The sequence below is a fragment of the Arvicanthis niloticus genome, chromosome 28, assembly GCF_011762505.2.
Source record: "Arvicanthis niloticus isolate mArvNil1 chromosome 28, mArvNil1.pat.X, whole genome shotgun sequence".
In the NCBI taxonomy this organism is placed as follows: domain Eukaryota; kingdom Metazoa; phylum Chordata; class Mammalia; order Rodentia; family Muridae; genus Arvicanthis; species Arvicanthis niloticus.
In genome coordinates this window covers 15,345,461-15,626,101 of record NC_133436.1, presented here as the reverse complement: position 1 = coordinate 15,626,101, position 280,641 = coordinate 15,345,461, and the positions used below count along the sequence as shown (strand labels likewise).

Below are 280,641 nucleotides of genomic sequence, written 5' to 3'. Positions count from 1 at the left end.
AGCGGAGAATAGCAGCTAGTACTATGGCGGCGAATCCATCAGCTCGGTTAGCAACCCCGCAAAGAAGGCCTCCTTCGCAGGGATAGAGCATGCTTCAGCCCATGAGACTGTGTGCACTCCTTAGTGGCCTCGGGAAGGAGCATCTTTAATGGTTTCTTCATTCTCTCTGCCGCGCTAATAGTGTGACGAGCCTCTAAGTGCTGCGCCAAACCTTGGGCGAATATATCCATTAACCGTGACGTTATTTCATTCGTTCTGAGGCTTTGATACACAGAGGAGTCTTGCTCACCCACTGCTTCTCCCAGGGTTAGGCAATCCCTAGAAATAATGACTTATCGGTGAGGTAATGAAACAACCTAGGGTCGACATTTCAACCCCTTTATTCCACTCCCCAATACACAGACACACACACAAAAACATACATACAAAGTCACACACACACAGACAAACAAAGACACACACACAAGCATAATACACATACACACATACACAGACACACACACAAAGACATATACACACATACACACACACACACAAAGACATATACACACATACACACACACACACACACACACACACACACACACACTCCAGCCATTATTCATGTACTTATGTTATCTCAGCCCAGGTACAGAAAACCAATAACAGTCCCTGGTTCCCCAAAACTGCTGAAGCGACTCAGAGCAGCTAATTCTAAACAGCTTATGTGACCTCGTGTGGGTCCCCCCCATACACACACATAGAAGCCCACAGCTCTTCCTTGTCCTCCAACAGCTCAGGTGCCTCTTCACACCCACCCTCCTACGATGAAACCCACCGCTTGGAACTGTGTGGACCATTTTAATAACAGTCACATTATAATCTGTTCACCTTCATGTAGCTCAAACTTTCCAGCAAAACACTGCACGCGTAGACACACACAGACACACAGAGACACACAAAGAGACACACAGAGACACACAAAGAGACACACAGACACACAAAGAGAGACACACAGACACACATACACTTGCACGAAGTCACAGGACTCTTATACACGTGATGCTTTCTTCCTAACCTACGTAGCAACTCCCAGAAGGTTATGTGCCTTTCCCTATCAAGAGATAGCTTGCTGGACATCCCACAAGCACGCATTATATTTATCTCCAAACTGGAGGCAATTATGAACACAGAAGAAACATTGTCAAGCTCACAACGCACACTGCTTAACCCAAGCACAGTTGTCTTTTTTTTTTTTTTAAATAAACAAGCCATGTGATCTTGAGCACACAACTATTCCCAAGGGATTCTTATGTTTCATGATCTAAATATAAGTTGTTACCCAGGACTGCTATCAATACATGCGTGGTTCTCCATGGCTCCTACATCCCTGCACAGTTGTCTTTTAACATACGGATTTTGAACGGAGCTCTACGTTTGTTGGAGGCGACATATGCTAAAGCAAAAGGGCAACAGGCCCAACAATCAACACTTTGTCCTTACTTCTCACAAAGGCAAAATGAAGCGAAGTGTGCTAGACATCTGTGACCCCAGCTCTTGGGAGGTGATGGAGTGTTCAAGTCTTAGTCTTGTTTAAGTAGCAAGTTTGAGGTCTTCCTGCGCGTGCGTGCGTGCGTGCGTGCGTGCGTGCGTGCGTGCGTGCGTGTGTGTGTGTGTGTGTGTGTGTGTCTTAAAACAAAATCTCACTAAGTAGTCATCAGGCTGGTCTTGAACTCCTGGGTTCAAATGATTCTCTGCAGGTGTGTATTACTAGACCCAGTTACATACTTAATACATCTATTAAGAAACATTTCATTGTTTAAGTAACAGAAAACCCAATCCCCATCACCTCCACCAAAAAGGAGGCAGGCTGTGAGCTGAGAGTCAGGGCAGGGCTGGTAAAGTCCTGGTGACCCAGTGTCTCCGCCTCTCTTCAGCTCTCTGACTTTAGCGCTCACGCCCAAGACTTCCTCTATCCAAGCCTAGAGAAAGAGACCGTGTCTGGCTCGACCCGAGGCTGTATAAGAATCGGCAGCTTTACCCCGGGGCTCAAGCAGACTCTGCACGTGGCCACCCTTGATAAGAAAAATGTTACGTCAGTGAATCTGGACCTGAGCCAAATGACTTCTTTGTATTACAAGGCACCCGGCTTCCCAGAAAGCACATGGGCAGGGAGGAGCAGGTGTGGGTGCCATAGTGGATCTTTGTGAGCAGAGCTGAGAAGGAAGGGGTGGAACCTGTGTGTTAAACAGCGCTGTGATTCCACTGTAGTCACAGAACTGCAAGGAAATAGAAGAAACAAAGAAGCAGAAGGAGGCAGGATTGAGTGGAAGTAAATGGTGGATGCGATTTCAAAGAGAGGAGGCTGGAGAAATGGCTGAGCTGTTTAAAGCACTGGACTCCAGAAATCTTGGATTCGATTCTCAGCATCCACATGGAGGCTCACACCTGTCTGTAACTCCAGCCCCAGGAAATCCCTCAGTCTCTTCCGGTTCAGACATGGACACGGTGCACAGACACACATGCAGGCAAAACGCTCATACGCATAAAATAAAATTTAAGAATTGTCAGAAAAGGGAGAAGCACAAAGAAACGGAGACAGGAGGATTACCACACACCCAGGCCAGCTGAGCTGCAGTACAATCTTGTCTAAAAACAATGAAAAAGGAAAGAAGTGAGGTGACCGATCTGAATTTCTGGTAAAAGATCCCATATTTGCAAGTAAAATCGCCTGGCTTTAACTCTAAACCTTTAATTTTGAAGCGACCGTACAAAAGACAGTCACTACATTTATATTTTTCCATTTCTGCCTTACATTTGCCTTTCTTTCTTGTCTTTGAAGGTCGTAAAATTGATGAGCTAAGAGGTTATGTGCTTTTATGGCATAATGGTATTTAAAATGTTAAGAAGAAAAAAAAGTGGGGGTGGGGGCCGTTTCACCTGACACTTTGATCTCATGGTCATTCGTCTTCAGCAGCTCCTTGTACTGCACACACACAGCTACTTCACACACATGGGCACAGTTCCGCCCAACATCAATCAAGAAGCACTGGGTGGGGGAAAGGCTAATTTAATTGCTGTCTAGCCTGGCAGTATTGACAAAACAGAGGGAGGCTATTCATAGTCTGTGCTTTAAACAGAAGAACCCTCTTTTCTTCTTCTTCCTTCTCCTTCTTCCTCCTCTTTCTTCTTCGTGAAACTCATTCTGTAATCCAGGCTGGCCTTGAACTCAGAGATCCTCGAGCTGCCACTAAAAACATGTTCCGCCCCATCACCAGCTCAGAAGACCCCTCTTGATTTGCATTGACGTACGCTTTATTCGACAAAAGCTTTCTTCTCCTGTGCAGCCACATGCAATCACTGGGCTCTTGTCCACACCACACTCCCTTCCTGATCTACACAGCAACTCCCAGAAGGCTGTATGCCTTTCCCCATCAGGAGAGAGTTTCTTGAACATTCCACCAGCATGGAAATAAATTATTTCCAATTTATTTATTTATTTATATATTGTTATTTATTTCCAAACTAGAGGTAATCAGGAACTCAGAAGGGAATTTATCAAATTTATAAAATACGCTGAATAGCTCAAGCGCAATCATCTTTAATATATGGATTTGCCTGCATTTTTGTTTGTTTGTTTGTTTGTTGGGGCTAACTTCCCATGACAACAGAGATAGCAAACAATATCTCATCATTACTTCTCAGAGGAAGAATGAAGTTGTGTGTGGTACATGTCTGTGATCCTAGCTCTTAGGAGCTGGAAACAGAAAGACTGAGGGTGGGATGAAGTTCAAGATCTAGCCTTGGCTACATAGGAAGTTTGAGCCCTGCTTGAGCTACATGAGATCCTGGCTCGAAACAAAACAGGAGAATATAATGAGAATATGAATCTGACAACACATTCAAACTCTTAAAACAGTAAATAGATGTGTTTCTTTCTGACGTCACTGTTTGCAAGTTATTTAAAAGATAAAAGGGATCTGAGCTCGGTGGGGCACACCTGTAATCCCAGCATTTGTAGGTGGAAGCAAGAGGGCCAGAAGTTCAAGGATGGCCTTAGCTACATTCCGGTTTCAAGGCCTCATTGAGTTATGTGGAACCTGATTCAAAATTCAAGCAGAAAGTAAGAAGGAGAAAAGAAAAATGTCAATAAACAAGAATTATGACATCATAATGTATTGGAATTGTCTTTTTGTTTCTAGCTATTCTGACACATTCAGGTGGAAAACCTCACCTTTGTAGGTGTTACCACGGTCTGAAAATAGTCACTACTTTCAACTCAGTTTTTAAATACAATTTCATTATTTGTGTGTGTGTGTGTGTGTGTGTGTGTGTGTGTGTGTGTGCTTGTATTTGGAAGCATAGAGACCTCTAGTCTGACCTGGGCTATACAGGGAGACACTCAATTTTTTTTTCAATTTGGATATGTGAGAGAACCTTGCATCTCTGGGATAAAACCAATGTGGTCATTTGTTTGTTTTTAATACGTTCTTGAATTCAGCTTGCTAGTATCTCTTTGGTTTGGTTTGGTTTTTGAGACAGGGTCTTTCTACATAGCACTAGATATCATAGAACACACTCTGTAGACCAGGCTAGCCTCAGACTCAAGAAATCTGCCTGCCTGTGCCTCCAGAGTACCACTATTACAGGTGTGCACCATACCTGGCTATCCTAGTATCCTGTTGCGCATATATGCATGTGTGTTCATCAGCAAGATTGGTTTGTGCTTTTGTTTTACTGTAATATCCTATCTGCTGTCAGTATAATGTTAACAATGGTCATAGAATACGTTTAGCTATGGTCAATCCCTTGCTGTTTTGTGGAACAATTTGGTTAGTAGTAGTGTGTGATCATCACTGCACGCTTGGTAGAATTCACCAGTGAATCCTTCTGACCTAGACTTTTCAAGAGGGAGACTCTCAATTACCACATTAATCCCATAGCTTGCCATGGATCTCTATAAATTGTCTAACTTCCTTGGTTTAAATTTGAAAGGTCTTGCGTGGAAGACCAGGCAGTTCTTTCCCAGCTTGTTGGAATCTAAGTATCCAAATATTCTCTAATGGTCCTCTGGAGTTCACTGGTGCCCATTGGAACAATTCCCCTCCGTCTCTAACTTTATTAACTCTCTTCTTCTCTTTCTTTTGGCCAGTTTGGCTAGAGACTGACTTGTTAGCCCTTCCAAAGAAACTGCTCTTTGATTCTCTGGATTGTTTCCCTACCCTCTAGTTCACTCATTTCTGCCCTGAGCTTCTTTATCTCTTGTCGTCTGGTATTCAAGTCTTAATGGGCAGTGTTTGCTCCTCCCTATCATTTAGGAGGCAATAGCTTGAACTGAATGAATTCCTGGCAGATCTGTTCATCCTCCCTTGCCCATGGCAGAGGTTTGCTGGTTTACTGTGTTGGAAGTGATTAATATCTTCCCAGTTCTTATGTTCATTGGTTCCTCTCATGAGAGGTCGTCTTTCCTGTGATGTCATGGATAAGCCTATCTTTCTTCTTCTATGTAGAATACTCTTCAGTGCTGGCATGGTTGTTGCAATTTGCCTTGATTTGAGCTACACACACACACACACACACACACACACACACACACACACAGTAAGACAAGGTATCTTAGGTATGACCGGGCTGTGGTGGCACATGCCTTTAATTCCAGCACTTGGGAGGCAGAGGCAGGCAGATTTCTGAGTTTGAGGCCAGCCTGATCTACAGAGTGAGTTCCAGGACAGCCAAGGCTATACAGAGAAACCCTGTCTCAAAAAAACAAAACAAAACAAAAAAAGGTATCTTAGGTACTGTTCCATTGTTGTGAAGAGACACCATGACCAAGGCAACTTATACATTTAATTGGAAACTTGCTCACAGTTTCAGAGGGTGAATCCATTATCATCAGGACAGAGAGGTAGCTCAGAGGTTAAGAGCACTGACTGTTCTTTCAGAGGTCCTGAGTTCAATTCCCAGCAACCACGTGGTGAGTCACAACCATCTATAGGGGGGGTCTGATGCCCTCTTCTGGCTTTTGGATGTAGATGCAGCAGAGCAGTCATACATTAAATAAATTTTAAAATTAAAGTTAAAATTTTTAATTTTTATATTAAATTTTAAAAATCTATTTTCAATTTAAAAGTATTACAATAAAACAAAACAAAACTCTCTTTAAAAAAACTGATCAAATGGGGTAGAATCTAAAACACCATTTCTGTACATTTACATTTAGTGTTCTTTGTAACATTTTTAAAGGTTACATTTTTTAAAAATGATGTTGTATGTGAGTATCTGCTGCATGACTAAGGGTATCTGCTGAAGCCATCCAATGCCCTGGAGCTACAGTGACAGGTGACTGTGAGCTCTCTGCTGTGGCTCCTGGGAACTGGCTTTAGATCCCCTGAAGGAGTGGGAGTCATCTGACTGCTGAGCCATCTCTCCAGGCCAATAAATAAGAATTCTAAATCCAGCACATGCAGAAGCTTAGATAACAAATCCACGCCAAAGCATCCAAAGTTTTCAAAGTAAGGTAGACGTCAATCAAGGGTGGCATATTTTTATGGCAGACCATGGTGGTAGGGAGCCTCCATGTGCAATAGAGGTGGCTTGGGCAGACACAGCAAGACTTAGCTTATCACCCTTGTGTGACTGGGAAATGTCATTTTGCTTCTCTCAGGCAGATCTTCACTGAGACATTAATCCTTCTAAGACTGTTCTGAGTAGATAGATAGATAGATAGATAGATAGATAGATAGATAGATAAGCAGGCAGGCAGGCAGGCAGACAGACAGACAGGATGGGTAAGTGGGTACCTAGATGGAAAGGTAGGTAAGCAGATAACTAGGTGATAGATTAGATAGATAGATAGATAGATAGATAGATAGGCAGGCAGACAGACAGACAGACAGACAGACACAGACAGACAGACAAGATGGGTAAGTGGGTACCTAGATGGAAAGGTAGGTAAGCAGATAACTAGATGATAGATTAGATAGATAGATAGATAGATAGATAGGCAGACAGACAGACAGACAGACAGACACAGACAGACAGACAGACAGACAGGATGGGTAAGTGGGTACCTAGATGAAAAGGTAGGTAAGCAGATAACTAGGTGATAGATTAGATAGATAGATAGATAGATAGGCAGACAGACAGACAGACAGACAGACACAGACAGACAGACAGGATGGGTAAGTGGGTACCTAAATGGAAAGGTAGGTAAGCAGATAACTAGGTGATAGATTAGATAGATAGATAGATAGATAGATAGATAGATAGATAGATAGATAGATAATGGATGAAAGGACAGACAGAGCCACCCACATGTCCTCTGTAGGCTCACAGTTTGAATGTTCTGTCACTAATACTACTGAAACTCTTAAAGTGAAAGGTCACTGTGGGCAGTGCTGTCCCTAGGCAAGCGGTCTGGGTGTGCTTAAGAAAGCAAACTAAGCAAGCTGTGGGAGAAGCCAGTAAATGGTTCAGACACACGATTTAGAACAGTAAATCTGTGTACAAGTTAAAAGAGTGGGTGCTATCTAGATTTGGTGATATGCCCATTAGAGGAACATTGGGGGGCCCAGGGAAGGGTGATTACTATGAGCTGGAGGCCAACCTGGGCTACATTTTGAGTTCTAACCAAGCCTGAGCTACAGAGTGAGATGCTGTCTCAAAAAACAAGAAACAAATAAAAATCTTGTCTTCTCAACACACACACACAACTATGTGAGACTATCGCTGTATCATGACGGCCACTTCTCCATGTATAGCAAGCATCTAGTTGCATGTCTTTATATACACGTATGTTGAGGTTGGGCCTTACTGTGTAGCCCTAGTTAACCTGGAACATGATCACTGTATAGCCAAGGCTGGCTTCGAACTCACAGAAATCTACCTATCTATGAGATTAAAGGCATGCACCACCATACCCAGCTGCATATAGGACTTCCCTAAATTAATTATACAGAGATGAGGAAACAAAGACTGTCATGGTTTTGATGTTGGCTCAGTCAGGATTCTGTAAGAGGGAGGTGGGGCGGGGATGTGGGGAGCAACATCTGAACTTGAACTAACTAAGGCCAAACATGGAATTTGTTTGCTCCCAGATGGCAAAGTAGGGTTAAACAATAAAGCTACAGAGGAGAAGGCAGGCAGCTGGCCCGGCTTCGCAGGAAGCAAATTTCAACACCCTAGCATTACCTCTTCATGTTACCCTGCCCAGAGTCTGCTTCTGAAGAGGGGGCCCCCAAAATGTCTATTCCCAAATAAGGGTGCAGGGCTGATTGGTGTGTGAGAGGCTCCCTACTTGTTGTGGCTACTGAATCTTTTCCTGGAAAGAGGCTCCTTTGAATGAAGCTCTTGGCACTATGTCCCTTGATCGACCACACGCAGGAGACCAATTCATAGAATGAAGGACAGACAGCAAGGCAGCCCTCCAGGGTGGTTTGCTTGACATGCCCGGAAAGGCTCCTGACGAGACGTTGGTGCACGCTCCAAATGCCTACTAAAAGCATATCACGGATTTTCATTTCCAACATTTTAAATATTGCTAGTCATTGTTAATTAATGCTTAATTAGTGTCAGCACTTGGGAGCAGAAGTAGGGGGATTGCTTGGAGTTCAAGGGCAGCCTGAGCTACATAGAAAGACACTGTGTCAAATGAGGTTTTTTTTTTTAAAATGTAGGGGCTGGAAAGATTGCTCAGTGGTTAGGGACACTGCCTGCTCCTGCAGAGGTCCTGGGTTTCCCAGCACCCATGTGGTGGCTCACAACTTTTGTTACTCCAGTTCCACAGGATTCAATAATTTTTCTGGCCTCTGAGAGCACCAGGCATGCATATGGTTTATGGATGTACATACATGCAGGCCAAACAAAACCACAAACACATAAAACTAAAAAACTTTGAGAATATAATTCTTAAAAAGGTATCTTTTCTGCTATTAAAATGAATTGTCCCACCTACACCACCAGCTCTTCCTTCTACTCTTACTGAGAATGCAGCATTTCTGTCTGCTTTGAGGCTGTAAGTCTCAAGACCAACTTGGGCTACGTAGTGGATTCCAGGCCAACCTGAGCTACAGTGTGAGACCTTATCTCCAAAGATTAAAAAAATAAATAAAATAGGAAGCTGATCAGCTTACAACAGCCTAAATAAAGTCTCGGGGCTAGGAAAGTCTGATTCCCCTGGCCTCTGAAGACACATGCAAACGCCCACACACAGACGCACAGACACAAAATTAAAAATAATAATAAATCTTAGAACAAACAAACAAAACACAGGCTCATGGGGGAGATAGCCCAGTGGCTAAATGCTCTCTGTGCAAGCCTAAGGATCTGAGTTCAAGCAGCCACTTAAACTCTGTGCCTGGGGCCCAGAAGTAACCTCGATGCTAAGGCAGTGAAGGTGGATTCTGGGGCTTTGCTGGCCAGTCTATTGTAAACTGGTGAGTTTCAGACCAGTGAGATACCATACCAGGTGGACAGCTCCCGAGGAACACCGGCTCTGGCGCATGCACACACCTGAACATCTGCGCGCGCGCGCGCGCGCGCACACACACACACACACACACACACACACACACACACACACACACACAGAGGAGAACAAGGCTCCTGATTTACCTTTAGCCCAGGCTGTTTGAGCAATGAAATTATTCATTCATTTTTTTCTGAGAACAGGGTTTTGTTGGTTTTTTTTTCTTTGTACTTTACATATACAATTTTTTCAACGTTTGATTCCAGAGTTCCTTTAGACACTAACCAGAAAAAGAGAAAGAAAAAGAAATTTTTTTCCACTTTGTTGAATAGTCTCACCCAGAGTCCTCATCTTTTCCCTCTGTGACTGCAGAGATTTTTTTTTTTAATCCATTTGCATAGAAATGCAAATAATCTTCCTCCAGGTTTCTCCTGCAGCTGCTAGAAAAGATTTTGGAAATTTCCTTTGTAGTCTAAATACAGTGGCATCCACCTGCAATCCTTGCCCTCTGGAGGTGGAGGCAAGACTGATCAGGAGTTCAAAGTCATCAGAGGCGGCGTAACCTGTCAGAGGCCGGCCTGGGCTTCCAGAAACTCTCCCAGAAAAATCAAATTCACCAGGCAGTGGTGGCAGACGCCTTTAATCCCAGCACCTGGGAGGCAGAGGCAGGCAGATTTCTGAGTTCGAGGCCAGCCTGGTCTACAGAGTGAGTTCCAGGACAGCCAGGGCTACACAGAGAAACCCTGTCTCAAAAAAAAAAAAAAAAAAACCAAACAAACAAAAATCAAATTCTCCAGCTGGAAAGGTATCCCTTTCCATCCTCCTGGATCCCATCCTCTGAGAGCTGAGATTTACAGGCCTGTGCCCCCACCTCTCCTCCTTTTGTGTGGTGCACAAGATTGCCCCAAATTCAAGGTCATCCTGGAGGACTACAGAATATGACTATCTCAAACAAACCAAAGTCTTATCTTTGTTGTTTTTTAGTATATTTAGTACGTGTGTGTGTGTGTGTGTGTGTGTGTGACTGTGTGAGAGTGTGTGACTGTGTATGTGTGTGTGTGTGTATCAAAGTGCATTTTTGCTACAGCATTCCTGTGGATGTCTAAAGACAAGTATGGAGGTCGGTTCTCTCCTTTTACTATGTGAACGCCTAGGACTGAATTCAGTCAGGCCTTGTGGCAAACACCTTGCCATCTTGCCAGCCTGATGGTATTCTATTTTGATTTCATATGGGTTTGGTTTTGAAACAGGGTCTCACTATTTAACCAACCTAACCTCAAATCCAAGAACCCCTGCTTCCTTATCTTCAGTCCCGGGATTATGGTTCTGCCCACCATACTCAGAATATTTATTGCTGGTGTTAAATAATGACTGCTTTAACAAACAATCAAGCTAAAAAGCAAAAGTTAAAAATCAGGAGGCTGGAGAGATGGCCCAGTGGTTAAAAGCACTCAGTGCTCTGACAGAGGACCTGGGTTCAGTTCCCAGCACCTGTATTGTGGCTCACAACCCCTGTAACTTCTAGGGGATCTAATGCTTTCTTCCGGCCACTGTGAGTGCCTGGCATACACACGATACACATACACACATGTAAGCAAAACACACATAAAAAATAATAAAATTTTTTTTGGCTCAAAGTGGGAAGGGTTATTGAGACGGAGTCTATTAGTGTAGTTCCGGCACTCTATATAGAACAAGCTGGACTTGAACTCACAGCAATCCTCCAGCCTTTGCCTCCTGAGTGCAGAAACTAAAATTGTACACCACCACACCCACCTATTTTTTTTTTTTTTACTTCTTATAAACCATATAGATTAGGATTGTTTAGAAGTGTTAGCGTTCCTTCTAGGCTCGGCCCAACAGTTACCTGGCAACAGCCAGGTAGGCCTGGCTGGCTATAAAAGGGACTGTTTGGAGCTCCTCCCTCTCTCTGCCCCTTTTCTCTAACACTCGGAACCCTTTCTCCTACCCCTCCCCCCCCCCCATGTGTGCCTGGATGCTCCTGCGCTCGGGCTCGGTTTCTCTCTCTCTCTCTCTCTCTCTCTCTCTCTCTCTCTCTCCCCTTCTCTCCCTCTGCTCCCTTCTCAACCCCCATCTCACCATACCGCACCTCTATAAAATGTTTACGTGGCTTTTTTTTTTTTTTTTTTTAAATAAAAACACAACAAGAAGCAAATGGTCTAAATTGTTTAGCACACACACCTTATTCTGGATTCGGGACTCTTTCTACAATACCTGCTTTTTTCTCCACTCAGAGAACAGTGTCAGATGAAACAGATGAAAGTGCATCACGGTCCTCCCAAGGACCATGTCACACCGTCCACGGCTGTGCCCTTCTCTCCAGCTGCTCTCCTGAGATTGGGAATTAAAGTTACTAATCTCTCTCTCTCTCTCTCTCTCTCTCTCTCTCTCTCTCTCTCTCTCTCTCTCTCTCACACACACACACACACACACATACACACACACACACACACACACACACACACACAATCACACAAGCCTGCTGGCATGGTGATGAGCAGCTCTAGCCAGAAAAATAAAAACAAAAACATTTCTAGCCCAGCTGCAGATCAAGAAGCAAAAGGAACAGCTGGGGAGGCCTGGCCTCTTGGCCTCGCTTTTAGTTGACAAAACAAATTCCCTTTCAGAAATGGTTCCCACCCAGCTTAAAATCCTTTACATTTACCCCTTCCCTTTCTCTGTCCCCATTCTTCCATTCTTTAAGAATAGTCCTTCCTTTGTCTTCACAGGGTGTGTCATTCTTTTCATTAATAATTTTAATTTAACAAATATTACCTGTATGCCCAGATCAGGTGGGGAGTACTTTGGTAGGCAATGTGGGGCTGGGTTGAATTTTGTTTTGTTTCTTTTTTTTGGTTTTTCGAGACAGGGTTTCTCTGTGTAGCCCTGGCTGTCCTGGAACTCACTCTGTAGACCAGGCTGGCCTCGAACTCAGAAATCCACCTGCCTCTGCCTCCTAAGTGCTGGGATTAAAGGCGTGCGTCACCACCGCCCGGCTGTGGGGCTGGGTTGAAATAAATAAATTAAATAATCATAAACAACCCCATCACTTAGGAGGCTGAGGCAGGAGGATTGCATGAGTTCTAGGCCAGCCTCAGATGCAGGGTGAGATCCTATCTCAGAAATCCAAGCAAGGGCGGGGGGTGGGGGGTGGGGGGTGGTGGTACAGGACCTGGAATGATGGCCCAGCAGTGAGGGGTACTTGCTGCTCTAACAAAAAACCCAGGTTCAGTTCCCAGCACCCACATGTTGACTCACAACCCATAACTCCAGTTCCAGGGGATCTTATGCCTTCTTTTTTGCTTTCTTGGGCATCAGGCGTGCACATGGTACAGACACATACAAGCTAGCAACAACAGTCATACCTATAGCAATAGGTAAATCAATCTTTAATATTACTTGTTTTTTAAAACAAAAATCCAAAAAAGAGAAACCAGTTAAGATCCTGTGCCTTTTAGTCTTCAGTTGCTCTGGGATCCTGGACAGTTCAGTCTGTGGCTCACCCTGAAGAAGCCTCGGCCTACTACCGAATAGGAGAATGTGCTTGTGTGCTCAGACTCAGGTAGACTTGCTGCTTAAGTCATGACTTTCTAAGCCTGTGGCTCTCTCACCTGGGCAGCATGTGTCCTGGGGGAAGCCAGGGTGTAGAGGAGGCACACCTTGGTTGCTGATGCTGCAGGGCAAAGCCTCAGAGAGAACCACCCTCCTCCCAAGCTCACAGGCAGGAGAGAAGATGGCACCTTTCCCCCCAGCACTCAGGAGGCAGAGGCAAGTAGATCTCTGAGTTTGGGGCCCGCCTAGTCTACAGAGTGAGTTTTGGGATAGCCAGAGCTACACAGAGAATCCCTGTCTCAAAAACCCAAAAGGAGGAAGAGGAAGAAGATGAGGAGGAGGAAGTAGAGGAGGGTCAGATTCTGGGCATAGCAGGTAACCCACATGATGGAGAGACCAGCTTGAGAAGGTTTCTTGAGGGAGACCACAGAGTTCCAGAGTGGATAAGGAGAAGGTAGCCTAGGACTGGATCCTCACTCATCCTCTGCCTTGTCTCCTTCACTGGATTCATCTTGTGATATCCAGATGGATTGATGGAGGCCAGCCAGTTAGAGGCTCCTGGAGTGGGGAGTGCAGATGGATTCCTGCCGGTAAGGATTTACTCTGTCCCTTCCAGGAAAATAAACAGAAATTAAAGAATGCTGACATAAAAAACCTGCTTGTCCTAGCTGGGCATAGGCATGGTGGCATGTCTGTTATCCTAGAATGGCAGGGGCTGAGGCTGAGTTCAAGGGTAGCTTGGGCAACTTGTGGGAAGCTATCTCAATATTTTTTTACATTTACTGTATGAGAGTGTCTTCTCTCTCTCTCTCTCTCCCTCTCTCCCTCTCTCTGTCCCTCCCTCCTTCTCTCTCTCTCTCCCTCTCTCCCTCCCTCCCTCCTTCTCTTTCCCTCCCTCTCTCCTTCCCTCCCTCCTTCTCTCTCTTTCCCTCCCTCTCTCTCCCTCCCTCCCTCCTTCTCTCTCTCTCTCCCTCCCTCCTTCTCTCTCTCTGTCCCTCCCTCCCTCCCTCCTTCTCTCTCTCTCTCCCTCTCTCCCTCCCTCCCTCCTTCTCTCTCTCTCTCCCTCTCTCCCTCCCTCCTTCTCTCTCTCCCTCCTTCCCTCCTTCTCTCTCTCTCTCTCTCCCTCCCTCCCTCCTTCTCTCTATCTTTCTCTCTCTCACACACACATCTGTGTGTGTGTGTAAACATGTGTGTACAGAGGTGCATGCTTGCGTGTGCACCTGCACGTGTAATATGCACCACAAAGCCTATGTGGAGGTCACAGGGCAACTTTCAAGGGCTCCTTTTCTTCTTATACTAGTGTTAAGTTCTCCAGGCTTTACACTGCATTTCTGGGGGATGGAATTCAGATCTCACATCGTCAGATACGGTAGCAACTGTCTCTTCCTGCTGAGTCATCTTGCCAGCCCTCAATTATTTCTGTGCATGAGTGTGCATATGCATGCTCCTGTCGGTGTCCAAGGCGTCTAGAAGAGGGTGGTGAATCCTGTGGAGATGGAGCTGAAGACAGCTGTGTACTGCCCTATGTGGGTGCTGGGAACAAAGCTCGGGTCCTCTGCAACAGCACTGGGAGAGATCAAACATCTCTCCAGCTCCAGCTGTTGAGATTTGGTCTGTTGCTATGTATTGTCATGCTTAATACCAGCCCCCAAAGTCTGGTAACCTCCAGGGACCAGGAAATCCTCACATAACCAAATGATGCTATGTAACCTTGTCCCCAAGTTATCCCTGATTGGTCACTAAAGATGCTTATAGTCTGTAGTTAGGCAGAAGAAAGGTAGGCAGTAGTCTGAGGAGAGATCACACTGGGGAGAGGAGAGAGAAGATGCTAGGGAGTAGGTAAATCATACAATCATGGCCATGAGGGCTGGCCAATTGGAGTAAGAGCAGCCCAGATGGAACACGGCAAGTTATAACTCCGGGTTATTGTCAGGGAAGTAGGCACAATAACATAGAAGGTTGTTATCTGCCCAGCTCTTGTTCAGTTAAGACTTATTATAAATATAAAGGTTTTGTGTCTTTTATTTAGGAACTAAATGATCAAAGGTAGGGTAAAAACCTCCAATTAAATATTTACCACAAAACCCAGCCTTTAATTTTATTTTTTTTTTAATTTTTTTTTAAGTTAAAAAAGGAGGGTTAGGGATATAACTCAGTGGTAGAGTGCTGGCTTAACACAAAAACATAAATTCAATCCTTAGCACCAAAAGACAAAGGGGGGGGGGGAGAGAAAGAAAGAGAGAAAGTAACTCAAACAAGTGAGAAAAAAATCATTCCAATTGAGGCTCCAGTGGAAGTTCACAAGAGAAATGTGTGGACAAAGGGCATTTGAAGCACAGCAAGCATCATGAGGAAAGACCTGGAGCAATGCCAATCATTCTAAACCCCAGGAGCATGTCTAGTGAAAGACAGGAAGTGTGGCTTCAGATGGTGATAAATGCCTCATGGGAACGAGTCTTCACACTCTACCTGGGTCTACCAAACCAGAAGTCTCTAAGAGAGCCAAGCGTGGTGGTACATGCTCACAGGCCCAGCGTTTGAGAGGTGGAGGCCAGAGGACCAGGAACTCAAGATCTTCCTCAGTTACATGGTAAGTGTGAAGTCCGTCTAGATTACATATGATCCTGTCTCAAAAAACAAACAATGGCTGGCAAGATGGCTCAGCCAGTAAAGTTGCTTGCCAGTGTAGACGATGACCTGAGTTCAATCCCTGGGTTGCACATGGTGGAAGAGAGAATCAGCTCCCACAAGGTGTCCTTAGACTTCCACATGTGTACCAAGGCACCCTCATGCACACACACACACACACACACACACACACACACACACACACACACAAATAAATAAGACTATAATTTACCAACAAAACAAAAAACTGAACTAGAACTAACTCTGTTGGGACAACTTTCGGTGCAAGCAGCCCCCAAGAGATATGGAAGTACATCCAAGCTGAGAGCTACCAGGTACAAGGCAGGGAACACAGAGGTACAATAAAGATAAATAAATAAATAAATAAATAAATAAATGTATGTGCCGTGTTGAGGTGGTGTATGCCTTTAAATCCAGCACTTGGGAAGCAAGAAGAAGGTAGATCAAATCTAGACTGATCTACCAAGTGAGTTATAGGACAGCCAGTGCTGTTACACAGAGAAACCCTGTCTCAAAAGTCAAGAAAAGAAAAACAAAAGGGAAAAAAAGGAAGGAAGGAAGGAAGGAAGGGAGGGAGGAAACCCAAATTAAGGTCTGAAATACAAAAGCCAGTGTAACAGTGTGCCCATAATCCCAGACCAATTCCCAGACCAAGATCCCAGGAGCTTGCAGATCACCCAGTCTAGTGGAGTTGGTGATCTCCAGGTTCTATTAGAGCCCCTGGATAAAGTGAAGTGAGTTGTTTTAAAAGAAAAAATCTTTTAAAATATATTACACAGGATATATATGTATATATATATATATATATATATATATATATATATATATATATACACACACACACAAAAAAAATGAAAGAATGTATCTGGAATAAATTATAATAAACTTCAACAAAAATTAAGTATTCGTGTGTGTGTGTATGTGTGTGTGTGTGTGTGTGTGTGTATGAATATATGTAGAGCGATTTGAGGAAGACACCAGACATAGACCTCTGGTTTCATGGATCTGAATGCGTACATGCAAGTACACAAACACAAACACGCATGCACACATACACACACAATGAATTGATATGAGTGTATTTAACGTTTAGGAAATGGGAAATGGGATCGGAGGTTTGGGGAAGATTTCTTAACGGAGGTAGGACATAGAGAAGAATAATAAAACGTGTGTCAGGGGAAACAGAAGCAGAGAGTAGGTAGCTGGGAGAAGAAAAGAGAACCAGCTCGCAGGGGAGGGACTACAGGGAGAGATGGAGGAGGAGGGAGAGGGCTGAGAACAAAGGAGAATGATACGTGCGAGACAGTGGAATATGCCAGGAAACTTGGTAAGGTTTGAGCAGGTTCGAGATCGTGGCACCCAGACACCCACCTGAGACCGTAGGCATCTCCAGGCTCCCTATTAGATTCCTGGCCTGGAACACATGACCACACTCCCCAGGTAGATTACATAGCTCAGAACAAGGGTTCTCCATACTAATGAGGTATCTAGAGGCTCTGGGGGTTTATCCAATAAGCTTTCCTCCCCAGACATTCCTTCCCGCAAAAGGTATTTAGTCTCCGGTCCACCCTGAGAGGGTGGTACGTACCCATTTTCCATAATGCACACCAACAAACAGTTTGGAACCAGGGACTGTCTCTTTTATCAGGAACCGCTGTGGGGAGCATGGAGAAAGCCTTCGACTACGCAGCCATTCTGCTAAGTCTCCCACAGAAGGCCTCTCTGTGCTCCCAGACAACCGCAGCCAAGCTAAGGACAATTGCCAATGACCTAAGCCAGGGTTCCCATTCCCCTGGGCTAGTCATCGCCCTCAGCCTGAGGGTCACCAACTCTGTTCCCAACTCTCCTCAACCGAGCAGGGCCCAGATGTTCAGGAGTTTGGGAGCCCCTGGCCCTGGACTCTTCAACCCTAGCTTGGGGCCCCTACATCTTAGCCTGCGTTTTGCCACCTCCTAAGCAGTGTCTCAGAGTTTCCCTAAAGCCCAGCACCGGAAGGCAGCAGCACAGGGCAAACACCGTCAAGCACCCTCCATTTTGCCTGTGTGGTGGTGTTCCTACCACCCCAGCGGCAGGGCGAACACTGCCACATATATGTATGAAGACGCTATAATGGAAGCTTCTGCCTTGCATGCTAGCTAAAATTAATTTAAAATTTTGTTTGTTTGTTGTTTTGAGACATGGTCTCTCTCTGTAGCTCTGGCTGGCCCGGAACTTGCTATGTAGAGCAGGCTGGCCTACAACTCACAGAGATTCACCTGCCTCTATCTCCTGAGGGCTTGGATTCAAAGTGTGCATCCCGGCCCCCTGCAGCCTTTTTGAAACATTTTTTAAAGCACACTCTCAAGGAGATATTGCATTTTTATATTCTACAGCAAAAGAAGAAAAATCCATGGATCATCACTGAGGACTGTCTTTTAGTTAGGGTTTTACTGCTGTGAACAGACACCATGACCAAGGCATCATAAGGACATTTAATTGGGGCTGGCTTACAGATTCAGAGGTTCAGTCCATCATCATCAAGGCGGGAGCATGGCAGCATCTAGGCAGGCATGGTGCAGGAGGAGCTGAGAGTTCTATATCTTCATCTGAAGGCTGCTAGTGGAAGACTGTCTTCCTAGGATGAGGGTCTTAAGCCCATGCCCACAGTAACACACTTCCTCCAACAAGGCCACACCCCCAAATAGTGCTACTCCCTGAGCCAAGCACATAGAAACCATCTCAAGGACTGTGATGGTTTGAATAAGGGCTCACATGGGTTCATATATTTGATTGCTTAGTCATCAAGGAGTAGAATTCTTTGAGAAGGATTAGAAGGTGTGATTGGAGTAACTATGGCTCCTTGGAGAAAGTTTGTCACTGGGGTGAGTGTTGAGGTTTCAAAAGCCCAGGCCCAGTGACTTTCTCTCTTCCCGCTGCCTATAGGGCCAAATGTAAAACTCTCAGCTCCTTCTCCAGCACCAAATCTGACTGTACACCACCCTGCTTCCCACCATGAAGATAATAGACTAAACCTCTGAACCTGTAAGCCAGTCCCAACTAAATGTTTTCCTTTGTGAGAGTAGCCTTGGTCATGGTGTCTCCTCATAGCAATTGAAACCCTAAGTAAGACAGAAGCTAGTACCAGGAGTGGGGTATTGCTGTGATAGGCCCGAGTTTCTACCCTAACTTCTCTCAGTGACAGAGTGTGACCTGGGAAGTGTAAGCCGAATAAACCCTTTCCTCCTCAAGTTACATTCATTCATGGTCTTTATCATAGCAAGAAAAACCTAATTAAGACATGCTATATGTGCACATGTGTGACTGCCCACCTCATGAGTATTAAAAAAAGGCAAAGAAGAATGTCCTGTTCTATTACTCTCTATTCCTTTGTGGCAGGGTCTCTCACTGAACTCAGAGATAGACCAAAAGCAGAAAGCCCCAACAGTCTGTTTTCACCCTTCCACACCCTCCAACACAGAGAGCAATGGGGTTACAGGCACACATGCTGCCATGCACAGCTTCTTACACGGGTGCTCTCGGGATATATATATAAAAGTATATACTTGTATATACTTTTACAGCTAGAGATCTTTCTTATCTCCCAAGCCATCTCCTCAGGCCCTTAAATCTTTTTTGACTTACAATATTTTCAACTTATGATGCATTTATCACAATGTAACCCTATCACAAGCCATGGAGCTTTTGCTTATACACCAATAAATGTCATAAATGTAATAATAATAATAAAAAAAAAACCACCCTTGTAATGAATCCCTTTTGGAGGTGAGGGACAAACAGGAAGATTTGGGCCTAACTCTTAACACAGGTTGACCTGAAACTAACTATACAACCCAGGTTGGCATCAAACTCCCGAATCCTCCTCAGGATTAGAGACTAGGACTTCTGTCACGGAGACAATCCTTTCAGGTTGGAAGCACAGGACAAGTGAGTGGAATCCAGTAATGCAGATGAAGCCTACGGGTGTGTGTGTGGAGTAATGTAAGTGTGTGAGGAAGACATTCCCAGTCTCCTCTTCAGATACTGTAGCTGATCACATCTGTACATCTGTACATCAGCTGGCTATTTACCTCATAGCATATTCCTAGATCACACACACACACACAAAACAGGGCCTCATGTAGCTCCAGATGACCTCAAACTCACCTAGAAACCAAAGATGATCTTGGACTTCTGATCCTCCTGCCTCCACCTCCTAAGTGCTGGGACTACAGCCTAAACTATGAAGGGCCAGGGATGAGAAGAGGATCCTGAGACTGTGTGGCCATATGTTGTTCAAGGCAAAATATGTATGCGCTGTTCTGTGCCTTCATCCTCATAGCAGCCCTCCCAAGCAAGGTAAGGTTAGGAACCCAGTGTGCCCATGCAGAGCATGCGTGCAGCAGCCTGCCCAACCCTCCCCATGCCCAGTCCTCCCTTCCCTCCCCAGCTCTCTCCATCTACAATAATGGAGCTATTATATTACAGGAATAGCCAGGACTAACATTTATCTAGTGGACTTAATGACTTACATCTATGAACTTAAAATAATCCTTTTGAATAATGTAATACAAATTAGCTTTAGTTTTAAAACAAAAACCAAAAAACTTTTTTTTTTTTTTTTTTTTTTTTTTGTACCTGGGTGGCACATACCTTTAATCCCAGCACTCAGTAAGCAGAGGCAGGTGGATCTCTGTGAGTTTAAGAACTAATGAGCAACTTCCAGGACAGGCAAGGCTACCCAGAGAAACCCTTTCTTGGAAAAATAAAATAAAAAATGAAATTTTTTTGTGTCTGTGAGTGTGTGTGCCTGTGTGTTGTGAGTATGTGTGTTTATATGTGAGTACAAATGCCCATTGACCCTAGAAGATGTCAGATCCCTATCCCGGGAGCTGGTGATACAGTGTTACAGGTGCTTGTGACAATCCCAGTTGGCCTAGGCCCTCAACTGCTGAGTCATCTTCCCAACCTCTGGGTATCATCATCATCATCATTATTGTCATTATTATTATTACTTTAGGGGGTGCAGCCACTTCTGTATGGGCACACCCTTTGTATAGTGCACATGTAGAGGTCAGAGAATGATCTTCAGGACTCTGTCCTTCTACTATGCCAGGCTCTGCCATAAGCACCCCTACCAACTGAACCATCTCTCCAACCTGCAAATGGACTCTTTACTCCTGATACACAAGTGTAACCAGTAAACGGAGGCTTGGAGACATGAAGTGATTCAGCCAAGGTCATGGTCCCGGGGCCTGCCTGAGAGTGGAGGCTGGCTTCCTTTGTAACGATGGGACTCCTACTCATCTCTCCCTGAAAAATTGTTCCCTGGATGAATGCCAGCCCTGCTATTATCCTGACCAAGCAGTTCTCTCTATCCACTTCAACCCATGAAACAAGGATAACCTGACAAGGGGATCTAAGAAAATCTCACTGAATCACAGTATATGTGTGTGTGGAGGCTGGGGAGGTGGCTTTCACCTGCATAACCCAGCCAGCGTGTGGGGGTCTGGGTGGGGGACGTGTATCTGCATAAGCTCCTGGGAAAGAAAGCATGTCTCTTCTACAAACAAGAGCCCAAGCCAGGCTGCTGAATGAAGCTGCCATTGTTTTATTGAAGAATGAACATTCCTATGGGTTTCTACACATTTTGATTTCGAAATGCCACTGATATAAAAGGGGCCCATATACTCATTGAAACTGGATGGGCAATCCCAGTTAAAGAGCATGCTCAGAGTAATGCTTCACCAAGCTATTACTTGAGAGAGAGAGAGAGAGAGAGAGAGAGAGAGAGAGAGAGAGAGAGAGAGCGCTTAGTTAGGATAATTCCCCTTAAGAAATGGAGCTAAGGTGTATTGAAGCCAAAAAAAGACTATTTCCACCTCCTGTCCCCTCTGTTTGTACCCTTGTTAATCATGATAATGTTTTCAATCCCCAAGCCCCACCACCAGCTTGTGAATTAATTGGCCATATTTTATGACATCCAGAGCACATATCCACAGAGGCTGGGAGACAAAAGAGAAAAACTGAGAAACAAAGGCATGCAGCTGGGCATGACTGTTCTCCACAAAGGGACAGGCGCGCGCGCACACACACACACACACACACACACACACACACACACACACACAGAGAGAGAGAGAGAGAGAGAGAGAGAGCAGAATTATTGAGAATTTAAGGCCAGCCTGTAAAGGAAAAAAAAAAGAGGGGAGAGGGCAGAGCGATGGTACAGCCTCTGACCCTGTGGGATTCAACGTTCTGAAGGTTGAGCAGGAGACTCAAAGTCTGAGGCTAGCCTGGGGTACATAGTAAAATAGTGAGAATTTTCTGAATGGAAATAGAGGAAGGAGGAAGAGAATTGGAAGGAAGGAAGGAAGGAAGGAAGGAAGGAAGGAAGGAAGGAAGGGAGGGAGGGAGGGAGGGAGGGAGGGAGGCAGGCAAGCAGGCTCATTCTATCCTATGTATCCTATGTATTATATCTTTTGGGCTTCTGCAAGAGCAGCAAGTGTTCTTAATCACTGGGCCATCTCTCTTGCCTTCCAGAAGACTTTTTTTTTTTTTTAACAGTGCCTTTCAACTTTTGAAATCTTGTCTTGATGGCCATTTGAATAAGATACAAGTTAAATTACCTAATTTGACTTTAAGATGTTAGGCTGCTTAAAAACAAAAACAAAAACAAACAAACAAACAAACAAAAACAGTTCTTCCAAAAGTGGAGGGATCAAATCAGGCTGCCCCAAGACCTGCTGGGAAGAGCCTGAGGGAAATCTTAACCCTGGCTTCCATTGTGCCACCAACTATTGCTTTAATGACTGGGGACTGGCCTCAGCTACAGAGATTCTGTAAATCTGGCAGCAAGGTCAAGACTCCTCTAGTTACAACAGGAAGGCTTTCCAGCCACTCCCAGAAAGAGGCCCCTTCAAGCTTCTTGGAAGGAACGGGAGCCTGTGTGAGGCTATTTGAGAAACAAAAACCCACTGCCCTCGGGGTTTCTGTTTCTCTCTCTGGGTGCAGCCACCTCTGCTTCTTTTCCTTGTGTCTAACGTCCTTCTTTCTTTGTCAAATGGATGTTTCCATCGATGCTGAAAGGAGTGTGTACCAGAAGAGCAAATTCCAGGCCCAGGTGCTCAGCTGCTAGCGGAAGACCTGGCATCCTGCCCCCTGAGCAGAAGGTTTTGAGTCAAAGGGGGAAAGAGTCAGAGACAGAACTGACTGCATGTGCAGATGAGGAGGTGGGAAAACCATGCATAGGTTCAAGGGTTGTCCTGTTGTTGGCTCTGATCCTCAAGTCTCCAGGAATAAGGTGAGACAGAGCTGCCGAGAGAGGAAGACAGAAGAAAGCTAGTGCAGATCCCAAAAGGCTAGAATGCCTGGCTAAGGGTTAGGACTGTCCTCTGAAAGAAAAGTGTACTAAACAATTCCAGTCAACAAACTGACATGACCCAATTTGTGTTGCAGGAAGATGGCTGTCCAGGAATAAGGCCACCAAGAACATTAGGTCTTCTTTCCTTCCTTCCTTCCTTCCTTCCTTCCCTCTTTCCTTTTTTTTTCTTTTTTTCTGAGACTGAGTTTTTATGTGTAGCCCTGGCTGTCCTGGAACACACTTTGTAGACTAAGCTGGCCTCAAATTTAGAGATCTGCCTGCTTCTGCCTCCTGAGGGCTGGCTTTAAAGGAGTGCACCTCAATACTTGACTGAATATTAGGTCTTCAGGATGGTTTCTGGAAAGCCATGGCCAGGTCCCCAGCCAGGTACAAAGCCACACTCAGCCAAGCAGTTGCTGTATCTACTCATAAAAGATCACATTGATCACATTGATTCTGCCTTAGGGACCTTGGCCAGGGCGGAGAATGGGATGGGCGTTGGGGATGGCGGTGGTGTGTTATAGTAGTCTTTGTGACTGTTGCCACTTGAAGGAAGCCATTTTTTTCTGAGGTCTCAATTCAGCACTCTCAGGGGAAAGCAGAAGAGTCCTATCCTTCCTCCAAGAGGCTTCCCCAAACTGTGACTGTGACCATGGAAACAACCATAGTCCTGAAACTACTGGCTTTCTTTTCTTTTCTTTTTTTATTTATTTATTTTGTGTAAGTACACTGTAGCTGTCTTCAGACACCCATATGAGGGCATCAGATCTCATCATTATGGATGGTTGTGAGCCCCCATGTGGTTGCTGGGATTTGAACTCATGACCTCTGGAAGAGCAGTCAGTGCTCTTAACCACTGAGCCATCTCACCAGCCCAACTACTGGCTTTCACAACTTGCTGAAGATCACTAAGTTCTTTTTGTTTGATTTTGTTTTGCTTTTGTTTTGAGACAGGGTTTCATGTACCACAGAGGCTGACCTCGAACCTCTGATCCTCCACCCACACCTCCCAAAGGCTAGGATTCTAGGCAAGCAGAACTCTGCTTACAAAGTCCACTTTTTCAAGCACCAGAAACTCACAACGAAGATGTTAGGTCTCAAATCAGGGACAATAGGTTGAAGTCCCTATTTAACATATCAAAGCTGACTTTACTTTCAGGGTCTCTCAGCATCCCTCAGTTTCTATCTGTTACTGGGTATGGCTTGCTTGCTCTACTTCTTCTTCTAAACTCTAAACTTCTCCAGCCCAGAGACTGGGCCACCCTTCCCTATATAATCCAGCCATTTTGGATTCCCAGCCTTTGGTCTATCCCTGACCCTCTTGATCCAGGCCTCTTGGTTGGTGGCTCACATGGCCCAGCTCAGTCTATTCATGCTCACTCTGGATTTTCCCAGGTGTCTCTGCTTCAGACTATGCTCTCCCTCAAATCTACAATTAACTCCACCATACCTAGAAACAGTCACGTTTTTTTTTTCCTTTTTACAATTTTTTTTCATTCTGAATTCTTTGTTCGGGGCACACAAACACACAGCATTTACAGGGAAACAGTAAGAAGAGAATCCATATCTTTTCATGGTGTCTGAGGACCAGGAACCAGGAAATGGCTTGTTTGGGCTGTCCCTGTGTAGGGTCCCTGGAGGTTGCATTTGAGCTGTGAGCCAGGCTGTGAGTTTATAGAAACACTGGGAAAGTCTCAGTCTTAGGAGGCTCGAGTTAAGGGGAAGTTACGGCAGGCCCAGGAGCGCGGCAAGACGCAATAATCACATGTAAAGATAATTCTCGAGATAAGTAGTTTTCCTGGGTGCAGTGGCTCATACCTCTATTTTTGGAACTTGGGAAGCAGAGGCAGGCCACTCAGTGTGACATAGTAAGGAACTGACTCAGAAGAGGAAAAAGAAGAGGAGGAAGAGGAGGAGGAAGAAGGAGAGGAAATACAGAGAGGGGGAGGTTCTCTGGCCTGGGGTTGTAGTCCAGCACAAAAGAAAAGGAAGAAAAGAAAAACACTATCACACATAATTTCTTAATTTTCTAGATTCTAAAAATAAATTAAATAGGTTTGATTTCTGGGTTTTTTTTTTTTTTTTGGGGGGGGGGAGGTGGGTTCTCTTTAGCAATGCTTTCTCAAAAAAAAAAAAAAAAAGTACCCAAAGGGCATGGTGGGGAATGGCCTTAATCTCAGCACTCCAGAGACAGAGATAGAAGTATTTCTGTAAATTTGAGGCAAGCCTGGGCTATATTGTTCTGGTCTAGCCTGAGCTAGATACTGATAAATCTCGAAGACCATCAAATATCTTCCTTGATTGTTCTGGAAGTATTTTCTGAGGCAGGGCTCATGCTGAGACCTGAGGCTAGATCATTAGGTCAGGCTGGCTGGCAAGGGAATCCTAGGTCCGCACGTTTGTACAGAGAGCATTTGGCCCACTTAGCATCTCTCCGGCCCTGTCTTTGTTGTTGTTTCAGGCAGGTCTTCTGTGACATAGGCTGGCTTTGACTGTGTGGTCAACGTTGACCTGGAGTTCCTGATCAGCCTGCCTCCACTTCCTAACCACTGATGACTACAGGTGTGAACCATTGGCCAGCTCAGCTCACCTCTTGTCTTAGCTATCAGTTTTTTACAGATAAAACCCACCTTCAATTATAAAAGGCTTTTTTTTTGCTTTGTTTGAGATATTCTCTCTCTCTCTCTCTCTCTCTCTCTCTCTCTCTCTCTCTCTCTCTCTCTCTCTCTCTCTCTTGGGTAGCCCTGGCTGTCCTGGAACTCACTCTGTAGACCAGGCTGGCCTCGAACTCAGAAATCTGCCTGCCTCTGCCTTGAAGGCATTGCTTTTCATTGCACTTTTATTTATTTATTCTGAAGGGGACCATGAGCATGGTGTTCTGTAGAGGTCAGAGAGCAATTTATATAAGTTAATGCTTACCGTCTAACCCAGTGGTTCTCTGAGAGCTTTTCTAGTGCTGCAACCTTTTAATACAGTTCCTCAAGGTGTCATGACCCCCAACCACAACATTATTGTGTTGCTATCTCATAGCTGTAATTTTGCTACTATTATGAATTATAATGTAAATATTCAACTTCCAGAGGGGTCGCGACCCACAGGTTGAGAACTACTGTTAATCTATGGGATCCGGTATCTAACTCAGGACCTCTGGTTTACCACATGCGCCTTCACTTGCTGAGCCATGTGGCTGGCCCTAAAACACGTATGTACCTACACACATACATACAACATATATACATACATACATATATTATATATGTGTAAATATATGTATTTGAGACAGGGTCCCACTAGGTAGCCCTGGCCTGATACCTATTTTTTTTTTCTTATTCCAGTTGCCAGTGAAATCATAGTGTTTACTTTCCCTATTATGTAGCCAAAACGAAATTTTTAAAAAAGCAAAAGAGATTCGTGTTCCTTCAACACATGGTCTGGAAGTGGCTCAGGAGGGAGGCGTTTACCTCACTTGTGATTTGGGGACTTAACAGATGATCATCTGGGAGGACGGGATCGAAATTCAAGAATTGCTTCTGTCAGACTGGCCTGTAAGCGTGCCTATGAGGCATTTTCTTAATTGCTATTGATGTGAGAGGGCCCCGCCCATTGTGGGCGGTGCCATAGGAGGGGCCAGCCCACTGAAGGCGGTGCCAATCCTGGCAGGTGGGCCTGGGCTGAATAAGTTAGCTGAGTGAGCCAGAGGAGAGGTGGAGTGGGGTGAGGGTGGGCGTGGGAGTGGGGTGCAGCTGGGGGTGGAAGTGGAGGTAGTGGCCGTGTAAACCAGTAAGCGATATTCTTCCATGGTCTCTGCTTTTCCTGCCTCAGCTTCAGTCAATGATGAAGTAGTATATAAGCAGCAAGTTGGATAAACTTTTCCCTTTCCCAGGCTGAACTGGGTCCGTGTTTTATCATAGCAAAGGAAAGTAGACTTGGCCAGCTGGCATGTACTAAGCCCTGGGTTCAATCCTCTGTACCATGCATGGGGTAGGTGGGAGTCCGGGACCCTCTGCTCAAGCTACCAAGGGCCCAGAGAGATCAAGAAAGGCCTGAGTTTCTGAAAAGAGGCTGCTTTCTCAGGTCAGCCCCCAGGGAGGACCTGGTGTTTGTCCTGGAGTTCCCTCAGCCCCAGAGGAATGATGGAAAAACCAAGAGGGAAAGGAAACCCCCAGACAGAAAGAGTGGGGATGGCTGGCTAAAAAGGCCTCACACTGCAACATCAGTTCTCACAGTGAACTTGGAATGGGTTGGGGGTGGGGTAGGAACAGGCAAACTGAAATGTTACAACCTCATAAAGAACTGAGATGCCTCCTGAGCACAATAGATAGGGTCTTAGTCTTATAGAAAGAACTAGAAGAAACTGTTCTGGGTGTGGGGTGTCAGCTGATCTTGAAGAGGCAGCCCATGGCTTCTTCTTGACTTCCAATTTTTGTTTTTGGTTTGGTTTGGTTTTTGGGTTTTGTTTGTTTGTTTGTTTGTTTTTACGATAGGCTCTCAGAATGTAGCTTAGGCTGGCCTGAAACTCTCTACCTAGACCACGCTGCCCTCCAACTTGTGATCCTCCTGCCTCAGACACCTCTGACCTGATTACAGGCACTTGCATGGCCACAGCTGCCTTCATTTTTGGTCTTGTCTCATCCCTTTGAGGCCTTTCCCAGCAGGAGAATGTGGAAATGATATTGGCCAGGGAGACGCAGGCGTGTGGCTTGTTGGCCATTGTGACACCAAGCCTGGGAGTAACAGCCGGCCGGGAAAACCATTGTTGTTGTGTTGGATGGAATGTGTTTGTTTCAGAGATAACAGTTTATAAGCAAAACAAACAGCAGAAACCTATTAATACTCTGCTGACACACAACTCATCTTGGTTCACTTCCGAGCTCAGGACTGGGTGTGGAAAGCAGTACTCTGTAGCCCTGACCTACAACCCCAATATCTTTGGGAGCATTCTCTCTCTCTTCCCTCCCGCCCTCTCCGTCCCTCCTACTCTCACGTGCTCACACGGGGCAATGTATACAGAGATACAGATAGATAGTTTTTCCATCTTGTGTTCATTGCAATTGTGAGAAACAGCTCTCACACACCCTTATGGTCCATCAATGGCAACATTTTACAAAAGCTCGGCAACACCCCAGCCAGAGCATTTACTTTGATACAGTCAAGGAACAAAACGAACCGTTCTCAACCCAAGGAGGCCTTCCTGCTTTTATCTTAGAGCCACACCTCCATGCGTTAGCCCTACCCTCTGGGCCACTACCAATCTCTTCGTTTCTATAATTTGTCATCTTAAGGTTGTCACAGAGCAAATAGTTAGAACTTGGGTGTATTGGTGGGTTTGTTTTTAGCAAATTCTCTGGTTACTGCATATAAAAGCACTCATTTCCTGTTGTTGAGTATACAGAATATGGCCCCCACCTCCTTTTATAGACCAGACTGCGTTTGTGATGTTCCTTATGCCTCTGCTTCATAAATGCTAGGATTAGCCGGGCGGTGGTGGCGCACGCCTTTAATCCCAGCACTTGGGAGGCAGAGGCAGGTAGATTTCTGAGTTCGAGGCCAGCCTGTTCTACAGAGTGAGTTCCAGGATAGCCAGGACTACACAGAGAAAAACCAATAAATAAATAAATAAATAAATTAATTAATTAATTAATTAATTAAATGCTAGGATTATAATCCCAAGCAACCAAGCTCCACTGTGGCCCCTGCAGTGCTTGTTAAAAGGCAGTATTTCTTCCACCACTGAATTGCTTTTTCTCTGTCAAATATCACTGGGCATATTTGTAAGGGTCTGCTGTTCCTCTGCCAAATTATTTTACGCTTACTTTTTAAATGTTTACAAGTCAACTTAAAGACACACCCAAGAAATGGGTCTTTGGGACTTGGTAACATGTGGCCGACATCCCAGTATTTGGGAGATAGATTCAAGAGGGTCAAAGGTCAGGAACTTATTTAGCTATACAATGAGATCCAATCTAACTTGAGACCCAAAACAACACTGCTCACAGCCAGGTGTGGAGACACAGACTTCTGATCCTACCACTGGTGAGGCACAGGCAGATGGATCTCTGAGTTTGAGGCACTGTCTCAAGAAAAAGAAAAAGAAAAGCTGGTCAAGTCATAGACTAATTACATCTGATTAAAGGCAAATGGACTTTGATTAATCACATTTCCCTTTTCTTTTTAAAAATATTTCTATTAGACTTACTCATTTTATATGAATGTCTGCATGGAGGTCAGAGAACAACATGTAGAAAGAAGATCCTTTCCCATTACCTGGGTGTCAAGGATGGCACTCAGCTGGACAGTCTTGACAGCAATTCCTTTTACCCCCACTGAGCCATTTTTTAAAAAGATTTATTTATTTTATATATATGAATACTCTGTCTTCATGCACATCAGAAGAGGGCATCAGATCCCATTACAGATGGTTGCGAGCCACATGTGGGTGCTGGGAATTGAACTGAGGACCTCTGGAAGACCAACCAGTGCTCTTAACAGCTAAGCCATTTCTTCGACTCTAATAAAAATATTTATTTATTTACGTATTTATGTATTTATTTATGTAAAGATTCCACCAAACCATTTTACTGTCTCTGAACATGTTTCTGTTCATTGAAGAACATATATTCAGCTGGGCACTTGGGAGGTCGAGACAGGTAGATCTCTATGAGTTAGGGGTCAGTATGGTCTACATAGTGAATGAATATTTCACAGTGACATTTTCTTCAGTACTGGGGATTGATCCTGTGGCCTAGAGCAAGCTACACAAGCACTCTACCAGTGAGGGCGAGTGATGTAGTGCCTTAGTCAAGGCCCAAAGTAAGTCATCGGCTGCTTGACAGGAAGTGAGATTTCAGGGGGCAAAGACCTGGGCTTCAAGGCACACAATGATTGCAGGGCAGGGAGGTCAATGGTAAGGTTCACCATTCTCTGTCTGTTTCCAGATAAGGTCTTGCTATTTAGCTCAGACTGTTCCCAGACTTGAACTTGAGATTCCTGGGTACTAGAATTACAGGTGAGCACCACACCTTTGTATACTTTGGGGGGTTTGTTGTTATTTGTTTTGTTCTGTTCTGAGACAGGGTGTCATTATGTAGCCCTAGCTGGCCTGGACTTTATACGTGGCCCAGTGTGGTCGTGAATTCACAGAGATTGTCTATCTCAGCCTCCTGAGTGCTGGAATAGCAAGGGTGAGCCATTCTTGCTGAGTGTGCAGTCCCTATTATATTAATTCTGCACTTACAGTGTAACACCGATACAGTAGTGGAACACTGCCAGTCACCAAATGCCTTCAGTGCCGTGAATATTGTGATCACATGCTAGGTACTATTGTCAGTAACGAGTTCTTTTCACTTGGAAAGAAACCCATTAGTTTCACAGGATAAAATAATTGGCATCTCAAGTTCGTCTATAGAAAGGAAAATTCACACTGGGCCCAGAGGTTCTCACCTATAATTCTAGCATATGAGAGGCTGAGAAACTGAGGCAGGAGGATCACTGGGTGTTTGAAGTCAGCCTTGCCCTGAGTGCGATCTTGTTTCACAACAGACAGACAGACAGACACCTGAATAACAGGGCCAGCAACATGGCTCACTGGGTAGAGGTAGGAGCTTACTGCTCACGCCTGATGACCCAAGTTAAATTCCCAGAACCCGTGGAAGGAGAGAATGGAGTCCATAGAATTGTCCTCTGAGCTCCACCCTGAACACCATGGCATGCCCACTAATAAACTCAAAATTTAAAATGACACAGCAGAAAAAAGAGACAGAGATTGAGAGACAGAGAGACAGAGAAAGAGAGAGAGATTGACAGAGAGAGAGACACACACACAAAGAGAGAGAGAGAGAGAGAGAGAGAGAGAGAGAGAGAATACAATTCAAAAATCAAAAGTCTGAAGGTTTCATTCCCCCACCACCCCAAAACAAAAAATAAAATAAAATAAAGTAAAATTCAAATAATTTCTGTCACACAACTCTGAAGAACACAGTAGCATTGAAAAGATTTTGAAGTTTTTCACATAACTGAGCTCCCATTGTGATTTAGTCTGAAATGGGGAGAAAGGAGGCAGGGGGAGAATCTAGTTTTATTACTGATTTGTTTTGTTTTGTTTTGTTTTGTTTTGTTTTGTTTTGTTTTGTTTTGAGACATTCTCACTATGCGGCCTTGGCTGGCTTGGAACTCACTATGTAGACCAGGTTGGCCTTGAACTCACAAAGACCTGCTTGTCTTTGCCTCCTGTTGTATATGCCTCCATAAAAAAGCTGATTTTTTAAAAAATATTTTGTTGATTTTTAAAGTCTGGGTGTCTTGTCACATAAATTGACCTTGAACGGGGTTTGTAGCTGATGGCTTCCCAATTCTGATCTTTCTGGCTCTACCACTCCAACGCAAGGATAAGGGGTGAGCAACCCCACACCTGTGTATGTGGTGTTCAGGATGAAACCCAAGTCTCTGAGTATGCTAAGCAAGCACGACCCCATCACGCCCAGTTATTTATTTATTGTTTACTTTAGTGTAGTTATAGTTACATTAAAAAAATTATTATAGGCTGAATGTAATGATGTGTGTCTTTAATCCCAGCACGTAGAGGTAAGTGGATCTCTGTAAATTCTAGGCCAGGCTGGTCTACACAGTGAGCTCTAGGCCAGCCAGAGCTACGTAATAAAATTTGTCTGGAAAAAATATTAACTATGTGTACATGTGGGTGTGTGCATGTAAGTGCAGGAGCCAGAGGCATTGGGTCCCCTGGAGCTGGAGTTCTGGGTGGGTGGCTCTGAGGTGCCCCAGGTGAAGCTGGGAACTGAACTCAGGACTTCTGGAAGGACAAAGAATACTCTTAAGCAGCCAAGCCGTTTCTCCAGTCCTAGTTCAGTGTTTTAAGACAAAGATCTTGCTTTGCGGTCCTTGCTGGCCTGGAAGCTATGATCCTCCTGCCTCATCTTCTCCAGGGCTAGGGTTTCTGGCTGTGGGACCACGCCCTGATATCTTTTACTCTTGCGAGAGTAACAAGAAGTCATTGAAGAAAACCAGTAACAACAACAAAACCAGAAGCAAAACAAGTTGGTAAGAATGATATCAGTCCACAGGAATGCGTCTTTATCAGGACACAGATTGGCAGGGAAAGCAAACAGGTAGGACAAAAGAGTCACGTGATCCGCTATCCAATGAAAATAACTCTTCATTGCTATAGATATCGGCCTGGTTTGTTTTGCTTTTAATTCTTTTAATACATTTTCATTTGGTGTAATACATTTTCATTTGGTGTCACATATCATTTACTATGTGTGTACCCACTTGTGCACATGCCTACATGTGCTTTACAGACAGCTGAGAGTCACGACTTGGAATCTGGAACTCAACGCAGGTTCTCTGCAAGAGCCGGAAGCGCTCTTAACCGGCTGAGCCATCTCTCCGGTTCCTTGCTTCTTTCTGGAGACAAGTCTCTCATATTTTCACTCGGGCGAGCCTTGTGGCTCTGGTTATCTTCCTGCCTTTGCATCCTAAGTGCTGAGTTTCCAGACATGAGCTCCTACACGCAAATTATTTAATTCATTTCAATTTAAACTCTCCTTGGACAAAGTAGTCGCAGTTAGACTGAATTAGTTCTCTGTAAATTATAGATCCTATGAAAGGTTGGAAACCATCTTGGGTTAGGAAACATAAGTGTGAAAAATTATATATATATATATATATATATATTTTCACATTTACATACAATTTATTTTATATGGTTGTGAAATAGAATGTGATATTTTGATATATGAATACCTGTTCAAGTAACCAACTCAGGATACTTTGCATATATCTCACCTTAAACTTTCCTCAGTTCTGGGCCGGGGAATGCTTGTCTACAGGACAGGAACCCCTGGGCTTGATCCCTTGCACTGCATAAAACCAGGTCTGATACAGCACACCTGTGTCACCAGCACTTGGGAGGTAGAAGCAGGAAGATGAGTCAGAGCCTTAGAGATACACTTGGCAAGTTGGAGACCAGTGTAGGCTACATGAGGCACACTCACTGCTCACTTTCTCCCTCCTTCCCTCCCTCCTTCCCTCCTTCCCTCCCTCCTTCCCTCCTTCCCTCCCTCCCTTTTTCCCCTCCCTCCCTCCCTCCCTCCCCTCCCTTCGCCCTTCCCCTCCTTCAGCAGTCCTGACGTATTAAACCCACAAGGCGAGTGCTGTTCTATTGAGCTACAGGCCCAGGTCTGAAAACTAAAATGCAGTTAAGTCTTATCATTTCTTTATGATGAGAACATTCACATTCTCCTCTAACTATTTTAAGCTATATAACGTATTCTTGTTCTCTGCGCTCAGCCTGGCGTCCCATTGAATAACGCCATGGTACTGACGGCTCTAAGTCTCTTCTGCCTATACCACCTTTAAAATTGTGAGTGCGCACACAAGGCGGCATTCAACATTTTCTTTTAAATGTCATGTGACCAGAATCTCTGGAGAAGTAAACATAAGGACAAGTTTAGCCTGCCCTACAGGCAGTGTGTATTTGTTTTTGAGAGATGGCTAACTGTTTTTGATGAGAGAATTAACCCTCTTGGGGAAACATCTTAGTCTCTGACTGTCCCATGGGAGAGTGTCGGGGAGGACACCTGCGCCCTGTGGTGTATCAGAAGGTGCTGGGCCCTGCTAGACAGAATCTGTGTAACTGATGCCTCTGAGGGAGGGGTGAAAACCAGGGCCAGCTGCCTTTCTGTTCCACCACAGAGGACGAGAGAGCAAGTCTTCAAATATTACCAAAACCCAACACAGGAAAACCTTGTAGACTTGCATCTGAGCATCAGATGGAAAGCATAGTAATAACTGTTTCACACAGGATAGTCACTTTATAGATGTGTATTGGGGGGCTGGAGATGTTACTAGGTTGTTAAAGTCTGTGTCTAGCATCATGAAGCCCTAAGATACAAGAGTATTTACTTGCTGCACGGGGGTGGCACATAACTTTTATCCTAGCACTCAGGAGGTAGAGGCAAGCTGATCTCAGTGAGTTCAAGAGCAGCCCGGTCTACAGAGTTCCAGGACAGCCAGCATGACACAAAGAAACCCTGTCTTGAAAAACAAAACAAGCCAGGCGGTGGTGGTGGCGCATGCCTTTAAACCCAGCACTTGGGAGGCAGAGGCAGGCAGATTTCTGAGTTCGAGGCCAGCCTGGTCTACAGAGTGAGTATCAGGACAGCCAGGGCTATACAGAGAAACCCTGTCTCGAAAAACAAAAACAAACAAACAAACAAAAAACCCTAAAACAATCAAACTAACAGAAAAACCAAAAAGAGTATTCTATTAGTGCTGGGGAAAAAAAATGAAAAAACAAAACAAAAAAAAAATGAGCATAATGATCCATACCTGTAATCCTACACTGAATAAGCCAGAGGACCAGAAATCCTAGGCCATGCTCCATAGAGTCCCAGGTTAGTCTGAGCTACAGAGGCTCTGGATCAAACAGCAGAATTAAGAGGAAAAAGAAACAAAGCAAGCAAACAGTAAAGGCTAACTCTAACTGGGTAGTGGTTATGTACCTTTTAATCTCTGCACTCTGGAGGCAGCGGCAGAGGCAGATGGATCTCTGAGTTCAAAGCCAGCCTGGTCTGGTTTCTCTTTCAAGACAGAGAAACCCTGTCTTGAAAAACAAACAAACAACCCACTAACTCTAAGGTTTTCTTATGTAGTCCAAGCTAGCCCCAAACTTACTATGTGGCCCAGGCTGACCTCAGATTCATGAGAATCGTCCTGCATCAGCCTGCCTGGTGCTGGGATTATCGGCACTACGAAACTTGCCTGAGCCTGTTTACTGTACCAGTATTCTGGAGGTGTTTGGGAAGGGAGAAAGGAGAGGGAATAAGAGAAAGAAAGACAAGAGTGTACTTACTCCAGTGGGATGGTAGTGAGAGGGTATCTGTGGAGCAAGCTGGATAATGTAGGGAAGACCCTCTGGGGAAAGGACAGCCCAGCCCCTGGGCTGGAAAGTTCTGGATTGAGGACTGGGTATGCCTGGTAGGGACTAAGGGGTTGCTGGGAGAACCTGGAGGCCAGGTCTGTTTTAATATGTAAAATATGTACCTCAGTCCCTTGTCCTGGGGTCAGAAACCAAACACCTAGTCCCTTAAAATACAATTTTACTTTTTTAAAGTTTTGTCTTCTGTTTTGTTTTGTTGGGTTTTTTGTTGGTTTTTTTTTTTTTTTTGAAGGCAAGGACTCACTGTGTGGTTTATGCTGCCCTTAAACTCACAATCCATCTCAGTCTCCAAAGTGCTTGGACAGGGGTGTGCCACCTCACCTCGCTGTTTTGTGTTTTCCTTATTTTGTTGAGGGTTGAGAGTATGGTGTATATGTGGTGTGTGTGTTTTCCAGGGTGAGTGTGCATGTGCACATGGGGCCGTGTAGGACCAGAGGTCAATGCAGATGCCTTCCTCGTTTGCTCTCCAGGTGTTTTGGATGGTTGTTTGTTTGTTTGTTTGTTTTTGTGAGACAGAGTTTAGTGCTGCAGCCCTGACCGTCCAGAAACAGATTTGCAAAGATCTGCCTGCCTCTGCCTCCCACATACAAGGATTAAAGAACCGTACTACAAAAGCTCAGGTTATATATGTGTGTGTGCGTGTGCGTGTGCGTGTGTGTGTGTGTGTAAAACACTGTCTCTCAGTGATTGGTCCAGCTGGTCAAGGTGTTCCATGGATCCTCTAGTTTCCGTTCTCCATGCTGGGACTCCAGGTCACAAGCCCACCTCACCGGATGTTATGGTTATCTATCTGGGGATCTGCTTGCATCACCTGACTGGCCCATCTCCTCATCCCCTTGATTTTAATTTTCAAAAATAAGAAAACACACATTTGGATAGCCTGGACAATAAGCATAAAGGAAACAGCTTGTGCTTTAAGTAGGCACAAGCAAGGTCTTCCTCAGCACCAGGCTGTATAGTGCTAGCTGGAAATCTTTGACCTTGCAATCGTTCTGCACATTTCAAGGCTAGTGGATGTGAAAAGCTTTGTCAAGAATTTCCCAGGAACTTGAATAATACAATCTCACAAAATGGGGAACGTTGATACTATTTGTATCAAATCGGTAGGACAAACAGGCCCTCCTCCTCCATTTTCAAGTGTGCTGACTTTATTGTTCTCAAGTCCCCTCCCGGCTTTTGCTGGGGGGTGGGGGGTGGGGGGGAGAACCCAATGCTCGTGACCCGGGGCTCTGCATCAAAGCATCAAAGCCACGCCCAGGCTCTTCAGCTGTTTTAGCAGCATTTTCAAGTTACTACCATCCCGAGATGAAAACGACTCTTTTCCCCAACAACATCCTTGAGAGAAAGGGAACCCACAAAGAAAGCTTCATGCAGAAGGATGAGGGTGCGGTTGGGTGGTTGTGCGTGGACCTTAAGTCACGTGCTCACTGGATGCCTTGCTCATATCCATCTAACAACTATGAATCCTTGGGTACACAAAAATTTGACTTCTTTGGGTAATCTCCTTCCCTTTCTGTATTGGTAATCTGAGGACAATGGACGCTGTTGGGTCGTTGTAAGGATTACATACGATGATGCACAAAATGTTTTTTTGAGTAGTGCCCTATACAAAATGAGAAGGCTCACGTTTGGGCCAGAGATACAGCTCAAAGCTAGAGTGTTGGTCTCGCGTGCACAAGGCCTTGGGTTCCAACCTCCGCCCCTCAGCACTGTAAGAGGTGGGGGAGGGGAGATGCTAATACTCTCCAAACAGTCGAAATTTGAGTTGAAGCAGGGTGTGGTCTCAGAAGTCCGTACTGTCTTTCCTCCAGAGACTGAGCCTAGAAAGCTTATGGCTAACCTGGACTAGATTGTGAGAAATTCTGTCTCAACAAACAAAACAAATTGAGGTAGGTGACACTCAAACAACTAAAAGCGGCTTTAAAGAAAGTCTGTTTCTAAATGAATAAACCCCAAAGAAGCTGGCCTTCAGAAATAAATTGGGAAAACAAATTTTATCCTGAAAAACGAGTGGTTCTCAGTATGCACTTATATGACAGTGAATAAGGACCAAATGTTTTTAGCTAAATTAATGTTTCCCTTGACACTCAAGTAACCTGTATCAAATCTGGTGAAGAGATATTTACCTGGCATCTAGGTTCAATGCTCTTACTGTTTTTAAATCATTAATTCCTTCATTCATTCAGTCTCTGTGGCTCTCAGGCTCGAGTGAAACTCACTATCCAACCCATGCCGGCCTCAGGCTCAAGCTGACCCTCCTACCTCAGCAAACTCAAGCATCAGAATTACAGGCACGACTCACACAGCACCCGGCTCGCCTGACATCATTTCATCTTTTCTCCCTAGCATTTTCAAGCTTAGTGACGGGTAATCTAACAAAATTTCAGTTTATGTCAAAGACTTATTGGCTGCTATTAATACAATGAGTATTTAATCAAGTGGAGGAAGAAAACAGACAGGCCCCTTCTTTTTTAATATGCGAAATCTTCGTGTTTTGATAATACCGATGGAAACTAGGCAGACCTAAGCCAACGTGGTGTTTAAGCTTTGGGAGAGACGAGTGGCCTGGATGTGTAACCTCCAGCATCAGACGCTCAAAGGACAGGCACATTTCCAGTAACAGCTTCATTTCCCCGCGTTCCCCGGGGAAAGAGGGCGGCGAGTTCTGCTGATGGCATCACCTGACATCACTGGCTGGGATCATGGGGACGCTGGGCCCACCTCAGCCGTGGCCTGACTGCATCAACCTCTGGGTTTCCCAGCTCCTGCCACGTGAGCCGCCCTAATATGGCCAGGCTCAGGAGCAGCCCAGGAGCGCTCCCTTTCTCCTGCTGTAGGAGAGAAAGCTAGAACAAATGCTTAAAGTCAAACACAACCTGAAGAAAAGCAAATGGGATTTGGGTTCGCGCCTGGTCAAATGCAAATCCCTGGGCTGCAGAAGATCCAACCTTGGGTTATCAATTATGAAATTAAAAAACAAAGCCTTTGCCCCCGCCCCCTTTTTTGCTGCTCCTGAACCTTCTGCAGCCCCGGGACAGACCCCAAACCTCTTGTCCCCCTTTAGTGACCTGAGAAGCCCTGGGGGTGGGGTAGGCTGCCGGGGACCTAGTGGCGGAGCCTCTGGTCCTAGCAGCCTGGGGGGAGATGCTGCAAGGCGTGTCTGGGCTGTGCTCATGTGATGAAGGGAGGGAAAAACAAGGAGGGGGGAGGAGGCTACGAGGTGGCTTTTTTTTTTTTCTTTTAAGGAGTTTGCCACGAGCGCGTCCCCTTCATTCTCAGTCCGGGTGCGTTCTCAGCAGGATTGCAGAGAGCCGGCGCTCCTCACCCTTAGTCCCCGTGGTCCTGGGCGCACATCTCCTCACCCCTCTGCGTCTCCGTGGTCCCAGGAAGGCGGCTAGCCGGCGGGAGTAGGAGAGCCACTGAGCCATGGGCGCAGGCAGTTCCACCGAGCAGCGGAGCCCCGAGCAGCCGGCGGGGAGCGACACGCCGAGCGAGCTGGAGCTCAGTGGCCACGGGCCCGCAGCGGAAGCATCGGGAGCTACGGGAGACCCCGCCGACGCGGACCCTGCTACCAAGGTAAGCTGCGGCCACCTGCCCGGGTGGGGCGGGATGGAGATGGGGCGCCCTGGCGGTTTCCGCCAGCCACAACTTCCCGCCGGTGCAGCCCATCTGCAAACTCGAGCGCAGCCCTTTGCAGTCTCTGGGGTCTTTTGCACCGGGGCGGGGCTGGCATCTTTGTGGAGGGTCTCTTAAGGGCGGCGACCTAGCCAGCCTTTCAGCAGCCATCAAATCTGTCCCTGCCCGCCGTTCCCTAGTCTTTCTTCTCTCTTCCGGTGGGCTGGCAGCCTGGGGGGTGATGGCCGGTCGGGCATACATAAGAATTGACCACGACCAGGCATCTTAAGCCACTTTATACTCCCCTAGATCCCAGGTCCCAGAGAGGGAAAGTCGGGACCTGCTTTGAAGCAGGGCAAACCTAGGTCCTAGGTTCCCCGCCCAGTGTTGGCCTTGATACCAGTTTCCACCCGGGCCACCAGGTTTGGTACCCAGAGTCCTGCGGCAGCGCCTGGGACACCGCCTAGCTGCTGATGCAGAGAGCCAGGCATGTAGCTCTTCCTGACAGAAAGAACCTGAGCAAAAGCACCAATGGAGGGATAGGCAAAGCTTCTGAAGTCTTGTCTCCCTTTCTCACAGTTTGCTGCCTGTGGACTCAGTTGGATAAACAAACACTGGAGTTAGAAGTTCTGCACGGATGTAGGCAAAGGCTTAAGTGAGCGTTCCTTGCACTCTTTCTGTCGAGTCTATTGCAAAGCTCTAGAAATATTGCATTTTATAGGGATGCTTGGTTTGAGACTGGAATATTTGATCCTGCCCACCACAGCCCCCGCCTTTGTGTCTTGCTCTCATTATTGTATTTCACTTCTGTTCCTTTTCTTTTGTTATTGTTCGGGGTTGTTAATTAATTTGCTTACTTGTTTTAAGACAGGGCCTCACTCTATAGCCCAGGCTGGACTGGAACTCACTTAGCTAGCCCAACTAGTGGCAGTCCTCCTGCCTCAGCCTCTCAAATGACTTCGCAGCCACGCCCGGCTGGCAACATTGCATTTTAGCTGTTTTTCCAACACGTGTTTGTGAGCAAGACTTCGCTCCGGTGGATTTAAGGTATTCTTACGGAAACATGTGAACAACCAACCAACCAAACAACTTAAGGGGGAAAAAAATCAACCAATCGCTGAATTTGCTGATAGGGAGCAGCGAGGACCTTTAGGAATGGGTCAGGAAGTGTAAACATCTTTGTGTGAGAATAAAACATTAAGATCCAGGTAAATCTCCCACACCTCTTTAGTCGCCTAGTATAATGTAGGCTTAGTGGCCCCTCTTAAACCGTTTCTGCCTCCAGTTTTTAACTCATCGCTACTCGTAAAATCCAAAGTCCTCACTGCCTCCGATGCACAGGTTTTGTGAGATGCTTCTGCTATACAACTTCTATCTTTTGGACGCCTCGGTTACATTTCAATACTTGAATAACACTTAAAAAAATACTTATTTGAGGAGTACACCTGTGCGTGGTTCCTGGGTGCATTGGGCAGGTTGGGGGTGGGGCAAATGTGCCATGGAGAGCATGTGTGGAGGTGAGATGACAGCTCTGTGGGGTTAGTTCTCTCCCTCCACCTTTATGTGGGTTGTGGGGCTCGAACTCATGTCGCCAGCTTTGCACAGCAAGTACCTGTACCTGCTGAACCATCTCACCGCCCCTCACCCGTGTTTTGCTGACAATCACCATCAACATAGCTCCAGTTTGGAATATAGTTGTTTTAAGATATAATTGCTAAACATCTGCAGACAGGAGACTTTTTTTTTTTTCACTTTGGTTTTTATATGACTTCAAGTCTTATCTGTTTACAGTGAAAAAATGGACCTTTGTTTTCCTCCTTCCATGCCGTTCTGTAACCTGCATCCCCCATTCCCCATCGTCATCAACCCCCATCTTGAAACATCTAAGCAGTCTCTTTTAAAAGATGACTTAAGTGACACCATTAATTTGCTGGCCCGTTTCCCAGTTATCAATTTGGAGATGGATCAATACACATGCACGTGCTTGTTGGAGTGTGTGTGTGTGTGTGTGTGTGTGTTACTTCATTTCCACCCACAGGTTACCCAGGTTTGAAGACCTAAGACTTCTTCAATAGGATCTCAGAATTAGGAATGATTCAGCACCTTTAACTCTTCCCTTTCCATCTTAAGTTCCTTTCCCTGACCTCTAGGGCATAGCGCTTCCATCACTCTTGCATCCTTAGCCCCTTGTCACCTTCCCGTCAGTGTCTACCTTTGTGGGCCCTAGGCGTTTTAAGCTAACATGCTCCACAAGGCAAGGGGCTTGCCTGGTTTGCTGTGTGAGGCAAGGTGCCTGGCGCAAAGCATAGGGAACTTGGCAAGAGCTGATGGATGGAAGGAAGTGGTGATTCTGGCCCTTTGGTTCTCATTGGCGAATGCCAGCTGTCTGCTTCTCCCGGTTCACTTTTAACCTAATTATGGTTTGTTTGTTATATGTATCAGATAGTGACTGGGACCAGTCTCGCTAGTACTTAGTGGACTGAGCAAATGATTTTAGGGAGAAAAATCAGATTTGAAGACCAGTTTGCTCTTTAGAAAGAGAGGGGCCTGGCAGCGTGTACAGGCTCACATTTGCAATCCCAGTGTTCAGGAGTCAGGAGGACCGCTGTGATTTTGAAGCCGGTTCAGTCTGGGCTACACGAACCCCACTTTTTTTTTTTTTTTTTTGGCTCAGATGAAACATACATAGAATTACTTATGGATTACATTATGAATATATAATCTTGATGGATCTGTAGACTTTTTTTGGGGGGGGCTTGCTATATAGTTTATAGTTTTTTCCCTCTTTGGATAGAATGATCTTTTTTCCCTTTTTATAGAATTGATCATTAAAGGCTATTAGGGTTTTTTTTTTATATAATGTCAAATATTTATATCATATGTTATATATTTAGTAAATCAGTTAGCTTGGGGTTTTTGGTTTTTTTTAGACAAGGAATCAATTCTTTAGCCCAGGCTGGCCTTGAGCTCTTGGTGATCTTCTGAAAACTGAAATTACAGTTAGGATCCACTATTTTGTTCAGTTTAATTTTTTTCTGATATATACATAAACACACACACACACACACACTTAGGCCAACATATTAAAAATGTTTTCTTATGGCATCTCTATACAGCTCAAATTTTGTTTGTTTGTTTTTCGAGACAGGATTTCTCTGTATAGCCCTGGCTGTCCTGGAACTCACTCTGTAGACCAGGCCAGCCTCGAACTCAGAAATCAGACTGCCTCTGCCTCCCAAGTGCTGGGATTAAAGGCGTGCGCCACCGCTGCCCGGCTTCAAATTTTATTTACTTATTTATTGGATGCTAGAAAGTGAACCCAGCCAGAGCTTTGGGCAAGATGCTGGGCTACAGTTCCCAGCCCCTGGTTCTGGTGACTTTAGTTAGCAGTTATTTCTAAGAGTGCCCAAAGGCAACTCTGCCATGAGGTCAAATAAGAGGTAAACTTTTTTTAAAATTAAAATTGTGTGTGCCCGCACACATGAACATTCATACACTTGGGTGCTGGAATCCCTCTGGGCCTCTGTCAGTAAGTGCTCTTAGCCACTGAGTCATGGCTCCAGCCTCTGGGAATTAACCATGATCTTCTTTCTCTTCTTCCTCCTCTTCTTCCTCTTGCCTTGAATTGAACTCAGGCTCTTTCTGAGCTAGGCAAACATTAGGCAAACATTAGGCAAACTCTCGGGCAGCCTCTGCTCAACAAAGTTAAACTTTGATTACTCAAGTTTAAACATTTAAATGCCCCGAATCTTGGTTTTTTGTTTGTTTGTTTGTTTGTTTTTGTGGTTTTTCGAAACAGGGTTTCTCTGTGTAGTCCTGGCTGTCCTGGAACTCACTCTGTAGACCAGGCTGACCTTGAACTCAGAAATCCACCTGCCTCTGCCTCCCAAGTGCCGGGATTAAAGGCGTGCACCACCACTGCCCGGCCTTGGTTTTTATCTATGCTGTACTTCAGTTAAAAGCAAGAAGTCCTATAGTAAGTCTTCATATGCAAATTCCCAGGGGAAACAGCTTCCTCTGCTATTTCCCTGGTTCCTGGTCTAAGACTTTGGCTGCTTCTGTGGACAGTAAGAATAGCTTCTCCTCCCTTGTGTGTCTATAATCTTTGCAGGTTTATTTTCATTCAGTTGCTGACAGACCCTGGGTGACCAATGACTAATAGAGACGTCCATTGCTCTGACAAATCTTGGTTTCTGGATCCAACCTGCTGGCCAAGTTTGGCAATCAGAATGCCTCTGAATTAACCTATTTATTTATTTATTTATTTATTTATTTATTTATTATGTGTGCGGTGCTTTGCCTGCATGTATGCCCGCACACCAGAAGAGGGCATCAGACCACATTACAGATGGTTGTGAGCCACCATGTGGGTTCTGGGAATTGAACTCAGGACCTCTGGAGGAGCAGTCAGTTCTCTTAACCACTGAGCCATCCCTCCAGCCCTCCTAACCTTTGTTTTTAAATAAATGATTACATATTTATTTGTGTGTGTGTGTTTGTATGTGTGCATGCATATACATTTGGAGGTCATAGGACTAGCAATGGGAGTTGGTTGTCTCCTCTTACCATGTGGGGCCCAAAGATTGAACTCATGTCATCAGGTTTGGCCACAAGCACTTTATATGCTGTGCCTTCTTGGCAGCCATGAATTAACCTTTCTGTATTTTCTCCTAATCAGTGAGTCCAAAGCTGAAAACAGAACAGACCTAGTGTACCCTGTGTGGGTGAAGGTAATGTCCCCAGGAGGTAGGGAGCTGGAGACCTTTATCAAGTCCTTCAGGCTGTGGCTTCATTTGACTGCAAGAGTTATGAGTCACCAACACATAATGTGCAGAGTTGAAGAACCCATTGCTTTTTTCTAATTTATTCTAATGTACATATGAGCAAACGGTTTGCCCATATATATGTGTATACATACACCACAGTCACATATGATATCCCCAGAGGTCAGAAGAGGGCATCAGATCCCTGGGCACTGGAGTTACAAATGGCTGTGAGCCACCAGATGGGTGTTGGGAACTGAACCTAGGTCCTCTGAAAGAACAACACATGCTCTTAGTTGCTGAGCCACCTCTCCTGCCCCTTGATTAATGTTTTAAAGGCCGTGTCTGAATTAAAACAGATATTGGGGGTGCCATTATTCCATTCCATAATTGACTGCCCTGCACTACTCTGTGTCTGAGAAATGAAAAAAATAATAATAGAACTGGCTTTCAAGGCCCAAGTCATCTGTTCTGAATGGTCTAGAATTTAAAGTATTTGAAGACTCATCTTTATTAATGACATGGAATTTGACGGGGGGGGGGGGCATACATGTGTGTGCGTGTCTCTTGTACTCCAGGCTGGCCTCAAACTCACTATATTTGTGTCCTTGAATACCTGATTCAGTCTTCCTCTGCTCTTAAGTAAAGTGGTCATTTTGCCCGTATGGTTACCTATATGTCAATAGATTGTCATATTATAGGAGGTGCTGTTCTCACTACATCAGAGGCCAAATCCAGCACCTCCCCTTAGGCTGCTAGGATGAGAAGCTATATTACTATGTCCCCAGTACCCCTCACCCCCAGGGTTTTATTCCAGCACTTGAGAGACTGAGTCTCCAGAATCCGGGACCTCTTATAAAATGGAAGGGTTCCAGCCTTGAAGACTATAGGTTCTTCAATGTACTCTATGTTCCAGGCTAACCTGGAACTCACTATATAGCCTAGGCTGGTCTTCAACCTGTCCTCTTCTGGACTTGCACAGATCCACTTTTGAAATATACAAGTGCATAATATGTTTATTTAGTTTCAGAGCTTAATCAGCCTTCCTGTGGATGTGTGAAATACAGTTCTCACACTTGCCTGGGCTGGTCTCCTTCTTTTCTAGGCTGGAGCAGCTTTCCTGTCTCAGCTCCCAGCAACTTTGGTTACAGGCATGCAGGGCTGTGCTTGGCTTTCATGGACCTCTACCTGCTTCTAGAATCAGGGACCTCTTACAAGTTACAATAGTTGTCTAGATGAGATGGCTTGAGGTTGACTTTATAGCAAAGAAATGGCTAAGGAAACCAGAGATGGTAACTCATCTTGTAAAGATTAATGCAGAGGGAACTCACTTATACGGCCAAAACTTTTATTCATTTGTTTGCTTTTTAGGCAGGGTCCCTCAATGTAACCCAGGTTCGAAACAGGCAGTCCTCTTACCTCAGCCCCTTGCATGTGGGATGACTCCAGGCATGCACCCTCACAAATAGCTCGGTTTGGCCATTACCTAACTCTTCATCTTTTGATGTTTGAAAGGTCAGATAAACAATTTGGTTCCAGCTTGGTGGCCTGGAACTTTAGCAAGAATCACCCCACTTTGTCTCGATCCTTTGGAGCGGGTGGAAGAGCTCTGTTGAAACCCTGTTTCAATGCTGTGAATTTTAGGACAATCAACACAAAGGAAATGGTATGCTTTGCAAACATCCATCCTTGACCTGTGCAGCTCTGTGTGGGTCATCCTTTGGGATTCGAGGGATTGGAGTTTGTGGCATTTGGCATTTTGAGAAAGTAGTTAACACCTGCGTCTGTTGACAGCCTTGAACCTAATTCTTAGTTCTGCTAACCCAAACATTTAAGAATACTACAGTAGACAGGTAGGCAAAGAGCCAGGAGAAGGATACATAATTTATTACGTACAGTACCATGGCGGGTCTATAGAGGCCTAAGCCAGTTCTTCATTTCCATCATGACCTTGAGAATGAACTCAGGTCATTAGGCTTAGAAGCAGGGGTCTTTAGTCAATATCTTATCCTGTTGATGTAACATTGGTTTAAAAAAAAAAAAAGTTATGTTTATTCCATATGTGTGTTTGCCGGAAAGTATGGTTGAAGTATCATAAGTGTGCCTGGTACCCACAGAAGCCAGAAGAGGGCATCAGATTCTGTAAAGCTGGTGTTACAGATGGTTGTGAGCCACTGTGAGGGTGTTGGGAACTGAATGTGGGTCCTGTGAAGAACAGCTCTTAACTGCTGAGCTAGCTTGCTTACTTTCTCTTTCTTTCCTTTCCTTTCTTTTTTTTTTTTTTTTTTTTTTTTTTTCTTTTCTTGTCTTTCTTTCTGAGACAGGGTTTCTCTTTGTAGCTCTGGCTATCCTGGAACTCACTCTGTAGATCAGGCTGGCCCCAAACTCAGAGATCAGCTTGCATCTGTCTATAGAGTGCCTTGGATTAAAGGTGTGAGCCACCACCATCCTGCCCTCCTTACTTCTTAAAAATACATGACTGCAATTATTTGACTCACTGTTTAGATCTTGAGCCATTTTCCTGCTGATCAGAACCTGCTGGAGGATGCAAAGATGGGACTTTGGGCTCCTTCTGTTTTTTTTTTTTTGTTTGTTTGTTTGTTTGTTTGTTTTGTTTTGTTTTGTTAGAGATAGCCTTTTATCTTAGGCCAAGATTGTCCTTGAAGTCACTGTACCCAAGTTTGCCCTTGGTCTCCTGAGCCTTTCTTCTCTGGCTTCCAAGTGCTGGAATGGTAGGCATGCATTAGCATGATATGAGGGAGGGGTATGTGTGCACACAGGCATGCATGCATATGTATTTGAGACTGAGTCACACTGTAGCCTAGATTCCCAGCACCATGGTCTGGATTCTTGAAAGGCCATTGTGTATTCTAACTGTTCAGTGTAGGCCCTGTGGCCTCAGAGGAGGAGAGGAACTCACACACTAGCCCCTTCTCCCCCTGGTTCAAGGCTTAGGTGACAACTCAAGAATCCCTAAGGTTGGCGCTTACCTGGGTGGAAGGGAAGGTATAAGATGATAAAGGCATTTATTCCCTCTCACAGATCTGGAGAAGAAAATAAAGGAAAATATCTTCCTACTTAGCACGTTGTGGGAGTGGAGGCTGCTCTGCCTGGGGCATGCTGGGCAGAGGCTGGTGCACACAAGCCATGCCAGGTGTTGGTGTCTACAAACTATGTCTGGTGAAGGTTCCGGGGTAGAAGAAGAGTGCCTAGCTCACACAAAGTCCCAGGGGTTCATTTGTTTTGCTTTGAGACACAGCTTTGCTATGTATGTAGCTGTGGTTTGCCTCGGCCTCCCAAGGCCTAGGGTTATAGGTATATGCTGCCTAGGGCTCTGCCCTATCCCATTTAGATTCCCCATTCCCACCCCTTCCCCCCCCACACCTCCACCCCCCAGATAGGGGTTCTCTGTGTAGCTCTGGCTACCCTGGAACTTGCTCTATAGTCCAGGCTCAGAGATCCACTGTCTCTGCCTCTGCCTCTTGAGAGTGCTGAGATTAAAGGCGTTCCTCCCATCCCCCAACCCCAATCCCATTTAGATCCTAATCCATAAGAAAGGTTTATTTCCATGCCTAAGAGGAGAAACCTGATTTTATTGTCCATACGTGTTTCCTATTACTCTAGTGCCCTGGGTCACGTAGTCTCTCTTGTTGAACCTTTCTCTACATATGCATATGTCTGTTTCAATTTTAAAAAAAAAAAAAATTAGACAACTTTCCTCTGTATCTGTACAATAAATTAAAAACATCTGGTCAATCACAGCACCAAACGTTATGGCCTAAAATATTTTCCTCTTTCGGATCTCACGTATCTTCTTTGCTTCTCAAGGCCGGGTGTTGAGGGAGTGGCTACGTGAGTAGAAAAGGGAAGCAGCGATTCCTTTTGTTGTTCTAGCATATGATACCATTATATATCAAAGATAGCCAAATGTGACGCGGGCACGGCTGCACAGCGGCGTGTTAGGCTCGGTGCTAGGAAGGCTTCCGAGAGACTGAAGCCAACTTGGGCTACCACAGAGAGTCTGTATTTTCTAAGCTTAGACAGTGTTTGTCTAGCTGTGCATCAGGCCCTGGGTTGGATCTCCAGTATCACAAGGAGGTCAAACAGGTAATTCTTTTTTTTTGTTTTTGTTTTTTCTTTTTCGAGACAGGGTTTCTCTGTGTAGCCCTGGCTGTCCTGGAACTCACTCTGTAGACCAGGCTGGCCTCGAACTCAGAAATCCGCCTGCCTCTGCCTCCCAAGTGCTGGGATTAAAGGCGTGGGCCACCACCGCCCGGCCAAACGGGCAATTCTTTTTTTTTTTTTTTTTTTAAAGATTTTTTATTATTATTATTTATTTATATGAGCTGTCTTCAGATACAGACGAGAAGAGTCCATCAGATCTCATTACAGATGGCTGTGAGCCACCATGTGGTTGCTGGGAATTGAACTCAGGACCTTTGGAAGAGCAGTCAGTGCTCTTAACCGCTGAGCCATCTCTCCAGCCCCAAACGGGCAATTCTTAAGCATGGAGCGTTCAAAGGGTACTGGTTTAAGCATGGTGAGGGCGTGATAAGAAAGTGCACAGCATTGCTCATCAACCTGGGGCTGGGAAAGCCTTTTGAGATGCAGTGTCCACTGACAGATTTAGGTAAGTTCGAGAGAGGGTGGGAGACTTGTCATCAGTTGGTCCAGATCCATGCAGAGGATTTTCTAGATAACTACTTTGAAAAAGCGAAGAATATTTTGGAAAAGGAGTCTAGTCACATCCAAGGCCATTCGCTGAGAGGCTGGAAGGGATGAGACACGTTAGGGAGATGGATGTGTTTAATGGGATAACCAAAAAAGGGATGGCAAAGTCTCAGTTCACCCAACAGCGTACCAGCTACACTGAAGGTGGAGAGCTTTAAAGACTAGATCTCTGCCTTCTATCCTGAGAAGGCCATCTAGGGGATGGTGTGGGCTGGAGACAGGTGGGTAGTGAGGCTGCGAAGGAATACTGCCAGCCAACATTTTCAAAGGATACTGTTGGCTCAGATCTCTGCCAGGTCAGTGAAATCTGAGCAGGATACAGGCTTGGCATGGAGCAGACAGGAACAACAGAGGGGACCAGCAAGATGGCTCATCAGGTAAAGGCACTTACCACACAAGCCTGATGACTTCAGTTTGATCCTCAGAACCCACAATGGAAGGAGAGAATAGTCTTCTAAAAGTTGTTCTCTTGACCTTCAGACACACGCCGTGGTATCTGTGTGCCCAGACTTAACACAAAAACATCATGTATTCCCTTCCCTGTTAATCTAAAGACCTAAAGCTAAGACAACAGAAAGCAACCAACTCTCCAAAGTAAAAAAATTACAAGTCGAGCACATGCCTGGTAATCCCAGCACAGGAGAAGACAGACAAAGGAGAATAGTGATTTTCTAGTCAGATTAGGTTACAAGTTACAAACCAAGTTAGGTGAGACCCCCCTCTCAAAACCAAAACAGAACGCTGCCTGTGTTTTCCAGGGTGCTGCTTGGACTCTCAGGTTCAAGTGATGAACCTGCCTCCCATACATCTGAGTACATGTCGCATGAGTGGCTTCACCTGAAGGATCCATAGAAGGGACAGTCACTTAGCATTCTTAGAAGGGAGACTTTTTTGCTTGTTTGTTTTTCAAGGCAGATTTGACTACACAGAACTCCATCTGTAGACCAGGCTGGCCTCGAACTCACATGAGACCGGCCTGCTTCTGCTTCTCCAGTGCTGGGATTAAAGGTGAGCTGCCCCACTGAAGGGAGACAGTTAACAGTTTTTAGCTGTTAACTTGATACAACCTAAAATCAGCCTGGGAAAAGTGTCAGATCTAGAGCAGGTTGACTTATGGGCACATCTAGGTTGTCTTGATTGATGGGGAGAGAGCCAGCTTGAGGGTGACTGGTACTATTCCCTGGATTGAAGCCCCGAAGTCTAAGAATAGAACTACCTGAGCTGTAATTATGTTTGCAGTCATTTCTCTTTATTCTTGACTGTGGATGTGGTTACTTCAAGCTCCCGCTGCCGTAACTTCCACTCAGTGGTAGACTGTAACCAGGAACGGAGGTCAAATAATCCATTCTCTGCTCAGCTCCTTTCTGTTGGTATTTTATCACGGCAACAGAAATGAAGCTAGGACACTGCTTATAAGTAATAATTTGGGACTCGGGGGTTTACAGGAGTATGCACCCTTAATTGAGTTTGAGGCCAGCTGAGGCTATGTAGCCAGCGCCTGTCACAGACATAAATATGTAAGCGGAGGCTTCAGTAATGGCTGAGGCATCTTATACTTAGCTATAGATCTCCAATGGTGCTTTTTTTTTTTTTTTTTTTTTTTTCCTGAGAGCACAGACTGGGTGTGGTGTGCCACGGAGGTCATCAATAGAACGGGATGATGCTGTAGAACCTGAGGGAGGGGAAGAGCGCGGAAGTAGAGAAAACTAAAGGCGGCGAGCTGGGCAGCTGCCAGAACAGCACTTACCTCAGCCAGTCTTCTTCATCAGGAAACGGAGGTCCCTGAGGGTTGGCCACACCCCTTCTGTTTGCAGGCAGAAGAGATGTCTTAGGGATGGCTCTCTTTTGGGTAATGTTGCTGGTCTTTGTTGTTTTGTGGGTTCTTTTGCCCACCTTTTATTCTCCCTCCCCCATCACTCCATAGGAGAGAAAGGATAGTGGGGGAGAGATAGAGGACCTTGAGTCTAATTTGTTCCTTTTTCTTTGCCTGTACTGGTCTTTGGTACTTTGTGAGTTCTTTTTCCCATTTTTTTTTAATCCCTCCTGGTTTCACCCCCTATCATGAGATAGGAAAGAAAGAAGGATGGGGGCGGGGGGTGGGGGCAGGAGAGAGATCTGTAAATCTAATTTCTTTTGTCTTGTTTCTTCCTTGAGCATAACTACTGACAAACCACAACCAACCCCCTCAAACGACCAACACTATCTAACAGGGCTCTAGCATTCATATACCCTCTGAAAAAGTCCCAGAATTCCAAACGTCACACAATCACAGAAACTATCAGCAGCACAAGGCAAATCCTAGCTGGCTGCTGCCGACAGCCTGAAGCAGCCCTGTACCCCATACCTGGGATTAAAACAAAAAACCATTCTTATACTATTTCTCCGTTTTTAAAGAAACCCAAATTCCAAAATTGTTGTTACAGTGTAATAGTGTCCATGTTCGGTGTCCGCTTTTGAGCTTGTGCGGAGGACACGGTGGTTGGAGGTTTGCCCACAACCAGAATTCGTTATTCTTTTTTAAATGTCCTGATGAGCCAGATGTGGTTGTGCACGCCTTTAATTCCAGCACTCTGGAGACAGAGGCAGGCAGATCTCTGTGAGTTCGAGGCCAGCCTGGTCTGTAGAGTGAGTTCCAGGACAGCCAGGACATAGAGAAACCCTGTCTTGAAAAAAAGAAGTACCAATTATTATTATTTTGACTAATATTATTATTACTAATACTATTACTATTATGTGTGTTTGTGTGTATGTGTTTGTGTGTGTGTGTTTGTGTGTGTGTGTGTTTGTGTATGTGTTTGTGTGTGTTGTGTGTGTGTGTTTGTGTGTGTATGTGTGTTTGTGTGTGTATGTGTGTTTGTGTATGTGTGTTTCTGTGTGTGTGTTTGTGTGTGTGCATGTGTGTATGTGTGTTTGTGTGTGTATGTGTGTGTGTTTGTGTGTGTGTGTTTGTGTGTGTTGTGTGTGTTTGTGGGTGTGTGTGTTTGTGTGTGTGTGTGTTTGTGTGTGTTTGTGTGTGTGTTTGTGTGTGTGTGTGTTTGTGTGTGTTTGTGTGTGTGTGTGTTTGTGTGTGTTTGTGTGTGTGTTTGTGTGTGTGTGTGTGTGTTTGTGTGTGTGTGTGTTTGTGTGTGTGTGTGTGTGTGTGTGTGTGTGTGCGCTATGGCTCATGTGTGCCCCGAGGACACCGGTAGGTAGTTGGTTCTCTCCTTCCATGTTTGAGAATTTGTCTTGTCTCTGTTGTGCTGTCCTCCAGACCAGCTGGCCCTGGAGCTTCCAGGCAATTCTCTCCTGTCTCTACCTCTCACCTCACAGGGTGTGTTGGGGTCACAGATGTAATTAAGTTTTTTTTTTTTTTGTTGTTTTGTTTTTTTGTTTTTGTTTTTTTTTTATGTAGGTTCCAGAAACCTAGGTCAGGCTTGCTTTGCAACTGCTTTTCATTAAAGCCATCTTGCAGCTCAGGTCACTTTTTTTTTTCACAGTTTCATTCTGTAGTGCAAGCTGTCCTGGAACTTACTATGTAGCCCAGGCTGCCCATAGCATATGGCAATCTTCCTGACTCAGCTTTCTGAGTATTAGGATTAGAGGTATGTACCAGCATACTGCCTAAATACTCCTTGATACTGGCAATCCTCACTTAAAAGTGCACTTTGACAGTGTGATGGCACACACTGTAAATCCCAACAGGGCTGAAGCTAGCCTGGGCTACATAGTAAACCTGTCTCCTAAGGGGAGGGATGTGGAAAAAAGGAGAGTCAGGGAGATGGCTGACTCAGTAATGTGCTTCTCATGCAAGCTTGATAGTCTGAGTCGTGTCCCTAACATCCAAGTGAAAAAGCCTGGTATGTACCCATAATTCTATCACAGGGTTACAAAAGTAAGAGGCTTGGTCCTTGGGGCTTGCTGGTTAGCCAGCCAGTCCAGCCAACTTGGTAAGTTGTGGGTTTTATTTTTTTATTTTTATTTTTTTTGATTTTTCGAGACAGGGTTTCTCTGTGTAGCTCTGGCTGCCCTGGAACTCACTCTGTAGACCAGGCTGGCCTTGAACTCAGAAATCCGCCTGCCTCTGCCTCCTGCCTCCCAAGTGCTGGGAGTAAAGGCATGCGCCACCACTGCCCGGCAAGTTGTGGGTTTTATGAAAGATTATAGCTTGAAAACTTAAATAGGGGATGGGCTTGGTGGCAGGTTCCTTTAATCTCGGCAGAAGCAGAGATTTCTGTGAGTTTGAAGTTCAGGGCAGCAAGATTGCTTGATGTGTTAAGGTACTTGCAGTCAAGCCTGGCCTGAGTTTGATCCCCCAAACCCACAGGGTAGCAGGAGATAGCTTACTCCTTCAAGTTGTCCTTTGACCTCGACACGTGCCCCGTGCCATGGGTGGACGAGTGTGCGTGCTCTTGTACGCACAATAAATGCACGTAATGCAGTTTTTGAAAAGATGAGCCATTTGAGGAAGACCTGGCCTCCATTCACACATTTGCACCTGTACCTGTTCCCACACATACATGAGCACACACTTACTTGCACACACAAGTACAGATGCTTTGTTGTGTCTTGGTAGTTTTCTTTATGAAGGGTATGTTGTTATACAGTAAGCAGTGGTGGTGTTTGTTTTGTGGTTCTTAACTTTTAAAAATCTATTAATTTTTTCCTTTCTTTCTTTTCTTTCTTTCTTTCTTCCTTCCTTCCTTTCTCTCTCTCTTTAAGACAAGGTCTTGCTATATAGTTCTGGCTCTCCTAGAACTCATTATGTAGACCAGACTGGCTTTGAACTCACAGAGATCTGCTTGTCTCTGCCTCCCAAGTGCTAGGGTTAGAGGCATGGGCAGCCATTCCTGGTTTAATTGATTTTATTTTTTAGACAGGTTTTTGATCCTCCTGCCTTAGCTTTCTGATTCCAGGGTTTAGAGGTATGTATCCTCATCTTTTGCTTTTTTTTTTTTTTTTTTTTTTTTTTGGTTTTTCGAGACAAGGTTTCTCTGTGTAGCCCTGGCTGTCCTGGAACTCACTCTGTAGACCAGGCTGACCTCGAACTCAGAAATCCGCCTGCCTCTGCCTCCCAAGTGCTGGGATTAAAGGCGTGCGCCACCACAGCCCGGCCTCATCTTTTGCTTTAACGATTGCTAGATTTCACATTTGGTTCTTAGCTATCATTTAAACTAAGTCATAACAGACTTTTAGGAGAATGCCTATTTTAGAAGCTTTTGTTTGCAATTATTCTTCCTTGGGGCATGAGTGCTAAATTCTGTAGACAGTTCGACACTGTGCTGGCTCACCCTGAATTTATAATTGGTTCATCACTGCAGTGTAAATGACAGGTGAGGTGGAAGGAGATGGTCTCCAGATCACTAAGAACTGGCCACCTTTTGTTTTTTTCTTTTTTTTCAATTTTTGAAGCAGAGTCGCACTGGATAGCCCAGGCAGGGCCTGAAGTCAAGGCAGTTTTCCTGGCTCAGTCTCTCAAATGCTGGGGATACTATAGGCAGGTACTGTTACACCGGATTGTATTCATCCACTTTCTGTGATCAGTATTCTGTTTGTTTGTTTGTTTGTTTGTTTGTTTGTTTGTTTGTTTTTGAGATAGGGTGTCTTTATGTCGGCTTGGCTGTCCTGGAACTTGCTTTGTAGACCAGGCTGTCCTTCAAATCCACAGAGCTCCTCCTGCCTCTGCCTCCTGAGTGCTAGGACCAAAGGTGTGCACTACCACCACCTGGGTTATGAGAGCTTTTTAAATTGCTTCAGAAATAGCATGTACAAGCAAATCAGTACTTAGAGTTGAGCTCCACCTTCTGTATTGTAACTGGACATTTAAATGGAGATTCATAATCTCTCTGCTCTCTCTCTTTTTTTTTTTTTTTTTTTGTATAAAATAAGTCACTCACACAGTAGGGAATGTGTTGAATCCTTTATAATCAGTTTCTCCCAGTCTTGGCACAAGATGGTATATAAGAGTGAAGCAGAAAATACTGGGCTGTAATGGGAATAAAACCCAGGTTGGTTGAGTTGTGTGCACACAGACTCTTTATTGCAAAACCTTAAGGGCTAAAATTTACTTGAACGAAATTCAGTAGTCTTAAGGAAGTCTTTTGTTTTGTTTATAATAAACTCAACTTGTTTGCTTTTATCAGCATGAAAGCCAGTACTTCTTTTAGTAGAAACTGGGGTCTTTAGAATGTTTAAAAGATTTTTTTTTTTTAACTGCTGTTCTATGTGGAGATTTTGTGGTGACAGACTGAGACCCAGCAGTGCTATCTAGACTCTCGTAACAGTGACAGATTTCAAGTCTAGTCCCTTATGACATGGAGGAATGCAAGGAATGCTTCAGTATTCAGGGAAGTAGGTCATGGTTTAAAGTATTACATTGGCCAGAGAAAGCTTCTCAGGCAGCCTCTCAGAGGCCTGGAACCCAGCTGAGTCCTTTCCCAGAATGCTTCCGTCTTAAGCAAATTAGGCGGCAGGATGAACTTCTCCTCTGGAAAGCTGGATTCAAAGTTTCAGATTCATTGTTAAAGTTTGTATCTGAAAGAAAGGAAAAGTCATATGTGGGTGAAATATATATATATATATATATATATATATATATATATATATATATATATATAGTGTGTGTGTGTGTGTGTGTGTGTGTGTGTGTGTGTGTGCTGCAGAATTCCTCTAGAGGCCGGAGGATATACCGTGGGAGTTACTTCTCTCCTTTCTCCCTGTGAGAAGACTGAAATCATGCCACCAGGCTGAGCCTTTTCCACCCTTGAAAACCTTGAGGTTTTTCAATAAAGAGTATAGGTGTGGAAAAAACCAACCAACCTGGGGTTTTATCCCATTACATTATATATATATATATATATATATATATATATATATATATATATATATATATATATATTTTTTATACACCATTTTGTGCTGGCCCAGGAACTGGAGATATAACTGAAGATGACCTTGAACTTCTGATTCTGCCTGTACCTCTAGGCACTGTTATTACAGGTGTATACCGCCACACTTTGTCTTAAGGACTGAACCTGGGGCTTCACACATATTAGGAAAGTATTCTATCCATTCAGCTACATCCTTGACCCCTAAACCAACTTTCCCTGGATTACTGCTCACTGAAGGTTCCCTCGGGCCGGCTCTTTCTGACCTCTTGACCCAGCTGTTCCTCTCAGAGGCCACCATTCTTCCAATGCAGCATTCTGTCCACTTTCTGCAGGCCACCGCTTCTGGTCCTCTGCATGGCCCCTCTCATCACTGGCTATATTATGCTTTGTGTAAGCCTTTAGGGTGTAGCACTAATATACAATTCTGGGCAAAGTCTTCCATAGATTTCAGGTGCCGTAGTCATCTGTAATTCTACTGGGATTCAGGTTGAGTCCCCCTGAATGTGTATGTTTTCATACAGGATCTCCTGTAGCCCAGGATAACTTCTTAAAAAAAAAAAAAAGATTTATCTATATGTGAGTATACTGTTGCTATCTTCAGACACGCCTCAAGAGGGCATTGGATCCCATTACAGATGGTTGTGAGCCACCATGTGGTTGCTGGGAATTGAACTCAGGATCTCTGGAAGAGCAGTCAAGTGCTCTTAACCACTGAGCCATCCCTCCAGCCCAGTAACTTCTTATTCTACACAGAATAAGTTGTCCCAAGTGCTGAGACAACAGGAGTTTGCTACAGATTAAACCCAGAATAAAAATGTATTTCAGGATCTCGCAATATATATATATATCACACACAAACATAATAAAATGTATTACACACAAATGTAATAAAACTGTTTGATTCGGGTGAGCTCTGAGGGTAGCTCACACTGGACTCAATATTCAGTCTTGCTTCAGCCCTCCTGGGACTGGGATTAGACTCTCCCACCATGCCCACTCACAGCTAGAACTGAAATAACTTTGGAGTGGGAGGAGGGGAGGGTGGGTTTCATGTCACGTAAAAGTAAGTTTTCTTCAGGACTTGTGGGCTGACACATACCTGTAATTCGAATACCAAAGAGACTGAGGCAGGAGGATTAGAGGTTAATATAGAGGCTAACATGGGCTGCATTGTGAGATTCCCTTCCCACCCACCCCCACCCCCGCACACATACATATCACTGCGTTTAAATTCTTGTTTATTGCCAGGCATTGTGGTGTAAATCTTTAATTCCAACCCGTGGGGAGGCAGAGGTGGGAAGAACTTCGAGTTTGAGGCCAACCTGATCTACAAAGCCAGAGCTACACAGTCAGACCCTATCTAAGTGTGCCCTGGTGCCACATTGCATACTGGAGTCAGGGGGCAACTGTGTGGCGCCTAAGTCAAAAAACTGAGGATTCGACTGCTCCTAGGGATGGGTTGCGGAGCTTTACTGTAGATAAGAAAGAGGAAGCAGCGCTCAGCCAGAAGCTGTTCCAGGCTGGAGTGGTCCATGGGAGGAGGGTTGGGGAAAGAGTGAGCGAGGAAGAAAAGAGAAAAAAGAAAAAGCAGGCAAGGGGACCAGGAGACCAAGAGGTCCTGTGTCCAGAGTGGCAGAGGTTATACTGTAAACAAAAGATGAGAGGAAAGGAAGAGGAAGCCCAGCCCCTGGGAGGGAGAAATTTAGGAAAAGGAGCGGGTTGAGAAAGGCTGGGAAGAGTGGGAGGAGCCACAGGCACTGAGTGATGCTGGGAGAAGTGGGCGGAGCCACAGGCGCTGAGGACTGGAAGAACTGGCCAAGGATCAAGTCTGATATGTTAATAGGGACCCCAGCAGTTCCTCCCAGGTTTCTTTGAGACCTAATAAAGTCTGTTTTGACTTCCCATGGCCTCTAGGGATTGAATTCTGACTGCCAAGCTTGCTTGGCAAGCGCTTTAACCGCTCAGCCATCTCGCCCCTCCACCATGATTTTATTTAAGTATTGGGTTAAGTTTATTTTTTTTGTGGTACTGAGGAGTCAAATCTCTATCCTTTGCCTGTTTTGAGACAGGCTCTCCCTGCTGGGTAGGAGTTCTTGATCCTCCTGCTTCAGCCTCCCAAGCGCTGAGGTTACAGGCCAGGAGCCACCCTGCCCAGCCCTTTTTAAAAAATCTTATCTTCTTATTTAATTGCAGCCAGATGCGGAGATAGTCAACTGGGCGAGGCACATAAGAGATAATGCAGAAGAAAGGCAACAATAGAGATGGTTTAGAAAATTCGGTATCCAGAACCCTTTGTTTGGGTTGACCTTACTGTTCAAAGAATCCAGATAACTTGCTTCAGGTTTCATTCGACTTTCTGACTGCAATAATAACTGTTTACAGGTTTAATTTCGAGCCCAGCCAATCGTCCGAGCTGTAGCCCCGCATTAAGCCTCCGCACTCTCCCTCACCCCGTTTTCTAGGGCTGGAGACAATTGGACTACTGTAGAGTTTAAAAGCTGTAAATTACTATGTTCCTCAAGCCCTTGCCCGATCCCGCAGAGTGAATACTAGATTTGTGCCTGTGTGTGAACTTGAAGGAAGAGCAGGGGAGGGTCAGACAGCCTGCTTGAATGGGGCTGCAAATTCCTCCGCTGGCAAACTCAAGTGCAGGGAAATGTCACCCGCTTGTTGCTTTTTATGGTCATGAAGAAGGAAAATCTCCAAGGCTTTCCCATCCCTTTGCTGGGAGCTGACCAGCTGCTTTATTTCAGCTTCAGATAAAAAGCCAGAGCTTGAGAAGGACCCTGATTTATTTTTGCCTAGAGTCTGATCACCGAACGCTTTATAGTTTGATTACTAGAGAAGAAAAATAACTATACCTCGGGAATTATAACAACCGCAACTTTTGGGTTTTTTGTTTTTGTTTGTTTGTTTTGAGACAGGGTTTCTCTTTCATCTTCCAGGATGCCTTAGCTATCCTGGAACAGGCTCCTTAGACCAGGCTGGACTCAAATTCAAAGATCTACCTGTCTCTTACTCTCGAGGGCTGGGATTAAAGGCGTGCACTACCATAGCGCTCTTTCATAACTTGTATCCAGGTTCACTGAGAGGCGCAGCCTCATTAAGGAGTGGAGAGCACTGAGGAAAATAGCTAACGTCAACCCCTAGCGCATGCGCATGCGTATGTGTGCATATGCAGACATAAGCACGTGGAAAAGGAAAACACAGGCACACAGCTGCTGAAATGGAGGACTTTTGAATTGTTAGTCACTTGGGCGTTGGTTAGAGGATTCAGCAAACCTTACACCTTTCCTCCTCTCCCTGAAACCTACTCAGTGGAAGGAGAAAAGGAATTCTAATTCTTTTTATGTTTGTTTGTTTGTTTGTTTTTTCGAGACAGGGTTTCTCTGTGTAGCCCTGGCTATCCTGGAACTCACTCTGTAGACCAGGCTGGCCTCGAACTCAGAAATCCACCTGCCTCTGCCTCTGCCTCTGCTTCCCAAGTGCTGGGATTAAGGGCATGCATGCGCCACCACTGCCCAGCAGGAATTCTAATTCTACAAGTTGTCCTCAGACCTCCACATGCACGGACCTTCCCCCCAACAGAAATTAAAATTTTAAGGTTGTTTTTTTTTTTTTAAATCAGAATAATTTTTACATATTATATTGAGTTGGGAATCTGAACATTAAATCCAAGAAATCTTATTCAGTGGCATGCTGGCAAGGCAGAAGAACTTGCAGGTTTATTCTCTTTCCATCTGTTCTGGGCCAGGACCACCTGCATATGCATCATTCTGAAGATCATTTCTCTCTGAAGATGGATGAGTCCAGGTTGTGTATATTCCTCTCCAGTGTGGGTTGCAGAAAGGCTAGTTTTAATTTTTTTAATGGCTTTGTGTAGATTAAATCAATAGAGTTCCTCGTTGTCTTGAAAATTTTTTTTTGTTATCTGCTCATTTTGACTAGTTTCAGTTGTTTAGCATTTGTGTGTAAAGGGAGTCTGCTGCTGTGTAAGTAAACATTAGACTGAGAATAATTATTAATTGGTGATACCACACTGGGGACACCTGTGCCTAATAGTTCTTGATTAATAAATTGGCCACAGTAAAATTTTATGTGTAAGCACGATTTTGGTAGTGTTGAGCACAGAGAACTTGAAATATAATGTCCAATGCACAGCAATAAATGCTATTTTTTTTCTGGGCGGTGGTGGCACACGCCTTTAATCCCAGCACTTGGGGGGCAGAGGCAGGAGGATTTCTGAGTTCGAGGCCAGCCAGGTCTACAGAGTAAGTTCCAGGACAGCCAGGGCTACACAGAGAAACCCTGTCTCAAAAAACAAACAAACAAAAAGTGCTATTTTGACAAATCTTTCCATGGTCTTAGATCTCTCTCTCTCTCTCTCTCTCTCTCTCTCTCTCTCTCTCTCTCTCTCTCTCTCTCTCTCTTTCTCTCTCTCTGAGAGACAGATGGGGCTGGAAAAATGGTTCAGTAATTAAGAGCCCTTGCTGCTCTTTCAGAGTACCTGGTTTACATTCTCAACACTCATATATCATGACTCATAACTATCTGCACTTCCAGCTTCCTGAGTTCTGATGTCTCTTTTGCCCTCTGTAGGGGCCTGCACTTAGGGGTATGGTGCACTCACACACATACAAATTAAAAAACAAAAAAAAAAAAACAAAAAAAAAACTTTTAATCCCAACACTCAGGAGGCAGATGCAGGGAGATCTCTTAGTTTGAGGCCAGCCTGGTCTACAAGAGTGAGTTCCAGGGCATTATTCCTAACATCAACCTTTAGCCTCTACACGCATGTACATGTATGCAAACATACACATATACACACCATGAACATGGAAAAGGAAATTATGGGGACAGACCTGCTGAAAAACTGAACTTTGAAAACCAAAACTGGTGATACAGAGAAACCCAGTCTTAGAAGAAAAAAAAAAAAAAGCAAACAAAACCAAAACTTGTTGAGTGAATGTTACCTATAATACTACAACTACAAGAATTAGTTTTTGTGTGTGACAGAGGGTGGGTGATGTTTGCATGTGCCTCTGTGTGTGTGTGTATGTGTGTGTGCACGCTCGCACGCATGGTTACCCATCCATGTGTGTGTCTGTTGATACTGGGTGTCCTTAATTGCTCTTTACCTTGGGTTTTGTTTTTTCAAATGTTTTTTTTTTTTTTTTTTTTTTTTTTTTTAAATTTATCTTTTTATTGTGTGTGTTTCATGGTGTATATGTTGAGGGCAGGAAAGGCATGTGGGAGTTGGTTCTCTCCACCATGTGGATTTAGGGTCAGTCTTCAGGTTGTCAATCTTTACCGCAAGCCCCTTCACCTGCTGAGCCATGTTATTGACCACTCCATTTTATTGCTGAGAGTCTCTTCCTGAATCCGGAACTCACAGAGCAACCACGCTAGCTGGCCAGCAATGGTCAGGGACCCTCTTGCCTCCGCCATCACTCCCAGTGTTACAGATGCGCACCGCTCAGCTTTTCTGTGGTACGCCAGTCTTTGTGGTTAAAAATTAATAAATCCTGGTGTTCAATCTCAATGGGCTATGTTCCCGAATGAAAGACACATATAGCCTTCATACATATATATATGTAGAAAAAACCAAATACATATGTATTTGGTTTTTTAGAGACAGGGTTTCTCTGTATAGCCTTGGCTGTCCTGGAACTCACTCTGTAGACCAGGTTGGCCTCAAACTCAGAAATCCACCTGCCTCTGCCTCCCAACAGCCTTTATATGTTAATATGCCTTAAGCAGCACAATAGCTGGGCAACTGCCTACCCTCCATGCTGTTAGAGTCCACTTTCCCTTCAATAACTCCGAGTTACAGCTTACCAATTTCTGTGTTCCATCTTGGCTGCTCTAAACTCCAGTTAGTCAGCCCTCTGGGCCATGTTCTCTTGGCACAGAGCCCAGGGTGCTTTCTCTGCTGTCCAACCCCATGGCAGCTCTTGTCCCTCCGGCACACTCTTCTAAGGCATTGAGTGTCTCCCCATTCTGTTTCTTTCCTAGAGGTCCCAAGCCCAGGAAACCTAACCCCTGCCTATGTCTCTTCTCCCAGCTGTTGGCTGCTCACATCTTGGTGATTTACCAATCAGAATTAACTGGGGGCTGGGTCCCTCAGTGTCTCACGTGTGGATTCTCTCCTGCAAACAGTTTTGGGGGGCCCAACTAACATTAGAATACAAACAGCATTAGGCTAAACCCGCTGTAGGTCTTCATGATTACACAGCAAGCTATATTCTATATATTCTATATCCTATATTTTATATTCTATATTCTATATTCTATAGCTCACGGTGCTGGTGTGAATTTCATTGTGGCTGTGTTTTGTTGGATCCAGGAATAAGTTAAAGTTTTACAATTCTTTCTCTAAGAATTTGCCTCGTGCTTGTAAGCAATTAAGTCATTGTTGCTAACATTCGAGTGCATGCTTACCGTTGTGCTTAGGGCTTTAGTGGAACCAGGAAAGCACGACTCATTAAACTCTGCTTAGCCAGCCCCGCCCAGTGTAAGGGAGGCATCTCTAGCCCTGGAGGAGTGCAGTTCCTCTAGTTCTGGGTGCATCTCTCAGTGACTGTAGCATCAGTTTAAAGGTAGCTAGGGCCTGGGCCTGGGGGATAGCTCAACTAGAAAAGGCACCTGTCACCAAACCTGACATTGACCTGAGTTCAGTCTGCAACCCCACAGGGTGGAAGGAGAGGACCAGTGTTTGGTAATTGTTCTCTGACCTTGCTATGACCCTTGCACTCGCACGCGCGTGTGCGCACGTGCACACACAAGCACACACACACACACAATTAAGATAGGTCCTTTGCTACTGACCTCCAGATACAACAGAGGGAGATGTGGAACAGTTGATGGATGGGGCTGAAAGAAATGGTTGTCACTTATAAATGGGGCTCAGGCTAGACTGCTTTAGTAAGCAATGCTTGTTTCTCATCTCATGGAAAGCCTGCACAGCACTGACCAGAATCCCAGCACTTAGCAGACGAAAGAAGGAGGCTCAGGAACTGGAAGCCCATGGAGTACATGAGCTTTTGTTTCAGAAAATTGACTGAATACACACACACACACACACACACACACACACACACACACACATCCCTCTTATTTAACCTTTTTTTCTGGCATGCTATATTTTTAATGAGACTTTACATCCTTTACTTTCTTCTTTTTTTGGGGGGGAGGGGTGGGGGACGGGTGGGGGGAGGTTTATTTGTCTTTATGTTTGTCTTAGTTAGGGTTTTACTGCTGTGAATAGACACCATGACTGAGGCAACTCTTATAAGGACAACATTTAATTGGAGCTGGCTTACAGGTTCAGAGGTTCAGTTCATTATCATCAAGGCGGGAGCATAGCAGCATCCAGGCAGACATGGTGCAGGAGGAGCTGAGAGTTCTACATCTTCATCTGAAGGCTGCTAGCAGAATACTTGCTTCCAGGCAGCTAGAAAGAGGGTCTTAAAGCCCACACCCACAGTGACACCCTGCTCCAACAAGGCCACACCTCCAAATAGTGCCACTCCTTGAGCCAAGCAAATACAATATGTATGAGGGTTTTGCTTGTGTGTAGCTGTGTGCACCATATGCGTGCATCGTACCCATAGGCCAGAAGAGGGCCCCAGATACCCTGAGACAAGAGTTACTCATGGTTGTATCAGGGTTGTAAGCTGGGAATCAAACCCAGGTTCTCTGGAAGAGCAGCTAATGTAAACACTGAGCCATCTCCAGCCCCTCTTTATATTTTGAGACAAGGTCTTTATGTAGGTCAGGCTGCCCTCAAACTCAATGGGACTCCTGCTGCTTTCATCTTTTATCCTAAAATTAACACCAGCCTGGAGCGTTGTTTACTGAGATAACGTCTAATAGTGTAGCCCAGTCTTAATTGGAACCTGCGTCTTTCCTACCTCAGCCTGTGAAGGCTGGAATTAGTAAAACAGCAACAACAAAAGTAATCATATTCATATTTGTGATTTGAGTGAGTGTGTGTGTGAGTGTGTGTGTGTGTGAGTGTGTGTGAGTGTGTGTGTGTGTGTGTGCCCATCCTGGAAGGAAAGACATTATAGATATTATTTCTCTTCGGTAGAAGGACATAATAGAATTTATATTCATCTTCTTTTTGGTGTTTTAAAGTCTTCAGAGAGGAAAATGTATCACAAAAGAGTCCTTAAATTTTTCATGGCTTAGCTGCATGGTGGTAGCACATACTTTTAATCCTAGCACTCAGGAGGCAGAGGCAGGTGGATCTCTGTGAGTTCAAGACCAGCTTGGTTTATAGAGTGAGTTCCAGGACAGCTAGGGCTACAACAGAAAAGCCATCTCAAAAAACCAAAATTAAGAAGAAAAAAAAAAACAAACAAACAAACAAAGTTTCATGGCTTTATTTCATATTTTGGTTTTGAGCTCCTTGCTTGCGTCTGTTGTAGCTGTGTGTAGACTTGCAATGTAGGAGAAGCCAAGAGTAGCTTATTGTTATTCTAAAGAGTCAGCACAACATGATTATGAGACTTCTGGGAAGCCTGGTATTTGCATGTCCGAGGTGTGCTGGGTTACGCTCTCTGTAGTAATGGTACTACAGTTAGCAGGAAGTGACCAGTGACATGGGAATGACCAACTCAAAACCCTTTTCAAGCTAGGTATGGTGGCCCATGCCTGGGATCCCAGCACTCAAAGGTAGAGGCAGCAAGATTTTGAATTTTAGGTCAGTCTGTGCTATCTGGTGAGTTCTAGGTTAACCTGAGTACAGGGTACAGAATCAAAGCAAAAGCCTTCTCTGTTAAGATATACCTCATCTTTGAGCTGAATTGATTTGCCTAGCATTCGTCAAGCGCTGACTTTCATCCTCAGTACCTCACAGACTCTGTATAGTGGTTCACATCTATAAGGGAGGTAGAGGAGATCAAGGTTATCCTTAGCTACACTATGAATTCTGGGCCAGCCTGGGCTACAAGATACCCTGTCTCAAAAATAAATAACAGAAAAACATAGCTTATCCTTCTCTATCATTTCTTGAATAAAAATTTCAGTAGTTAGCTGCAGACCTCACCCATGCTGCCTTGGTGGCTTTCCAAGTCCTACCCTGACCCTCCTGTCAGGCAGACACTCTGTTTTAGGTAGGCTTTCCGTTGCTGTGAAGAGATACCATGACCAAAGCAACTCCCGTTAAGTGACAACATTTAACTGGGGCTGGCTACAGTCTCAGAGTTTCAGTTCATTCTCATCCTAGCAGAAAGCATAGCAGTGTCCAGGCAGACACAGTGCTGGTAAAGGAGCCAAGAGTTCTGTGTCTTTATCCAAAGGCAGCCATGAAAGTCTGTCTCGTCCACGGTAGGTAGAGCTTGAGCATAGAGACCTCAAAGCCCACCCCCACAGTGACACACTTCCTCCAACAATGGCAGACTTTTTCCAACGAGGATACACCTCTTAAATAGTGTGGGCCAAGCATTCAAACATAATAGTCTATGGGGGCCAAACATATTCAAACCACCACACACTCTGTGTTCAAGTATTCTAGGTTCTATTCCCAGCTTTTGTCTTAGCTATGACATTATCTTTTTAAGGAGTAAAGAAGGAATGTGTTTTTTGATTCCAAGGAACCTGAACAAACGACAGTGACTCAGCACTTGGTTCTCTGTGATAGATCTTTGTTTTCCTTTTGGTGATTAACTTGGGGTGAGTTGGCTTGCAGTTAGAAAAGTTACAAATTACAGGATAATTCATTGTAAGCAGGCAAATGCCTCTACAGGGAGAGACAAGTGTCCTTTCCCACTTGGTACTTTGTTTCTTCCCCTACTCCTCTTCTTTTTCCTACTTCTATCTTGTGTGTCTGTCTGTCTGTCTGTCTGTCTGTCTGTCTGTCTTCTATCTGTCTCCCCATCCCTCCTTCTCCCTCCCCACCACCGTTCTTTGTAACACAGGGTCTATGTAGCCTGAATGTTCCCCGTAGACCAGGCTGTCCTCAAACTCAGAGAACTCTGCCTTCTGAGTGCCGGAATTAAAAGTGTATATACTACCACACTCATCTCAGCTCTCTGAGACAGGAACGTATGCAGCCCAGGCTAGCCCTGAACTTGCTATGTAGTTGAGGCTTGAGTGTCTTATCTTCGTTTCTCTCCCAGGTGCTAAAATTACAGGCATTTCCCACAATGCCAGGCTGAGGTTTCCAATATATATATACTTGCTCTTGAATTTTCAACATGTTAAATACCAAGTCCATCTGTGTTTTATTTATTTATTTTTCTTTCTCATTACTGTATCTTAGACTTCCTCTGGCTTGGAATGTGGGGTGTGTGTATATGTACGTATACACAAACATCCAGCTCAAAGCTTTAATGGCTACTTGTTTAGTGATGTAAATATTCTTTATTAATGTATGTGCTGATCGACATTTAGGGCAAGACCCTTGTTTTGCTATTACAAATGCTAAAATGGACATCCAGGGACCAGCGCCATTGGAAAACAACCTTTGCATACAAAATGCAAGTTGTACCATTTCACAGTTTTTCATACAGTCAATTTCTTCTAAATTTACTCCTTAAACAAGGAACAGTTTAGGCCTCTGAATCTGCTCGGCCCCTTCAGCTTCCAGTATCTCTCAGCACAGACTCCATCTAGAAACGTGGACCACTTTGCAAATTTCCGTGTCCTTCCTGCCCAGGGTCCATGCTAATCTCCACATCGTTCCATCTTTAGCATTCTGCTGCCCCCCAAATATGATAACACCCATGCTTTCTTTATTAGATAATAAGCAGCCCTCACCCATTATGGTAGTCCACTGATAAGCATAAGAGATTTCTCCAGCTTGTAATTAGCTTGGAAGACTCTCAATTTGCTTTCATCTATAGAGCATTCTCATTCCTTATGCTTCTGTGCAATTTAACAAGCATGTTATAGCTAAGCGAACGGTCGTTTTTATTTGCTACGGAGCACACTGGCAGCAGCTTGCCATTCTGCAGAAAATGGGTTTGTCTCCGTTCCTTCCTCCTGAGGTTTCCTTCGCCTAAGCTGCCTACGGGGCCTCCCCACTCAGTGGAAAGGGCCTATGCTGGGGCCATGAAGGTGTGGACTGAGTCCTCAAGGATGCTACTTCTTCCTAGGGTGTGTGGCCGAACTTGTGTGCTTCTCGCTGCAGACTGGATGGAAGATTCTTAGAGTACACGTGTAGCGAGCTGTGCTGGGTTTTATCCTGATGCATGACTAAGCAGGTGAAGGGTGATGCCTTAGCCTTGGCATGGTTTCAGCATTTCCTTAGGTTATGGAACATATATAAATATAATTCCATATGTCAGCCAGTAATTTTAGGCTGTGAGATGTATTTATTGCCCACTTGGTTCTTGCTATGTCATTATCTACTTTGAAGCTGTGGTCCAAGCTGGGCATGCTGTTGTTGCACACTTATTATCTCAGCACTTGGGAAGTAAAGGCAGGAGGATTCAGAGTTCAAGGTTATTTTTTTCCAGTTATATAACAAATTCAAGGCCAGTCCGAGGGATATGGAACCCGGTCCAAATGAAACAAGAAAATTCTCATGCTTTTTTTAAAAAAAAAAAAAATTTAAAAAGTATTTTTAACTGCCTTACAGTGGTGGCACACACGTTTAATTCCAGCTCAGAGGGCAGAGATAGGAGGATTTGTGAGTTTGAGGCCAGTCTGATCTCCAGAGAGAGTTCCAGGTCAGCCATGGCTACATAGCGAAACCCTGTCTTGAAAAATCATAAGATGGGGCTGGAGAGATGGCTCAGCGGTTAAGAGCACTGACTGTTATTCCAGAGGTCATGAGTTCAATTCCCAGCAACCACATGGTAGCTCACAACCATCTGTAATGGGGTCTGATGTCCTCTTCTGGTGTGTGTGTGTGTGTGTGTGTGTGTGTGTGTGTGTGTGTGTGTGTGTAAAGACAGCTGCAGTGTACTCATATAAATAAAAATAAATAAAAAAAAGAAAAACCAAAAGAAAAAAAAAACCCTGTGTGTGTATGTATGTGTGCATGTATAGGTATGTGCACATGAATTCAGATGCCCTTAGGGGCCAAAAATATTAGATCTTTGTGGAGCTAGAATTAGATTGTGAGCTGTTTGACATGGGTGCTGGGGACAGAATTTGGGTCCTCTGAAAAAGCAACTTACAAACATTGAGTTTATCTCTCCATTTCCCTATCTTACCAGTATTTTCAGTTACGTTTATTTCTAGGGGGCAGTTAGGGGAAGAGCCTGTGTGTGTGCCCGCAAGCATCTGTGCATTATTGTATGCACGTGGAAGTCAGAAGGAAACTTGAGGGAGTGAGTTCTTTCCTACCATGTGGGTCCTGAAGATTAAACACGAGTCCTCAGACTTGGCAGCAAACACCTTTATCCACTGAGCCATCTTGCTGGCCATAATGTGTAAATTAAAGATTACTAATACTCTGTACATATTAATTAATGATGGAAATTAATACAGTGGCAATTATTCCTTAACTAGCTAGTTTCCCAAATAATCACACAGAGACTTTTTACTATTTCAAGGCTTAGACCTTAGCTGGGCAGATTGTCACCTAGCTTGTTTAGATTAAACCGATTACCTAGCCCCAGCCAGCTACGTGCTTAGTCATACCTTCCAGGCCCATAGACCCTAACTCAACCCACCGTTACCCTTTATTTATCATGGGGCTGGGGGAAACATACGCTCTCCTCCCAGGATTTGTATGTGGTCCATTGTGTCTAAAACAGTGGTTCTCAAACTGTAGGTCGCGACCCCCTTCACAGGTGTCTCCTAAGCCCGTCAGAAACACGGATATTTACAAAATTACGGTTATGAAGTATCGACAAAATAATTTTACTGTTGGGGGTGGGGGTGGGTCACCACAACATGAGGACATGTGTGAAGTTGGGACTCAGTATCTCTCATTTCCTTTTTTGTTTTTTTACCCCCAACCCCCACACATATTTGTCCAGTTGTTTATTTGTTTGTTCTCCAGGATTTGTTTCACTTTCTTTCCAAACACTACTCCATGGATTGCTCTACCAAACTCTTTGTTGTCTGGGAACTTGTATCCCCGTTTTACAGTACGAAATCTGAGGTACAGCCTGGCTAGGGAAGTGGCTTGTGCAAGGTGGTGAAGGCTAGATTTGAACCCAGCCTACCCAATGTTTCTTTCCCTCTGGGCTTAGTGCTTGACAATGGAGAACAGGAAGCCTCTCAACTCCATCCTGCTAGCCCAGGCTCTCCCCTCATGCCCCTTTATTCAGGAGCCCACTGCCTGCCCCCTGGCTTCCTGCAGTTAGTTGCTTCCATCTCGCTATTGCCAGGCTCGTTTGTAGACTTTTCGAGTGTGTTGATTGGTGGATGTTACCTAGTAACGCTGTACTAGTCTCCTGCACTGCCATATCCTCTGGCAGGTTTTAGGTCCGGAATATCTCCCTTCAGCCTTCTTCTCCTTGCATCTCCCAAGATGACTTTCACCTGAACAGCTTAGCTCCTTAGGTCAGCCACGTGCGGCTGTGGGGACCCATCAGAGCAGTAAATCACGTGTCTAATAATAGCCAGAGAGTTGAAGAATTGGAGGTTTGGGGAAAATGATGGTTTGGGTTGCAAAGTTCTGAGACTTTATTTCTCTTTGTCTGCTTGCTGTTACTGTAACATAGCTCCTAGCGCACTCTCGGTCCTGCCCAGCCCGGTGCCCTTTGCAGTACACTCAGCAAACCCCATCTCTTTCTAAAAACTCTAAGGGGTAGGGATAAAAGGGATTACTGGGTTCATAATTCTGGTTGCTGGAGAATCCCAGCAACACGGAGGTGACTTCTTCACAAAGACTCCCAGACTGCTTTGCAATGTGTTGGAGAAACAGAGGCAGAGTGGAGTCAAGCACCGGGGAAGGGGCTTGCTGTGATCATTCAAGGGAAACGCACATGGATCAGTTCCCGAGGTGTAACTTCTATAACCTAACTACCTCCTCCTAGACTCTACTTCTACAACGTGGCTACACTGGGTACCAAGTTTCTTGAACGGACTCAAGTCTTATCTGTACTATAGCAAGAACGGTGCTGAAGAGATCACGGTCCGGGAATCAACAGAGTCGGGGATGTTGCGGGCACCAAGTCAAGCTAATGGCCCATCATAAAACATTGCGGGTCCACACAAACTTACCTGCTTCCTAAGGACAAAACTGCTCTCATTATTGTGCCGATGGATACTGTGACGGCTAGCTTTAGTTGTTGTCAGCTTCGCATAACCGAGAGTCACCTTGGAAGTTTCTCAAAGAGTTTTTCCTCAAAGATTGTCTACATTGGGTTGTGCTGCGGGGAAATCTGTTGGGGATTATTTTGACTAATGTGGGAAGACCCAACCCACTGGGAGTGGAAATATTTCCCACATAGAGGTCCCGAGCTGTAAAAGAGCAAAACTGAGCATGCCTCTCTCTCTCTCTCTCTCTCTCTCTCTCTCTCTCTCTCTCTCTCTCTCTCTCTCTCTCTCTCTCTCACACACACACACACACACACACACACACACACACACACCTTAAAAGATTAATAAAACCACCAAATCAAATGTTACTTTGGCCTCCTGTTCTGGACAGTGCTGGTCCCCCACTTCCTAGATTTGTGTGGGTTGGTTTTGTAACCTGTCCCCCAACCCTCCCCCATCCCTGCCTCCTCAATCCAGCAAGTCAATCCCCCTGCTTCTCTTCTTTTCAGTTACTCCCTTTAGGCCCGCCCCTTCTGTAAACTTGGGGGCACCTACATTCTGATTTGCCGGACTAAGAAAAGCTGTTACCAGAGAAACCGAGAACAGTGTAAGATGATTTATAGGAGGAACCACTGTCAACATCTCTAAGAGCCAGTGGGTTGATGTATAAAAGCCTTCTCTCCCACTGCCCAGTCTAGTAAATCTTGACTGTGCCTAAGGTTGCAGGACTGGATGCTGGCCACTTTTATTTTGATTTGCAGCAGCCTGGATTCTATGAAGTACAAACCTAAGAACACGTGTCAGTGGATCCAATTCCAATTCATCATTTTAATTTTAATAAACATTGAAGTGTAGTCACCAAGATGGCATCCTTCTGGTCCATTATCAGAGCTAAATATATAATTATTTTATTAAAGAATCCATGCGATGGTGTGTAGGACACTTTGCTTCTTCTTTCCCCACCAAAGGAATCTTTTCTCGAAGTCCTTGGGAATGTTTTCACATGACCCTGTAGGCCACCTGGCCACCCGCTCACTCACTCCACGGCATGCTTTGCTGAGTGCCTGCTAACTTACTTTCAGGGAGAGGGCTGGCCATGGGACTCCTACTTAGCCGACTTTGGAAGGAATAAAAGTCAGAGATGCTTAATCAGTTGAGAAGCAGTCTAGAATCCAGCATAGACACTTTGGGCAATCCTCTCATGGCTCTTGGTGAATTAGCAATTTGCTGTTTTCTTTGTGCTAGAACTGTTCAGTGCATTAGATGATGATGGTACAGCACTTGTGCACTCCTGGGACAATCACATTCTCCTAGACAGGTGAATCCTTTTGCATTAAATGCATGCAGTCTGTAGAAAACAAGACAAGCAATTTCTCATGTTATTTCCTTCTCAATGGAAACATGGCACACAGAAGAGAATTGAAGCGGGCGGTTGGGGGAGGGGATGGGGCACAATACATTCTAAGTGGGATAAAAGGAAAAGACAGCAATTCCTCCATGAAGAGGTCTCAAAAACCACTGAATTTTTCTTAGGGTGGGTGGCTTTTATTTTTCTTACATGTTGCAAGGATTGAGCTAATTTGGGAGCAAACTTCTGTTCCCCTTTCTGCATATTGCAACCAACAGCATATGAAGAACCTCCAAAAAATGGTGGTGCCTGCTGCCCTGGGCTGCTGAGAACTATGGAGCAGCCTTTTGCAGTCAGGGAAGACTTTAGTATGGGAGACGCCAGTGTGCTCATCCTTGCCATCTCTGCTTTCTGTCCTAGGTGGAGATGGGCATCCTGCAGAGTTTGAACTCTGTGTATTTTCCACATTCTCCATCTCTCGGTGGTGAAGTTTTTATCTTTTAAAAACTATAAATATTTTTAGTGATTCTTTGAACGATCCATCCGTACGTGCAATGCAGTTTGATCATGTTCACTTGGTGAAGTTACTGGCACCTGTGTTAGGGATGTCTTGCCTCTTCTAGACAGGATCTTGTGTGGTACCTCATCTGTTCTCATTCTGTGGGTCTCCACCCTGGAGGCGGGCAGGGGTGTTGAACGACCCTTGCACAGGGATGGCCTAAAACCATTGGAAATATTAGATATTTATATTATGATTCATAACGGTAAGAAAATGACAGTTGTGAAGTAGCAACGAAAGTAATTTAATGGTTGGGGGTCACCACCACATGAAGAACTGTATGAAAGGGTCACAGCATCAGGAAGGTTGAGAACCACGGCGAGAGATGATGGATAGCCTTGAACATGCCTCTAAGGGCTGGATGGCAAGTATGTGACACCACCCTTGGTTTGGGGACATGCCTTTGATAAGAAACTGCATTGGCATTTACAGTTTCTCATACTTTGGTTGGTCATGGTTGGGACACACCTGTTTTTGTTTGTTTGGTTTGGTTTATTTTAGTTTTCAAGACAGGGTTTCTCTTTGTAGCTCTGGCTATCCTGGAACTCATTCTGTAGACCAGGCTGGCCTCAAATTTATAGAGATCCCTCTGCCTCTGCCTCCCCAGTATTAGGATTAAAGGCAAGGGCCACCATTGACCAGCTGGTGCACACCCTTAATCCCAGAATTTGCGAGGCAGAGGCAGGTAGATCTTTGTGAGCTCAAAGCCAGCCTGTCTCAAAAACTTTTTGTTTTTTTAAAACTTTAAAATTTAAACTTCACTGGGGATGCCACTGGCTTTTGGGTGTGTGTGTGTGTGTGTGTGTGTGTGTTTTGTATTTTTTTTCCAGTTAAAACTTTATGTCAACCCATGATTGTAGGTTTTCCATGGCACACAGTGAATTTCAAAAAAAAAATTTTTATAATCAAATTTACTAGGTAGCAACGGAATGTAATTATTTTACTATGGAGTGGCAGATTCCTTTGAGAAAAGCCACCACTGAAGTACTTGGCTGTGATGTGCATGTGGCAGTTAAGTGAGAATTTAGGTCTTTACTCTGACATCTGCACCAGATAGATCCTGTTAAGAACTCCCTCGTACAGGGCTCAAAAGAAACCCAGAATGCGTGTTACCAGAATTGTGTGAAATGTCTCTGCAACCTAATTTGTGTCTTGGGACTATTTGATGCTTACATTTTACTTATTTTGTGTGTGTCTGAAGGTGAGCACACATGCCACAGCATATGCCGTTGAAATCGGAGGACAACTTTTGGGTGTTGGTTTTCTCCACCCACATTGTTGGTCTTGGCAACCAAACTTAAGTTATCAGGCTTGGTGTCAGCTAAACTACCTCGACACCCGATTTTATATTATTGGTAGAGTTTCATCATCAACAGCTCACCATATGGTTTGTTTGCTTTGATCTCAACAATCCACCTGCCTCCGTGTCCTGGGTGCTAGGATTACAGGTGCACACCCCCATTTTAGCTCACGGCCACCGTTTTCATTTTTCCATCAGTTCATAGTAATACTTTGCTGCCTTTTGTGTTTAGGGTGGATGGTGGCCCTTGGTTTGTCCTGGATAGCTTGTATGTATGTTCAGCAGCTCTGAACTCACCTATGGCATTCATGATAGGGGTCATGATAGTAGTTCACAAAGCTCTGTCTGTGTCTTCCTGTTCTGTTGCTGCGGAGAGACACCATGGCCGTGGTGACTTACAATAGAAGGCATTTAATTGAGGGATTGATTACAGTTTCTGACGGTGAGCTTATCACAGTAGGGAGCATGGCAGCAGGCAGGCAGGCATGGCGCTGGAGCAGTGGCTGAGAGCTTCCATACTAATAATCCACAGACAACATGCAGAGAGAGAGAGAGAGAGAGAGAGAGAGAGAGAGAGAGAGAGAGAGAGAGAGAGCTGGATCTAGTCCTGGTATAAGCTTTTGAAACCTTGAAGTCCATCCCCAGTAACCCACCTCCTCCACAAGACCACTCCTCTTAAACAGTTTGACCAACTAGGGACCAAACATTCAAATATATGAGCCTATCTTATTCCAACACCCCAAGATCTGTAGTATGTGCTCTCTGATTGGATGAAACCCCAGAATTGAAATTCAGTACCAAACCAAGAGGTTTCGGGGATATGAGATTCCTGGGCCCTCCTGTCTCCCGTCACCTCCCTGCTTCTTGTGGAGTTTCAGCATTACTTTGAAGTTTATGAGAGAGTAAACAACAAGACTGAGTTGTCCCCCTGCCCCTCACACAAAAAGTAAGGATCTTAAACCGTTGAACTGCTTAGTGTCCCCTGCTTAGTCTCCTCCACCCAACATGGACACCTGCTTCAACCTCAGCTCACTCAGATCAAGCTTCAAGCAAGTCAGAATGTATCCAGAGATTAAGAGTTAGATCTTGCCGGGCGGTGGTGGCGCACGCCTTTAATCCCAGCACTTGGGAGGCAGAGGCAGGTGGATTTCTGAGTTCGAGGCCAGCCTTGTCTACAGAGTGAGTTCCAGGATAGCCAGGACTACACAGAGAAACCCTGTCTCAAAAAACCAAAAAAAAAAAAAAGAAAAAAAAAAGAGTTAGATCTCTGATAGGCAGACAGGCAGTAAAAGGGGGCTGCAAATAGACAATAAAGATGGTAAACTTTGAGCTTCTTCCTCACCTTTCTAATGAGAGACAAAAGCCTGGCAGCCTGTTTTCTGTTTCTCAGGCAGTGGACCCACCTGAAATGCTCAAGGCTGGGTTAGGACATATTTACATCAAAGTTGTGTGTCCACAGCAGGGCAGGGATCAAGGATACCCCCTCATGTTTGTTTGCAGGTCTTGTGTAGTGTCTGATAGCGAGGGGGTACCTTTGGTGGGCCCATGCCAAGATGTACCCCTGAGAGTACATTCAACACATCTGGTGTAAGAGCGTGGGGAATGGGGAACTGAGGGAGAAAGGCCATCACATGAAGGAGATAGAGGCAGACAGACAGGCAGACCAGGAGACAGACAGAATGAGAGGGGAGGCGCAAAGGCAAAGGGGGGGGGGGGCACAGGAGAAGCCTGAGAAAGGAGGCAGAGAGGGGAATCTGGGGTGGGGGGCTTTTTATCCTCAGCACACCCCTAGTGCTCTTGGAAGCGGCAGATGATGACGTCACTGCTGCTAGGTCCCTGAGAGTAGGCCGATAAGATCGCCAGTATCCTAACAACGTCCACACAGAGGAAGATGCTCGAAGCATCAGGGATGTGGTTTTAGATTTACACACCTTTTTACGGTTGTGTTCCCTGAGCGTCTGTTCAACACGGACTGAGGTTATGGGTTTGCCAAATATTACAAGGGAGACGCCGTAAGGGCTGTCATCTCAGTGGGTTGCTGTTGCTGGTAGATAGTAGTTTTTATGTCCCTTGTCTCAAGCAGGGATCTTATAAATTCCCTTTGCCTGAAGTCAGTATGGTTGATCTCCCACCTAACCAGATTTAGAACTCTGTGTTTTCTTTTACATACTTTCCCAGAGAACCCAGAAGTTTTAATATTTTTAAAAAACACTTCTATCATTTAAAGTGTGTGTGTGTGTGTGTGTGTGTGTGTGTGTGTGTACTTGACTGAACACATATTTGAGTTAACACATATTTGAGTGTGTCCGTGGTCTCTTAGTTATGGCTGATGTTACCAGCTGAGACTCACCGGGAGTTCTTTGGACAAATAATCTCCGAAAATGCTACAGTGATTTTTCTCCACAGAGGCTCAGAATGCACATGAAGGGCCCTTTTAAACTTAAGTAAACAAGTTCAAGTCTGTGAAAGCTCGGTTTTCAAGCTGAGTGGAGCGCAGAGCCTTTCAGGCGGGCGCCCTGCACCCGCTGTGCTGATGGTTTTAGATCCCGGTTTGATAAAGGGCTGGGTTTTTAAGAGGTTTCATCTGTAGACAATGCTCCTAATTAGGTGACTTCACCATGGGGTCTGTTCGCATGAGCAATATTATGTTAATGACTTTCTAGGACATTCAACAGTTGGAATATTTGAAATGTTTGGCTGAAGAGAAAGTGAATTGTGCCTGCTAAGAGCAAACTGGTCATTTCGGTGGGTGTCTTGTAGCACTTTTTTTTCCCTCATGATAAAGATAAAGATGAGGTCTCCCTCCTCTCTGAAATTATGTTAAGAGATTTTCATGAATTTTACTGAAAATTACAAGAAAAAGAATATAGAGCATCCATAGAGTTGCCAAAGACGGTAGCTGCTTCAAGGGGCACTGACTGACCCCAGCTTGTGTTCTGGGCAGATAGCATCCTGGATCCTTCCTCAGATAATAAACGTGACACTAGTCAAAAGCAGCGGAGAAGTATCTCTCTGCTATGAAAATCAGAATTTTCACTTTTTTAAAAAAAAATTTATTTTTTAATTGTGTGGTGGTGGTGTGTGTACCAACATGTGTGGGTGCCAAAGGAGAACAGATCCTTTTGGGTTGGAGTTCTAAGTAGTTGTGAGCCACCCAACTGGGGGCTGGGACGAGCCCAGTCCTCTGAAAAAGCACAGGCAGTCTCAACTGCTGAGCCATCTCTGGAGCTCCCGGAAAATCAGAATTTCATACTAAGATTATATTTACATCTGCACAATCTGTTTTTCCTATGTCAATCAGGTGTTTAAATGGCTAAGTGGTGATTTGCATACGATCGTAGTCTGGTGGATGTTTGATTGAGGACGAGTCAGTACCACTGGTTCTAAGTGAGATCCTAGAAGTTAAGGCTCTGAAATGGGAGGCGTGTCCAGGGTGTAGACAGTGGGGCCAGGATGTTCCTGTGCAACGATGGGTTGTAAGTATCCTGTCTTCTGAATTCTTCAAAGCCACTCAGTAAGGAGGCTTTCTCTTGCTTCCGGTTTCATTCGCTGTACGTGTCTCTTGCTTCCGGTTTCATTCGCTGTACGTGAGGGGAAGAAAACAACCTGACTGTATAGAAAGCTCAGAACTCATGAGTGTGTGTGTGTTGGGGGTGTCGCCATGCTCAGGGGCGACTGCTTTATCTTAGCGGCCTGAGATAAGGACTTCCCAGATCTCTCTGGAGGTCACTGGAGTTTTCTACGGGTTTCTTCTCAGTTTCGTGTGGTTGGAGAGAGCTTTTGGCTCAGCAGCCTCATAATCCCCCCTGAAACCTAATAAGCGATCCGTTTATTGTCTTTGAAAGGTTTTTCTAGTTAGCACTGCTCCTCATGGCCTTCCCTTTCTTATTGCCTGAAGGTTAGTTTTCTTTAAATTCATGGAAGAGAAATACACGTCTCTTATTTTAAGAATTGCACCATAACCAAGAGCTTGATCATTTCATTATATTTTTAGATATATATTTATTTTTTTGGTATTTTAAATTTTATTCTTGGCTCAAAGTGCCATTGCCCATTGAGCCACATCACTCTGTGTGTGTGTACATGCTTTTTTCGCTTTGTTTGAGACAGGGTCTCTCTCTCTCCCCTTGGCATGAAGCTCACCAGTCAGGTAAGGCTGGCTGCAGAAATTCACCTGCTCGCTCTGCTTCCCTAACATCACCAACTCAGCTATCTCCTTAGTTGTTTCTCTCTCTCTCTCTCTCTCTCTCTCTCTCTCTCTCTCTCTCTCTCTCTCTACCTCCCTCCCTCTCCCTCTCTCCCCATGCCCCAGTTCATTTATTTTATGTACCTGCACACTGTAGGTGTCTTCAGACACACCAAAAGAGGCCATTGGATCCCATTACAGATGGTTGTGAGCCAGGATGTAGTTGCTGGGAATTGAACTCAGCACCTCTGGAAGAGCAGTCAGTGTTCTTAACTGCTGAGCCATCTCTCCAGCCCCTTTTCTGTTTAAAATAGAAAAAAAAGAAAGAAAGAAAGAAAGAAAGAAAGAAAGAAAGAAAGAAAGAAAGAAAGAAAGATTTATCAACTGTACTGAAGGGTTTTTTTGTGATTTTTTTTTAAAGATTTGTTTTTATTTGTGTGTGTCTGTGTGCGCGTGCGTGTGCATGCAAGCACCACATGTGTGTGAAGCCCATAGAAGTCAGAAGTCAGATCCCCTAGAGCTGGAGACATAGGAGGTACCTGAAGTAGGTTCTGAGAACTGAACTTGGGTCCGCTGGAAAAGTTCTTAACCTGAAATTTTCCAGTCTCCTGTATTGACTTTTTTTGGTTTTTCTGAGACAGGGTTTCTCTGTATAGCCCTGGCTGTCCTGGAACTCACTCTGTAGACTAGGCTAGCCTTGAACTCAGAAATCTGCCTACCTCTGTCTCCCAAGTGCTGGGATTAAAGGAGTGTGCCACCATTGCCCAGCGACATTGTATTAACTAGAAAGCTTTTTAGATTTATTTTGTTTATTTGTACAAGTATTTTGCTTGCATGTATGTATGTATATGTAAATCATGTGTGTGCCTGGTGACTGTGGAGATGAAGGGAAAGTTGAATCCCCTGGAACTAGAGTTATGGATGGTTGTGAGCTGTCATGTGGGTGCTGGGAATCAAACTCAGTCCTCTGCAAGAGCAACTTAGCCACTGAGCAGTCTTTTCAGCCCTCGAGTTATTATTACTTTTAAAAGAAAGTCTTGCTATATTAGCCCAGATTGGCCTAAAACTTTAATCCTCCTGCCTCTGTCTCCCCAGTGCAGATTTCATTGTCATCAAATGCGAGGACAATTTCACTAAAGAAAACATTTCTTACAACTCTGGAAAATCTAAAGACATGCTAGTTTTCTCATTGTTCTGGCAGAATATTTGACAGTAACATCTTAAATATGTCAGACTTTATTCTGCTAATGCTATTTTGTCAATACAAGAGGACAATTTGGAAGCGATGGCCTCAGCGTCATATATAAGAGCCAGAAAAGACTGGCCTAGAGCATATGTCTTCATTTGAACAAAAGGACTAGGACGTAAAGGGTCTCCAGTGTATGCTTTTATGACTTAGAGAATGTCCCAGATACTATTCATTTGAATTCCAGACAGTCTAAAAACAGAAACATGTATTAGGTCTTGATTTATAATTGGGAAAATGAGCTGAGGTGAGGTTTCAGAGCCTGGGGGAATGAGAACTTGACCTCAGAACTTACTTAGAGCTGCTATGCCCCATACTGTCTGATTGAAAACCCCCTGTGGTAGCTTGAATGGGAATTGTCCCCCATTGGCTAAGGTATCTGAATGCTTGGTCTCCAGTTGTTAGCTCTGTTTGGGTAGCTTTAGGAGGTGTGGCCTCTCGGGAAGAAATGCATCACTAGGAGGGGGCTCTCGAGTAGACAGCCTTACCTACTTCCAGGGACTTTCCTCTTTATGCTTGAAGTAAAAAGATGGGAGCCCTTAGCTTCTTCCCTGCCGCTTGAAATCATATGGAACCTTATGGCAAAATAAACTCTCTCTTCCTCAAGTTGTCTTTGGTCATGAAATTTTAGCAGAGCAACAGACAAGTCATATGTCCCCTCCCCAAACAACCAAAGGATAGAAACAAAACTTCAGGCCGTTCTCCTCCTTGAAATCAACCTCTGTGGCTCTCTCTCTCTTGCTCCAGAAGCTTAGAAAGCAGAGACGGTGGTTCCTCCTCATTTGCCAGATTACAGAAGCATTGGTCCAGAGCATGAACAACACATGTAGAGGTATTCACTTCACAGAAATACGCTTGACAAGTAATTTTGACAAGGATTTTACAGTTGACTTATTAGGATCTTAACCTATGTCAGGTGGTATTCTAGGGGTGCGTGTGCTGCTGATGATCATGAGGGTGGCCTATAGGTAAGTGCTTTGTCCATGGAGCTGTATCCCAGCCTTGGTTGGTATTTTGATGGATGACTTGATTGGGGGCATTAATAGGCTAAAGATGCTGAGAGAGACCATAGGGATAGAGGCACTTTAGACTCAACCGTAACGGTTGGGATAATCTTTTCCTCTGAGACAGGGTTTCTCTTGTGCAGCCCGGGCTGATGTGGAACTCACTCTGTAGTTCACTGTGTAGATCAGGCTGACTTCCAAATCAGAGATCCTCCTGCCTTTGCCTTCTGAACACTGGGATAAAAGGTGTGTGCCACCAAGCCCGGCTGGTTCTGCCCATCCACCCCCTCATTCTGATTATTTGTACATAGAATTTCTGGCCTCATAGGTATGGCAAATTACAAGAGTTGGGGCTGCCTTCTCTACGTGTGACAGATGCTGGGTCATCCCCAGCTGTGTGGGCCGTTCAGGAAGAATTTAAGGTAGAAAGATGGCTCCTGCTGAGGAGGCAGCTCCTCCAGCAGCCTCTCCTCCACCCTCAGCATCCTGAGAGCTGGCAGGTCCTTGTTCCTTGTGGATTTTGTTCATTGTTTTTTTGTTTGTCTGTTTGTTTTTGAGACAGGGTTTCTATGTGTAGTCCTGGCTATCCTGGAACTCACTCTGTAGTCCAGGCTGGCCTCGAACTCAGAAATCCGCCTGCCTCTGCCTCTCAAGTGCTGGGTTTAAAGGCGTGTGCCACCACCACCCGGCTTTGTTCATTGTTTAAGAAATGTATTAAAGGGCTTGATATCCCGCACAGAGAATTCAGGGCGAGCTCTAGATGGGTTTGTAATGAAGGAAGGGAAGAGAGAGTTGCCTGGTTCTTACTCTCGGACATCTTACAACTGTCTTGAATATCCCCGGATGTTCCTGGAGGAAGGCAAGGCTGTTGCTGGAAACATTTGAGAGGCTTGGTTATTTTAGTGTTGCCTTGCTGTAATATGGTAATACTTTACTGGGATAAACTCTGGCTGACCCGCCCAGAGGATATGAGCTCGAAAACACTTAGGGTTTTGATTTGGTCGGAGGAGGCGTCTTCACTTTTTGAATCGCAAATCCAGTGGGGAAGATTGGGTTTCTGGTTCTCATTGTGCTTATGGGGTGAGGGCTGTGTCTTTCTAGTCCAATTTTTGTCTCAAAAGAAATAAATGTATCCTTAATACTTTTAAGTCCAAGATGCGTGGGTAAAGAAGGAGTGAGAAAGCTCCAGAGAGGAAAAAAAGCTGGATTGACTTCTTTCTTGATTGAAAACCTTGAATTTCAAAATCACCTTTCTCCCTGACCCAGACGCCAGCAAACCTCATCTGGGTCCATTCACCCCTTCTCATCCTGCCCTGAGCTGAGTGTAAATCCTATATTCAGTGGGCCCATGAGTCCCAGGGAAAGGAGATACCTACTAAAGATGATTGATAGTTAGTGAGAAATTCTTCTCCAATATGTGGGACCAGTGCATATACTACAGTGTTGTGGTTGGGGGGAAAAAAGCAAATGCTGGTTTTGGAGGGGTGGTTGAGTGGCTAAGCAAATGCATTGCTTTTGCAAAGGAGCCAAGTTTGGCTCCAAGCACCCATCCATGCAGGAGGCTGCTCACAACCACCTTGAACTCCAGCTTCATGGGATCCAAAGTCTTGGGGACCTGAAAGCCCCTACACTCATAAGTATATATACACATGATTTTGAGAAAAGGTTAAGGCACATGCATGCTAATAAATAAATGTATGAGTTAGGCATGGTAGCCTATGCCTTTAATCCTAGTACTTGGGCAGGTAGATGAATCTCTTGAATTTGAGGCCAGCCTGGTCTACATAATGAGACCCTTTTCAAAAGCAAGCCAACCAATTAAAGGAAGAGGAGGAAGAAGAACAAAGTGAAAAATTGTTTGTTCACAGTTTACAATTAACCTATTGTGTATAGCATTAAAAGTGGGTTTATTTAGCACGTGTGGGCAGCAGAGACAGGCGTTTTCCTCCATAGCCAACTGGCTAGTTGGGTAAGCAAAATAGGTGATCTCTGGGTTTAGTGCAAGACCTTACTTCAGTAAGTAAACTGAAGAGTATCTGGGGAAGACATGCACTAGCAACCCCAGCCTCTAACAGACAGACAGACACACACACACACACACATACACAGAGAGAGAGAGAGAGACAGAGAGACAGAGAGACAGAGAGACAGAGACAGAGCACGATCTATCACCCTTCCTACACCCTTCCTGAGATCTCTGTTTAATTTCTTTTGGTGCTTGCAGTGTCTCATGGAGCTCAGGCTGGTTTTGAACCCCTAATTCTCCTGCCTCATTTCCCCCACTCCCAAGCACCCTAGATCACAGGTTTGTACCACCACCCCAACCACATCAAGACAGAGCCTAAGATTCTTTCAGTTGTCACACGTTCACCATAACATGTGATTCTGTCTCCCCGCTCCCCTTCCCTTCAGACTGCTAACTCAATCTGATCCAACCTTTGCCCAGCTCCAGTGCTATCCAGTTTTTGTGCTGGTGTTTTTTTTTTTTTTGCTGATGAGCTTTGTGGAGACGCCACCTCTCCTTTAACTTTATGTTTCATTTATAATTCCTATCTTTCATATTTTGGTAAGTGAACCCCTGAAACGGAACTGTAATCCGAGCATCTTGTCTAATAACTGGACTCAGCATGGGTATTCTGAAGCCGACGGCTCCGTCTGCAGTGTCAGTGTGTGGTGTTACTTCAGAGGAAATGCAAGCTGGAGAAGGTCTTTGTTGGGAGTAGAGAATAGCACTGTGAAATCAGTGCAGTACGCCTAAAGGCTTCTGCATCTAGAGGCCACCGAACTTTCCAGAATGAGCAGTACCTCTTTGTCCAGAGCTATCCATTGTCCCATGAGCAGTGACTGCATGGGGCTAGCTGAGTTTTGCCACTGGCCCTTCCTTCCCTCTTTCTTTTCAGTGTGTGTGCATGTGCATATGTGCACAGCAGATATGTGGAGGTCAGGGACAGCCTCTTGTTCCAGTCCTCAGTCACCTTTCACCTTCTGTTGGAGACAGGGCCTCTCGCTGTCCTGGAATGTCACCAAGCTGGCCCATGAGCTCCAACGATCTCCGTGTCTCCATTCCCCACCTTGACATCTCTGGGATTACAGACACGTGTCACCACACCTGGCTTTTCACATAAGGTCTGGGAATGCAAACAAATTCAGGTCTTAGGTTAGAAGGCACGTTCTTTAGAGACCGACCACCTTCCTCCCCTGTGTCCTCCGTTCTCACACAGCCTTTTCCAGGAGAAACTAGCTCTCAGCTCTTCCTCCTCCATAAAGCCCTGAACACCCCGAGCACCGCCTGGGACCATCTATTGCTATCACTTGCTCTGCAGAATTGCTTCATGGCACTTTTTATAGCTGCCACTTAGTAATTATGTGTTTGATCATCAGTTCTGAAGGATGGAGAGACGTTAAGAGCACTCACTGGCTCTTCTTCCAGAAGACCCAGTCTATGCCTCCAGTTCCAGGGGATCTGATATTCTCTTCTGTCCTTCTTGGGCACTACATGTATATGGTACACAGACATAGACATAGACATAGATGCAGGCAAAACACCTATATGCAGACAAATTTGGACATCGGCTCGAACTTAAGGATACCTTACTATTTATTTATAAGGCTCAGTTCTTTTTTCTAACCTGTATCTGGTCACACAAAGAAAGATGGTTTTATTTATTTGTTTAGTTTTAAAATGTTTTTAAAAAGCTGACTTGGGTCTTATGATTTTTAAAATAAATGTACTTATTTTAGGTGCGTGAGTGTTTTGCCTGCATGTATTAATGTTCACCATGCATGCCTTTTACCCTTCTAGAAGAGGCCATCAGACCCCTGGAACTGGAGTTCTGGATGGCTGTGAGTCCCCATGTGGTTGCTGGGAAGCAAACATGGGTCCTCTGTGAGAGCAGCCAGTGTTCTTAGCCCTAAGCCATCTTTCCAGCTCCATCCCTTCCTTCTTTAAAATTTTAACATTTATTTGTGTGTGCTGGTACATGCATGTGCATGAGGGCTGTAGTGCTCATGTGGAGGTCAAAGGATGATTCGTGGGGATCCAGTCTCCTTCTACCAGAGATCAAACTCAGGCCATTGGACTTGGCAGCACGTGCTGTGTGTTCCACAGAGCCAACTTTCCAGCCCAAGAGGTGGGCCTTACTAAAAGGTATTTTTAACAGATTTAAGAATAGATGTTAGTAGAAACAGAGGTGCTCAAGGGATACATCCAAGAATGTGGGTGTGGCCTTTAAAAACCCAGAGTCATTGGGATACTATTTTATAGTAACACACACACACACACCACTTATTTCTAGGGCCAGAGATGATAGATTTCTTCCCCAGCATATCAAGGCCCTGGATCCCCATCACTGCAAGAAAGAATAAAAAAAAGGGCAAGAAACAAGAAAAGTCTGGCTTCTGTGCTAGTATGTAAAACTCCGTGTGCTGGTTGAGACTCACCCAAACTCTTCACTGTAGTTTCTGAAACAGGGTCTTAAATAGCTGGTGGACAGAGGAATGAAGCATGGACTTGTGCAAACGCTTCACATACAAGGGCCAATCTTTTGGTGATGGGACATCATGCATCCATACAGTCACTGAATCTTTGAGATCTCTCATCTTCTTCATCACGGAACCTCCATTTTCCGTATTTCTCCATTTCATAGTTTATACACTGGAAGTTGAGGCATTGCTTTCAGCTTGCACTGGAGGTGGGGGGTGGGGCGGTATGGGACTGAGTTCATGTTTAAACGGCTTTGTCTTCCCCCACCAGCTCCCCCCACAGAAGAACGGTCAGCTGTCCAGTGTCAATGGCGTAGCTGAACAAGGAGATGTCAACATCAAAGAGGAAAACCAGGATGGGCAAGAGGAAGAAGTCATTGTTGAAGATGGTAAGATGTCCTTGCAGGCCAGGCTGGCTTTGGCAGGACACTGTGGGGAGCTGGAGGGCAGACTGCACTTGCAGTGAACCATGAACCCGCTTGTCACATACTGTCAACAGAAAACACTAGCGTATCGTACTGACTCATGGTGCATGATGCCAGATACACAGTCAGCTGGTCTCAAAAGATGTTTAACATGCACTTGGGGTAGCCTCTGTACTCAGGGGCTCACACCACACTCTCTCTTCAATGTTCTTCTCTGGAATTAATGTTTTCTTAAAAATCCTTGTCCCTCATTCTTGTGTGAGGATGTCAGGTGTGAGTTCTCATTAGAAAGACTAAGATGCTTGCTTTATAGGAGTAAGGGTCCAACACCTGGCCAAACTAAAAATGAAAGTGACAGCTCTGCATCACCCCAGGGAAGCCCGTGTCAGATTTTCTGGAGTGTACATACATCTCTTTCCCTGAGCTGTGATGTGTTTTGTGTCATCCAGCACTTGAGTGCAGCGGGGAAGAGGGGGCAACGGGCTGATGCATCCTTAGCCAAAGTGTTGCTTCCATCTTAGTTCATGGGGCAGTAGTGCATGGGGTCATTCAGTTCAAGATATAGAAGAGCCATTCAGTGGGTACAGGTGATTGCTACTGAGGCTTCCAGTCTGAGTTCAAGTCCCAGAATTGGCATGATAGAAGGAGAGAAGTGACTCCTTAAAGTTGTCCTCCAACCTACCTACCTACACACACACACACACACACACACACACACACACACACACACAGGAAACATACATACATACATTCATACATACATATAGGTTTGCATACATACATAAATATAGTTTTTAAAAGGTATATTCAGCTTTAATCCCAGCACTTGGGAGGCAGAGGCAGGTGGATTTCTGAGTTCCAGGACAGCCAGGGCTACACAGAGAAACCCTGTTCCAAAACAAACAAACAAACAAACAAACAAAAAAGGTATATTCATTATAGTAACTTGACTCCTCTATGCAGTACAAATAAGGCCCAGATGAAAGAACTGGGCATTACCTCACTGGATGAGATCCCTTGAACACATGGAGCTTGTTTCTCCCCTCCTATGCCCCACGGTGCTGCGTCAAGCCGGGAGCTGCTTTGAAGTTGGTGGGAAGAACTGATCTTTATATATCACCACAGGCACCATATAAAGTTAGAAATGCATACATAGTCTCACAGATGAAGTATTTCCCTGACCTAGTCTGAGACTTTCAAATAATACCCACCAGACAGCTGGCGTGGACCCAAATCAAATTCCTGAGGCCAGTCCTTTGTCCTCTCCATGTTCACTTTTGAGTTGAACCAGACAGTGGCTGGTGTGTGTGTGTATGTGTATGTGTGTGGTGTGTGTGTGTGTGTGTGTGTGTGTGTGGTGTGTATGTGTGTGTGTGTGTTGTGTATGGTGTGTGTGGTGTGTGTGTGGTGTGTGTGTGTGTATGATGTGTGTGGTGTGTGTGTGTGTGTGGTGTGTATGGTGTGTGTGGTGTGTGTGTGTGTGTGTGTGTGTGTGTGTGTGTGTGTGTGTGTGTAAAAGCCAGAAGACAAGTTCAGGTCTCATCAGGAGCCATCTACTTTTGGGTTTTTTTGTTTTTTTTGTTTTTTTTGTTTTTTTTTTTGAGATAGAATCTCTCAGTGGCCTGAAGCTTTTCAAAAAGGCTTGGCTAGTTGAGCAAGGATCTGCCTCTCCAGCACTGAGAGGACCCAGGACACGCTCATGCCACAGTGGCCTGGCTGTCCTTCTGGGTTCTGGGGACCAATCTCTGGAACTTTACTGCCTGAGCCATCTCTACAACTCTCCAATGAATTGTTATTGTTTTTCACCTCACTGAAGTCACTGTGGCTCAGGTACTTCAGGGACCATTTATCTGGGTTTTCTACTTCTGATTCTTCCTAACAGGGGACATGAGAAGGCAGTCCGTAGAAGATTAATTACAATAAAACATAAGGCTAAGAAGAGTCTGCTTGGTGATTACCTTAAGACTTTTGCTAGAGACAGAAGCTGCTCAGAGTTCAGGCGGACGGGCTCCTGGGTAGCACTAACACCTGGGGACAGAAGAGAAGTTGGAATCAGATATGTCACCATTAGGGCTAAGGAACAAAGTTCAGTGTTTGTAGCACTTGTCCATAGTGTGCAAGGCCCAGGTTTTATGCACAGCACCGTAAGAGATGAGATGGTTTTTTAGAAGAACTGAGAACGTCCAGAGCCGATACTTGATGTATCTACTTCCCTGTGGTGTTAGGGTTAGAAGTCAGGGCCCTGAAGATTCTAGGCAAGTGCCACTCTTTATCTTTGTCTTAGTTAGGCTTTCCATTGTTGTGAAGAGACATCTTTTTTTTTTTTTTTTTTTTTTTGTTTGTTTGTTTGGTTTTTTTGTTTTTTCGAGACAGGGTTTCTCTGTATAGCCTTTGGCTGTCCTGGAACTCACTCGGTAGACTAGGCTGGCCTCGAACTCAGAAATCCGCCTGCCTCTGCCTCCCAAGTGCTGGGATTAAAGGCGTGCGCCACCACCGCCCGGCGTTTTTTTTTTTTTTTTTTTTTTATTATCATATTTTAATGTTTTTACTGTGGGTGTGTGTGGATGTGTACTCACATACTCACTTATTTGTGAGTGTGCAGAGGTTTCAATGGGCTTGTAGTGGTCAGGGGATAATTTGTAGGAATTGACTCTCTTTCTACCATATTGTTTCTGGGGATTGAACTCAGGTTTTCAGAGGCACCAGGACTGAGGCATCTTGCCACCCACCCTGACTGTTCTTTTTAATTAGTGTGTATGTGTTTGTGTCTGTGTGCATGTGCGTGTGTGTGCATACCACAGTGGATATGTGGAAAGCAGAGTGCACACATGTGATGGTTTGTATATGGTTTTCCCAGGGAGTGGCAGTATCTGGAGGTGTAGCCCTGTTGGAAAAGGGTGTCACTGTGGGCATGGGCTTTAAGACTGTCATCCTAGCTGCCTGGAAGCCAGTATTCTGCTAGCAGCTTTTAGATGAAGATATAAAACTCTCAGCTCCTCCTGCACCATGCCTGCCTGGATGTTGCCATGTTCTTGCCTTGATGATAATGAGCTGAGCCTCTTAACCTGTAAGCCAGTCCCAATTAAATGTTATCCCTATAAGAGTTGTCTTGGTCATGGTGTCTGTTCACAGCAGTAAACCCTAGCCAAGACAACACACAAGTCAGTTTTCACCTTCTTTTGTATGATTGACTTCAAATCGTCAGGCTCAGTAGCAGGATCTTTATTCACTGTGCAAGATTGCAAGTCCATGAGTGATTTTCATATGTGGCCGAGCTGATGTGTAGGCTAGATATTTGGGATCTGAGTCAGGGACACATCCTGCCAAGATCCTGGAGAGCATGGTATCCCTTGTAGTCTGTGACTGGTCTCCTGGAGGCTTGCTGTTTGCTGTCTTCTTTCCCACAGATGTGGTTTCTCAGCACATGGCAAAACACCAGCTTCTTTGAAAAGCCATTCTGTCCCCACCTGTGACTGTACTACATGGCTTCTCTGAGCAGACCCAGGCAGTTAACCAGGGCTGGCCTGGGAAGCCTGGGTACACACAAAATGCTGAGTGCTGGGAGACTGGAGAGAAACAGACTTTGCCCTTCAGAAGACCCTGAAAAAAAGCCCAACTTCTGGGAAGGGTAACCATTTTCTGAGAGGATTGTAGAGGCCACTCTACTGGTTGGCTTTGTGTGTCAACTTGACATAAGATGGAGTTATCACAGAGAAAGGAGCCTCCCTTGAGGAAATGCCTCCATAAGATCTAGCTGTAAGACATTTTCTCAATTAGTGATCAAGGGTGGGAGGGCCCACTGTGGGTGGTGCCATCCCTAGGCTGGTAACCTTGGTGGGTTTTTTTTTTTTTCCCCTTTGGTTTTTCGAGACAGGGTTTCTCTATGTAGCCCTGGCTGTCCTGGAACTCACTCTGTAGACCAGGCTAGCCTCGAACTCAGAAAACTGCCTGCCTCTGCCTCCTGAGTGCTGGGATTAAAAGTGTGTGCCACCACCGCCCGGCTAACCTTGGGTTCTATAAGAAAGCAAGCTGAGCAAGCCAGTGAGGAGTAACATCCCTCCGTGGCCTCTGCATCAGCTCCTGCTTCCTGACCTGCTTGAGTTCCAGTCCTGACTTCCTTTGGTCATGAACAGCAGTGTGGAAGTGTAAGCTGAATTAACCCTTTCCTCCCCACCTTGCTTCTTGCCTATGATGTTTTGTGCAGGAGTAGAAACCCTGACTAAGACAGCCACCATGAGACTCTCTTCCAGAGGCCCATCCTATAGGCTATTTCCTTGCTTGTTTTTGTCTTTATCTTATCTGTCTGACCATCATCATTCACAGTGTTAATGTAGATGGAATCCTCACATTAAATTCTTCAATAGCACTTTTTTTTTCATGCTTTTGTTTTGATATAAGTGGTGTGTGTGTGTGTGTGTGTGTGTGTGTGTGTGTGTGTGTAAGTTGGAGGACAACTTGTGTGAGTTGGTTCTGTTCTGCCTTAGGAGCTCTAGTGATTAAACATGGGTCACCAGGCTTCATGACAGGGGCCTTTACCCCGAGGCGTCTTACTGGCCTGTTAGATGATTTTAGGAAAAGTTGTTTCGTATGTGCTCATGCGTATGCATGGGTGTGGAGGCCAGGGGAAAGCCTCTTCCCACGACTTGTTTTTAGAGACTGGATCCCTCACAACAGCAATAGCTCATGGTTTTCACCAGCCAGCTTCTGTCTAGAGACAGGAGATCTTTTGGAGACGGGAGATCTGCCGGTCTCCATCCCCCACCTCTGATGCTGGGGTTATATCACCTCACAGCTGAGCCTGGCTTTCGCATGGGTCCTGGGGATTCAAATTCTCATCCTCTTGCTTCCACAAGTGTTTTTTACTTACTCTTTGATTCAAGGAGTGTTCTTGCTGAATGGTTACTTTAAAAGGACAGGAGTTATTTACGAGGCCATGGTCATAGCTCAGGGATAAAATGTTTGTACAGCATGCTTGGGGCTCTGGGATTGACTCCTAGCACCACCAAAAAGCAGAAGAGAAAGAATATGTGGGTATGGGAGGCTGAGGCAGGATTGCTTCAAAGTTCAAGGCCAGCCTGGACTACATAGTGTGAGTCCCAAGGCACTTCTGATGCCAATTTTCTGGATTTTATCTCACTGTTGTGCTAAAATACTCGGACAAGAGCAGTTTAAGACAGTGTTTACTCTGGCTCACAGTTCAAGGGACAGTCCCCGCCCCCCAGCAGACAGGTTATGTGAGCGTGAGGTGGCTACTCACAGAGAATCTCAGTCAGGAAGCAGAAAGCAATGAACACACTGCTCAGTCAGCTTTTTCCTTAAGTGCAGCGCAGGATTTAAGCACAGGGAATGAGTGGTACTCACTTTTCGGGTGAGTCTTGCATCTCAACCTACTGAAGATAATCCTTCACAGGCAAGGTCAGAGGCCTAGATTAGGCTAACCTAATCTAGAAAAATCTGTCATAGCGGTGGCTGGAGGATTGTCTCCTAGGTAATTCTAGCTCCTGCCAACTTGACCATCACAACTCAAGAAGTCGCTGACAACATTTTTTGGACTGACAGAAGTAAACATTTTCCCATTGTGACTTGCTTGCCTTTTCTGAAATTAAGAAATACCGACCACTCAGGAATATTAGAATCTTTTTTTTCTGGGTGCTTTCTGTCCTTACTCCCTCATTCCCAGCTTAGAAACTTTCTTTACATGACAGAAATAAACCAAAAAATCAGATACACACACACACACACACACACACACACACACACACACACACACACACATATATATATATTATATATATATATATATATATATATATATATATATATATATGGAAACAGTTAAGGGCTGTGTAACCTCAGAGCAAAATTTTAAAGTATTTACTTGTGTGTGTGTGTGTGTGTGTGTGTGTGTGTGTGTGTGCATGCATTATGAGTGTGGGCATATGCATAGGGGTCAGAAGACAGTTTTTTGAGTCAGTTCTTGCCTTCTCCCTTGTTTTGAGGCAGAGCCTCTTGCTTCTGGTACTGCACTGCATCCTCCAGGCTACTGGCCCACAACTATCTGGGTGTGTCTTGTGCTTCTGCCTCTCATTGCACCTATAGGAATGCCAAGATTCCAGTCCGCCAGGCCACCACCACGTCTACCTTTCTTTCTCATGTCTTCCAGAATTAGATCTTAGGTCCTCAAGCTTACTTACATGGTGAAACTCTTTTACCACTGAGACACATTGCCAGTCCCAGGGACAACTTTAGGCCATACATGTTTAGAGATGAATGCAAACATTTATGTACAATGAAAAAAAAAAATCACTGCAATTTTTTTTTTGTTCCAGAGTCAGTCTCTACATTCCCTTCCTGTGATTCATCAATTTATCATTTTTATAAAAACCGCTTGGCTTTCTCTCTGAGTATCTTTTACTACTGTTCCTCAAACAGATAAGAAAATCTTTTGTTTGTTTGTTTGTTTGTTTTTTGTTTTTTCGAGACAGGGTTTCTCTGTGTAGCCCTGGCTGTTCTGGAACTCACTCTGTAGACCAGGCTGGCCTTGAACTCAGAAATCCGCCTGCCTCTGCCTCCCAAGTGCTGGGATTAAAGGCGTGCGCCATCACTGCTTAGCCAGATAAGGAAATCTTAGCATCCTATTTCTGTGAATGCTACTGTAACCCCGTTGCTAAACAAGATGTCTAAAGAGCCTCATACAAGTAATCCAGCGCTGTCTCGGATCTGAATATATTTGGATGTTTCCTTCCCAAGGCGGGGGATTTCTGGGTGTTTCTGTGGTTTGCAGAGTCTATGAGGCGAAAACGACACTTCTATCTCGCTCGGCACATTCGTATGAATAAAAGAACAGTGGTGCTCCGTTCTTGTTTTCCGTTATTTTCTTCACGTAGGAATCACACCGTGTGCACACCCAGAGCTGAGGGAGTTTACACCAGCAGCCACTGCGGCAGTTGTATTTGTCCTTCCCTGCTTTGTGGTTGGTACTTGTTCCTTTGGAGCTAATCCGCTTTGAAAATATTAGCCGGGTGAACCAGTGAGTATACGTTTGTTCCTCAGAGAATAGTAAAGAGGCTGCACACGGGGAATGAGTCCGTTACACTTGCTGAAGATGGTGCTTACCCCTCCCCCATGCCTGAGGACATTGGTTAAAGCAGAGGTGTCTAGGGAGCCTAGTCCTCAGTTTCACAGTAACCCTATTTGCTATGCCTCAGCTCGATGCTGTCCCTCAGGTATAAGCGAAAGTGGAGGACTCGTGACTCCGTTATTTAATGGCTGAGTTTGCTGCGTTGTGGAGAATACATTTTGCTAGTGGTGCTCCTATTGACACGTGTTTTATTGAATTTGAGCCTTCCCATTCCTAATGCTGAGACCAAAGGTGACCTCCGAATCGTTACCATCCTCCCTGTGAGTCTGTTCCCTTGCAGATAATCTACTCTAGAATCAAAAGTAATTCTTCTTCCTTGTTTGAGGTGCATAATAACTTGGTCTGGAGAGTAGACACAATAAGACCTGCCCCCTGCTCCTAGTAAACAAAGACCCCCATGCTTGCTTTTCTGCTAAAGGTGGCTTCCCCACTCAGAAGAAATATTTTATGATTTCGCTTTCTTTTCTGTTTTAACGTGTGACATAATCTTGTATATTTTTAGGAAGACCTGCCTGCCACCCCATCATTATATCCTCCTTTCAGCCTCTGTTTGTCTTGGTACCAGTTGTTAACACCTGGCATCTGATGTCACTCTCTTACCTCCTCCTTGATAGAGAGTAGAGCCAGGGATGGGGATTCCTGTGGTTTAATACATCAACCTGTTTTGCTTTATTTTTGTTAGTCTCCCTATATAGCCTGGAGTAGCCTCAAACTCACAGTAGTCTTCCTATCTCTTCCTGGCCAGGCTGGTCTTACAGATGCATGCGCCATGCCTGCAGGTGCCCCAGTTTTGTGAGTCTTGGCCATGCTCCCTTTTGTAGCATGGGTGATAACAAAGTTAGATCTCTTTCAGAGCTGACCCTCAGGTGTTTACTGCTGGTTGGCGCCTGATATTGCCTGAGCATGGAATACCATCCCGACCTATCCATGAGGGAACAAGGATTCCAGGAAATGTTCTGTAGGTGCAGGAGCACCTCCTCCCCATAGCACATGCTTTGTGTTTCAGATACAATAATGTTGCATGGCGTTTTCTCAAGCTCCGCCCTCATCTTGTTGATGATTTGAAAACTGTAGAGCGCTAATGTGAACTAAGCCTTGAACTCAGGGGAAAGTCCTTAGGTGTGCCATTCTGGGAACTTATTTAGATTTACTCCTGCTGGTGTTGAAATAGCCCAGGCAATCCTCCTGCCTCAGCTTCCCAAGTGCTGAGATTACAGGTGGGTGTCATTGTACTCTGCTTCTTTCTCTTAATTACACACACACACACACATACACACACACACAAGGTGTGCGTAAATGTATGCATGTGACCTTCATTTGAATGCATCCCCATAATCTGTGGAGTCAATTTCTATCTGTAAAATGAGCATCCTTTAGAAGCCTGACTCATCAGTATCATTCCTTTGGGCCCTAGAACCTAAGAGGATTAGCTCATGTAGACACCTGAGCCTTCTTGGACGGGTGCTTGAAATATCATTATGCCTATTTATAAATTATTTCAGTGGTTTTTAAAATCTGATACTAAAAGTCATTTTCTGCATTTGAAGTTTTAATCTTAACTGGATAAAAGGTTTGTGAGGGGACATTCTATTCAATACTATCTTGCTTCAGAGGCATCTGGGTATGAAGAACAAAGTTAATGGCTTTATAAACGAATGCCACCACAAGGTGTCACGTGGATCTCTGATGCCTTAGTTCTGCTGAGTTCCTGGAAGGTTGGGACTTTGAAGAAATACTCAAGGAACTTAATTGACAAAGAGAGGGGGGAAAAAAAGCACTCTGGCTTCCTGCTTTATAGACTTCAATCTAAGACTGGGCGTTTCGGCTCTCAGGTAGGTGAGTGTGCCAAATAGCCAGGACCAGAGCATGTGAAGGAATGAGGTGTTCATCTCCTGCTGGGAAGCAAGAGGACCAGGAAGGGGGTTATCCTATAATCCATTCTAGGAGTATGGCCCCAATAACTTAAGGTTCTCCCAGTCCAGTCCTACTCCTAAAGGCCTGTGGCACCCTCCAGTAACACCACCCTGGGGAGTGTTCAGAACCCCAACCACAGTAGTTAGGCAAAGAAAATGTATTCTCTTGTTTTAGAATTTAGCCTCTGGGCCGGGCGGTGGTGGCGCACGCCTTTAATCCCAGCACTTGGGAGGCAGAGGCAGGCGGATTTCTGAGTTCCAGGCCAGCCTGGTCTACAGAGTGAGTTCCAGGACAGCCAGGGGTACACAGAGAAACCCAGTCTCAAAAAACCAAAAAAAAAAAAAGAATTTAGCCTCTGGGCAAGCAAGATGGTTGAGCAGGTAAATGCAATTGTCCTACAAGCCTGGCAACCGGAGTTCTATTCCCCGGTCCTGACATAGAAGTTGAGGGAAAGAATTGACTCTACAAAGTTTTCCTCCACATATGTACCCACACGTAAACAGAGGAAACACGCAGACACATACAGTCAATACACGACAACCTAAAATTATCTTTCATTTGAAGCCAGCTTGGTGTACACAGTGAGTTTCAGGCCAACCATGTCTCAAAAACAAACAAAAACAAAAATGTCCCCATTTGTGGGTATACTTTTGAATTTTTTCTGATTGTTATTGTTATTTGAATGTCTGTATAGACATATCTGTTATTCAGGTGAGGGCTGGGATTAAAGACAGGTACCACTGTGCATGGCTGCTTTAACATGTCATTAATTTTTTAAAAATTACCTCTCTCTCTCTCTCTCTCTCTCTCTCTCTCTCTCTCTCTCTCTCTCTCTCTCTGTGTGTGTGTGTGTGTTCATACAGAGCTCACTGTGGTTGATATTCTTTTTCTACTATGTGAGTCCGAGGGATCGAACTTAGGTCACCAAGCTTGAGAGCAATTTTGTTTTTGTTTTTGGCTGCGCTATCTTGCCTTCCAGCTTTGCTGTATCTTAACATAGGTGTGTCACGTTTAGAAAGTGCCAAGCATGTGGTCATTACCTCACTGTACGGGTCTGCTGGGGCCACTAGAACACAACTCTAGAGCAGATGACATAGAGACAGACATTTATCATTCTCATAGTCCGAGCAGTTTCAAGGACTCCTGAGGCCTCTCCCTGGCTTGTAGATGACTGCTCTCTTGCTATCCTACATTGTCTTTCTTTTCTACATTCCTGGCTGTCTTTAATTGTCCTAATTTCTTCTCATGAGGATACCAGATGGTTTGGGTTAGAGCCCACCTTAGGTGACCTCATTTTTAAACCAGTTGTTTGTTTAGTCGTTTTCACTTTATTTTATTTTATTTTATTTTATTTTATTTTTAAAGACTCCTTGAGTTTCCCAGGCTAGTCTTGGACTCTCTAGGATAGAAGCCACCATACTTGGCTTAACTGGCCATTTAAAGGCCCTTTCTCTTCAGAGCCTAGGGCCCTGGCTCAGTTGCAGTGTTTACCTAGTATGCACAAAGCTCTGGGTTCTCTCCCTAGAAGGACATCAAATTGGGGTGTGATAGCACAGGAGATAATGAAAAGGGAGTCAGAAGTTCAAAGTCACACTTAGCCACATTTGCCCATTCGGGGTCAACTCACACTTCTGTGAGACCTTGTCTTTAACATTGGGGTTGAAGAGGGAAAAGGGGCAGCTCTATCCAATGGGGTACCAGGTGGTGGGAGGGCCAGTTAGCCTAGCATTCTGTGATTGTTAGATTGGAAAGTCAAATTTGGGACCAAGAAGACTCAAGTAGATGAGAGTTACAGGGCTGGTGTGTCAGGTCCCTGCTCCTTCCTTCTGGGGAGTTTTTTTTCCATAAAAGGAGGCCTGAAAATCTGCCTGTCTCGGGACTGACTCCTATGTTCTGCAGAGCAAACCCTCCTCCCTTTCCGCAGGCAGCCCTCTAAGTATTTGCAAACATCAATCATGTCCCGCTTTCATCTTCCCTAATATCTCCTGAGAAAAGAAGCTGCCTCGCATTAAAAGAAAAAAAAAAAAAAAAAAAAAAAAAACGCCAGGACTTACGTATATTTCCAAGAGGAATGTGCTTCGTGGAAGCCTGCCAAAACTAACTGGGCCTCGCTATTACTATTTCTCGTTTTTAAGTTTATTTCTCACTCTTTTAAAATGTAAGAATAAAGCCAGGCATGGGGCTGCATGCCTGGAACCCTCAGCACTTGGAAGGTAAAACTGGGAGTAACAGTTCAAGATTCTCTTCTGCTGTATATTGAGTTCAAGGCTAACCTAGGATACACAAGACCCTATTTGTGGTAGTTTGAATGTGCTCTGCTCAGGGAGTGGCACTGTTAACAGGTGTGGCCTTGCTGGAATAGGTGTGTCACTGTGGGCTTTAAGACCCTCATCCTAGCTGCCCAGAAGTCAGTTTTCTCCTAGTAGCCTTCAGATGAAGATGTAGAACTCTCAGCTCCTCCTGCACTATGCCTGCCTGGATGCTGCCATGTTCTTGCCTTGGTGATAATGGGCTGAGCCTCTGAACCTATAAGCCAGCCCCAATTAAATGTTATCCCTATAAGAGTTGCCTTGGTCATGGTGTCTGGTCACAGCAGTAAAACCCCTAAGACACTATTCCAAAACTAAACAAACAAACAAAAGGACTGGGGAGATAGTTCAGTTCGTAAACATGCTGTGCACTTCAGTACTGTTCCCCAGAACCTGTTTTAAAAGCCAAGTGTGGTATGGAACATACTTGCAATCCTGATACTGGGAAGGCCAAGATAAGAGAGTCCCTGGGACTTGGTGGCCAGACATTCTACTACTTGGTGTGTTCTAGGCCAGTGAGAGACCCTGCCTTTTAAACTTTAAAAGATATATATTTTTATTATTTCAGATGTACGGGTATTTTGCCTGCAGGCCTGTGTTTCATGTGGGAGCTGGGAACTGAACCCAGGTCCTCTGCAAGAACAGCTAGTACTCTTAACTGCTGGGCCATCTTTCCAGCCAGAGATATGGCAATTAATTAAAAAAAAAAAAACAAACTTATTCTTATTACATTCAGTCTCTCTCTCTCTCTCTCTCTCTCTCTCTCTCTCTCTCTCTCTGTGTGTGTGTGTGTGTGTGTGAGAGAGAGAGAGAGAAAGAGAGAGAGAGAGAGAGAGAGAGAGAGAGAGCAATTTACAACAGTCAGGTCTCCATTAAATGGGTTACAGGGATCTATGCAAAGTCATCAACCTTGGCAGCGAGTGCCTTTACCCTCTGAGCCATCTTGCCAACTCCTAAAAGTGACTTTTCAGAACTTAGCTAGCATGCACATGGCCCTAAGCAATCCCCAGTACAAACACAAACACCCCAAAAGTCAGTCAAGAGTCTCCAGCCTCAGTGAAGGCCCTCACCTGGTTCTTACCATGATACAATACTAACATATTAATACAGATCTCTGGCCTTCAGAGTATGAGAAATGAGCCCTGGTTGTCCGGGAGCTGTGTGCCAGGTTTATGGTACTTTGTGTCGTTGCCCTAACCGACCAAGATAGTCAGCGAATGAACTTTTAAAGAAGTGTATTATATTGTTTCATCCTGACTGTCAAATCTTGGCTCTGAGTGTTCCCCTCACTGAGTTAATTTCCGTTCAGTGTGTTCAGACACACTGGGATTCTATCAGGGTCAGCATGATGGATACGCTGCTGTCCAACCTGCCTTTATCCAGACGTAATCCCTCGTGTGCTTCTGGAGACGTCAGCCTCCTGAAGCTCACAGAAAAGAATCTCCAGGATCCATTTCCACTTGATAAGCTGTCAGCTAGAAATCCAGGCAGCTCACCTGGGGGAAGTTCATTTTCCACTTGTCTCAGTCATTGCTCTATTGCTGTGCAGAGCCAGTATGACCAAGGCAACTCTTATAAAGGAAAGCGTTTAACTGGGAGCTTGCTTACAGTTTCAGAGGGTTAGTTCCTTATAGTCACGGCAGGGGCATGGAAGGGCTGTGGGGGCACTCCTGGTGCTGGAAAAGTAGCTTATAGTTACATCCTGACCTGGAGAGAGAGAGAGAGAGAGAGAGAGAGAGAGAGAGAGAGAGAGAGAGAGAGAGAGAGACAGAGAGACAGAGAGAGAGAGACAGAGAGAGAGAGAGAGAGAGACAGAGACAGAGAGACAGAGAGAAAGAGAGAGACAGAGAGAGAGAGAGAGAGACAGAGACAGAGAGAGAGACAGAGAGACTGGGCAGGATGTGGGCTTTTGAAACCACCAAGTCCACTCCTACTGTCAGACTGTCTCTAACAAAGCCACGCCCACTCCAGTAAAGCCACACCTCCTAATCCTTCTCAAATAGTGCCACTCCCTGATGACTAAGCATATATATATGCTGTGTGTGTGTAGCTTCAGATTATCCCTCCTCCCTACTCCTCTTGACTAAGACTTGAGGAAAACGAGTAAGTCAGAGTAAGTCAAGTGCTTGCTTTGCATGCAAGTGTGAGAAGCACCATTGGGATCTCCAGCCCTGGTATATAAAAGCTGGCTACCATGGTTCTTGTCTGGAGGGTAGAGACAGACAGTCTAGCTGAAATGACAGGCTCCTAGGTCACTGAGAGGCCCTGTCTCATAAAGTGGAGAACAGTGAAGACAGCAGACACTGACCTCTGACCTCAACATACACACACATAAGTGTGCTCACACACAGGTAGGTGCACATACAAAACACAAGTCACACTAAACGAATAATTTCTAAAGACACATGCTACACAGCCTTTGGGACTCCATCAAAAATACACCATTTATTTTCCAGTTTTACTCTAACTAAACAGGTATGGGGTTGGTTTCCACCTTCAATCCCAGCATTCAGGAGGCAGAGACAAGTAGATCTGTGTGAGTGACAGGTGTCTTGTTAGCTGTCTGATGTGGGAGTCGGTGACAAAGCTCAGGTCCTCTGAGGGAGCGGCCAGCACTCAACCACTGACCCATCCTCCAGCCCTCCTTTAATTGGTTTTTACTCTTCACTTTCCTCCATGCTTTCGAAGTGTTTTAAAATTTCATGCTCTCCAGATTATTTATTTGGATTTTTAAAACTTAAATAACCATATCTGTGTTAACATATCCAATGCATCCGGACCATAAAATTCAATTAGCTAGTTCTCTTGCTACATAAGGCAGAAACCTAAATACTCAGAGCCCAGAAGAACCAGCTATCCTGTCAATAACTCGCCAGTTGTTGGGGTTAATATTTAAAACGGCATGGCCCAATCTGGCTTGTTCTTATGGGGCCGCCATGTTCCTGACTAGACAAGGCCTGAGGTCAAGCCACTGCTTAGCTCAGACTGGCTAAAAGCACTGGCCCTGGCTCTGCCAATCTACCATGCTGTCTTCACAAAGCTTGGCTGAACCCCAGACAATACCCGCCATCCATGCGGTACCTTGGTAGAAATGAGACTCTAAAGCTTAATTATTATCCAATGGCTTTATATATTTAAAAATGCTCGGACTGGAGAGATGGCTCGGTGGTTAAGAGCACTGACTGCTCTTCCAGAGGTCCTGAGTTCAATTCCCAGCAACCACATGGTGGCTCACAACCATCTGTAATGGGATCTGATGCCCTCTTCTGGTCTGTCTGAAGACAGCTACAGTGTACTCATCATATAAATAAAATAAAGAAATACATTTAAAGATTTAAAAAAAATGCTCAATTAACAATTTGCCCACACAATTAGAGTTGCTGCCCAATACCTAACCATAGATAAAATTTGTTACCCAGGACTGTTCTTGATGCATTCATAGCTCTCCATGGCTGCTACATCTTGCCTTCTCCTTCATCCCCTAGCTCCTCATACTTCTCCTCTTCCTCTTCTTACTCCTCCCACATTAGCTCCTCCCAAATTACTGAGTTTATTGTAAAATGTAGTGGGGGGAAATATTCTGCTACAGCCAGTATTCTTTCAGATATTCAGTATAGCCTTTAATCCTTGCACTCAAGAAGTAGAGACAGACAGATCCCTGAGTTCTAGGCCACCCTGGCCTACAGAACAAGTTCCAGGACAGCCAGGGCTACAGAGAGACCCAGTCTAATATTAGATATACATAGTGCATCCTCTGGAGCTGTAGATTCCACATCTAATCAACCAATGCCTAGGATCAAATAATTCTGTCTGTCTGTCTGTCTGTCTGTCCGTCTGTCTGTCTGCCTCTCTCTCTCTCTCTCTCTCTCTCTCTCTCTCTCTCTCTCTCTCTCTCTCTCTGTGCGTGCTTGTGCTTGTGTGCTTGCTAGGCTAGGATACTTTTTGAACATGCAGACAGGAAAGTTGAGATTTGAGGCTAACCTGGGTTATACACAGTAAGACCCTGTCTCAAAACAAAGCAAACAAACATACAAACAGCCAGATATAGTAGTGCATGTGTGTTAATTCTAGCACTTGGGAACAGAGATGGAAAAATAAGGAATTCAAGGCCAGCCTAGGATATATATAAAACATTATCTCAGAACAAACAATAAACCAACAAAGGTCACCATGTATTCATTATGCAGTTGTCGGTGGTCCCTTGCGGTGTACATCATCCAGTGCAAGACAGTGATGTATAAACAGAGGCCAAAGATGCCTGGCCACCAGGCAATATTCCTGTACCCCAAAGGATCTAGGGAACCGCTCTCTGCTCCCGGGCAGAAGTGTGTCCTAGAACACAAAGTCCACAGTTGATACTAGAAAGGACTGACTGCCCCTAGAACAAGATTTCTCAGCATGCCACAGGCTTACGGCAAGCATTTCCCTTTCCGTGTGTGATCCGCCTCTGCTCACTCTAGTTTTCTTCAGCTGTGTTATGTCTGTGTGTCATTTTCCCCCATTGTGACAAAATTCTATTATCGTAGCTTTTTGTGGGTCAGGGTTGAGATTTGGTCTTGTTAAATAGTCTTGGGTTGGGCTAGTATTTGATATATAGCCTAGGCTGGCCTCAAAGATGGCAATCCTCCTGCCTCAGCCTTCTGGGTCCTGGGATTTACAGGTGTAAGCCACCAGTTCTGACTACCTTCATCATTTTTAAATTTTTGAGTTTTATTCTATATGTATAGGTGTTTGGCCTGCCTATATACCTGTTTGTATGTTTGTGTGGGTGTGTGTTTGTGTGTGCCTGATGTCTTCAGAGGCCTGAAGAGGACATCTATCGGGTCCTCTGGAACTGGAGTTAGAGACAGTTGTGAGCAGCCTCATGGGGTGTGAGAACTGAACCTGGGTCCTCTGCAAGAGCAGCCAGTGCTCTTAAGCTCTCAGACAGCCCTCCAGCCCCCACAAACTCCATTTTAATCATGGTTTCCTTACACAGATCCACTATACTTGTTTAACCCTGTGTCAGTTGGCGGGCACACTAAAGTTGTTTTTAAAGGCACTATCTTTAAACTTTGTACGTAACATCACAACAGTGGTCCTGTGCAGGTTGTCCTCTGAGTGTGTGTTCTCATTGCTCTTGGGTGTATGTTTGTTGCTGGGACATCTGGCAGCTGTGTTGGGCTTTGGGGAAGTCCCAGGCACTTTCCATATCAGTTTCCCTTGCTGCCAGCGGCAGCTTCTTCATGGTCACTGTTGTCATTTGGTTTTTAGCATCCTGGTGGGTGTGAAGAGGTTTTAATTTGCATATTTATAATGGATAATGGTGTTGAACATCTTTTCACCAGTTTATTAACATTTATCTTAGATAGCCCTTCCTCGTGCGTGGGTCATTTCTGTAACTCTCCTCTGGATAGCATCTCTATGTCTCCTTTGCTGTCCTGGACCTCCAAACATGAACTGTGGGTAACAGTAGCTATAGGAAACCCACCCATGAGTCCCCAAGTCACACGTTACAGGCATCGCCCCAGAATGTTGCTTGTGTCCAACATTGGGGAGTCCCCATTCTTTTCATAGGCCAACTCTATCCTGGTCCCCCCCAGGATGATCGCCACTCACGACTCTAAGTTCTAAGGCCATAGTATCTGACTGGCCCCCAGTGGGTTTCAACACAACAAAACAGGAGCATGACCTTGGCAAACATTTGTTGATTGAATCGTGCAGATTTAAGAAAACATCCCCTCTCCCCCATCTTCCACCAAGTGATGGGTGTATATCATCTGGTCGTTTTTGCTGTGGGTCGTGATGCCTGGCTCTAAAATTTCTCATTTGATAGGAGTAGAAAGGAGGAGATGGCAAAAGAAAGTCGCCTGCATTTGCAGTGACCCTTCTGTCTGACCTTTCCTTCTGCGTTTGTCCTGATTGATGGTTTTCCATTTTTAAGGCCAGCCCCAGAGGAACTTGCTGGCAGCCACGATATATACTCCTTGGCCTTCATGGCTCAGGAAGACAGTGATCCCAGAGAACTGTGTGCTGGGAGTGTCAGCCCCTAAAACACAGCATCTGTTGCTCTGCCTCCAAGCCTTAGCAGCCTTCTATGAAGTATGTATCTTTCAAGAGTGTAATGTCACCTGCGTCATGAAAGCAAAGAATTTGCCTTAGCCTTTTTTTTGGTTTTTTTGAGACAGGATTTCGCTGTGTAGCCCTGGCTGTCCTGGAACTCACTCTGTAGACCAGGCTGGCCTCGAACTCAGAAATCCGCCTGCCTCTGCCTCCCAAGTGCTGGGATCAAAGGCGTGCACCACCACTGCCTGGCGCTTTAGCCTTTTTAAAAAAGAGTGTTCTGTGTCTGAACTTCGTATCTGGTGACTTTTCCCCTTAGCTATCAAGGTGTCATCGCTGTCGTTAGAATTTGGACTCAGAAGGGAAGGTGACGGTGATGCAGTTATGTAAATCCGAATCCACAGAGGAGTGAGAGCCATGTGCTGTGCACAACTGAGTGCTGGGGAGCGATGATTCTGTATTCTTAGGTCCCCGGGGCTTCAGGGGTCCTGGGACACTCTGGGGAAGTATCTAGTTAAATGTGGACCACTGATGCTGATCTAGGGGCTTCTTATCCATGATCTACACAGCCGGAATAGACGGTGGGAAGAAAGAAAGCTGGGCTGTCTGAAACTCCACCTACTGGGAACGCAGAGGGCAAATGTCTGCTCCCAGACCTTAACCAATCAGGATAAGACCTATTGTCTGGCTTACCTAGACTCACAGCCAGGTTGGGTGTTGGCTGGAAAGCCCAATCTGTATAAAGCTGATCTGTGTAACATTCTCTGATTGCCAGGGAGGAGTTAGCCCTTTCTTCTCTCTTTCTGGGCCGGAATGTGGTGCGTCCCGCCCCCTGGTGGCTAGAAGCAGCAACCATTGTCAATGCCTGACCAAAATCTTAGATTTTTTTTTTTTTTTTAATCTACTTTTTGTGTAGCTTTTCTTTGCCCACTCTTCTCCACACCAATCTCGATGTCCAATTCCCTAAGAAGTCATGAACAAGGCCTTCAGGTCTGAAGAGAAGAGCAATAATAAAACCTTTTATTTTGGAGTGGGGAGAGGTCGTTTGCAGCAACAGGCTGGTGCCTAATGGACCTATCTTAACAGAAGACCCAGCTCATTTATCACTCATGTCTTTGGAGAGAAACAATCTCAAGATTAACGGAAAAGAAATATCGGGGGCTGCCTAAATTTTTATTTGCAGGAGAACGTTGGTGAAGTCTCAACCAAATGTTTAGCTCATTACTACCACGAAAAGAGGAGAGACTCAAGGGTCAGATATTTCTGCTTTTTAAAAAAGTTACCTTGGCTAGGTGTTGAAGACAGTTCGCTTTGTGACAACCCTTCGCAAAAGGCCTGGGAAACAGGACTTCAGAGAGTTATGGGTCTTTACACTGGCCGGTGTGTAGGAAACGGTTGGCAACATGTAAAATACCATGGGCTTTAAAAATGAAATGCTAGTTTACACCTCATCCACCCTTAAACCAACCGAAGGACACAGAACACTGGCGTTAAAAATCGGAGAATTTAATATCTATGCAGTTATTGCCTTTACATAATTTTAAAAGTTTGAGATGCAGTAGTCGGTGCCAGAGATGAAGTCACCGCTTGGATCGGATACTGATGCTCCGGTCTGGCTCACCCCAGAGACTTAAAAACTTCCCCCTGGGTCGCTACAGACCAGGCACAGAGACCAACCCTGTAAAGTGGGGCACGTGACTGCCACGGTGGTGAAGCCAAGTCCGGACAGAGGTGTGGGCTGGCTGGCTGTGGGCGGGGCCTGGGGCGTGGGCGGGGCCGTCCTATAATTAGCAGGAGAAGCGCTTCTTCTGTGCGCATTGCTGCACCTCTAGGGCTGGAGAGACTTCTTGATGCTCTGAGGGTAGTTAGGACTGCGTTCCTTCCGATCTCATCAACAATTCACTGGGTTAGCAGCAAGGAGACAGAGGAGAAGGAGACTTCCTACCTACCGTAGGAGGCCGAAGACTATTATTAAGTATGCTGGGGACAATTACCATCACAGGTAAGACTTCACTTTCACTTGGTGACTTTTTCTTCCTGCTGATGTGACTCTGGAAGAAGAGTCTCAAGAGGTGAGCCGCAGCGTGCCTGGAATTTTATTGGCTTTCAATTATCTCTCCCTGCACATTCCCCAGGAGAGCATTCCATAGTCCCTCATGAACCAATGAACCGCACGTTTTATTTTTATTTAAACCAAAATCTTCCTGGAAGCGCTCGCTCACGGGACAATGCATCTGGTTGGGAACTATATCCTTTCCCCTTGGGGAAGTGGGGGCTGTGTTGTTGAGCGGAGCCACAGCAGCTAGCTGAATTGAATCAGCGTCAGATTCGGTGTGGATAATCTGCTCTAGTCTAATTTTAAAAGTTCCTATGTCTGAGAAATTGCAAGCATTTGACGCTTCCTAGAGCACGGTAACAAGAATGTTGAGTAATGAGAACGCTGAGTGAGATCATGTATAAGACTAATATTTTAGTTTAGTTCTGGCATATGAGGTTGATATTAGTAAAGCCATAGTTACTAAAAGTACAGCAAGAAACACCATTTAAGTGTTAGTAAAAAATATATACATTTTTTTTTCTATGCTTGTTTTCTAGGAATCTACTCGTGTGGGTTGTAATGTAATCTCTAGAAAGTGGGCTGCCTACCCAGGCTTTCAGAATGCATTTGCAAATCCACTAACTTGGTATTTGATAGTCTTAGCTAGTTCTCTGAAGGCTGGGCTGTTTAGGAGACTGTGTGTTTATGTTTGCTTTCCCTTTTACTCCCTCAGAAAATGAAACTCTACTTGCTAACTTACATTTATAAAAATGGCTCTGATTTAAATATTTGAGACCAATGCTGACAAATCTGTTGTCTCAAAATGGGGCACAGATTTTCCAGGACTTGTCTCTTTGCTCCCCCAAAGCCATGTCTCCCTGTGGAATCTTAAATGACTTGAAAAGTTTAGCAGAGCTAAAAATATCTCTCACTTCCTATAGTTCAGCTTGTTTTCACCGAGGGCTCCCTCATATTCTGTCCCGTCTGTAAGGTCAGTTGTCTTTCTACCGCTGGCCAGGGTGGAAATTTAGGAAGCCTAGAAATTAAAAACGTTTAAAAAAAAAATGAATAGCATTCTTCTCCCAAGTCGTTAGGTGTTTTGTTTAAGATTTGTTTGTAATCATGTGCATATGTATGTGCCAGTCAGTCAGTCTGTGTGTGCCTATACGCATGTGAGTGCAGGTGCCCTCCAAAGCCAGAGATGGTGGATTCTAGAGCCTATAGTTACAGGCGCTTGGATTGTGGGAACTGAATTTCTGGTCTCTGGAAGAGTTGTCTATCCTCTTAAGCTGCACCCCCTCTCCAGCCCCCCGAGTCAGGGTGTCTACATGAATAAGCAATGCTTTGAATGCTCCTCCAAGACCTCCCTTTCTTCTGGCATTTTTTTGTGTGTATAAGGTGTTGTATATTCCATATTTTATTGGTTTGTCACATGCTCAGTTTCTTGTGGGAAGGAGGGGGTTCCAGCCGGTAATCCCAGTGGAGCCACAGGCAGAATATTATTTAGAAGATCATTCAATTTTTAAGGTACTATCAAGTGCCTTATTGCTTTCCAGATTACACTTCACAATGTGGACAGTGTTGCGTGGGTTTGCACTTTTTGCTACTAATCAGAAACTGCACAAAAAAAAAGAATTCAGGCAAGTTGGGGCATGGATTTGGTTCCAGAACTCGGGGAAGAGGCTAGCTGCACTCTGTGGGTTCAGGACCAGTCTAGTCTATAATAGAGAGCTCCAAGAAGGCTGGTGTGAGGTGGGAAAACTCTGTCTCAAAAGAAAGAAATAGAGAACACGAAATCTTTCATGGCAGGGGGTTAGATATAACTCATCTGGTAAAATGCTTGCTGAGTTTGAGCTAGGCATAGAATCACAGACCTGCCATCTAACCATTGGGAAGGAGGATCAGGAGTTCAAAGCCTGGCTGGGATTCCTGAGACCTTGTCTCTAAAAAGTACAGGGCAAGCAGACTTCTTCAAAGGACATCTCAGTGTCTTTGTGTTGCCGGGTTTTTATAAGTTAAACTGATTAAGGAAGATGTATTAATGTATTCTCAGTAGTTGTTAAGAAGTTGGTCAGAGCCGGGCATGGTGGTGTGAGCCTTTGATCTCAGCACTCAGGAGGCCAAGGCAGGCAGATCTCTGAGTTTGAGGCCAGCCTGATGTTTACAGCTAGTTCTATGATTACATAGCCAAGGCTACACAGAGAAACCCTGACTCAAACAAACAGTTGTTCAGAATCTTAAAAAGCAGCGAAGGCTTCTGAACTCCTTGTTTAAATAAGAGAGAAGAGAGTTTCTGTAGCATTTGAGGAGGAGCCTGGTGCTTTAGCTTCTTAAACTCGGGCAAGTTGATGGTGTGTGTACAGCAACTACTTTGAATTATGTTTTTACCTCTAAAAGCAGGAAAACAATCTTAAAGATGCTCGCACAGACACATGAGGTTCAGACAGTACAAGCTGAATTAGGATCTGATGTACATTTTGCTAGTAATCAGAAACCACACAAGAAAGAGGTCAGGCATGTTGGTGCATGGATTTGGTACACTGGATCACCATTCTAAGATCCCATTAGCATTAACTAGGCATAGAAGCTAGAAAATAGTTTACAACATGATGGTGAGAGAGGGTCCCCTTCCCTGATGCACAGTGGTACTGTGACAGCAAAGGACAGGGTCTCACTTAGCCGAAGCTGCTTCAAACTCTCCCAAGGATCATCCTTTCCATACCTTCCTTTTCTGGTCCTTCTGTGTCTCCTTTCCAATGCTAGGCTTACAGACCACTGCTACCACACCCAGCTTGTGCAGTGCTGGGGATGGCAACCAGGGCTCTCATGCTCAACTGGCAGGGGCACTCTCCTATCCTTACTAGCCCAGAGCTACTACTTGCATCTTACTTATTACTAGGGTGTGTTCCTGGGTGCATGTGTGTGGGCACGCATGCATGCATGCGCACCATGGTGTGCTTGTATTGCTGTGTGTTGTAGGAAGACAATTTTCCTTGTCCATTTTCTGCAGCTCGGGTCCTTAGGAGTGTTGGGCAAGCTCCTTTAGCCTCCGACCCATCTCACTGTCACCCTGGGTATCCCCCTGACTGGCCTAGAACATGACATGTAGATCAGGCAGGCTGGCACTGAATTCACAGAGATTCCCTCTTGGTGCTGGGATTAAAGAATGTGTACCACCACATCCAGCCAGAGCTACTTTTTGAATTAAGAGGAAGTACCTTTCAGAGCTGGGGGGAGATGATGGTTCAGCTGTGAAGAGCAGGATCTGCGATGTGATCCCAGCACCCACATCAGTCAGCTCACGGGTGACTTTACCCTCAGCTCCAGGGAATCTGATGCTCCGTTCTGGCCCTTGTGGGGCACCTGCACTTATCTGCATGCCCGCACACTAACATCCCCATATGACATCACTAAAAATAAATCTCTTTTTTTAAGGCATCTTTTCTATTTTCATTCATTCACAAACATTTTTTAAGGTTAACATAATATCTCTACTTGGTAAATTGAGCAAAAGCCTTTTTTTTTTTTTTTTATCTCCAAAGTAAACGGGGGATACAAGTGTGGGGGCTCACTCCTATAAATCCAGCACTTGGGAAACAGAGGCAGAAGGATTAACTCTGGTTTGAAGCTAACCTGGGCTACAAAGTGTGTCTTTTTTTTTTTTTTTTTTTTTTTTTAAATCGGAGCGAGAGGGGAAGAGCCAGTGATGTCCTTAAAAGGGGGTGGGGAGCAAGAGCCAGTGAAATTTAATAAAAAACAAAACAAAACAAAACTAAGCCACAGAAGTATTTCTGCATATTGTAGAGAGCTTATAATGCACTTTTCTATGCAGATTATTGGTGGGGGAGCAGTACCCTGCACACAGCTGGTGTCAGTGCCATGTGTTGGTTCTGGTCTCTGTTGAGGACAGAACAGTAAAGTTGAGATGTTTGACTGGCCTCTGCTGCCATTGACTCTGTATTTTTGGTGCTTTAGTCTCCACTGTTCATCCCTAACAACTGGGAAAAACACTGATCTTCCTCTTGTCATCAAAGGAAGTTGCCCACACCTAGCTTCAGAGCACCTCATAAAGGATCTCTTTCTGAAGGCATAGATGATGCTATCGGGTGACCTTGCATCATGGTGGCCAAAGAGCCACATGGTAATGATGACACCTCAGTGGTCCTGACCTGGGTTTTTACATCTCTGTGTTAAGCCCCATTAAACAGCTTTTCTGCCTGGCGGTTTCATGGCAGTTGAGCTTTGGAAAGAGCAGAGTTGAGTTGGGCGTGTTTTGATATAAGGGGTGGGTTCAGAATGCAGAGAATGCCTGGAAGGATTCCAGGAGTTCGTGGGGGAAAGTTAAACAGTTCCAGATGTCACACACAGTAAGCTGTGCCTGGGGACAGAGAGCACTGGCTATTCTAAACCTAGATATTGAATATTATAGTTTTTGTAGTGTTGCACCTTTTTGTTTATTTGTTTTTAAAAAGTGATGTCACCTAAACTCGGTGACTGAGTTTAGATTAAAATATTAATGTTTTTGTGAAGTACAGGAGAACACTTTTATTTTTTTTTTCTTTTAAGCTTCCAAATTGTGTGTGTGTGTGTGTGTGTGTGTGTGTGTGATTGTGATCTCAGTCTCCTAAGTGTGGTTGTCTCTCAACATCTGTGGGGAATTAGTTCCAAGAGAAAAAGTGATTTTATTCAATCAGCCAGTGCCATTTGCACTTTAAACACCCCAGAGCCCTTGCACCACCTGTAAATAGTTGTTACACTGTAACAACTAACTGTAAATAGTTGCACCACACTGTAAAAGTTGTTACACTGTTGTACAGTCCTTCAGGAGTGGTGATGAAGAAAAGAGGTTAGTGCAAAATCAGTTTGGATGAAGCTTTTCTCCCCAAATGGTCTTTTGCTCTAAGTCTGGTTGATTATCCACCCCATCCTCGGGATGGGAGCCGATGGGTGGCTGGTGGGAGTCGGTGTGAAGATGCCGGCTGCTATCTACTTGGGCCTTTCTAGTAAGTAGCCTCATTTGCATCGTGGTGAGTCTGAGCCCCAGTATGAATGAGTGTCGTTGGACCTCTGAGTACTCAAGGTGTACTGCGTGAACAGCAGTTGTCTTCACGGTGGTAGGATTGTCCGGGGCTGTACTGAATAGTTACTGTACACAGTGAGAGAAACGCCTCGTCTACAACTGCTTGTATTATTGATGCATAGACTTTTAAGGGGGCAAGGAAATGTACCCCCAAGTCATTGTTACTTCCAGAGACCTTTATGCTTTTCCACTTTCTGTGTAGCGGGACAAATCTAAGACAGATGATTCTGCCGGAGCTGGAAGTCGTGCAGACTCAACCCCTTGCACTAACTCCACACACAGCAAAAGGATCTATGTGCTAAAAGTAATAGAGGGCGGATTCCACAATTCAGTTATAATGTGTACTTGATCCCTGGAACCCGTGTAAAGGTAGAAGGAAGGTGCCCACTGCACAGAGCTGGCCTCTGCCCTCCACACATGCTTGGTGGCACTCATGTGTCCATCCATACATAACACACAAATAAAAAAAAAAGGGAAAGATTACCATACATAACACACAAATAAAAAAAAAAGGAAAGATTAGATTTTGAGATGCGATGACATGTCTGAAAGGTGAACAGCGGCCTTTCTTCCCAGGAAGCTTCTCTGTGAATATTTTTTTTTTTAAGAAATATTTTATTTTTTTAAAAGCTCACAGTTAGCCGGGTAGTGGTGGCGCACATCTTTAATCCCAGCACTTGGGAGGCAGAGGCAGGCGGGTTTCTGAGTTCGAGGCCAGCCTGGTTTACAGAGTGAGTTCCAGGACAGTCAAGGCCAAGGCTATACAGAGAAACCCTGTCCCCTGTCTCGAACCCCCCTCCCCCCCCAAAAAAAAGTTCACAATTAACAGCACACAGTTTATCATGGTGGGAGTGCCAGCCCCACCCATAGGTGCTATCATGTGTGTATGCGCGCACGTGTGTGTGTGTGTGTGTGTGTGTGTGTGTGTGTGTGTGTGTGTGTGTTTGTACATATGCTCTTGCATGTGTGTGACAGACAGACGTGGACAGGATCTCACTGTGTACCCTTGGCTGATCTGGAATGGACAGTGTAGCCCAGGCTGGCCTTAAATTTTCATAGATCCATCTGCTTCTACCTCTAGATTGCTGGGATTAAAGGCCTATGGCATCTTCCCTCCCTTTAGAAGCATGGTGGTTTAGGTCTTCTTAACACACACACACACACACACACACACACACACACACACACACACCATCATTGGGTTGTTTTTTTTTTTTTTTTTTTTTATGTTCTTTTTGTTTTAAAGCATTCAACAGCTTCTCAGGCTAGATCTCATGGCAAGAAAATCAGTGGTTCAAGGCTAACCTCAGCTACATGAGGAGTTGGATACATAGGACCCTGACAAAAACAAGCCTCTGTTTACTAAGCATTATCTGTGCATGCATCCTGTCTGTCAGAGAGGTTCTGGCAGCCCGTAGGTGGATAGGAATGATGTCTGGTCTGGGAGTCAGCAAGGACTCGGGGAATGTAAGTAATTTGAGTGTTCCAAGTCGAGGTGGGCCATTGAAAGCTTAAGCAGGAGATGGGTAAGAAAGAATGGAGTAAAACCACAGAACCTGAGGCCACAGCAGGCTCACATGGGTGGAAATGGGGGTCTGCAGGTTTTGTTTGCTACAGAGAAAGGTAAGAAGAGAGCCAACTCGAGAGACGTAGGCTTTCCTTTACACTCTGGAAAGGTTGATGTTGGAAGTCAGTTTTTTTCTTATTTAAAGGCACCAGTGAAACTTGGGACTTTGCTCAGTTTGAAAGTGCTCCAGACTGCCCTTGTGGCTTCTGGTGAGTGTGAAAGTGCTCCAGACTGCCCTTGTGGCTTCTGGTGAGTGTGAAAGTGCTCCAAACTGCCCCTGTGGCTTCTGGTGAGTGTGAAAGTGCTCCAGACTGCCCTTGTGGCTTCTGGTGAGTGTGAAAGTGCTCCAGACTGCCCCTGTGGCTTCTGGTGAGTGTGAAAGTGCTCCAGACTGCCCTTGTGGCTTCTGGTGAGTGTGAAAGTGCTCCAGACTGTCCTTGTGGCTTCTGGTCTTGCACCTTATCTACCTACAGGAGCCAGCTGGGCAATACTGCTCTCTTCTGCTCAAACTCGGTAATGACACACTGACTCAGTGTGACCACAAAAGATAGGACCAATGAATGCTGGGGGAGGCACATAAAAGTGACTCATTGCAACCATTATGTCGCAGTTTGGCAGACCGTCGAACAACTTATCAAAAACAACAACAACAAAAGGCCCATAAATATTAATAGTGATCATCTCTGCACATTGTCTTAACAGGAATCCTTGTTTCTATCAATTACCCATAGATGATGGCTTTTAGAATTCAGAAAAATGAGCTAAGTACTTGGGTATGGTGTGTGTGCCTGTAGTTCCATCGCTTAGGATGTGGAGGCAGGGGCATTACAAATCCAGCTATACAGCTAGTTCATATTAACCTCAAGATATTTGAGGCCCTGCTTAAAAAACAAAAACAAAGCCAACACAGAACAATAAGCACATTTGTTTTTGGAAAACAAAACAAAGCCATTTGTTTGTTTTTTGTTTTTTTTGTTTGTGTTTTTCTTTTTCTTTCTTTCTTTCTTTTTTTGTTTGTTTGTTTGTTTTTTGTTTTGTTTTTGTTTTTTCGAGACAGGGTTTCTCTGTGTACCCCTGGCTGTCCTGGAACTCACTCTGTAGACCAGGCTGGCCCCGAACTCAGAAATCTGCCTGCCTCTGCCTCCCAAGTGCTGGGATTAAAGGCGTGCGCTACTACCGCCCGGCGCCATTTGGAGGTTTTAATGAGCATGACCAGCCCGATTACTAATTAGCTGGCTGTGTATTAATAGTGTTTTAGTCAAAATGTAAAGAAGCCAATCAGAAGGCTGGGGTCTGGCTCACCGGAACAGCACAGCAGCAGAAAGTGGGTGGAATGAGATACACGACTCTCAAGGGCTCTGCCTCTGTGTAGCCCTGGATATCCTGGAACTCACTCTGTAGACCAGGCTGGCCTCGAACTCAAGAGATCTCCCTGCCTCTGCCTAGTGTTGTGATTAAAGGTTTGAGCCACCACTGCCTGGCTTCGTTCTCGCTATGTAGATGAGGCTGGCCTAGAACTCTCAGAGAGCCTACCTGCCTCCACCTCCGAAATTCTGGGATTGAAGGCAAGCACTACTGCACCTAGCAATTTAAAATTCCATTTTATGTATGCACGAACACACATGAACGCCACTGTACGTACGTTAATGAAAGTCAGAGGACAGCTTGTGTGAACTGGTTCTCTCCTTCTACCCTGTGGGTCCCCAGGATAAAACTCAGGTCAATAGGATTGGTGACAGGCATCTTTACTCACTGAGCTCCAACCTCACCAACCTCCCCTCTCCTCTTATCTCTGCCAGAGCCTTTTCCAGATCCATGACTTGGTTTTGTGACTGTTCAGTTTAACCAGGGCCACCTGGTTGTGTGAGCACCTGATTGGAAGTCTCCCACTGAAGTCTGGTGGGGTCGTCAGTTGATACACACTGCAGGCAGTGACTCCTCGTCTCCCTGACCGTATGCACAGCAAACCATTTAGCCTAATAGTTTAGCAGTGAGAAATAGCCACGCCCCCTACCCACTCCCAAGCCCTTCCTTCACCCACACTCACGCCATCACTTGGCCCAGCTTGCCTAGCTGTTCTTTTGCAAACCGAGTGCAGGTATCCACAGACAGACTTGTGCCTTTAGTGGCTGCATCTTGCACAAAGGATGGCATTTCACAGCCCTGGTCTAGGATATTTTTGGTTGTTCTCTGCTGTCCTTATGTTCCCTTTGGTTCAATATTTAGGTAATGTAGCCAGAATGCGATGGGGGTGACTCTGGGACCTTCTCAGGATGCTGGGCAGAGTGACCATTTGTCCCTTACAGGTGATTGAGCCTCCCTAGCCCAACTTTCTCGCTGTAGTTAGTTGTCCTTTCTGGTTTCTCACTGACAAACATTCTGATTTAGCACTGTAAATACTTCTTGTCCTAACCAGTTGTCCCCTTGTTTCAAAATAATGGCCAGGTGGTCTCTGAAGTTCCTACCAGCGGACAGATAAGGTGTGTGTGCTCTTTTGTTTGATTTCAATGTAACTGTAAGCATGAATAAACCCCACTCTTCACACCAAAACAATCATTGTCTGCTTCACACACACAGTAATTTTCCTGTCCAAGCGGGAGATGTGACATGTCCCAACACTTACTCTTGTATTGTGGCACTTACAGGTTACATACATTACAAGGACTTAATGGGATGGGGAGTGGGGCGTGTCCGTGCTTTGAAAGTGGATAGAATCAGAAGACAAGCTTTATGCTTCTCCCATTGCACACCTGACTCACAGCCATCGAGCCAGCCTTCAGTTATCCTGAAGTACCACACACTTATAATTATATATAATCCTATATTAGTTTTATTATATATTATCATTTTATATATTATATATTTTTATATATTTATGTATACATATGTGCATATGTGTGTATGTGTATATATGTATGTGTGTACATATATATGTGTATACACACACACACACACATATATATATATGTATATATATATGAGCAATTTGGGTTCATAGAAAAGTTAGCCATAATTCAACGTTTCCGTGTATCTATTGTATCTTTACTGTTAAAATCCTTTCCCAAAGTGGTGCGTTTGTTATGGAAGAATGAAGCAGCCCCACTGCACAGCAGTGGTCAGAGTGTGGAGTGTGGAGTGTGGAGGTTTTGTCCTGGTGGTGTACATAATATGGATTTTGACAAATGTCAAGGGTGTGTATACTTTCAGTATAATTATCACCAAAAGTATAGTATCCCTCCCTGCCTAACACACCCCTTATTACCTATTCATTCTTCCTTCTCCACTTCTGTCAACCCACCATCTTTTTACCTAACCATCTACTGAATTTCATATTGGCTATTCCTAATTTTGATCAGTTGCCCAAGTACAAGTGTGTGTGTGTGTGTTTGTGTGTTTGTGAGAGCCAAGAATCATGATTGCAGTCTCTCAGGATAGCAGGATAAAAAAATATGTTTAGCTGGGCAGTGGTGGTGCACGCCTTTAATCCCAGCACTTGGGAGGCAGAGGCAGGCGGATTTCTGAGTTCAAGGCCAGCCTGGTCTACAGAGTGAGTTCCAGGACAGCCAGGGCTACACAGAGAAACCCTGTCTCGAAAAACCAATATATATGCTTAGTATTGTAATAAACTGCCAAGTTGTCCCCCCAAGTTGCTGTAGGGGCCTTCTCCCTATGTGGCCATTTTTGAAGTTCCTGTGCCTTCTGAACCAGTTGGAGGCTCTGCCTTCAAGTTCTAAGACTGTATATGGCTACAGGAAAGAACTCGGCCCTGAAACATACCAACACTACATACACTTGAGTGTTTATCAATTTAAAGTGCTTACACAGAGCCGAACACTCACAGAGATGTGTCCTGAGAGCCTGTGGCCATTACTTTGAGGGTTAACTAGGTAGTCAGGTATAGGTGGTACACAGAGCGGGGACTGCCAGGAAGCCCTCATCTATTCCTATACTAGATCTAGAGGGTGAGGCCCCCACATGTGATCCTATAGCCTTCTGGATATGGGGGAGGGGCTTGCCTTGGTTACCTGGCCGACAGTGCCTGGCCTCTGTGATGTATGTAGCCGTCCCCAAGGGTACCCCTCTCCAACTGGGCGGCCGGCGCCTGCCCCGCGGCCGGTTGGTGCCCCGCGATGGGGCAGCCGGGAGCGGCTGGCCGGGCCACGCGGGCCGCTGTCCCGGGCCACCAGCCACCATGCCCTGGTGGAGTAACTTATGCTGTGAGTAGCGCACCCCCTGGCGGCCGTAGTGTGGCAGCGACTGGGAATTGTGATTTCCTCTAGATAGGCGGGGCGTTGTTTGCAGCTTTTCAGTCTTCCTGAGAGTCATAGCAGGCCAGGACAGAGGGCATTACTTGCCAGCCTGGAGCTCTCTGCACTCTTAAGTCCACTCAGCTTTGGAGAGCAGGGCTAAGCCTCCATGAAGGTCATGTGGTTGCCACACATGCTAAATTTGCCTCAATCTAACCCGATGATGAGCACAATAGATATATTTATTTATTTATTATTTATTTCACTTTATATCCCGATCTCAGCAGCCCCCTTCTCTCGGCCCCCCCTCATACAGCCTACCCCCTTCCGCTTTTCCTCTGAGAAGGGGGAGGCTCCCCTGGGTACCCCCCACCCCCACCCTGGCACATTAAGTCACCGCAGGACTAGGCGCATCCTCTCCCACTGAGGCAAGACAGGGCAGCTCAGTTAGGGGAACAGGATTCACAGGTAGGCAACAGATTCAGGGACACACACACACACCCCAGTTGTTGGGGGTAGCATAATAGATTTTAACACGGACACTACACAGGTTACCCCAAGAGTAGCTGTCAATTCTTGCCAGACAGAGGGCACAGCCTCCAGTACCGTAGCCTGGAAAAGGAACGGAAGTGGCTGGCGGAAGTAGGCTGGAAAGGCCATTGAACACCCTCCCCAGCCTGGAGAGAGCAACTATAGAGCGAGCATAGAGGGAGGCGGACCGGGTCTCTCTGCGTGGGCTGACGCATCACAGTGTGTCCAGCACATGGCCAAGAAATAGAATCCAGCCATCCGCTGTGGGTTCAAGCACAGGATGTAGGCTTTGCAAACGCACGTGTGTGCCGTAGGGGGGTCCACGAGGACATTTCTGTATCCTGTTGGAACCTGATTTAAACGGCCTTGGCCACCAGGCTTGGTAGCTGCGAAGGCGAAGCTCAAGGCCTGGGCCATCAGATGTTTGATACCTTGGCTATGCAGTAGAGGCCGAATTTTTGGAAGTGAACTTTCCTGTAAGTTCCGGACAAATTGGGGTCGGGGGGTTGAGGCAAGAGGCCTGTGGAAGCGAACAAAACTGCGAGTATCTAACCTTGTAGGCAAATCGGAAAAGATGCCCAGTTCATAATAAGCTGGGGTTGCATCTGAAAGATTCTTATTATAAGTAATAAGAAATTTACTTACAATTTATTACAGGATACTATAGACTAGTAGTCCCGTTAAGATTTCCTAAGCATTTATTTAATTTGTCTATATTTTCTATGTGCATTGATGAGTGGGTGTCAGAGCCCCTGGAACCATAGTTACAGACAGTTGTGAGATGCCACGTGGGGTATTGAACCTGGGTCCTCTGCAAGAGCAGCCATGTACAGATTATGTATTCAGGCAAACTTATAACCATACCTCAGTAAGAAGTTCAAGATCATCCTAACACCTCCAGCCTGGGATATGTGAAAACCTTGTCTCGGAATAAGACAAACTTGACAAAGAAAAGGCACAATTAATGCAAATGTGCATAAAGAAATCTTGAGACCCATCCTGGAGCACCCAGGAGTGTTGGCTTTTAATAATACCTGGTAAAAACTTAAGCCAATTTCCCGATTTCAGATACTTTAAAAATTAATGCCATAATACTTTTTAAATTAATTTTTTAGGTTAGCAGACAACAACTGGTCTCATCGTGGCATTTCCATATATGGATCGCTGGTGTCGTTTTCTTTGCTGGTTTCTGTTCTGGTTGTTGTGAGCAGTGCAGCAGTAAACACGCCATGCAAGTGTCTGCCTGCTGTTCTGACTAGAGTCACGGGGTCCAGACGCAACAGTGCTATAGCTGAGTCATACTGATGTTCATTCACATGGCCATACAAACTGACATTCCCATCTGCAGTGACTTACGGGTTGTTGTACAATGCAGAAAAAGATTTGACACCCTGAGCAGTGGAATCATGTCAGAATTTTTCTTCCTCTTTGAATATTCAATGCATTTAATGTGATTGTCCTTTTTGCTTTATAAAAAAAAGTTAAAAAAATTTTTTTCTTTCTTTGGGGTGGGGGTTCTTTTTATATTTTTCTTTTCTTTTTTTCTTCTTCTTCTTTCTTTTTTCTTTTCTTTCTTTTTTTTTTTTTTTTTTTGGTTTTTCGAGGGTTCTTTTTTCAAGACAGGATTTCTCCGTGTAGCCCTCGCTCTGTAGACCTCGCTGGCCCTGAACTCAGAGATCTGCCTGCCTCTGCCTCTTGGCTAACGTTAGATTCTCAGTAGAGAAATAATAATTGTGTGTATTTTCTGAGTTTAAGTGCTGTTTTCATCAAGGTATGTTTTTTTTGTCTTTTTTTTTTTTTCATGTTTTAATTGGTAAACTAATTTATTCAGCGCATGGTTCTGGAGGCTAACAAACAAGTCAAAAATCATGGTACCACGTACAGATTATATATTCAGTCAAACTAACATGGCTATTATGTGGCCGTGTTATTTTGTTGTAGTGACACCACTAAAAATTTATTTTAGCAGTTTTTTTTTGTTGTTGTTGTTGTTTTTCGAGACAGGGTTTCTCTGTGTAGCTCTGGCTGTCCTGGACCTCACTCTGTAGACCAGGCTAGCCTCGAACTCAGAAATCCGCCTGCCTCTGCCTCCCGATTAAAGGCGTGCGCCACCACCACCTGGCTATTTTAGCAGTTTTAAAACGTGCATGTATTGATTATTGTCCCCTTGTATTGAGTGGACCATTCGAGTTTGTTATACATGGATGGATGGATGGATGGATGGATGGATGGATGGATGGATGTTTAGATGAAACTATAGGAGTTCCCAGCATGCTTCTTGTTGTCGGTCCTGGGTGTGGCACACAGGTCCTTGTGCATACTAGGCAAATACTCCAGCATTGAGCTACAACCCCATCTCACGTTTTATTTTGAGACAGGGTCTTGGTGTGTACTCCAGGCTGGCACTGAACTGCCAATCTGCCTACCCTTGCCTGCAGCCAAACTTTCTGCCAGTTTTAATGGATCTTTTAATCTATTACATAAAGAAGTACATACCATGTGCTTCTTTGGAAGCGCATGAAATTGGACTCAGACTAGCAAAATGATTAAAACACATCACGTATCCAGTCCTTCCCTGTGATGATAATTTGTGAAAGACGGGACAGGATTTAGGCTAAGAGTTATTTGTTGGTCTCTCAAAGCCTGCACTCCCTCATTTCACAGAAATAAACATCATCTAATCTTAAATCATTCTCACAAACACCCCCCCACTACCAAATATGCTTTCAGTGGTGGTTTTACCTAGTGAGTATCCATCTGATTCAGGGCCAGGAGAGGGATCTGGTTGTTGTGTTCCTAATTTTCCCTGTTACTGTGACTCCTTGTGCCCCTTGAGCTTCTTTAAATCATGTTGTCTTGCTTTTTACACCTAATCTTTTTTTTTTTTTAAAAGATTATTTATTTTATGTATGTGACTACACTGTTGCTGTCTTCAGGCACACCAGAAGAGGGCCTCAGATCCCATGACAGATGGTTGTGAGCTACCATGTGGTTGCTGGGAATTGAACTCAGGACCTCTGGAAGAACAGTCAGGGCTCTTAACTGCTCTCTCTAGCTCCCACCCAATCATTTCTTTTTTTTTATTTAAATGTATTTCTTTAAATGCCAACTTTATAGAAAACCCAGAGCATCGATAGCCCACCACATTCTTTCTCCCTCCTCTCCAGCCTTTTGAAGTTTCTTGCAAGCAGTCCTTCCTGCTTGACCTTGGTCTTGTGTGGCAATGGCTCGGCAGGCCAGGCTGTTTGATAACGTGCCTTTGGCCGATCATTTCCCCACAACCGGACTCCATTCATTGGGAATCTGGCAGACATGTGCTTTCCCAGTGATCCCCACAGGACGTCAGGCCTGCTTACTTGGTTGTGTTGGCACTTGTTGGACTTCTCCATTGTAACAGGATTTTTCTTGAACTTGTCACCTGTGAGTTGATTGCTGGGTTCCAGGAGTCACCCCACAAACCACAGGGACACTGATGTCAGTCAGTCAGACAGGGATGGTGTATTGAACGTACACCCTAAGACTGATCAATCTGAATTCAGCTTATAAGACTAAAACCTGCAGAAACCACAATGAGTTCATATGCAGATCCTAGAAGTGCTGCCCGGCCAGCTCTGACACAAGCCATTTTAGAATCAACAGTTCATTTTGACCTTTACTTTGATGAGTCCTACATAGAGCTCATAGTTTGGAATTTCTTAAGATTAACAAACCTTATAACATATAGAACATAACAGGATATGTGGTCAAATTATTTTTTCTGCATCAGTGACTGGCAGGCATATTACAGCAACAGTATGAAAATAGCTAGTGGGCATGGAACAAGATGGCTGCAGCTATGCTAACGGGGCAGACCTAGACACTGATGCTCTGAAACTTTATGGTTCCTGACAACTTTTCACCCAACAAATTAAGCAACTGTTCATCCTTGACGATATACTATTCCCTACCACCATAATTTTTTATTATTTTGGTTTATTTATTTGAGACATATTATGTCATCCTGGAACTCACTGCATAGGACGAGCTGTTGTGGAACTCACAGAAATCTACCTCCCCTGCCACTCAAACTCTCTAGGATTAAAGACATAGATCACCGTGTCTGGCTTTATTTGTGAGACGAGGTCTCACGTCTTTGCCCAGGATGGCCCTCAAGCTTGCAATCCTTCCTTCCTTCCTGCCCCTGTTCTCTAAGTAACAAACCTCCCCACCCCCACCACACACACACACACACACACACACACACACCAAACCTTTTTATTTCCTTTGGAACTCAAACTCAGAGCCTGGAGCTTGCTAGGAAAGTGTTCTGCCACAGAGCTACACCCCCAGCCTAACTTAACAACGTGGTATTTATATTTATGTATCTTATAATATAAATTTATTTTGTGATTGCCTTAGTTCAGGTTTTTAGTACTTTGATCAAACACCATGACCAAAAGGCAAGTTGTGGAGGAAAGGGTTTGTTTATTCAGCTGACACTTCCACATTGCTGTTCATCACCAAAGGAAGTCAGGACAGGATCTCACGCAGGGCAGGAATCTGGGGGCTTAAGCTGATACAGAGGCCACAGAGGGGTGCTGCTGATTGGCTTTCTCCTCATGGCTTGCTCAACCTGTTTTCTTACAGAACCCAAAACCACCAGCTGAGGGATGGCACCACCCACAGCTAGGTGGGCCCTCCCCATCAATCCTAATTAACAAAATGTCTAGCCAGGCGCGGTGCTGCATGCCTTTAATCCCAGGACTCGGGAGGCAGAGGCAGGCGGATCTCTTGTAAGTCTGAAGCCAGCCTTGTCTACCAAGTGAGTCCAAGATAGCCAGGAGTATTACACAGAGTAAACCTGTCAAAGAAAAAAAATGTCCTACAGCTGGATCTTAAGGAGGCATTCTCTCATTTGAGGTTCCTTTCTCTCACATGAATATAGATTGTACCAAATTGACCTAAAATTAGCCAGCACAGAGATAGACCTCCAAAATTATTTTGTTGTTGTTGTTTTAATTTTTTTATGTGAGCGATTTGCCTGGATATAAATGTGTGTGTGTGTGTGTGTGTGTGTGTGTGTGTGTGTGTGTGTGTGTGGTGTGTACCTTATACCATGTCAGGAGCCCGAGGCTATCAGATTTCCAGGAGCTAGGGTTACAGATGATTGTGAGCTACATGTGGCTGCTAGGAACTGAGCCATCTTTCAAGTCACATTACCTCTGAAATTCTAATAAGGGTACATAAACATGGTGGCATTTGCTTGCAATCCCAGCACTCGGGAGACAGAGGCTGGAAGACAGAAGATCAGGATCATTCTTGGCTACATACTAAAATCTAGGCTAGCCTGGCCTCAGTAAGGTTTGTCTATGAACTAATTAACTAACCAACCAACCAACTAAAGAGAGTGACTTAGTGGGTCACACTACAAGTTTTATCTGTTTATTAACCCTTTGTTCCCTCTATAAAAATTGTTTCATGGGGCTGGAGAGATGGCTCAGCGGTTAAGAGCACTGATTGTTCTTCCAGAGGTCCTGAGTTCAATTCCCAGCAACCACATGGTGGCTTACAACCATCTGCAATGGGATCCTCTTCTGGTGTGTCTGAAGAGAGTGACAGTACTCACATAAAATAAATAACTTTTTTTCAAAATTATATTTCTTGAGCCTGATGTCAAGTGCCAACACAAAGACAGGAGGGCCTGAGTTTGAAATCCCAACACCCACCACAGAAAAAGCCTGGGGAAGTGGGAGCAAGAGGGACCCCTGGAACTTGCTAGATAGGTCCCCCAGGACTTGCTAGCTATCTAGTGCAGCTAAATTAGTGGCCTCTGGGTTCCGTGAGAGACCATAAGATGGCTCAGCAGGTAAAGGTGCTTTTGGCCATGCATGAGGAAATAATTTCAAGTACAGCAGGGGCAGAGAACCAGTTCCCACTGGACCGTGTCTCTGATCTCCAGATGTGCTTTGTGACAGGATACAGCCCCCCAACACGAAGTAAATAAATGAATATAAATAAATCAAATGAGCGACCAAGGAAGACCTCAGTGTCATCCCGCACACAGACACACAGCCATGTACACCACACACACATACATTGTTTCATTGGTTGTGTGTTATTTATTTAAAGATAGGCTCCCACTGTGCACTCCCCTAGCTATCCTGGAACTCAGTCCCCAGGCCAAGCTGTCATTGAACTCATAGGTATCTCTTGCTACTGCCTCCTGAGTGCTGGAGTTAGTCACATGATTTTAATCCTGATTTTTTTTTTTTTTTTTTTTAAGATTTATGTATTCACCATTGCTGTCTTCAGGCACACCAAAGGGCATCAGACCCCATTGCGGATGGTTTTGAGTCACCATGTGGTTGGTGGGAATTGAACCCAGGACCTCTGGAAGAGTAGTCAGTGCTCTTAACCACTGAGCCATCTCTCCAGCCCCTGATTTTGTTTTTTAAATACTATTTCTCAATCCTCATTTACTGGATTTTCTTTTTGTATCCCTACTCATGTATTCATGAGGGTTTGGGTTTTTTTTTTGTTTGTTTGTTTTGTTTTTGATTTATTTTTCCTTGTATAAGTTTTGCTTGCATATATACCTGTGTACCATGTGCGTTCAGAGGCCAGAAGAGGATGTTGGAGCCAGCCTCCATGTGGGTGTTTGGAATTGAGTGTCCTGGTCCTCTACAAAATAGCATGTATTATTAACCATTGAGGCATCTCTCCAGTCCATGGAACGAATTTCTTGATAACCAAGGAAAGGTGAAAAGCCAAGTGTGTGGCACCTTGAACTTGAGGTTTTAGATGGTCCTTTGAAAGGAGTAGCCATGGTCCAATCTATGAAACACTTACTGAGACCTCCACAGTCTACCTTGCCTATTAGCAAGAGTGTTAGGCTTGCTGAGCTAAGTAATTTTCCCCTTCTTTTCCTTCCCCTTGTTAATAGTTGGACAGAGAGAGTCAGAAGATGTGAAAGAAAAAGACAGAGCGAAAGAAATGGCGGCCAACTCCACAGTTGTGGAAGACATCACAAAGGATAAGCAGGAGGAAACACCAGAAACAATCGAACGGATCCCTGCTTCAGAAAGCAATGTGGAAGAAATGGCACAGCCTGCCGAGTCCCAGGCTAACGATGTCGGCTTCAAGAAGGTATTTAAATTTGTTGGTTTTAAATTCACGGTGAAGAAGGATAAAAATGAGAAGTCGGATACTGTCCAGCTACTCACTGTCAAAAAGGATGAAGGCGAAGGGGCAGAAGCCTCCGTTGGAGCTGGAGACCACCAGGAGCCCGGTGTGGAGACCGCCGGAGAGTCGGCATCCAAAGAGAGTGAGCTGAAGCAATCCACGGAGAAGCAAGAAGGTACCCTGAAGCAAGCACAGAGCAGCACAGAAATTCCCCTTCAAGCCGAATCTGGTCAAGCGACTGAGGAAGAAGCAGCCAACGAAGAAGGAGAAGAAAAGCGAGAGAAAGAACCTACCAAGTCCCTAGAATCTCCAACCAGCCCCGTCAGCAGTGAGACAACATCTTCCTTCAAGAAATTCTTCACTCACGGCTGGGCCGGCTGGCGCAAGAAGACCAGCTTCAAGAAACCAAAGGAGGATGATCTGGAAACTTCTGACAAGAGAAAGGAGCAAGAGGCCGAGAAAGTAGACAAGGAAGAGAGGGAAAAGACGGAGCCAGCCCCGGCCTCGGCCTCGGAACAGCAGGAGCCTGAAGAAGGCACTGACCAGGCCAGGCTGTCAGCAGACTACGAGAAGGTGGAGTTGCCTTTGGAAGACCAAGTCAGTGACCTGGAGGCATTGTCAGAGGAGAAGTGTGCTCCTTTGGCAACGGAAGTGTTTGACGAGAAGACGGAAGCCCAACAAGAAGTTGTTGCAGAGGTCCATGTGAGCACCGTGGAGAAGACGACAGAGGAGCAAGGAGGAGGAGGAGAAGTTGAAGGGGTCGTGGTGGTGGAAGCAATGGGAGAATCCTTGCCCCCTGAGAAACTGGCTGGGACCCAGGAGGTCCCCCAGGAAGCTGAGCCTGTGGAGGACCTGATGAAGAGCAAAGAAGTGTGTGTCTCTGGAGGTGACCATACTCAGCTGACAGATCTGAGTCCCGATGAGAAGATGCCGCCTAAACACCCCGAAGGCATTGTCAGTGAGGTGGAGATGCTGTCCTCTCAGGAGAGAATCAAGGTACAGGGAAGTCCCTTGAAGAAACTCTTCAGTAGCTCGGGCTTAAAGAAGCTTTCCGGGAAGAAGCAGAAGGGGAAACGAGGAGGCGGGGGAGACGAAGAGCCAGGAGAATACCAACACATTCCAACCGAGTCCCCAGAGAGTGCCGACGAACAGAAAGGAGAGAGCTCTGCGTCTTCCCCTGAAGAGCCTGAGGAGATCACATGTCTGGAGAAAGGGCCTTCGGAAGCACCTCAGGAAGGGGAAGTTGAGGAAGGAGCTACTTCTGACGGAGAGAAGAAAAGGGAAGGAGGGATCACCCCCTGGGCATCCTTCAAAAAGATGGTGACACCCAAGAAACGGGTCCGAAGACCTTCTGAGAGCGACAAGGAAGAAGAGCTGGACAAGGTCAAGAGCGCCACCTTGTCCTCTACGGAGAGTACAATGTCGGAGATGCAAGACGAGGTCAAGGCGGTTGGCGAGGAGCAAAAGCCAGAGGAACCAAGGCGCAGGGTGGATACTTCAGTGTCCTGGGAGGCCTTGATTTGTGTCGGATCGTCCAAGAAGAGAGCAAGGAAGGCATCCTCTTCAGATGATGAAGGAGGGCCAAGAACACTGGGAGGGGATGGTCACAGAGCCGAGGAGGCTAGCAAAGACAAAGAAGCTGGAGCAGACGCTGTTCCTGCCAGCACCCAGGAACAAGACCAAGGGCAAGGAAGTTCCTCGCCCGAGCCAGCTGGAAGCCCTTCTGAAGGGGAGGGTGTCTCCACGTGGGAGTCATTTAAAAGATTAGTCACTCCAAGAAAGAAATCCAAATCCAAACTGGAAGAGAAAACTGAAGACTCCGGCGTAGAGCAGCTGGCTGCCGAGGTCGAACCCAGTAAAGAGGAATCTTGGGTCTCCATTAAGAAATTCATTCCCGGACGCCGGAAGAAAAGGGCAGATGGGAAGCAAGAGCAAGCCGCTGTCGAAGACTCGGGGCCAACGGAAGTCAATGAAGACGACCCTGATGTCCCAGCCGTTGTGCCTCTGTCTGAGTATGACGCGGTGGAAAGGGAGAAGATGGAAGCTCAGCGAGCACAGGAGAATGTGGAGTTACCCCATCTGCAGGGGGCTGTGTATGTGTCTGAGGAACTCAGTAAGACTCTGGTTCACACTGTGAGTGTCACAGTCATTGACGGGACCAGGGCAGTGACTAGCGCCGAAGAGCGGTCTCCTTCGTGGATATCTGCTTCCGTGACAGAACCTCTTGAACACGCAGGGGGAGAAGCCATACCACCTGTTGAAGAGGCCACTGAAAAAGACATCATTGCAGGAGAAACTCCTGTGCTCACCCAGAGTTTACCAGAGGGCAAAGATGCCCATGACGACATAGTCGTCACCAGTGAGGTGGATTTCACCTCAGAAGCAGTGACAGCCGCAGAAACCGCAGAGGCGCTTCGTGCTGAAGAAGTTACTGAAGCATCAGGGGCAGAAGAGACCACAGACATGGTGTCGGCAGTTTCCCAGCTGACCGACTCCCCAGACACCACAGAGGAAGCCACCCCGGTTCAGGAGGTAGAGGGTGGCATGCTAGATACAGAAGAACAGGAGCGCCAGATGCAGGCCATCCTCCAAGCCGTTGCAGATAAGGTGAAAGAGGAGTCCCAGGTGCCTGCAACCCATACTGTGCAGAGAGCAGGACCAAAAGCACTGGAGAAGGTGGAGGAAGTAGAAGAGGACTCCGAGGTGCTGGCTACGGAGAAAGAGAAAGATGTTGCGCTGAAAGGACCCGAACAGGAAGCCGAAGCTGAGCATTCGGCACAAGGCTCAGAGACGGTACAGGCTACCCCAGAGAGCCTCGAAGTTTCTGAAGTCACAGTGGGTATAGACTGTGTCACCACATGCCAGCCTGTCAAGCTCCAGCAGCTGATGGAACAGGGCGTGGCCCCAGAGTCATCTGAAACCTTGACAGACAGTGAGACAGATGGAAGTACTCCCCTAGCAGATTCAGACACTGCAGATGGGGCACAGCAAGACGAGACCGTTGACAGCCAGGACTGTAAAGCCATTGCAGCTGTCAGGCAGTCACAGGTCGCAGAAGAAGAGGCAGTTCCTGCTCAGAAGGAGGGGCCTTCAACACCACCTAAACTTCCAGCCCAAGAAGAACCCGAGGAAAAAACAGGAAGAGATGTTCTAGAACCTTCACAGCAAGAGCTTGCTGCCGGGGCAGTGCCCATTCTGGCCAAGACTGAGGTGGGTCAAGAAGGTGAGGCTGGCCAGTGTGATGGAGAAAAAGTCAAAGATGGACTATGTGTTCAAGAACAGGAGGTGTCTGTACACACTGGACCCAACAGTCAAAAGATTGCTGACGTGACACCTGACGGTGACACAACGGAAGTGGTCAGATGTCAGGAAAAGGAGAGTACTGAAGAGCAGAGTCTTAGCCTGGACAAGGAGAGAGATATGGGAACCGACTTTGAAAAGGAGAAAATGGAGACAAAGCCAGAGCAAGTGAGTGAAGAACATGAACAGGAAACAGCCACTCCTGAGCCGGAAAGAGCCCACCTGAAGCCAGTCCTGACAGTTGACATGCTCAACTCAGAGAGAGGAAAGGAACTGGGCAGCCTTGAAGAAAGCCCTTCGCTCCCAGACCAAGACAAAGCAGGTTGCATAGAGTTTCAAGTTCAAAGCTCAGACACATCAGTCACTCAAACAGCCGAAGCTGTGAAAAAGGTCATAGAAACTGTCGCAATTTCAGAGACAGATGAAAGTCTGGAGTGTGTAGGTGCACACTTACTACCAGCCGAGAAGTCTTCCGAAACGGGTGGCCACTGGACTCTTCAGCATGGAGAGGACACTGTGCCCCTGGGGCCTGAGTCTCAGGCAGAGTCCATCCCAATAATAGTAACTCCTGCTCCTGAAAGCACCCTACGTTCTGACCTGCAAGGAGAAATAAGTGCATCCCAGAAACAGAGATCAGATGAAGATGACAAGCCAGATGTTGTTCCGGATGCTGACGGCAAGGAAAGTACAGCAAAAGAGAAAGCCCTCAAGGCTGAACCTGAGATCTTGGAACTTGAGAGTAAGAGCAGTAAGATTGTCCAGAACGTCATCCAGACAGCCATGGACCAGTTCGCATGTACAGAAACGGCCCCTGAAACTGATGCTTCTGATTCACAGATAGAGGTTCCTGTGACGCAGGCGGACAGACAGGAAGCTCAACAGATGCTGGACAAAGATGAAAGCTGCGGTCAAGTCTCTGTCCAAGATGAGACACTCAGTGCCGTAGCCCAGGAAGGACTTGCAATTTCTCATAGTTCCAAGGGCTTGAGCAAGGCTTCAGAAACCAATATGCTTGCAGTTGAAAGTGCCGGTGTCAAAGAAAGTGTGGAGCAGCTGCCTCCTCAATCCAAAGATCAAAAAGAGTATGCTGCTGATGGCCCCCAGCACCAAAGCTTAGCCCAGGCAGAGGCGGACGCCTCTGGAAATCTAACCAAAGAGTCCCCAGACACCAACGGACCAAAGCTAACTGAGGAGGGAGATGCCCCGGAAGTAGAGGTCCAGGAAGAAGAAATGAACAAGGCCCAGGCAGAAGAGGACCTACAGGAGCCAAAGGGAGACCTGGCAGAATCCTAAGACATTAGGTAGGTAAACTTCCTTCTGGGTGGTTGGTCCTGCTCCACCCCTACATGGCAGATAACTGATTTTATATAGAACCAACCTTCAGTTAGAAATAATTATCAACGAGAGTCTAGGGTAGATGTTTGAGGGTAGATTGTTGTTTTGAGACAGGGTCCCATTATGTAGTCCTGGCTGTCCTGGAACTCACCATGCAGACCAGGTTGGCCTCTGCCTCTCTCCCTTTCCCACTGGGATTAAAGGCGTACACCACCACACCGAGCTCAGCCAAAACTTTTAACATTTTAGTTTAGGGCCCGGAGAGGTGACTCCCTTGCAGAGAGAGAGTGTTCGATTCCCAATACCGAAGTTGGGCAGCTCACAACCACCTGTGACTCCAGCTCTAGGGGTTGGCCCCTCCCAGCCCCTCCGTTAACTTGCATGTTCACATCACTGAGACATAGTAGGAATCTCTTTTTTTCAAAACTAGTTTATAGCTATTGGGGAGAGGGCGTGGACGCCCCCCTGCTCCCAGCAGCATTAACAAGCATTTTTTTAACTTTGCATCTGAACCTGGGAAGGGGTGGCACTGCTAATTTAGCCTTGCAGCAGTATAGCACAAAATGGAACATGCTGTCTTTTCTGTTTTAGCCCAGGCTAGCCTTGAGGTTGCTTTATTTAGCCCAGGCTGGCCTTGAGCTTGCTTTGTGTAGCCCAGGCTAGTCTTGAGCTTGTTTTGTAGCTAAGGAGAATGAGAATGATCTATTACTTCTCAAGTGCTGGGATTACATTATTTGTTTTTTAGAGGCAGGGTCTCACTCTGTAGCCCAGGCTGGACTTGAACTCCCGATAATGCTTTTACCTTCAGCCTGCCCTGTCAGTAGATTACAGTCAATGAGCCGCCCCATCTGGCTCTGATAAGATGCATTTCTCTTCTGTGTGTGGTGCTGAGGTTGGAATCCAGGGCATATTCTAGGCAAGCACTATGACTTAGTTATCCACCTATAAGGACCCCACCCCCACCCCATCCCCTACTACCCACTATGTCTCTGTGTGTGGTGTGTGTGTTAAGTTTGGAGGATTCACTGCACCATCTTTCTAGCCCTTAAAAAATTATTTTATTTTATTTTATTTTTGATTTTTTTTGGTTTTTGGAGACAGGGTTTCTCTGAGTAGCCCTGGCTGTCCTGGAACTTACTCTGTAGACCAGGCTGGCCTCGAACTCAGAAATCTGCCTGCCTCTGCCTCCCAAGGAGGGCTGGGATTAAAGGCAAAATGCATGATATGGGTGGGGTGGGGTTCCTATGCATGATATATATTGGGGGGCGGGGAGGTTAGAGAACAACTTTTTGAAGGGTTGAACTGAGGTCTCCAGGCTTGTGTGGTAAACCTGAGCTGCCTAGCTAACCCCCTTCTTCCTTCTAATGCAGTTAGATCCCAGTCCAGAGGTCCCCATCCCCAGAGCTCCCCATTCCCGTGCCTCTTGGGCAGTTGTTCTGTCGTCCACACAATGAGGGAGGAAAGGGGATTTTTATCTCTTCTCTCTCTTCCTTCTCCAGTTGCTCATTGTATATTTGAAGACCAGAATGTGAAGAAGACAAGTCACGGAACAAGACGCTGCTGTTGGGACCTTAAGACCAAGATTTCAGAGCCCTTGAGATGCAGAGAGCAGGGCCGTCCAATGATTTCAACCCTGTAGAGCACCCTGACAATCCTGAGGCTTCATCGGGAGCTAGAGCCAGCTAACATTTCCTCGTTTCAAGACTGCCTTTGATTTACCCCTTGATGCCGTGTAGTTCAGATTTAAGGTCCTGCGTTCTCAACCTGGAACCCGTGTCGGCAAGACCTAGTTCTACTTTTCAAACTGGAGCATCCTCCTTTATGTATTTATATGTCTGTTTTATGTAGTCCTCCTCCGGTTCCTATTGTATATTTTTTTTTCTAATGTTTAAGCACATGCCTTTTGTATTATGCAATATATAATGGGTGTGCAGCCCTAGCGAAGCCTTGAGAAGCCCTAAGCCTCAACTGTAACCTGCAGCAAACAGAGAAATAACATTCCTGGCAGGAAGATACAAGTCTTTTTTTTAAAGTTTACTGATGCTTAGATCTGTGGGCTCCTAGTCCTCTGAAAGTGGTCGTTTTCCTATGCACAGCGAGCTCAGAAACACACACCCCCATTTTCAAACATCCAGAATGTCCCAATATTACCATGACGTTCTTTTTTTTCTAATCCAGTCCAGGTTGGAAAGAAGTCTCCTTAGTGTCAGATTAAGCCCCTTCTCTTAACGATATGGACAGATGAGTGTGCCTAAGGCCATGAGGGGTTTCCTAACGCAGAAGGAATCTGTTGTTACTTTTTGGATTGTACTCTTCTATGGTGGACCAAATTCATATGCAGATCAAAGTGAGTCCTGTTCTTTACAGATGGTATTTTGATAGATACTGGAGTCTGTGTTATATCTGTGCCCCTTCTTTTAAGAACAACGTTGCAATGTTCCTTTGGATAAATTGTGATTTGACAGCTGATTAAATAAAAATATTTACTTCACTTATATTCACTGGTTTTTATTAACTACTGAGGGGCCTGGGTCCTATATTTACCGGAAGATACTGGCAAGGAGAAGACCATGAGAGAAACTGGGACTTTTCTTACTAGTCACTCCATGAAGACATTACTATGTACTGGTTTGTTACAGAATTAGAAGAAGCCATGGTGGGAATGGGTTTTGGGTTTTGTTGAAGGAAACCATTAGAACAAGGTGTTGGGGCACACACCTGTAATCTCAGCCCTTGGAAGGCAGAGGCAAGAGAATTGCTGGAAGTTTCAGGCTACCTAAGAATGACTGGGACTTTGTTTTTAAAAAAAAACGGAAGGAATAAAACAACAACAACAACAAAAACCCTCCTGAACATGGTGTTGCAAGCCTTTAATCCTAGCATTTGGGAGGAAGGGCAGGTGGGTCTCTGTGAGTCAGAGGCCAACGTGGTCTACAAGAAGTTCCAGAACAGCTAAAGCTGTTACATAGAGAAATTCTGTCTTGAAAAACCTAAAACAGAGGCAGGCGGATTTCTGAGTTCGAGGCCAGCCTGGTCTACAGAGTGAGTTCCAGGACAGCCAGAACTACACAGAGAAACCCTGTCTCGAAAAACAAAAAAAAAACAAAAAAAAAAACAAAAAAAAAAACAAAAAAAAAAAAAAAAAGAAAAAAACAAAAAAAGAAAGAAAGAAAGAAAGAAAGAAAAACCTAAAACAAACACAACCATCTTGCCAACCCTTAATTCATTGGGGGGGGGGGGGGGGAAAGCAACTTTTTTACTTTTTTTTTTTGAAATGGTTATATTTGGTTGTGTTTGTTTTAGGTTTTTCTTTCTTTCTTTTTTTTTCTTTCTTTTTTTTTTTTTTTGGTTTTTCGAGACAGGATTTCTCCGTAAAGCCCTGGCTGTCCTGGAACTCACTCTGTAGACCATGCTGGCCTCGAACTCAGAAATCCGCCTGCCTCTGCCTCCCAAGTGCTGGGATTAAAGGCGTGCGCCACCACCGCCCGGCTTGCTCTTTCTTCTTTATTCATGCTACAGTCCCAATAAATGAGAGATGCTGCCCACACTCAGGGTTGGGCATCCATTTTTCAGCAAGCCTGGAAACTTCCTCAAGTACAAACCCAAGCTGTGTCTCTTAGGTAATTCCAGATCCAGTCAAACTGCCAGTATCCATCATTATAATATTTAAAACAAATGTAGAAGCAGCAGCAGGATATATAGGTCTCAAACAGAAGATGATTTGGAATAGAGAAACATTAAGAGCTCTGATGTTGGAGAAAATGATAGTTTACGAAGATCTCTGCAGGTTTTGGAGGAAAAGGTAAGGGATTGGCGAAATTCAAGGTCTTGTATATGCTATACCACTGAGATGATAACTATGATCCCAGATCATTTTACCTTATTTTGACCAGCTGAGATTCAGAGGCATATGCCACCATACATCCAGTTCCTTCCAAAATTTCTTTAAGCTTATCACAGAAACTTGGGCTTGGTGCCACCCTGCCTCCTTCCTTCTCATTCTTTCTCCATCCCTTCTTTTGTTCCCTTGTGAAACTATAGCTGGTTTTGTGTAGCAATTTCCTCAGAAGAAACAGACTACCCTGGAAACTCATGAAGTAAACAACTCAGGAGTTTCAGGATGTTCCTGAAACTGACCACACTCAATAGACCCCATTCTCCCCAAGCTTATTTAAACACTTGGAGCTGCTGGAAGACTCTCAGAGAAACCAAACTTCCTAGAAGAGGCTCAGGCCAGCTGAGCTATCTAAAAGAGACACCCTGGGACTTGTGGAGCTGCCTACAAATCATGCATTAAATTCCAGGGTTTACTCATGCTAGGGAAAGCTTCAATGATGGAGCTTTCTTTGAGACTTTTACTCCTGTAAGTAACCTTAATCTGATCTGTTACTGCTTACCTATCTGGGGTGAGTAGATCTTTACATTTCTCCAGGAATAGTGTCAAATAACAGCTGGCCTTAAAGTCAAGATCTCTTTGCCCTAGTATGGAGGGTCTGGTGTCACACAGGAATATACCACCCAACTGAGGCAAGATAAGCCATACTTAGAACTTACTGGTCCTGTTTTGCAAAAGATGACTGGAGAGATGGCTCAGCATTTAGAGCTTTTCTCTTCCAGGGGACTTGAATTCATTTCCCAGCCCATGTGGGAGGGGAAAGAGAGGATTTACAATCACCTGTGACTCCAGCTCCAAGGGACAGAATGTCTTTCTTTGGCCTCCACAAACACCAAACATATGGGCTCCCTTTCCTCTCCCTCTCCCTCTCTCTCACCAATGGAATGTAAAGATAGAATGTACTAATATATCAGTATTTTCTTGTTATGAAAGTTAGAAAAACACCAGAAGTATTGTGTAAGCACAGTTAACTCGTTGAGTAGTTTGATAGTTTTGTAATAATAGCTTTGATCTCCCTTATAATTATTTGGCATGCTTCATTTTCAGACATGTTCCTCTAAGAGGTTAAGCCTTCTCTATAGGACCTGAATTTTTTTTCTTCCTTACCCTGATTTTTTTTTTTTTTTTTTTTTTTTTTTTTTTTTTTACCAGGAGCCCCATGTGGGTAGGAGACTGCTGAGTTTGCAGGGCCCTCTGATCTCTTTCTCCACTGTTACTCAGGGCTTTGGCTCTCTCAGCCACTGGCTGTCTGGCTGTCTCCAGACCTTTGTCTGTTGTGGGTATCTCTGTATTACTGAAAAGAGAAGCGTTTTTAATCCATTCTTTTAAATATTTATAGAAAAATGGTAAAGGATGAAGGATTGGGAAGGCTTCCATCCCAGTGATGCTGAGAAGACCTAACTTTGGTCAGAGCCTCTGATGCTATGCTTTGAGTTTTAGACAAGGCTTGCTGTGCATACCAGGCTCCAAGAGTCAGCTGGTTCTGCCTGGGCAGTGCTGGCATTAATGTCATGTGCTCCCACACCTGGCTCTCATGCTAGTTCATCCTCTACCTGCTCCCCCGCCCCTACCCCACCCCCCAGACCCTTGTGAAGGGTAACCAGGCTGCTCCTTGGAAAATTTAGGGCATCTGTTACTTTGCTTTCTCTCTTCTTCCACCTACCCCATCCCCCTGTCCTTAAGCAAGGTCTGTTTACCCCTGGCTAACCCTGAACTCACTGTGCAGCCCAGGGACAGTTGGAACACCTAATGATCCTCTTACCCCACCCTCCGAGGTGTCTGGCTTTTGTTTGTTTCTGTTTCCTGATGGTTTTACTAGTAGTTCTGCCTGGCCTGTAACTCATGGTAATCCTCCTGTCTCTACTTTCCAAGTGCTGGCATCTTAGGCATGTGCCACTATCCTCACCTCTTGGACGACATCCTTATTAAGTGCTCACAGATTATAAACACATCTAGACTGAGAACAGAAAGTTTTGAACAAGCCGCAGAGTCTTCAAACTCCTACAGTTCTGCCAACCTTAATAAGAGAAGAAAGGACAGTTATTCTACAGCAAAGATGACCAGGAACCCTGTGCTGCTCATAGGATTGTCACCAGCATCAGCACCATCTGGGAACTCCTGAGTAACAGTTGGGCTCCAGGCTGAGGTGTCATTCAGCTAGTAGGAATTTTGTCCAGCACTTAGGTTCTGTCACTAGAACCATTGTAAGCCAGGTGTGGTGGCATATGCCTGAAATTCCAGGACTCAGCAGGGGTAGGCTGGAGGAATCTGGAGTTCAAGGTCATCCTGAGCTACTTAAGGAGTTTGAGGACAGGCTTAGTTAGATGAGATATCCCCCACCCCCACCCCCACTACCTCCACCATCAACAACAACAAAAGAAACAACAAAAGAAATTTAAACTGGGCAGTGGTGGACAACGCCTTTAATCCCAGCATTTGGGAGGCTGAGGCAGGCGGATTTCTGAGTTCGAGGCCAGCCTGGTCTACAGAGTGAGTTCCAGGACAGCCAGGGCTACACAGAGAAACCCTGTCTCAAACCCCCCCCCCAAAAAAAAACAAAAAACAAAAAAAGAAATTTAAGGATTCCACCCTGCATAGAGTGACCCAAATCCTTTCAGGAGTAGGGCCGACAATCTTTCTGCTCAAGCTTTCTAGAGAGTTCTGTGGCACAGAAAATTGAGGGCCTTTGTGGTAATGTAAGGCTTTAAAATATCTCGAAGGGCAGGGCATGAGGGCAGGGCATGGTGGAGCTAGCTGCAAAGTCTTTAATCCCAGTACTTGGGAGCCAGAGGCAAGACAATCTCTGTGAATTTGAGGCCAGCCTGGTCTACATAGTGAGTTCCAGCATAGCCAGGGCTATGTAAAAAAAAAAAAAAAAAAAAAAAACCCTGTCTCAAAAATAAATAGCTAGCTAGATAAAGTAAGTTTGGAAGAGAATTGCTTTAATTGCATGGTAAGTAGGTTAACAATTTAAACGATCTTTAAGAAATGAACTTTATAAGGAGAGAGGAATATTACCACGTTGGAGCCCTGACTGGGCCATGAGGTGGGACAGCATTAAAAGGAACAGTCCAGGAGATGAAAAGATGGCTCGCCAGTTAAGGGCACCGATTGGCCTTCCAGAGGTCCTGAGTTCAATTCCCGGCAACCACATGGTGGCTCACAACCATCTATAATGTGATTCTAGCACACAGGTGTATATGCAGATGCAACATTCATATACATTAAATAAATAAATTTTAAACAGGGACAGTCCATTATATCAGAAACAACATGAACGAGCCCTTTAAGGGAAGAAAAGGATCCAATGTGAAACCCAGATACTTCATTAAGAAGATAGCTTAAAGAATAAGGGAGCTGTCACAGGCAGGGTGATGGGAGAGAACTTGAAGAGGAGCCTTTTAGAGCAGTTCTCAACCCGTGGGCCGACCCCTCTGACAAACCCGTGTCTCCAAAATCATTTACATGACGACTCATAACAGTAGTACAATTACAGTTATGAGGTAGCAATGAAAGTCATTTGATGGTTGGTTGGGTCACCACAACAAGAGGGACTGTATTAAAAGGGCTGTGGCGTTAGGAAGGTTGAAGACCCCTGCTTTAGAGAAATGCCCCAGAACAAAGAAAAGCATCTGTCTGTCTTTTTTTTTTTTTTCCGAGACAGGGTTTCTCTGTGTAGCCCTGGCTGTCCTGGAACTCACTCTGTAGACCAGGCTGGCCTCGAACTCAGAAATCCGCCTGCCTCTGCCTCCCAAGTGCTGGGATTAAAGGCGTGTGCCACCACCGCCCGGCAGCATCTGTCTTTCATCTTCACAGGAGTGTAGCGCAAAGTTGGATGCCAAGGAATTTCGTATAACCTATGTGGCAAGGAGCATGGAGGAGTCAGGTACTGGGTAGGAAAATAAAAAAATAATCCACAGGTAACAAAAAGATGTAAAAATTCCACAGCACAACACAGCACAGCATTTTAACTCACAATACTTCCCACAGTGTGTATTTATATAAACATTTGAATAGAAAAAGGATGAAATGGACTCTTTTAGTTTTTAATAATCTAGGTCCATATTGTACCTTGTGTTATTGTTTGGCAGCACCAGTGTCTTTGTAAAGACAGTTGCTCTGACAGCATCTACATTCCTGTCAGTCTGTTCTAACAGTCTTCTGGAACCTGGAGTTCCAGACACTTACAATTTCATGACCCAGTGCCATATAAGCCTTCTCTTTATCCGAGTGGACAACAGCCCTGTCTAAGGAAACTGCCCAAGATCTACCTGACAGGTATCCGTTCAGCTAGAGTGACTCTTGATGCAGGGATTCCATATTTTTGTGTTCTTTAGGTAGACAGAGAAGCAAAAAATGATCACATGCCCATTTAATTAAATGTTTATTCAATGAAAGGATGTATAAAAACTTACAAATCTGAGAACTCAACTATACATATAAGAGGATGATGGGATATTCAGTTTCTAACATACACGTACAGTATAGCTATGCACTACCCTCACCCTGCCCCTTAGTCCTCACTTCTGGCTCCTGTTGCATCCTGTGAGACCATTTTCTTATTGGCCCAAGGGAAGATTAATGGACAACTTTTCATGCTGTTAGGCCAGTGGGGAAAATTTCAGGTGTTAACAAAAACTGGAGGATTTACAATAAAATCAATTATGTTTTTTCCTCCAAAAAGAAATTATATTCATTTTGTGTCCTGATTTGTTATTTTTGATGCTTTAGTAGATGTCACCAGTGAACTATGGGCATTGCATTTTTCTTTTTTAATTTTGGACAAGGTCTCTCTGTAGCCCAGGCTGGCCTCAAACTCCCAGTCCTCCTGCTCCCACCCGCCTGGCCCTCTCCTAGTGCTGGAATAACAGATGGGCGCCACTGTGCCAGGCAACATCAAGTTTCAACCCTCACTGAAGTTACACTTTCGGCTCACAGCTTGCCTTGTGTGGTGCATATTTCTATAGTCCTTTCCCTGTGGCATGCACAACTGATTTTACAGGCAGTTGGCTAGCTGGGACACGAACTCACCCCAGGACATTGCTGTTTAGAAAGACATTCTACAGAATCGCGTTTTCAAATCTGATTTTAAAGCAAGTGTGTCAGGAACCGAAACACCTTGGGAAGAGGCCAGCCACTGGGTAAGGCATGCGCACCAACTCCCCTGCCTGGAGCAAGTATCCATATACGGTTGCTCGAATACAAATTCATAGCCCTCCAGGTTTTATCCAAAAATGAAGATTGCCATCACATTATTACTCTTTTGCATTTGTTAAAGTCCTTCTCTTAACTAGTGATTTTCCTTAACTGGACATAATCTCAAAGGATACATTCTGAAATCAGACACTTAGAGGACAAATATTAAAAACATTCTCTCGGGTTTAAAGTTTCCCCACACCTTCTGGATTTGCATAGCAGAGCCCAGCTGTATCTCTAAGAAGCATGCTGTATTTTCTGACTTTGTTTCTTTGAGAAGGAAGACTTATTACCCAGGGACAGTCATAATTTTAGCTTACCAAATTATATTCTAGTTGTTTTATTATATACTCTTAATTAATTCCAAGTAGGTGTTTTTAAAAATAATCTAAAACTTCTGAAAACCTATTTCTTTATAAGTACTACTGACCATTATCCTTCCAATATCCCCTGAATTAAAGTAAATACAGTCCAGGTTATAATGCACAAAGCCGTACAGAGACGGGGCTGGGAGAAGGGACAGGAAAGAGGTGGGGCCCGTTTGTATCATGCCATGGAGAAACTGTCCCGAATAGGGGAGAAGATTCTTTGTAAAAATGACAGTTTTTAAAAAGACAAGTAACATTCAGTCTAGTAACACAGTTTCCTGTTCCTTTTTGATGGACGCTAACACGGGGTGGTCAGGTTCAGTTACTTCTGAGTCCCCACTGCCCAGAAGGACTGACCGCCCCTCGTCCAGGGTAAAGACGTCTGAGTTCTGGTTCTGGCAGGAGTGTTTGACCACCTCATTGGGTGTGGAGAACGTCTTGTCACACAGGTTGCACTTGTAGGGCTTGTTGGCCTGAACCAGCATATTGTCCATCTGGCTGCCTTCCTCGAACGTGCACAGCTCCAGCGTCTGCTTGTCCACCATGGTGTAGGTGTCGATGCTCTGGTTGAGACACACGTGGCGAGCGGCCTGGTTGGCCCTGCAGAAGCTCTTGTCACAGGTGCTGCACTTGAAGGGCTTGCCCGTGTGAATGTACATGTGCTCACGCCAGTGGCTTTTCTGGATGAACTTGCGGCCGCAGATCGTGCACTCGTACTTTCGTCTCTTCACTTCCCTCTCTTGGTCTGCCTGCTCCAGGTTGTCGATGTCCGCAATGTCTGAGGGCGGTGGTGTCTCCGACTGTTGCTGCCCGTCGATGATGGGGGAGTCGGAGATGTGCTGCAGCTCACTGTCGCTGATCATCCCCGCCTCCGGGACTTCCAGAGCATCCTTGCCCAGGTCGGCCGCATTGCTGCAGAGCGACAGGGGCCCGCGGCCCTCCCCGGGCGGGCCTGCAGTGAAGGGCACCCCGGTGTGGATCTGCAGATGTTCCCGCAGGCTGCTGCGCTGCATGAAGCGACGGCCACACAGGTGGCAGGCATAGTACTTGGGGAAGCTTCCATTCCTCTTCATGATGCTTGGCTTCACGTGGGCTATCGTAAGGGATGATGGCTGCTCGTCTGAGGAAGAGGCCTCCAGGTTGGTCTCCTCCCCAGGAGGAGGGGGAGGAACAGGTGTGGAGACAAGTTCAGGGGACAGCGAGGTCTGCAGGGGGTCGGCGGGAGTCATATTTGTCCGATTCACCTGAGTCAGGTTTGAAGTCAGCTGGGACAGCTGTGAGGTCTCTGGCACAGGCTCCTGGTTCATCCTGGATGCCTGTGGCCTAGGCTCCCGCCCAAGTTTCTCAGGCCCTAAATTCATCTTGGTGGCTTGTCTCAGCTGGTGGTCTGCAATTTGAATGCCATACAAGGATGAGGCCAGTGGGAAGACTTGCTCAGGATGGGAAAAGGTGCCTTGGCTGGCAAGGCTAGCTTCCTGGATGAGGGGATATGCGTGCAGGAATTTGATCCCTTGCTCCAACCGCACAGGGTCGATGAGCTGTGGGGCCATCTTCCCGGTATACATAAGGTGGAGCAGATAGCTGAAGATGTCAGGCTGTATGTCAGTGGGCTTCAGGCGGACACATTCACTGAAAGAAAGTAGAGAACCATGAGGAAACACCAGCCTCAACTTAACTGGAAACAAAGCCAGAAGAACAGCTTAGTCACAGACCCAATGCAGAGCTCAGCAGAACAAGTAAAGTAAGTAAAATAATTTAATCTGATTAGAAAGCCTTTAAAGCTGTAAATTGACACAGGAGGGTTTGGTAGCACGACACTGCACATGAGCAGGACCTCTCTGAGTTAGGAGACCTTGCCAGCCACCTTCCCAGTGTTGCAAGGCAGCACTGGAAAGCAGCATGGGGCCTCACCAAGCATCCTGCTGTGGGCTTTACAACCTTTCTAGTAACTGCCTTTAATCCTTTGGCAGAGCTGGTGAGTGGTAGGGCTGGGCCTGCTTAATCCAAAACCACAGGGACCAGGTCCTCCAGAGCGGCTACATCTGATTAGCATCATATGATAACTGACGGGAAAGCACCTGCAGCATGGTGGCTCAGACGCTGTCTACCTTTTAGACTGATGTCACTTCAGAATCAGCATCCCCTAAAGGATGCTTCCTTCAGAGCTTAGAGTGAAGGAAGAAGTAGGGACCCTCCTCTGACCATCACTGCTGAAAGAACTTCTAACATCTCCAGAGGCCAAGGAGATACACATCTCTGCAGTGCAGGAGGCACAGGGGATCATCCATGAAGTGTATACGTTCTATGCATTTCAGAAACACTTCCCTTGAATGTCCTTAGAATTTATAATACTTTTCATGATATAACTTCTTGGCATTAAAGGTATTTTTGGCAGGTTTAGCAATTATGTTCACCATTTAATTCAATTATCTCTCACCACGCTAAAATATTAACAGCATACACCCATCTTCTAAATTTAACATTTTATTTTACTAAAATAAAAATAGATGAGTTAGGCATGATATGTAATCTCAGCACACAGAGGGATGAGGCAGGAGAATTGTCTGAACTTCAAGGCCAGCCTAGCTACAGTGCAAGACAAAGGAAGAGAAAAAGGAAAAAAAGAAAAAAGGCTAACGTGACTTTAAGATTGACTTCTAGACTTCTGAAGAAACATATATATCACTGGACGGGTATCAAGGTATATATTTCATGAAGACTTAACACTCTATACACTTAACTACAAAATACCAGAGTCAAGCATAAAACCCAGCATCCAGCACCAGTATGAAGGGTATGGGAAATGCAAGGCTAATGCTGTTTCTTTATCTAATAAATAAATAAATAACTGACAAAGATTGTTAGTTCATATCTTTATTTAATCTTTTATCTTTCAACTCTGTCTGAGACAAGGTTTTCCTATATAGATCCAGCTGGCCTGGAACTCACAGAGACCCACTTCCTGCTTCCCAGTGTTGGAACTAAAGGTGTGTGGCACCACTGGCATCATCAGGCAGAGGCCCAGGAACTCAGAGACCTAGGCCCCCAGAGATGTGTATTTCTCCAGGAGATGGAGGGGGCGTACAGCTAGGGCTTCCTTCCAGCATTTGCCGACTTACCCAGCTGAGCCCCTTTCCACAGGGCTGTGCAGTTGCTCACTGTGGTTGGAGGACCCATTCTGTTGACTGCCTGGAAGTCAGTACTGACAGTAACCCTCTACAAATTTTTTTTTTAAGCCTCTACAATTTTAAACAAGTGTGTATAGTTCCTGATGATGCAAGGACAGAACTGGGAAGCCAACAAACATAAACTTCAGCCAGGCCTCTAAGGGGTGAGTGCTGGGCTCCTGAGCTTGCCATCACTGGCAGAGTACTACGGGTAGGAAGCTGGGAGAGCCTGGGATAGTCCAGCAAGCACATGTGCACACACATATATGTAGTTTCTTCTGTGCTGGTTCAGCTGCTGGGATCCTGTGCTCCTTTTCCTGCACTGGTTGGACTGCTCTCTCTTCCTATCCGCTCGACATGATAGGGCCCAACTCTCACTTCTCTACCATACACACAAGCAGTCCCTAAGCTCTGAGGCGCACACATCCGCCCGGCGGGAGAAGGGCAAAGGGAGTTAGCATAGCCCCAACAGTAATTCCACCATCAGTTTCTCCTCCACTAGAATTCTAGAATGAAAGTTAGAGACAGAGTCTCAATATATAGAGCAGGCCAGTCTTGAACTCACAGTGATCCACCTGCCACTGCCTCTGGAGTGTTAGATTAAAGAAAGGCACAGGCTGCCACACTCACCTACCAAGGTTTTTTTTTTTTTTGGTTTAGTCTACAGAGAAAAGATAGAGACACCTAGTGGTGACTGGAGGACAGGAAGCTTCCTCTGCCAGGAGGCAGGAAGAGCTGCTGTCTGCTCTGTTGGTGACAGTGAAGCTGAATTCTGCGCACACATGTGTACAAAGATGGCTACAAGGTGGGTGTTCTCAGATATAAAGAACATCCCTACACACTTGATCTTAGCCAAAAGGTCGAGAAGCGATTAAAAGTGGCATGACAGCTTTTTTTTTTTTTTTTTTTTTGTTTTTTTGTTTTTTTTTGTTTTTTTGTTTTTCGAGACAGGGTTTCTCTGTGTAGTAGCCCTGGCTGTCCTGGAACTCACTCTGTAGAACAGCCTGGCCTCGAACTCAGAAATCCGCCTGCCTCTGCCTCCCAAGTGCTGGGATTAAAGGCGTGCGCCACCACCACTGGTGAGAACATCCCTTTGTTAAGAAGTTCACTGCCCTATACTTAAAATAAGGGCACAATTGAAGACCCATTACATTGTCTTTTACATTTCCCAAGTAAAGACATTTCATTTTTAACATGAATTAGTTCACTGTGTTGAGATTAGTTACTGCAAACACCATCTTTAGCACAATGGCGTTAAGGATGGCGAGCATACATGAATTTGTTTTGAGACAGGGTCTTGGCTAGTCTGGACCTGATAACTTTCCTGCCTCAGCCTCCCAAGCGCTAAGTTCACAGGAATACATCTCACATGAGCTGTGCAGAGGAACCATTCCCAGTGCTCTAAGACGACAACCCATTGCTAAGGCCCGGCTCCTGGCGTCCTGCTCCTCCAGATGTTTACCAGGTGGCTATTGGATGCCCCTGCCACCCTCAGTGGGGCTGTAGTAATCTGTAAACCTCGCTGCTCACCACTATTAGTAGAGAAGAAGGCGAGTCTACCAGTGAGCGGAAGGGGAGTGCAGAGAGAGCAATTTATAGAGAATGGAGAGCCCCTGAAGAGGCACAGCGGTCACCCTTGATGGTTCTGTCCACTTGACTAGGATGAGGGCAAGGATAAGGAAAGTCAAGGAGTGGGCAGTGGGCAGCGCTCCACTGAGGGAAGTTATGGACCAGGGCTCACCTCACCCCAAGTAGTCTTTAGGGATACTAATCTGACAGTGACATGGACAATGAATGGTTACAAAACGGGAGTGAGCAAGCGAGGCCAGGACAATGGGACACGTGACACGTGCTGAAGAGCTGTGGCCTAGGATTGATGAGATAGGATCGGAAATAGACCTAAAGCCTGGCTTACTTGAAGATGAAAATGGGCAAGCTAGGAGTCTTTTGGGGGAGAGCCTTTAGTTCAGTTTTATTCATGCCAATGGGAAAAACATAGTGAGGGCAGCCAGGGCGGGCTTCTGTAGCTAGAAAGAAGGAGGCCAGAGCTGAAACTAACAAGCTTCCGCCAACCAAGGAAAGGGAGAAGATCTGCCCACCACAGACAGTATGCAAGGAGAGCAGGGACTCAGGAGGCCCCAGGCCTCTGCCCCGGTGAAGAACAAAGGACATCTGGTCACAGTGAGGGCTGAGGAGAACAGGAAGATGGCCTGCAGGAGGGCAGTATTGTGGTGGAAAGGTGTCCTTTGGAACATGCCTGCAGCAGAGAGGAATGCACAGCGCGGTGGACAGGAAGAGTGTGGTCTGAGCAGAGCCGTCAGAGGCGCAGGTGCCCTTTAAAGAAGGTTCAAGGAGACTAGACACTGGGCATATTCCAGGCCAGCCATGTCAAGGTCGGTCTTCACCAGATTAGACTGTTGGGGGTGGGGTGAGGGTGGTGAAGAGCAGAGTAAGATGGAGAGATGGGAGGAAAGGGATAAGGGAGGGGAGATTATTTTCCTCACATACCCAGAGATTCTTTTCCCTAAAATATTTAGAAGAAATGAAAAGAATCCCTCCCCAAGAAATTTTGCATCAGAAAAGAGGGAGGGGGGGGGGAGTTGTGTCCTCCAGCTCCTCATTTGAAACTAAGTATCCAAAGGGAGTGGGCCGGGGCCTGGAGGAGCAGCAGGGCTTATTGACAGGGCCCACTGAGGGCTCCCGGCTGTCATGGCCAATCATGGGTGAGACTCGGGCAGGAAGGCAGTTTGGAGGACAAGGGGACCCATGGGGCCAGGTTAGGTAGGTGATTCTCAAGTGCTAGTCAAATATTAGTAACCAAGAAAGGCAGGGGACCGTGGGGTAACAAGGGAATGGGGTGGGTGCCTAGATCCTAGGAGAGGCAGAGAGACTCATGGTCTGAATGAAGGCAGAGAGTGGAAAGGGGGGCCCATCGTTAGGAGGTCTACAGCCCTTAGATTATTATCAACCACTTTAGTTACCTGGTCTGATGGACAAACAACATCTTAAAGTAATTGGAGAATGAAGCGAGAACTGATTTGTGTGCCTTGAAGTACACATCGCCGATTGCAACCGTGCAGTCACACAGGAAACCAAACTCTCGCTGAGCGTTTAACTGCTGCAGTAGAATAAGTCCATGGTTGGTCAAATCCATTTTTTAAAAAATCTGCAAAGTAAACAATTTTATTTTTAAGAAAGGTGTTCCACAAATAAGAATGTGTCCTAACGTTACAGTAATGTTCACAACTAATATGTCACCAAGGCTAACTAACATGTTAAACATGGAACATACACTGATTCATTTCATTTACTCAACAGTCCCTGGAGCAGGACCTGCTAGGATCTATTTCCAAATGATGTCATCTGGGCAACTCAGGAGGAGTAACCTGCTGAAACTGGAAATCAACCCAGGGCGTACCTCCAAGTGCCAGTCCTTTCAGGATCCCCAGTGCAAACACTAAGGATTCAGAGAATCTGCCCAGTCTTTCTCCGAGACTCCTTCTCCACCCACAAAGACTTGCATACCCGTTGGAGCTGGCCTCTCTTTTTTGTGGAGAAGGAAATGGATTTTGAGACTTGTAAGTAAGCTGCCCCAGGGCTTCTGGAAAGGCAAAGGAGTCCGAATTTAAATTTGAATGCACCTACTTCAGATTCTGGCTTTACATTATTCAGTCACCCTACCGAAGTCCAGGTGACCCATCTGTTTACTGTGAGAAGTGGCTGGAACCTAGATGGCTCTTTTTCCATCAGCACACCAGGAAAGCCCATTGCAGGGATCAGCATCCCTTTCCCCAAGAGTCCCAGCAAGGCTAAGAAAGAAGTGTGTGGTTCCCTCCAGCAGCACCCAGAGTGTCAGGTAGAAAACAAGATAGAAAAAAAAAAAAAAAAAAGCCTGCAGCCAGAAAGAGAAGAAGCAAACCTGTAATGTACAGAACCCAAGGAATTTATACGGAAGCCTCCATAACTAATAAATGAATCTGATAAGGTGTAAAATGCATCAAAAAACAAAACTCCCAAGCCCTAATTGTAATTTCATACACTAGCATTGAACATGAAAACGAGAAACACTACCTCCACAATCCAAATAACGGAATACACATGAAAGCAATACCAAGATGTGTACCAGGTCTATGTGGAAAAATACAAGTACTAAATCTCAAGTCTTCCTCCCATAAGATTTCTCTCTGTAGACAGACAAGCTTGTTAGAAAACAAGTAGAAAGGCAACAAAGGAAGAACAGTGTCTTCAGATAAGAACCAACAGGTGGGGAGAGCAGCCCCGCCACTCGACCCAAGATGTGGCAGTAGCACAGAACTCCAGGAAGAGATGCACTGTTACTTCAACAGAACCTGGAGATGGGGCTGGCCCACAGAAGGATGCAGGATGAATGTCTGACAAGGGCAGCAGCATGACTCCCACAGACAGTGCCGGGCCACCTGAACCTCCGAAGGCAAGAAAGAAAGACTCTTGAGTGAGTCTCACACTTTCACACAAACACACTAAAAATGACTCATGGCCTTGTGCATTAGGCACACAATGAAAGGACTTTAGAAAAAAAAATCTTGGGGCTCTACAGAAGGAGGAAGTGGTAAGTCAGACTTGGCTCTGAGAGGTGTTCTGCTAAGGATGGACAGGTAGTTCATGACTAGGAGAAAACATCTGGAACTTTGCAACTCCTCAGAGGAAAGTAAAGAAAAACCCGGAAACTCAATATACAAAACAAACTAGGAAGCATGGTCACATCTCCCATCACATGCTGTGGAGGGCACAGAAGAACTGGCTCCTACTGCTGCTGGGAGCGTGAGATGGCACAGATGGTCTGGGGACTATATACGGCTCAATGGCTACTCTGATATGTTTACTCCAAGAAACAAAAATGCACTTTTACACACAACTGTACATTGATGTCTGTCATGATTTTCCCAGAAACCACCCAGCTGTCCTTCAGTTGCCAGTTAGTTAGGCTGTGGAACGAACCACTTAGTCACTGGAAGAGATGAACCACAGCTGGCCTTGGTGCCCAACACACTGATCCCAGCATTCAGAAGGCTGCAGACTGGAGTGAGTGTGAGGCCAACCTGCACTATGCTGAGACTCTGTTTCCAGAGCCGAACCAAACCAAACCAAACCAACTATTGCAAACAAAAGCTAGAAGTGTGAATTATGTCACTGAAAAAGGGCAGAGCACAAAACTCACTCTTTGATAGGACAGCCATGGAATTTAGAGAATAAAATGGAGAACAGACTTGCAGTTGTGAGGGGAAGCAGGTGGGTACTGCTACAAAGGGAACAAGGGTACCTGTGGTGACAGAGATGCCCCACAGATGCCACGTGTCAATGTCAGTATTTTAGCGGGCATACGGTACCGCCTGGTCCATAGAGTGTCTCCTGACTGAAAGTGAAGGACATGAACAACCAGCAACAGCAGAGTGTTTCTCACCACAGCAGCCAAAAAGTGTGACATTAGCATCAGCTGTGTGGCAGATCTGAAGTGCTGCACGCCAGGACTTGCAGGAGTGCTTTGTATAGCAAAGGTAAGGCCTAAAAAAGCCTAAAAAAGCACCTCAGCTCAGATGTGTGGCTAATCCATGCTATAAACTGCAGCGTCGGCCTTTACAGAAACATGTGGTTTAATCGGGAAACATGACTTAGTGTTTCCTGCCATATTGCCTCAGCATCTAAGTAACAGGTTACTATATTTCTAGATTGTCAGTACACTCTAGAATGCAAGATTGTAAAAATGAAACAAAACCAAAACACCCTGCTGCTTGAGTGGCTAACTTAAGTTTCATTTAAGACAAAACAAAACAGAAAAACAAAACCATAAGCTTACCCTAGGATTATGACAGGGTTTCCTATGAGTTCTGAAATGGCCCTAAGTAGACTTCTGCCATTTCTCTTTCACTATGCATTTGGGTGAAGTGGTCCTCACAGTACTGACAATTATAAAGTCAAAATACTGACGGACTCAGAAAACCATCAAAGCTGCTGCTCCTCCTTTAGGCCCAAAGGTTGGAGCAGCCGTTTCCCCCTGTTTGTGATAGCAGTTGTTGTATTATTAGCACCCCCCATACACTACCATTATGTCACACTAATGAGGCATTTGAGGTATTCACACCTTAAGTCAAGGAAATGGCAAGACAAGTTAGGCAGCTTGCTAAGACCACAAACCAGACCGCTTAAGAAGTAGGATCAACCAGGTTCCTTGGTTTTTTGAGAAAAACTCTTAATGTATGGCTCAAGTTGGCCTTGAAACTGTGCTCCTCTTGCCTTCGTTTCTTAAGCACTGCCGCTGCTATTTGGTTTAAATTAATAGATACTATTTTTAAAAAATAATTTTAAGTATGTATACTTGTTATAAAAGATTGAAATAGTATATAATAGTAAAATAACATGGACATACAATTTGCATTTGTCCCCTGCACATATATTAGCACACTCATATTCTCTCTCTCTCTCCCTCTTGTAGTTCCGTGGAGACACCTGGGACTTGGCACATGCTAGCAGGTGAGTACGCTACGACTGAGCCACACCACCCCAGATCTACAGTATTACTTTTTGAGGAATCCTTCCTAATATTTGCTAATATTTTTATTCCTGTGCTATGGATGATATTTAAAGACATGATGCATACATTAACTCTCTATTTCTATTTACTCTATTGTATCTTCATAAAACTTTGACCATTTTATTCCTGTAAAAAAATAGACCAAGTTGGCCTTGAACTGACAGAGCTTTCCTGCTGCATGCCTCTGCTTCTCAAGAGTTGAGTTTAAAGGTATGAGTCCCCATGCCTTCTATTTTCTTCTGATTTTATTTAGTTTGTATGTGTGTGTGTGTGTGTGTGTGTGTGTGTGTGCGTGTGTGTGCATGCCAGTGCACGACGCAGCACTGTGTGCAGTGAACAGCTTTGGAGAGTAAGTTCTCTCCATGTGGGGTTTGGGAATTCAACTCAGGCCGCCTGGCTTGGTAGCAAATATCTTTGCCCACTGAGCCACCTTGTGCCCCTTAGGTCACGCACAGCATTAGGAAGGTTGAGAACTATACACTAAATCAATCTTTCTTTTCTTTTCTTTTCTTTTCTTTTTTTCTTCTTTTCTTTCTTTTTTGAGATAGGGTCTAGTGTAGCCTAGACTAGCCTAGAGTTCTGGATTCTCCAGTCCCCATTTCTTAAGCGCTTGGATTGTAGGTGTGCACCACCATGCCTGGCAATGAAAAGCATAACAAATAGTATACTTTCATGACATTAAATATCTACCTAATTTTTAAGTTTGATTTATTTCTCAAAAACAGGTTCTTATGTAGCCCACACAACTCTTTTTTTTTGGTTTTTCAAGACAGGGTTTCTCTGTGTAGCCCTGGCTGTCCTGGAGCTCACTCTGTAGACCAGGCTGGCCTCGAACTCAGAAATCCGCCTGCCTCTGCCTCCCAAGTGCTGGGATTAAAGGCGTGCGCCACCACCGCCCGGCACCCACACAACTCTTGAAGCTGTTATTTTCTCACCAGTCACACAAGATATAAGACTGTCAGCTTGGTGATCTTTACAAAGTGTCTAGCTTATTCTAAAATCCAAGCATTATCAAAAATTGTGTCTCATACACCTGTTACCCCACATTTGAGATGCTGAGTCAGGAACGTTTGTAATCAAGAATTAATCAGAAACGATCTGGTTTTACCTAAGGACGCTTCTCAGTGAGACAAGATGTTCATTCAGAAAGTTCTGGATGAGTTGCTGAGGAGAGAAAGAGTCTTTCCCGAGGTCTTTGGTGCTGGGGTCATTATGGGCTCTTGAGGGAACACAGGGCCCCTCCATGGCCCTTACTCTACAAGCTCCACACGAGGCTACCTCATTTCTAGTCACCAAGGTGAGAACGGCTGGTGGACATAGAGCTTAAGGCCTTTGCTCACGCTGCTTTCAGAGAAGCTGTCCACTGACAAAAGTACTCAATTCACACTAGTGTGCATTCACACTCGTGTGCTCACACAACAGGCCCTGTCTCAAGTTCTGCTGGTTCTGAGCCCTCCTGATGCTTGCTGAGAGCGGAGTCTACCACTGCTAGGTGCCTAGGAGGTTGTCTAGCATAGTGGTTACCATTTGCTAAAACTAAAACTACTAACTAGGTGTTCAGAAAAGGAAGAGCGTTCAGCTCCAGCCATGATACCTTCAGCTCTGACCTAACCTGGTGAATTAGGAGAAAAGTATAGTTTTAAAAATATATGTGTACTATAGTTTGGAAGCTTTTCTCAATTTAAAAATGTCAGGTGATATTTCCCTACACATTAAGTTTCGGCCAATGCTTAGAGTTTACTAAGAGCCCAGCAGACTGATGGGCAGAGAGGCAAGATGCCAGCGGGTAAGGCTGCAAACTGAGATGTAGTAAAGGACTGCAGTTCTTATCTTTGCAACAATGGGAAAGGGTCACAATGGGAAAGACCAAGGGAGTCCTTCCAGGCCCTGGACAAGAGAGGGACTGAGGGTAGGGACCCAGAAAGAGAGAAAGAGAGAAAGAGAGAGAGAGGGAGGGACGGAGGGAGGGAGGGAGGGGACAGATTAGAAAGACATCTGGAAGATTCAAGTCTGCATCATTGCCTAGGGGAGGAGGGTGGAGAAGTCAGAGTGCTCCAAGGCTTTTTACTGGAATAGCTGGGTAGATCTTAGGTGGGAGATAAGGCCAAAATCTTAGTTTGGAAAGAAAGAACATGTTATATTTGCAAGGGTTCTCTAGGATGAGTAGGACAGGATCTAGACCTCTGGCCAGCCTGGTCTGGGGCTAGAAGTCTGGTGATTGATGTCTGAGGGTCTTCAGAGAAGCCGGACTACTTGACTCAAGAGCTGGGACCCTTAAATAACAGGCTCTTTGTCAGCATGGAGACATGGCGCTGTATGGGAGTGGTTCAAAGGGGCCAAGAGTGAGTCAGGACTGAAGCTTGTTGCCTTCTGTGTGTATGCTTTTACCAATGCTAGTCACAAAACCAGCAACGAGACTGCACACTTTAGACCTATATAGAGAATCCTCAAGCAGCCTTGAGTTCACACTCAGTAGGCAAGAACGCTACTCAGTTGGCAGTGTTCTTGCCTAGAATGCACAAAGCTTTGGGTTTGACCCCCATATAAACCTCAGGTAGGTAGTACATGCCTGTAGTTCCAGCACTAGGGAGGTAAAGGAGGTGTCATTCTCCAATAGAACTTGAGGCCCCACAACAAAAAACAAAACCCCCAACCACTTAACACAACAAAATAGAACTTAAAAACAAACAAAGAAAAGCGGTTTAAGATAAGACCCCTGGGGCTGCAGAGCTGTCTCCCGGCTTTAAGAGCACAATAGCAGGCGCAGAGGAATGGGCATGGCTCTCATGGCAGTTCAAAGTGGCTCAACTACAGGTCCTGGGGATTTAATGCTCTTTCTGGCCTCTGCAGGCATGGCGTACATGTGGTACACATGAATTTATGTAGGTGCATGGACATGGTAAAATTAAAAAGTAACATGTCAATTTCCTTCTCCCTCCCTCCCTCCTTTCCTTCCTTCCTTTCTTCCTTCCAAAACAGGGTCTCTATGGAGCACTTGCTGGTCCCAAATTTTTTGTGTTGACCAGGTTGCTCTCTAACTCAGAGATCTACAGTCTCCACCCCCTCCTCAGTGGGTGCTGGAATTACAGGTGTGCACATCACATTTGGTGGAGAGAGTATTTCCTAAGATATTTATAGAATGTCTCCTTCATGTACTTTGTATGTGTACAGTGTTTTCTTCTTAAGTGAAGCCAGAGACCATGACAAAAGTAGAAGTACATTTTGCAGAGCGAGTTATAATGGTTGTTTAGAATATTTAATATTTAATTGTTTAGGTCTTATCTTCACCCTCTCTCCTACTTGGACACACTGAAGTCAAGCGCTCTCAGAGTCCCCAGGCCACAAGGTCTTTGGAGAACACATGAGCAGAGTGTGTAATCCTGGTCTGTTTGCCAAGTCCCTCCTTCATTCAGTGTAGAAACTGAGGAACAGCTCTCGGGAATAGACACTCCCTTTTGGAAGATAATAGCTCTTAGAACACACTAAACACCACTTACACTTAGTTTCAAGGGCACTAAAAGGGTCCTCTGAAACACTTGATTTCATTTACACCAAGAATAATGAACACTGAAATGCACGGGTCCACCAGGAGCTGAGGAAACACCATTCCGAATAAGATGGGCTCTGTCAAGTAGTTTAGGCCACTTTCTAGGATGAAAACTGTCTTCTCAATTAGTACTAATAAAAGTTAATGTGGGAGAGTGAGTGGGGCATGAACTCAACTCCAGTGATGCTGGTCACCTGAATTTCAATACATTTTAGAACTTCAGGTCAGAGGTAGGAAATACATCTTTTTTTCCTTTACCAATTACTTTTCCATAATAATTACAGAAGGAAAGGCATGAGCAATGGAGTAGCGCTTATTGGGCCACTGGAAAATGCTGCATTTCAGAGAAGTCAAGCAGTGAGACAGTAGTGACAATTCTAAAAGCTATGCAGCGGTCAACTGAAACAAAGCCAACAAAAGATTACACCAACAGAAGTGACAATGTAACCTCCCATTTCACACTACCTCCAGCTCTGGCTCAGGTTAAATTGCTGGTGTGTGGTGTCGAACTCAGACTCCTGTACTTTAACTGTAATGAGTTTCTAAAGACTAACGGGCTCCATGACATTTTCACAGCTACATCACCCATCACCATGTGCTACTGTTTGCTCCCTTAATGCTTCATCCTTCCTCCCCCTCCCCCTTTATCACCTTAAATAGTTTGCCTTCTGCTTTTAAATCACAATCCCCGTGTGTGCAAAAGCCTGTCTGCCTGCGAGTCTCTGAGGGAGTTGGGAGGTCAGATGGCAGTGCGGGTCCCTCTAGGGGTGGGGCTTGGCTTATCAGACTTGGCAGCATGTGCCCTCTACCTGCTGAGCCACGGACTTTTACTCATGCTCTGTTTCTTTAAATATACCATTATCCAGTGGTCATTTGGAAAATAGTGGCTCAATTAATTATCAGAGTTCCCCATTGCTAACACACTGGAAAAATAAGATCAGTATCATTAGTGAAAACTGTTTTAACCATATGGAAACCTGACAGACCCCTGGGAGACACAGGACTTTGGGGACTGAGAAATCAAAATAACCAGCCTAGCAAACTGACACATTTTAACATTATTTTGAGATGATTCTATGCTTTCCCTGGTACAGGGCCTATAATGTGTACATAATTTAAAGGAACAGGACATAAAAAATTTTTGCTTTCTTTTTGCTTTTTTGAGACAGGGTCTTTCTACATAGCCTTCCTGGAACTCACTGCTATTATGTAAACCTTGAACTCACAAGAGACTCCTCTGCCTCTGGCTCCTGAGTGCTGTGATTAAATGTGTGCACCACCAAAAGTTTTGTAAAAACAAAAAGTTTGTAAGTACTTAGCCAGATATAATAAAGTATTTCACAAATTCCTAACTTTGTACAGTAAATGTCTTTTCTGTTATTTCTGGGAGAGGTCTTGCTAGTTATCCCAGGCTGGCCTTGAACTTGCAACACACCAATCTTCCTTCTCATTCCAGTCTTTCTAGTGCTGGGGTTATAGATACATGACACCATGTCTGCCTTGAGTTTTTTTTTTTTTTTTTCTCTCTCTCTCTCTCTCTCTCTCTCTCTCTCTCTCTCTCTCTCTCTCCTTTTCTTCTTCTTCTTCCTCTTCTTCCTCTTCCTCTTCTTTTTTTTTTGTTTTTTCAAGACATGGTTTCTTCGTATAGTCCTGGCTGTCCTGAAACTCATTCTGTAGACCAGGCTGGCCTCTAACTCAAAAATCCCAGAAATCCGCCTACCTCTGCCTCCCAAGTGCTGGGATTAAAGGTGGGGCTGCTGGTTTCTTAGTGAGAGTCCTGTAACTGACACTTGCTCTCCTGTTCCCCATACCCCTTTTCTCTCTCTCCCCCTCACCTTCCCCCTTTCTCTGGGGTCTCATGTAGACCTCAAATTCTCTGTGTTGATGATGGTAGACTTGAAATCCTGACTCTCAAGCCTCCAATTTGGGAGTGTTGGGATTTCAGGCATGTGCCACCATGCCTGCTAGATTCCACATCCTTATGACCACCTCACCATTGAAAAATACAGAATCTCATTTAGTATAATCAGAAATCCCCTGATGGGGTCTCAGTGTCCTGCAAAGAAATCCAACGAGTGTTTATAAGGAGAGGGGAGTGAGAGGTGCCCTTTAGCCACAAGCCAGCAATTCTTCAGTTTCTCTTTCCTACCACATCCTGCACCATAAGTCTACAGGGAAAGGGCATTGGGGGTAGGGATGAAAGACCTGGGGACACTAAGATGGAAGAGTCCCTCACTCCAAAGCTGATCCCAAGCCTTCTCCTTCACTGCACTGAGTTCTCAGGCAGGAAAGCACCCCCACCTCCACAGGTGGGGCACAAGCCAGTAGGTACTTCAAACACGGATGACAAGGCACAGCTCCTGAGGAGGTTTTAGAGATAAAGTGTTTTGTAGGGTTGTCTTAGTCCCTGTTCTGATGCTGTGAAGAGACACCTTGACCAAGGCAACTCTTAGAAAGGAAAGCATTTAATCGTGGGTTTGCTTCCTGTTTCAGAGGTTTAGCCATTATCATTAAGGCAGGTAGATGTGGTACTGGAGGAGCAGAGAAGTACACCCTCATCTGCAGGCAGAGAGCCTGGGCCTGGGGAGAGCCATCTCCAGTGACAGATTCACTCCAACCTCTTAATCCTTCTAATTCTCTTCAACAGTGTCACTCCCTGGTGATTAAGCATTCAAACAGAGGAGTCTATCAAGACTGTTCTTATTCAAGCCACCCCAAGTTCTCGTGAAATGAAAAATTTGGAAGTCATTGTACAGTTTATATAATTTAACATAAAAAACTCTATCAGACCTTGTTCTGTGATTAAGACATGTCTGACATTAACTGCTGAAGTATTTTGGATGGGAGTTGTGCACCCATTTATAGACACATTCTTTGAAGAGGCAGGACTAAGGGGACAAAGGTCTCTTCCATCCACTAGTGCTTCTTTCTGTCACGCCTTCCACTTTTTTTTTTTTTTTTAATATGTTTTCAACAACAGGCCAGGAAAAAAAAAACCCGAAGATGTAATCCCAAGTTTACTAAATGAGAAACAATGTTATGTTTAAAAGAATTAGGGATAAATTTACATTCTTAAAAATTATCAAGGTCTCAAATATCCTGAGCAAACTCATAGTAACTAAAGCGGTTACTATGAAAGTCCCCACCCCCTAATTTGATTTTTATTGTTTGTAAGAATCCATAGTAATGAGGATTAAAACGTCATAGTGTGTTGTTGTTGTTGTTTTGACAGGCTTTCTAGTCCTGGAACTCATTCTGTAGACCAAAGTGGCCTCGAACTCAGAGATCTGTCTGCTTCTAGGACTAACATAACACACTGGCAAAATGTATTAGATCTAATTTCATGCCTCTCAGAGTAAAATGTTAGTTGTACACGTGCTTTGGTTTGGTGGTCAGGGTCTATTCAGATAGTGTCAACCACGAAGGACACACAGTCCATTTAGACATGTTCAGACCATCCCTTTATGCCATATTTTACTAAAACAATACACCATGAAAATGAATAGAATCCAGGCTCTAAGTGGGCCAAAGGTATTGTATGATCACGATGGCGGGAAAGAATAATACAGACTGGGAGAGAGAGAGAGAGAGGAGACTCCCCGAGGTATAATTTAAGTTGTTAGAGAGAAGTTGGGTGAAAGTTCTCGAAGCAAATGGCTTGTTAGGCATAAGATTTTCGTTCTTCCTGCTCGGCTGCGCGATCTAACTTGCAGGAGAGTGTTTATAATTCACTACCAGCTAAAAGCAGAAACAAAAAAGCCCGCACCCTACACAGCTTCTAATTGTGTATGCATTCTGGTCTGCGGACGAACGGTCCAGCAGCTTGGGCTTAATCCCGCGGCAGCCCAAAGCCCTAACTCCCCGACTCAGACGCTCCCTCCCAGCCCGGCCAGGCAGGCAGAGGAGGGCGCGGCCGCTCGGGCTGCAGCCCTAGGCGGCGAAGACCCGCCCAGGAGGCTTTGGCCCCGCCCCGCCAGGGAGGGGGCGGAGCGGGAGGACCGGCGCCCCGGTCCCGCTCCAGGGGCCGAGGGGAGGGGGAGCAACGCGCTCGGGTCGCGCCGCTCGCTCGCTCATCCCCTCCGCGCCCGCGCCCGCGCGCGCGCGCCCCGAGTCCCGCGGCGCCGAACACAATGCCGACGCCGACGCCTACGCCGCGCGCGTGCGCGCGCGCGCGCGCACCGTCCCGGCCGGCGCCACGGCCCCCGGCGCCAGGGGCGTGGTGGAGGGGCGCGGGGGAGGGGAGCAGCGCGCGCGAGAGCCGCAGACAGCGCGAGACCCGAGGCCGGAAGCGCGCGTGCGCGCCCCCGCCCGCGAGCAGGAGGCGGAGCCGTAGCAGTAGCGACAGCAGCTGTAGGAGCCGCTGCAGCTGGGAGACGCGCCAGAGAGGCCGGGCCTGCTCCGGTCCGACCGGATCCCTCCCCTCCCCCTCCCTGCTCCCTCCCCTCCCCCAAACCCACTTCCGCAGCTCGCGGCCTGGCCGCCGAGGCGGCGAAGGCGACCACAGCAGGAGGCGACGGCGGAGTACGCACCTGATGGGCCCACCTGGCGGGGCTCCGGCGCGGGACCGCTCACCGGCAGCCGCCCACTCCGGACGCCCTTGGCCGCGGCGGGCAGCAGGGACCGGCGACTAGGACCGGAACGCGGAGCGCCCCCTCCCCTTGCGCCCGCCCTCTCGGCTTCCGTCCCCTCCCCCTCCCGCGAAGCCCCGGATGGAGCGGCCGCGACTCGCCGCCGCCTGGCTGCCGGGATGGTTTTGTCAGGCGGCCAGAGCCCCGGCGCCAGGCGCAGTCGCCGCCCCCCGCCCCGCGGGCCGCCCCCGCCCCGGCCTCCCCGCCCCGGCGCCCCGCGCGCTCGGGCCCGCCGCCTGCCTTTGCCCGGAGCCCCCGGGACGGGAGTCATTCGTCGCCTTTGTTGCCACGGCCGCTGCCGGAACCGTTTGCGAGCTCCGGCGGCTCCCGCCCCTCCCTGCTGCTTCCCGGAGCCCGGGCCGGGGGCGGCACGTGGGCCCCGGGACGCGGTGGCGGTGCGCGCTTACCTGTCGCCGGTGCGGCCGCAGCGGGGCGTGAGGGGGGAAGGCAGAGCCGGGTGGCCTGGCCTAACTGTCCCCGCCGCCGCCGCCTCTGCCCCGCGTTGCTGCTGCTGCTGCTGCTCGCTGCTCGCTGCTTGCTGCTGCCGCCGCGGTCGGTGTCTCCGGCGCGGCGGCGGGCGGCGGCGGCGGGGCTTTTCCTGTCCGGTTACGTTAAGGTCACATGACCGAGAGAGCGGAGCGACTAGTGCAAAGAGGCTGAGAGCGGCTCCCGCCGGGGGGGAAAGGCGGCGAGAGAGCAGTGGCGGCAAGAGCCCCTCCGCCCCCCCCCAGCCGCTCCCCTCCCCCCGCCCGCCTCCGCCTCCTGCTGCTCTGCCGCCGCCGCCGCCGCCGCCGCCTGCAGCTCGGCGCTGCGGCTCCCACCCAGCCTGGGCTCGCGGCCCCAGCCAAAGTTCTGCAAGCCATGTGCAGCCGAGGCGAGGAAACTTCTCCGCAGCGGTCGGCCCGGGGAGGCCGGCGGCCCGGCCCCCTTGTTTACAGAGTGTTTAGGTAGGACCAGTCCCGCAGCTGCAGATGGGCTTCGGGGTGCAGAAGGATGCTCGCCCGTCCCCTGTCAAGAGATGCCTGACATCTCTTGGCTCCCTGCCTTTGTCCCCGGACTGCTCGGTGTTAGCTTTTCGGCTTCAGCTACAGAGTTGGGGCTGTTGTCGGTCGTTGATGGCCTTGCCACCGGTGCTGGCTGAAAGTCATGCAGAAGTAGCTGTTGCTGCGTGTCACCTGTGTTGCGAGGTCGAGGTGCTTGCTGCGTTACACGGGCGACTTGCAGGCTAAGATGTTTCTGTTGGGACTGGTTGGGATACTTTCCGGTTTGAGCTTTATGGTGCTTTGCGATATGTGTGCATTTGGACAGGACACTACTCTGGGTTTGAGGATCTGGTGGAGTGGATTCAGAGTTGCCGTCGTGTGAAGGGGAGATCCTGAAACATGGTAACTTGGCAGGGGAGTTGGAATGCTCTGATTGAGCATTCTTAAGCTTTTAAAGTTTACTTTTTATGTTGCTGTTTTGCTAGAAGTTTTGTTTCAGGAAGTACAGTTTTATTCCTTTTGCGTACTTGAGTTAATGGTTTACTTTACATAGCTTAGAGTTTAAGCTTGTTCATAAATAAGTGGAGGCAGCGGTTTCCAGGTTACATTGGCTTTCAAGCACAGAAGTCTGTAAGGACTTTGACGCCAAACCCATTTGGTTTGGAAAGTCAGACTCCTAGCACAATGCATGGTACACAGTCTTCATCCTAGAGATCTTGAGTGTGATTTAGCAATCCAGTTTATGTACAACACTGATGACTAATTTTTTTGAGGATGTAAACATCTGTGTAGCTGTAGTGTTGCCCAGTGTGAGTAACAGATCCAGTAGATACCTGCCTTGATTTTTCCTAGACTGATCAGCTAAATGAATGACTTGTGGAGTGCTTAAATGTCTGCGTCCACAAACGTCCTGACCCTGACCTACGTGTTCTCGGGCATTATCAAGTAAAAACAGCAGTGTTGGCCTTCACACTGGCATGCCTGCTTCCTTGGAGTGGTTGCTCTATTTCTTTTAGAAAGAGATCAAAATGAATGTGACTTGTGTTGAGAGAGTCATGATTAAGGTTTTTAGGTTCTTCATTCTTTCAAGTTGTGCTTGTGGAGTTCTCTGTGAAGGTGGATTGATGGAAGAACATCTTTTGTGTTTTCTGAGACAGAATCTTAAAAGCTATGCAGCTCTTGGCTGGTTTGGAACTGGTCACAATTCTATTTCCTTTGGGGTGCTAGGATTATAGGGGTGCACCACATACCACCTCTCTGAGTCTAAGGAATAGTTTGTCGGTACTTTCTTTGTAACAGTTTCACAGAAACAACCCAGTGATAAGCTCTGTTCCTAAAGACTTGTGCTGAGCGTGCATCCCTATTCTCTCAGGAGCAGCTGGAGCAACTATGTTGTCTAGAGCATCTTGGTCTCCTTAGGAGCCCAGATTGGAACTGGGCTGTTTGCTGCTAGTTCTCAAAGGCCCCTTGACTTTCCCCAAATGTGTAGGACATTTGTTTTTTAGTCTCCGTCGTGGCTTAGTAGCTTAAGGGGGCTGTGTGGCCTCGGTGTGCTTTTCCCCAGCTTGTCTAAGTGGAAGCATTGATATGGGAAGGCTGGGGAAACAGCCCTTGCAGAGGACTGACTAGTAGGGGCAGCTCAGGAGAGTGCCTAGGTAGGGCACTCCTTCCCTCTCTAGTAAGTCTGCTTGACAGAAGAGCCACGGGCCCCAAGTTGAATAGTAAGTTGTCAGTTTATTACTGATTGGGTATTTTGAAAATAAATTTAGTAAATTGGGAGCTCAGACTAGTTTTATTTAAAACAATACTAATCTGAGTGGATTCATCAGAAAAAAAAGTTGAGTATTCTGTGAAGTCTCGTACAGATGAAAGATTCTGTTTGTGTTGTGCAGAGATACTGCTATAAAACAGGCATTTATTTGCATGTTTTGAAGAGAATAGTTCGTTCCAGTGTGACATGGACTGTGGACAAAAGAATTAGTAGTTTGGTACTTACCCTTAATTAATCACATGGTTTTGGTGAAAACTGTGTGTTATGTGTGCTAAGGTTGGAGGTGGAATTTCCTTTAAGCATTGGTAAGGAAAGTTAGCAGGAAGAGCTTGGTCATAAATAAAGTTGATCAGAATCCAGTGCTGCCTTTCATTAGATGTTAGGAGGGGCATCCTGTCCAGTAACCTCTTACATTAGGACAATGGCATGCTTTTACATGTGGGACTTCAGAGCATATGTGGCATGCCGTGCCCTCTAGTGCTTTGAGACAGGGTCTTTCTGTATGGTCCTGAATGGCCTGGAACCCACTATGTAGAGACCCAACTAGCCTTGAACTAGAGATCACCTGCCTCCTAAATATGGCACATACCTGTAATCAGCTGTCAGAGGTTGAGGCAGCAGGATTGCTGTGAATTTGAGGCCAGTCGGGGTTACAAAGCAAGACCCAGTCTTAAAAAGCAACAAACCCCACAAATAAATTTTATTGGTTGTATCACAGAAGTGTTAGAATAGAAACTACCCATTAGTGGTTGGATGTTACTTACATCACTGTCCCTTGAGATGATTTCCCTGTGCTTCAGAGAGCAGCTGTGGTTCAGGGCATGTAAATCTGTGAGAACTTACTAACTGTAATGCTAAGGAATGAATGAATGCCTTTTAAAAACACCGTGTGGACATGCCATACCCGTGTGTGGAGAGCAGAGGAATGCTTTGGGTCCATCCACCTTTTGTGTGTTCACTGAAGTCTGAGGTGTCCTGTCTCTGGAATATCTAGGGAATAGTTAGCTACTAGCTGTGCGTGCTGGGAACTGAGTTGTTCTTTGCAAGAGGAGTCTGCACTCCTAACCTGAGCCATCTTTCCAGCTCTTTTTTATTATTTTTTGAGAAGGGTCTCATGTAGCCTAGGTGGGCCTGGAACTTGCCATGTTCTCTGGAATGCTGGATCCCTGGCTTCACTTCCCTAGTGTCAGAATTAAAGATGCATGCTATCTGTAAAATTGATGGGGGTGGCTTCCATTCACTTCACAACCTCAAATGAGATAGGGATCACAGTCTGAGGAAACATTCATTGTTTGCTGCTGTGAACCAGCCCAACAGTAAAGACAGTAAGGCATATGTCTCTCACATAGTTTCTATTGGTCAGGGTTCAGGGAGTAGTGAGCTGAGAGGCTCTGGGACAGTCTTTAAGTCAGGTCACTGTGGCTGCTGAATCTGCTTCTAAGCTGTTGCATTGTATCTAGCCAGTAGTGTTTGTTGGCAGGCCCCAGTTTTTGGATTGCTAAGTGTCCTGGTGTGGTCGGTGTCCCCCAGAGCAAGACTTTCAAGCTCCAGCGAAGAAGCAGCCATACTGTGCAGAGCGCAAGCCTAGCCTGACAGTAGGTGTGAAATAAGCTTCTCATTGGTGGAGTAGTTTAATAGCTGGCTTAGTTCTAGGTTTTTCCAGTTCCTAGATAAATTAGGATGGGATCAGAAACCTAGCTGAAGTTAGTCAGTGAGTAATTTACTTGATAAGTCAATTTTTCTTTTCCTTTCAGGGCATCTAGTTTCTCTGTTCAACCTTAACTGTAAAAGGAGACTCAGAGAAGCTAATTACCTTGCCTAAGGAAAACTAAACTGTTCTGACCTTTATCATGAATGATCTGTTGGTGATGAGAAAATTGGCTGGCAATTGTTTTTTAATCTTTATTAAAGTACAGTAAAGATCACTTATCTAGTCTCCCAGTTTGCAGGCTTTGAGTGTGAGAGTGTGTGTGTGTGTGTGTGTGTGTGTGTGTGTGTGTGTAAAATTTAATATATTTAAAGAACTTGTACATAATCCTTTTTCAATTATTTGTGTGTGTGTGTGTGTGTGTGTGTGTGTGCGTGCGCGCGCGCGCGCATGAGTTTATGTGGTTGGGCATCTGGTGCTGCTTCTGTAGTCCAGAAGAAGGCATTGAATTTCTCAGAATTTGTACCATCTCTGTCTGAATCATTTCTGGTCCCTGTGGATTTTAAAGAAGGATTTATTTTTAATTGTGTATATGTCAGTTACTTTTTTTAAAAAAAGATTTATATATTATGTATACAGCATTTTGCCTGCATGCCAGAAAAGGGCACCAGATTTCATTATAGATGGTTGTGAGCTATTCCATGTGTTTGCTGGGAATTGAACTCAGGACCTCTGGAGAACAGCCAGTGCTCTTAACCTCTGTGCCATCTCTCCAGCCCTGTCAGTCAGTTACTTTCCTGTTGGCTTTAATAAGGTACTGTGACCAGAACCAACTAAAAGAAGAAAATCTATTTTGGCTTAGAGTTGTAGAGGTAGTTGACAGGGGAGTCATGGCAGCTGAACGCCGGAATGGGAAGCTGACAGATCACGTCTCAGTCACACACAGAAAGCAGAGAAAGCAAACTGCAGATGAGGGAAAACTGAAACCTTGCCCCCAGCCACATGCTTCGTTCTCTAGCAAGACTCTTATCCAGAAGGATTCAGTCAAAACTTCCCCAAACACCACCACCAGTGTGACCACTGTTGAAATACATGAGCCTGTGAGGACACCACCGTAGTATGTGTCTGGGTGTGAACATGTGTAAGTGCAGGTGCTGTCCAAGTCCAGAGGAGGGTGAAGGACAAAGAAAGCTATGGTGTTTTGTTTATGCTGTGAAATGATTGGTACAGGGATTGAACATAGGGCCTTGTATGCACTAGGCAAGTGTATACTGAGGTAAATCCCTAGTTCTTTTACTTTTTATTTTGAGATGGGGTCTTGCTAAATTGTTCCCAGTCTCAGGTAGCTGCCATTACGTGATTCAGGTTACCAGCCCAGCTTCATGCGGTGTGAAATTTTCATAGAAATGTTTTATTTGTCAATTAATTTGTTCATTGACAAATTCTCATTATCTCTGGCAGTCTTTGCCTCCCATGTGCCTGGGATAAAGAAGTGGACCATCATGCCCATTGTAAACTTTTATTTAGGAGAATTCTTTCTAGGACTGGTTTTTGCTTACTGGTATAAAGAAAAGGAAGAGACTACTGTTAGTAACATAGGTGTAGCTTAGTCCCTCTTCCCCAGTTCCCTCAGACTTTTCTAAGTAATACATAGGATACCATCGATTATTTTGTACTTGTTTTTTTTTTTTTTTTTTTTTTTGGAGAACAGGTTTCTCTGTGTAACCACCCTGACTGTTCTGGAACTTGCTCTGTAGACCAGGCTGGCCTTGAATTCACAAAGATCTGCCTGCCTCTGCCTCCCAGGTGCTGGGATTAAAGATATGTGCCAGCACTGGCTTATTTTGTATCATTACATGACAGGCTCTTTGCCACTGTAAACCTTGGTTTTTGTCTTTCTTTCTTTCTTTCTTTCTTTCTTTCTTTCTTTCTTTCTTTCTTTCCCTCCTTCCCTCCCTCCCTCCCTCCCTCCCTCCCTCCCTCCCTCCCTCCGGTTTTTACATGTGCCACCATGCCCAGTGGCTTTTTTTTTTTTAACAAAAAAATCGTGAGATGGTTTCTCTCGGTAGCCTAGGCTGGCCTGGGACTTCCATGTATGGGCCTGTCCTTGCCCAGGAGTGTTGGGATCACTGTTACGGTCTGCCACACTCTGTGAACTTTTGGTGCCTGTCCTCATTTGATATGGTTCAGGTGGCCTGACCAGGCTTTGAAACTCTGTTGCCAAAGATGACCTTGACCATTGAAACTTTTGATCCTGCTCCCACCTCTCAAGTGCTTGGATTACAGGTGTGCATTACCACCATCCCCAGTTTATAGGGTGCTGAAGATCTAACCCAGGGTGGCCTCTCCTGCTAGATAAACACCCCACCTACCAATGAAGATAAGTCTCCACCCCTAAATGTTGATAAGTCTCCACCCCTAAATGTTGGTTACTTTGTTTTCTATCATTTTGTAGCCCTTACCTCTGTAAGCTTGAGCTTTTGTGAACCTCTGGAACTTGAAAGGCTTACAGCTTACAGTGAGTTTGTGGTTGAAGGGTTAAGGCTGGGGAACCTAAGATGATTTTTCTCACTAGAGCTGAATGGAAAAGTGATTGTGATAGAAAGCATCTAAGTATAGGTTTCGTGCATGCGTGCATGTGTTCTCTGCGTGTGAGTATCATGCATTTGTGTATGCACACATTGAGCCTTGCTCTTAGAGATGCACTTAGGGAGAGACAGTGAGAAAGTGTACTGTGAAGTTGTGTCTGGTCTACAGATGTTGTGGTGCACTAGATAAAGTATGGACACTGACTCCTGAACAGGAGGTGTGCAAGTGGAGTTTTACTTGGGTGATATATACACTGAGTTGTTTTCTTTTATTGGTAAGTTGCCCTCATAAGCTACTTGGTCCTCTGGAATGTGTAGTTCTGTGATTTCTCTAGATTTGTGTGGTTCAGTCCAATAGCCAGGTCACACAGGCACAAGTGTCAGGACAGATGCCACAGAGCACTTCTGCCATAGCAGTCCCCGCTTAACCGGAGCTGTTGTGAAGCCCTGTTTAGCTCACCTGTGTTGCAGTGTTCTCCGTGTTGAGTTAGGATAGAACAAAGGAGCTGTTCTGGGAGGGTCAGTGGTTGATATTTTGAGCAGTGGAGCCAGTGTGTTATATGTGGTTAAGGCTTTGTGGGCTTCGAGATGACTCAGTGGGTAGTGTTTGCTGTGCGAGCATGAGGACCCGTAGACCTGCAGCACCCACCCAGTGTTTCACTGCCAGCCACTCAAGCCTAGATAAAGCCATTGTTCAGGAAACAAGGTGAGGTGCTAGTCAGATGGTAACAGCTTGCTGAGCAAGCCTGGTGAACTGAGGGCAATTCCTGGAGCCCATCCTGTGTGGTGGTTTCTATATGCTTGCCCCAGGAAGTGGCACTGTTAGGAGGTGTGGCCTTGCTGGAGTAGGTGTGTCACTGTGGGTGTGGGCTTTAAGACCCACTTCCTAGCTGCCTCGAAGTCAGTATCCTGCTAGAGCCTTCAGATAAAGATGTAGAACTCTCAGCTCCTCCTGCACCATGCCTCCCTTTGCCTGCCATGCTCCCATCTTGATAATGGACTGATCCTTTGAACCTGTAAGCCAGCCTCAATTAAATGTTGTCCTTATACAAGTGGCTTTGGTCGTGGTGTCTGTTCATAACAGTAAAACCCTAAGACACCATGTAAAAGTGGAAGGAAATAACTGACCCTACAAAGTTATCTTCTTTTTTTTTTTTTAAACAATTTATTTATTTATTTATTTATTTATTTATTATATGTAAGTACACTGTCGCTGTCTTCAGACACCCCATAAGAGGGCACCAGATCTCATTACAGATGGTTGTGAGCCACCATATGGTTGCTGGGATTTGAACTCATGACCTCCGGAAGAGCAGTCAGTGCTCTTAACCACTGAGCCATCTCACCAGCCCCAAAGTTGTCTTCTAACCTCCACACGTATGCTGTGACACGCACGTGCCAGGCACAGGAAAACAAGGAAAAGGCTTTGGATTTGCATCGGGTCTGGAATTGTGCTACATCTTAAACACTGTTTAATCTCTTAACCTTTATTTTTTTTTTTTACTTCCAACAGGGATAAATCTATCAAGATTGTGTGAAGTGAGTCAGTATAATATAGGGGTGCTTATCTAGCATAGTACCTCAATAAATGATAGTGTTCATTAATACACTTCCAAATAGATGACTTTGTATATAAACAGCATCAACTTATATATACAATAAAGTTGGTTTTTCTTTCCATGTGCAGTCTTGTTAATTTCAACTGTGTGTGAGTGTGTAAGTGTGTAATAGAGTGACTAATTCAGCTAAATAGGGTGAACTAAAGTTAGAACTAAACATTCAAGTTAGAACTAAATTTTGTGGGTAGTTTCATGTAACTTAGGCTAGTCTCAAACTTGTTTAAAACAAAGACTTATATTTTACTCTGTGTGTATGAGTGCTCCCTTGCAAGTATTTCTGTATACCCTGTGTGGACTTGGTGTCCAGAGGCCAGAAGAGAGTGTTATAGCCTCTGGAACTGGAGTTAAAGATATGGGCTGCCGTGTGGATGCTGCATACTGAGACTGGGTCCTCAAAGCAGCAAGAGCTCTCCACCCTGATCTACCTCTTCTGCCTCATGGAGCTTCTGGTCACCCTGTTGCACTTTCCAAGTGGTAGGATTTCAGGCTTGTAGAACCTTGACCTGGCACAAACTCAGTAGTTCAAAATTGGTATTATTTTCTTCTTGTGCTGGAGCTTGAATCCTGGGCCATGTGGAAAAGTGCTGTATCACTTAAGCTACACTCTAGACCACAAGCTTTTTAAGAAATGAAATTTTTAGATTAAAAATATAGGTTTATTATGTGTATGAATGTTTTACCTGTGTGTGTGTATGTGCACCGCGGGTGTGCCTAGTGCCCTCTGAGCAAAAGAGCTTCCAGTGTTTGCATCTGAACTTGGGTCCTCTGCAAGAGCAACAAGTGCTTTTAACTTCTGGGCCTATAGACTTTTAAGTAGTATGTGTATGATGGTGTTGCCTACATGTGTGTATGTGTGTGTACCACATGTGTGTATGTGTGTGTACCACATGTGTGTATGTGTGTGTACCACATGTGTGTATGTGTACCACATGTGTGTATGTGTGTGTACCACATGTGTGTATGTGTACCACATGTGTGCCTGGTGCTCCGGGCCAGTCTTGGAATGCCCTGGAACTGGAGTTATGGATGGTTGTGAGTTGACTTATGGGTGCTGTGAACTGATCTGAAGTTCTTACTCAAGGTAAGAGTATTAAATACTCTTAGCTGCTGACCCATCTCTTAGTCCCCTGCATGCCTTCCCACCCTGTTGAGGCAGGGTCTAGTAGCCCAGGCTGTCCTTTGTAGTCAAGATACTGTTGAACTCTCCTCCTGCCTCCTCTTCCCAAGTGCTTGGATCACAGCCATGAGCTCCAATGCCCTGCTGAACTACTAATGTAGTTATTAAACAGCACATCTGTTTTTTATTTATTTACTTAAAGACAGGGTCTCACTGTGTAGCTTTGTTCTGGAACGCACTATGTAGATCAGGCTGGCCCCAAACTCAGAGATCCATCTGCCTATGCCTCCAAAGTGCAGGGATTAAAGATGTCTGACGCTAAGCCCTGGCTGTGAGTAGAATTTTTAAATGATGAAATTCACAAGTAAAATTACTACACATTTTTAACTCCCCCCCCCCCCAAGTCTCCTGTAGCTCCAGCTGGTCTTGAACTCCCTCATGTAGGCAGGAATGACTTGAGCTGCTGCTCCTGTCCCCATTTAAGTGCTGAAATGATGGGCATTGGCACCAGGGCTGTTTGATGAGGTACTGAGAGTGAAGGCAGAGCTTTGCCTGTGCTAGGCAAGCTCTGCCCTGGTGCATCCTTCGCCCTACGATCAAGAATGTTTTGGCTTGGGTGCAGGTGCGCTCTAGTCTGACTGGTGAGTGAGCTGCAGCTCCCTGTTGGTGATCCCATCTGGTAACTGGCATACTGTTGGTGTTTGGCAATTAGGTAAGGTAAGTGCATCTCTTTTTTTTGTTTTTGTTTTTTCGAGACAGGGTTTCTCTGTGTAGTCTTGGCTATCCTGGAACTCACTCTGTAGACCAGGCTGGCCTTGAACTCAGAAATCCACCTGCCTCTGCCTCCCAAGTGCTGGGATTAAAGGTGTGCACCACCACCACCCGTCTCATTTATATTTTTTATCTATGGTTTTTTTGTTTTTTGTTTTTTTTTTGGAGGGGGGTGTAAGAGCCCCATAGTAAACTGAGACACATCTATACGTCCTCTGATAATAATTTATTTGTGACAATAGCCATTGATTGGTAGAAGAGTATAGAAGTAATTTTATGGGGAGGTTTCTGCCCCCTATAGCTCATATAGCTCCTGAATAAAAGACAGTAACCTGGTATTTTTATTAACAAGCTAAGTCTAAATGGACAGGTTCTGAGGTATTTGAACCTACAGCCCGGCCACAGGGCCTGTGTTACATTGCCAACTGGGTCTTGCTGTGTTTGCTCTGTTGGTGGGCGTCCTCCCCTCCCTTTCTTCTGGTCATTCCTCCTGCGACCCCCTACTCCATCTCAAGTCCTGCTTTCTTCCCTGTCTTGCCCAGTCACAGTCTCTAGCCTTTCATTATCCAATCAGATTATTGGGGAACATTACACATTGGCCAATGCAGTGCCCTGTCCAGACTGCACCCTGCACTTAGGCACAGAACTCTTTGGATTCACGAGGCACAAGGCCAGCCCCAACAGAGGCATCATGGTTGTGGCTCTGTAGCTTTGCAGCAGGGTTGTGAAATGACAATCGGCTAAGAGGAAGGAGTCTGAAGATGGGTGGGCCAGTTCTTGCAGGACTTCCACATTTCTGGGTCAGAGAGTCGATGCTCCTGGGAAACCTTCACTCTCAGGAAACCCCAGGGTGGTGTTGGGTCATGCTGCGGAAAGGGTCACAGAATTAGAGGACTTAATTGCCATGTGGTGCCTAGAAGTAAAGTGATCAGAACTCAGTCACATGCCTTTAGGTGAACACCAGTCCTGAGCTAGGAATGGTTTAGATTTGAATGGAAGCACATTGCTTTTCTTAGTTTGCCGCCCTCTATAAGACTTCAGCAGATAAACTCAACAACCAGCATCCCCTCAGCTGAAGATGGTTACTGTTATAAGCAGATTCTGGTTTTGTTTGGAAGCAAAGTTAGAAGTTTACATTAATCTTTCCTGTTAGTAGTTTTTTTTTCCTGGCTGTCCTGGAACTCACTGTAGACCAGGCTGGCCTCGAACTCAGAAATCCGCCTGCCTCTGCCTCCCTAGTGCTGGGTTTAAAGGCGTGCGCCACCACCGCCTGGCCTGTTTGTAGTTTTAAAATTCAAATGGTGATATCTAAGTCTGTCCAGTCAACTCTTAGTACCTGTCCCTAAAGTACATTACCTAGTGCTTTCCTGTCTTCATTGTTGGTAAGCTTTGCAAGGCAGGGGACACACCTGTCTCTCAGCTTTCCCATAATTTCTTGGAGTTGAGAGTAATACACATAAATTTGTATCCAGGTGGTGGTGGCACGTGCCTTTAATCTCTGCACCTGGTCTACAGAGTGAGTTCTAGGACAGCCAGGGCTACAGAAAAGAAACCTTGTCTTGAAAAACAAAAAAAAGTACTCCACTGAGCTCTGTTGTTGTCCAAGAAAGCACCGTAAGTAGCCTACGTGCGTAAGATTGATGGGGCCTCATGAGCTATGTAGAAAAGCCCTAAAAGCTTTTTTTTTTTTTTTTTTTTTTTTTTTTTGAGCTTGCCCTGTAGAGGTAGTCTGTTAAATGACATACTGTTTTATATTTAAATATTTTTTATAATCTCACAAGAACCATCCGTTAAGCATCACCAATTGGATTAAAAGACCCAGTGTTCGTCATTAAAAAGACTCAACAGGGCTGCCGGTCTCTAGCCTTGATGCCCAACATGGCTGTCCTGTGGGTTTAGAGATGAGGTTCAGCTGGCAGGAGTACCTGCTTAGTTAGCATGTATGAAGTTCGGGGGTCTGGTAACCGGCATTGCATACTGTATGGTGGCACACGTTGATAGGTAATGAGCCTGAAAATGGCACCACATTGAGGAAAGGGGGAAGGAGATCCTGAAAAATTGGTTTCTTTCTAATCTTAGAATCAGAACATTTTAAAAAAAGTATGTGTATTAAGCATTTTGCCTGCATGTATGTATACACAGTGTGCCTGCCTGGTTCCTGTCGAGGCCAGTAGATGCCATAGCATCTCTTGGAACTGGAAGTAACACCCCCAAGTGCTCTTAATTGTTGAGCCATCTTTCTGGCCCCAGAATCAGGTTTCTGTCCTTGGATTATACTCATAGTTAGCATGATCATAACACGTATATTATACTAACCACTAACCTCACAGCAGGCTTGAGTTTTTTGGTTTTTTGTTTTTTAAAGACAAAGGCCCAGGTGGGTGGCCTTCAGTGTTCAAATATGCTGGTCTTACAGATGCATTACCTGGGTATAATTACGGACTTAATACATTACTTTTCTTGAACCCAGGGTTTTACATAAGCTAGGAAGCACACAATCACTGAGTTGCATCCCCAGTGAGGTGGATCATTAGCAACCCATTTCAGGGCTGGAGAGATGGCTCAGAGGTTAAGAGCACTCACTGGCTTCTCTCCCGGAGGTCCTGAGTTTAATTCTCAGCACCCACATGGTAGCTTATAGCCATCTATAATCAGATCTGGTGCTCTCTTCTGCCCTGTATTAATATGGTAATACATTAATAAATAATAATCTTAAAATCTTAAAAAGAAAGCCTGCTTCAGAGATGAGAAAGACAGGGTCAGAGGGGTCTTTTGACTTGCCCAAATAGATGGAAACACTAAAGCAAATACCTGCGTCTGTATCTACGTCTGTCTGGTGTTAAGCCTTGAATTCTCATGGTGGTACAAATATTGTCAGGTCCCAGAAAGGCTTTAGTTTTTGGTTTTGTTCTTGAGGTACTAATTCTAAAGTTGCCTGCCTGCTTTTCAGTTTTTCAAGACAGGGTTTCTCTATAGTCGTGGGTGTTATAGAACTCACTCTGTAGACCAGGCTGGCCTCAAACTCAGAAATCCTGCTTCTACCTCCTCAGTGCTTCAATTAAAGGCATGCGCTACCCCCTACCCCCAACCAGGCAAAAGGAGTTTTTCTTTATGAGCATGAGTTAGACATCATAATGGGTTGCACTGCGACAGCTCTACTAGCTAAGGAATTTGTTTTGCTTGTGTATAACTAAAATTTTATGCTTAGTTGAAAAGATACTTGAGTTTTGCCGTCACACTGACAGTGTCAATATTGATTTTATATGCCACCTTTAAGCTGTATATAATGGGATGTAATACATTAAGAAATTTGTCTCTCACGATCCACTGAAATACAGAACCACTCACATTTTGCATTATTCATTTCTTTTGCTACTGCTTTTACATTACATTTTCCCCATAAAACTTCATCCTAATAAATGTTTATGAAAATCTGTTCCTGGTTTTTGTTTTTTTTTGTTGTTGTTGTTTTTTTTTTTTTTGTTTTTTTTTTAACAATACTTATAAATGTTAGCTTTGTCAGAGCTCTTAGGCATCATAGTTTTCCTACCTTATTGAAATTGTTACCATTTTCTGTTTAGAGAATAGCACCTGTCATTCACTGGAATTTGAAGTCAAGTCGACGTTTTTTTGGAAACTTACCTCTTTTTTTTCTTTATTGGGTATTATATTTACATTTCAGATTTCATTCCCTTACCCCACTACCTCCCCTCACCACCCAGAAACCTCCTATCCCATTCCTGCTCCCCATGCTTCTATGAGGCTGTGCCCCCACCTACCCCCCCCCACTCCCACCTCCCCACCCTCACATTCTCCCCCACTCGGTGGAAACGTATCTCTTAACAGATTTAATGCCTCTGCCAGAAAGGCTATACTCCAGTTTAATTGTCCTTCATGTGGCTTGTGTGAAGCTTTAAAGGCTGTTTAAGTGCAGCAGACCAAATGTAGGGTAGTTGAGGGACACTACTGTTTGTACAGTCACGGCAGGCTTGTGACAGCTGGTTTATGACTCTGCTACCGACTCCTTGGGAGACTTGGCTCCCCTTGGGTTATAGGGATTGCAGCAGGGACCCAGCATCTTTGCAGACAGCTGGCCATACACTTACCTTGGCAGTACTAGTAGGCACAGTGTTGGCAAGATGTCACTGTACGGGTATTCTCTGGTATAGTCAACAAAGGCACAAAGTCAATGTTCCATTTTAGTGTATGCAAAGTAGTACTGGATACATGTACACACACACACATGTATGAAAGGTGGGATCTTGGCAGAGTCAAGGGATAGGAAGCAGAGCTATGCTTAAAAATAAGACCATGAAGGTAATTATCTTAGGTCTTTTTTTTTTTTTTTTTTTTTTTTTTTTAAATTTTATGTGTTTGTGGTATGAATGGTGCGTGTGAGTCATGCACATAATATACAGTGTGTTTGTAGGGAGACAGACTTTCAATGTTACAGATAGAAAATGTATTGCTGTCAAAATATACATCTCTTGTAACACAAGTTTGTATGGCTCTTAAGCCGGGGCCATGATTTCAGAGTTAAGAGTGGTGTCCAAAGTCGGCCTAGTCTTTTTGCTAATAAGATAATACTCTGTATGTTCAAATGGTTAACTGTTCTTTAAACTAATGAAACATTTTCCTTTTAAACTTTGAGGATGTTGATCAAAACACCATTCTCAGAACTGTTATTCAGGTAGCTAAATAATTAAGCGCTGAAAGGATCATTATGACATTTGTTTGTTTTATTTTGAGACAGTCCTGCTGTGTTATTGTTGGCCTCAAACTGGGCAGTCTGCGTCTGCTTTCCCAGTGCAGAGATGGATGGGTTTCCCCATGTAGCCCAGGGCTAGTCTGGAACTTAAATCTTCCCGCTTCAGCTTCCAGAGTCCTGAGATTCCAGGTGCGTGTGCCATGTGCACTGACAGTTCCTCGACTTAAGAGCTGAGTAAGAGTCACCAGTAGTGAATGCTGGCTTCACTGGTTGCAGAACTTGACTTCTCTCTTCCCGGTGATGCTTTCATGATCAAAAGGTCAGAAGAAGAATCTCCCTAGTTCAAACATTACCTTAGGAAAATACAAAGTGAGTGTTACTACTTTCATGGTAGAACTGAATTTTAAGGGGAAAAAAGGGAGTTTTACTTCACTCACAAACCCCTGATGATTCTTCATTGTGTCAAGTTGACCAAAGTAACAGCACAGCAATGAAGGCTGCTGACTGAAGCCTGCTCTTAATGATGTGTCCCTGGAGGAAGCACTGCCTGCCTCACAAGGCTACAGGGCTGAGGTGCAGGCAGGTGAGTGGGTGTTATGCTCCACGTGGCAAACTTAACTACGGGCCACACTTAATGCATTTGTAAATTAGTCATCTGAAGAGACTCCTGTGCAGTAGCTCAGGGCGGCTGCTGACCTCGATGGTGATGAGGATGACGATCATCCACTCCAGGCGGAGTGCTCGCTTCTCATTGAGGTGATTTCGCATTAGGTCTGTAAGTTCCATGCAGTGTTGAAGTTTTTCATTCATGACCTGCAGGGAAAATCTTAGTGTCGTGCATTTATATTGAAGAGAATACAGGTAAAAAAAACATACTAGGTTATCAAATTCTTGCTGCTTAGTCCTCTAAGATGACCAGCTGTTAGCAAACATTTTTGTAATGCAGTTTTGTTTTATTGTGTATGTTTATATGTGTGTGCCTGTAGGGGCCAGAAAGTGTCAAGACCCCTCACGTGAGCATTTGTGAACTAGCCATATGGGTGCTGGGATTTTTTTTTTTTTTTAAAGAGGGTGTCTCTGTAGCCCTGGCTGCCCTGGAGCTCCCTCTGCATACCAGGCTAGACTGAATCTCTGCCTGTCTCCTGAGTACTGGGATTAAAGGTATGCACACCACTGCCCGCAGCAGGTGCTGGGATCTTAATTCTGCTATTGTAGGAAGTACTCTTAATGAAGCCATCTCTCCAGCACTCATTATTTTGAGTTGGGGGGGGGGGTCTCATGTAACGTAGGGTGGCCTGTAGTCGTCTTTCTCCCACCTCCAGGAATGCTGGTATTCCATGAGCTGCCACATCCAAACAGTGCTGACGACTAAACTTGAGGCTTGATGGGCAAACTCCTAAATCAGTTATAGTCCTTGTTCCCTTTGTATTGTAGTTTCAAAAAAAAAAAAAAAAAAAAAAAACTTTGCATACTAATCCATGACTGATAGATGTTTTTAAAATACAGTTTCCTAGTATTTTGTTACATGAACTTGAAACTTTAAGAAGCATGACATAGACTGCTTTGGCACAGGGGCCACAGTTGGCTTTTTACTGAAATGTGTGCCTTTAACAAAAACTTGCCACTAGATGGCACCACTATTAGCCAAACTGGCAAAGGTTCTGGGTTACGATGCCTTGGATGATAAGCTGGCTTTAGTGGGGTATGGATAGGCGATCCACCAGATAGAATCTGACTTTAAACCTGAATATGAGTGCAGCTATGTACCTACTTAGAACCTGTGCACTTCTGAAAGCTGCAAAGTCAGGGAATACTTTTGGTTAGTGCAGGTTCCGCCAATATGAGCTGCAGTCTAGGCAGAGACTGTAGCATCTTAGCATGTCCTACTTGGGGTCTGACACAGAGCTGCTTTACCAATGAGGGTCAACACAATGTACCAGTTAATAGAGCCAGTCTAGGGTGGCACTGTGGTACTTTTTTGTCTTTGTCATCTGCTTAGTCTTGGCCTCTAATGTGTTCATCTTTTAAGGTCCCCCCTCCCCCCATAGCCCCCATAGCCTTCCATTTCAACTAGGACCACAGAACAGAGAACATGTTCTCTCCCAACTTTACTGCTTTAAACAAGTTGTGCAGTGTTACTACAACAACTTTAAAGCCTCCTGGGGCCTGGGAAGGGCTCAGCAGTAGGAGTGTTATTGCTCCTGCAGAGGACAACCTAGGCTGTCCCCAGCACTCCTATCAGGCAGCTCACAACTGCCTCTAACTCCATTCCAGGGGTTCTGATGCCCCCTAAGTTTCTTTGGTTCAAAGCTGGATTGACCCAAGCTTTTGGGACAGGCTAAAGCAGTTTCAAAATCAGGAAAATAAAAATTGAGATCTAATCACCTGTTCTACAAATACAGTATTCCTGGGGTTTACACAGTAACAGGGAATAACTGCTAGTTTAATGGCTACCTAAGAATGTCGTGTGAAGGGCCTGAGATCATGTGGAAACCCAGGAAGGGAAGTGGAGCCCGATGAGTGGTAAAGATTACCGAACATGCTGGTGGTACAGGAAGCAGTAGACAGCCCTGAGCCCACCGCTAGAGCCTACGCAGTTCATTAAGTTTATGTGGGAACACCGATTCCAGAAGCAGCCTACGTCTTGGTGGCAGACATACTACATCTCGCAATGGCCACTACAGGTCACACCAAGGGACATCCAGAAGGGAAACTGAATACTTTAGTATGGCTGTACCTAAAAACTTGTCACAAGAGGCTTTATTTTCTGGTAGTGGAGACAATTTATATAATATGTACCCCTTCTAAGCATTGTACTCTTGAGAAACCTAATAACCACATCCACCACCACAGTTCACTCATCCCTCTGTAGCCTGTTATCCCACCTGCCAGCCACATTCCCTACTCTTAGGGAATTACATCCTTGAGACTGGGGGTCTCACTGAGCCTAGGCTGGCTTCTAACTCACTGTGTATCCAGGGTAGTGTGAGGATATGTAGGTCAGTGTTTACAAAGTAGGCTGCTAAAACTAACTCAGTTTTCTCAAAGCCATTCTGACAGGCAAAATTCTAAGATACCAGTTAAATGTTCCTGACTAGGTGCTCACTAATGTTATCCTCTCTCTTTGAATGTGGGTGGGCCTCCTGACTTGTTTTAAACAGCACAGCAAAAAGATGAGTTGCCTGGGCCTGTGGCTAGGCTCTAAGATACCACCTCACGTGGTGTTCTCTCTAGCACTCTCTCACCATGCACGCAGTAGTTAGTAGATGCTCTGTGCAGAAGCTTCTGTGATGAGGAACTGAGACCTTAGTGCAACAGCCTGGGGGGATTGAGTCTAGCAACCTCCACGTGAAAAGGCAGGAAGTGGATCCTTCCTAAGCAATGAAACTAGGAGAAAGCTGCTGTAAGCTGCCAGTTCTAGGAAACATTGTACCACAGTTAGCTGATGCCAGTGCTGAAGAGGCCTTATTGACACAGCTTCGGTCCTCTCCCTCACATCTTCAGCCTGGGTACTCTCCAACCAGGAAAGCTATACCTGTTTAATCTGTCCAGACGACCTGGATTAGCAAGTGTCTCAGACATCTGGAATATGGAACTCTCTTGATTGGTCTACCAAAACAGGCCCTCCAGCACCAACAGTCAGTCTTTCTGAGCCAGATAAAGGTAGAATGGTTTGGAATGGCTGGCTTTGCCTGACACTGGACAAGTATCTCTACTTTTCTGCGTTAGAAGATACAAGGAACACCAAAGTGAGCGATAACTGGGCACCTGTGGTGGGATTAGTAATGCAAAGGACAAGTGTCTAGGTTAGAGAAAAGGATATATTCACAGCTCAGTGAACGGTGCAGGGTTTTTAAAGGAATTGTATCATTTGCTGGATGGGACGTGAGATGACTGAGGAGTGAGGAAAGTAACATTGAAAAGAGGGTAGGACGGGACACAGCTGCACTCACTACTCTAGGCAACGAAAGAAACTGAGGACTTTAGAAATGAAAGAAGAAAAGCCAACAAGAAAAGACCTTTCAGGCTGTTAAGATGGAGCAGTGGGTAGAGGTGCTTGCTGCTAAGCCTGACAACCTAACATCAATTCTTACCACAGGATGGAAGGAAAGAATTGAGTCCCAATAGTTGCCCTGACTTCCACATGCATACCCTAGCAGCAAGGTGTTCTATCTTCCTTCTGGTGGTTAAGGCAGTCCAGCTTGGTCTTAAGCTCAAAAGCAACTGTCCCGTCAGTCTCCTGAGAAGAGAGACTGGGAAGTGACAGCAGAGAGAACTGAGAATCCAAATAATATTTCTCCAGATGCTGAAAATTTCAGTCATACTAACTGTAGCAGAGAATGTGTTTCCCCACAGTCCCTGCCCAAGAGGGTTTCTATGTGTAGCCCTGGATGTCCTGGAACTCAGAGATCAGCCTGCTTCTGCCTCCAGGGTGTTGGGATTCTAGGCGCACACCAACACCAGCCCATGTACCTTAACTCTTCGAGTGATACTGAGGAACTGGCAGGTCTTGTCATAAAGCTCCTCCAGGTTCGCTCTGTCCCAGTAGAAGTCGGGAGTGATCAAGAAGTCAGAGCTCAGGTTTATTCGGTGCCTAAATAATAATTTAAAAAGGACAAATTACCTTCTTTATGGTGAATTAAAAATCAACTACTATATAGCCCATATTTTCAGTGTAATCTAAGCATACTCTTAAAAGTCACTCTTCGAAAAATACTGGATCTATGATCTGGAAGTATAAGCCAATAAACCCTTTTCTCTCCAGCTTGTTTTTCGAACATGGTGTTTTGTAGCAGCAATAGAAACCCTAACTAAGACATGTAATAAAATAAATACAAGTAGCTGTTCACTCTTTTTTAAAATATGTTTGAGAAGAAAGCAGAAATATGGTGGCGAGTCTGTTTAACCTACCAAACAATGCAAAACGCTTTACTCTCTTATAAGGCAGGCCTGCAAACACTTTGGTATGGCTCTGGCTGTCTGTATATTTCTCCATGTACAGGTTTGTATGTATGTTTATATTAAAAGAAATAAAAAGCCAGGCAGTGGTGGCGCACGCCTTTGATCCCAGCACTTGGGAGGCAGAGGCAGGCGGATTTCTGAGTTCGAGGCCAGCCTGGTCTACAGAGTGAGTTCCAGGACAGCCAGGGCTACACAGAGAAACAATGTCTTGAAAAAACAAGACAAACAAACAAACAAACAAAAAAACCAAAAAAAGAAATAAAAATATTTTTGCTATACAAATGGAATACCATATAATAATTTGCACCTTGACTTTTTGTTTTTGGGTTGTTTTTGTTTTTTAAGATAGGATCTCACTGTAACCTTGGCTAACCTGGAACTTACTGCATACACCAGGCTGGCCTTTGTTTCCTCCCATCCTCCAGAGTAATAAGATTAAAAGACATGCACCTCCATATCTGGTAAATTTTTTCTTTTTCTAAGACAAGGTCTCAGCTAGGCATAGTGGCACATGCTTTAATCCCAGCACTTGGAAGGCAGAAACTGGGAGACTTCTGAGTTCGAGGACAGCCTTGCCTAAAGATTTGAGTTCATCAGAAGAAAAAGAAAAGGAGAAAGAGAGACAGACAGACAGACAGAGACAAGGCCTCTTGTAATCTGCCCTGGCCTCAAATTTACTAGCTTAAGAATCATCGCCAGCAGTGGTGGTGCACGCCTTTAATCCCAGCACTTGGGAGGCAGAGGCAGGCGGATTTCTGAGTTCGAGGCCAGCCTGGTCTACAGAGTGAGTTCCAGGACAGCCAAGGCTAACAGAGAAACCCTGTCTCGGAAAAAACAACAAAACAAAAAAGAATCATCTCTAACTTCTGATCCTCCTGCATCCTGCTTCCACGAAGTGCTGGAGATGAAAGCCAGGACTCTGCCTGCTACACAGACATGCTACCAACTAAGTGACAACTGCAGGCCCAAGACCTAACTTTTTACCTAAGATACTTAGCTTTGTTTCTTTTCACAGATCATTACATCTCTTTTTTTTAAAAAGGGTTTTTTATTTATGTGTGCATCTGTGTGTGTAGATAAATATCTCTGTATGTGCACGCACATGTTCAGATGTTTTTAGAGGCCAGAAGAAAGTGTCAGATGTAGAGTTGGAGGTACAGGTGGTTGGGAACTGGCGTGCTGGTAACCAGACTCAAGTCTTCTTGGACAAGACTCTTAATTGGTTTCTAGTCCTATTCTTTTAAAAAAGAATTATTAGTGTGTGTGATGGAAAGCATGTACAGGTTAGAGGACGGCTTTGTAGACGGCCTGTGTGTTTCCAAGAGATCAAACTCCGGTTGCCAAGTTTGCTGGCAAGCGCCTCACCAGTGAGCCACTGCTGGCCTGTTATACTCTTTTTACTAACACACGAGCACTTTCATTGTAAAGATGAAAACAACACGGTAAGGAAAGTCAGGCTTTGTAGAATCCATTTACTTTGAGAATTAAATCTATTTAGTCCTGACTTTTGAGTTGGGTATTATAACTTGCTTATAGACTATGCTTGTATCAGAGAATGGGGAAGACAATCTCCTGCTTTCCCAGCACACAGTCTGTGTGGCTCTACTGTTGGATGCTCTATGAATGGATATGAACGAGCATCCCTGCAGTCAGAAACACAGATGCTGAAATGCTGGACCACTCTCCTGTGGTTGCTTTAAGCTTGTGGGAAGACAGTTCTCAAAAACATGGACAAGGAGCTCTGGGCACTTCATTCATGAAGAAACTGGATGACACTGCCCAGTGAGCCCCCCACAACCAGGATGCATCCCTCCACAAAGACAGGAACTCAGGACAGTTAAGTGACAAGCTCTCCCTCAGCTGTACCGACCGCTATCTAGTGTTAGCTTCAGTAAAGCAGTGTAAAGCTTCCTGGACCCACTGTCCTGTTCTCCTCGTGGGTCTTGTGCTGAGTAACAGGTTTAATGTGGATGACTCTTGTTCTTCTGAACCCATCAGATTTCCCGACAGTCTTAACAGAGCCTGCCTGCTCCTCACAGGGGTAGGGACTGGGGGGTACAGGACATTTTTCTTGCTTATAGTAAATGTTTTGTCTTAAAGGAGATCTTTCATTACAAGAGAACATTTTACCTGAGGGCAAAGAGCTCACCCAGTTTCTGCATAACTTCTTTATGAGACAGTTTGACTTTCTTCCCAGCTTTTAATGCCTGTTTGAGAAAACAAAACAACAAAAACCCAAAACCACATACACAAAGGTCCGAGTATGTGGGGCGTGCCTTTGTGGATCCCACAAAGCACAGTCGGAAAGTATTAAAAACCACACCTCTGCCAGCAGGCACGTTCTTTTTCTCTGTTCTACAGACATCACAGCAAACCCTGACATTTTAGATAAAGATGACCATGCACAGCTTCTGTACCCTGGGTAGGGATGACTCCTCCAGGCACCAGGGGAACAGCTGCTTTCTAATAGTCGGTCTAATGTTAGGTCTATGTAGCCAGTTCTCAAGGATCACTTCACTCCCTCTCAATAGCTTAGATGACTTGCCCAGGTGCTGTGTCTTACATGTGTCTCAAGAGTTCCGAATTGTATTACTCTCTAGCTTCTCATTCCTTAAGCTACTGCCCAGACTGTGAGTGGCCCCCAGAGAGCATCTGTGCACGTCTTTATCCACAACTTGTGTCACTGGGAAAGAAACTGCTAAAACTTAGAGGTTTTCTGTGTCACTGGCTCCACAGCTTTGAAGGGCCACTGAGATCCTTGAGCCTCTCTTCTCGAGGCTGCCATGCTGCTATGAAATGAGCACCTTGTTTCAGCAGGTGCTCTTGGCCACAAGGTGCTGCCTTACCAAGGCCTAAACCAATGTACCTACTTCAATACAGAAGGAACCTACCAAAGTGTGAACCACAATAACTCTTTCCTCCTAAAAATGTGGTTATCCCAGGTTTATGTTTACAGAAAGAGAAAAATAATATATCCTCTTTAGTTTTTTAATGATAGATATTCCTCATCTCTCATTTTAAAGAGATTTATTTTTATTTTATCTGAGTATTTGTTTGCATGTATGTGTGTGCATCGCATGAGCGCCTAGTACCAGTCGACACCAGAACCAGGTACTGGATCCCCTGGAACTGGAACGCAGGTCATCTGTAAGAGCAGCAAGCGTCTCACTCAGTCAACTGCATATCCATCTCTGTAGCCCTATTCCTTATCTCTTAACTGAAGAGTGGGTTCCCTTTCCCAACGTGGTTAATCATAGTATTCTGTGTGGTAAAAACCTGGGACTCTGTAAGTGCTGGACAATGGCGTCACCACTGGGCTGCACCCAGCGGTGGTGTCCCTTCTCTGAATCACACTGAAAGTATTGCAGTTACCTCAGTTCAAGTTCTCAAGTCACGATCAATGTGGAATTGCTGACCCTTACTTTATCACTTTACGTATAACTCAAAGTGTCTTTACTACCGTCTCTGTGCCTTTTCTAGTTACTGTTTATATTCAAATATGCATATTATGTTGAGCAATTAGTACTTTCCCCCAAGAAGCCAATTATTGATAAAAAGCAGAGAGCTGATATAATTACCTCTGGAATGGACTGAATAGACTCAATAAATTTGTCCAAGGTCGCTTCCCAAATAGCCAGCTTCACTGGGGAAAAAGAGGGCAGAGGGAAGTGTTCTTACCAAGCATGATCACACGTTCACAGAGTGCACAGTGCATGGTGCCTCTGTTGCCTGCTCACTAAGAGGCAAATGTGCAGCTGGGCCTGGGGCTCAGACCTGCAGGCTGAGCCCTGATGATTTCCAGCCTGACCCGGGCTATAACAATGCTGTTTTTACCCTCTAAGTATGACTCAGACATGAGAAGGGGATGAAATGTCACATGATAGTTTACTTAGTCAATTCATTATTTTGTTTATTTACTTACTTTTGGTTTTTTGAGACATCGTTTCTCTGTGTAGCCCTGGCTGTCCTAGAACTTAGTCTGTAGACCAGGCTGGCCTTGAACTCACAGAGATCTGCCTGCCTCTGCTGTCCGAGTGCTTCAATTAAAGGTGTGCATCACCCTGGCCCAGCAATGGAATTTTTAGTAATTTTAATACAAAAACAAAAAAGAAAAGCCAAAGAACTAAAACGTCAAAGCTAAAGAAGATAAAAAACAGCTGTAAGGAAAAGGAGGGAGTGGCCTCCAGATTTCTAAGTCAGCTGGCAGAACACAGGTATATCTCCTAGAATTTCATATTTTCTCATGTCTCAAAAACCCAGAAGGTGTGAGTCACACTGAGCCCTTACAGTTAGTGCTGTGGGTGAGGCAGGGGTTAGACTTTCATGGCCTTTCTTATACTCTTCCAGGCTGTGAGTGAATCACAGCACCTCAGGGCTGCACAGAGGGAGCCGTTCCAGAGCATCCATGGTTTCCGGATCTCTGTACACGGGGCTAGGCTATCTCTGAATTAGAGTACTAAGTAGAGCAGCCGTGGAGAGGAGAGAACAAAGGCAGTCCCAGGAATATGAAATACACATTGGACAAGTGGAGCTTTAACAGTACAGTAACAAGGAACAAGCAACCAGCCGACAATAGAACTCATACATTTTTAAAGAGAAAAGGAATATTAGGGCTGTCCTGAGAATCAAAAATCATTATCCAATGCTTAATAATGTGATATCTCTGTCATCTGCAAAGCAGCATACTTTACCTGAGAGGCAAAGAGCATTCGAGAAAGCAAACTTCTCTAGGATGGAGTCATCCACGTCCAGCTCAGAATTTAGCTTGATTTCCCCTCTGTGCAGTTTTGATTGTCCCCTGCGAGAAGAAGAGGAGAGGAGAGGAGAGAAAAGGCATGTTCAAAATCTTAAAAGCAGCTGCTCGCCTGAAAAAAAAAAAAAAAAAACCAACCAACCAACCAAACAAAAAAACCAAACAAACCTTACTATCTTTCTAGAAGCCACTTTGACAATTTTTTTGTTTGAGACAAGGTTTCTCTGTGCAGCCCTAGGTGTCCTGGAACTTGCTCTATAGACTAGGCTAGCCTAGAACTCACAGAGATCCACCTGCCTCTGCCTCCAGAGTGCTGAGATTAAATGTATGTGTTGCTAGCCTGGCAACAATTTTTTATTACATTTTATAAATGTCTCCTACCCTTTAACCCACATTAATTCTATTCCTAGGAATTAACCCACAAAAATAATCAGATAAAGCTTGTGTACCATGAACTTTTTTACTACATTTTGCCAGTGTCACACTGTAGCCTAGGTAGCTCAAACTCATGGGAATTCTCCAGCCTCATCTTCTGAGTGCTGGGGTTACAGGTCTGAGTACAGCCACTATGTGGGTGCTGGGAACTGAACGGGGTCCTCTGCAAGAGCAGCAATTGCTCTTGACCATTGAGCCTTCTCAACTCCACAGTAAAGCTTATTGTCAAATATTCCATCAGTAAAACATCAGGGGAAAAAAAAGACTCAATAGAAACATATAGTAGATTAGTAAGTCCACAGAACAAACAGGCTGGACCTCATGGCCTAAGTCTGTAGTCACAGCACTGAGGCCCAGTAGGGCCTCAAACTACAGTGAGAAACTCAGCCAGGCTGTTGTCTGCCCACACTTCCTCACCTGAGCATGCTGTCAGGCCCTCACAGTTCTCAAAGTGGTTCTCTTGTGTTACCTCATTATACTTCTGTCATAGTCAAAGTCAAATGGAAAAAACATGGACTTACTTCTTCCTGGAACAGTCTGATCGACTCATGCTGATGAAGGTGTGCCACGCTGTTAATTTAGGTTGCTTACAAAGAATAAGCTTTTAATTTTTGGAATAATACTTCTATTTGTTTGAATTAGCTGATTCCGTGAGAAGTTAAACACAAATCCCATTCTTTGGTACGGGTGCTGGGTGTGTACCAGTAGCTTAAAGGCTCTCCTTATATTTGCAATGATCTCTGCTTGGCTTCCCAGTTCTCCCACCGTCTACATGCATGTGCAGAGAAATTGCTCACTCTGTTTTTATGTAGTTCAGCTCTTCGTTCTCCCAGTGAACCAGAGCCACTTCATAGGGCTGGGTCTCATGTCTCCCTAGAACTTGCATCACATGCTTCATCTAGGAGAGAAGAAGGGCATTCACTTGGTTACACCAACTCCCTCATGAACCACGTGGGCTCGTCGCTCATGACAGCTCCCATGAATTTAGCAGCATGTTTACTGAGTCTTAGCTTTTAAGGAAAAGGCAAGTTCACTGTGACAAGTAAACCAACCACTGGGATGTTAGTTTATTTACTTTGACATTTGGAAAGAGCAGATGAGCATAAAAAGGAAAATTAAAAATTAGCACTATCTAGCAATTGAAAGAAAATCACTCAACATAATTTATTTGTTAAGTCTCTTTACAGACAAATTACTTGTAAGAACTAAAGCAACAGGGACTAGAGGGATGGCTCATTGGTTAATCACGTTTGTTGCAGAAGATCTGGGTTCAGGTCTCAGCACCCACATGGTGGCTAACTGTAATCCAGTTCCCAAGGATCTGATGCCATCTTCTGACTTCCTCAGGTACCCAGCATTGACCCAGTGCACATACAAACATGCAGGCAAAACACTCACATACATAAGCTGACCTTAAGAAAGGCTAAAGCAACATAAAGGTGTAGGAATGGTCCTAGTCCTGATCCTGAGGTAGCTGTGATTAAACTTAGTGAATATCCTTTACATGTTTGTTTCTGCAGGGCTAAGGACAGACCCCACATGCATTTTCTATGAGCATATGTGTAATTTTGGTTTTTTATGTGAATGAGATTATATTATGCTATAGTTTGGTTTATTGCTTATATTGGGTTTACTGGGTTCCCAGATTACACGGATACTCTCATGTCTGAGCCTGAGATGCCAATGGTCCCTGCCCGGAGCTAGTTCTAGTTAGCAAATAAAGTTGCTGGCAGCCAATAGCTGGGCAGGGAAACAGAGGCCGGACTGTGAGGTTACTGGGGCAGGGGGGAGGGGAGGAGAAGAACTTGAAGGAAGAGGAGAATTGCCATTGCCCGGAAAGGAGAAGGTCCCGGCCTGAGAAGTGTAGGGCAGAGAGATCAAGACACTGGCAACAAGTCAGAGTCGAGGGTCATGGCCTATGAGGGCTATTGGCCTGGGTCTATGGCGGCCAAAATAGAACATAGGTTTTAATAAGTAACAATTCAGGATATCAGAGGGGAATGTCAGTTGCAGGGAGGTTTGGAAGTGCCCAGCCATTCTACGGTTTAAGACATATTAAAATAGAAGAGAGAGAGAGAGTGTGTGTGTGTCTTTCATTTGTGACTCTAAGACATTTGGCTGGGGAGTTTAGTATTAATATTAATTAATATTACCACTTCAATATGATACATCTTCACTGCTAGTCTCCTTAAAGGACGATGTGCAATTTATTTATATACCCTGAATCTTTATCCTTGTGGGATGATTTCCACTCTTGGCCCTCTGAGGGCATCAATCCTGCTGCACATGTCTTCCTGCTGTGAGATTATTTCTTGAAGAACTGCTAAGAGCTAAGGCTGTAGCCCTGTGGCCAAGGTCCAAAACTCTGGAAGTGTGACTACTGTTAGTACTGAGAAGAAGGGGACACGGGGAAAGGGAGAGAAGGCAGAGGGGTTGGGGGAGACAGGCATGCATGCTTAGAATTCTGGTAAGTATTCCAAACTGCTCTCCAAAATAGCCTTTCCTCTTAGAATCGTAAATATTCATGAGTGCCCATAGGCGGGGCCTGCCATCAGCCTCTTCTGGCTCTGCAGTGCCAGCCAGCCACTTGGTCACATCCACTTTGTTATCCCCCGCTTCTCCCCTGTGGGAACCTTTTAGTGAACTTGAGAACACAGAATGATCTCTGAGATTATTCACAGCTCCCTCTGAGAATCAGGATTTCAGGGGGATAGAGAAGGGGTATGGTTCCTTTCATGTAACCCCAAAGACTGGCCTCAAATTGCAGCCAATCCTTTGATTCCACTTCCCAGGTGCCATGATTACAAGCATGTATTGCCATGCCTATTTTTCTTTTTGGAGGCAGATTTTCTAACTCAGGTACTGGCCTCTTTCTCATAATCCTCCTGCGTCCACCTACTGAGTTCTGGATGACAAATAGTATATTGGTTGCACTTATGAGTGTCTCATTTAGTTCAGCTGTATCATAGATAGAAAATTTAAAAACAGTTGAAAATCAGGTTATTTTATAAGATGAGGGAATGGGATCGACGCTGTGTGGTGCACAGAGAAGCAGCTGTGCACTATCTGATGTCCCTGTACTCCAGGCTCTGGACCACTGAGTGCTAGTGACAAGTTACACTGACAACACTATAGTTCTATGTGTGCATACTTTATTGTACTTACAGTTTTGTCTTTCACATTCCAGAACACAGCAGCTCCTTCCCTGATTCAAGAATAGGAGAGTCAACCTCGGCAAAGGGAGAACACATTCTTTTTAGATTATTTATCGTGCCTCCATGTATGTATGCGCACAGTGTGAGTGACAGGTACCCGCAAAGGGTCAGATGAGAGTGACAGATCCTTGGAACTAGGGTTACAGATGGTTGTGAACCACCAATACATGTGCTGAGAATTGACTGTGCTGGGTCCTCTGCAGGAATAGCAAGTGCTTTTAACGGCCGGGCCCTGTCCCTAGCCCCCAGAAGACGCTCTTCAGAGTCACACTGTGAACCAAGCACACACCTAAACGCTGTGCTTAGGTAGCCTCTGTCACAGTGCTGCTCAACCTCCCGAATGCTACAACACTTTAATACCATGTTGAGATAACTGCTAAACATAAAATTACTTTTGTTGCTACTTTATATCTATAATTTTGCCACCATTATGAATAATATAAATATGTGTTTTCTGATGCTCTTAGGTGACCCACGGCTCTGGAGCATACTGAGAATGCAAGTGAATAAAATCATTTCGTTGACCATTAAGCCTGGCTTGTTTGAGTATATGGCTGTGAGTTACAGCATCGGGGTTACAGTGTACAGTCTTTTGAATGCCTATCTCTCTGTTCTGCTACTTTCTTGTCCCCAGACTATGGGTTATTCCCCAAATGCATCCGACTCTGCCTTTTGTCAGTTACAAAATGGGGCAGCATGTGTTTTATGTGGCTGCTACTGCCCCTGTCAGTCATTCAAATCTTGAAAAGGGAAGACTGTGTGAACCAGCGTCTCTCTCTTACATATCTGACAGGCAAGCTAAAATCTTAGTTGAAATGCTGCAGAGGGAAAGGAAGGACACCAGGCGTGGAGCCTCAGAAGGGCAAAGACAAGACTGCTTTGTCCGATTTGCATATTTAGAGAAAGACATACCAGGCAAAGATGATTTGTTTTATTAAAGTTAAATGTATTAATGTATTTTAAAAACTTTCATTTTATAAGATGACATCTACCAGGGGCTGGAGACGGCTCAGTGGTTAGGAGAACTTGTTTCTCTCCCAGCACCTGTTTGAACAGTTGGCTCAGTTCTCATCACCCACCTATCTACTTACAACCATGTGTAACACCAGTCCTGGGGAACCAGTACTCTCTTCTGGTCCTCAGACAGGCATGCATTTGGTACACAGACATATATGTGGGCAAAAAACTCAGACACATAAAGTAATAAAGTAAATGAACCTTTTATAAAAAGATGACCTAGAACATTCCACAACCTACAGTATTAGCAATGGTGTCTACAACTGCTCATGTGCCGGCATAGGAAGATCCCAGCAGAGGCACACCCCATCCTAGGGACTACAAGCATCCGGGTGCAAACCCTCTTCCCAAAGCCATGTCATTCCTGTCTTACCTGAACAAGAATACTGTTCCGGGATCACCTTCTTTTGCAGAACTTTCTACCCCCATCACCAAAATATTTGCTGCATCTGTGATGTAAAACACCAGTCAAAGCTGTGTCCCCAGTGACATGAACTACTGAGAACGGCTTGCAAGTGCTTTAATCTGTTCTTTGGATCATGTCACAGTCCAAAGTGCTCCACAATCATCGACTTCTGCTTAAGACTGAGGGTTTTAACACGTGAAAACGGGCGCTGGAGAGACAGCTCAGTGGCTAAGAGACTGTTGCGGTTCTTGCAGAGAATCTTAGTTCCGGTTCTAAAACCATGCTGTGTGGCTCACAACTACCTGTAACTCCAGCTCCAGGTGCTCAAGTGCCTTCTTCTGTTTTTTTTTTTTGTTTGTTTGTTTGTTTTGTTTTTGGTTTTTCGAGACAGGGTTTCTCTGTGTATCCCTGGCTGTCCTGGAACTCACTCTGTAGACCAGGCTGGCCTCGAACTCAGAAATCCACCTGCCTCTGCCTCCCAAGTGCTGGGATTAAAAATGCCTTCTTCTGGAACACATGTGTACACACAGAGACATGCATACTAATAAAAGTAAATCTTAAATGGGCTGGAAAGATGGCTCAGGTTAAGAGCACTGCCTAGGTTCAATTCTGTGCACTTACACAGTCGCTCACAACTGTCTGTAGCTTCAGTTTCAGGGGATCTTTTGGACTCTGGAGGGCACCAAGCATGCACATGATATACAGACAGAAATATAAGCAAAACACCCTCACACATAATAAAATGCTTTTCAAAAACAGAAGTCTTAGAAAATGAAAAGAAGGTAAGAAACTACTTCCCTAGAACATTCTACAGCCTACAGTATTAGCAATGTTGTCTATAAAAGCTTATTCACACCGGGCAGTGGTGGCGCACGCCTTTAATCTGAGCACTTGGAAGTTAGAGGCAGAGGCAGGTGGATTTCTGAGTTCGAGGCCAGCCTGGTTTACAGAATTCCAGGACAGCCAGGGCTACACAGAGAAACCCAGTCTTGAAAAACCAAAAAAAAAAAAAAAAAAAAAAGAAAAAAAGAAAAAGAAAAAGCTTATTCACGCTGATGTTGATTCAGTAAAGTCCAGTTAATAGATATTACAATTTATGGTCAGTACAACTATAGGTCAAGAATTAAATATCTTTGTACAAAATTAAAATAAAATATATAGAATTAGTACATTATTTCTTTAAATGACTTAAAATTCTATTTTTTTAGACAAGGTCTCATGTGCTTCGGGGCTGGCCTCCAACACAGCATGTAACTGATGACGACTGTGAACTTCTGGTCCCTCTGCCCCACCTGCTGGGATACAGGTGTTCACCGCCATGCTTGGCTTTAGTGATGTTGGAGATCACACCCCGGGCTGTGTGCATGCTGGGCAAACACTTAACGACTGGTCTACATCCCAGTCCTAGTGACTTTAAATTGTACAAAGCTTGGATGAAAGGGGGAACACAGAGAACACAAGTGTGACAATGTAAAAACCCAGCTACTGTCAAGGTTAATCATGAAAACTGCAAGTAGACTCACCTGTAGCCGTATTATTTTGTCTTTTAAAGGTTGCAGAATCTATCAATATTCATTGTACCTTTTATATTGGTGTAATTAATATAATAGTTCTTATAAGCAGATATTCTGTAATGTTAAGTTATAAACAATATATCCCAAGTAAGACATTGTTACTAATTTATACACAGTTATATACAATGTCTTCTTTTTCGTTTTTTGTGTGTTTGAGACCCTGTCTAGCCATACCCCAGCCTGGCCTACCCCTCACCGCCCTCTTCAGTCCCTCAGGTGAAGACATTACACTTGGTTTCTCACATCAGGGTTCTCAAAGCCTCAGGATTCCTGCCAGGGTTTTGATGGGGACAAAAAACCTAACAGTGTTTTGGAGCATACGCCCAACTCCCCTAAACACCTTATACTGACAAGACAGTTTACCTATATAGCCCCAAGTAACTTAAGGGGAATGACAATCCCTAGGGCCACCCTAGGGGCAGCCTCTGGTGTCAGCCCTGACCAATTTCTCACCTCAGGATTGCCGCAGAGCTTTGTTCTCCTAAGTCAACTTGTTTTGTCATCAAATATAGTCTGTTCATACAATTAACAATGAAAGCACTTGTTATTCCAGCCCAGTATGGGTTAAAAGACCAAGGGGTCTTTTTTTGGTTTGTTTTCTCTATGTAGGTCTCTACGTAGCCTTGGCTGCCCTGGAACTCACTATGTAGACAAGACTGCCCTTAAACTCCCAGAGACTGGACCTCCTCTGCCTCTTGACTTTTAGATTAAAGGCGTGCCCCACCACCTGGCTGGACCAGTCTCCAAGGGTCCTTCAAACTTTCCTAAAATACTAAGGAAATTTTCTTTTTTGTATTCATGTGTCTAACTTTTGCTTTAATTTTCTTTCCTTAAAAGTATTAGGCTAGGGTTGGAGAGATGGCTCAGTGTTTAAGGGGACTGACTGCTCTTCAAGAGGTCCTGAGTTCAATTCCCAGCAACCACATGGTGGCTCACAACCATCGGTAATGGGATTTGATGCCCTTTTTTGGTATATTTGAAGACAGCTACAATATACTCATACATATAAAACAAATAAGTAAATCTTTTTTAAAAAAAGTATTAGGCTAATAATTTCTTTTAAAGCCTCTCTTAGATCCTGATACTATCATAGCTTTTAAATTAGCTTTTAAAAATGTTTATCAGTTATTATCATTGTTATTTGTGAGGGGTGTGTGTGCGCGCATGGGTGTGCTCACACATGTGCAAAATAGTTTTTTGTTTTTGGAGGCAGGGTTTCTCTGTGTAGCTCTGGCTGTCCTAGAATTTGCACTACAGACCAGGCTAGCCCCAAGAGATCCACCTGCCCCTGCCTCCCAAGTGCTGTAACCAAAGGTGCATACAACCACTGCCTGGCTGTTTGTTTGTTTGTTTGTTTGTTTGTTTGAGACAGGGTTTCTCTGTGTAGCCCTGGCTGTCCTGGAACTCACTCTGTAGACCAGGCTAGCCTCGAACTCAGAAATCCGCCTGCCTCTGCCTCCCGAGTGCTGGGAGCCTGGCTGTACAATAGCTTTTTACTGTTATAGAAAAGCAGCTGTATGGAGCTACGGTTCGGCCCGTGTATTAAATGACTGGACCTAGCTCACCACAGGGGGAAGTGCTGCAACTCTGAAGAGGTGAGGCCTACTGGAAGGAAGAGAGGTAATTGGATATACACTTTCTTGCATCGTGTAGTGAGTACTTTCCCTGCCATACACTCTTCACCAGGATAGGGTCTTCAACACAGACCTCCAAACAACAGGCAACTGTCCATGGACTAAACTCTCCAAACTGAGCCAAGATCAACCTTTCCTCTGTTTACATTTACTGTAGGTATTTAATTCAGCAACAGGAAGCTAGCACACATGTTCTTTGATCTTTTCAAGTGACAGCGATCCTATAAAGATTAAAACAGCATATCTGTCTTAATCCAACAATTCTCTACAAATACATTTAATCATGTCATTTGAATAAGGACCTTTGAGACCATTTTCTTTATTTCTGAGATAAGGTCTCACTATATAGCTCTGGCTGTCCTGGGACTGGCTGTGTAAACCAGGCTGGCACTGAACTCAGAGATCCGATTGCCTCAGCCTTCCAAGTGCTGGGCTTAAAGGCGTGCACCACTATGGGTGACTGGGATGGACTATTTTCCTAATACAAATCAGTGGAAAATGAAATGGGAACAGATGTCCACAGGAAACACCATGACAAGACAGTCATTTTCTAACGCATAGTGTACTTGGCCCTGGATTCAGGTGGCAGTACCTCTGGGTAGGCTTGTCACTTCCACATAGCCGCAGGAGACCAGCTCTTGACACAGACTTCCCAGGTGATACTCATCGGCTGTTGCGAACGCTGTGCACTGCATCAGGTCCTGTTTGGGGGATGATCACAGGACTGAGGTTAGAGAAGGGCTCAAGCACCTCCAGTGGCAGCTGGACCTGCTGGGGAATTCTACTCTGCAAAACCAACACTGCAAAGTGTGTGAACCTCAGGTGCACATAAAGAGTTCAGTGAGGCCAGGCGGTGGTGGTGCACGCCTTTAATCCCAGCACTTGGGAGGTAGAGGCAGGCAGATTTCTGAGTTCGAGGCCAGCCTGCTCTACAGAGTGAGTTCCAGGACAGCCAGGGCTACACAGAGAAACCCTGTCTCGAACCCCCCTGCCCGTCCCCCCCCCCCAAAAAAAAAGAGTTCATTGAGGATGAAGGGGATGAGTTACATGGAGGCAAATCTCAGTTCCAGTTAGAAAAGAACCCATGTCTGCTAGCCAAAAAGGTGGACTGGGCAGCCCTGAAAGAGAAGCCATATCACACAAATGGTAGGATCAACACACACTAAAAAAAGTAACCTGGTTGAAAGACATTTCAGTTCTCTAGTCCCCAGGATCTGTGGCTCCATTCACATCAGCATTAGCAGCTAATGTCACTAGCCTTGCAGGAGCAGAGATCCCTCAATCCACAAAGGATCCAGTGTTTTCCCTGGTATGTAGTAACTAGTGGTCTGCATATCTGAGGGCATGCAGTACAGGACAGAGCAGAGTACAAGCTATGCAGACACTCACATTCTGTGTTATACACACACAGTAAGCAATGCTCAGTGCGTTTCCAGACAGCAAATGGCACGGCAGCCCGTTTGGAAGTTTGAGTATCAATTTAGTTGACTCAAATCAGCGTTTTGGATTTATGATTAATTTATGTGTACCTGTGTGGCCTGCATGAGTGTTTTGTGCTCCATGTTTGTGCAGGTTCCCATGGAGGCCAGATGGTTGTAGGATAATCCCCTGGGGCTGTAGTCACAGGCAGTTATGAGCCGCCAGATACTAGCTAGAGGCTGAGCCCCGGTCCTCTGCTACAGCAGGAAGCACTCTTAATCGCTGAGACATCTCTCCAGCCCCCAAACCAGCTTTTCAGATAAATTAGAGTGAGGATGGGCATGCCTAGCATATACGATGGCTTGATCCCCAGCACTGGAAAACAAAACCAAGAGTCAGGAAATACTGCAGAACACTACTCCTACGATCAAATATTACACAGCTTTCTGACATACACATCTGTTTATATATGCATTGTATACACTATACATGTAATTATTGTATATATAATGTAATATAGTGTATGCACTATACATGTAAAATAATTTCATCTCTTTCTTTCGATAGGGTTTCTTTGTGTCCTGGAACTCAGTGTACAGACCAGGCTGGCCTTGAACTCAGAGATCCTCCTGCCTCTGCCTCCTAAGTGTTGAGATTAAAGGAATGTGCCACTGCCACTCAACTGTAAAATAATTTATTAGAAATATGGTCAAAAGTTTGAAAACTATCAGCATCAGAGCTGATGTCGCAGAAAACAAAAAATAAAGATTTCAGACAAAAAGTTTTGGGGGAAATGTACTTCATTAATATAAAATGCTTACTTCATAGGGCTGTTGATAAACGAATCAGAACTGTTCAGTATTTACTAGTACAGCTCGTCTGTCTCCTTGGCCACATCAGATGCCAGGCTCTCCCCCATGCTCTGTCATTCCCAGTAGGAACACTGGTGGAGCTCTGTAAGAACTTCTTGGTTCTTCCCGCTCCCCTGGCCTAACTTCCAACTTCTCAAAGGATGATTCAGGCAGCCTAGCCTCTTCTGAGTCAGTTACACATTCTGCCCCGTTCATAAGCAGCATAGGAGAAAATGGAAGATTTCAGTGTCCACACGGAATGTCACACTAAGGAGACGCCCACTCAGAAGTGCAGGACGTAACCTAATGGAAGCAACTGAGCAAGGATTAGTGGAGAGCACTGGCTGCTCTTCCAGAGGACCCAGGGTTGCACACAGCATGCACACAGAGCTCACGACTGCAACTCCAGAAGAAATCAGGTCAGATAACCCTCAACTAGTGAAGAATGTGAGGATAAGCAGCACCCTCCTCTTGCAGACAACTGACAAACTACAGCTCAGTCACACAGGGAAAACATGAAAACACTACCAACCAAGGGTCAAGGGAGCCAAAGGTGGAAATGGCAGTTGGCAGCAGGCAGGATTGTGCTTATGGTATAGACACGAGGGGCTCCAAAGAGGCCTGCCATGATGTGAGCAGATGTTAAGATGGCTGAAAGGAATCCTCTCACTGAAGTTTGCTGGACAGAATCAGGGTAGCAGGGTCCATGTCTGAATGATTTCCGTGACTGCGGCTGACAGCATGGTTTGGTTTAGAGCAGAGCAGCAGAGGCACAGAATGGAGATGTCATAAAACGGAGAGAAACCAGGAGAGGATGGGCCTGGGGCTGCCCCGCACAGGAGAGAATGCAGGCGAGTCTCTCTAGAACCGCCTGGAAACTCAGCACAAAGCCACACACCCAGAGCAGACTCAAGTTTAGCACGTCTTTCTTCTCCTCTCTCTCTCTCTCTCTCTCTCTCTCTCTCTCCTTCCCTCCCTCCCTCCCTTATCTCCCCCTACTCTGCATTTGTTTGTTTGTTTGTTTGTTTGTTTATTTGAGGTAAGATCTCTGTATGAAGCCCTGGATGTCTTGGAACTTGCTATGTAGACCAGGGTGGTCTCAAACTCCAGGATTTTCCTGCCTCTGCCTCCCAAGTGCAGGAACTTAAAGGCGTGTGCCACCACACCCCACTCTAAGTGTAGCATTCCTAAAATGTGACCTGTGAGAACAGACAGAGGGATTCCACACAGATCCTCTAGTGTCTGACTAAGTGCAAGATCTGAACATCCCCAGCTAGGATGGATGTCTTGGAATGAGGCAATCCCTACCTCAATGGATCTCAATCAAAAGGCTGAGATGTGACTATCCTGACTCTTCTGGGTTATGTTGCTGGCCTGTCCCTCTGTGACAGAATGCAAGTTTGAGCTCTCAAAGGATGAGATGTGGAAAATTGCTCAATTACTTATGAGAAAATGTATCCTAAGCTGATGAAGAATACAGTGTCAAACACAATGCTTTACTTAAGCCCAAGTCTTTGTTGTAAGCTTTCTTATCCCCCAGGCTGGATGGCCTGTTTTCTGAGGACTCACTTGTGCTTTCCTCAGGATACAGTTAGTTTAGGTGACTTGCCTGTACTCCATATGTATGGCTATGCGCTGCTTCTATTAATAAACACATCACAAGTTTTCGAAAGTGACTTTCTGACATCTTGTTTGGGAATTGTTTCATGGAAGCCCACTTGGGAAGGTGAGAGATTCACGCAGCAGGCTGTGTTTGTTTAACTGTAACACTATGTTCATGGTAACACTACTTTGTAAGCAGCTTTCATTTCATTGTCTTTTCTAGGTTTTTTTTTTTAACATCTTAAAGTGCTAGTTAAATTTACATATATTGAAATATATTTCAGGTTTTGGGAAGGGAACTTGTTCCTAAATAGATGACTGACGCCTTATAACACAGTTACTGGATTAGGCCTCAGATTTACACCTTTCTATTTTAAAATGTGAAACAAACAAACCCACTCTGTTTCAACTTGTTCCTTTGGCCACAGAAGACTTGGTCCAGTAGATGGGGCTAGCAATCTATTCACGACTCCTGGTTTGAGACCATCGCTTCTGCAGCATTCTCTGTGCAGTGGCAAGGTAGCTTCTATTTTACTGATAGTGGGACAGAAGAGACTTGTATCTGGCCTTTATCCTTAGATTAGCTCCCAGTAAACTGAAGCTGGTGTAATTCCTTAGAGACATGGGACACTGGAGCATCGCTTGGGGATCTGCCTTCTTGTTCCCGGCACACAGCCTATATGCCCTGGAATTCCTAGCCTGACCGAATGTTGTTTACTCTACTGAGATAACTCTTGGGCTCTGAGTGGATTCAGGATAGGGACTGGATGCTGGGAACACAAACTTTGACTCAGAGCTTGCAACCTTCTGCTCTACCTCTCCAGAGGTAGGAAGGTAGCACCCCCACCCACAACCCTATAGATGGAAAAGATCTCTGCCTCTTTTCCGTGCCTTGTACTTAACACAGTTAAGTACAAGGCACGGCTTGAAGATATCATTCAAGATTTAGAGTTAACAAAGGCCTTGACTCTGACTCAAAACTGTTTATAGCTTAAAGGACAGATGCAAATTGCATCTGAAAAATCCCCAGAAACCCCATAACAGCAATAATCAAAACAAGTAATGCTTTGTACTTGCAGAGGGTAAAGCAGCCAAACCTGCACTGCCTCACCTGCCACTTCTTTACCCTGTGCGGTCACCACAGGCTAGCAATGAGCACCTGCCAGTTGGCAGTTCAATCTCTTCAAGACACATTTCTGGTTCTGTTCTTAGGAAAACAGGTGTCTCGAAGCTGCATCCCTGGCTGGACTGGATGGTAGCTCCTTGCCTAGACCGCCCGGCCTAACTAACCCTCCTGAGTAATAATGAGGCTTCTCTGTGCCACATTTCTGACATGGGCAACTGACTCCAACAAGTTAAGCTTTCTGTAGGTCTGGCTATGTTAGGCTTCCAAAGTTTCGTACAGAATTCTGAGCTGGTTGCCCGGTTCTCTTGCGTCAGCAGCAAGGCTACAGTACAATACTCACTGGTTTAGTGCACACAAGGGCAGATGCACTTAAGGGCCTCAGAACTAGTAGGCTTTACCTCATTCACAGACAGATCTGGAAGGTTGGTCCGCGATGGCTGCCGGGTCCGGGATGCTTTCAGCGGCCTCTTGATCTGCGGAAGGTCTTGTTTGGGAACAAGTGCTTCATTTGATACAGATGAGTGATGCCTCTTTGCTACTTCCATAAACCACTTAGAACACAAGAGATTTGGTTTGTGGGTCATGTTCCTGTGAGTCCCAAAGGGGTGCATGCTTGGCCCATGTTCTTTTCCATCCAACCAATGGACAGCATGTAATGGGAAGAGTCTGCTTGTGTCTGATATTATCCGGCTCATTTCCAGGATCTTTGGCTTATTCAAACTGTCAGCTGTTATACTTGGAAAGAGTGAGTCTAAATGTTGCTGTATTGTCAGGCTGTTGTGGCATGCTGTACTTTCAAATTTCGCAAGTGGTCTTAATGTAAACCGGGTAAGCCTCTGGCACCGATGAGCCTTTGGTGATACGCTCTGTAAACTTGCCAGGGTTTGGAGAAGTCTGGCTGGCATGATCACATCTTACGCTGAAAGAAGAAGAGTTAAAAAGTCAGGTTGGGTTTTAAATATATGTTTAAAGTACACACATATTTCCTTAGGAAGTACAGTATTCTCTGTTAAAAATGTGTCCCACATGGGCTGGAGAGATGGCTCAGCAGTTAAAAGCACTGGCTCTTTTCTGTTTGGTATCTGAGACAGTCTCACACTGCCTGGCCTGGAATGCAAACTCACTATGTAGAGCAGACTGGCCTCAAACTCATGAAGAACTGCTTGTCTCTGCCTCCCGAGTGCTAGGACTAAAGGCTTGTGCCACCCACACTGGGCCCAGCACCTGTTCTTGGAGAAAAGCCAGGTTTAACTTCCAGTACCTATAGAGTAGCTCACAACTGCCTAACTCCAGTTCTAGGGAATCTGGTGCCCTCTTCTGACATGTGCATGGTGTACATTCATAAGACAAGACACTCATAAAAACTGTAAAGCAGTGGCTGGAGAGATGGCTCAGCGGTTAAGAGCACTGACTGCTCTCCCAGGGGTCCCAAGTTCAATTCCCAGCAACCACATGGTGGCTCACAACCATCTGTAATGGGATCCAATGCGCTCTTCTGGTGCATCTGAAGACAGCTACAGTGTACTCATCATATAAAATAAATAAATAAAAATCTAAAAAAATTTGTAAAACAGAAATATCATAACCTAATCCTAACTAGCTAACTATATATATATAGTTAGCTAGTTATATATATATACACATATATATGTATATATACATATATACACACATATGTATATATACCTCTAATATGTTATTGTATATTAATAACATTTTATTAATATACATTAGCATATATTATATTAATATATATGTAGCTGAGGCCGCAGCTTGGTAGGTATTCAGGACAAGCAAGGCCCTAGTTTTCTCACTCTTGCAAACAAACACTTTCACTTTTTCCATTTACTCATTTTTTGGCCTCTTTCTGGAAAATTATAAAATTATAAATCTACTCTCAATAACAAAGATGATAAAAGAGAAAGAGGTGATGGAACCGCTTCATTACTTTTTGCAAAAAGACCAAATATTTAAAAACAGCTGAGTGTGGTGGTACACATCTTTAGTCTCAGAACTTATGAGGCAGAGGCAGGTGAGTTCAGGGCTAGCCTGCTCTATATAGTGGGTTCCAAGCCAGTAAGATATTCATATGGAGACTCAAAAACAAAGCAATCAAAGAAATAAAAACCTCCAACAAAACCAACTTATGTGCATATGCATACACACATACACACCAACCTGTAATTACACATTCTTTATTCAACCTTTATAATTAAAACATCAACTAGCTGAGGCCACAGGTGCATCCAAGGCCACGGATCCCTGCCATCATATCTTAGTTCCTTTGAAGAAGACAGGCATTTTCTCCTCTCCACTGAAAAACCATGGAAGACACCAAACCACAGAGCTGAGTACAAGACACCAAGCAAACAGAAAGAGCTCCATCAGTTCTACTGGGAAGGCTCCCAGAAAGACGGAAATGGCTTTCATCTTTCAAGGGGAAAGGTGTTTTCAGGTGGGGGCTGGGCATAGGAGTAGGGTATATTAGACATATTATACAGACAAATTAGACAGTCAGGTGTATTAGACAGGCACACACAGGCAAGCACACACAAAGCCTGAAGGAAATGGGCTGTTATATGTAATTTCCCTCCTCTACTTACAATATAAAATAGCACGCTCTTTTAAAAGCAAGCCTATAGTAAGCGGTAATAACAATTCTTAAAAATTAGGTGCCAAAGATTCAAGCACCATTCAGAGACTGCATAATTCACAAAAACCCCAGAGAGAATACAACACACAAAACACTATGCAGTCTTGACAAGGGAGCACCTGGAGCGAGCAGTCTGGCATGCTCAGGGTAACATTTGCAATGGTTCATGAAAGGGCAGATCAGCAAAGCAAACAGGCCAGGAAAACTGCATTATTTATCTAACAAACGGGCTGTAACTTCAGCGGAGGGAGAAGTGAGCTGCAGGAGATAAGGGTGAGAAAGTATCGAGATACAAAAAGACACATTAAATGATCCTACAGGTTCCACAGGTAGAGAAGCCAGGGCTGTGGAATCAGAGTGTCACATAGCCAGGTGTCTCAGAACCGTGTCTCTGCCAATGCTGTGAGGAAAGAGTGGAGAAAGACTTGGCTGTGATGTTCCAGTATCTTCTACATTCCAACTGTTCTACCTCACAATAGCCCAGCGGAGAAGAGTGGGGTCTAGAGACTACTTGCTCACGGTTAGGCTTGGTGGATAAATGTGCCTGCTGTTACACCTGATGACCTAAGTTCAATCCCCCAAACCCACATGGTAAGAAAGAACTGGTTCCTGTGGCTGCCCTCAGACTGACCTTCACACACTATGTTACATGTCTGAACTCCACCTCCTCCCCAATGAAAACAAAGAAAAAAACCATCCCAGCTTTCCCTGTTGCAAGAACTGTGTTCTTACCACTATCTTAGTCACCAGTAAAACCCCATCAGAAGAGGTTAAAAGTTATTAAAGTCAATTGTACCCACTCTTTTCTTCCGTCAGTGCAGCATCTACACAGCTTACGAACTCCCGGACTCTTCCTACTCTCCAGACTCCGCCGATCTTTCCTGTCCTTTCCTTCTACTACCCAAAGCCAACAATTCTCCCGCCTCAGCAGTATCTACAATTTCTAGTCTTCCCCCCAATTCCACTTCCTTCACACCCAGCTAATGTTACATGTCTACTTTTTTTTTTTTGATATTTTATTTATTTACAATACAGATGTCATTTTCCCTCCCTAGAACCCCCAACCCATCCCCCCTCCTCCTTTATGCTTTTATACTATTTTGATTACATGCATGCATTAAGGTCAGTTCTAGGTTGAGGGTCTAGCAATACAATAGATGCAAATAGTCAAGGAACAAGCAATACAGTAAGTACAACTAGTCAAAGAGAAAGCAAGGCATTAAAGCCAGTCACATGATCACTCCCTTGGTCACTGTTTCTAAAGGCTTATCAGTATGACCAAAGTATCATAGTCTACTTCCCTATCCTAGCCTAAGGTCAATTTCATGTCTGAAGCCTACTTCCTTGTTCTAGTCTAAAACTTAGATTCCTGCCTGAGATTACTTCTTTGTTCTAGCCTAAGATTTAGATTCCTATGTGAAATTACTTCTTTGTTTTAGCCTAATGTCAGATTCCTGCCTGAAACCTACTTCCTTGTCCTTGGCCAATGTCATATTCCTGCCAAGCAGCCCATTTCCTTGTCCTTGGCCCATGTCAGATTCTTGCCAAGCAGCCTCAAAGGCTCTCTGCCTCTCCCCCTTTTTTTATTTCATTAACAAGACTTTGTCTTGGGTCGTTCTGACAAGAATGCCTTCCTTATCCATCATGGAATATGTATTATCAAAAGCAATGCACTTATGTCTTAGGTTGGTAAGGCTCTGTAAAGAATCTTACCCATCCTTGGCTTGCTAGCCTGTTAATTTAACAATTCTGCCTGGGGGTCCATGTCTACTCCTATAACCTCCCATTCACTGTGAACCCCTGCATCCCCCCCTCTTCCATAGCCATGTGACATAACCTCAATACCTGATTTAATTTTGTCTACACTCTTGCAGCTCACGGGAGACAGCCAACTAACCACCTCCTAGCTCCCTCCCCAGCCAGGGCTACTCTGGCTGCTTAGGACCTTATACCACACCCCCCTCACATTTTCAGGCCCTCTCCTAGTTTCTCATTCTCAACAATGACCTCAATTCCTCCTCCACTAACAAAATGGAAACCAAAAGTTCTACAAGATAACTCCTCAGCCATCATCAGCCTGCATTCATTGCTTCTGTGCCCAGCGATCAATCCACCCTCTTTAAAATTTTTATTAAACAGGCAAACGTGTTTGTCTGCATTTATCTGTGCATTACAAGAATGTCTGGTGCCACAGAGGACAGAAGAGGACATCGGATGCCTGGGAACTCACTGCCCACTCCTTGAAGCAACTTTTCATTTGGCTTCTAGAAAACCACACTGGCCATTTCCCTTCTGTCTTTCTTTGCTGGTTCCTCATCCATTCAAGAATGTGATACATCAGGACTTAGACTCTGGGCCACTTCTCTTCCCAATCAGTCTCTTGGTGACCCTACCTGACCCTGTATTTTATAAATCATTACGACAAGTAACACATTTATCTCTAAATCACTCCAAGCACCAACAATGTAACAAGATCAAAACTGGGCATCTGAACTCTTCCACAAAACCACACCCTTCCCTATTCAAGTGCCAATTATATGCTTGTATTTCTGTAAGTCCTAAACCTGGAATTTGCTTCAACTTTTCTCTTCAGTCCCCATACTCAATCTTTTCAGACCAGTACCCACCACAAACACTTTCCTAAGTTTCTATTTTTTTTTTTCCAATGATGATTATAATAGCCATTTACCTGCTTGTGATGGTTGGCCTTTATCTGACTAGCTTTAGAACCACCATGAAGACACAGCCCTCTGTCTGTGACAGATTTTCCAGGGTAGGTTAAGAGGAGGGAAGACCCACTGAAATGTGGCTAGGACTATGCCATGGGGTCGGTTGCCAGCTTTCTAGCTGAGCAATGCATGGCTCCTGCCTGCTCCTGCCTCCATGTCTAATCTGCCATGATGGACTGTAGCTGAGTAGCAAACCCTTTCTTCCTTCAGCTGCTTCTCTTCAGGCAGCTTGTCACCTGGAAGGCAACTGACACACTGGTCCCCTGCCTCTGTTCTCAACTTCCGACAGCTTATACACGATGGACTACAGCAAACATTCTGAGACCGCAACTAGAATCCTATCTTTTTCCAGTGTCAAATTTGATGATGGCTTTACATTTACAATAAAAGGCCCTAAGATGGCCTTCAGAGCTTGTACTTTCCTGGCCTTTTGCACCACGGTGGCACTCCCTATAGGAATGCTTTTATTCCAGGCCCCCTGGGTCTTTCTGGATCTTTCCACTTACCTGTCCTCAAGCTCTCCTCTCACCATTTTCTACTTTGTCCTTGTACTTAACATCACTTACATACCTTGTATTTTTAGTTTATTAATTCATGCAATAGCTATGAATGGAGTCCTTACCGTGTGCCAAGCATTATGCTACCTCTGGAAATGGACAAATATCCCTTACACTTGGAGTGGCAAACAGTAAATGTGGCATATATATATATATATATATATATATATATATATTAGATAGCAACAATGATATCAGAAAGCAATAAAGGAGATTTTTTTTCTCTCAATACAGCTTTCTATACTTGTCCCCTGTAATCAGTGACAATAGTGTCCTTGGACACAAAGGTGTCAACTACAGTTTCAAAATGAAACAAGCCGCCATTCTTGGGCATTTATCTTTAAGAATAATATGCCCATGTGCCTAAGAATAGCACTAATTGCACTCAGTGTTCTCTATAAAAGACATTAAGTTGGGAGTGGGACATGGGTAGGCCTAGGCATTTCGGTGTGAGGGGAGGGCTGGGGGTGGTGGTGGACATAACCAAAGTATGTTGTGTATGAGATGCAGAATACCATCAATTAAAAATCGGCTGCATCCAGGTTAGATTCAGCGGGCAAGCGGTGCTGACCTTTGGGAGCACGTCTTCCGATTCCTAAGTCCAAGGTGATTTCATGCATCTTGGCAGCTACTATGCCCTGCTTCCAACGCTGGGTCGGGGGTGTTTGTCCTAGGTGCTTCGGACTCCCGACTAAACCCTGAGGCCCTGGCCGAAGCCCACACCTCCTCACCAGCCTCTCAGGCTGGGGAAGCGCGAAGCACTGACCTGTGCGCGGAGAGCAGGACCCCGACGCCCACGCGCACGCTCCGGTCGTAGGAGCTTCTGCGGAAACACACTCGCCCCGCCCCTCTGCGGCGCAGGCGCACTACAAGCCTCCGGCTGGCCAGCCAGGGCACGTGACCGCCCGAACACGTGACCGCTCCGCGCATTCCTTTCCGCTCGGCGGGCTACCGCCTCCGGTCCTCTAGGGCTTCCGCTCGCGTAGCCGGAAGACCTTTGCATCCCATCCTTTGCCCCTGGCCGCGCCACCAAATAAAGTTTCTGAGTTCAAAAGCTGTTTAAAAAAAAAAAAAAAAAAAAAAAAAAAAAGTCCCAACGCTTCCTTTCTGGAACCGCGGCCGTTGAATTCCGAGCGACGCCAGTGAGTGGCGTGTGTCGCCGGCGCGATGGCCGACTCCCCGGCCTTTCTCTCCGCTCAAGACGAGGGGTGCGTCTCGCTTTTTCTCTTGCGCACTTGGGAGAAAAACCCAGGTTGGGTGAGGAAGCTGTGGGCGGTCGGGAGCGTCAGATCCTCAGGTTGAGAGTTCGAGTCCCTCCTGAGTGGGAGACAGCCGGCTTGCTCTGCTAGCCAGCGTCAGGACCTAGCTAGATCTTCTGTGTACCTTCCTTGATGCCACATATTCCCAGCTCTTGAGAAGCTGAGGCAGGAGGATTGTTGTTAGTTAAAGCCAGCTCGCGCTACTATTGAGTTCGAGCCCACTGTGGGATACATTAGGCAAAGCTTGTCTCTAACAAGCGAGGAGGACGAGCGCTGCTGGGGCCAACAGTTAGGACTCATCCCTACTGCGGTGTGTATTAATGGTATGGGTCAAACTAATACTCTTACAACATTTGAATACGTCTTAATTGTGTGTGCGCACATCCCATTATACGCGATAGAGGTCAGAGAACAGCTCTGTGGAGCCGGTTTTCTTCGTTCACTTCTCAGGAGTTCAAAGAGAACACAGGCGGCTGGATTTATCAAGTACTTTTTACCCACTGAGCCATCTCGCTGGCCCCCCCCAAATAAATATCATTAGAAGTAGTTCACTAGCGGAAGCTTGCAATTTTCCTATTTAGAGTTTTACCCCCTATGCACACTTCTCATGAAATTTATGTTAGGCACAATAGATTCACCAAAACAGCTAAAGCAAAACGGAACAATTAATGGCATGCTAGTTTAATTTAAATGTAAAGTTATTTAAAATTTGCAAATTGTTGACTGCAGGAATTTTCCACTTGCAATGGTTTTAAACTGGTTGAGTGCCCCCGGGCAGGCAAAACTGTGGAGAAAGAGGAATTACAGTATGTTACAATTTTGTGGGCAAAGTTTAAGTAAGAGAAAAAAAAAATAATCATTGGCTAAATAGCCAATCTTTTTTGTTTGTTTGTTTAGTTGGTTGGTTTTCTTATGACACCAAGCTATTGAGTTATGGAGTAGAGGATGGCCTTGAACTCCTGATACTCCTGCCCCTCGTGATGGCATTATAGAGGTGAACCACCCCACTAGGCTCCAAATTCGTATTTCAAATACTTTATTTTCAGGTAATTTAATTAGTTTTATGTATTGGGGGAGGGCGGCACTCACCTGTGGTACCACCCAGGAATGGCGGTCAGAGGACAACTTGTGTAGGGAGTCTCCTTTGTCCTTCTACCATGTGGGTTCTGGGGATCCAACTCAAGCCGTCATACTTGGTGGCAGGTGCTGCCTTCCCCTACTGAGGCATGTCCCCAGCCCTTGGAGTAGTTTCTAGATGCTTAGGTGCGGCCTTGCCTGGCTATGAGTACAGTGTCTGCCTCCAAGAATTAAGCCTACTCAGTTTTGGGATGCCTACCTCTAGGAGCCTTCTGGCTTCCTCCTAACCCAAAGATCTCACCGGGGACTGGAAGGGCAGAGTTGGGGATAAATAGAATAGGGCTTTGCAGTTACCTCAGGTGGTTTTTTGGTTTTTTGTTTTTTTTTTTTCCTGGTGCCTTAGAAAACTCTGGTGTTGATGGGCTCAGTCTCCCTCTCTGCTTTGACACTATCACTGATTGGTAAACATTCACTTCTAATTCTAGGAGTTAAAAAAGCAGAGTTGAAGCACCTCAAAACCTCACAGTCCAAATGTGGGCTTTTTAGTTTTTTGATTTTTAGTTTTTTTTATAGCTCCCACTCAAGGAAGCCTTCTAAGGAAATGCTTGATTGAGCCCACTAGTTTAAAAGTCAGAACAAGTCACTTGAGTTTGTAGATATGTAATAAATTCAACAGAAACGATTTGGCCGGAGAAAACTGATGAGCTAAGCACTGTATGCTGCGTTACAGTTAATGTTTCAGGAGCCAGAGGGCTCAGTCATCAAGCGAGAGAGTCCTGCTTCTGCACAGGACCCAAGTTTCGTTCCCATAATCCAGGTCTGGTGCTTACAACCACCTGTAACTAGCTCTAAGGGACCCACAGCCTCTGCCCCAGCAGGCACCTGCACACACCCCATCCACATCAGGGAAATGCAGATCAAAACTACTTTGAGATTTCTCCTTTATCTTTCTAAGGGATTGACCTAGGACCAGAGCCTGTTTGATTGCAAGACCAGTCGTTTTTTTTTTAAAACTTAAACCACATTGCTGAAGTAGTTTCTGATTTAGAAAAAAGAAATTAGCCATGACAGTAGAGTTTCAAGTTTTCTTGGGTCTTCTTTCTCCCTCCCTCCCTCCCTCCCTTCTTCCTTTCCTTCCTCCTTCCTTTCTTCCAGAAGGATCTTATATATCTATCCCAGGATAGATATATAAAACTACTGATCCTCCTACTGCTGTCTTCCTGGGGCGAGGGTTACAGCCGTGTGCCACTGTTTTACCCTGTTCTGGAGCTTTGTTCATACAAGACACGCTCAGTCTCATATATCTATAAAGCATATAACACTGCTGTGCCTTTTATTGTCGTATGAAAAAGAATTTGGATCCAAATGAGGTGTTCCAGAAACTAAAATTGGGCATGCCTTCTCGTGTTACAGCTACTGAGTAATGCATGGTCTTGGACTCTCTTTCCTAGGTCCTTTGCATATCTTACGATTAAGGACAGAACACCACAGATCTTAACCAAGGTGATTGATACGTTGCATCGACATAAAAGTGAATTTTTTGAAAAACATGGAGAGGTAAGAATTATATCTCAGCTTTAATTTTGTGCTAGTTCCTCAGAAGAATAACAGTATTTATAAAAGGTTTCAGCTCTCGTTTAAAGACTTAGGTCTGGCACAAATACTTACCCGCCTTTCTGTGTGTTGAGGTAGCCTCCTGTTGACCTGTGTGCTAACAGCTTAGTCTCACTAAACCTTAGTGGTCATAAATTATGACCTTGACTTCTCTGAAGAACTTTTGAGGCTTCCCAGATACCTGGATTACAGTGTTTGCATTACTAATTGGAGACCTTGAGTCCCACCAGTGCAAACCTGGAGTGGAGTGAAGGGCAGTGTGAATTATGGTTGATTGACAACAGTGTGATTAATTATGGGAAAGATTTGCTGGTTGGGGTAGAATAGGACTTAAGAGTCGCCTTGCCTGCTTAATCAACAGATGAGGGAAAAAACTAAGTCATTACATTATTGTGGACAAAGCCTTTAAAGCTATGACTGCAGTTATCTTTGGATTGTGCTGCATGCCTGTTCTTCCTTTTCCTTTCTTCCTGTCTTTTCTTATACAAATCTCATCTGGGGCCAGGTGTGCTGGTGTGTGTCTACACCTGAGAGGCAGAGGAAGGTGAAGCGCTGAGTTCAAGGCTAGTCTGCGCCATATTTTAATTCCAGATCAGCCAGAGCTACACAATGAGACCCTGTCTCCAAGCAGACAAACACAATCGCAACTGTAACTTATCCTCAAGTAATGTATTTAAATGAAAGACCTTAGGTAGAGAGTTGCAGCGGGTAAGCTCGTCTTCAGTATGGAGGCCATGCTGGAGAGAGGGATGCTCAGTGGTTAAGAGCACTTGCTCCGTAAGCAGGAGGACTAGAGTTCGGATCCCAGCGGTCACGAGCACGCCTGCTGTCCTGCAAACCCTGGAACTCAACTCGGAAGGACCTGTGCTCTCTTTTGGCCTCTGCATGTGCACATATGTGTTTCTGTGAATGCACACATTAGTGCGCACACATATAGAGGCACATACATAAACAAGTAAAACTTCAAAAAAGAAAGATGTGTATTGTGTGAGAATGTGGCTCAGTGGCTGGGCATGTGTGGCTTAGTATTCCAGCCTTGGGTTCAGTCTCCAATCACAGGCATATACACACAGACATATGCACATAGATACATGGATACATGCACACACACACACACACACACACACACACACACACGCACGCACGCGCACACGTACACACACACACTCTTAGGCTGTTTCTAAAACTTGTAGTCTTTGAATCTCCTAACATTGTAACACTGAAAATCTCTTAAAACCTCAGCCTCCAGCAGCAAAGTGGAACCTCCTTGATACCAAGAAGGTTTGGTGTGGGTGGAGCGTAGTGACTGAGTGCTGCCGAGCATGCAGCAGGTACTGGCTTCCATAGGGACTTCCCTAATAATGGTCTTATAAAAACCCTCCCTTCTCATAGCCCAGGCTGGCCTCAGACTCTATACAGCCTGTGCTGGTGTTGGCCGGTTGATGCTTTGGTCTCAGCTTCACAGGTACTGGGATTTCAGCAGTGTCCCTCCCTGCTTCAGCTGTGTCCTGTTTTCCAGGAGACGTGCATCTTGCTGCTGTGGAGTTTCAGCACTATATTGTTATTCCATCCTGTGTCTCCTCTCTGATGTGTCACAGGATGTGGCATCTGTCTGTCACTGACCCGGGAGCAAGGATGTAGCCTGAAGAACTGCCAGGAGGAACCCAGGGAGTCTAGGTTTCCTTCCTAGTCATGGCACTAGAAGGGTGTGCAAGTGGGAAGGTGCAGGGGGCGATGCTAGTGGGTCCTGTCCCTCTGCCTTGCTCAACCTTGAAAACGGAAAGGCTAGGTCTTAGGAAACAGGAAAGACAGGTCATTAAGATCATATAAAAGCCTAAGTGTGGTTTAAAATACTGTGCTTTTCCTTCTTCACTTTAGGTCTGTAAAGCTGCGAAGCCCTGAAGGAATATGCACACGTGCGTGCACCCACAAACAGAATATGCACACACGTGTGCACCCACACACAGCAAAGCTTTTTCTTGTCCTTTTGTACTTTCACAGGAAGGCGTTGAAGCTGAAAAGAAAGCCATCTCTCTTCTTTCTAAATTACGGAATGAACTGCAGACAGATAAACCAATTATCCCGTTGGTGGACAAATGTGTTGACACGGACATATGGAATCAATACCTGGAGTATCAGCGGAGCCTTTTAAATGAAGGTGATGGGGAACCTCGCTGGTTCTTCTCGCCCTGGTTGTTTGTAGAGTGCTACATGTATCGGAGAATTCATGAAGCCATCATGCAGAGGCAAGTGTACAGCCAGCAGATAACAGGTGTTTACATAACTGACAACTATTTCTGAATAGTTTATTGGTGGCCAGCAAGATGGCTCAGCAGGGTAGGGGCTTGCTGCCAAAATGGATGGAGCCACATAGTGCAGGAGAGAACCGAATCCCCAAAGTTGTCATTTGATCTGACTTCCATAGGCTTACCGTATCATGTGAGCATACCCTCAATAAATAAATAAATGTAATTAGAGAAAAGAATAATTCAGCAAATAGAAACAATAATACAAACAATACTGTTGGACATGTCCACAAATGACTGAATGAGATCACCTTACTAAAGACTGTGTGCATGTGGAGGTCAAAGAAGAGCTTATGGGCATCAGTTCCTACACCTTCTCTCCAGCCTTAGAAATGCTTTCAGAAAGATTTCTACAGCAAAACAAATAGTGCTCACTGAATACAAATGTTAATGTGGCATTTAAGATGGAGCTGGGCTTTGTGGTGCCCACCTTTAACCCCAGCACTTGAAGGGCAGAAGCAGGTGGATCTCTGAGTTCAAGCCCAGCCAGAACTACATAGTGGAGCCTTTTTTTTTTTTTAATTAAGGTAGATTCTGGATGGTGGTAGTACAAGCCTTTAATCCCAGCACTTGGGAAGCCAAGGCAGGTGGATCTCTGTGAGTTTGAGACCAACCTAGTTTACAGAGGGGCCTCCAGCCCAGCCAGAGCTACACAGTGAGAACCTGTCTCTAAGACATGAACAAAAAACAATTAACAAAGGAACAAAGAAAGCAAATGCTTTCTTTATAGATAACAGGGAATGTGTTTGGTTACCTTTCTCATTGTTGTGCTAAGCACTTGGCTGGAGGCAGCTTAGGGATGGTGACTGTGGCTAGGAACAAGAGTGTGATCTACGGTGGTGGCAGAGGAGGCCTGTGGCTGAGTGGGACATGGGCAGCTGGTCACGTCATATCACGTCACGCCACGTCACATCACATCACATCACATCAGCAGTCAGGAGCAGACAGGAAGGAGGGCTGGGGCTCCGCTACTCTCCACGTGTGGTCCAGGGACTAGTGCTGCCTACATTAGGATGGGTCCTGACCTGATCTAGATAATCTAACAGACGTGTTCAGGGATTTGCCTCCAAGGGGGCTCTAGATCCTTAAGCTGACAGTCAGTGTATACCATTACAATAAGATATCAGAGTTTATTCTGTAAAGGGAGAATCAGAAAAGGGACTCTTGTCACATACTCTCTTAATCTTTCTTCTGCTTTTCTTTTAGTTTTAAAGATGTATTTCTGTGTTTATATGTACTGTTTGTGTATGTATGCACTACTTACTTTATGTGTGTGTGTATGTGTGTGTATGCACTCACGCACGCACGCATGTATGGGCACCAGCAGAGGCTGGAGGTCTCTGGATCCCCTAGATCTGGAATTACAAGAGGTTCTAAGTTAATTGATTTGGGTGCTGGGAACAGCACCTGGGTCATGGAAGAATAGGAAGTGCTCTTGAGTACAGTGTTTCTCCAGCCCTGGTATTTTGTTTTTAATGGCTAGATTTTTAAAAAAAATCTAAATGTCATACATTCCAAAAACTTTTTATAGATCATTTATTCTATTTATCTTTTCGTTAGAAATTCTGATGTGCATCTTGTTATAGTGCAGAAGAAGAGGTGATGTGAATTGTTTTTCTAGTTTATAGGTTCCAAAGATACAAGTGTGATGAAGAAGCAATCCTTTAGTACCTGCTTCTAAACACCGCAGTGTAGCTCAGGCTCTGTGACCAGCCTGCAACACTGTGGTTGCTATTGCAACTGGGGAAGCAAGGCAGGAATGGGCGAGGGAATAATAGCAACGCCAGGCAGCTAGTGAGCATAGTTGAGAAGACTCTTCCAAGACTGGCTTCCAAATGTACAGTGAGACAGTACATTTAATTGGGAGAACAAAAGCTATTTAAACCTTTAGAGAGTGAGTAGGGGTCTTTGGGGAGAGTGTACATCATTGGCAGGGGTGGGGGAGCAGAGCACTGAGGATGTTTAATATGCATGGAGAGGAATTTCAGATATTGCTGGACATTACCTTACAAGGAGAAGAAGCTTACCCTGGCTGCTAGGCTATGTGACCTCCTCCGCTGGGCAAGGGTCAGGGCACAGGGCTGTGTGGGTCAGGATATGCAGGCCTGGGCCAGGTGGGGAGCTATCCTCCCCCTGCTGATCTCAGAATCACATTTCTGGGTTTGGACATACCTCAACCCCACTTTTGCTCCTGACTAGCTTCCCCAGTCCCACCCCTCCCTGGCCCCACAGTCATAGGATGATTTAAAGTAATAGATCAAAGCCAGTTTGGGAAACTGAGGCAAGAAGAGTCTGTTTGAGGACAACCTGAGTTGTATAGCAAGTTCCAGGTTACCCTTGGCGTGAAACCCTGGTGAAAGAAAGAAAAGAAGGAAGTAAGAAATGAGTCAATCAGTCAAACCAATACTAATTATAAAACGAAAACATTTTAGGAAATGATACAGCTTTTGAGTCTAGCCTTGTTGAACAGATAGAAATGTGTTTCATCATTGGAAACAAATGCCTGACGTGGGTCAGGTTTTTTGTTGTTGTTTGTTTGTTTTTTGGTTTTTTTTTTTTTTTGCCTGCTTTTAAAAAGCTATGTATTGATTTACTAATTATATATATATATATATATATATATATATATATATATATATATATATTTTATTTATATATATTTTTGTTTGTTTGGTTTTTTTCCTTCCTGAGACATGGTCTTGATGTCTTTGAACTCACATTGCCCAAACAGGTTTTAAAACCACAGTCCTCCTGTCTCAGCCTCCTGAGTGCTGAGATTACAGATGAGTGCCACCACACCTGGCCACTAAGCTTTATAACTGAAACAGTGTGAACAGCTTATGGAGGTGTCTTCCACTGACTGCTGGTTGGTGGGTTCACTGGTATCGATGCACAGCATTCTCAGTTGTCCACATTGCTGAGGCGTGCTCCACACTGTGAGCCTTCAGTTCCATACTCTGAAGTGCTGGCTGCTTAGTTGTTCTGTGTAGTGTGTAGTTATAAAAAAACAATTCATGCTATGGCCGGCTAGGCACCGGCAACGGAGGTCTCCCACCCCCATGGAGATCCCCAAACAGTGGTCTGCCCAGGTTCCCAAGGGTAGCTGCTGCCACTGAACTGCTTCCCAAGCCATCTGCCCCCTGTGGCTAGCCTGCTGAAACTGCTGGCTCTAATCCCCTAGCCTGTAAAATGAAAACTCCAGAGGCTTGTCATTTACCAGCCAGATTCATAACAGTAAATCTTCAACCCCCAATATGCCCACACAAAGAACTCAGAACTCAACTGATATAGATACAAGCTGCACACCCTGATTGGACAATGTGTTCTACATTACTCAGTCATCTATCTGTGAAATCGACAGTTACTTATGTCTTCTAGTGCCACGTGGTTCTGGCTCATCAGCCTCTCCTTCAGGTACCATCTTCTCTCTTCCATCTCTCTGTCTCTGTCCCCTCGCTAAAACTTTCAGCTCTGCCTTCTCCTTACACTGGCCAGTCACTGGCTCTAGCCTTTATTTTACCAGTTAATATGGGGAGAAGGTTCACATGGTCACCTGAGTATGTGATTCACTCCTCGTCCAAGGCAGCCCCTCTTGGGGAAGTGGAATTAGCATCAAAATACAAAGAGCACCAAGGCAATCCACAGCAGTTCCAGTTTGGGATTTTTTAAAGAACAAAGCTACAAACATTGTAATACGGGCGTTGGGGATTAGATTTATTTTACTTTTTATTTTGTGTGTATGTGTGCTTTGTCTGCGTGTATGTCTGTGCTGCACCGCTTGTCTGGCTAGTGCCTGCAGACTCCAGAAGAGGGCCTCAGATCCCCTTGCACTGCAGGTAAAGATGGTTAGAGCGTCCATGTGGGTGCTGAGAATTGAACCTGGGTTGTTTGGTGGAGTGACTAGTGATCTTAACCACAAAGCCCCATTTCATCTGCCCAGTTCTAACATGTTTTTGAGGATGATGATGATATGTGTGTTCTGTTTGGAATAGCTTTATGTGTATTGTTTGCTCAGGGCATATGGCCGTGCACAGCCTCACTAGATTATGAAGTAGTGAATGTTCTAACATGATGAACTGCATGTATCTATGTGACATTTGCTCCCTTAATCACAAACAAAAATTCATGTTCATACCTGAGCTATGACTCTAATCAATACCTATTAGTTAAAGAACATGAGTTGGCAGACTTTTCTGTAGAGAGCTAGAGTTTTTTGACTTTCTAGGCCAGTGGTCTCTGTCATAGCCACACAGTTTTGCTACCATGATGTGATAGCTGTAGCTCCCACGTCAGCCGGCGTTCCAGTGCAACTTGGATTACAGACGATGAGCTGCTGGTTCCACACGTGACAGAATACAGCACACACCAGCTGCCTCCCCTCTCTCCTTCCCTCCCTTCCTTTGCTAGCCTAGAATTCACTATGAAGCCCAGGTTGACTCCAAATTCCAGAAAATTCTCCTGCCTCAGCCTTCTACAGGCATAGACCACCATGCCTGACTGCTTGTCTGCTTAACTATTAACCATTCTTGGTTTTTGGGTCACAGAAAACAGGCCTTACTGGGTCTGTGGCCTTTTGTTTGCCACCCCCCACATTTAGATTTTTATTTATTTGTTTATTTTAATTTATATGAGTACACTATAACTGTCTTCAAACACACCAGAAGAAGGCATCAGATCCCATTACAGATGGTTGTGAGCCACCATGTGGTTGCTGGGAATTGAACTCAGGACCTTTGGAAGAGCAGTCAGTGAGTCAGTGAGTGCTCTTAACCAATGAGCCATCCCTCCAGCCCACACCCCCCCCACATTTAAATTTGTGCATCCATATGGCCTCTTGCCCTTTTAGATCACCTCGAGGGACTGACTGATTTCAATAATGCTGTCATTGCTAAAAATACCTTTTAAATCTTCAGAGTTTATTTCCAAGCCCATTTCCAGTCCTCAAAAAGGAAAATTAGTTTTGTTGATTTTGAGTCACTCCAAGTTTTTTTAATCAAAATGATTTTACTCAGCTTGATTGTGGTCTAGTCTACTGACATTTCTGAGTGACTTTTGCCTGTTGCCAAGCAAGTTCCACAGTCGCTGACAGTGTTTAATAATATGCCACAGGTTCTGAAGGAGGTTCCCAAAGAGGAGCTGCAAAGTGCTTTGGCAATGACAGCACCCTTGGAGTAGAGGTGTGGCTTCCCAACTCACTGCTGGTCAGAAGGAGCAGCAGCACCTGGTATGTCATTTATAAGAACAGTCTTGCTGAAAGTTCAGGCAGGAGGACTGCCATGAGGTCCAGGCCAGCCTGGACTACACAGAACCTGTCTCAAAAACAAGATCAAACAAACAAACCTCCTTACATGAGACCTACATTGTTTATATCCTAACATGGGAGGACTAAAAGAATATGGTTAATTGCAAGCATCAGTTAATCAGGATGTTTTTTTCAGTTCCTTAGTGGCTGTCATATTAGTACTTATATCTTAGTTATTTTCTCACACGCCTTCTCATGAAGATGGTGGAGTCGTAACACAAACATCACCTCAGGTCAGAAGTAACCTGGGAGGAAATTTTGACACCGTCCAAATCTGTGCACAAGTGATCCGTTTGTCATTCCACTGGTATTTGCAGAGTATCCTGTTTCCCTCAAGGGCTCTGTCACTGCGACTCTTGTGATCACTGGCATACTGGCCTTCATGATGTCTGTTTACTCTCCATTGTTGGCATTAGGAGCCCCTCACATCGGAGACAAAAGGATGTGGAACTGACATAGTTAGTTACCTTGTAATCTCCTTTCCCATCCCCATCTGTCTCTGGTGGGTAAATGACTATGGACACAGTCTGTATAATCTGAGCTAGTTTTAGTAAAGTGGCTTGAGTTTCAGTTTTGCTTTGTTTCTTTCCTTGAGATAGGATCTCACTCTGTAGCCTTGGTTGGACTGGAGTGCACACCAGGCTTGCCTTGAACTCATAGAGACCCATCTGCCTTTGCCTGTGGTGCAGCAGGTTTAAAGGTGTGTGCTACCAGCCATTCCTGGCCCAGAGAGCTTTGTTTTTGTGTAAGGACTCACAGAAATGCCTTACCATGTTTTTCTCCTGCCACAGTCCGCCAATCCATGACTTCGATGTGTTTAAGGAAAGCAAAGACGAGAACTTCTTTGAGTCGCAGGACTCCATCGAAGCTCTGTGCAGACACTTGCTGCAGCTGAAACCCGTCAAAGACCTTGGGGAAAACCAGATCCAGGACGAGTTCTTTAAATTCCTGCAGGTATGCAAAGAGTACTACACGCAAACACATGCTACTGTATGCAGATCGTAGTACATCAGTAACATGGGGTCACAGGAAGAAAGGCCACCTTTGTTGCCCTAGCACCCATTTTGTTTTGAGACAGTCTTACTGTAGCCCAGACCGGCCTGTAATACATGTAGTGCAGGCTAACCTCTAACTCACAGCAGTCCTCCTGCCTCAGCCTCTCAAGTGCTGGTATTAACCTGAGATGGGTTGAAGGGCATGTGCAGGGCCAGAAGGCACCTCCTCAGCTGGACAGTCAGGTGTGCCATGTGTACATGGTCCCTGCAGGCCGGAGGAAAGGGTGACTTGAATAGATCATTTGCTTTTGATTTTTACAGTGATTTATGGGGCACACTCTTGCCACAGTGTACATGTGGCGGTCAGAGAACAAATTGCAGGGGTTGTGTCTCTTTCCACTATGTGGGGTGCTGGACCAAATCCAGGTCATCGGCCTTGGTGGCAAATGCTGACACCTGCTGAGCTGGTGTTTTATTTTCTTACCAGCCCCACTGTGTTTTATTTGAGCCTTTTTTGTCTTTAAAAAACAAACAAACAAACAAACAAAAATTTCTATCAGTTAATCTTGATGATGCTCCTGGTTGAAGATTATCATCCTGATTTTAGTTTTGTATTTGTTTTGTTTTGAGCCAGGGCCTTCTATGTGCTGGCTGGCCCTGGAGCCCATGATGCACACACTCCTTTTGTTTGAGCCTTCTCTCAAGTAGCTGAGAAGGTAGTCATGTGCCACCATACCTAGGCATTTTCCTAACTTTAAAAGTGATAGCTGGGGATGGTGATGCACACCTTTAATCCCAGCATTTGAAGGCAGAGGCAGGAAGATCTCTGTGAATTCAAGGCCATTCAGGGCTAATTAGTGAAAACCCATTTCAGAAAAGTGCATAAGAGAGTAGAGTCTCACTGGACAATACTTACTGAGTGTGTGTGTGTTTGTGTGTGTGTGTGTGTGTGTGTGTAAGCCAGGAAGGGTGCCAGATTGCTCAGAGCTGGAGTCAGGGGTCTGGGACTCTGGGTGTGATATGTGGGTGCTGAAATCAAACTTGGGCCTGGATGATTACACAGCCAGTGCTCTTAGCTGCTGAACCATTCCTGCAGCCTCCTGGGTGTGTGTGTGTGGGTTTTTTTTTTTTTTTTTTTTTTTTTTTTTTATTGGAAGGCAGTTGTTCATTTCCATGTTGTCTACAGTGACTTCCCTTCTAACCTCTAGAGCTGCCGGACGTTACAGAGACCGTGTTGTTCATGCTTTTTTTGTAGTGGTGCTGGGGTTGAACTCAGGCCCTCGGGTGCTCCAGGAACATTCTGGAAGCCTGAGCTTCACCCCAGCCACTGCCAAATGCTTCCGTAGCCAAGACTTTGGTGTGCCATGACACTCATTATGTCAGTCCTCAGGTGGGCGGGGTTCTGTTGACATTTGGGTTGCAGAACCTGAGTTTTAGAAACCTTAACGGCTGATGATCTGTAATGAACAGTGTTGAACACAGGTCTGGCTCCAAGCCTGCAGTCCTGGACGTGGGATTCTGTAGCTTAAAAACCGTAGGATAAAATAGTATTTCCTAGAACATAGCATTGAGCATTGCTTCAGTATGTGCTAAATAATAAATGGCTACATCGGGCCTGTGGCCAACACCACCTGGTCTTAAGGATTATATCTTGAGATGTCTGTGTGTCCAGTTTCCATTTGCAAACAAACCAGCCAGGTCTTAGGCTGCCATGTCCTCCTGAGGTTGTATGGTCGGTTCAAGGAAGTAGAGTGGTTTGAGGACGTGGAGGGTAAGGGAGCTTGGCTTTTTCCCTTGATTTCCAATTATAAAGATAATTGTGATCCTGTCTCTTAGAGCTTCCGATGGTACTAACATCTGTGTCTGAATCAGCAATGTAGGTGCTAATGTTACTTATAGCTTTGATATAGTCACCAAAGTATCAGTCTTACCTTACTAAATACAGCATCATGGAATACAGTCTGTGATAGACAAACTGTAGATTTGGTAGACCTTTTAAGACTTTTATAGAAATATGAGTATTTGGGGTACCTTTCTGTACAGTGGAGTTGTTGTTATGTAAAAGAGTAATAACTTTTTTTTTTTTTTCATTTCAGATTTCCCTCTGGGGGAATAAGTGTGACCTGTCTCTCTCAGGTGGAGAAAGTAGTTCTCAGAAGGACAATATTATAAATTGCTTGCAAGACCTAAAACCATTCATTTTGATAAATGACACAGAATCTCTCTGGGCATTGCTCAGTAAGTTAAAGAAAACAGCAGAAACACCCGTAGTTAGAGTAGACATTGTTCTGGATAATTCTGGGTTTGAACTGATCACTGATTTAGTATTTGCAGACTTCTTGTTATCCTCTGAGTTAGCTACTGAGATTCATTTTCACGGGAAAACTATCCCATGGTTTGTGTCTGACGTTACTGTGCGTGACTTTAATTGGATAGTCGAGCATATGAAGAGTAGTAATCTGGAGTCCATGTCCACCTGTGGGATCAACTGGGAGACTTATGTTAGGATGGGGAAGTGGGTTTACCACGACCATGCGTTTTGGACTCTGCCTCATCCATATTGTATGATGCCCCAGGTCGCCCCTGACTTATACGCTGAACTGCAAAAAGCATGTCTTGTTTTATTCAAGGGAGATTTGAATTATAGGAAGCTGATGGGTGACAGAAAATGGAAGTTCACCTTTCCGTTCCATCAGGCTCTGAGTGGCTTCCACCCTGCACCTCTCTGTAGCATAAGAACATTAAAGTGTGAGCTTCAGGTTGGTCTGCAGCCTGGGCAGGCCGAGCAGCTCACGGCCTCTGATCCCCACTGGCTGACCACTGGCAAGTATGGAATATTTCAGTTTGATGGGCCACTTTGACTCCACTCAGGAATTTCTGGTTGCAGACAGTGTTCTGAGAATCTCCCTTCAGCCTCAGAGAAACAGTGCATGGATTTAGGCCTGGCTTCTCATCAGCATAGGAAGCCCCATTTCTCAGCTCCTGTGCTATCTTATGTACTTACTGTATGTAGATGAGGCTTCCTTGGAATGGTTTCCCTCACTGCATTGTTTTAGGTTTGAAGCCAGTTACACTTCTGTTGGGCCATTAGTTACTTACTATGCCAAGTTAAATGCAAACTTTCAAGTGGTTTTAATGAACTAATTTTTTGAATGAACTAATTTTTCATTTCAAAGAATGCAGAAAATGTAAGTGAATGTTGCTTTAAAAACGAATTTACATGTTAGTTAATCCTGTTTTCTTAAGCTGAATGATTATTTAATATCTAGGAGACTTAAGTATTATTTAACTTAGTTTTGGCTCTCGAATTCACAGCCCAGTGACATGCTTTGTAAGAGCTCTCCCAGGAGGCATGTGCATGATGCCTGAACACACAGAGACAGAATTACCTCAGACCTCAACCACAGCCTGCTCTCTCTCGCACGGTTAAGTTTTCAAAGCTCATTTTCTTGCATAGATTTGTGTTTTGATTGACCTGCAGAATGGGTCAAAGCACAATTGAACATCATAAACCAACAGTGATTGACAAAGTATAAGTAGTTTTGCTTCCGTTGTCCTATGATTGCCATGCTGACGTCACCACCACAGCAGTGTCCAGATGAACTCAGTGTTGTTTGCAGTAGCACACTGTGGAGACGAATGTTATGTGTTGTTTTAGATACTGTCAGGCTGAGCTCAGTCTTCATATCACACGTTGTGAAGTTCCTCACCTCAGTCATAGTCATAGTCTGTAAATTCATGTTACTCTGTTTCAAAACAGTTGGAACTAAAGTTGGAGCTGCTTTCTTGTACTGGAATAATAAAATGATTTTTGCACAGAATTCCACTGGTTTTTATTTGCTTTTTGGGTAAGTGAGGACAAGTAGATTAAACTTGAGATCTGCACAGTACACGACTTAGCTGTTACCGAAGTCACTGTGAGATGGCCTGACAGCGAAGCTGGACCCTGATCTTGTTCAGGGTGGCTTCTTCAGGATATGTGAAGCCCTCTGAGGATGTGCTGTTTCCTGTTCACATGTATGTTTTAAGCATCAAGTCACTGAAATGATCAGCACGTTGTAACTTCATGCAGAACCTGGGGTTTAGAACATAGGTGTGTGGATTGGCTTCATTGTGACCTGAGCTATCACATGCCACACTTTGCAAAGTGCTCTTCTTGCATCCTCCTGCTTTTGCTATGTGGTTTTTGAAAGTGGTTCAGCTCCACCACAAGGGAAAGCAGGGAAGCCAGTTAGAGCATGAAAAAGGATGGTCTGGGAAAGGGGCATGAATACCTAGCAAGAGGCAGTGCCTTCTTTTTTTTTTTTTTTTAATCAGTTTTTTCGACAGGTTTACTCTGTAGCCTAGGCTCTCCTTGAACTCTCTGTTATCCTCCTGCCTCAGCCTCCCAAGTAGTGTAAGATTACAGACATGAACTAATGACTGGCCCAATGCTCTTGTCTGTCTGTCTGTCTGTTGGGGGCAGGGTCTCTGTGTAGCCCTGGCTGTCCAAGAATTTACTCTAGACTAGGCTGCCCCTCAAACTCGGATCCACCTGCCTATGCCTCCCTAGTGTTGGGATTAAAGGTGTGTGCCACCATTCCTGGCTAGTTCTAGAATTTATGGCCTCAAACTCATCATCCTCTGGCCTCCACCTTCCAACTGCTGAGATTCCAGGTGTGTGCTGCACACCACTTGGTTGTTTTTTTTCTTTTAAATAACTTTATTGACAACCCAATATGACTCATTTGAGGTGCACAGTATTTCAGTACACTTAGAACCTTGTGCAATCATCTTTACAACCGAAGTCAGAACATTTGGCGCCCCTAAAATAAACCCAGAACCACTGATAACTGATTGTTTTGCTTCTGTATAGTTATTTACTTATTCTATGCATTTAAATAGAATAATAAAACGCGTGGCCTTTTGTGATTGGCTTCCTTTAAAGAAACACATCAGTATTGTCTCTTTTGACAGCTGAATATTACTCCATTATACAGATACACAACATTTTATTTGCTAGTCAGTGATCTCTCATCTTCCTTGTCTATTTTATTTTAATGTGTTTGTTTTGAGATAGGGTCTTACGTTGCCCAAGTTGGCCTTGAACGTGCTATGTAAATAAGGATGCAGGTTAATGATTGCTGAGCCCTCACCTTCCCAGTGCTGGGATTACAGCCATGGGCTGGCCCAGAGTCTCCACTTTCTCATGCAGGAATGCTGTTGCTATGACGATTGATGGACAGATGCTGGTGTTTCCTGTTTTCAGTTCTCCTGGGTAGATACCCAGGAGTGAAAGTGCTGGGTCATAGAATGAACTGAATGTTTTGGTTGACTGCCAGAATGTTCTCAAGTGTTTCCCTATTTCCTTCCGAAATGCATCCGGACTCCAGTGACCCAGCGTTCTTGTTAGCACTCAGCAATGTTGATGCTTTTGTTATATCCATGGTGCTGGACACTGAGCAAATGAGCTTACTGGTCATTTCTGTAACTTCTTTGGATCATAAGTTTGAGGTGAGCCTGGACTACAGGTAGAGTTTCAGGCTAGCCCTGGCTACACAGTGAGACCCTGTATTAAAAAAAAAAGGGTGGTGGTGGTGGGGGGACAGAGAAGCCTCTTACCAGATAAAAATATTGGTAAATATTTTCTGCCATTTCTGGGTTGTCCTTTCGACTGTAGCTCTGGCTGTGGCCTCAAACCTGTAGTCCTCTGGCTTTATCATCTTGAGGGCTAAGATTTCTGTCTGTCTGTCTTTTCTCTATTATATACCTACACATACCAGACTGACCTATAGATGGGGATACACACAGAGAGAGGAGAGAGAGAGAGAGAGAGAGAGAGAGAGAGAGAGAGAGAGAGAGAGAGAGAGAGAGAGAGAGAAAGGATTAAAAGTTCCCCAGACCTCAGAAACTCCTAAAGTCTGCTGTAAAAGTTTCAAATTTAAGGACCAAGAAGTCTGTAGTTGACCCGACTGGACAGAGATTAGTACCAGGAATGTGGGGAATTATTGAGATGGTTTGATGGGGTGGGATGTATTGTAGAAGCTTTTGTAATTTTTGAGCTGGAGGTGCTCAGAGCTTACTGAGCTGTTGTGGGAATGCTGAAGGTAGGAGTTTTTTCAGAAAAAAAAAAAAAAAAAAAAAGATGAAGTGTTAGGATCTTGAAAGTCCCTTGAAGACACTGGCATTTATTTGTGTGATTTTGTTGTTGTTGTTTTGGTTTTTCAAGACAGGGTTTCTCTGTGTAGCCCTGGCTGTCCTGGAACTCACTCTGTAGACCAGGCTGGCCTCAAACTCAGAAATCTGCCTGCCTCTGCCTCCCAAGTGCTGGGATTAAAGGCATGCGCTACCACTGCCCGGCTTGTGTGATTTTTTTAAAAAAATTTTATTATTTTTGTTTTTTTGAGACAGGATCTCACTGTGTAGCCCTGGCTGTCCTGGAATGAACTCTGTGGACCAGGCTGGTCTCAAACTCAGAGAGAGATCCACCCACCTCTACCTCCCAAGTGCTGGGATTAAAAGTGTGCTCCGTCACAGCCTGGCTTGTGTGATATTTTTGAGATAAAGAATCTGAGGCTGGAGAAATGGCTCAAAGGTTAAGAGCACTGACTACTCTTCCAGAGGTCCCAAGTTCAATTCCCAGCAACCACATGGTGGCTCACAACCACCTGTAATGGGGTCTGGTGCCCTCTTCTGGTGTGTCTGAAGAGAGCAATGGTAGTGTACTCAGGCATAAAAAAATCTTAAAAAACAAAAACAAAAGAATCTGTGGAAGTGAAACTTTTGCCTTACTGAGTCAAAAAGTCTGTTGTGACTAATAATAGACCAGCCTCATTGAGGTCAAAGCTTCTAGGAAGTAGTTTCTCAGGGTCAGCTCACAGAAGCTGTGGTCCAGAAGGGGTCAAGGCTGTACCTTGTGCTGCCCATTAAACTTGCTAATCTGTAAGATTCCAGGTGGTGCTGATTATGAAAGCACCTGGAGCATGGCACTGGGGTGAAGGTGCAGCCCCAGGGGCGTTGGAAACCCCATGATGGAAGATGTCATGGAAAGAAGCTTCGCACCATTGACAGGGTTGACGTCCCTGCAGAGAGAAGCCAGCAGCCCACAGCTGAAGGTGTATCCACAGTGGTAGTGGAGATAATAGCACATTGGAGACACCAGGACCCTGGAATAACCACCATAGACAGTAGTAGGTGTGGACTGGAGCCTGCTTGAGCTGTCTAGATGAACTGAGTCCTGCAGATAGCAGAGGCAGAAAGGTGGGCTTACCCATGCCCCCTGGAGCCTAGATCCTGAAGCCCAAGTATTAGACAGCAAAGTACCTTTGTAAGCACACTGCTGGTCTTTGGTTCTGTTTAAATGTGATTGTCTTTATGCCCTGGATTGCCCTTTTAGGATAAGAAGTTTGGGGTTTTTTTTTTTTTTTTTTTTTTTTTTTTAATAGGAGTCCATGCTAAGAGACCCTAGATTTTAAAAAGAGACATTGGACTTTAAAAGCTAAAACAAACAAATAAACAGGTATAGTGACACATGCCGTTAATTCTGGCCCTTAGGAGGCAGAGGCAATTGGATCTCTGTGAGTTTAAGGCTGGCTTTGTCTATATAATGAGTTTCAGGACAGTCAGGGCTATCCAGAGAGCTATCCAGTCTTATAAAACAAAACAAAACAAAAAGCTTAAAATAATTTTTAAAAGTTGGATTGTGTTATAAATTGTGATATTAACAGGAGGTATGGGGGACAAAGAAAGGTTATGACAACACTGATGTGTTTGTGTGTCAAGTTGACAAGGGGTAGACTTGTGATGGCCAATCTTGGTTGTCAGCCAAATGTACTTGGGAGGAAATAGTCTCATTGGAGAAATCGCCTTCACCACGTTGGCCTGTGGACTTGTCTGTGGGCATTGTTTTGATTAATGATTGATTTGGGAGGACTAGCCCCTTGTAAGTGGTGCCACACCTGGGCAGGTGGTCCTCAGTTGTATAAAAACAGCATGCTGATGCCATTAGAGTAGCACGCCAGAAAGCAGCATTCCTCCATGGCTTCTGCTTCAGTTCCTGCCTCCAGGCTCCTGCCTGGGCTCTGCTTTGATGATGGACTCTACTTTCAAGCCCCTCCACGCTGTTTTTGGTGCATGTTTTATCATACACTCAGAAGAGGCCTTAGGAGAGCTATTCAGGTACAGAGATATGAGAGGCAGGTCCCAGGGACAGGCCATTTCATGGGGTTTTTTGAAATAGGTTGAATGTTAAGGGCAGGAGAAACTGCACAGTGGCAGGGCAGTGTGCAGAAATTGGACAGTGGCAGGAGTCTCTCACTGTGACAGTTTAACCTGGTCAAGGGCTGGGAACAGGTGCTTGGTTGATTAGACAGTGTGCCAGCCACCTTTCAGCCTCATGGTACCCCTTACATAATCTCAGGTAAAGGGTTCCACTGCCTGTGGAACTATGTCTGAATGGCTCCTTGTAATCCATTGGTAGGTGCCATTTTTCTTTTTTAATTATCTGCTTGTGCCTCCTGTGCTAGCGGACAGTGATTATTTTGCCCCTGAACAAGATGTACTATAGCCATTCTTTCTTGGTGTTTAGGTTCAAGATGGTATAATATTGAATTATAATATTCTGCTTTTGTATAATATGTAAAGAGTTTGTTGATGATGTCTGTCTTAGTTAGGGTTTATTGCTATGAGGAGACGCCATGACCAAGACAACTTTCATGAAGGACATTTAATTGGGGCTGGCTTACAGGTTCCGAGGCTCAGTTATTATCATCACAGAAGGAACACGGCAGCATCCAGGTAGGCATGGTACAGGAGGAGCTGAGAGTTTTAACATGTGTTCTGAAGGCAAACACAAGACTGACTTCCTGAGCCGCTAGGAGGAGACTCTCTTCTGCAGTGGGCGGAGCCTGAACGTAGGAGGAAACCTCCAAAGCCCACCCACACAGTGACGCACATCCTCCAGCAGGGTCACACTGCCTAACAGCACCACTCCTTATAGGCCGAGCATATTCAAAGCATCACAGTATTGCTATGATAATTTTGAGTCTGGCTTATTTGCCCAATATGATTATCTTCACCACCGTTTTCTTCTTTATGGTAGAATAAGACTCCATTGTCCGGTAGCCATGTTTTTTTTATCCATTCATCTGTTTGTGGCTACTTAGTCTGATCCTGTAAGTTGGCCACTATGAATGTTGAATGGTTTACCCACATAGTTATAAATTTAAAAAGCATTCAACTCTTTTTTTTTTTTTTTTTTAAATTGTTATTATTATTGAGACAGGGTCTCACTCTGTAGCTCTAGCTATCGTAGAACTCACTACATAGACCAGGCCTGGAACTCACAAGAGATCCACCTGCCTTTGCTATACTCAGCAGCCCCCAACTTCTAATGGCATCCTGTCGGCCATTAATTCGACACCTGAATTTTGAAGGAAACACATTTAAATCAATGTGCCGTGGTCTCTTAACCTTATCACCCAAGTCATAACCTCAGGAAATCCTGTAAAACTAGATGTTCTTCTTGGTCTATATGGGCTACATTAAATCTCAATGCCAGTTTATATTAGGGAAGCTATGAACAAGGAAAAATGTACTAGTATTCTGGTATCTACTAGTGGTTGCCAGAATATTCTGTCAAGGTTGATATTCTTCTGCCTTTGTAACCTACATACAGGGAACCTTTATAGCCTCGGACCCTCAGCCTACACTGAGTGGTCACAGCAGAGACTCCTGTTCAATTTGTTCTCTTTTCTCTGCTTTTGTTTTTTGGGATCTATCACGTTTCCTTGCACAGTTTCTGGACTATTTCCTCAGTTCATTTTTAGACCTTTTCCAAAATAAACAAGGAAACTCACTCGTTCATACTGAAGGTAATTCTAACAGGTTGACTAAAGCACTTGCACACTCCTGGGACAGCCATGGCTCATGTCTTTGGTGATTTTAGCTCAGCTGGAATTCAATACAAAATTTAGGCACAAGGGGGAGATCCGTTAGCACGGCAGAGTGAGTGGCTGGATTGTGCACAGAGTTTAGCAAGAAAAACAAGCAAAGCAGGATTTTCGTTTTGAATGCAAGTTGTTTCATCTTCGACTTTAAAATGAGGGACATATCATGGAAACTCATTATTATAGTGTGATTTTTCTTTCTATCTTTAATCTTAGTAAATGTAAATGCTTTCCTCAATGCCCTCAAATGAATCCTTAAAAGAAATGAAAGATTCTTATGTATGAATGTAGACTAAATCATTAGATTTTTTTTTTTTTTTGAGATGGGTCTTTTTACATGGTCTGGAACTCTCTGTAGCTCAGGATGGTTTAAAGATTGCAGCAACACTCCTGTTTCTGCCTTCTAAGAACTGGGATTACAGGTGTGAGCCACTAAACCTTATATATATTTTTGTTGTTGTTAACTGGAAAGCCAGGCATGGTGGTACATTGCTGTAATATCATCATTTGGAAGGCTTTTTTAAGCAGGAGGATAGCCATGAGTTCAAGATTAGTCTGGACCATGTAAAAAGATCTTGTCTCAAACATAACAAAACAAACAAACAAAAAACGCCACCACCACCAAAAAACCCAAAGGTTGAAAAGGAGTTCCAAATAGGAGTGTGTCTCTATAATCTCACCTTTAGCTCTGTCTGTAATTTTAGTATCTAATTGTGTGTGTTGTGCTTGTTTGTTGAAATGCACCAAAAAGGACAATACTGTTTACCCTTTGGAAGTTGGCACTTAAAAGAAATCCCACATCCTTTTCCTGCTTAGTGCCTTTTTTCCTTATGAGACAGAGCATTCCGGGCAGTGGTGGCGCACACCTTTAATCCCAGCACTTGGGAGGCAGAGGCAGGCGGATTTCTGAGTTCGAGGCCAGCCTGGTCTACAGAGTGAGTTCCTATACAGAGAAACCCTGTCTCAACCAACCAACCAACCAACCAAACAAACAAAGAAGACAGAGCACTTATATACATATAACACACGAATAAACAAATCTTTAAAAAGGAAAATGGTGTTACATGAGTAAAGTGTACAATACAAGAACAAGCCGCAGGGGCGAAACCAAGTGTGTCCATCGAGGCATGAATCAACAATAGTCAGTTGTAATGAATATGCTGAAGCAAACTCATCTTCTACACCTACAAGGAGTGAGCGCATAACCCAAGAACAGTTCTGGATTTGAAGAAACAGGTCACAAGACGCTTGTCTCGGGTTCTTCAGGTTTTGTCACAGCACTCAGAAATCTCTTGACAGGACTCCATTTTTGTACTGTGTTCCAACAGGGGACCATTCCCTAGGCAGGGGATCTTGGATGTGAGAGGAGAGGGAGGTAAGTAGCCGGACGCATGCATTGGGTGCATCTTCTGACTTCAGATGTGCCTCCATTAGTGGCTTTAAATATTTCGTCCTTTGAGCCCTCCATCAGGATGAACTGTAACAACGGTGATCTGTTGTGTACCTCTCTTCCTTGAGTTGTTCTTCTCCGAATATTTTATCATGGCAGCAGGAAAGCAAAATGAGACACATCCACCCTGGACAGATTAGAAGGACCTGTACTGGTTTTGGAAGCTTAGTAATTTGGGGGAATTTAAAATGGTTCCTATAAAATAAATCGTGTGCTGGTGGTGAACACATTTATTCTCAGCACTCACGAGGCAGAGAGGGAGGGGAGCCAGGGCCAGGGAGACAGAGTCGGAGTAGGGGGAGTAGGGCGGGGAGGAGGGAGGGGGGGGAGAGGGAAGAGACAGGAGGGGGAGGGGGAGGGGGAAGAGAGAGAGAGAGAGAGAGAGAGAGAGAGAGAGAGAGAGAGGAGAGGGGGGAGAAGGGAGAAGGGAGAAGAGAGGGAGAGAGGGGAGAAAGAGGGGAGAGAGGAGAGAGAGGGGAGAGAGGAGAGAGAGGAGGAGGGGAGAGGGGAGAGAGGGGAGAGAGGGGAGAGGGGCGAGAGGAGAGAGGGGAGAGGAGAGAGGAGAGAGGGGAGAGAGGGGGAGAGGGGCGAGAGGAGAGAGGAGAGAGGGGAGAGAGGGGAGAGAGGGGAGAGGAGAGACAGAGGAGAGAGGGGAGAGGGGAGAGAGGGGAGAGGTGAGAGGGGAAAGGGGAGAGGGGAGAGGGGAGAGGGGAGGAGAGGGGAGGAGAGGGGAGGAGAAGGGAGGAGAGGGGAGGAGAGAGGGGAGGAGAGAGGGGAGGAGAGAGGGGAGGAGAGAGGGGAGGAGAGGGGAGAGGGGAGAGGGGAGGAGAAGGGAGAGGGGAGAGGGGAGAGGGGAGAGGGGAGAGGGGAGAGGGGAGAGGGGAGAGGGGAGAGGGGAGAGGGGAGAGGGGAGGAGGGGAGGAGGGGAGGAGGGGAGGAGGGGAGGAGGGGAGGAGGGGAGGAGGGGAGGAGGGGAGGAGGGGAGGAGGGGAGGAGGGGAGAGGGGAGAGGGGAGAGGGGAGGAGGGGAGGAGGGGAGGAGGGGAGGAGGGGAGGAGGGGAGGAGGGGAGGAGGGGAGGAGGGGAGGAGGGGAGGAGGGGAGAGGGGAGAGGGGAGAGGGGAGAGGGGAGAGGGGAGAGGGGAGAGGGGAGGAGAGGGGAGAGAGGAGAGGGGAGGAGAGGGGAGAGGGGAGAGGGGAGAGGGGAGAGGGGAGAGGGGAGAGGGGAGAGGGGAGAGGGGAGAGGGGAGAGGGGAGAGGGGAGAGGGGAGAGGGGAGGAGGAGAGGGGAGGAGAGGGGAGAGAGGAGAGGGGAGGCGGGGGGAGAGGGGAGAGGGGAGAGGGGAGAGGAGAGGAGAGGGGCGAGGTGCGAGGGGAGGAGAGGGGAGAGGGGAGGAGAGGGGAGAGGGGAGGAGAGGGGAGAGGGGAGAGGGTAGGAGAGGGGAGAGGGTAGGAGAGGGGAGAGGGTAGGAGAGGGGAGAGGGTAGGAGAGGGGAGAGGGTAGGAGAGGGGAGAGGGTAGGAGAGGGGAGAGGGGAGGAGAGGGGAGAGGGGAGGAGAGGGGAGGAGAGGGGAGAGGGGAGGAGAGGGGAGAGGGGAGGAGAGGGGAGAGGGGAGGAGGAGAGGGGAGAGGGGAGGAGGAGAGGGGAGAGGGGAGGAGGAGAGGGGAGAGGGGAGGAGGAGAGGGGAGAGGGGAGGAGGAGAGGGGAGAGGGGAGGAGGAGAGGGGAGAGGGGAGGAGGAGAGGGGAGAGGGGAGGAGGAGAGGGGAGGAGGAGAGGGGAGAGGGGAGGAGAGGGAAGAGGGGAGAGGGGAGAGGAGGGGAGAGGGGAGAGGAGGAGAGGGGAGAGGAGGAGACAGGACAAGAGAGGCAGAGTAAGAGGCAAATGGAGCTGGGTGAATTCAAGGCCAGCCTAATCTACAAAGCAAGTTTCAGGATAACCAGGGCTATACAGTGAAAACCCTGTTTCGAACAAGCAAACAAAAAATAAGTTTAAAAAAGGGAAATCATGAGGGAATAACCAGAAAAAGAGTTCTCTTTCCTTCCTTTGAAGGTTTTTAGGCATGAAAATATTGTCGGTTTTCCTCTATTTTACAAACGAGAGAACACACTTGGAGGATAGGAAACTTGTTTTTAAGGTGACGTTTTAAATTGACGTGCCATCAATTTGGATTTTGAGTACAGTGCTATGAATTTCTACATACAAACATGCACACAGCACCGTAATTAAGATGTAAAACAGTTCTATTACTCCTAGGCCTGCTGTGCACAGACTACAGTGTCCAGCTCCTACCTGTCCTCCTGTCCTGCTGTCCCACTGTCACTCCTGGGTCTCAGATCTGTCCTTTCAAGTATCCTCCTTTTGATTAATTTAATTTAATTTATTTATTTGAGTCAGGGTCTCATTTTGTAGCCCTGGATGGCCTGGAACTCTCTATGTAGACCAGGGTGGCTTTGAACTTATGGTCTGTCCTCCTACCAACTGTCTCCCAAGTGCTGGGATTGCAGGCACCATGGCAGCATGGCCAGTATGGTTTTGTTGTTTTGAGACTGGCATATAAATGGAACCTGACACTACAAGCCTTCTTTGACTGGGTCTCATGATTGACAAGTCTCTGGGAAGGAACTGTGGGTGGTCCTGTGGGGTTTGGATGGTTCTGAGGTAGAAAGAGAAGAAATCAGGTGCAGGTGCTGTAGCCTTTGTGGGAAATCCATTCATTTATTCTTTTTGCTATTGCTTGTTGAGCATCAAATAGTTGCTAGACACTGGTCTAGTGGACCAAAAGTATAGTAATGGGCCCTAAGCCCCATCCCTTGAGCTGGAGGTATAGGCCAGTTGGGAAGGTGCCTCTGTTCATGTACAAGGACCTGAGTTCCGTATCTAGCGCTGGGGAAAAAGAAATTGTCTTCAAGGACCTTAAAGGGGAGCAAACATGGAAATCTTCCCAGGTTTAAATGCGAGGAGGGATGTGCTCTGGGTAGCAGCACAGACAGGAAAGAGGCTTAGACAGAGTGGTCAGGGAGGGTCTTAGGGTTCTATTGCTGTGAACAGACACCCTGACCAAGGCAACTCTTATAAGGGAAAACATTGAATTGGGGCTGGCTTACAGATTTAGAAATTTAGTCCATTATCATGGTAGAAAGCATGGCATCATACAGGCAGACCATACAGAGCCGAGAGTTCTACATCCTGATCTGCAGGCAGCAGAAGAGGATTGTCTCCTGGCAGGCAGCAAGGAGAGACTGTCTCACACTGGTCAGACTTGAGAGCATATATATGAGACCTCAAAGCCCCGCCTCCACAGTGACACACTTCCTCTAACAAGACCACACCTCCTAAAAATGTCACTTTTTGTGGGCCAAACATATTCAAACTACCACAGGGACCAATGGAGTAAATCAAATTGGACCAAAGATTAGAAAGAAAGATACAAGTAAGCTACATAGCCATGTGGGATCAGACAGGATCAGTCCTGGGGAAAGTGGTCTCCATGTTTCAGGAAGTTACTCTGAAAGTCCGAGCTGGGGCACCAGTGGGCATGTGGTCAGGCTATGGGAGGCCTTGGGTACTATTGAAAGGAGTTTGTTCACAGTGTAAGGGGTAGCTATTGGATGGCTTTGTGGAATGGCTAAGAGGGTTAGATCTATGGTTGATTAAGGCCATTCAGGCTGCCTGGAGAGAACAATTTCTTTCTTTCCTTCCTTCCTTTCTTCCTTCCTTCCTTTCTTCCTTTCTTCTTTCCTTTCTTTTTTCTTTTTTAAAATTTATTTTATGTATGTGAGTACACTGTTGCTATCTTCAGACACAGAAGACATTAGACCCCACTACAGATGGTTGTGAGCCACCATGTGGTTGCTGGGTATTGAACTCAGGACCTCTGGAAGAGCAATCGGTGCTCTCAACCACTGAGCCATCTCTCAAGCCCCAGAGCAGTTTCTTAGGGAATGTGCAAAAGATGAATTGGAAGGGGGTGGAAGGGGTACTGAGGCAAAGGCAGTAATGCAACAGTGGCCTGAACTGGGTAGTGATAGGACAAAATAGAGCAAGGACACACACACACACACACACACACACACACACACACACACAAATATTTTAAGGAAAAATGGAACTTGTTGCATAGGAGGTTATCCAGGTGGAAAATGTAAATAAATTCCAAAATAGAAACTGGTAGATAGTAAGGATATTCTACATTATAAGGGAAAGTAAGTGTACTCAGTGTGACTCTTCCTAATGATTGGTTGATTGATTGATTATCTATTGATTGATTGATTGATTGATTGATATAACAGTGACTTTTAAACCCTTCTCCCAAGGGCTCCTGGGGTTTCCTTACAATGCCAAGGGGCCAGAAGCAGCACTGAGGCAACATCCTCAAGTCCTGCTTCAACCAAGGCAGCAACAACACTGTGAGCTTTGTATGTTTGTTTCCCCATAAAATCCCACCAGGATAAAGTGTTGCAAAATGAGACCAGTGTTACACAACCAAACTCTTTCTGTGTGAACAGGCCTTAGTCTCCCCCCAGTAGACAGAATCTACTGTGGCCTAGTAGCAGCAAACTGGGGAGAGGGCGATGCAGTAATTTACGAGTGTAACTATACTTAGAATTTTAATTATACTCGTTATTGAAATGTTTCCATTTGGCTCTTAGCAATGCGAGTGAATTCACAGTAATCTCCTTTCATAAGTACATAACGTTCCTCCAAGAAAATGAAACATTGTTTCATTTACAGTAGTCCTTGATATCCCAGGAGCACACCCTCCAGTACCTCCACACCCCATCCCACTCCAGCCAAACCCCCACATCCAGTGTTACAGGCGATGAAAGCTCTTTAAGGGCAGCTGTTGCCCTTGGCATTTTCTCCTCCCTTAAGAATTAATCCAGGGCCGTAGTGGCGCACGCCTTTAATCCCAGCATTTGGGAGGCAGAGGCAGGCGGATTTCTGAGTTCGAGGCTAGACTGGTCTATAGAGTGAGCTCCTGGACAGCCAGGGCTACACAGAGAAACCCTGTCTCGAAAAACCAAAAAAAAAAAAAAAAAAAAAAAAAAAGAATTAATCCAGGTGGGCAGGTCAATGTCCTGGCCAAGAGACCACGCCTATAAAGGTGGGTTCATCTATTGCTATGCTAAAGAGAGGGGAGGTGTACTTTTCTTTCCCAGAATTCCTGGCTCCTGTGTGAGCTCTTCTGAAACCTCAGCCACTCAGCTTTCTAAGTCAGCCTGCTTTTCTGAATGAGTCAGAAAAGCGTAATTTTTCCTTTTCTTCTGTCTTTTTTTTTTTAAAGATTTATTTATTTTATGTATGTGAGTACACAATCACTGTCCTCAGACACACCAGAAGAGGGCCTTGGATCCCGTTAGAGATGGTTGTGAGTCACCATGTGATTGCTGGGAATTAAACTTAGGACCTCCGGAAGAGTAGTCAGTGCTCTTAACTGCTGAGCCATCTCTCCAGCCCCCTGTCTCTTTTCTAAGCATGATTTATTGAACACTTTGGGCTTCCTCATGCTATTACTAAAGCCTATTCCCTCACATTTTAGCCATATGCCTTTACCTCCAGTGCTGTACATGCCAGCTTAGCCCAAACAGCATGATTTTTCTCTTCTTTCATCTTCCTTCTTGGTGTAGTTGCTAAGATTTATAGCTTGCATGTCCTTTTTTTTTTTAAAAAAACTGTAATAAAATTTTCCTTGAGCTTTCTTCTGAGTCTGTTCTTAATTTATTATTATTATTATTATTTTTTGTAACGAGTCTAAGAGCCCTCAAAGGAAACCTCAATTTCCCTGGTAACACGAAGCAACCCCACAGGGACTCTAAAAACATTTCTGGTAACAGGATGTTTGAAACCCATTCTAAATGGACTACGTTACATAACTTGCCCATGATAAGATTTAGTTTATAAATCTTATAAAGTTCATGAAGCATGATAGATTAGAAATTATTCTTACGAAGTCTGCTTCTCTGGGATACGTGCTTGGAAGCATCTAGTTCTTCGAAGACAAGATGAAGGCTCTGGAGGATTCAAAAGCTATGAGGAGGACCAGGAAGATCAAGCAGCCACAGCCACGGGGGATGTTTTTCTGGGCTGAGCTCGGTAGTTACTTCACTTTGGCCAGGTACCTAAAGTCAAATTTCCAGGTTCACACCTAACTTCCTTTTGTGAACAGCAAACCAGTCGGCCACATTCTGGCTATGGTAGAAAAAGATGAAACTATAAACCTGGGGCCTGATTTATGTTGTTGCCTTGGCATAAGTTAAACTGCTTTTCGTGTTTTGTGACTGAGAATGCGTACTTAGGTGAATACTCACTGAGTCGGAGGCCTGTGTGCTCATGGACGGTCCAATTGGTGGTCCTGAGGCTCCAGGGTACCAGTGAGGCAAGCTCTTCTCTGTCTTTGACAAGGTATAATATCCGCTTCCCTGGGAAGTCATTTTCTAGCCTGTCATCAAACTATTACTGATAACATAACTATCAAAATGGCCGAAGAATGGGCAGAAAGAGCACAAGTCTCTTTCAAGTTAGTGGTTTTATCAACAGGGCTAAATTGCAACACAGAGATTATGCTGGAAACTGAATTTGCCAGAGGGAACAATTTTCCAGACTTCTGAAAATACCTTGGAAAGTTTGAGAAATACCAGATTGGCTGGTTTGCCTCTTGACCTGGACATTCCAATGTGCTTGCAAGATTTATTACTACCCCAATTTGTGCCGGGTTTGTCTCAGTTCACTCTCTGCCTCTCAAAGAATTCCAAACGTTAGCTCCCGTTTCTCCAAGTTGGCCTTCCCTGTGAGAGAAGCTAGGTCTAGGTTCTTTGAGCTGGGCTCTTCTGCACCCAAATTTAAACAAACAAACAAACAAACAAACAAACACCCCAGTCCTTGTTTAAAAGTATAAACAAATGGAGAATGGAGGTGTACTCCAAACACCTTTAATTGGGAGGCAGAGGCAGGCAGAGCTCTTTGAGTTCGAGGCCAGCCTGGTCTACAAAGAGAGTTCCAGGACAGCCAGGGCTACACAGAGAAACCCTGTTTCTGAAAACAAAAACATATCAAAACAAAACCCTCCTTGATCATTCTTTTAAAGAACGTAATTACTTTATCATTTATCAGTATGCTTTATCATTCTTTTAGCAACTTTGCAATAAGGGATTAGGTTTTTTTGTTTGTTTGTTTTTTTTTTTTCTTCTTTTCTTTCTAAATCTTACCGTTTCTCAATAATCTGAACTCAAGAGGGTAGTGATATTGAATACTTCCTGTGCTTTTTTCAATTCATTGGCTTTCTGGTCAATGTGTATATTGAGCAGGCTGATTGATCAAATGAAATGAAAGAAGCTGATGCTCTGAATTCATTGCTTTGTCTCTAGGAGGAAACTTGCAGAGCTATGTCAAGAAACCCTGGGAAGGATCAAGGGCTAGCTTATTTTAAAAATGATCCTCTGATTAGCAAGCTTCCTGCATCTTGCTTCCTTCTCTTTCTCTTTTATAAGAGTTTTATAAGTAACTTCATGACTGGTAATGCAAATTTATAAATAGGTTTGAGATCAACCTATTAATCATTAGAAGATAAGGATCTCTTACAAAAAATTTTAGACCAATATGTTATTTGGATATTTCTGGGAGGATAAAGGAGATATACCTATACTTATAGTATATACCTATACTTTATAGATATAGGTATGTGGCTAACCCACAATTGCTTATAAAATTTGGTCTTATATGAATTAGAAAAAAAATATCAAAAGGGTTGAGAATGCTTCTATGAAAACCTTGGCAGGAACCTAAAATCAGCGCAAGAAGCTGGGCGAGAAAGCAGCGGGAGTGAGGAAGGTTTCCCTCTTGATTTTAAAAGTCAAGAACTGTTTTTTGATTGAAACTTGGCACAATCTTAAAAGGAACCAATCCAGAACATGTCTAAGATGGGGTCAGGAATATCCCACACTCCTCTGAACTCCACTCAGAGCCGTGAGATTTTCCAAAATGATAAAGACATTTGAAAGGTCCAGAAATAGTTAGGGCTTCTGCTTAATTTAGAAATCACGCTTGCTTTTGAAACGGTTTTAACCGAATGTTTGGTCAGTAGTCTTCATGTTTTGACGAACTATTAACTTTCTTTCTTTTGAGAACTCCGGCTTTTGCTGGCAAGAAGAATTCTGGGCACGGGGAATGGCTCAGTGGGTAAAGATGTTTTGTACAAATGTGGTGACCCAGGTTTGATCCTGGGAACTCACATAAAAATGGAGGCAGACAGTAGGCTTCAGAGAGTTGTTCTCTGACCCTACATATGCAAGCCACACCCCACAATGATAGTGTTATTACTAATAAACCGATCTTAGTAAGTTTTCATTGTTGTCTTAGAGTAATCTTGATTAACTTCAAGTACGTTGCTATAAGTCTGCTGCTAACCTCCTGTTCTTGGGCAAATAACCTCCAGAGACATTTTAAATAGTCAAGGATCCTAGTCATGGGCAAAGGGATTCACAGTGTTGTCCACTGGCCTCCACTGTGTGTACCATGGCAAGCACTCACCCACCCACTTGCACATCACACATGTACAGAAACCAGGGCTCACATAGATGGGGCTCCATGGCATTGAAGAAATAATAATAATAATGACAAATCTGATGCATAGTGGCAAATTTCTGTTATTGGTCATTAAAATTACCATTAGATAATTTTACACATGTACATGATGTATTTTGATCATATTTACCTCATAATTTTTCTTCTTTCATTCTTTCTTTCATATTTGGTTATTGTTTTGTTTTGAGACAGAGTTTCTCTGTGTAGTTCTAGCTGTTTTTTGTTGTTTTTGTTTTTGGTTTTTTTTTTGTTGTTGTTGTTGTTTTTGTTTTTTTCGAGACAGGGTTTCTCTGTATAGCCCTGGCTGTCCTGGAACTCACTCTGTAGACCAGGCTGGCCTCTAACTCAAAAATCCACCTGCCTCTGCCTCCCAAGTGCTGGGATTAAAGGCGTGCGCCACCACCGCCCAGCAGTTCTTGCTGTTCTAAAACTCATTCTGTAGAGCAGGCTGGTCTGGAACTCAGAGATCCAATTGTCTTTGGTTTCTGAGTGCTGGGATTAAAGGAGTACACCACCATTACCCACCTCCCCAACCCTCTCCTATCCTCCCTGATCCCTCTGGATCCCTTCTTCTTCCTAATATGTTTTCATCTTCTTTTCACACACACACACACACACACACACACACACACACACACATATATACACACACATATATACACACATGCATATAATATATATACACACATGTATGTATGAATGCATGTTTGTATGTATACATGAGTGTGCAAATATATACATGTTTGTGTGTATACATGCATGTATGCATGTTTATATGTATATATGTATCATTTTTATTACACACTGAGTTTAATTAAGGTTGCTTACATGAGTGTGGGCGTGGTGTTATTGACTGGAGCATGGGCATCTTACCAGTAGCTCCACCCCTGAAGAAAAATGGCCCTTTCATCCCTCAGCAGCTCTGACTGCCAAAAGCTCCTCAGCCAGGGGTTTGGCCTGAGCCCCTCTTCCAGCCAGGCCAGAATGCTGACAGGCCTGATGTAGCACAGGTCTGCTGTGGAGAGCAGCTGCCGGCGCTTTACAAGCGAGCGAGCGCAATGGCCTTGTCATGCCCAGATGTCCGCGTTTCACCGAGCTCCTCTCATCATCTGGCTCTTGCATTCTTTCGGCCCCCTTTTCCAGATGTTCCCTGAGATGTCGTGAGGATGTGCCACAGCTGTCCAGTTTAGAATTGTACACTTAACAGTCACCTCTGCGGCTCTGTATGAACTGCTGCCCACCGTAAAAAGAAGCTTCTCCGACCAAGCCTGAGAGTGGCGAGTAATTGTGTTGTGGATCTGGGCACAGTTGTGCAGATGAACATGAAGTTCTTAGATCCCTCTGACTCTAGCAGGCTCTGTCTGCTGCTGTGTAGAGAGGAGAGCCTTGGTCTTTCAAAACGAAATGCCTACTTCTTATTTTAGACGGTAAACGAAAGGGACAAGGAAACCCTGACTCAAAAACATACGTGTGTGTGTGTGTGTGTGTGTGTGTGTGTGTGTATAACTAGTTAGTTAGCTAAAATAATTTAAGCCTACAATCTTCCAAAGTTGCTGGTCCAGTAGAATAAGAACAAATACTTTGCTTTTCCAGTCCTTATTGGGAGAATTCTCTATTCTGGGCTCTAAGACAATAATGCTAACAGCTAACACTTACTTACTTTACCCCGAATACCTGATACTTTTCACTTGTTGAGTGTCACCAGTACCTCTATCTAGAACAGAGATAACTAATGGGTTCAAAGAAGTTAAGGTATTTTTTTCAAAATCATAAGGCTAGGAAATAATAATACAGACAGCCTGGCTCAAGAATTTGTCTTTTCTAATGATCTGAGGGCCTCCAAGTCCAGGGATAAATTTAATAACTATATATATATATATATATATATATATATATATATATATATATTCTAACCTTATGGATGTTTTTCATATGTGTGAGAAAAAAAGCAGATAGTATTTATTTATTTATTTATTTACAAATAAAGTTTTATTGAAACACAGGCACATTCATTTCTTTATTCAGTAACAATGGCTGTTTTTATACTATAAAGACAGGGTCAGGCAGTTATGACACAGGCAACATGACCTGCCAAGCCCAGAGTATCGACTCTCAGGTCTTTTATAGAGCATGTGGGCTGACACCTAGGTGAGTAACAAGTGCCACTTGTCTTACGGTTCACTTGCATCGTTTTCAGAGGGATCCAAAGAGCTATAGTCTGAGAAAATATGTCGACAGAAGCCCAGTGTGTGGGCGGTGCAAACCTGTAAGCTAGCATTTGGGAGGCGGAAGCAGGAAGAGTTAAGAGTTTGTAGCTAGCATGTGCTGTATGAAAACTGGTCTAAAAAATGTAGCAACAAATGACATGTGGCTTAAGGCTTTTATGACATTCAGGACAGTGTAAAGAAGGAAATTAAAAATGTAAAGCAATAGGCAGTATCTTTAGACAATAATTTCAGTGAACTGGACTGTTACAGAGAAAACTGAGAGCCAGTCCAATACATACAATTATCACTTTATGTCAAGTGAACATTCCTTGTGGTGGCAACAGTACTGTTGACAATTATAAGTGGCTGACAGACCGTATCCACCATATCAGTATACTGGCCTTTTTCTCTGAAAAATGTCCAGGAGAAATAAAGAGGGAAAGGCTAGGAACTGTGAGGCATTGCCTCGGGTCCTGGTGCCCAGGACTCAGAACTTCAGGGGAATGACAGGCCAGTACTTCGGCTGCTTTCTGTCACAGTGCTTATCAAAGCTCAGCTGCATAGCAGCCTCCATGGCCAGGATCTTGGGAGCATTGTTCCCATACAAGCGCTTCATCTCTGCTTGGTGCCACTCCCAGGGCTTCTCAGATGGGGGCTCAACTGACCTGTGGTGGCTGAAGTACAGGCTACGGTCCGCATTCACATAGTCATTCAGGCACTCCGCGTCTCTTCTCTGTGCTTCTCAGTCTGTGTGAAGTACTGGCAATTTCCATATTGCTCAGGTCGCACTCCACTTCATCATCTGAATCCAACTCCAGCTCTTCCTCTTCACACAGTGCTTCATTTTCTCCTGTGGATGTCTGGGTTCTATTGCTGTTATGCGGAGGCTGCTCAGGGCTTTTGAAATGGGAAACACTGTAGGGAGACTCCTGCCGTGCCATGTGCTGGCCTTGAGAGTTCCAAGGATGCCAAGCCTCATAAGCAAGAGAGTTCCAGGGAAGAACTCCATGAGGGAAGAATCATGGAGAAGTGAAATAGGAATCCCTCAACTTTCTGTAGGCATTCTGGTGGCATCGCATCCAAAGCATTGCATGATGATAATGCTGCCAGTATCTTGCATATACTGGGTGACAATACCAAGATGAAGTAGCCCTCCATTTTGAGGCCATTGCTGTAATCTCTGATTGCAAAAGTCCAAATGGGAACTCGCAGGGACGGAGCTTGAAGATCTCAGGCGGTGGGCAACAATGGACCTAGTTCTCATGGTGGGGAGGAGGATGGGCACAGAGAGCATTTATAATCTGGCTTCAGTGAAGGCTCAATTGCTGATGGCCGACTTAGTTAAATGGAGAGAGGGTTTTCTTTCTCATCATTTCATCACTGAGCCATCTGTTATTTTTAGCCGTCAAGAAGAAGAGCTGGGCTTTTGTCTGGCTAATTCCATAGACCGGTCCAGGCTCCTTAGTGATTTATCTATCAGGCCTTTTCCTCCTGGCTATCTTCCTTTGTCATCATCCTTGATGACATCAACATCCAACTGCATAACCTGTCCGACACTTTGACCGTTCAGTTATTTGATTACCTGCGTTGGGAGCAATGATTTTTTCCCCCCATTTTTCAACCTAAGCTACCCATTTCCATGGTTACAGCTTACTCCAGGAACTCCAGCATCTCTACTTTTGAGCATCTCACTCGACCAGCACGTACTGTCCTCTATTATTTACCAGAATTGCCCATCACTGCTAGGTGCTGAACCCCTCACAGCTTTCATTCACCAACTCTAGCCATTCTATTCTTTATCTGTCACATGCTTTCATTTTTCATCCACCTTCATTTTTTTTTTACTATCCCACTTACATTCAATATCCATTATTATGAAGACTCCCTTGCAAAATAAGTTCCCTGTTCTTCTCTTGATCTTGCTGACCTGGTGTAACCTGGACCTCGGTTGAAGGTAAATGTGTTCCATTTTCTCAAAGAATTGGAATAGAGGAGAAAATCATACAATCAAGATCACTGGTTTCATTTTAAAACCATGACCTTAAACCTCAGGTGTTCTCTCAATGCTACGGGAAATTCCACTATTCCTCTCTACTGTGTTTCCCAAATGCTGGTCCTCTCCCTGTCACCAAGAGGATATTTTTGTGTAGGAATACTTCTTATGCAATGATTACCACAGGATAGACCTTTAATTGATTCTGGTTGGAAACGTAAAGCTGGGTGTGGCCATCCTCACCTGTTGTTTCCAAACTGAAGCAGGAGGATGATTGCAAGTCTGAGGGCTGCCTGGTCTCTGTGGTGGGTTCCAGGCCAGCCAAGGATACATAGTGAGAGCTTGCCTCAAAATGGAAACAAAATACATAAATAAAGGAAATGTATCCATAACTCAAACATTGTTCTAGACTGGAGGAGACATGGAGGTCCTTGCGTTCACGGAGATGCACTAAGGAAGTACAAAGTTTGAATCAAGCACTAGGAATGTTGAACACACAAGGTTGTCTCTTCTAAGGGAGAGATGTTTAACTTACGTTCCTTCCAGAAAGCTAGAAGCGGATGTGACTAATACTCTGGTGACCTTTGTGCTATCTGTATGGCCAGGTCACAACGGCTCCTTGATTCTTATCATGAGCTTGCTTACTTTGAGCCTGCTTCCGTAGTTAATCTACAGAACTTGTCTTTATGGATGCTGTTACTTGTACTTTACAAGAGTTTCAAGTAGTCATGTCTTATCTGTGTTGTGCATATGGAATTTGAATTAATTATCACTAAGAAACTTTTCCCCCTCAATCGTGCTGTGCTTAAATATTCCTAAAAGAAACTACTTGGGGTCAGACTACCAACATCGACGACTGAGTTTCTTTTTTGTCTCCCCAGATTGATACTCTTTTGGGTACCATGTTTGAAGAGACTCCCCCTCCTCTGCCTCCCATCCCCCACTCCCAGATCGGGGATTATGGGTTAGAAGCATGACCAATGGGCCAAATCCAACCTATAAACAGTTTTGGGTATATGTTTGTGTCTATCTGTGTGTCCATGTTTGTGTATATGTGAGTCAGGTGACAGCTGCTAGTATCCTTATTTCTCATTGACCTAGAACTTACCAACTGGGTTACACTGTCTGGACAGTGAGCCCCTGAGATCTGTCTATCTCTGCCTCCCTAGAGCTGGGATTACAACTGAGTACCATATACTCATCTTTGTTTTATGTGGGGTCTGGGGGATCAAACTCAAGTCTCCAAAGCTTGAAAAGCAAGCGCTTTACCAACTTCAAAAAGTTTTATAATCTCTGAGATGCTTTCCTGAATCTTTTGCCCAGAGCATTCATCTAATTTTGCAAACTTTATTTTGGCTTATGTACACATGTATGTATATGGATGTATATGGATGTATATGGATGTATTTGCTATGCCTTGTTTGAGAAAACATCTCCCTCCTTGTTTGCTACTATGCTGTAAATTCCAAGCTAGCAATTCCAGAAGCTTCTGAAGGATCCTTCTGTCCCCATCTCCTATCTTGTTGGAGGACACCTAAATTACAGACATGGGCCACTATGTTCAGCTTTTTCATGGGTACTGAAGATCTAATCCTCAGGCAAATGCTTTTACTTGATGAACCAGCTTTGATTTTGTTTTAAATCCACATCACAACAAGCCAGTGCAAATACACCTAGAAATTATTATATTTAAAAACAATGTTTGGCCTATTTATTATTGGGGGACTGCATCTTCCAGTGTGTATGTATTTGTGTGTGTGTATTTGGGGGTTGTGTCTGCCTGTGTGCACATGTGTGTGCAGAGGTAGATGTTGAGTGTCTCATTTTATTCTAATGTATTCTTTTTGAGATACAACCTTTTATAGAACTTGAAGCTCCCACTCCCAATGGGCCTCCTGAGATCTTCTTGTCCCCTGCTTCCAGAGCTTTGATTACAGATATGTTGCTATGCCCAGCGTTTTACTTGGGAACTGAACTCAGGAGCTGAGGCTTCCCCACTGAGCCATTTTCCAGACCCCTACCTTTTTCTGATGTTATCACACTGACTAGAGTATTCCAACATAGGAGCTTGGAGAGATACCAGCATAGGTCATAGCAATTTGGTTGGGGGAACATTTAAATTGAATGTACTCTTCGAAATAATCCTTCGATCACTCAAGTGTCATAGGAGCTGTTTGAATGTCACATTTTAAAATGTAAATTAATGCTCCTAAAGTTATCTTAGTAAAATTTTTCCTTAAAATTGTTTTTATTTTATGTGTATGAGTGTTTGACCTGCATTGATACTCTGTACAGTGTCATATGCACGCAAGTGACCATGAAGGCCGGAAGAAGAAGAAGAAGAAGAAGAAGAAGAAGAAGAAGAAGAAGAAGAAGAAGAAGAAGAAGAAGAAGAAGAAGAAGAAGAAGGTATCAGATCCCCTGGGACTGGAGTTACAGACAGTTATTACTGCCATGTGGATGCTGAGAACTGAACCGGTCCTCTGGAAGAGCAGCCAGAGCTCTTAACCACCAAGCCATCTCTCCAGGTCCAGTACAGAGTTTCTTCTGAGACTCTATAAGTCTAATTTATAAAACACACGAATGAACCAAAGTCATGAGTTAGAATACAGGAAATGATGTCAGAACTGACATAACTTTCCATCTCTTTCTCCAGGAGCTACTTCCAGGCTTAAAAAATAAAATCTTGTCTCTGATAGAGTGTTTACTTAACATAAATGTGGACATCCCAGACGTATCAGGGTATTTCAAGACAGGGTTAACACCATTGGAGAATGAACTGGGTTTTCTGCTTTAAGCTAGATGTGCCCAAGACTTCCGTCCCACACCACAACACATTTGTTTGTCTTCTCTCCACACCTCAGGCTAAATTTGTCCCTAACTGAACTTCTTCTCTTCCTCCTTTGCTTTGTCTGCTTGTTTGTTAGGTCCCACTATGATCCTGTGTGCCCAATGAGCTCAGCTGTAGGTGACTACACACAGGTCTCCTCTCTCCTCACCACGCCCCTTCCCTCTAGTGAGTCTCACCTCTCACCTTCCCCGTGGCTGTCTCCTTCTTGGGCCTCCTCCATCCAGCTCACTGCGGTCCTGGTGCCTTCGTGAAGTTTAGCCTCCACCGTGTTGCTCTTCATACTTCTTGCATTACAATTCAAGTTCGGCCTGAGCCTGGTTAGGATCAGTCCTGTTGTATAAAAAGAACTATGTGATGCATACAAGGTCTCCCAACTGTTAGCTGATGTCTTTGTTGTCATTGTAAAGAGAAGTGCAAGTGTCCGTAAGGGTATTGATGGGCCATAGAATATTGCTTACCCACGGGTTGCTCCCATCTATGGAATTTTGTGAGAAGCCCAAGGGAAGTAGACTTTGTTTTACTCCCCAGTTTTCTAGAACTATCACCACAATGGAATGCTCCCAAGCTCAGCTCAAACTGCTAAAACTTCAAAGGTCCCTCTGCCTACAGTGTAGTCCTCTCCAGGCCTCTGAATCCACCAGCCTAGCTCCCTGCACATCATTCCATTCTAGCATCAGATGTAACCATCAAGAATCACTGGGTTCAGCCGGTTGGTGGTGGCGCATGCCTTTAATCCCAGCACTTGGGAGGCAGAAGCAGGCGGATTTCTGAGTTCAAGGTCAGCCTGGTCTACAGAGTGAGTTCCAGGACAGCCAGGGCTATACAGCTATACAGAGAAACCCTCTCTTGAAAAACCAGAAAAAAAAAAAATCACTGGGTTCATGTTTTAACACCCGGGAAAGATCCAAGGTAATGGCTTTCTGCTTCCATTATGGCGCCTTCACATGGAGACATTGTAAAACCTTTTCACAATGAGTCTTGAGAACCTGTGAAAGCTGAGATCTGTTTTCACGAAACAAAACAAAACAACACAAAACCTCAAGGTCAACCAAAGTGACCAGAAATAGACTTTCAGTAAATGGAATTCTGTAGCAATAAAACAGGGTAGAGAGGTAGTGGAGAAGGGATTTTTTTTTCCAGGCTGGGTTCTTCTAGACGTGTCTGCTTTGAAGTTTTCATGCGCTTTGAAGTTCCTAGGACAGAGTCAGCTCATTGAAAAGCAGGCTACTGTGAGGGAAACCTAACTGGGAGATATGTGTTCTAAGAATCCCACTGTGAACAGGGGATTCCACAAAGCAGTTTCTACTGAGAAGATGTACGAATGAATGTAGCTTCAAACGAAAGCCCTGACGTGAGTTTAGCTTGGATATATGGCTATATTACTGTAGTGCTACAAGCCACTATAAAGCATTGCATGGTACCCCATAAATATGCATGGCTCTGATGTGTCAAGACAGTACGGCTGGTTTTTGCAGAACTAGTCACAGTGTTTAAGTTATGGAGCCAACCTAGGTATCCAACCACAGAGGGCTGATAAAGAATGTGTGGTATATATACACAATGGGATTTTTTTTCAGTCATAAAAACAAAACAAAACAAAACAAAACAAAACTGCAGGAAAATGTGTACAACTGAAAATAATTACAAGTGAATTAAGCCAGTCCCAGAAGGACACATTTTCATTCATTTGAAGTTCCTAGATTCTATATGTACATATATGTAAATCATGTATATACATATATATGTATATATATGATATAGAAGTAGAAGAAACAATCTATAGGGCAAAGGTGCCTCATGGGGGGCAGAAAAGATAGTGGGGGTACTAGGAGAGGAATTATGCTTAGCATACAATATATACTAGTACAAAACCCTCAGAAAGTTAAAAAAAAAATAACTACCGTCAAGGCTATGCAACTCCGAGAGACAGCAGTGAACGCTTCTAGAATGGCTGGATAGACTCTAAGCAAAGCAGCCTCAGCCCTGATTTCCTGTGAGTTTCTAGCAGTACAAGCGTCCCCACGGTTTTCAAGCGATGTGACTGTGGGGTCCACTTCTAGTTTCTCTCAGTCAGGCAAGCTCCGCTGCCAAACTTGGGGTTGTGGTCTGGGATGTCTTCACTCCTCCATTTGGTAGCTGCCTGTCCTTGGCTTTTTTTTTTGTTTTATCCCACTGTGACCGTTTGCTTATTTGGAAAACGGATTATTCTAATATCCACTTTCAAATCTCTGGGGGGAACACTTGGAAGTGTTGGTGAAAAGCCACCTACAAGGATGGATGTCGCAAGAAGTCACCCGGACAGTCAAGTCAAGGCATTGCCACATCTGTGCTTCTAGGCAGAGAAGGCGAGATGAAAAAAGAACGTTCACTCGCCAGGGCAGGCCGCATGCTTTGCAGATCCGGGTACAAAGTGCATGTACCACTCCTGTGCAAAACAAACAAACAAACCAACAAACAAAAAGCTAAGATTGGATGAACCTGTGGCTCCGTTGTTTTGAGTGCTTGTCTAACATACCTGAGGCCCTGGGTTCAGTCTCCAGCACCATCTAAAACCTGTTTGCACTCACAGTGGTAGTGTGTTCCCTTCCCCCTTAAGAGCAATCTTTTCCCCTACGTGTCCTCGGTAGCTTGGAGGACTTGTCCCTACGGGATAATTGCCTTGTAGCCTGCGGGTCTCAGTGGAGGCTTTGACCACTGGCTAGTGCAGGCAACAGGCACCGCCTCCAATTCTGTTTACTTGTTGCCCCAGGAGACGCACCCACACCCCGAGCTCCGTGCGCTACTGTGCTCCTCCATCGTGGGTCTCAGCAGCATCTCCCGGCCCAGCCAGCATGAGCCACAGCAGCTCCGTGGGCTCCGGGAGTCCGGAATGCGTCCGCAACGCCTCGCCGCCAGAGGTAGAGTCTTTGCAGCTGCTGCCTGGGAGGGGCGCGGGCATCTCCTGCTTGCACAGTGTCCTGGGTGGGATTGGAGCAGCTCAGTTTCCACAGGGGCAGTGGTCAGAAATGGCAGGTCTTGAGGTGGTGCCACACGGCCTCCCTGACCACTGAAACTGGCTGAATTCCACCGAGAAGCCTCTCCTGCGGTTCCTCCCCCGCCCTATCCCCAGGGAACAAAGGGATTGCTTCACTGAACTTAATTTTCGATTTAGAGCAGTGTCTTTCTAACTTAGAGGTGGAAGGATTAGTGTTAGGCCTTTCAAGGCCTCTAGCCTAGAGACTGCTTACAGGTCCCCAAACAGTAAGCTTAATTATTACTCCTGCATCATACTTGGCATTGGGGGACATACAGGTGTCACACAGAAGTAGGACAGTTCTGGACCTGTCCTGAGTCTTCTTCAGGGATCCTCATGCACCCCCCCCCCTCCCCCGGGGTGTGTGTGTGTGTGTGTGTGTGTGTGTGTGTGTGTGTGTGTACATACTTCCCCTCTGACCTGGGAAGGGTCCTCAGGGCAGACCCATCATATATATATTCTTGGCAAAATTAGATTTAAAAACATAGATTGGATTCTCCAACATGTTATGAGAATTCAGTTTTTCAGCACACTTGACTATCCCTCCCCCTCCTACACCTTTAGGTTTCTCTGCTTCTTCACATATTGGTAGGAAACCAGTAAGTACCTTGATATGCAAATAAAATCTAGTTTTTTTCCCCCCATAATTTTATATTTGGTATTATACTTTATCCTAATGTAATCTCTGTTCTCTGTGAATTAAGATGATTGGGTCATATATAAGCATGTGACTGTCATTTGCATATCTTTAGTGAGCCCATTCAAAGTAAATCACAGACCCTGCTTCCAGATATATTCTTGGAAGAATAAGGAAGTTCACCAAAGTGTAACGTACCCGGTGTGGTGGCTTGAATAGGAATGTCCCACCCCACCAGACTCGTGTGTTTGAAGCTTGGCCCATAGAGAGTTGCCGGAATAGGTGTGGCCTTGTTGTAGAAAGTGTGTCGCTGTGGGAGCAGGCTTTGAGGTCTCCAGTGGCCTGCTGATCCAGATGTAGGACTTTCAGCTCCTTCCCCAACACCATGTCTGCCTGCATGCGACTCACCTTGATGACAACGTTGAATTAAGCCTCTGAAGCCAGGCCCAATTAAGCCTTTCCCTTTATAAGAGTTGCCATGGTCATGGTGTCTCTTCAGGGCAAAAGAAACCCTAACTAAGACATCTTGCAAAACATTCATACACATAAGACATTTGTTTAATAAATAATCTTGATAATCGTGAAACTTTTTTAGGCTAAGCCTCTACCTATCTAAAGGACAATTTCTGTCATATTTGATAGTTGAGCTGGCTTGGAAGAAACATTTTATTGAGAAGGATAGAAACAGAAAAGCCAGCAACTGTTACCATTAGAATTGGTGTTTAAAAAACCGTCTCATCTGTGGTGATCTCAGGTAGATAATGAGGACTTTCAAGTTACACAGTTGGGGTACTCAGTTGATGAAAGACACAAATAAGGAAAAACTGTCTTTTGAAAGTTTTATACTTTTCCTGCTATGCTGCGTTGAAAAATTGGATTAAAATACAAAGCATAGATTGTAGGCACCTTTCTGATGGCATAGATAGACACCCAAGGGCCTGAGATACCAGGTTGGGAATAAAAGCAGGACTTACACAATCCTGATTACTCTACTTTTCCAGAATATTTGAACTTAAATATCCTCACCAGAAATATGGTATATCAGTTACCTTTGTTGATGTGATAAAATATCATGACCAAAAATGGCTTATGGAAGGAAGAGTTTACTTGGGCTTTCGGTTCCAGAAAGTCCATATTGTAGGGGAAGCATTGTAGCAGGCAGCTGGAGCCAGAAGCAGAGAGATCACATCTTCAGCCACATACAGAAAGCAGAAAGAGCTAACTGCAAGGGAGGCCAGGCTATAAATTCTCAAAGTCTGCTGCAGTGACATTTCTTCCATTGAGGCTCCACTTCTTAAAGGTTCCATGGCCTTGTCAAGTGTCTGCTTATTAATACTGATTAAAATTAGCCACCATTGCTTCTACTGATCTGTCCCCACTATTTCAACTGGTACCTCTGCTACACCGCAATAATCGGCTTTTTGAGGATCCAGGAGGAGTGAGAACGAAGCTTGAAAAAGGGACCTGGAGAGTTTGAGTTCATGGTCAAAGGAACCAGGACCTTGAAAAGGCTGCCTCTTCCCTAGTGTCATGTTAGGAGGCAGATTTCACGATAAGATTTTCTCAGTTGAATTAACCAAAATCAAGTCATCGGAAGAGCTTCATGAGGTTAGAAAATGTGAGAGCTGTGAGTGGTGTAAGAACGGACTAGAGCTTCTTAGGCAGGGAGGAGCACACCATGGTTTGGAGGATTCATAAGCATCATGGGGGATCCCCAAGTCCCTGTGCACCTACAGCACTAGCACTGAACAAGAACGCTACCCAAGGATGGAGCAGCATCAACAATCAGTAAAAGCTATAAAAACAAGGATTTAGTGAAAAGTGGTTTAAATAGTTGGTGCCACAAACTAACGGTAACTTCCAGGCTATCTTGTAATGTTGCTGCCTTCACAAGTTTACCGCCTCTGAATGGAATAATGAATAATGACTCCAGTACAAGCTACTATTAAGAGATGGAGTGAGTCTCTTTTCTTTGTGCATGGCAAGGGCTGGAGAGACGACTCAGTGGTTAAGAGTGCTGGATACTGTTACAAAAGACCCAGGCACATAAGGACGACTCAGTGGTTAAGAGTGCTGGATACTGTTACAAAAGACCCAGGCACATAAGGACGCAAAAGAAGCTAGTTACTGTGTTCCGAGGATGCGGAATTTATAAAGTAAAAAAGACCTCATTAGAGGCTTCTCCCTGTCTAAGGAGCTCTAGTCTGTTCTTACACCACTCACGGCTCTCACGATGTCCTAAAATGAATTCCATTCACCAGGAAAGTGTAACAGTTCTAATGTGTGTGCAGGAAGTAATATAGCCCCCAGATACAAGCAGAAAACCTGGTAAATTTAAGATAGATCTGTTAGGATAAACAGACAAATCCATGTGTGAGGTAGCACATTTCTTTTCTTTTGAAATTAAACATTTATTTAGTGCGTGTATGCGTACGTGCTTGTGTGCATGCGTGGTTGTGTGTGTGTGTGAGTGTGTGTGTGTGAGTGTGTGTGTGTGAGTGTGTGTGTGTGTGAGTGTGTGTGAGTGTGTGTGTGTGTGAGTGTGTGTGTGTGAGTGTGTGTGTGTGTGAGTGTGTGTGTGTGTGAGTGTGTGTGTGTGTGAGTGTGTGTGTGTGTGTGAGTGTGTGTGTGTGAGTGTGTGTGTGAGTGTGTGTGCATGTGTGTGCATGTGTGTGCATGCGTGGTTGTGTGTGTGTGTGAGTGTGTGTGTGTGAGTGTGTGTGTGTGAGTGTGTGTGTGTGTGAGTGTGTGTGAGTGTGTGTGTGTGAGTGTGTGTGTGTGAGTGTGTGTGTGTGTGTGAGTGTGTGTGTGTGAGTGTGTGTGTGTGAGTGTGTGTGTGTGTGTGTGAGTGTGTGAGTGTGTGTGTGTGTGAGTGTGTGTGTGAGTGTGTGTGTGTGTGAGTGTGTGTGTGTGTGTGAGTGTGTGTGAGTGTGTGTGTGTGTGAGTGTGTGTGTGTGAGTGTGTGTGTGTGTGTGAGTGTGTGTGTGTATGTGTGTGTGTGTGTGTGTGTGTGTGTGAGTGTGTGTGTGTGTGTGTGTGTGTGTGTGTGTGTGTGTGTGTGTGTGTGTGTGTTGTTTGTGGAGGCCGGAGGATAACTTGTCTGATCAGTTCTCATCTTTGACTTGGGCGTCTGAGGACTGAAATCGCCAGGCTTCACCTAAGCACCTTAACCCCCTGAGGCAGCTCTTTGTCTCCAGAAACCCTTTCCGCATACCTCAGATCTGGTCTGGTAAGTCAACTAGGCCAAAGTTTAGTAGAAGTGTTAAAGGGCTAAAACTCAGATTTAGTTATGTTATTGTGAGAATAAAAACGTCCAAAGTAGTAGGAGGCTTGGAGAGGAATTGGAGAGCAGAGATGGATTTGATGGGAAGACGTTATGCACATATATAAAGTTCTCATCAAGCAAAGGAAAACAAAGACCCAAATAATAATTTGAGGCTTTCTTTTTTTCTTCTTCTTCTTCTTCTTCTTTTTTTTTTTTTCGAGACAGGGTTTCTCTGTGTAGCCCTGGCTGTCCTGGAACTCACTCTGTAGACCAGGCTGGCCTCGAACTCAGAGATCCACCTGCCTCTGCCTCCCAAGTGCTGGGATTAAAGGTGTGCGCCATCACTGCCGGGTGCCCGGTGAGGCTTTCTTTACTTTATGTGGATTGCTGTCAGTCTTGACAGCTTACTTCTTTCTGATCTGTCCTGTTGTGTCATTTAAACGTTTTATTGCTGCTTTGCAACACCTATGAGATACTTGTTGTGTTTTATAAAAAAAGATAGACGAAGGATATGTTTGGTGGATGTGTAGTCAGGTGTCGGGAAGGGGGTGTCTCTGAGGGTCCAAGCTGAAGCATCCTTTCCCCCCTGAGGGCTCAGCCACACAGTTTATTCAGGGCATGGGAAAGGAAGTTAAGAGGGTAGTAGAGACAGAGAAAGGCAGAGGGAGTGAGTAGAGAAATAGGAGAGTAGACGAGTAGAGGTCAGTTATGAGCACATGGAGAGGGGGGAAGGGAAGGGGAGAGAAGGGGGAGGGGAATGAGGAGAGAGTGAGGAAGGGGTCAGAGGACAGAGCTAGAGCAGGAAGGCAAGAGAACAAGAGAGAGAGGAGGGGCAAGCAGCCCCTTTTTTAGTGACTCAGGCATACCTGGCTATTGCAGGTATGGGGCGAAGCATAGACAAAATGCTAACACTTATTAAGTTTATTTTTCTTTTGCCTAAAGTTGGTGTGTGTGTGTGTGTGTGTGTGTGTGTGTGTGTGTGTGCGTGTGTGCATGTGCACGTGTGAGCGTGAGCTGACTATGAAATTCTTAGACCTAAGCCTAGAAATATTTTATTGGTAGGGACTGAAAGATGAGATCTTTATACTATTACAAACAAAAGAAAAACAAATCATTTGAGAACATTAGATAGGCCGCCTTTAAAGGAATTTTACAAAATTCTGGCCAGTACCCTTCTAAAACGTAAAGCCCCTAGGGAAAGACTGGGGGAGCACGAAAACCAAAAGGAGTATGGGAGCCTGCCGGGGCTGCTGGGCAGAAAAGAAATGATTAGACATAAAAACAAACAAACATAAAAAAACCCCCAAATCCAAGCAAGACTAACCAACCCCTCCGCCACAAAACAAAACAAAACAAAACAAAACAAAACATAACAGGTGAAGCTAGAACAAGGTCAACAGAGCAGTAACATTGTAACAATCTAAGTCCTTTGTTTTGATAACTGTGCTTTCATTGTGCAACTTGTTCACAGGGAGGCTGGGGAAGGTGACTTTGAAAGTCCTTTTTCGGGTATTGCAACTTTTCAGTTACTTTAAGTCATTTTAGAATAAAATACTCAAAGAGTATAGGAACAAATGGTGATAGGTTGATTCATTTCCACATTTGACTTTGAAATTTTTATTATAAGGAACATCTTTCCCTGGTACCTATTCTCTGACCACCTGGCTTAAGAATGTAGTGCAAGATAACATTTTCACAGAAAGGGTAGGACACATTGAACAACAAAGAGAGAATTTTTTTTTGTTTGTTTGTTTGTTTTTCGAGACAGGGTTTCTCTGTATAGCCCTGGCTGTCCTGGAACTCACTCTGTAGACCAGGCTGGAATTGAACTCAGAAATCCACCTGCCTTTGCCTCCCTAGTGCTGGGATTAAAGGTGTGTGCCACCACTGCCCGGCTGTTTCCTTTATAATATACTTTAGAAATACTGTCTTTACTTAGTGTTAACAAGTAAAATGTGGAGGCATTTCAAACAGCACTGACTGCATCTTGGTTTGTACTTGAATAAAGCTGCTGAATTTTTAAGGACTTACTTGTTTCTGTGTTCAAGGACAATTTAAAATTTTTTTAATTGCACAAGGGAGTAACCTGGCCACACAAGGGATTATTTATGCTGCATTCTTTTGCTCAAGGTTTTGTTTGTTCTTTGTTTTGCTTCTAGTTAATTTTGTGGCTTAGATTTAAGGACAGGGAAGTTTAAAGGCCTTGCTGAAGTGGCCTCACTGCGTTCCTGACATGCCAGCCCAGCTGGTGGCTATAGCTGCTGAACAACATATATAGTTTGAATAACTAAAGATCACTTATGACATTATCAAATTGAATAAATAAATCTCCAAATAAATAGCTCCTTAGGGCAGTTTGGAGGGTATTAGTTTCATAAGATAAATATCTAAATTATTTTTCTGAGTAACCCAAATGATTTCCTTCTCATTGAATGTTCCCTCATATTTTTCTTCTCAGACCTTCACCATGGATATTCAGTTTCAGCAATGTGGCTTTTGGCAGAGGAAGGCCAACGTATTTCAACCCCAGGGTCAGTGTCAAGGGCAAGAGTTTTAAGACTGAGGGTAATTAGAAAAGATCTAAAGATCTTCCTAAAGATCGATTTGATTTGGGGTCAAAGATATAGACAGTAGGATTTCTGAAAGGAAGTCTTGTTGACACCAAATATCTGGGTTAGCAAAAGTGAGAATTTAGGAGGAAGTGGGAGCCAACGGCTAGGGAGTGGTTGGACCAGCCAGTCACAGGGCAGGTCTTAGGCACTCTGTCACTTACCACAGCAGCGAGTCCATTTGTGCTCCAACTGTAGGGTCTGTTTTAGGGTTCCCCCTCTCATAAAAATTGTATTTGAGTAAGAGAAAAGGGTCATTAAAAACTAAGCACTACAGAACATCATTTCAGAGAGCAATAAAGGCTTTGAGAAGAAAATCAGACAGGTTCAGAAGCTGGAGATTCATAGGGTGAAGGGCAAGACCCTCTTGGCTAGGGTAAGAAGGTGGGGGCTCTAGGGAGACAGCAACAGGCTGAGCCTTGGGTAATCTGGAAGGAATGCTCCTAGAAACAGCAGGCTTGTTGAAAGAGAGAGGTGTATTTATTTGAGAGTAGTTTGAGCCAGACATTCTGAATTTCCAGCCAGTAATCTAAGAACTTGGGAGGCTGAAGCAAGAGGATTGTTATGATTTGAAGACAACTCAGGCATCTTGACGAGTCTATCAAAAAACAAAAACAAACACACAGACAAAAACCCAGCACCACCAGCAACAAAAAAAAAAAAAACTGGCAAACAGAAAATTGTTTTCAGAAGTGTGGCTTTTGGTGTAGACAGGTCGAGGTATCATAACTTCAGCATCAGTTTCAAGGGCTCAAGTTGCTGATTAACAATAACAAAAGCAAAAGTGGTTTGTTCACTGATGTTTGTCAGTTTGTGGATGTGCAACCTCTCTCATGGAGGTGCTCTGTTCTCAATTCCAGTTACTCCCAGCTTCTCCCATCCCTGGTGATATGAAAGGCTAAGGCAGGCTGGGGAAAAGCTACTTGACAACCACATGCCATGTGTCCACTGTTTGCTGGAACATTGCTGGGATAATTGCTGAATAATTCTGCAGCCTTGATAAACGCCTCAAATTCGACAATTACGTGAAAATGAATGTCCTTGGGAAGTGTCTGCTGAAGGACTTGGGGGTAACGGGCCATGGTGTGTGCAAATTGCTGAAAAAGAGATTCAGCAATCAGAACCATAATTCACACACAAAGAGGTAAATTAAATTCAGCCAAATGTTCTCATAATTGTCAACTGAGTCTAAAATATTCTCAGGTTCACTGAATTATTCTTGCAAATTCTCTTTGTATTTAAATAAAGCCAAAACCAAAGCCCAAAATCCCCCTCACCAATATAAGCCAATAACCAAATGAGGTTACAGAGTAGAAAGTACTGTTTCTGGCAATCGAGTTTGTAGTTCAGTTAAGTAAAATAATTAATAATAACTGAAGTCTATGCAAGGATATGGCAAGCATGGTGACCATCAATGCATTAATTCATATAAGGATCCAAAGGGATAAACACAGTGATGCAAACCCAGTGATTTGGGGCTTTCACAGACTGGCGAGTAGGGAGTGGGTAAAGGGAAGAGACCCCAGTTCTGTCTTTGTCATGTGAGAACACAGGGAGAGGGATCTTGTGGAAATGAGGGAGAGTACTCTCACCAAGAACAACCTTGGTCTCAGGTTCCCCAGTCTTCTGAATTGTTGGGGGCCAACTTTTAGCAGAAAGCGGCTATCAGCTTTGCAGCCATCTTGAGCCATATACCCTGACATGAGACTTGAATTACAATAGCCTACAAGAGCTGAGAACACTCCGATAATCTTGGTTTAGATACCTTGAGATTAAAGGTGTGTGAGATTAAAGGTGTGTGAGATTAAAGGTGTGTATGACTTAGAAGTATAGAGATCAGAGTTAGAGACAAGACCTAAGGGCATGATTAAAGGTGTAACTTAGAGGTGTGGCTTAGAAGTAAGACATATAAAATGCAGAGGCAGACAGTAGGATTCAGACATTAGGGAGACTATAGAAGACAGAACCAGACATTAGGGAGACGAGAGAGAGAGAGATTCATACACATCAGACATTAGGTAGAATCTGCCCTCACCCTCGCTCTTGCTGAAACCCGACCTGCAGACCGAAGCAGCAGCTTGGGCCGGGATACAGTGGCTGCCCAAACGTGGTTCAGCCCAGGCCTCAACATTTTGCTCAGGCCGAGACATTTTTTGGCCACCCCAACGTGGGACTAGTGCGGTCCCCAACATTATTTTGGTGCCCGAACAGGGACTTGAGCTTGGGCCCCAACATTATTTTGGCGCCCAACGTGGGGCTAGTGTGGTCCCCAACATTATTTTGGCTCCCAACGTGGGGCTAGTGCGGTCCCCAACACTGAACTGTGAACAGTAAATGTTCTTTGTTTAAGTTGTTCCAGGCTCTGGTATTTTGTCAGAATAAGTCTGGGTTGACTCAGACAGCCTTTGCTGAAGTTAGAATCCTTACTCACGTACTTGGGTATTCTACCCAGCAGATCCAATTCAGGGCAATGGCTTTTGGTGACATTATGAACAGTGTCTCTAACTGCAGAATCATTCCTCATGTGAGTGAACTCATATCATCAATATATATATATATATATATATATATATATATATATATATTCATAATATTAATATATATTCATAATATCAATATATCATATATTGATTATCTATCTATCTATTAAATAAAATCGGGTCTCAGAGAAATTTTTTCCTCCTAGGACTGGATTCCTGGTGCTCTATCTTGTAGGACTGTGAGCAATGGCTGTTCTGACCTTTTCTCTTCGCCTAACTTTCTTTAGCTGGTGAGCAGATGACAGACAAGTCTGTGGTAAGAGCTTTAAAGTGCAGGGAGGATAAACCCAGTGAGTATACACTTTAGAGATGACGTCATTTAGATGGGGAAATTGAAACTTAGGTCACAACTCTATTTATTCCCAGGAGACATTAGCTGGAGTAGAAATACACCTCTTTCCCTGTGCAAGGCGGTAAAGATGGTTATGAATATGTTGGCCTGGAGCTGAGGTTTAGGGGACCAGCACCAGGATGGACTGTCTTCATGACCTCTTGACCCCAACTCTTTCTTCCCAGTGGGCTTCAGTGTGGACTAAGTTCTTGGCTCTCCCCTGGCTTCTGAGGGTTCAGTCTGCAATCTGGTCTACACTCACATTCAGTGGTTCTTCGAGTCTTCTCCAGTTCACTCTTTTAGTTTTTCTTGGGAAGATGGAAAGCCAGGCTACATTTTCCACCTAGCTAGCTGTCAACAGGGCTTTCTGCTGCCTCCATCCCACCTAAGTCTTCCCAATATGCTGTCTTATAAGTCTTGACAGAGACACTTAATGCCTCCTGTGGAGAGAGATCCAATCTAAATGCAAACACACCACTACAAGTTGAAAACTGGCCCCGAGAATCAGTTAATTTTCCTGTGACTTACTTTGAGTCTAGTTGAGAAATTATCTTATTAATATGGACTGAATTTTCCTTAGCTTTATTGGACTTTATATTCAGTTAAAATATACACTTCTAAATCAATCAGATCCAACCTGTAAATTTCTGAACTTGCAGAAAAAAATGAATTCGTCTTTTAGACAGTAGCTGGAAAGAGATTTATGAGTTAAAGTTACATTAATTCCCTGTCCTTAATATTATATAGGATGCAAGCTGTTATTACAACAGCCAGATTCGTAGATAGTAGTAGATTCAATTTATGAAAACGGATTATTTTAAACTTTGGAAAAGACAGATATAGGATAGTAATATAACAATTAAGAACATGGACTTTGGAGTCAAACAATCTTGGTTTGCGTTCTGGATGGATCATTCATTCATTCACTCTTTCATTACGCACACATTGGCTGACAGCTTGTCACTGGAAAAATAGTGTTGAACAAAATAGACATTCCCCTGCCTACGAGTCTGTCAGGGGAAATGGATATTGTATAACTAGTCATTCAGATAAGTAATAGCCACAGTGGTGATGACACATAGGATAAAAGTTAGTATCATGCAAAGGATTAACACAGGAACTAAATTTACTCCAAAGGATCAGAGGAAGCTGACTTAATGGCTGAAGGGCCACGATGGCTGGAGCAGAAGGAGCGTGGGGGAATTAGAGCTGAGGAAGGGGAGGAGCAGGCTCCTTGACCTCTTAGAGCCTTCTTACACAGTGTGAGTGACATCATCACTTCTTACACAGTGCGAGTGACATCATCACTTCTTACACAGTGCGAGTGACATCATCACTTCTTACACAGTGCGAGTGACATCATCGCTTCTTACACAGTGCGAGTGACATCATCGCTTCTTACACAGTGTGAGTGACATCATCACTTCTTACACAGTGTGAGTGACATCATCAGCAAGACAAGGTCACCCCAGGACTAAATAGTGCTGCACTGAATTGTGTTAAATATGGGCTTTGTTTCAGTATTTAACACTTGGTTTCTATTCGGACTAATTTATTTCCGGTGTGGAGCTTATTAGGTGATGTAGACAAAACAATAGTCTGGGCCAGGGTTGGATTCCCCAAAGGGTACAGGAGGGCAAGGTAAAGAAGATGATTTGTGGAAGGTTCAGGAAGAAAATATATTTTAAAAATATTTTTGCGTGTTACTGCAACATATCAGATATGCACGGCAGTGGGCTTTATATAAACATGTTTGCAAAGTACAGGCCACATTATTTGTAGATACCAGGGTAAAATCACGGGTTTGAGAACCGGGTGAGCTTGTGTGCTTGAAAGCAGGCTCCATAGTGCACTTCCTGTGGGCGCTCGGCCAAGACCAAGCCTCTCATGTCTTGTGAGATCACTGGAAGGGCTGCGTGAGGCCAAGTTAGTATCATGATAGTTTTCGTTTTTATGTGTCCAGTCACCGACTTTACTACTGTTGTTCTTGAGGCAAATACTTGAATACAGACATATTTTTGAAGATATGTATGCACAATGCTTGAGTGTGTGTGCATGTGTTCATATGCATGTGTGTGTTTGTGTGTATGTTCACGTGTGTGTGGAGGGCAGAGGACAACCTTGAGTTTTGTTTTCCCTTTACACTCAGAGACAGGGTCTCTCTGTTATTTGTAGTTGTGTAAACCAAGCTAGCTAGCTGTGGGGTTCAGGGAGAGTCCTTCCTTGACTCCCATTATCTTACACACACTTGTTAACTGTGTCCAGTTTTATGTGGGTTGTGGAGATTTGAACTCAGATTGCTTGTGCAGCAAGCTTTTTACCCACTGAGACCTTTCTCTAGCCCTGGAAAATGCCATGCTTATTTATTTATTTATTTATTTATTTATTTATTTATTTAAAGCTGGAATCCTTTTTCCTCATTTATTTAATGTACATGCATGTTCTATCTGCATGTACACCAGCATGTGAGCCACCATGTGGTTGCTGGAAATTGAACTCAGGACCTCTGGAAGAGCAGTCAGTACTCTTAACCGCTGAGCCATCTCTCCAGCCCCTAAATGACATTTTTAAAGGGCTACAGAAATAATGAAAAGCTGCCGATTAAATAGTGGCTTTTCATGTGATGAATCTCAATTTACTGGTAAGCTGGTGCTTCTTGGATATGAGATAGGCACTCAGATCCTAACTTTTGGCACAGCCATTTATTTTCCAAGAATTATATTCCTAAGGAGAAATTTTTTTTATGATGGAATAATATGTAGTTGTTTGGAACTAACTGTTAGGACTGTCGCGACCCTTGGAGATGGAATAAACAAATTTTGCAGCAGAAGATAGACATTAGCCTTTTATGGGTCCTGGAGTAGAAGTCTTTGGTTCAGAGAGATGCATTTTGGGTGTCTATTTCACAAAGGGTGGACTTGAACTTGTGACGATTTACCTTGAATATCAACTGTGATATCTTGGTGTCTCTTCACAGCAATAAACCCTAAGATATTATCTGCCTGTCTGTCCATCCGTCCGTCTGTCTGTCCGTCCATCTGTCCATCTGTCCATCTGTCCGTCCATCCATCCATCCATCCATCTATCTATCTATCTATCTATCTATCTATCTATCTATCTATCTATCTAATCTTTATGTGCAATGCGTGTTTACCTGTATACATGTATGTGTACCACATGCATGCATGCCCTGGGCCTACAAAGACCAGAAGAAAGTGTCAGATCTCCTGGAACTGGAGTTACAGATGGTTTAGAGCTGCCATGTGGGTGATGGGAGCCCAACGTGGGTTCTCTGCAAGAAAAGCCTTGGTCTAACTGCAGAGGAGTTATTTCTCCACCCCACCCTTCATTTTAAAAGTTCCTTTTGTCAGCTAGGCAGTGGTGGCACACACCTTTAATCCAAGTACTTAAAAGACAGAGGCAGGTGGATCTCTGAGTTCAAGGCCAGCCTGGTCTACAGATCGAGTTTTAGAACAGCCAGGGCTACACAGAGAAACCCTGTTTCAAAGGGGGAAAATGTTGCTTTTGTCAGGGAATTTTACTCATAGCCACAAGACAGAGACCGAGACAGAGAGGAACTGATAGAAGCCTCCCAGAAGGAGCAGCACAAAGAGAGACAGAGAGAGGAGCACAGGAAGTCTTCCTATTGTGTCAGACTTCACCTCTGGATGAAGTTTTAGCAGAGCCATTTCAGTCCTGGTGTTGAAGTGCTTCAGCTCAGCTGTCTGAGAGTTTGGTGAATGGGTGGCAGATAGGGGAGGCCCCACATGTGTCTGACAGGACAGACACATCTTGCTATCTCAGTAGGAAGCTGGATTAAGCAGTGAGAAATATATGCCAGATGACTTGAATCTTGGAAACTGGGCTGGGTATAGCTCAGCCCATCTCCCATAGCAGGAGATGGTAGCACATCTCCTGCTCAGCTGGCCTGAACTCACTATGTAGACCAGGCTGGCCTCAAACTCACAGAGACCCACCTGTCATTGTTTCCTATTAACATGCTTAGTTCAGTCAGCTTTCTTATAAAACTCTGAACCTCAACCCCACAGTGGGTGGGCCCTCCCACATCAATCAATAATAAATATAATTCCCTACAGATGTGGCAATAGGCTATTTGAATCTGTGTGCTCCCTCTTTCCAGATGGCTCTAGGTTATACCAAGTTGACAATAAAAACTAAGTAGGATAGCCTCTGCCACCCACTTTGAATCCACAGGGCCTCTTCTCTCTTCCCTGGAGCCTGTAGAGAGAAGGATGTGGGTCTTGGGAGGAGTGAGCTGAAGTCTAGTGTAAGGTGGTCCCACCTTTCAGAAACACGTGCCTCCTTCCTAAACTGAAATCTATCTTCTCTGCCCTAAAGAGTGAGCTCAGGACACTTGTCACTCCCCAGCTACATCATGACAGTTGCTAAGTACAGTCCTGGAGGGAGCTTGGCATCTACCTTTAATTTGACTCATTCTCGAATAAACCATAAAGATGTCATCCTAAACACTTTGTTGTGGATCTTCTCCCTTATCATGTATTATTTAAGTCTTTATTATATATATTTGTGTGTGTGTGTGTGTGTGTGTGTATGCCATGGCCCACATTCGGAGGCTGGTTCTCTCCCTAACTGTGTGGGATCCTGGGATTAAACTCAGGCAGTCAGTCACAATTGGCAGCAAGTACACTTATAGAATGTCAGTGACCCCAGATCTGCATGAATTCGTATAGTAAGGTTTAAAATTATTTGGCTGTTTGCTTCCATGTTCTTAAGGCTTCCACATTCTCATGGGTTCCGAATGGGTCTTGGAGGAGGCTTTGTTGCCTTCAGGCGATGGTGTGTCTTGGAAGCCACAGATTTTTCCTAACAGAAGAAACATCGCTGGAAAACACAAAGCACCAATGTTTTAAGGTGGTTTCTTTGGGCAGTGCTAAGGCTTATTTGGAAGCAAAGACTGGGGCTTAGTTTAACACATGTTATTTAGGAAGTAGTTTTTTCCCTTGTCTGGCTTGTCCTTTATTCACTGGAGACTTTTTAGAGTTAGGAAAACAAAAGCACCGAGTTAAGGCTTTGAGCCTCTAGAACACTCATATTTTGAGTGTTCTACATTATTTATGTTTCTTCTCTCAGCTGTGAGTTTCCTGCCTCAGAAGTAGTCCAAATCGTCCCTGCTCCACAAGTGCATTCCGAGAACTCCCCCGTCCTCCCTTCTGCTTTGTCTATCAAGTTCAGGGTTGCTTGTTGCCCCTGCAACCAATAAGAGCTTACAAAGAAGCAGGGGGATGGGGTGGTGGGGGTATCTCACACCTGGAATCCCTCCTTGGGAGGGAGAGGAGAGGAGGAGGATCCAGAGTTCAAGGTCATTCTGTGCTACACGGTGGGCTTGAAAACCGGCTCCATGAGCCCATGTCGCAAGAGAACTCTAAAACCTAAGAAAACAAAGCCAAACCTAACCCAAACCCCAGACTAGGAAGATGATCACAGTGGGTAAAGTGCTGACTGTGTAAGGATGAACACCCAAGTTTGGATTCCTGCCGTGTTTAAAAAAAAAAAAAAAAAAAAAAAAAAAAAAAAAAAAAAAAACCCAAGGGAAAAAAAGAAAAGAAAAAAAAAAGAAAGAAAAGAAAAAAAGAAAAAGAAAGAAAAGAAAGAAAAAAAAAGAAGAAGAAGAAAAAAAAGAAAAGTCAGGTACTTTGGTTTGTGTCTGTAACTCCAGAACTGGTAGAGCTCTGGCGGTCACGGGCCAGACAGCCAAATCTGTGAGTTTCTGGTTTACAGAATGACCTGTCCCCCAAACAATAGAGGGTGATTAAAGAAGACACATGACATAGACCACCGGTCTCTATGAAGACTCACATGTGTATGCACTCACACACACACACACACACACACACACACACACACACACACACACACACACGTAAAACAAAACCTAAAACCCCAAACAAAACATGCAACTTGTGCGAGTCTGGAGTCTCTGGAGGCTGGCACATGATAACTGAACGCTTGGTCAGTAATTTAAACTCCTAAGCATTCTTGTCCTTAAGGCATGCAGTGTAAAAATTGATCACTTTAAAAATAGTTAAATCTATTTGAGACAGATTGGTAAGAGTCTAAAACATGTGCATCATTGGGCATCGTGCTGTGTTTTGGTAGACAAAGAGATGAGTTATTTCTTGTCCTTTATGGCCCTTGGACATTACCAAAGTCACTACTGTTCCCTTTGAAAATTCTTTCTACTCTTGGCCATTTTCCTCTGTTCTGTAGCAGTAATTAATAGATAGATTTTTTTTTTTCTGGTGGGTATCTTTCAGACTGCTAAAAATTTGTACCTAGAGAAAAGTTATTATCTTGCTTAACATGTACTTTTAAAACTAAATGGGCTGGAGAGATAGCTCAGCTGGCTGCCCTTCCAGAGGTGCTGGGCTGAATTCCCAGCACCCACATGGCAGCTCACAACCACTTGTAACACCAGTTCCAAGGGATCCAATGTTCTCTTTTGACCTCCAGGGCCTGAACATGATACACAGACATACATGCAGACAAAACACCCATATACATAAAATAAGAAATAAATAAATTTTGAAGACACAAGTGGTATGATACTGTTAGCTTTGTTCTCTAATTCACTTTGAAATGGTACGCTTTTGAGAACTCCGTATCTTTGCCTTGTAGATTTGTTTTGTTTTGTTTTTTTTTTTAATTTTATTTTTGAGATTATAATATTGTCTTAGTTGGGCTTTTACTGCTGTGAATAGACACCATGACCAAGGCAAGTCTTATAAAGGAAAACATTTAATTGGGTCTTGCTTACAGGTTCAGAGGGTCAGTCCACTATCATCAAGCTGGGAACATGGCAGCATCCAGGCAGGCATGGTGCAGGGGGAGCTGGGCGTTCTTCATGTGAAGGCTGCTAGCAGAATACTGACTTTCGCCAGCCGGTGGTGGCCCATGCCTTTACTCCCAGCACTTAGGAGGCAGAGGCAGGTGGATTTCTGAGTTCAAGGCCAGCCTGGTCTACAGAGTGAGTTCCAGGACAGCCAGGGCTACACAGAGAAACCCTGTCTTGAAAAACCAAAAAAAAAAAAAAAAAAAAAAAAAAAAAAGAATACTGACTTTCAGCCAGCTAGGATGAGGGTCTTAAAGCCCACACCCACAGTGACACACCTACCCTCTAACAGGGCCACACCTTCTAATAGTGCCACTCCCTGGTTTGAACATATGCAAACCATCACAAATGTAATTATAACATTTCCTCCTCCCATATATCTCTCTACATTCTCTTTCAAATCAATAGCTTCTTCACCAATTGTTATCACATGCCTATATAGGGTTTAATAATATATATTGCATGCGATGCATATACACACACACACACACACACACATACACATACACACACACACATACACACACACATACACACACACACATACACACACACACACATACACACACACACACATACACACACATACACACACACACACACACACACACACACATACACACACACACATACACACACACACACATACACACACACACATACACACACACACACATTCCTAAGTATGAGCCATTCAGTCTGTATAATATTTCTTTTATGTATGTTTTCAGGGCTGACCATTTGGCATTGAACTACAAATTGGTGTGCTCTTTTCTGGGGAAGAACGCCTCTCTTGCTCTCAGATTTCCTCAGTTCCTTATAGTTCTTTGTGTAGGATGGAGGCCTCGTGGGGCCTTCCCCAAGCAGTCACCATATTCGTTGGTATGGTTCAGCTTATATTTTGGTGTCATGGTGGTGAGACTTTACTGGTGTTGCTTCTGATGTTACTAGGAGATGCAGACGCACAGCCAATTCCCTGGTCCTCTGGCTCTTCCACTCTTCCCGCCCCTCTTCTGCAATGTTCCCTGAGCCTTAGGTGAGGGAGTGGTTTGTAGACATATCCATGGGAACTGGGCTCCAGCGCTCTGCATTTTTATTGGTTGTGGTTTTCTGTAACGGGCTCTGTCTGTTGCAAAGGCAAGTTTTCTCAATGAAACTTACATATGGGTTTAAGAACAAATGTTCGTAGGTAATTGTTAGGGTCACTTTGGTTCTTTGAACTGCTTTCTGGATTCTCATCTTATGGGTGTGCAACAGTTTGCTATATCCTGTTGCAATAAATATTATAGACCATAAAGCTTGTGCAAAACTAGAAGGGCCAGGCAGCTGGGAGCACAAACCGAAGCGACTGCCATATTGTATAAGTTCATTCATAAAGTGTACTTTGAATTCATTTTTTTAATTATACAGTACATAAAGGCAACCATTGCTGTAGATCTGTAGTTTTTCCTCTCTCTCTCTTCCTCCCCCTCTTCTTTCTCCCCCTCTCCCCATCTCACTACTATTTGCTTTTTAAAAATCTGCCAATATCATTTTCTTTCAAGACCTTACTCTGCTCAGTTTCAAGTGGTGTTTTAAGGACAGTCCCTACTCACAGGGTCACTGTAAAGACTGAATGGGGACAGTCCCTGGATTCGTGGATAAGACAGTGGTGTCTTATCATTGAACACTCCAGGAGTCATTCTTTTTTTTTTTTTTCTTTTTTTTTATTGGATATTTTATTTACACTTCAGATGCCATCCCCTTTCCCCATCCCCCCTTATAAAACCCCTATCCCATGCCCCCTTTTCTTTTTTGCACTTATACATTTTTTAAAAATGTTAATCAAAGGCTTTATAAGTTTGGTAATGCTCAATTAGAGGTGTAACCCACTACCCAACCTAGATATATCAACCATCTTTGACGGGTGGAGATACATGAACATCTGCCTCCCTGTCTCCCTCCTCTTTCTCTCTCTCACCACCTAGCTCTCCTCTCCTTCTTCTCCTCTTCTTACTCCTTCTCTTCCTCTCAGTACTCCTCCCACCTTAGCTCCTCCTACATATCACCCTTCCTGTTAAAATGAAACTTTTCTCTCAAAATACAATTAGAGCATAATTATGCCAATTTGTACCAGTGGACACACTTGCAGAATAGTCGACTGATTATATCTGTCTAGACAGACTAATCAGCCCTTAATAATTCTGCATCACTAAGGTCGGTCTGATGATTCTGGGCCAGAAGGCTGAAGATTTGATGCTCCAACGTTCGGTAGTATAGGGGCTTTCCAGGTGTTCAGCGGTCTCTATAAATTGGCTAAGTTTTAGAAGCTATGCTTTGTGCTTCCCACAATTATAGTTAACTCAGTCATTCTGGATTTCTGACGGGGTTGAAAACTTATAGCCTCATAGCCAATCCTGGTTATTTACCTTGAGAGAAAAGATTTGAGTGGATGGTCGTCAGCTGACATTCATCCTAAAGCCAAGGAAAAAGCCAGGTTCAGAACTAAGTGTTTTAGTTAGGATAGATGACAGAGGTTCTGGTTAGTCAACAAAATGATGGACTGGGTATTAGGACTATCTTGTACCTCCAGGAGTCATTCTTAAAGCACATACTGAAAGGGGTTGTCACTTCAGTGTTTGTGACCATGGCTGCTGCTCATGGCATAATGTCTTTAGCAGAGGAATCATATGAAGACTGTTCTAGAAGAGTATATTGAATTTATGTGAACAATAATGAAGTGGTTCAAGAGAAGGCAATGTAAAACGGGGTAGTCACCTTCGAAGTCCCTGGCTTCATGCAGAAACATCTTCTGAAGTTTGCTTCTGCCTGCTGAGGTACAGATACTCAGGCTGCTTTCTTAAGTCCTGCACCCACCATACCATCCCCTTAGGCATGAACGAGCCCCAGAGGCCAAGTGCAAGTGGAGGGGAGAAGCAGGAGGCTCAGGAGAGCCCCAACATCAAACTTTGACTAGACCAGCTAGATCAGCTTGTAGCCAATGGGCCACATGTCTCAGGACAGTTATAACTGTGGCCCAACACATTTCAGGTCAATGTCATACTATAACATCAAAAAGATACATGGCTGTGGACTAAGTTTTTCAAGACAATCCTGTGTGTGTGTGTGTGTGTGTGTGTGTGTGTAAGAGAGAGAGGGGGGGGGAAGAGAGAGACAGAGAGAGAGACAGAGAGACAGAAACAGAGAGAGACAGGGGCACACACAGAGAGAGACAGAGAGACACACAAAGAGACAGAGAGACAGGGATACACAGACACAGGGACAGAGTGACAGAGAGAGACAGAGAGACAGAGAGAGACAGAGAGACAGAGAGAGACAGGGACATACAGAGAGAGTCAGAAAGACACAGAGAGATACACAGAGAGAGACAGGGATACACACAATGAGACAGAGACAGAGAGAGACAGAGACAGACAGAGAGACAGGACACAGAGACAGAGAGACATAGAGAGAGACAGGACACAGAGAGAAGTGGGACGGGAAGAAAGAAAATATGAGAGAGAGCAAGGGAGAGAGGAAGGGGAAGGGAGACATCAAGGGGGAGGGGGAGAAGTCCATAATGGAATTACCCGTGGTAATTCAGTTGAATATTACAGTGTGGTGTAGTGCTGGAGCAGAGTGGAGATTCCCTGTGGGTCCCAGAGAGAAGAATGGAATGGGCTTTAGAGCTTTTGTGTGTCCCAAACTGGCAGTGATTTTCTGCTGTTTTCTTTCTATTTTTGTCCATTGGATACTAAGATAGCTAGGTACCGTAGTAGCATGACCGGCCCCAGACACGGCCCACAGGTCAGATAATTGGGCACATTGTGTACTAAACTACTGAGCTTATCTTTGCTTTATGGCACCGAACTTCAAAAAAAATCAGCTTTTTTTTTTTTTTTTTTTTTTTTTTTTTGAAAAGACTCTGAGGCACCCTCAAGGCAATTTCATTCATTATCATAATAGTATCAGTATCAGAATCAAATTTTATGTAGTTGGCTCTCTAAAACCAATATAAAATTGCTTCATGGGCTATCTGGGTGGTACCTAATGGCTTCAATTGTCCCCATGGGAAGACAAATGGATAAGGCCCTAATTTTGCCACTGTGGATAGAGTTAAAAGAAATAAAATGAAAATTGTTTAATACTTACAGGTGAAGTTGAGGGATTTAAGAAGGGGGGGGGGATCCAGGAGGGCTTGATGAAGAGAAGCCTCATGATTGTCAGCTGTCACCTTGTTTCAGTCTGTGCTGTCACAGTCGTTAATTTGTCATTGTGGTCTCTGTAGAAAGTCTGCACAGTAGGTGAATTTTAGCTTGTCCCTTAAAAAAAAAAAAAAAGTACCAGAGGATGGAGGAGAGAAAGGAGACAAGGCCCTCTAAATCCACAGGAACAAAACTCATGTGAACTCACACAGACTGAGGCAGCGTGCACAGAGCCTGCCCGGGGCCTACACGGGTCTGCACCAGGTCCTCTGCACATGCATCACGGCTTCCGTGTTTTTATGGTGTTTTCATGGGATTCCTGAGTGTGTGAACAAGCGGGTCTCTGGTTCTTATGCCTTCTCTCGGGCTCTTTCCCTCCTGTTTGTCTTGTCCAGCTCCAGTGTGTTAGTTTTTATTTAATCTCACTATAATTTACTATCCCTCAGAAGCTTGTTTGTTTTCTAATGAGAGACAGAAGTGGAACGGATCCAGGGAGGCAGGAAGGAGGTGGGAGGAGCAGAGGGAAAGGGAAACTGTAATCAAGGTATATTACCTGAGAAAACAAATGTACATCAATAAAAGGAAAAAAAGAAACTTATTTGAGGACATGAAAGGAACACACGGTTCTTGTGAAGGACAGGGAAAATATGAGAAATTATAATAAAAAAAGAGACTAAAATCTAGTTCTGTGATGGAAAGAACCACAGTATTTCTCTCTCTCTCTCTCTCTCTCTCTCTCTCTCTCTCTCTCTCTCTCTTTTTGGTTTTTTCGAGACAGGGTTTCTCTGTATAGCCCTGGCTGTCCTGGAACTCACTCTGTAGACCAGGCTGGCCTCGAACTCAGAAATCTGCCTGCCTCTGCCTCCCAAGTGCTGGGATTAAAGGTGTGCGCCACCACCGCCCGGCACAGTATTTCTTTCCAGCATTTAAATACTTACATTTAATTTAACAAATGAAACAAATGATATTCTTACCCCATGGTCAACACTGGTGTCCCTCCTGAAGGCCAGGAAAATCAAGTGCATGTATGCTGATCACCTGTCTTAGACGTAGTTATAGGAAACACATACAGTGATATTTTTCCTTCTCCTCCTGGGTTATGAATGCAAGCATCACTGTGGCTTTATAATTTCTTGGTTTTGTTCTGTGATGTTTCCTGGAGTCAATACAATAGTCCCAACCTGGTGAGAGACCAATCTGTCTCTCACTTCCCAGTTCACAGGGTTCTACAGTTCAGAAAGGTCTTTGTTTAATGATTGCCAACAAGAGTTTGCATTGCTTTGACAACCTCTCGTTCCTTTGTTGTTGTTAAAGACCACAGAATGATAATCATCTTTCTGCATGTCCCTGTGCACATGTGTGAAAAGTTTTCAAAGTCATATAGTTGGAGAGCTGAGCTGCTGGGTCTGACCATGTTTGTTCTGGTATAGGATATTGACACCAAGGCTTTGTCCATGCCGGGCGAGTTCGATACACAAGAGCACATTGCACCCGTAGCCCTGTTTTAACCAAACTACAGTCTTGTGCACCCCACGAACACCAGATGTTAATACTTTTGGTACCAATCTCCATTAGATCAGGACCTGCTAAGACAAAGGGCTATTTTTGAACTATTTCACATGGCACTTACTATTATATTCAGTGGGCACATTGCATTTTTATTAGAAGGAGATAAAAAAGACAAGATAATTACAGCACTTGCTAAACGTCATGTATGTTGTGGCTGAAAGAAATTATAGCCATTGGAGAACTTTTTTTCCTAATACAGTTTCTACCAACTGGTTGTCCTGTAAGCTAAGGTTGAAACCTCTCCTGAGGGCACTTCTGCCCCTCGAGGCCTCGTGGGGGAGGTGCAGCTGTGGTGGTGAGGGTCAGTGGGGCCCTTCTGAATTCTGAGGCTGGTTGGTGATGGTCCAGTTGTCTCTGGCTGTCATTAGTGGTTTTACTGACGAGTCCTCTGAGGCCACCGGGATATTCCATGAAATTCTCCTCTTTGTGACCTTTCTCACATTCCTTAAAAAACAAAACAAAGCAAAACAAAACAAAACAAGACAAAACAAGACAAAACAAGACAAAACAAAACAAAAAAGAGTGGTTTTTCATGCACATCTTTCATAAATACCATAGGGCCTGGAGAATTCGCAGAGCTGGGTATACACGATGTCTATTTTAGTGATTCTTCTTATTGATATTGCAAAATGCCTGACAAAAGCAACTGATAAAGTTATTAGTACCCACACGGTAGCTGTCAACTACAACTTCAGCTGGAGGGAAGCCTTTTTTTTTTTTTTTTTTTTTTTTAAGGCATCAGGCATATACAGGTGGTGCACAGGCATCCATGCGGGCAAAACACCCATACACATAAAAACAAACAAACGAGCAAACAAACAAATGCAAAAAGAAAAGCCGGGATGAATTGGCCAGGCGGGGATCCTTAGTTTTTGCTTCAGCAATGGTTTCAGTGGAATCAAGAACTGTTACCTTCCGGGAGGGTCTAAAATTCCTGCAAATGTCCACCTTTCCATTTCTCCCCTTACACTTTCCTTTAAGTCGCTTTCGTGACCCGAGAAAGATTTTCATATTGCGGAAAAATGGCGAAATGAATCACTAGGAAGGAGGGAACCTTTTACATTTAAGTCACGTGATCTCTCTGTGAAGCAATGAGGTGAGCGAGCAGTCTGCCATCACCATATTTGGAAGAACCGTGAAGCTTGCTTTGCAGGATGACAGCCTGTTTATCACTTTTAATGCTTTGTCTTTTGGGGAAACTACCAGGGAACTGCCGACCATCGCCCAGAGGTCCCCGTTACCCGGGAACAGCTGGACCACTACCGGGATGTGGCTGAAAATGTTCAAAGTGAGCTTGCAGCAACGCTGGTCAAACTTGAATGTGCTCAGTCTGAGGTGAGACGCTGTTCACATTCACCACTCAGAAGTGCATTTTTGTAGCTTTTTATTGAGCGGAACAGGATGTTGAGGATTAGAAACGGGAAAGTAAGAACGGGATTTCAATCCATCGACAAAATTTACCCTTACTCTCTTGTGTGCTTAGCCACTCCAACTCTGTGGCTGGCTTTTAGAATTTAGAGAAAGTCTGTATAACCCCGGGGAGACTTGAGGACATTGGGTTAAAGTCACATGGGCCATGGGGAAAGTCTTCCCTTTATGTGGATCGCTTGTATTCTAGAGCTCGTAAGGATTTCTGAATTCTCTTCTGATTGGCCGGGCAAATTCCATGCTTGAGTAGTGTAGTGTAGTTTCTGAGCTCCTCTGCGTTCATTCTGCTCCGCAGTGCAGGGGCTGTGAGGGGTCTAGCTTGACCTGTGAGGCAACTAGAAGTTAACAAACTGGTAACATACATGTGACTCTTGCCATGCACACTCCCAGTTCCAGAGAACCATGTATTTGTGAAGATGGTCTCACGGAAGAGATCCAGCATTCACAAATGCAAACATCCTCCAGCGTTGTGATGCTACCAAAGCCACAGAAGTCCAAGCCTTCTGCTTGCATAATTTCCCTTTGCCACCATATTTCCCCCAGGAATCTGAATATCATTTTTTTTTTACCACCTATAATTATGGTCTAGAAGAGGTCAATGCTGTGATATCCCGAACATCTGGATTTGCTTGAGAAACAGTTGTGGCCACGAAATCACAAACACTGTGGCTTGGAGGGTCCCCAAATCATTCTAAATCACTCCTAAATGCAGCAATCCTGATAGAGTAAGTGGGTTCCCATTGTAAAATATTTTATTGCTTTTTGTAATATCCACCGCAAATATCTCTCGAGTGGCATGATATCAACTTACGATGTTGCTCATTTATTTTATTTTATTTTTGTCTGTGTACTCGACATTGAATTCAAGTTCTTTCACACACTATATAAAATTACTCTTTCATGAGGTTATAACCTAGCCTACAGCTAACTTTTGAAAAAGATAAACTATGATTGTTAGTTAGAAAATTATTCAGGCATAATTTCCAATCTGGTAGTGCAGATCCAAATTCAAGAAAGAGAAAATGAAATTGGATGAGGTCAGGAATAAAATGGTGAAATTTTAAATTACAGTATTGGCTCTTTTGTTAGGCACTTTCAAGTGACACACACATTGTTAAATCCCTTGTTTCCCCCCACCCCACCCCCAACCTCTCTGCACTTTAGCTTCGAGAAATCCGCTCCAAGATGCTTTCTAAAGAAGTTTGCTGTCAGGAGCTGAAGGCAGAAATGGAGAGCTATAAAGAAAACAGCGCCAGAAAATCATCTCTCCTTGTCTCTTTGAGGAACAGAATCCAGGAGCTCCAAGAAGAATCAGCAGCATTTTCTGCTTCTAAAACCAGAGCAGAGGCCTCTGCTCACGACATGATGAAGGAGAACCAGGAACTGATGAAGAAAGTTCTAGAACTGGATGAGAAATTACAGTAAGGAAGTTGGAAACATTTCCCAGTTTGTTAGTGGCTATACTAGCTCCAGATCTCAGCCTACATCTTGAGTGATCTTTGAATGTTTTATAGGACTTTCCATTTAAACTCGAGCTGAAGAAACAGTTATAGACCTCAAATATCTCTGTAGTCTTGGAAACTTTGCTCAAGTTCGAGGGTCATTAAGGATGTCAACAAACAGAGTGTTGTCTTATGCAAGTTTAGAACCTTGACAGTGGGTGCAAAAGCCTATTCCAGGTGTAGTTGTGAGATTTTCCTTAAGTAGATGTTTAACTCCAGAGTGAAAGAGAAACCCACAGAAAGAGAGTATTTAGAGGCTAGCTAAAAAATTCAAGGAAGCAAGACTACTTTGAACATCCTCCTTAGGCCTTATTGGCATTTTACACAGAGAACTCAAGACAGTTGTTCTGACTCCACCTCTTGAGTGTTAGGATTACAGTCATACTGTACCATGACCAGCTTTCAATATCACTGTTAGTAAAGTAGTTTATACTATTTTAATGTATTTCATCTTAAAAAATGAACCAATACCCCCCAGCTCCTGTCCTCTTCCAACTATAGAAAAACTTCTTTTTGTTTGTTTGCTTGATTTTAAGACAGGCTGTCTGTCTTAGTTAGGGTTTTACTGCTGTGAAGAGACACCATGACCAAGACAACTCTTTTAAAGGACAACATTTAATTGGGGCTGGCTTATGGGTTCAGAGGTTTAGTCCATTATCATCAAGGTGGGAGCATGGCAGTGTCCAGGCAGATGTGGGGCTGGAGGAGCTAAGAGTTCTACATCTTCATCCAAAGGCAGACAGGAGGAGACTGACTTCCAGGCAGCTAGGAGGAGGGCCTCTCAAAGCTCATCCCCACAGTCACACACTTCCTTCAACAAGGCCACACCCACTCCAACAAGGCCACACCCACTCCAACAAGGCCACACCCACTCCAACAAGGCCACACCCACTCCAACAAGGTCACACCCACTCCAACGAGGCCACACCCACTCCAACAAGGCCACACTTCCTAATAGTGTCACTCCCTGGTCCAAGCCTATTCAAATCACCACACTCCGTGTAGCCTAGGCTGCTGTTGAGCTTTCACCTTCCCTTTTCTTCCTGGGAGCTTGGATTACTGGGGTTATTAGATATTTTTGTGAGCCCATCTTCAGTTGTTTTGTAAGATCACCAGTGATGAAACAGGGCTGGTTGGTCTCCACAGCGTCAGTTACAGTCGATCTGTGAGCCACTTTCTTCTCGTGGCTTCCAGAACATTACGCACAACTAGTTTATCTCCTACTTTTCTCTTTTTGTGTTTTTTCTTTTCTTCTTGGCTTCCAAATATTGAGGTGTCTCATACCTCCACCTCACTTAGGTTTCTTATTTCTGTACTATTTAATCTCCTGTCTTCTAAGTGTTGGTGATACCATGATTCCATATCCAGCTTGAATATCTTCTTACAACACAAGGCACACACATCTGGCATCTTCATGTAGAAGCCCAGCAGATATTTTAAACCTTATGTGCTCTGAGGTTCCAACCATATCTTTCTGTACTCATTTGATTTGGTAATAATTTCATTCTTCTAGCTGCCAGGTGAAATATCTTGGTATCATTCAGGGTTCTCCTTTTCTTTCATATCCTTCTCCATTTAGCAAATGCAACCACAGCTAGTTTCAAACAAAACTAAATATTAACCATTTCTCATTTGTTACCCCCAATAACACTATCATCTTTCACCTGGACTTATTGTAGTTAGTACATATACTACTTTGTGGGTAGCGGGTGTGGCGGCCAGCTAAAATGGCACCTAAGCTTATGAATGGCACCTGCCAAATTTTATGAATGGTGCCTGACTTCCTCACACACCCCGGTCAGAGCCACATCCACAGAACTACTGCGCAGACTCGCTGCCACGCAGAATCAGGCCATTTGACGTGTGCCCACGTGGCAGGCTCTGAGTGACCAGGCACGGGGATAAAGGGAAAGTGGAACTGGGATCTGGGGCTTCCAGAGAGATATTGTAAAAAGGTTCCTGAGTAAACTGTGTTGGGAAGAATCCCGTGTCGTGTCGCTCCTTTCTGCGGGCCGGAACCGGTAGCGACACTACTTCAGGACTCCTGGTATCAGTTTATATTTTGAGTAATTTAAGGTGCTCTTAAAGTATAATAGATCAGCTGATTTAGCTAATGTAACTTTACTACTCACAGTTCTGGAGGCTGGAGAGTTCAAGATTAAGGTGCTGCTGATTCATTTCCTAGTAAATGAACTTCTTTTTGTTTTCTCCCATGGTAGAGAGAGAAAGAGACAGCCTCTTTCTTTTTTTTCTTACTGTTCTTATTCACAAGGATTCACATCCATGACTTAATTACCTCTGGGAAGCCTCAAGTACCCATATTACCTTAACAGAGGCTCCTGATTTAACCTATGGGGACACAGACACACACAGCTCACAAATGATTTTCTTTCTTCTGTCAATACACACCCCCCCAGCCAGAGTGATCCTGTTAAAGCACAAACTAGATGGTGTCAGTCCTCAGCTCAGAGTCCTCCAGTGATTTCTTACTTAGGGTAAAGACCTAGTGTGTTTATAGCCCAAAAGGCCCATACTAACCTGCTGGTGTTACTTTTTTCTTCTTCATTCTTCTGTTCCAGCTTTTCTTTGCTGCTTCTTGAACTGGACAGACATGGTCCTACCTCAGGGCCTTTGCAACTGCTCATCCCTTTGTCTTCAAGTTTCTTCCCCAGATAGCATGGCTACGTCTGATGTAGGCACTCACTCATTAGGCCCTTCCGTGAGTGCCATATGTCAAAACGTACCCCCTTTATAGTTGATCATTTTCTTCCAGTCTTTACATAACGATACTGTATATTTTACATGGATTAATATTTGGATCAGTCTGTCTTTCCAACTAGAACATACACTTCACAGAACAAGGATTTTTCTCTCTTGTTTACTTCTGTAGCTTTCACATCCTTGATAGGATCCAGTGCATAATTGTGTTCATTAATTATCTACTAGATAAATGCAAAATACAAATGTCATATACTTATTGTACAAACACCTTTACAATACAGAAAAGTTAAGAATTTAGAAGAAATTAAAAATTACTCAAGCCGGGCGGTGGTGGCGCACGCCTTTAATCCCAGCACTTGGGAGGCAGAGGCAGGTGGATTTCTGAGTTCAAGGCCAGCCTGGTCTACAGAGTGAGTTCCAGGACAGCCAGGACTACACAGAGAAACCCTGTCTCGAAAAAAAAAAATTACTCAAAATCTTTGTTTATAGAAAAATCTTAATAATAAACATTTCTTTTTTTTTTAAAGAATTTATTTATTTATTTTATGTAAGTACACTGTAGCTGTCTTCAGACACCCATATGAGGGCATCAGATCTCATTATGGATGGTTGTGAGCCACCATGTGGTTGTTGGGATTTGAACTCATGACCTCTGGAAGAGCAGTCAGTGCTCTTAACCACTGAGCCATCTCACCAGCGCCTAATAAACATTTCTTGAATAGGCTCCCAGACAATTTTACCCAAATAGCACTATGTAATATATTAGTTTTACTAGTACATTGTTGCTGTTTTAAGACATCACTCAGTTTATCACCTTAATGGCCTTATGTATTCTATTTCTAAAATAGCTTCACTGGGAGCTGGAGAGATGGGTCGACAGTTATGAGCACTTCCAACTCTTATAGGATAGCAGATTTGGTTCCCAGCACCTAAATGGAAGCTCATAACTGTCTCTTTATAACTCCAGTTCCAGGGGATCTAGTACCCTCTTCTGGTCTCCATGGACACCAAGCACACACATGGTGCACATACATACATATAGGCAAACACTCACACACATAAAATATAAATAAGAAATCTTTAAGAGCTTATTTTACTGCCAGGTGGTGGTGGCGCACGCCTTTAATCCCAGCACTTGGGAGGCAGAGGCAGGCGGATTTCAGAGTTCAAGGCCAGCCTGGTCTACAGAGTGATTTCCAGGACAGCCAGGGCTACACAGAGAAACCCTGTCTCGAAAAACAAAACAAAACAAAAACAACAACAACAACAAAAAAGAGCTTATCTTACTCAAACAAGTTCCTTGTCTGTTTCCTGTAAATACTTAGATTAGTTTCATTGTAACATTTTCTATAAAGCAATCTGAACAGTGCATTTGTAGACACTTAGACTTTTATAGTTGTGTGATTATTTCCTTAGGGTAGATTCCTGGAACTTTGTTAGGTCAGTTGGGAAGCCAATAGCTGTGGACATAGCTTGGGGACCTTTGCAATAGATCCGTGATGTTGAAATCTTGTGGCTAAAGTGTGAAGCCATGTAGGCAGATTTGTCAGAGCCATGGTGTGCATTGGGCTTCTTGTGTATGCAGAAACTACAGATAGAGAGACACTAGCCATTTATTAATGCACTTTCCCAAATGGAAATATGATATGCTTTTCAGCATATGCAATTACACGCTTTGTTAATCACTGAATAGAGTCAAAAATTTCACAGTAAACACTTAACGTGGGAAAAAGAAAGCAGTAATCATGATTATTGTCTAGACTACTGAAAAATGATACCAAATTACTGAGATGTTCTAATTTGTCTTAAAAGTATGTCTGTGTGTTTTTTAAATGATATCTTTCTAAACATTTAAAGCATTGGAAATGCACTGTGCTATTTCAGCAAACCTATTGGAGATTATCTATCTGACATGTCTATACATTGCTAATATGCTAAAGAATCTCTCTGTGTGGCTTCTCAAATTGCTTTTTGCTTGTGCTTGAAAGTTTTTCTCAAGCCGGGCGGTGGTGGCGCACACCTTTAATCCCAGCACTTGGGAGGCAGAGGCAGGTGGATCTCTGAGTTTGGGGCCAGCCTGGTCTACAGAGTGAGTTCCAGGACAGCCAGGGCTACACAGAGAAACCCTGTCTCGAAAACCAAAAAAGAAAAAAAAAAAAAAAAAAAAAAAAAGAAAGAAAGTTTTTCTCTGCACAAGTAGAGTTTCCCTGAACCAGACTGTATGTATGTATGTATGCATGCATGTACATTCGTACACCCATACGTATATGTGTCTGTCATATAATGTCTAAAATTAAAATGAAGCTTGGTCCTCTAGCATCCATAGGGTGCCATTCTCCTCCCCTTGGAGGCCCCAGTAGAGGCCCCGGGGCTCGTGACAACACATGGCAGAAGCTCCGTGTGAACGATGTGCTTGCCTTCACATCTGCAGATCAGTTAAAACCAGAAGGCAAAGGCTCCTCCTCCTGTCATGACTAGGTCCATACACCATGAGAACTTTTATCTTCTGCAGAGTGTAGGTGCCCTGAAATTGTTGACATTTCTCATTTCCTGTCAGGGCTTAGCAGCCAGTCGTTTACACTGGGACACTATGATGTATTGAAAGTGAACACTATTCTCCACGGAGAGCTTTAGTCTTGACGTGTTTTGATGACTGTTGTCTGCTATCATGCTAAACCTTGATATGTTTGTTATTTGGCTGCTAGAAACCGTTCAAAGGAAAACGAGGAGTCTAAGAAACAAGGCTCAGAGAATCTCCGGAGGCACGAGGAGTTTCGGACTCAGCTTTGTGATTGCTTGAGTCTAGACAAGAAGTGTGAGAAGGCATCGGATGAAGATTTCATATTAAAGGTATTTGCATGCAAGTTAAAGGTACTATAAACATGGGGTCATCCTGGCATGCGATAGGAAAGGAAGTGCTGTAGTTAAGTCTAGGGGTGACAGGAGACCAGGAGTAGACCAAAGGTTGTGTGTTACAGTTTCTTTTCTTTTTTTTTTTTTTCAAGATAGGGTTTCTCTGTGTAGTCCTGGCTGTCCTGGAACTCACTCTGTAGACCAGGCTGGCCTCGAACTCAGAAATCTGCTTGCCTCTGCCTCCCAAGTGCTGGGATTAAAGGCATGCGACACCACCGCCTGGTGTGTGTTACAGTTTCTATTGCTGCAACAAAACACCACGCCCAAAAAGCTGGCTGGGGAGGAAAGGGTTAATCCAGCATCTACTTCCAGATCACAGTCCATCTTTGGAGGAAGTCAGGGAGGAACTCAAGCAGGACTGGACCGTGGAGGCAGGAGCTGATGCAGAGGCCATGGAGGTTGCTGCTTCCTGGCTTGCTTCCTCATGGCTTGCTCAGCCTGCTTTCTTATAGAACCCAGGACCTCCAGCCCAGGGATGGCATCACCTACCACTGCCTGGGATTGCCCCCATTGATCAGTAATTGAGAAAATATCTTATAGTTGAATCTCATGGAGGCTTTTCCTCAGCTGAGACCCCTTTCTCTCTGATGACTCTAGCTTGTGTCAAGTTGACACAAAACCAGCCAGTTTACGTAACATTAATTAATGGTGTAGAACAGAATAGACCACAACACTTCTATAAACTTTAATTCTAGGATCTTTCGCTAGTGTTACTAGATTAATTATTGTCTAAAAGGGATGATGTGGTCTAAAACACACTTAGATATTGAAATACAATTAATTATCTCACGATATGTTTGTGCATGAATTGTTTTCTTTTGGTTAAGCTGCGTACACAAAATCAGTTATATAAACATTAGTATTTTAGTTTTCATTAGTATTTTTAAACGAACACGCACAGCATTAGATTTAATTATGCATTTTTAAGTAAAGTGATTTCTTGATTATCCTTCCTTCTGTTTTCCCCCACGCTCCAGATCATACCCTGTATCCTTCAAAGATGGGATCGGGGTAGAGGACACACGTGCTGCAGAAATTTTAATTCCCAATCCATGGCATTCTATCCTGCCTTTAACCATTTAGTGCCCAGATAAAAGACACACACAATCTTTATATTTACAATAAACCTTAATCAGCACCAGAGCTGGGCAGAGATCCAAACTCTCTATTGTCAGGGTCTACTTTCCTATTGATAACCCTGAATTTCTACTTACTATGTTTTATCTGGGCTGCTCTTAACTCCAATCGGCCAGCAGCCCTCAGTCGATGTTTTCAGGACTCACCTACCCCATGGTGGCTTCTCCTCCATTCCTTTCTTCTCCACCTTGTCTCTCCTCCTTTCTTTCTCTTCTCCATCCCCAACCAGGCCACTCAAAGCCCACCTCCCTCTAATCCCTCCAGTAATTGGCTGTAGCCAGTTTCATTTAGCAATAGTTTTAAATCATGCAACAAGATTTGTACAACAGAGGCTTGTAAATGTGAAAATCACCCGTAGGGCTACACCTTCCTTTCGGGTACAGAGTTTAACATAACCATACAAACCTCAGCACACATGTAACATGAAGTGGAAAGACCAAGGCTGTACATTCATCATCATATAGGCTGCTGCCCTCTTGTAGTATACACTTAGTAAGATACTCCTTGCAGCTCTGCATCCTTACGTCCTTAGTGAGTAAAACACTAGTCTTGGTTCTAAAGTACCTTTAACCTTTACATTAGAACTCATAAGATCTTATTCATGGCGGATTGCTATGAAGGGCAGACACGGAGGACTTTAGTGGGATAATTGTCTTGGTCCATAGTGATCCATTCAGGTCCTGCCCATTCTGCTCATTCACAAGCACTCTGTGTCCTTGTTTCCTGGCAGATATTCATACAGCCATTCTCAAAAGTCACCGCCCAGTTGCCCACTAGTCAGTTCATACAGTGTCGTCTCTGCAAGCGGATTCATTTGGTTTAGGGTCTACTGTATGAAGTCGGGGCTAGAGTGCCAGGTACCCCCATGGGTGCTGAATGTCCCTACTCCTCCTAGTTAATATAGGACCAGGAACTTGTCTGCACAACTCCACTTCTCTGTGTGGTTTGGGACTCATGAGTGTCTCAGGCCAAGTGGCAGGCAGAGCAGAAAGGAACTTTGGTTGAAACTCCACCCTTGGGAATCCCATCCCTCCACCAGTGACAACCTCAGCGCATGTCAGGAGCATCTCCGTTAATCTTGCTCTTTTATTTTCTGCATTCCCAATGCATTGCCCTTTGGCCCTTATTTTACTGGGAGAGCCCATGCCTCCCAGGAATGGTAAATGGTAGTTGACTCCCTCCATCTCCCTTCTCCTTTCCCCAGCCCCTTCTCCCATTCTCCTCAGAAAAGGGGAAGCCTACCCTGGATATCAACCAGCCCTGGTATATCACACACTGCAGTACAACTAGATGCACCATCTCCTGAAGTTACACGAGGCAGCCCAGTAGGAGGAAGGGGTCCCAAAGACAGACAACAGAGTCAGAGACAGCTTCTGCTGTTAGAAGTCCTACTTGAAGACCAAGCTACAGAACTTTAGTATACTCACAGAGGACCTAGGTCAGTCCCCTGCAGGCTCCCGGATCAGCAGTTCAGTCTTTGTAAGTTCCTATAGGCCCAGGCTAGTTGATTCCATAGGTTTTCTTAAGGTGTCCTTGACCCTTCTGGCTCCTACAATCCTTCCTCCCCAAAGGGAACATTGTTTAAAAAATTTTTTTTAGTTTTAATTATGTGTATGTGTGTTCATATCTGTGTTGGGGGTGTGTGCACATGCCCTTGGAGGCCAGAAGATGTCAGATTCCCTGGAGCTGGAGTTACAGGTAGTTGTGAATTGCTTGATGTGGGTTCTGGGAACAGAACCTGGGTCCTCTGGAAGGTCCGAATGTACTTGTAACTACTAATCCTTTTCTACAGTCTCTTCCACATCCTTTTTAGACAAGGCTCACTGTGTCATCCTGGCTAGTCTGGAGCTCTCTGTGTAGACAGATGGCCTTAAACTCAAAGAGGTCTACCTACTTGTGCTTCCTGGGTTCTGGGATTTAAGCCATGTGTCACTATACCTAGCCAGGAAGCACTCATAATCATTTCTTGGCTATCCAGGCATCCACTTCCCCACTATCTAATGGGTGTAGATTACATGCTGGGCACTGCCCTAGGGATGTGGTAGTGAATGACACAAGACTAATTCCACACCACTGAGCGCTGTCATTGTTATGGGGTTGAAATGGTGCAGAGGTGGGTAGCTTTAGTGTCATCCTATCTGGTGAAAGGTCCTGTGAAGAAAACCACCTTGTGAGATAGGGAGAGGGAGCGACAGATATCAGAGGTATGGGAAGCTGGTTTGGGCAGGCTGATGAAAGGGGTACTACTCCAGAGCTGGGGACTTAAAGGGATGGTGGGACGTGAGCATGAGGATGTGAGGAAGCACTCAAGATCGAGGAACAGAACTGAGCTGTGAACTGTGCAGGGACTGACCACACAGGTGGTCAAACCACACAGGCTGACCATGCTAACTGCAGGTTCAAGTCCTGCTACGGCACTGTCATGGCTCTGCAGAGCAGGCTTATCTATATGGCCAGTAACTTTTACAAATGCACACAGTGAACATTTTAGAATGTGCGTCATGGAAAGCAAAAGGTCCCATGAATGCCAATGCCCACGACAGCCACTTTTAGCCTGCTCCATTACGTGATTACAATTAGATATTTGTAAAAACAACCGTTCTGTTTTCTCTGCAGTGGCCCCCACGCCAGCACCTGGCACACAATAGGTGCAATTGGATGTGGGCTGAGGGCATCTCGGTCAGTAGCCTTTGACATCCCCTCAGCCTACCATGTCACCTTCAGCACCCTGCAGTCAGGGCTCACCCCAGCTACCACACCTCCTCTCATCCTTGCCTTGTGGCCCCCTTCGAATAATTTTGACTACAGAATCTGCAGATAACGGCCTTTGGAGGCTGCCTTTGAAAATGCGAGCAGATCTGTTTGTTTTATTGTTTAGTCAGATCAAAACCTCATTAGGCTATAGACCGTGAGCTGTTTGGAGAGAATGGATGGAATTGTCTGTTTTATTTTGTCTTCCTCTTATTTTACCACAGCTGTGATTTTTTTTTCCTCTTCAGCTTAGAGAGCTGTGCAAGGAAAACACATTCCTGAAAGGACAACTCACTACTCTTGAAGAGACCGTAACCGTCCATGAGATGGAGGCAAAGGCTAACAGAGAAACCATCATGAGGCTGGCGGCTGAAGTCAGCAAGGAGCAGACAAAAGCTGCCTCCTGGGCGGAGGAGAAGGGCAAGCTGAATCAGGTACAGTGTGCTAAAGGTTCCCCTGTGCCCTGCTCACAGAGCAGAAATGGAGGAGCCCCTCCAGAAAAGGGGCTACAGTTTCAAATGCTGCTCTCAGCGTAGGGGTGGGGGCACTGTGTAGGGGACGTGACCCAAGTAAGACATGTGATATTTGATATATGCTTTTACACATAATTAAATATATATTTCTTTTGTTGTTGCTGTTGTTTTGGTTTTTTTTTTTTCAAGACAGGGTTTTTCTGTGTAGCCTGGGCTGTCCTGGAACTCACTCTGTAGACCAGGCTGGCCTCAAACTCAGAGATTTACTTGTTTCGGTCTCCCAAGTAATGCGGTTAAAGGCGTGCGCCACCACCACCCGGCTAGACATATATTTCTAATTGCAAAAAAGAAATGCAAAATACTTTAAAGGATTTGGAGACAGGATGGCTTACTTTGATTAGATAATAAGAATGTTTTTCACTTTCAACTCTTAGGTTTTGAGCATGTAGGTAGTAGGTTTAAAAGATACAAAATTCTTATTGTACAAAAGATATTAAATGGCTACTCCTCCCTCCCTCCCTCTCCCTAGCCACTCACTTCTCCTCTTTTTTATTTAATTAATTTGTGTGAGTGTGTATGTTTGGGTGGTGTGTGCACATGCACACATACCTGCCTGTATATGCACAGGTGGAAGTTAGAGATTGGATGTTTTCCCATTTCTCTCCATCTCAGTTTTTGAGATATGGTGTCCATCCAGGAGCTCACTAACTAGCCAAACTCTGTGGTCAGAAGGCTTTCAGAATCCTGTTTTCACCTCTGGGATTATAGTGGTATTCTCTCTCTCTCTCTTCCTGCCTCTCTCTCCCTGTCTTTCTCCGTCTGTCTGTTTGTCTGTCTGTCTTTCCTTTCCTCCCCTTTTCTCCCTGTTGCCTCCCTCTCTCCCCCTCCCCTATGCACACTTGGCATTTTTCACAGATGTTGGGATCTAAATGTAAATCCTCATGTTTATGCAGAAGCAGTCTGAGAAATCCTAGCCTTCAAAAAAAAAAAAAACCCACATGTAAAAATATCAATCTTTCTGAAACTATTCAATGTACATGTGTATATATATATTATACACACACATATACACACATATATTTTATAATGTATAAAATAATATGCCTTCTATGTATTACACATACCTGTTTACTTTTAATAAAATGACAATATACTACACACTGTTATCAATAAGGTGATTATGAAGAACTTATCAGTCGCTTTTCTGTTGCTGTGATAGAACACCCTAGCAAAAAGTAATTTTTCGAGGAAAGCGTTTATTTTGGCTTACAGTTCCAGATGAGATACGGTCCATGATGGCAGAGAGAGCTTGGCAGTAGGAGTCCGAGGCCACCTGGTGGTCAGAAGGAAAACTGATTGTCCTTCATCCACACACCGGAAGCAGAAAGAGAGGAAACAGGAAGTAGGGTCAACTAAACCTCAAATCCCCCTCCCTCCCCCAGTGACATACTTCCTCCAGGAGGGCTCCATAACCTCTCCAAACAGTACCATCCACTGGGGACCAAGTGTGGAAATAGAGGAGCCTACGAGGGTCATTTCTTATGTAAACTGCAACAATCCTATATAACCTACCTTTCTTTCTTTCTTTCTTTCTTTCTTTCTTTCTTTCTTTCTTTCTTTCTTTCTTCCTTCCTTCCTTCCTTCCTTCCTTCCTTTCTTTTTTTCTTTCTTTCTTTTTTTTCCGAGACAGGGTTTCTCTGTTAGCCTTGGCTGACCTGGAACTCACTCTGTAGACCAGGCTGGCCTCGAACTCAGAAATCCGCCTGCTTCTGCCTCCCAAGTGCTGGAATTAAAGGCGTGGGCCACCACCACCGGGCCTTATATAACTTTTCATGTGTCACCTGTCACATAAAGCAAAACCCTAGAAGACTGGATGGATCCAACTGTGTGGATGCGGTAGTTCTGAGAGGTGTCAACGTAAGGACTTGACTCAGTTATTAACTTTTATTTAGATAACGGATAGCCTGATCTTTTCCAACTAGCTAGCCCTTGTTTGAATGTGAGACTAAACTCCATATATTTAACAGTGCACAAACTTTTAATGTGTTTTAAATTATGTGACAAAGGGAGTCATTATTAGATCTTTAGCTTCCAAAAGCTACAGAAAGCTGATACAGCCAGTTAGGGAAAGTGCAGTGGCTCTAGTCGTAGACGGGGACATTCTGATTAGGCAGTGGCAGGGTGTCCCAGAGAGGCTCCATGACAGAGGAGGGCCAATGATCTTTTGCTCATAGCTTCCTTAGCCACAGCGACATCACTGGGTCTGACAGTGATCAATAGTAATGATAATTTCTAATTATTTCCAGTTCTCTGCATGAGCTTTCCTCCCCTCCCCTCCCCACTCCCTTCCCACACCCCCATAAAAGTAAAGACTGTCACTATCATCAGCATCCTGTCATGGATAGCTTGTGCTGCTACAACCTAATGCCACAGGCTTGGCTTGGGGTCCCCCAGCGTGAGAACCTGTGAGTTCAGCATGTGCAAGGCCTTGGGTTCAATTCTCGGTAGCACCAAAATAAAAGAAAATAAAAACTAGACAAATCTGGAGTGGATGGCTTAAACAATAGCAAGCCAACCGGAAGTGTGAAGTCACATGCTGGCACGACTCAGGTTCTTTTCCTGGCTTATAAATGTCATCTTTCTGATGTGTCTCACATGGCTAAGGGAGAGGAAAGAGGAGGGCGAAGGTTATGGCGCAAGGTGGAGGGAAGGAGAGAAGGAAAGAGAGAGCAGTAGGAGGGAGGGAGAGGGGCAGGTGGATGGATAGATGATACATAGGCAGATAGATAGCCTGGTTGATAGATATTGGTTGATAGCATTTGCTATGTGGCTCCAGGTTGGCCTCAGATGTATAGCATCTGAGATGTATAGTCTTCCTGCCTCAGCTTTCCAAAGGCTGAGATTATAAGCATATGCCACTAAACTGGCCTGGTCTCTATATGTATAGTGTAACAATATATAATATATAACATATAACATATTATAATGTGATATATATATATGTGATATATATATATATGTATGTATACCATCTCTTTCTTTCTCTCTTTCTTCTCTCTCTCTTCATCTCTCCCTCTCTTGCTGTCTCTCTCTCACTCTCTTGCTGCCTCTCTCATTCTCTCTCTTTCTTACTGTCTCTCTCATTTTCTCTTCCTCTCTTGTTCTCTTTCTTTCCCTTCTCTTTCTCTCCTCCCCCTTCTTTGCCTCCAACTTGTGGGTCAAGATGTGAGCTCTCATCTATTCCTGATATCCAGCAGTGACACTCTGAAACCATAGCCCCAAATTAAATGCTTTCTTTAAAACAAAAAACAACTCCCACAAAACCCAAAAAACAATACATATATACATATATACATATATACATATGTACATATACACACATATATATATATTCTGTAGCTACCTGAGATATGTTTGAGTAACCATTATGGGGTCATTCCTTTCTGTTTTTCTTGTGGTGCTGGGACCTCCTGCATGTTAGGCAAGAGTTCTATCATGAAGCTGAATTCTTATCTTTGCTCCTTAGGACGTTAGCATTCATCAGATCTTGCCTGGATTAACTACCCATCAGAAGTGTCAAAGTGACTATTATTATATGCTTAGAATCCCACCTCTGTCAGCCCCTCTCTCTCTCTCTCTCCTCTTTCCCCCATCCCTCTCTTGCATGCTACCTTGTTTTTCTTAAAGGACCCACAATCCAGAATAAATGTGTGGATACATAAGTGCTCAGCTGTTATAACTCTATTAAAAACGGTTTATTTTTCATTCTTACACATTCATTTTCATTGTTTTGCTGTCTAGCAGTCCATTTTTTTTTCTGGTGTTCTAAATTCTTTGAACTTTCTGCATCTGAAGCTCCTTAGAGATGGCCCTGTGACCCTGCCCGGCAACATTGTAATGCTTCCTTGCTTTTAGGACAGAGGCATTATTCCAGGCTCACTTGCAGCTTTCAGGTTGCCAGTCCAAACCACTCAATTCCCTAGAAAGTTTAGGTTCTACTTGTCAAGGGGTGGCGCGTAGGGACCACGCTTTAGCATGGAGGTGTGCCCCCTTCCTGTATCCTTGCCATCATCACAGCGATGGTGCTAACAGCTCGGTGAGGTTGTGTGATTGATCCAAGCTCATCCAGTCATCATGTTGCAAGGCCAGGACCTGAACCCACATCACCACATGCTTTGCCTCCTATCAGCCATCCGATTTGTATGACGGTCACAGCATCATGGGAGGGTGTTGGCAGGGATCATTTGTTAGTGGAAGAGCAATAACAAACAACCATGCAATTTCCCTACTGAGTATTAACTTTCAAAAAGCATCTTAGGACATTAGTAGGAAATTACTGAGAAAGCATGTTGTAATATGAGATGAAACAGGAAAAAAAAACCCAATTTCTTTTCTTATATAAGTGTCTTTGCTTGGGAGTCACTCTGGAAACTCATCCACTTTGGCTCCAGGTTCCTGCCAACATCATAAAAATTGTAAAATAAAAATTTGGGCAATAAAAACCCGAGGTCTTTCATAAAGTGCTCATTCATAGGACTATTTATTGCTCCAATAATTTACTATAAAAAAAAAAAAAACGCTGTAAGAGCTTTTCCTGACACGTTGATGGCCTCAGCAAGAACCTCCAGACTGCTTTCCAAAGCTCTGCTTTTGAGGTAGGGAACTTTATTTTTATTAAAGTCCAGATGTATATAAGAGGCAGAAGTAGTCACACAGCTGGGGTGCCTATGTCTACAAAACTTGGCTTTATTGCTTTGCTTAAATTTTCGGTCCAGGTGTGGTAGCACACTCTTTTAATCTCAGAATTCAAGAGGCAGAGTCAGGAGGATCCTCTGAACTAGAGGTCAGCCTGGTCTACACAGTGAAATCCAGGCCAGCCAGGTTACACTGTAAGACCCTCTCTCAAAAAACAAAAAAACAAAAACAAAAACAAAAACAAAAAACAACAACAACAACAAAACAACCCAGGTGTTTTATTACAGGTAAATATATTATTTGGAAATCTGTAGCAGTTGTTTTGTTTGGGTACTGGGAACTGAAGTGAAGATCTTCTCAGGAGTCCTCTTGGCATGGTCTGTCCACCCAGCCCCTGCGACACTGGGCAGGGTGAAGTGAAGGTCTCATGCTCGTTAAGCACGTATATGGCTATAGCACAACTATTACAGTGGGATTTTTTTTTTAGTATTTTATTTATTTATTTTATATATATGACGAGTATACTGTGGCTGTCTTCAGACACACCAGAAGAGGGCATCAGATTCCATTACATGTGAGCCACCATGTGGTTGCTGGGAATTGAACTCAGGACCT

The 280,641-nt window shown here is 44.7% G+C and overlaps 5 protein-coding genes and 1 pseudogene across 20 annotated transcripts in view; 3 read left to right on the top strand and 3 right to left on the bottom strand.

The window, feature by feature from the left end:
- Positions 1-38,093: 38,093 nt before the first annotated feature.
- Akap12 (A-kinase anchoring protein 12) lies at positions 38,094-128,816 on the top strand. 5 transcript variants are annotated; one of them, XM_076926777.1, is made up of 4 exons: positions 38,094-38,538; positions 83,503-83,620; positions 121,448-126,287; positions 127,821-128,816. In XM_076926777.1, exons 1-3 carry the CDS (start codon positions 38,389-38,391, stop codon positions 126,277-126,279), a joined length of 5,100 nt encoding a protein of 1,699 aa, XP_076782892.1. In that variant the 5' UTR covers positions 38,094-38,388; the 3' UTR covers positions 126,280-126,287; positions 127,821-128,816. The 5 variants fall into 5 exon arrangements, with proteins under 5 accessions (XP_076782892.1, XP_076782893.1, XP_076782894.1 ...); XM_076926778.1 differs by lacking the exon at positions 38,094-38,538 and adding an exon at positions 76,431-76,463; XM_076926779.1 differs by lacking the exons at positions 38,094-38,538; positions 83,503-83,620 and adding an exon at positions 102,865-103,064.
- Positions 128,817-134,587: 5,771 nt separating this feature from the next.
- On the bottom strand, positions 134,588-154,239 carry Zbtb2 (zinc finger and BTB domain containing 2). Of its 2 annotated transcripts, none has more exons than XM_076926765.1 (3): positions 154,098-154,239; positions 141,929-142,113; positions 134,588-137,409 (listed from the first exon to the last, which is right to left on the bottom strand). In XM_076926765.1, the coding sequence occupies exons 2-3, from the start codon at positions 142,099-142,101 to the stop codon at positions 136,038-136,040; spliced, it is 1,545 nt and encodes a 514-aa protein (XP_076782880.1). In that variant the 5' UTR covers positions 142,102-142,113; positions 154,098-154,239; the 3' UTR covers positions 134,588-136,037. The 2 variants fall into 2 exon arrangements, with proteins under 2 accessions (XP_076782880.1, XP_076782881.1); XM_076926766.1 differs by lacking the exon at positions 154,098-154,239 and adding an exon at positions 153,592-153,725 and having other exon boundaries at positions 135,886-137,409.
- Positions 154,240-154,443: 204 nt separating this feature from the next.
- Dcph1 (damage control phosphatase 1) lies at positions 154,444-214,202 on the top strand. 6 transcript variants are annotated; one of them, XM_076926767.1, is made up of 6 exons: positions 154,444-154,637; positions 201,616-201,721; positions 203,780-204,050; positions 209,194-209,308; positions 210,178-210,340; positions 212,478-214,202. In XM_076926767.1, the coding sequence occupies exons 1-6, from the start codon at positions 154,552-154,554 to the stop codon at positions 213,240-213,242; spliced, it is 1,506 nt and encodes a 501-aa protein (XP_076782882.1). In that variant the 5' UTR covers positions 154,444-154,551; the 3' UTR covers positions 213,243-214,202. The 6 variants fall into 6 exon arrangements, with proteins under 6 accessions (XP_076782882.1, XP_076782884.1, XP_076782885.1 ...); XM_076926768.1 differs by lacking the exon at positions 154,444-154,637 and adding an exon at positions 198,896-199,036; XM_076926771.1 differs by lacking the exon at positions 154,444-154,637 and adding an exon at positions 198,960-199,080 and having other exon boundaries at positions 203,780-204,024.
- Rmnd1 (required for meiotic nuclear division 1 homolog) lies at positions 168,906-198,735 on the bottom strand. Of its 5 annotated transcripts, none has more exons than XR_013107999.1 (12): positions 198,595-198,735; positions 192,288-192,808; positions 187,484-187,592; positions 183,651-183,726; positions 182,211-182,275; positions 179,843-179,943; positions 178,549-178,655; positions 177,436-177,500; positions 175,988-176,064; positions 173,369-173,489; positions 169,592-169,708; positions 168,906-169,248 (listed from the first exon to the last, which is right to left on the bottom strand). XR_013107999.1 is itself a non-coding variant. In XM_076926773.1 (12 exons), exons 2-12 carry the CDS (start codon positions 192,792-192,794, stop codon positions 169,216-169,218), a joined length of 1,353 nt encoding a protein of 450 aa, XP_076782888.1. In that variant the 5' UTR covers positions 192,795-192,808; positions 198,595-198,735; the 3' UTR covers positions 168,906-169,215. The 5 variants fall into 5 exon arrangements, 4 of the variants coding, with proteins under 4 accessions (XP_076782888.1, XP_076782889.1, XP_076782890.1 ...); XM_076926773.1 differs by having other exon boundaries at positions 182,211-182,250; XM_076926774.1 differs by having other exon boundaries at positions 182,211-182,250; positions 198,400-198,672.
- An 18,090-nt stretch (positions 214,203-232,292) lies between the features above and the next one.
- Positions 232,293-240,248, bottom strand: LOC143440111 (gem-associated protein 8 pseudogene; annotated as a pseudogene). The gene is made up of 3 exons (XR_013107998.1): positions 240,146-240,248; positions 239,289-239,812; positions 232,293-237,717 (listed from the first exon to the last, which is right to left on the bottom strand). The product of XR_013107998.1 is annotated as a gem-associated protein 8 pseudogene (transcript).
- The window catches only part of Ccdc170 (coiled-coil domain containing 170), a 78,349-nt gene continuing 37,857 nt past the window's right edge, over positions 240,150-280,641 (top strand). Inside the window, exons 1-5 of the mRNA XM_076926764.1 lie at positions 240,150-240,284; positions 263,613-263,741; positions 264,999-265,255; positions 270,763-270,907; positions 275,107-275,292. Of these exons, the coding sequence (XP_076782879.1) occupies positions 240,219-240,284; positions 263,613-263,741; positions 264,999-265,255; positions 270,763-270,907; positions 275,107-275,292 (783 nt within the window). The 5' untranslated portion in view covers positions 240,150-240,218. The remainder of the gene's footprint in view (positions 240,285-263,612; positions 263,742-264,998; positions 265,256-270,762; positions 270,908-275,106; positions 275,293-280,641) is intronic.

Coding starts and splice junctions, on each gene's coding strand:
- Akap12 (XM_076926777.1), top strand. CDS start 38,389: ATGGGCGCAGGCAGTTCCACCGAGCAGCGGAGCCCCGAGCAGCCGGCG. Junction 38,539..83,502: donor ACGCGGACCCTGCTACCAAG/GTAAGCTGCGGC, acceptor TTCCCCCACCAG/CTCCCCCCACAGAAGAACGG. Junction 83,621..121,447: donor AGAAGTCATTGTTGAAGATG/GTAAGATGTCCT, acceptor CCTTGTTAATAG/TTGGACAGAGAGAGTCAGAA.
- Zbtb2 (XM_076926765.1), bottom strand. CDS start 142,101: ATGGATTTGACCAACCATGGACTTATTCTACTGCAGCAGTTAAACGCT. Junction 137,410..141,928: donor TTGTTTGTCCATCAGACCAG/GTAACTAAAGTG, acceptor ACTTTCTTTCAG/TGAATGTGTCCGCCTGAAGC.
- Dcph1 (XM_076926767.1), top strand. CDS start 154,552: ATGTGCAGCCGAGGCGAGGAAACTTCTCCGCAGCGGTCGGCCCGGGGA. Junction 201,722..203,779: donor TTTTTGAAAAACATGGAGAG/GTAAGAATTATA, acceptor GTACTTTCACAG/GAAGGCGTTGAAGCTGAAAA. Junction 210,341..212,477: donor AGTTCTTTAAATTCCTGCAG/GTATGCAAAGAG, acceptor TTTTCATTTCAG/ATTTCCCTCTGGGGGAATAA.
- Rmnd1 (XM_076926773.1), bottom strand. CDS start 192,794: ATGCCAGCCAGACTTCTCCAAACCCTGGCAAGTTTACAGAGCGTATCA. Junction 176,065..177,435: donor CTATTCAGTCCATTCCAGAG/GTAATTATATCA, acceptor TTTCTCAAACAG/GCATTAAAAGCTGGGAAGAA. Junction 169,249..169,591: donor TCATCCTCATCACCATCGAG/GTCAGCAGCCGC, acceptor TATTTTCCTAAG/GTAATGTTTGAACTAGGGAG.